Source organism: Anabrus simplex, chromosome 6 (genome assembly GCF_040414725.1).
Source record: "Anabrus simplex isolate iqAnaSimp1 chromosome 6, ASM4041472v1, whole genome shotgun sequence".
Taxonomy (NCBI): domain Eukaryota; kingdom Metazoa; phylum Arthropoda; class Insecta; order Orthoptera; family Tettigoniidae; genus Anabrus; species Anabrus simplex.
In genome coordinates this window covers 111,904,899-112,193,256 of record NC_090270.1, presented here as the reverse complement: position 1 = coordinate 112,193,256, position 288,358 = coordinate 111,904,899, and the positions used below count along the sequence as shown (strand labels likewise).

The 288,358-nt window shown below is 40.9% G+C and overlaps 1 protein-coding gene across 1 annotated transcript; it reads left to right on the top strand.

The window, feature by feature from the left end:
- Positions 1-80,928: 80,928 nt before the first annotated feature.
- LOC136875885 (uncharacterized) lies at positions 80,929-237,499 on the top strand. Its single transcript, XM_068228239.1, has 4 exons — positions 80,929-80,953; positions 127,849-127,975; positions 212,073-212,420; positions 236,342-237,499. Exons 1-4 carry the CDS (start codon positions 80,929-80,931, stop codon positions 236,685-236,687), a joined length of 846 nt encoding a protein of 281 aa, XP_068084340.1. The 3' UTR covers positions 236,688-237,499.
- Positions 237,500-288,358: the final 50,859 nt, after the last annotated feature.

Here is a 288,358-nt window from a genome sequence, read left to right as displayed (position 1 = left end):
TGAATTGAGAAGGAAAACTTTAGTTTTAAAGTTGAGGAAAAATTTTCTAAGTCCACCAGACATTGTTGTTGAATTCTCAGGTATAGTAATTGCTGATAGTAATTGTCCATGTAGTTAATTAAATTGGATGGCCAGACCGGCCGCTGCAGCTTGTGTCCAGAGGAGGCCGCTCGGACCCCTCAAGTACCCTGAGATACCGCTCGCCCGCACTATGAGAGGAGTAGAGGTGTTGAAGCACGCCGCGCCCGCGGTGAACATATACAGGCTGCGGGCCAGTAGCAGGTCGTGCGCCGCACATCAGCCTTGGCCGGGAGGAGGGCTCCGGCTCGCCGTGCACATGTCGTCCTCGCTGGGGAAGAGGGGGCCCTTCCTCTATCCCAGTCGCAGCACGGCGCCGCGCGGCTGCGGGGGCACTGAAACATTAAAGCTAGGCGGCAGAATTGTTGGACCATCATCATTTTTTGAGGGCACAGGCTTTGTGGAGAGGTTGAGGGGCCAGCGGCGTGCAGAAATTCATTTCAGATGCGAGCCACTGTGTGTAGTGGAGCAGGAGACGGGAGCGTGGTAATGGCCGTGGCAAGGATAGGATGGCAGTTTAACCGTGCGGGGAAGGTTTACAAAAAACTTACATATGAAACAAAATATTATAGAAGAGGCAGAATGCCTTAAAAGTGAAAACTCAAAAAAAAATATAACCTTCATATTCCTTTCACGATTATATGAAGCAAGTTAACCCAGAAATTACACCGGTTTCACCTGTGACAGGTGAACCCTAAATATCCTCTCGGTGGCTGGATTGCTTAATAATAATGTGACCGGCGTAAGGAAATCTAGAATGATACACGGCCCATGAAATCTGGGGGCAAGCTTGCCCGCGGGAACAAAATTCTTGACCATCACCTGGTCACCTACCTTCAAATGGGTGGGTCTCCGTCCACGATCATATCTTTCCCTAACCTTTTCATGAGAGACTTTAAGATTGGCTTTAGCCTTCTTCCAAAGATCTTTAATATTATCCGGATCTATTGTCTCGGGTAGAATGTCACTCAGAGACCAGAGGTTAGAGAGCGGCGTGTTGGGAACGAACTTGAACATCAAAGAAGCTGGAGTAAACTTTCGAGATTCATGAACCGCCGAATTCAAAGCAAAAGCTAACCAATGCAGGGACGTGTCCCACCTGGAATGATCTTCATGATGATAGGCAATAAGCGCGGACCTGAGATTACGATTAACCCGTTCAGCCAGAGATGGTTGAGGGTAATAAACAGAAGTAGTTACATGAGAGATGGACAAGTCAAAACAGAATTTACGAAAAAGATTTGATGTGAATGCCTTAGCATTATCAGACACAATATATTGGCACGTACCAAAAGACGCAAAAATAGAATTTAGGCAAGTAATGGTGGACTGAGCGGTAGCCAGCTTAGTCGGAAATAACCAGGAAAATCTAGTAAAGCCATCTACGCATACAAAGATAAACTTGTTAGCATTTCCCTTAGACTGGGGGAAGGGTCCTACATAATCAATATACAGGCGTTCCATGGGGCGCGACGCTTGATGAGAAGACGAAAGGCCTACCTTGGTGGACATGGTTGGTTTACTAAGCAAACAGGATTTACAAGCCTTCACTAGTTCACGGATTTCACCGTCCATACCTTTCCAGATGAACATTTCACGAATCTTCTCACGAGTTTTAAAGATACCAAGATGCCCTCCTAATGGGGTCTCATGAAAATACTTGAAGATCATAGGTACAAGAACAGCTGGAACGACAACTTTCATCATCTTATCATGCCTCGATGGGCAACATAAAACACCATTCCTCAGAACATAAGGGACCAATTGTTCCCCAGAAGAAAGGGTTTCCATTATCGGAGCCAGCGTCGGATCTTCACGTTGGTATTTCTCGATATCCCTAAAGAGCATGGGAGCATCTGTTAAGATGGCATTAACATCAGATAGTATGGACTCGGAAGGTGATGAACTGTCGACCGGTTCATGGGTCTCGACGTCGTTGGAAAACATACGGCTGAGTCCATCAGCAACAACATTTTCGGTGCCTCGGATATGCCTGACATCGAATTGGAAGGCAGAAATACGGATGGCCCAACGGGCTATACGGCCAGTACGACGCGGCCTACCTAAGACCCAGCTTAAGGCTTGATTATCTGTCTCCAGGTCGAATTTGACATGTTCAAGATAGAGACGGAACTTTTCTAAGGCAAATAAGACTGCCAAACCTTCGAGCTCATAGATAGAATACTTGGCTTCTTGAGCCGACAAGGTCCTAGATGCATAGGCGATGGGTCGCCTCCCTAGTTCAGTCTCTTGAAGAAGGACTGCAGCTACTGCTGACGACGACGCGTCGGTTTGGACAATGAATTTCTTTGAGAAATCAGGCATAGCAAGGACAGGGGCATTACAGGGAGCTAATTTAAGATCTTCAAAAGCGGCTTGTTGAGAAGGTCCCCACTCGAATTTGATGCCTTTCCTACGAAGAAGGTTCAAGGGCGCCGCTCTATTAACAAAGTTAGGAATGAACTTCCTGAAGAAATTCACCATCCCAATGAACCTGGCGATACCTTTGATGACCTTAGGTGGATTAAAATCACGGATGGCCTGTGTTCTCGAATGATCGACTGCTACACCATCAGGTGACACAATATGCCCTAGGAATGACATAGAGGGCTTAGCAAAGGCAACCTTGGACAACTTGACAGTTAACCCAGCCTTACGAAGGCGATCGAGAACTTCTCGCAGATGATCTAGATGTTCTTCAAAAGTCTCTGAAAATACGACGACATCATCCAAGTAGTGGTACAAGTACTCAAATTTGATGTCGGAGAAGACCCTATCTAGTAGCCTAGTGAGTACAGCTGCTCCCGTGGGGAGCCCGAAAGGCACGCGGTTGTATTCGTATAAATTCCAGTCCGTGGCAAACGCTGTAAGATGTTTAGACTCTTCGGCTAGAGGAATTTGATTGTAGGCCTGATTCAAGTCCAAGATGGTGAAGAACTTGGCCTTACGGAACCATGAAAAACAAGAATGAAGGTCGGGAAGGGGCACAGATTGTAACACCACCTTCCGATTGAAAGCCCTATAATCAATGACAGGCCTGAAGCCCCCCTGGGGTTTCGGGACTAGAAAAATAGGCGACGAATACGCCGACTTAGAGGGCCTAATAATACCATCCTTCAACATCTGATCGATGATTTCTTTCAGAGCCTTCATTTTAGGTGGAGATAGCCTATAAGGTGGAAAACGGACAGGAATCGAATCCGTGACCTCAATTTTGTATTCGATAAGGTCAGTAACACCAAGAGTATCAGAGAACACCTCTGGAAACGACTGACACAACTTACGAATACTATCAGCCTGCTCCTCAGGTAGATGTCTAAGGTCTAACAACATCTCATCCTGGGTAGGCGAAATAGATGAACATGATACAGAATTACATTTCAATAATGGGATTTTACAATTAAACGCAAATTTGAAAGAGCACGACCTACTCTGGAGATCGAGCACAAGACCAGTGTAGGAAATGAAGTCAGCTCCCAATATAATGGGGCAAGACAAGTGCTTGGCCACAAACAATTTGATTTTCCATGTAAATTTAAAAATACGAATTTTGACCTGTAAAGAACCTAGAATTTCTAATGGGGATGAATTAGCCGAAACATATTGAACAGGAGATGAGTCATAGTCAGGTAGTTTACAAACAGATTTCAATTTTGCATACCATTCGGCCGAAATAATAGAACAAACACTGCCTGAATCTAATAGAGCTGTTATAGGTTCGTTATTTACCTCAATTTTGAGAAAGAGGACCGGTGCGGGGGTATCCGCCGCAATCCTAAGACACTCTTTAGGGCATTCAAAAGATGAATTTGAAGACTGATCGTTCCCTGAATTTCCGACCTTTTTGCCAGGGACTGAGCCTTGGGAAGCAGAATTAGTCGACTCAGCCGAAGCCACTAGTCATTTTTTATTATTGGCATTGGTGGAATTTACACCAGAAGTTGAGCAGGAGGGGGTGCTATTTGAATTTGGGCAATTCTTGGCGATATGTGAGAAAGCCCCACATTTAAAACAGCCTTGTGATGAACCAGCTCCATCATTTGCCCTACTAGATTTGATCAATGGACACTTGTTCCGCAGATGGTCAGGCGACCCGCAAGCGTAACATTTACGAGGAGTGACTGATCGGCGAGGTGGAGGCCGAGTATTACTAAAGGAAGGTGGGGGTTCTTTCGCGACACGCAAGGAATCGGCGTATCTAACCCCTTCCGCTGAAACGGCCAATGCTTCAAGTTCCGAGAAGGTTTGCGGGCACGCCGCGAAACACAACTATGACCTATAGGATGGTGAAATTCCTTCTACAATAGCCTGTACAATCTGGTCTTCAGGAAAATGAAGAGCAAACACCCTAGTATAGAATTTAATATCTTGGATAAAGTCTGCCAAGTTTTCATCCAAACGCTGTACACGATAATAGTACTTCTGAATAAGGGAGGACCTGGCCCTAGCCGGGATGAAGTTAGCTAGCAAGTGGGCGTGGAAATCCTCAATAGATGATTGCTCGGCAATGGCTCTTACTATTTTGTCAGAGAGAATGCCAATTGCATAGGGATAGATAATTTGCAAAATTTGACATGGAGAAAGAGAAAACACAAGGGCATGATCCTGAAATTCAACTAAAAATCTTAAAAAGGAAATTACTTCACTGGTGGTATTAACGGAAAACTTAGAGATACCTCTAAGCAACATTGCTAATGGATGAGGCAAACTGCTGAACCCGGGTGACATAGTAGGTAAAGGTTTCAGTGGCAAGGAACTTAATTCAGAACGTACATTATTTAATGAGTTACGGCGTTCAGACTCGTCCAATGGGGCAGAGGTTGTTTGAGCAGCGATGGTTTTCCTATTTACTTCTCCCTTAGGAGGCTCTTCCTCGCTACCTACATTCACTGTGGTGGGTAGATCGCTTTTGGGAGGAACCTCCCCAGTTAACAATTGAGTGACCTTGCTAGATAATTCAGAAATATTTTCAAGCAGCGTACTAGCTTCCTTCTTCTGAACGTCATTCAACTTTAGAGACAACAGATCGTTAACTCTATTTGAAAAATGAAACAGCCTGGCTTGCACACGCTTAATTTGATTAGGAGAAGGATCATTTTCATCAAAAAAACTAACTACAGATGCTAGCCCAGTAATATTCTCGACGATCGTGGAAAGAGAGTCGTCAATTTCTTTCTCTCCCAAGGTGGGGATGGAAATGGGCAAATCAAGGGACTCTCTAAGCTTATTTGTGTCTACTGCAACCGTGCGTCCAGATTGCACATTTCTGATAGTTAACTCATAGATCAACTCCTCTTTGCGCAAATAGTTAAGATGGAGAACATCGCGAGGGACGGGCATGATGACAGAACAATTTTGAAAAACTCAAAAAATTCCAGCAACTGAGAAAATGGTTAGAGTTCGGAACAAAACAATGTTTAGCCGTCAAAAGGGGCTAAATTGAGACCCATTCAACCACGCTCTGCTGCCACTTGTTACCGTGTTTTTGTGGTAGTTAGAGGTGAAAGAAGGTGCGGGGTGGTGAACAGGTCTCAAGCTACGAAAGTAAAATTAATTTAAAATTTAACAAGGTTATATTTTCTTTTCAAACTCAGAAATAACAAGAATGGCAGGTACAGAGTAGCAAGGCAACAAAGAGCAACAATAGTATTTACAGGTTTTGGGCTTCGGGCCCCGAACTTCCAATTCTCGAGCAGTTAGCCCGAATTTACATGTACATAAGGTTTAGCAAAGGGGCAGAAAACCCCAATCATGCCCAGGAGCACTTGCTCCGAATTACACAGTAATACCACCTAGAGGCACGCAGAAACAAATTGCAAAAGAGCGATCCGCTCTCAAAGTTTTAAGCCTATCACAAGGCCACACCTAACTCTACATTCAAGCTGTCCTCTAAGGACGTAAGCACAGGGGTAAAATACCCAACCTACTGAGGTCTATTAAGCGATAAAAGGATAATTACATGACCTCTAAAATAACAATTTGAGAGGAGGCGATCTGCACTCCTAATGTATTTGTTTCAAAACCTAATTTGGCTCTAGGCCACTGATGCAAGGGCTAATCCCATACTAAAGAGGTGACTTTAGAAAGAAACAAATTTACATAATGTTAAGGAAGAATAGGTTGAGAAAATAAGTTCACCTCAAAATAATATGAGTGGGAGCTCGAGAGGGTTAAGCACTCTCTATCCCAATATGTAGTTTAAAAGATAGAATAGATACAAGTTTCTTTACATTTTAAGGAAGGTTACATAATGGAAAAACTTCGGACCCACCCCAAGAGTTAAACTGCTGAGCAAGCAAGAAAAGAAGTAATTAATCGGCCATTACCTGGTTGTTGACTGCCGCCGAAGAAAGAGGCGCTTCCCGCCCCCTGCTATGTACTTTACACACGAAAAGATGGAACAGAAGTGGCGCAGAGACCCTAAAATCAGCAGTTTATATACTCTCGCGGAAAGTTCGAGGCGTTTTAGGAAGGAAAACACCCGCCCACAATCTTTTATTGGTGGTTAAAGAAAACCCCTACACAAGATGAAGAAGAAACACATCATTGGTGGAAAATTAATTTAAGAAATTCGGGATTGGCTAAATTCAAAACAAGGGGAAAGAAAGGGTTAATATTGCCAACTTAAACAATGACTGAAAGAAATTTAGCAAAGAACAAACTTTTGAAATTAAATTTTCTCCAAAAAAAAACAGTTCTTTCACTCCGCACTAGTGTGCATTATTGTTGATCTTCAGTAGTGTCCTCTAGAAGAGAAAGTTCACACTTCTTATTACAAGCAAAACAAAAATACGTCGAAAATGACACAGTTCAAAAACTCCAAAATTTCCAGGTAGTGACATCTTCTGAGAAAGTAGAAAATTAATACCGTAGATAAAGTTCAGACTTCCTCCAGCAGAGGAGTTTCAACTGGCGCAAATTTTAAATAAGCGGCGTGGAGGTGTACCGCCCGGTACAATTATTATTATTATTATTATTATTATTATTATTATTATTATTATTATTATTATTATTATTAAGTATTACAATTGTTGCTGAAACTTCGTACAAAAAGATTGTAACATAGTAGACAGCATATTAGGTATTAAGTTTGTGTGAAATCGGACTAATAGGAAGCAGCCAAGTCCGATATATCAGATACTATCCAAGCATTTGCTTAGAGGTGAAGTGGAAGGTGAAACATTTGTAGGATAACGCAGAGCTGAATTTCAACCCACGTTTTATCTCTATTACGCTACATGGGGACTGAGTTCGGCATGTTTCAGATCCTGAAATTAATCTTCATTCAAGCCACAACCAATTGTCGATTTCGGTATGACTGTGTGAAAATCTATTGTCATATTATCTAGATCACGGCAGCGGTGTAGCGTTTTGAATGGTAACTCTTTCTTACAACATTTTAAGAAGTTATCGTGGCACTTTGTACGTTGTCTAACAAGGAAATAGCCGACATAGGCCTACATTTCGTGTAGCCTATGGACGTGCTAACATGTGAGGTGCCATAACAACTGCTATGAATGCTGCTACAAATGAAAGACATCCAAAGTGGAATCTCTTACCTTAAACAAAACACACGAACAACGTTGTAAATGTGATTACGTTATATGCTTATTAGGACGTTTTGTTCTTGTTCCATTGTCATTTATTCACCCCTGCACGTTAACCCTAGAATCATAAACTTTCGTCTCCCAGACTATGCACCCCTGTAGTTTCCGCGGTAATTTTCAGATGCTAATGAACTGTGCCTCCATCTATTCTTCCCCGGCTATCAACAATCAATGCTGACCTTGGTTTCAAGCATAAAGGTCCAGTTGTTCGTTCACTGCGATATGACCGTCGTCTGAGAGACGAAAGTTTATGATTTGTGAAAGTATTCGTGATTTGTACATAGCTGTAAATAGTGTGAATATCTGGTTTATTACAGAAATGTTTTTTGTACGTAATACGTAAGCTTAATAGGATACTGAAATGGAAAAATCTAGCGCACGATAATGAATTGATAGCGGCAGTTCTTTCTGAATTAGACAGAGAACCACTCTCTTCAGGAGACATTAGTAGTAATGTATTTCGTGAATGAAATTACCCGGCCAAAACATGCATCAAAGAGAAATGTTATGACCGACAATTGGTTCACCTCAATTCGTCTGACAATCATTGGAACAATTAGAAAATACAAGCCACAGATACCACCAGAAATGAAAACAGTCAAAGGAAGAAAGCTTGGGTTCTCCATGTTTTGTTATGATGGTATAAAAACAATGGTATCCTATAAAGGAAAACCAAACAAGAATGTAGTCCTCCTTTCTACATGCCATGAAGTAGGAACAATAGCAGCCAGTTGGAAAAAGATATGGCAGAAGACTACAATGGGACTAAAGATGCCGTGGACACTTTCAATGAAATGTCAACATTGATGTCCTCTTCAAGAAATACGAGATGGCCAATGTGTATCTTTTATAGTATGATTAATACATCACTTGCCAATGGATACATTATTTATGTGCATAAGATGGTTCAAAAAGGCCAAAAGCCACTTTCAAGGCGACAGTTTTCAAAGGATATATCCAAAATGCTAATGACTCCAAAGCTGCAAAAGAGACTTCAGACACCAACTTTGAGGCGCAGCCTGAAGAGGACCATTGCTGAAATTCTTGGAAAAGATGGCATTCCTGAAGAGCCTCAATCAGGTACTGCTGAAGGAAGAAAAGTTTGTGCGTTTTGTCCATCAAAGAAAAGAAGAATAACCCGATTCCTTTGTAGAACATGGCGAAGCACATTTGTCTTGATCACCAGGCAAAACAGTGCATTGAATGTGCCTATTGAAGAAAAACTGACCAGAGTGTATTGTCATCACTACGTGTGGTAGTTTTAAGTTTAATATTCTGTATCTTGTGTAAAATGTTGTGTTTATGCTTATTAAAGTGCTTTTCTTTTTGGTAGTCTGACAGACGAAAGTTTATGATTCGTGTTACCCTGGAGGGACTTTATGATTCTAGGGTTAATTTTCATCCGTCAGAAAGTTTTTATTCCCCACTCTGAATGGGTGGAACATGTCACCTATAGGGTGTCGCCCTCTCTCTGGTTAGGAATTAAGTTTGAAACACTGTATAAAGGTTAACACACAAACAATGTGAAGCGGAGGTACATATGTATTTTAGCCAATGAACGAGCAGAAAAATTACCCATGTTCGCAATAAACTCTAGTTTATCTCCCTCATACACTTAATGCCCCCGTGTAATTCCCCGAAAATAATAAATGGGTATTATATTACAGTGAAGTGGAATTCTCGGTGTCCAAATCTGCATGAAAGGCTGGGGTACTATGCAATGCTTCTTTTGGTGTGGACCTTACCAGTAGTTATTTACAATATCTACATTATCAGACAATCGCTGTGGGTGGGGTCAGAAAGTGCATCCACTGTGTCCTCCACGTGTCGTAAGAAGCGACTAAACAATATCCAGGGATTGAGCAGAAGGAACGGCTGCAAGTCTTTTGCTAATAGAATACGCAGGTGTTGGTTGAATGTTAGAAAGAAGTGAATGTGCTGAGTTTATGTATAATGATTTATTTATTTATTTATTTATTTATTTATTTATTTATTTATTTATTTATTTATTTATTTATTTATTTATTCTCCTCTTGTGAATGTTGTGAAATCTTACTCTTTTCGATCTTCAGGAACTCAAATACATCTTTTTGCATATTTTTATATATGTTGTATATTATATTGTTTATTTTGGGCTTATCTATACCCTTAGCAATAAGTTACATGTACTCGGTCGTAGTTTGTGGTGTTGTCATCTCGGATTTCTAACGTTCTACACTTGCATGTTATTGTATACGTTCTTCGCAGCTGCAGTTTCCTCAGAAACACGGTAGATGAATTGTATTTTGAGAATAATTAAAGTTAAATCTTACAAAATATTAAATGCGAGGAACATACAATACCATGCGCTCATTCTACTATACATACGGAGCGAGTTGGCCGTCTGGTTAGGTTCGCAAAGCTCTGAGCTTGCATTCGGGAGATAAAGGGTTCGAACCCCACTGTCAGCGGCCCTGGTTTCCTATTCTCTCTCCAGGCAAATGCTGGGGCTGCATCTTAATTAAAGCCACGGCCACTTCCTTCCACTCCTATCCATTTCCTATCCCATTAACGCCATAAGACCTACTGTATCTGTGGCGGTCTTTCTGTGGTGGGTGGTAATGTGGTCGGTGTGTTGTTTGTGGGACAAACTCAATCACCCACCCCTGAGTCAGAAGAAATATTCAGGCGAGATTAAAATTCCCCACCCGGCTAGGAATCGAACTTGGGACCCTCTGAACTGAAGGCCTCAATACTGACCATCCATTCAAGGAAACGGACTTATAAATTAAATATAAAATTTCTAAATAAACTTATTAAAAATTTAGATACTGAAATATTTGATAATTTCTAAATATACTGTCAAGCGCATGTGATGTATTCACCCATTTAGGCTATGGTGAGTTAACCATTAGTGGTGTGATGCTTTATGGTGTCAATATTAACGTCGCCGATGGTCGACTTGTGCACGATCTACCAAACCACACAATGTAGATTCGATGCAAGCTAAAGTTGGTGGGTCTTTGAGGACGGGAAAATGTATGTTCGTGTCTGTTTGTTAAAGAACCTGGTGAACACATTGGATATTCAGTCGGTGAATATTTTTCAGTATTCTGCTTCGTCAACCTAGAGTTTCAATTTATCTGATACGAGAACTGGCATAATTAACTCTCGTGACTTGATATGTTAGTGACGACGGAAAGTCGAAATTGGCAAGCAAGTTCCAAAGCGACATCAACTCACAAAAGTGGTGTTTCTACTCCTCAGGACATACAATCAGTATTATTATTAGTAGAAATAATGTTGTGTATTTATCGTTTAGAATCATCACAGACAACGTCCGACTCGTTGGCTGAACGGTCAGCGTACTGGCCTTCAGTTCAAAGGGTCCCGGGTTCGATTCCCGGCCGGGTCGGCGATTTTAATAATTGGTTAATTCCAATGGCACTGGGGCTGGGTGTATGTGTTGTCTTCATCATCATTTCATCCTCATCACGACGCGCAGGTCGCCTACGGGAGTCAAATAGAAAGACCTGCACCTGGCGGGCTGAACCCGTCCTGGGATATCCCGGCACTAAAAATCCATACATTTCATTTCATTACAGACAACGATAAATAACATTTTTTGGAAGCCGTTCCTGCAGTCAGATATTTCTGCATTAATTAACAGCTGTTCATTTATCCGTTCACTCATAATCATTTATATATGCGCAAATAAGTCCATTAGAACTACGCATAATACTTCAAGGCATGCATTTGTCTTGAGAGAAATATGGTCACAAAGGAAGGCAAATGGTACTTGATTATCACAAGTTGTCCGCCTCTGTAGCGTAACGGTCAGTGTGATTAGCTGCCGTCCTCGGGGGCCCGGGTTCGATACCCGGTACTGCCAGAAATTTAAGAATGACAGGAGGGCTGGTACGTGATTGAAATGGTACATGCAGCTCACCTCCGATAGGGGTGCGCCTGAAAAGAGCTGCACCACCTCGGGATGAGGACACGAGTTTACTTTGTCCGACTCGTTGGCTGAACGGTCAGCGTACTGGCCTTCGGTTCAGAGGGTCCCGGGTTCGATTCCCGGCCGGGTCGGGGATTTTAACCTTCATTGGTTAATTCCAGTGGCCCGGGGGCTGGGTGTTTGTGCTGTCCCCAACATCCCTGCAACTCACACACCACACACAATACTATCCTCCACCACAATAACACGCAGTTCCCTACACACGGCAGATGCCGCCCACCCTCATCGGAGGGTCTGCCTTACAAGGGCTGCACTCGGCTAGAAATAGCCACACGAAATTATTATAATTATTATCACAAGTTTGGACCAAGTTAGGACTGGAGTGGTTATTTCCAGAACATGAATTTTCAGTCGCACCTCTGATGATCAGACACTGACTACTTGGCCGATTGCTGCCAGTCAGACGCGAAGTTGGTTCTTCCGTTCTTTTTGCCACTGGGATACGTCCTCTTCTGCATTCAAGGCCGTTAACCGTTTTTTCAGTTACCTCACGTAATCCGCGGGTGCTTATTTGGCTAAGCCTAATTCACACCTGTCCTGCATATCTACAGCAACTTCCCCCATTAGCCATTGGGTCGCGCCGCCTCGGGGTTGAGGGCCCACGCCCCAGTGTATCTCGCAGGGTTATGCCTAGAATTCAGAGCTTAACTCCCACGCAAGTTGACTAGGCACGGCCATTATTATTATTATTATTATTATTATTATTATTATTATTATTATTATTATTATTATTATTATTATTATTACCAGTGATCTGTATTTAGGGCTGTCACCCAGATGGCAGATTCCCTAACAGTACATTACCCAGTCTGCTCTTCAATGATTTCGAAGAAGTTGGGAATTTATCAAACGTTTCTTTGGTAAATTATTCCAACGCCTAATTCCTCTTCCTATAAGCAAATATTTGCCCCAATGTATCTTCTTGAATTCCAACTTTATCTTCATTTTATGATCTTTAAACTCTTAAAAACTTCACCCAAGCTTATTCCTCTACTAATGTTAATCCAAAGCCATCTCTTCAATGACAGCTCGAAACATTCCGCTTAGTCGAGCACCTTGTCTCCTTACTTACAAGTCTTCCTAGCCCAAAGTTTGCAACATTACCGTAACACTACTCTTTTGTCGGAAATCACTCAGAAAACATCGTACCGCCTTCCTTTGGATCTCTTCCACGTCTCGTATCAAGTAATCCTGGTGACAGTCCCATAAACTAAAACCATACTACATTATTATTATTATTATTATTATTATTATTATTATTATTATTATTATTATTATTATTATTATTATTATTATTGCAGATTTCTTCTGAGGACGCAGAGCTCAGTTCTCTGCGAAACGTTAAGAATTCCACCTTATTTTCTTGACACGGCATAAGCTCAAAAGCCTATACGGTATCATGTCTTTAAGTACGGGCCGTGAAAGCATTAATGACAACATGTGTTTTACTTTTCGTACGACCTAGACAAAAGCATGCAAGATAAATAATAGATAAGAATAACTAAATAGTAAATAAATTACTACATAAATTGTACAGGCTATATTAATTTAATAAATAAATATATATTAAAACCAGCATCTGTCGTGAGAGAAATCGATTTCATATCTCCTCCAGAATGACACCATCGCCTTGGGTAATTTTATTTTCAAATTCCCTGACGTGACTCGGCGAGATAGAAGATGATTGCTACGTCTTCTGTAGAGTGACAACTTGTTATTGCATCTTCTTCAAACTCAGACAAGCACTCTTTCTAATCCCATTCCTACATGTGATTACTTTACTGTGTCACAAAATCATGTTAGTGAATTTCTATTAATTTCTCTGTTCACTGTGATCCTGCTCTCTTTCTCCCCTTTCGACATTTTCCTTTGTCTTCTCTTTCCATCTTTCGTTTCATCTCTCCCAATACTTTCAAATGTTCTGAATTCCAGCTCCACCAATCTTCATAGCCGGGTAAGTTTCTCGATTCTTACGAGACGTCAGAAAGACGGATTTTTCGCTCTAAAAAAGGGATTCTTCAAAGTGCCAGCGTATCATTCACCACGGTTCTCTCGTATCAAAGCGTTCTTATTTATAGAAAGGGATTTCAAGTCTGCAACATTTATTACAGTGGATAAGCCAATTGTACTAGTCATGAACCGAAATTTTAAAAGAACATAATACAAGCCTTGGTCTGCAAGACGATTGCTGCTCAATCCAGATGACATGCGGCCACAGGAGCAATATTTACTGCTGTAAATCTGGGACAAATGAAACTCAAGAAATATATACCATGGACTTAAATTAGAGGGGTCACACAGATCAGCAATGGGGATAAGATGTTGCCTATTTGCCTCTTTTATTCCTGTGTACGAAAGCCTAGGCTTTTATAAATTCGTTTAGGCTCTTTATAGCAAGAATTCGTTGGTTTTATTGTGCACATAAATTCCTATTTCAGGGTTTTATGACTATTTGGAGTATAAGTAACTGTCTAATTAATGCATTCTGATAATGTTTGAAAGAAGGAAGTTTTCTTCCAATGTATTATATTCTAGCTTTCTCGTTTCTAAACATCTGCTTACCCTACTAACAATAAGGAGAATTCTCGAAACTGTCCAGAAATAGCGCTTGGGAAATTTACTTCAGAACAAGCGAGGAAAAATTTGACCTCGAAGGCTTACACCTCTCCAGCCTCCTAAGACGAAGTGCAAAAAAGCATTCAACGTCATGCTATGTTGTATATACGCATATCCCTTATTGCCAACAAGCTGCGAATTGTTGGATGCTTTGTCTTGAGATAGTGTTGAGATCTGCATCTACTTTGAAGAAGTGTGTTCAACAATGCCTAAAGAAATATTTTCCAAGTCATACTGTCTGAAGCAGTGAATCACTGGAAATCACAATTTCACTACCGATGGAAGGGTAGTCTTCCGTCAAGCGTGCAGTAAGCAGGTAAACTCATCTGTCCCTTCCATATATTTATGACTGAGGACTACGGTTTATAAGCCTATTAATTTATGTATTGTGGTAAAAAAAATTCCAACGCTATATATGCGTTCATAAATGTATATCGCTAAAATGTTAATAATCATAAAATTTCTGGACGAGGAGCTAGAATGCTATATTGTCACCACCGCAGCAGTCTCTTGTCACAGAGCGGATGAAAATTAAAAATCTATATTTTCAACTCCCTTTCAGTTCCTGAGAAAATGAAATTTACAATAGTGAAGCAATTTTTAAAACTCCTCTTTAAGGAATTCGTGATTATCTGTCGGCAGTGCTTTGACTAGATTCTAGTTAATTTTAGGTAATTATAACTGAAAAGTATTTAAGGACATATTTCCATGTAAATTACGAATTAATTCCCTTGTTGCCACTTTCTAGTTTAACACTTCTAGAAACATTATGCTCTCTAATCGTCTTTTTTTTTTCCTTTTTCGCATGAAACAATAGCATGTATGCTAAGCATTATTGCCAATTTGCCCAACAATATAAACAGAAAGTTAAGGTATTTTTCAGATAAAACTTGAAAAAATCCCACATAGGTCTGCACAAAACTCCTGCAATGCATCTGAAACGAGTGCAGAAGTCTATGTCAACGCAGCCTTTCTACTTCACCATTGTGAACAGCGACCAACAACAACTTATTTCAGTTTTTTGTAGTGCAGTGGTAGGATCCGATATCCGATTGAAAAACTGGAGCATCTAGCATTTAAGGAAAGCCAAGAACGCATGCCCTGACCATCAGGTCAATCAGATTTGGCGTTCCCGAAAACAGACTTTAGCAAGTTGCTGGCAGTCACCACAAAGTTGAAGATGAATGGCATGGCCTTCGCGGAATCCATTAGGATTGTGGTAGAAGTTAGGGTAAGTCTTGAGCAAACCTGGGAAAATAGCCGCTGTCAGCGAAGAGTTTTATAGGATCCTGCAACCTAATCCACACTGGAAAAAGATAGTAAGAGTATGCAGTATGTTACAAGGTGGGGTAAGTGGAGTTTTGCCCCATCACTTCATGTGATGTTGAGAGATCCTTCTCGCAATACAGAAATATTCTGAATGACAACAGACTGTCACGCAGCCTTTCTACCACACCACTGTGAACAGTGAACACTAAAAATATCTAAAAGTGGTTAGCTGTAAATTAATTCCAAAGTCATTGAGTGTTCTATAAAATTATAGGTATTTTTATGTCGATTTGGTTGCCTATTTTATACGATGGTATCTATTTTGGTTTCAATGCCTATATGCCTGCCTATTTTAATATTTTTCGTGCTTGTAAATCCTGACCCTAAGCAGTAAATAACGCTGATTTCTTGGTGAAAGGAGCAATTTAAATATCATGTCGCGGACGGATGGATCTCCACCCATTGTCTAGCAGTATTTGCCGGTCTAGTTCAGCAAACCACACGAATTTCAATTGCCACGTGGACACTTGTGTCTTGTTTCTGTTCGATCGTGAATCGCTATGACGTTTTCAGAAAGCAAACTAATTCTGGAGGTCCAAAATTATCCATACACTTACGAGTGAACATTACAAAGATTGCCGCACGAAATTGAACGTCTGGGTTGTTATTTCTAAGTCGCTCGTTGGATAAGAATGGCCGTCGACGACAGATTAGGAGAAAATATTGTTATTTGTAGGGAACGGATACTAAGGAATTACAAAAACAACTGGACACATTTAATGAGAAAATTTGTGAAGTGCAGTATGAAATTCAGTATGGAGAAGACCAAGACGACGGTGAAAACACAGAGTAGCTAATCATCATCATCATCATCATCATCATCATCATCCTCCTTTGACCTTATCCAGCTCCTGCGGGGTCAGGGCATTTATAACACTACTCCCCATTCCTGTCTCCTTCCACCATTCCTCTCCCATCACTTTTTCCCAGTCTAGGTTTCTTCTCCTAAAGATATAAAAAATAATGGAGGTTAGAACCTTGAAATAAAGGACAGTTTCAAATACGTAGGAAGAGAATGCGAAGTGCAAGGCTGTATTAGCAGGAGGGTGCAACAAGTGAATACCAGAATGTACAGAATCTAATTTGGACGAAGGAGGTACCAGGGAAGTGATCTACAACATGTACTATACAGTGATATTGACATACGCAGAAAAGACCTGGGAGATGACAAGAATGAGGGGGATTAAAATTCAAGGCAGTGAAACTGCTAACAAGCGAGGTAGGACAGATAAGGAAATACAGAGTGAGAAATGTTGCCAGGAAAAATTGTACTAAAATTGAGAAGAACAGACTAAGTTGGTTTGGACGCTTAAAGACCATGCAGGAGGGAATTATACCGAAACAGATTATAGGGGCTAACTTTGAGGGGAAAAGATCAAGAGGAAGACCCAGAAAAGATGGATAGACATGATCAAGACCAGTATAAGAATAAGGAATGTGGTTTGAGCATGTAATGAGGATGGAGCCAACAAGGACAGCCTGTGTTAACTTGGAGAGACATATGGCAGGAAAACGAACGCTGGGAAGGCGAAGAACCCACTGGATGGACATCGTAATGATGGACATTGCAGATCGGGGACGTTATTGAGAACAGAACGTATCTCAATAAGACAGAACCGAAGAGGCTCGCCAACAGTACCCAGGAAACTGGAACTGTAAAATTATGATGATGATGATGATGATGATGATGATGATGATGATGATGATGATGATGATGATGATGATGATGATGATGATGAATGGAAGATAATTACTGAAGAAGACTGGTGGAATGAGAGAGAAGCGTGGCTAGAACTGGATATTTGCCATATTATGCACACACTGTAATGGTTGCTGCTGTAGAAATAGCTTTTGACGTTCGGTAGCGCGAACGGCTCTACATGACCACCTCACAGTCAGGACATTTGACGCTACGAAGAGCAGTAATTTCGGCTCTAGAGTTGCCACCTTATTTGGAACAATTGCAGGTACTTCATTTATCCCAGATTTGCAGTAGTAAATGTTGCTCGAGTAGCTGTAGCCTTAGAGTGTAACGTGGTCATTGTAACGGCTATTTTGGTTGGTTTTCATGACCAGCTGGCTACCTCTGTTAATTGTACACGCATGCACATAAACGGAGTCCCAACATAAGTTATCAACACAGTCCCACTAAAAGGGGAGGGAGTGACGGGGTAGTGTTGAAGGCACAGTGTGTGTGTTACCATACATCCACCACTGTGCACATTTCAATCACAACAGTCTTTTAGCGGGCTGTCTACCTGCAGCAATGCCTTAAACGAAGGTGAGGGGCGGGGGCGCCAGGCTTTGTTTATATCGGGACACCATTTCTGTGCATGCGTTTGAGAGGAATAATCCCTGTACAATTTTGATATTTTGACAATGCTTGCAATTTACCCGGTTGCTACGGTGAATCAATATACTGATCGAATTACAGTCGTATTAAAGTACATAGCCTCTTTGGAAGTGTTGAGAATCATGTTTGGGCGAACGCCGAATCCCTTGATAAGCAACCCGCACAGCCAGCAAGTACCGCGTAGCTCGAAATGAACCGGTAGTCTGAGATGAAAATTATTCTTAGGTTTATATTATGTACTTTAGATTACATAAAGATAAGGGTGTATTCTGCCCGAAGGCATTCCCTTACCCCCCCACCAACAGCGCGTCGCAACCCATCCAAATCTTTTTTTATTTTTTGCTAGGGGCTTTACGTCGCACCGACACAGATAGGTCTTATGGCGACGATGGGATAGGAAAGGCCTAGCAGTTGGAAGGAAGTGTCAGTGGCCTTAATTAAGGTACAGCCCCAGCATTTGCCTGGTGTTAAAATGGGAAACCACGGAAAACCATCTTCAGGGCTGCCGATAGTGGGATTCGAACCTACTATCTCCCGGATGCAAGCTCATAGCCGCGCGCCTCTACGCGCACGGCCAACTCGCCCGGTCATCCAAATCTTGACCACATCCAATCTCGCTTAACTTCGGAGATCTCACAGGATCCGCTGTTTCAACACGGCTACGGCCGTTGGCTTAGATTGCATAAAACAAATGGTAAAATACAAAATGCAACCGTTAATTATATTTATATTACATTTGCAATTATTTCTCTAAAATCTCGATTTATTTCAGCTAAATCTATTTTCAGCTGGGCCAACAGATGTCCCTCAGACAGTTCATCAGTATTTTGACTTGGCATAGTTCATTTGTGAAAATGGTCGGTGCTCGCAGAGTAGGCTTTATTCTGCAAGTGGGCCCGACTGCTCTACGCTCCGACCGACCAACCGAGAAGAGGACGAGTGGCAACGGCTCTACCGTGGCTCTACACCTCTGCATTCGGGAGACGGGAAGGGGCTGCCCCCATCGGGGCCTCTTTTTTCCATTCTCCTACAGTAAGGCGGATGCCTGGACAGTTCCTAGTTCAGGCCACAGCCGGTAACTCTTGACCTTTTCCGAACATCTGCTTCACAGTATCAAATCTCCCTGGCCTGAGGGACGGCGTTACAAGCTAGGAGACCGGCCGTCCGATACAGAGATGGAATGGAAACTTGAGTAGTAGATGTAGTCATTTGTGAACATATTTGTAAAGGAAGCAACCAGCCATTTTTATTATTTTATTTTTACAAGTTGCTTTGCGCCGCACCGACGTAGGTAGATTTTATGGTGGCGAAGGGATAGAAAGAGCTAGGAGTGGGAAGGGAGTGGCTGTTGCCTTAATTAAGGTGCAGCCCCAGCATTTGCCTGGTGTTAAAATGGGAAACTACGGGAAACCATCTTCAGGGCTACCGACAGTGGAGTTTGAACCCACTATCTACCGAATGCAACCTCACAGCTGGCCAAAATTTTAGGTGAAAATAATATTATTTTCATGCGCTTAGCACCTGAAAAATGTTCGAATACATCTACACCTGCTTTAGCGTAACACAGATGTTAAAAATCATCATTTTTACCGACAAAATTCCAACAGCAAATCCAGTTACATTTGCAGGTTGTACTTGTATAGGATTTAAAGGGGCTCAGAATCATTTTCAGGTATTTAAAATTGACAATGGGAGTTTGATCTTGGGATGTTCTAATGACGAAATGTAGACCACTTATTAAATTCATTGTTTTGCGCCAATTCCTGCCATTGACAGTTATCCAGCTTTACGATAAGGCAGAATGACGTACGAATGCACAGTGAACTCCTGCAGTGCCATTTCTTGTACTGTAGTCTGCGCGGATGTCAAAAAACCACTTGTAGTTTGTCAAACCAGTAAGTGCTCATGCATACTCCACGTCATGATGCGGGCCATTAATAATGTTTACTGCAACCGGGAGATAGTGGGTTCGAGCCCCACTGTCAGCAGTCCTGAAGATGTTTTTCCGTGATTTCCCATTTTCACACCAGGCAAATGCTGGGGCTGTACCTTAATTAAGGCTACGGCCGCTTCCTTTCCATTCCTAGGCCTTTCCTATCCCATCGTCGCCATAAGACCTATCTGTGTCGGTGCGACGTAAAACAAATAGAAAAAAAAATCACGATAAAGAACATAATAGTACGGTCGCATATATCAAGTACAGCCAATTTGATTTTAAATCATATTCGCTTCCTGCGTGTAGGTTTCGAAATTCTTTCAGATGTGAGAAAGTCTCACTCTGCAACATGCACGGAAATTTGGCTTTACGAAAACCGGGCTGTTTATGGCAAAATATGTGTAATACATTCGATATTCCTATATTGCTAGGTAATTCAAGGAATCAGATAAATTGCACAACAATAAGTTTAGCGTGATGATGTAACCTCTCCCCGTGGGGGCTTCATGGTATGAGTGCTCGATTACGCGCACTCGGTACAGTTAGTAGCGCCGTAGCGAGTGAACGCGTCGACCGATTTAAAAGATTCGGGCCTCGCGTTGTTCATAATAAGACAAGCTAACAAAATGACTTATATTATAGTGAAAACAAGCACAGATTGTGAATAAGTGACGGTGACAACTGAAATTTGCATCAATGTTTTGAAACATCGGCTATTTGCCCGTCTATATATAAATTCTGTCCCTCGACGGGTCATGCCTTCGCCGGCAAGACGTTCTTTTCTGTGTACGATGTCATCTAGTGTGGGCTGCAAAAAAATTGTTACTTTCATTGACCTGTCTCAGTCTTATCCTTGGCTTGGACAATATGAAATTGACTGAAATATGAGCAATGCTAGTGTATCCACTACAGTCAGTCCCTGTATTGTATGGTGTGAAAATGTTGCTCAGAGGGACGCATTTCAGTGGCCTTGGCAGACTAATATGCCATAGCAAATTCTGGCTTGGTGAAGAAAGCAACGGTAAACTACCTCACTCCTCATTTCCCAAATATAGGCATAGTACTCACAATTTCCTCATTAACGACCGGCGACTCAAACGTTAAGGAGTACCCTCACCCCCACCCCCGACATTAACCAGATTTATGTCTGTCTACAGTCTCCTCTGCTGTGGCTAATAACTGATGGCTCTTGACCAATAGCATGCTTGCCTTTCTTAGCGACAGTCCCCGTGGAGTACTTCAAACGCGTGCCGGTCCTGAAGCCGGCTCGCTTGTCAGGTCTCCAGTGTTGCACAGCTGCACGCAGTTCTGTCCAGGCTAGCTGTTCGATCTCAGAGGCCAAGTATTTAAAACAGAGAGTTGAAAGTGCTGAGTCACGAGTTGCGGAAATCCTGACACCACGCGGACAAGGAATATAAACACAGCCAGCCAGCCAGGCTTCCAAAGCGTGCCGGTCGTTAACGAGGAAGTTGAAAGAACTCTTCACCGCTAACGTTTTGTTGTGAATTCAGTGCACTGTGTCACAAGCCATAAGTGATATGAAACAGTTACCACTAGCGATTAACCAAATAATAATAATAATTTCCTCCGAAGAGGCCTGGTCCGGGTCTTGTTCTCGTAGACGGCCTATTAGGCGACCTTCATGTTTGTGAAGATGAGGGTCCGACCTACGATGACTTCTAATGCTGAATACGCCACACACACCCAGCCCCTGAGCCATTGGAATTAACCAATCAAGGCTAAAATACCCGACCCGGCTGGGAATCGAACTCGGGACACTCTGAACCGAAGGCCAGTACGCTGACCATTCATTTAACGAGTAGGACTCCTCCAAATCTTCTGCAGTCCCAGATAAAATAACAGTATCATCGGCAAGTCTCAGGGTTTTGATTTCCTCTCCTTGGATTGTGATTCCATTTTCCAAATTCCCCTTTGATTAGCTTTACCGCTTGTTCTATGTGTACATTAAAAAAAGGGATGACAAACTGCAGCCTTGCCTCACTCCTTTCCAGATTGCTGCTTCTTTTTTACAAAGCCCTCGATTCTTATCACTGCAGCCTAATTATTATACAGATTAAAGATAATTCTTCGTTGTCGGTATCTGATCCCAACTACCTTCAGGATCTTAAATAGCGTGGTCCTTTATTCTTCTTCTTTATCTATTTACCATCCAGGTTCGGTTTTACTCTCGGATTCAGCGAGGGATCTCACCTCTACCGTCTCAAGAACAGTGTCCTGGAGCTTCAGACTTTGGGTCGGGGATACAACTAGGGAGGATGACCAGTACCTCACCCGGGTGGCCTCACCTGCTATGCTGAACAGGGACCTTGCGGGGGGGGGATGGGATTATTGGGAGGGATAGACGAGGAAGAAGGAAGGAAGTGGCCGTGGCCTTAAGTTAGGTACCATCCCGGCATTTGCCTGGAGAAGTGGGAAACCGCCGAAAACCACTTCGAGGATGGCTGAGGTGGGAATCGAAACCACCTCTACTCAGTTGACCTCCCGAGGCTGACTGGACCCCGTTCCAGCCCTCGTACCACTTTTCAAATTTAGTGGCAGAGCCGGGAATAGAACCCGGGCCTCCTGGTGTGGCAGCTAATCACACTAACCACTACACCACAGAAGCGGAAGCTTGGTCCATTCAATATTATCAAATGCATTTTCTGGATCTATGTGTACGCGGGTTTTGTCCCTCTTCATTCGATCCTAAGAACATAACATTCGAAAATAACTGTGAGAAAGAATTGCAAACATTGCCCTCTCCGGTATACTTTACTGACAAACAAATAAATTTAATATATTTAAAACTTCTGTTCTTCTCTGCTTGGTTTACTAAAGGTTTTAAATCAGACATTTGTAGCTCAGCTCTCGGTCGGCCTTAGTAAAGATGAAGTGTCCGTTGCACATAAAATATTACTCTAGGGTGCAGGCGCCATTCATCTTTGTCTGCAGCCGTAGAATCGATTCCAGCGCTTTTTGTTGCCCAGGTACTCGGGCTACGCAGTTCACTTGTACAAATGTTTCTCTGCCTTGCCAAGAAGTATTTAAACGTTTTCAACGAATTAAGAAATATTACAACGAAATGAAAAATCAAGCATGCTTTCAGGTTTACGTTCATTTGATATCATAATTGTAGCCTCGGGACTTCCAGTTTTGCGTTGTATCCGACCCACGGGGACGCGATTATTTATTGCGTTGTTAAATCAGATGTTCATTCATCGCGATGCGAGCCACACCCGCCTTTGTGAAAAGCCAGTGACAGCCACTTATCTACCGCATTCTTGCGTTATAAAAATAATATTATCTCTCTACCTTCATAACATGTCTGGTCATAATTACCTCTTCTGCTACTCACCCTTCCTTGGATATGTTCTTAACTCAAGTGAAGATTTTTCATTTCCGATGGTTGGGCACAGTATTCAGTAGCTTTTTAATTCAAGATAAATGATGTAGAAGAGGAACAAATGAACTCTTGTAAACTGACGTGATTCTTCACATCGTGATCACAAACATAGGGCCTACGGTTTTATATAATAATAATAATAATAATAATAATAATAATAATAATAATAATAATAATAATAATAATAAATGTTATTTGCTTTACGTCCCATTAATTACTTTTACGGTTTTTGGAGACGCCGAGGTGCTGGAATTTTGTCCCGCAGGAGTTCTTTATTGTGCCAGTAAAGCGACACGAGGCTGACATATTTGAGCACCTTCAAATATCACCGGACTGAACCAGTATTTCCAAGTTGGGGTCAGAAGACCAGCGCCTCAACCGTCTATGCCACTAAGCCCGGCGATTTTATGTAGAATACGAGCCATAAGCCTGTGACATTTCATCTCAAATGCATTGGACGGGAATTGAGCTGTGGTTGTCATAGTGAGAAGCCAGCAATCACGCCTCTGGGAAAAGGAATAGGCTAGAGGTCAACCTGTGAATGTAAGGAGATGATGAATGCATTGTCAAGGAAGCAAGAATCAGGAAAGAATGTTAGTTTTCTCACTGAGAAAGCTATCGCGAGTGTGAAGGAAATGATGATTAGTGACTGAATAATTCACTGCATCATGTTTGCCGATGATGTAGTACGGACTGAATCAGCGAAAGGAATAAACGGAATGCTGAATGCGCGCGTGTGTGTGTGTGTGTCAGTTTATGGCCAGATGTCCTTCCTGGCGGTAGCCCTGTGTAGAGGGAAGTATACAGTATTGTGTGTTTTTTGGTGGTTTGTACTATGATGTGCTGTGTGCAAATGTATATGTGGATACGAACACGAACACTCAGCACCGGGAAAATTGTCCGTACGGTTAGGGTTACTCTATAGGACTCCCGAGGCAAGATGACCGCTATACATTTGTTATATGAGACTGACTTTAAGGAGCTGGGCCACGAGCTAATGGTGATACTTTGTTCTGATAGGCCTAACTTTGGAGAACTGACTCAGAGGGGCTCACAACGTGTAACTTACGACCTATTAGTCTCATCGATTTAACTTGCTAGACAAGACGACTGTTATTATCTATCCGTATAGACCTAACTAGAGAGCTACCTTAGGGGCTCATAACTTGAAACTTATGACCTATTTGTTTTATCATGCGAGATGGCTGCTATACTCTGTTCTCATGGACGGAACTCTAGAAAGCTATCTCAGGGGCTTACAACATATAACTTATGACCTACGAGGTTTTTATCGTTTTCTCCCATTTTCACACCAGGCTATTGCCAGGACTGCACCTTAATTAAGGCCACTGTTGCAATCTTCCCAATTCTAGCCCTTTCCAGTCCTTGCGTCGCAAAAAACCTATAGTGTGTTGGTGCAATGTTAGACTGCTAAAAATAAAACACTTAGCCCCCGAGCTAGGGGAATTAACTTTACGCAGATAAAATCCCCCACCCGGGGTGGAATCGGTCCCAGGACTGTCTGAACCGAAGGCCATTACGCTGATCATTCAGCCAAAGAGCCGAACAGATGTAAGTAAAAGCAGTGCCGCAGTCAAAAGGAACATCAGATTTGGCAATACCGCAGATGAAAGAGTTAAATATATCTGCTCCTTTGGGAGTATGGTTCCAGGATAACTGATATACGGTGAATAATGAAAAGAGGAGGAGGAGGTAGTGGTGATGGTGATTACTGTTTTAAGAGGATGTACAACTGGGCAATCATCCCCTATATAACACTAATCAGAGAGAAAATAACGGAAGGGGTCCGATACTTCGAAAAATGAAGGTATCGTCTAAAGAACACAAGGGCTACGAAGGGTGTGAAAATGAGAAACCCCTAGGCTTCGAATGCTCTAATACCGTCGTAGTTGGGAATGAATAAATGTTGATCAAGGAAGGTTGGACAGGATAGATGACAGTGAGGAGCCGGGAGCAAGTAAACTCAAGCAGGGCCAGGACTCAGCTAAGGGCCCCGTGGTCCCTTGTTACAGCATATAGGGGATGCCGTGGAAGCTTCGGGAGGTAAACAGAGTAGAGGGGGTTCAATTATCATCTCAGCCATCCTCGAAATGACTTTCCGTAGCTTCCCTCTTCTTCTCCAGGCAGATGCCAGGATGGTACCCAACTTAAGGCTTCCTTCCCTCTTGCAATCTTTCCATCCCCCACGAGGTCCCAGTTCAGCATAGCACATGAGACCACCATGACGAGGTACTGGCCCTCCTCCCCAGTTTTATCCACGACCAAATGTCTCACGCTCCAGGACACTATCACTGAGGCGGTGGAGGTGAGATCCTCCGCTGAATCCGAGAGAAAATCAACCCTGGACGGTAAATGAACTAAGAAAGAAAGAAAGAAAGAAAGAAAGAAAGAAAGAAAGAAAGAAAGAAAGAAGAAGGTGATGTAAGAATTACGTCACATACTTTCAGTAATCTAGATACGTACAGAATTATGTTTAGTGAGTAAGATAGACATTTCCCGTTTTCCACTACAGATTGAATGTTAAAACCTCTTATCTACTACTATAATCTACAATCATCACTCCCGTAGAGTGTCGATCTACGGATCCCAAGATAGTGGGTTCAAACCCAGCAGAGGTAGTCGGATTTAAGAAGGGCGGAAGAAAGTCCATGTCGTACGATGTCGGCATGTAAAAGATCTCTGCTAACACATTCGGTGCTTACCACACAAAATTCATTAAAACTCAGCCATAGACGCCCATGAGAGATTCGGTTTATCTCCCATCTAGTAGGCCTAGAGTAAAACAAAACGTCGAAATTGACGGGCAGGCAGCCAGACAGCGTCACATTAAAATGCTTGCACATGGAGCTGAGGCCATACGATGATGATGATAATTATATTATTATTATTATTATTATTATTATTATTATTATTATTATTATTATTATTATTATTATTATTATTATTATTCATCTAATCCAACCTGTGATCAATACTGTGATTAAGTGTAAGAGTGGGCCGATACCCCTAATTTGTAAAAGCAGTAAATAAATAAATAAATAAAACTCGCAGATAACAATAATAATTTCGTGTGGCTATTTCTTTTTTTTTCTAGTTGCTTTACGTCGCACCGACACAGATAGGTCTTATGGCGACGATGGGACACGAAAGGGCTAGGAATGGGAAGGAAACGGCCGTGGCCTTAATTAAGGTACAGCCCCAGCATTTGCCTGGTGTGAAAATGGGAAACCACGGAAAACCATTTTCAGGGCTGCCGAAAGTGGGATTCGAACCTACTATCTCCCGAATACTGGATACTGGCCGCACTTAAGCGACTGGAGCTATCGAGCTCGGTGTGGCTATTTCTAGCCGGGTGCAGCCCTTGTAAGGCAGACCCTCCCATGAGGGTGGGCGGCATCTGCCATGTGTACGTAACTGCATGTTATTGTGGTGGAGGATAGTGTTATGTGTGGTGTGTGAGTTATAGGGATGTTGGGTACAGCAAAAACACCCAGTCCCCGAGCCAAGGGAATGAAGCATTGAAGGTTAAAGTCTCCGACCCGGCCGGGAATCGAACCCGGGGCCCTCTGAACCGAAGAGCACTGCGCTGACTATTCAGCCAAGAAGCCGGACAACTTGCAAATAGACAATAACGATTCAGAGGCAAACAGAAATTCAAACAATACACAAATCTTCTTGGTAACGTTAGAAAACGCAGATTAAGATTCTACGAGCATATTAAAAGAATGGACCCAGACAGACTTAAATAAAAAATAATCAAATTCTATGAAAACATGAGTAAAGCCAAAACATAATGAATGAATGTTATTTGATTTATGTCCCACTAACTACTTTCACGGTCTTCGGAGACGCCGATGTGCCGGAATTTAGTCCCGCAGAAGTTCTTTTACCTGCCAATAAATCTACCGACATGAGGCTGTCGTATTTGAGCACCTTCAAATACCACCGGACTGAGCCAGGATCGAACCTGTCAAGTTGGGGTTACAAGGCCAGCGCCTTAACCGTCTGAGCCACTCAGCCCGGCAAAAGACAAAACAAACGCAATGAAATGGATTGGCGAAGCCCAAACCGATCTGAAACAGACAGGAATTACACCAGCAGATATCCAAAACCGGGTAATCTTCAGATCTAATCTTCAGCAATGGCTAGTAGACCGAGATGAAAGACCAAAGAAGAAGAGTGGAACAACCTGCTGTGAAGGGAGAAAGAAAGCCGACAATAAAAGAATGGAAGAAATTGGGCAAAAGTACTTTGCGTATTCGTAGTGGGTTTATTCGTCTTTGATAATAGAAATTAATTAACTAACTATATTGAACTTGTCCGCCTCGGTGGTGTAGTGGTTAGTGTGATTAGCTACCACCCGCGGAGGTCCGGGTTCGATTCCCGGCTCTGCCACGAAATTTGAAAAGTGGTACGAGGGCTGGAACGGGGTCCACTCAACATCGGGAGGTCAACTAAGTAGAGGTGGGTTCAGTTCCCACGTCAGTCATCCTGGAAGTGGTTTTCCTTGTTTTTCCCACTTCTCCTCCAGGCAAATGCCGGAATGGTACCTAACTTCAGGTCACGATCGCTTCCTTCTCTTTTCCTTGTCTATCCCTTCCAATCTTCCCATTCCCCACCAAGGCCCCTGTTCACCATAGCAGGTGAGGCCGCCTGGGCAAGGTACTGATCATCTTCCCAGTTGTATACCCCGACCCAATGTCTCACGCTTCAGGACACTGCTCTTTTGGCTGAAGAGATGGGATCCCTCGCTGAGTCCGAGGGAAAAACCAACTCTGGAGGGTAAACAGATTACGGAAGAAAGAAAGAAAAAGAAAGAAAGAAAGAAAGAAAGAAATAAAGAAAGAATGAAAGAAAGAAATATTGAAGTTGTCCGCCTCTGTGGTGCAGTGGTTTGTGTGATTAGCTGCCACCCGCGGAGGTCTGGGTTCGATTCCCGGCACTGCCACGAAATTTAAAAAGTGGTACGAAGAATGGAACGGGGTCCACTCAGCCTCGGGAGGTTAACTGAATAGAGGCCATCCCGGAGGTGGTTTTCCGTGGTTTCTCACTTCTCCTCCAGGCACATGCCGGGATGGTACCTAATTTAAGGCCACGGCCACTTCCTTCTCTCTCCCTTGTCTATCCCTTCCAATCTTTCCATCCCCCACCAAGGCCTCGGTTCAGCATAGCAGGCGAGGCATGGTTATTCTTTCGACCCAATATCTGACGTTCCAGGACACTGCCCATGAGGCGGTAGAGTTAGTATCCCTCGCTGAGTCCGACGGAAAAGCCAACTCTAGAGGGAAAACAGATTAACAGATTCAGAAAGAAAGAAAATATTTAAGTTTGTGGAAGACCATTAGAAGTTGTGAAAAGCTTCAAATATTCGGGGAGTATATTTGCAGAAGATGGGGACATAAATGAAGAAATTGGAAAGAGAATCCAATAAGACAGTGCGTTTTACCAATGGGTGAGAGGTACTGTGTGGAAACGGGACGTCCCAGAGAAATACAAAAAAATTCTCTACTCAGTTTTGACATACGCGGCGGGCACATGGACAACAACAGAACATGATAAAAGCAGAATCAAAGCAGCTGAGACGAAATTCCTTATAGGAATAACTGAGAAGACACGAAGGGATAAAGTCAGAAACAAAGAAATCAGGGAGAGATTTGGATTCCCTGAACTGCAAGACAAAATAAAGACCAGGAAGCTGAAACGCTATGGACACATGATGAGAATGGAAGAAGATAGAATTCCAAAGCTACTATTATTTATGGAGAAATGACTCCAATAGCGTATGGTTTTTTGTGCCGGAAGTGTCCGAGGACATGTTCGGCTCGCCAGGTGCAAATCTCTTGATTTGACGCTCGTAGGCGACCTGCACATCGTGATAAGAATGAAATTATGATGAAGACGACACATACACCCATTCCCCGTGCCAGCGAAATTAACCAATGATGGTTAAAATTCCTGACCCCGCCGGGAATCGAACCTGGGACTCCTGTGACCAAATGTCAGCACGCTGACCATTTAGCCATGGGGCTGGACTATGGAGAAAAGAATAGGAGGAATACAACGGGGAAGGCTCAGAAAGAGGTGGACAGATACAGTGAAGGAAGCACAGAGAAGAGTAGAACAAATATTGGAAGAAGGGAGGAAGTAGTGGAGAGATAGAAAACAGTGGAGGTCCTTGATTCACAACCCGACCCAGAAGACTGGAAATGGGAAATGAAGAATAAGATGGAAAAAGATTAATTTAGAAGGACAGCTGAACATACACAGTAATGGTTGTATCGACAAGTCCCCTCAGGGAGACTTAACAAATACATCGCTACACTGAATGCCCGACGCCGTAGTGAAAAGGTAATTTTCCGTCTGTCTAGACCCAAAGTTCGAAATTATTCACCTTCGTCTTTAAAGTTCTCGATGCGGCGTATTAAGTGGAAGGAAAAGTTCGATTTAACTTCATCCACGTGATCCTCATTAAGCTTGGCTCAACGTAGCGAACACATTTTAAAAGTTCATTAATCCGAGACAAATCTGGCTATTAGCAGGTTTATGAGGTTCAAACAGGCATGCAGACAGGCGAGTGAATGAATTGGGCTGACTTTGTTACATTACTCCCAAAAGTTTTACGGCAGAACAATCATAGGGGTGAACTCTCATTTCATATTACATTAGACTTAAGTTTAATTATTATCCAAATGTAATTCAGCTCCCATGTAGATATAAACCCTGTGGATATCACAAAAACTATATCTCTAAGTTAAATTGTTTCTGAGAAAATTGTAGCTGCTAGGAACTTACACAATACCACAAGATCGTTCCTTACTTTGAGTGATGTTTATCAATTATTTATATACGTATTTATTTACTTGCCTATAATCAGTAGCGGCAATTAGTGGGGAGGCAGTCGCCCCCCTGCCCCCCAGTTTGTGGGGGAAACAGTATTTAATTCATTTTATCCGACTGAATCTGGGAATTATAAGAATTATTTTTAAATGCCATTTCTACGAGCTCTGTTGTCTTATCAGCTAATTCTTTCCTTCGTTTGCTTTAATTATTAACAAACGTTTTGGACGAAATACACACGGAATGTCGTTCATCGCGATTAACCGATTTGTACAACACAACAGCGAGTAGTAGAAACTTTGCATGTGCTGTGAGGAAAGGTAGCAGGGGTATATTTTTTGCCAAGGTCATGGACACCGAGGTATGTTTCACTCGCTTGCTGCGCTTATTCGTCTGTCTTGCAGTACCTGTAGTGCCTGTTAGTTTCAAAGTGTGTAATCAAATAATAAATTATTTTTAGTTTTATAATTACGTCAGTTTTAATACATGTGTAATATGCTCCTTTAGTGAAAAATATGTTCCTTTAGTGAAAGTTTTATTGTAGTGAATCAAAATCTCAAAATACTATTATTAACGCAGTTTAAGTCGCTAAACTGCCAACCTTTACTTCTCTGTCCAAATTCACTCAGAGAGCATCAAAAATCTTACCAATTCGTAGTTTTCTCTCGGCTTTTATGTATATACTCCCCCCCCCCCCATATCCCACAATCCCGGGTACTTTTTGTTGTCTGTACATCCCCCCCTCTCCTAATTCCCAGTCGCTGCTACTGCCCATAAACATGCTTTATATGTACTACGAGATTACAACCACATTTCTTTTACTTCCCTTCACATGATAAACGTGATATATATGACTAAATGAGTACTAAATTTGGCGAGGGCCTTAATGCTCTATGTTAACTACGGGTTATTTTTTAAAATTACTATTATTATTATTATTATTATTATTATTATTATTATTATTATTATTATTATTATATTGCGTTTCGCTTTCTAAGGAGCACGTAGAACTTTCTCATCCTTTCACTCTGGGCCTGTCTTCTTTCTTACATACATGCATTTTTGAGTTTAAAATTCCTTCCTGTTGGGTTCTTGGGTATGAAGTTATGTGTAACGATTTGCTGCTTGTATGTAGTTGCCAGTGGGTCGATATCGATGTCTGTGAGGTCACTTTGAGTGTCTACCAGTCAGCGTATTTTGGTTCCTCGGGTACCATTGCTGATGTAGTAGATTTTCTCGGTCATGCGAGAGTCGTCCATTCGTGCTAGTGTTTATGAGCGCAAAATATCATACGACTTCTCCGTGCAAGAGAGGTGAATCGTTCAGTCAGCGAATACGGTTCTTCTGAGATTTTGCGCATCCAGATACCATCTTGAATCTTTGGTCCAAATATTTTCCTCAGTGTGTGTCGTTCTATTTACTCGATGTCTTTGACGTTGGTACTTAAACGATGTCTTCGTTACGTAGAGTGCTTCGTGGAAAGCGATTTCTTGTTATACAGTACATATTCCAAGTGATTATGTAGGCTTTCTGCACGTGGTTTGTTAGCTATTCTTTCGTCGCTAGTGTTTCCAATAATTTAACTTGTGTAATGTTGTCGTACTTTGTTGCAATTGGTGCAAAGTTTGGACTCTTGGAGCCTATGCACTGTGTTTTTTCGTAAATGATTTAGAGTCCGGTCTTGGTCGCAGTCTCATGAAGCTTCCTCAGGAGACCGGGTTATTATTATTATTATTATTATTATTATTATTATTATTATTATTATTATTATTATTATTATTATTAGCCGGTCTAGAAAGCCAAGAATAACGACCGAGAGGATTCGTCGTGCTGACCACACGGCACCTCCTAATCTGCAGGCCTTCGGGCTTTGCAGCGGTCACTTTGTAGGCCAAGGACCTTCGGGGCTATTTCACCATGGGGTTTATTTTGGTTTTCATTATTTATTTATTTATTTATTTATTTATTTATTTATTTATTTATTTATTTATTTATTTATTTATTTATTTATTTATTTATTTTCGCGTAGCCTGCATATATTGGAGCGTCAGTAGTGAGTGTAATGACAACCTAAGCCTATTGTTTGGCTTCTACGACCGGACCCCCTGCCTCTCAAATCAGACAGCACCGTAGCTGGTGTCATGGGTGAACCGCGTCTCAGTATTCAGTCCAGCTTGAAAATCCTTGGAGTGGTGAGGAATCGAACTCAGGCCTACGGGTAGGAGTCAGACATGCTATAGATACACCAAGTGACTAGCTTACAAAAACAAAAATAGCAACAACAGCAACAACAACAACAACAAAAACAACAAAATTATAATATTAATAATAACAATAATAATGAAAATTGGGCGTGATAGCAGAGTAACTTCACCGCCAGCATCTCACGAATGCACTCGCGGTTCTATTATCCATCAGTGCAAGAGGGATTTATTAAACAAGATACCACATCCCCGTTTTTCGAATTCAACGTACAGCTGTAGATCCTGTGCCTTTGATCATGATATTCATAGCAATGTAAAACAACTTGCTTACTTGTTTTAGCCTTAATCATAATAATATGCCGCTAGAGTGAATTGAACCGCAGACGGGAATTTGGTCCTATTTTACTGTCGCATGCCCTTCCTGACGGTAGAGGGCTGTATTTACTCTTGCGTGTTTCTGTGTGGTGTGTTGTTTGAATATGAAGAGAGGTGTATTCGGACAAACACAAACATCCAGTCTCCGAGCCAAAGAAATTAACAAGACGCCACTAAAATCCCTGACCTGGCTGGGAATCAAATTCTGAATCCTCTGAATAGATAGCCTCAACGCTGGCCATTAAACCAATGAGCCGGACAATAATGGACTCTGTATATTTAACATCCTTTCGTATTCCGTATGCCTGGTTGTCGTATTGCACATAACGAGCTAACTATTGAGTTGTTCTCATTCACACAACATTTCCGTGGTTTTATTACGATAGACTACTGGAGACCAGGTAGGTCCTAGGACTTGAATTACAGATCAATAAATAAATAAATAAATAAATAAATAAATAAATAAATAAATAAATAAATAAATAAATTTGGGCTGTCACCCAGGTGGCAGATTCCTTATCCGATTTTCTAATCTTTTCTGAAATAATTGCAAAGAATTTAGAAATGTATTTAACATCTCCCATGGTAAATTATTCCAACACCGGGTGAGTTGGACGTGAGGCTAGGGGCGTGTGGCTGTGAGTTTGCATCCGGTAGATAGTGGATTCGAATCCCACTGACGGCAGCCCTGAAGATGGTTTTCCGTGGTTTCCCATTTTTCACACCAGGCAAATGGGGGCTGTACCTTAATTAAGTCCACGGCCGCTGCCTTCCAACTCCTAGATCTTTTCTCTTCTATCGTCGTCATAAGACCTGTCTGTGTCGGTGCGACGTAAAGCCACTAATAACTAACTACCCTCCCTATAAACGAATATTTCCCCCCAATTTGTCCTCTTGAATTCCATCTTTATCCTCGTACTGTGATCTTTCATACTTTTAAAAACACCACTCCAAATTAGTGACATTCTATGGCTCCAAAAGTTGCGAATCTTTATTAGGCAAGAGTGCTAAATATAAAGAATATTGTGCAAGAGGTTGGCTTGTCCAATATGATGAATATCACCCAGCAGTTTTCAGGGCGTCAATACGCCCAAGTTTAGCGTCAGAATTTTGAAAACGGCGTGCCACATGTGACGAGAATGCAATGTACTGATTAGCTTCGGCGGAGAGAAAATGCAAGGGTAGGAGGTGGGGGAACCATGTGATTTAACAGCTGGTTCACCGGGAGTGCTCCCTCCTTGTCGTCCTATCTTCCTTTATTGTACGCACCGGCTACTTCGAGATCTCTATTATGCTCCTCTTTCGCAAGCCTGATAAACCTCTTTCTGTTCCTGATACCTACTGCACTATTTGTTTATTAACAGTCCTTGCCAAACTTATACATAAAATCCTATTCCGGCGTCTCCACACCTACCTTGCCCCAGCTGACGATTGAATAAGTATTTTCTTGTTCGATCATTCCAATATACTGTACAATTTTACCCCCTATTTGCTTTACGTCGGACCGACACAGATATGTCTTATGGCGACGAATGGACAGGGAAGGCCTAGGAGTGGTAAGGAAGCGGCCGTGACCTTAATGAAGGTACAGCCCCAGCATTTGCCTGTTGTTAAAATGAGAAACCACGGAAAACAATCTTCAGGGCTAACGACAGTCCGGATGCAAGCTCACAGTTGCGCGACTCTAACCGCACTGCCAACTCGCCCGGTACAATATTTTTCTTATGCTTTAAGTCCTCGGAGGCATTTCAGTATCATGATGTTTACCAGTGTGCTTAAAATATTCAGGGAGATTATGGAAATTTCTTTAAAGAGAGAAAAATGAATCACATAAAATATCCCCTTTGCAGTTAAACGAACTGCACAGTATCAAAGACGAGACGTAGATGGTGTTAATGAATCAAAGTGTTGCGCGAAGTTAACGCTCAAACAGAGGTGACTACGATTTGCCTTATACTGTCAGAAGAGTTCTTAATTTACGTTCTTTACATTTCTGCCGTGATGTCTTCCTCTCATGATTCATTGATGATCAGTTTAAGGGAAGTTAAAACTCTAAAATATATTTAGTATACAGAGTGTAATAATAAGGTGCGCTCAAACTTTTAGAACACATCCTCGAATGTTGGTGAAGAAAATATGTTATATGGACTGCTTGCCGAGACTACCTGCTGAATGTAGCTGACTAATTTGTATGAATGGATGAGTGAATGACTGTGAGTTAGAAAAAATAATGTATTATTGTGTAGATTATTAAGTAGGCGTACTACTATATATTATTATTCACTCTCTGTTCCCAACGACGTATCACTGCAGCGGTGAAGTACAAGAGAGGGCCAAGAGCCCTAAATTCGCCACCTACAAAGGCAAAATTAATTAATTAATTAATTAATGTATGTAGAGTTGCCATTGATGCTTTCACGGCCGCCTGTACTTACAGACATTTATAGGCTTTTGGGCTTATGCCGTGTCAAGAAAATAAGGTGAAATTCTTTACGTTTAGCAGAAATTCTCGACTGTCCTCAAGAAGGGCTTCTAAAACAATGAGCACCGGGCGAGTTGGCCGTGCGGTTAGAGGCGCGCGGCTGTGCGGCTGCATCCAGGAGATAGTGGGTTCAAATCTCACCGTCGGCAGCCCTGAACATGGTTTTCCGTGGTTTCCAATTTTCACACCAGGCAAATGCTGGGGCTGTACCTTAATTAAGGCCACGGCCGCTTCCTTCCAACTCCTAGGCCTTTCCTATCCCATCGTCGCCATAAGACTTTTCTGTGTCGGTGCGACGTAAAAAAGCCACTAGTAGAAAAAACAATGATTTTGAATTCGGACGTTACCCAATAGAAGTGAAAATGGTACGTTCATTCGTCACCAGATGGCTCCTCGGACGCCGTACAGCGCTAGCGTTCGAAGCGGAAGCTGACGGAACCATCAGAATCAGTCTGAGAGGGTCACATAACGTAACAGGCATACGCGCATATGAAGCTACGCCACTGACACAAGTCTGTAATGAAACATCTGATGATGAAGAACGTACGGATTTGGAAAATACCGGAACGAAATAACAATAGTGAAGGAACATGGAAGGGAACTACCTACGTAAATCCTTAATGGCTGGCAACCAGGTGTTACTTAATTGATAGCCAGTGTGCCTGTTGAAATTGTTAGGATTTCTACGTATTTCCACAGCTTCCCGTATAATCCTGGACATGTAGTGTCTTGTGTTAGTATTTTATTTATTTTCTTGGTACGCCATAAGTCCAAACGCCTATATCATGTCTAAATGGAGAGTTGTATAAAAAGAGTTCTGACATGAAAAAGCGTTTCAGGACCATACGAAAATGAAAACCGACAGCCTGTTTCCAGCCATTCGACTGGGTCAGAAATGGAATGAATTAAGCCCCCATCTAGGAGCGAAGATAGGAATTGCGCGCTGCCGAAGCCTGTCGCACTCCTCTGGGGCAATGGTTAATGACTAACGGAAGAGATTAGCTGATATTGGAGAGTGTTGCTGGAATAACATACGATAGGGAAAACCGGAGTACCCGGAAAAAATCCTGTCCCACCTCCACTTTGTACAGCACAAATCTCATATGGAGTGACCGGGATTTGAACTGCGAAAGCCAGCAGTGAGAGGCCGGTGCGATGCTGTCTGAGCCACAGAGGTTACGGACCATATTCCTAAAACACATTTCATTCTTCTATGTCTCCTAGAAGTTTGGCTGCACCTTATTGTAAATTTATTTGTTTCAGCCTAGCGTATGGTCAGAGTCTGAAACTTAACAACTCGAAACTCATGGTGGTTGGCAGAGCAGCACAATTTGAGCTCACATACTGCCTAGATGAATTGTCTGCCATAACTTTGTTTACCTTGAGTCAATAATCAGTGATCTAGGAAGTTCAAAAAATGAGATAAAGAGCAGGATCCCTCAAGAAGAACGGGTAGCTTCTGAAACAAGGTCTGCTATGTAACATTCAGCGTGTGAACTCCTCAAGGAAGTCGTAAATATTTCCATTGTTATTCGTCGTAGGATCAATGCTATCTTGCGCGGAAGTTGTAACAACATTTTTTTTGCTGCAACTTTTGTTATGTAATATTTCAGGATACAACCAGTATTAACAGAGATTTTTGAGAATTCCTTTTAGGATAATGAATATTGAATATTTACGACCGCATTGTAATAGAAACCGACTTTCAACCTATTAGGTCGTGTTACCTACATTTAGTACGTGTTTAAGAGATGTTAAGTACAGAACAAAAATGGCTAAGTGGATACCAGTGGGATCCGAACCCACAACCTTCCGATTTCGCGTTGGCCATTTTTGTTCTGTACGTAACATCTCTCCAACACGTACTAAATGTACATAACACGACCTAATAGGTTGAAAGTCGGTTTCGATCATTTTAAGACCTTTCCCCAAACTTCTATTTCACCCAGCGTGAATAACGCTATTTATAGGCTTGATTGTAGTGCTTTTTTCCTGACCTAAAATGCTGATTTTCATTCAATTCTGATTAGCCGTTTTCTCGTAATGAGCGTACATATATAGAAAGGTACAACGGGAAGTTAAAAATTGTATTTCGTCTTATACTGGACATGATCGATACACAAATACCATTTTTTAAATTATGACAAATATTTATAATAATTAATCTCCTTGAAAAGACAGCCAACATGACAGGCTTGAGAATCTCTGCAGAGAAAACAAAATTTTTGACGAATATAAAGAGTGCCCCAAAGTTTTTAGTAACGGTTATTGGTCAAATAGAAAAGGTAAATAAATTAAAATATTTGGGTGAGACAATTCAAGAAAATGGTTTAGAAAAATCTGCTATAGAGGAGAGGATACAAAAGATGGAAAGAGCGTACGGTATAACTAAGAATACTTACAACAAAGAGTGCTTATCAAGAAAACTTAAAATAAAGCACAACACAGTAGTGAAACCAGAATGCCTTTATGCCAGCGAATGTCTAGCACTGAACTACAAGCTTGATAAATTAGAAATATTAGAAAGAAGAATTATAAGGAAAATATTAGGTCCTCTAAGAATTGCAGAGTTTTGGAAATTAAGAAGTAACAATGAAATTTACCAGAACGTAGAAAACATATCAGAAACAATAAGAAAAAAGGAGATTGCTATTTCTTGGACACATTTACAGAATGGATGAAAATAGACTAACTAAACTAATCTTCAAGTACCTTTGGGAAAAGAAATCAACTACCACCTGGATTCAAAAAGTCAAGAAAGACCTGGAAAGGAACAACATACGAGAAGAAGAATTATTGGAAAGAAAGATTTTTAGGAAGAAAGTCTTACAAATGGAAGGATTCCAAGGGAGGAAGGAAAGGAAAACAGGCACAAAGTGGACTGAAGACAGGAAAAAGAAACACAGTGAACACAATGAAAGAATACTGGAAGAAAAGGAAAGAACAACTGAGGAGGAACAATTGAAATTATAACGTGGTCCTTAGAAGGCCAGAACGCAAGAAGAAGAAGAATAAGAAGAATTAACGTTCCATTCATTCAATATACTGTATATTCTTGGTAATATAGATTCTTGTGAGATTTCAATATTAATCCAATTAGTGCCTAGGGCATACGTTTAATTTGTTCACGTAATCGATATGATTCTACACTCATTACAGTCTTTGCAAGAAATCTAAGTAAAAACATGTTTATGAAAATTACTTTTCGAGAGAATACCTTTGACTTCTTGATTTTAGAACATTCTTAAGAAGAAAACTTAAATATGAAATAATTAGTACCAACATGTCCACCTCCGTAGTGTAACGGTTAGTGTTGTTAGTTGCCGTCCTTGGAGGCCCGGGTTCGATTCCCGGTACTGCCAGAAATTTAAGAATGGCAGGAGGGCTGGTATGTGGTTCAAATGGTACACGTAGCTCACCTCCAATGGGGGTGTGCCTGAAAAGAGCTGCACCACCTCGGGATGAGGACACGAGTTTACTTTACTTTTAGTACCAACATAAGTGAATTCATATAAAAATCGAATTGGTCCAGATTTACTAATGAATGCCCTTCCTTATACCAACCCTATCTGGTGAGATAGGGCGTGTTGTTGTAGTGTTGATAGTGTGATGTGTTGTGTGTATAAGTGTATTAAGACGAGTGTGAAAAATTGTGTGTACGTTTTAAGGTGATTGAGGAATGGAAAATACCCATTATATTATAAAAGATAAATAGAGAGAGCCGGGCTGAGTGGGTTGAATGTTTTTGGCGCTGGCCTTCTGACCTAAACTAGGCAGGTTCGATCCTGGCTCAGTCCGGTGGTATTTGAAAGTGTTAAAATACCTCAACCTCGTATCGGAAGATATATTGGCATGTAAAGAAACTTCTGCGGGACAAAATTTCAACACCTTGGCGTCTCCGAAAAGCGTCAAAAGTTTTTAGTGGGACGTAAAAACACCTTGATAGATATTTTCAAGAGCACCGAATAATGCGTTAGACGAAGAAGTGATCCATGATGGATATTCCGCCCATTATTCTGAAACGCCTTGATGAAAATTACCGTGCGTTGAGGATAATGCAGACCTGTTTTGTTATGTATGACATGCTCTTTATGGAATATGTACGAGCCAAACCGCGGTCAAGAGCGAAAGGAGACCTGGGAATTTCATTCATGGTATTAACCAACCATAAACTTCAAGCTACGGAACACCACGCCATTCCAAGCATCGTTAGTCTTCGTTTGGATACATTTCAATATTAATTCAGAAATGGACAACTTGTGGAAGTTATAATCTGTCCACATCTTCATAATATAAGCGCAGAAATAATTTCCTACTCTTTCACTAATTATCATTGTTAGCTGTACAGCGATTTATCGTTTTTTAAATTTCTGAATATGAAATCGGAGAAATCTAACCACTTGAGGATTTATTTTGATCAGCAGTTGTCTAATGGTTCAAAAATGAATTTCCAAGAGAGAGAACATCCACTAAGGATAGCTACCCTAATACAAGGGAAACCGCAACGATTCAACCTACTGATTAATCCGTAAGGACAACAAGAAATTACTTTTAATTAATTTTGATTGGATTTTTTACAATGTTGCAATATTTATTAATTTTATGGCAGCTATCCCCGATGTATTCTATTTATTCATTACTTTTAAGTTACACAGATGAATTTGTACTATGTGTACTATTTACTTAAGGGGAGATTATACCTTCTATACTGACAATTTAAATTTGTCTCATTTAGGTACATTTATCTCAAGAACTATGCATTATAAGAAAGTGAAATTTTAGTGGCCGATAGTGCATTATTGTCTCTTCCAAACGTCGTTTTTGTACCTATATAGTTTGCATGACTTGGTTTTTAGAAATAATTTCGTAAGTTATTAAAACATCCATACTTTTCCATTTAATTAATTAATTACTAATTATCAGAAACTAACAACTTTAGGACAATGAAAATTATGTATATTACAAAGAATAATCATAAGATCAGTTATGTATTATTTTAATAACTTGAGTAAAATATTTTGCTAATTATCGATTAATTAATTTGAAAAAATTGCATTTTTTATAACTTACGAAATGATTTCTTAAAACACTTTATGCAAACAATCTGGCTACAAAAATGGCGTTTGGAGGAGACAATCATGCTCCATCAGCCATTCAAATTTTACTTTCTTTATAGTTCTTGAAATAAATGTACCTAAATAAGACATATTTAACATTGTCAGTATACAAGGTACAATCTCCCCTTAATATTATTTCACGATAGATCCTAACAGCTACGGGAAAGGATAAGGTAAGCACTTTGCGGCTTTTCGTTTCTTTTTGACCGGCACTCTCGTTCTTTGGAATTTCAGATCACTTCTGCTTCCTCTACTGATTAATTTTAAGAGAGGATCATTATTACTGTCATTATACTGCCTCTTAAAACAACAGGCTAACTATCACGCCGTTCATAATCACACAAAAAATATCTATATTGTATTTAATGTCCTTTATATCGATTCATAAGGAATTTGAAATTAAAAGGAATATATTTGACATGTTTAATAAAGAAAATGAGACGCTTAAGTTTTATTCGCGGCTACCAAGTCATAGGAAACACAATATACTCTATTGTTGGAAGGTGAAAACCTCTATACATAAGCTGTGAAATGATGGCTTCTTAGGTACTGTCATAGGGAACATCGCTGCAGGAAATCAAGAGGTAAGTCATAATTAGGGCAAGGACTTTTAGACACGAATAAATTGTAATTCAAACGTATTTAACCAAGTGTTTTCTACCCTCACAACAGTTCCGTAGTGAGATTTGCATAAATATTAGCGATCTAAACTATCATTTCCCATCTGTACTGGAATCAAACGACAGAGGTCAAAATAGAAGGAACTACTATTGAGGACATAGCTATACGAAGACGTGTCCGCCAGGGATGTGTCCTGTCCCCGCTCCTTTTCAACATCTACTCTGAAGCTGTGTTCAGAGAGGCTATGGAAGATGTTAATCTAGGTATCAAGATCAATGGCTTTTTCATTAATAACATCCGATTTGTTGATGACACGATTGTGTTAGCCAGCAACCCTAGTGATCTTCAAATCATTATAAACAACATCGTGAGGACCAGTGAAACCTACGGTTTATCCTTGAATATTAACAAGACCAAGCTGCTTGTATTCTCAAAAACACCAAAACAGGCCTCCCTTTACATCAACACAACATCGTCCAACAAGTATCTTCTATCAAATATCTTGGAACTCTAGTGAACCAGCATTGTGATTCAAAATGCGAAATCTTATCCAGGATTGGACAAGCAAAAAATATGTTCAATACCATGAGGAGCATATTCACCAGCCGAGAACTCAACCTCCAGCTCAGAGTTCGAATGCTACGGTGTTATGTCTTTCCTGTCCTTCTGTATGGTTGCGAAGGCTGGACGCTTATCCCTTTATTGCAGAAGCGTATTGAATCTTTTGAAATGTACTTATACAGAAGATTACTCCGAATATCTTGGGTAGAAAAGAAGACAAATGAAGAAGGCCTCAACATCTTGAACAAGAAGAAAGAGCTTCTCATAACCATCAAGGAGCGTAAGCTCAGCTACCTCGGGCACATAATGAGAGGTGAACGATACGAACTTCTCCGACTGATCATTCAAGGGAAGATTGATGGGAAAAGATCTGTGGGAAGATGGAGAAATTCCTGGCTGAAAGACTTCCAGCGGTGGTATGGACATACGTCGATAGAAATCTTCCGTGCTGCCGTTTCGCGTGTAATCATAATCAATTGGATCGCCAGCCTTCGAAGGGAGACGGCGTCATAAGAAGAAGAAACTATCAGAGCCCCTAAAATGTATGCAACTCAGATAAACAAGTGTAGAACGGCTATAGGTCATCCCATGTTAAGAAAACAGTATTGCTCTTACGATAACAGTGTCTGGCTCCATGGCTAAATGGTTAGCGTTTTGGTCTTTGATCCAGAAGGTCCCAGGTTCGATTCCCGGCCAGATCGGAGATTTTAACCTTAAATGTTTAATTCCGTTGGCTCGGGGACTGGGGGTTTGTGTTGTACCCAACATCCCTGCATCTCATACACCACACATAACACTATCCTCCACCACAATAGTACGCAGTTACCTACACATGGCAGATGCCGGCCACCCTCATCGGAGGGTCTGCCTTACAAGGGCTGCACCCGACTAGAAATAGCCACACGAAATTATTATTATTTTGACAACAGTGTTGCCATATCGAACAGCTCTGGTCAACAGCATGTAAATGTCTGAAAGTCAGTATTTAAGTTCGAGATAAAAGGTAGAAGAAACTAAGATGAAAGTAATATTCATCAACTCTAGGGAATTGGCGAAGGATTGGGGGGGGGGGGAGTAAGAGATTGTATTGAGGGTCTCAATTTGATAATCGCTGGATACCGGCAAAACAGCGGAAGATAATTGTGTGAAACTTAGTTGTTAAGTTCAAGAGAAAAGGGGGAAGAAAATACGCTGAAAACTAAGCACAGTTTGCTATTTACTTTGTTTCTTCCTCAGCCGCATCCATAGAGTAAATAAATCACTCTAATAATGTTAAACAAAGAAATCACCCACGTAGGGTAATTAATCGCATAACACTCACTCAACACAAGACAAGTACGCACTGATATAAAGACTAAAAAATCTTCTCTACAAAGTAATAAGCTGCCGTGATTCATAGCTACGAATTACGCATTACACGCACAAGAGCGTCACAGAAGGAAAATGAAGGAAGGCAAAAAAGCGATAGCTGTTTCTGCCATTGTGCTTCCTCCCTAGGAATGTATTCATGAAAGACAACATTTTCAGTAGTTATTATTATTATTATTATTATTATTATTATTATTATTATTATTATTATTGAAGCGACTTTATTGTGGCGAAGTTGGGACTCGCGGCCCTTTCTTACATTTAACCACTTCTTGTATGTACACGAGTACTAATTTACAATAAAATGTTTATAACTTTACAATGTAAAAATTTCAATTTTCATTTTAATATATGGTAACAATATAAAATCTGAAATGACCTCATTAAACATATTAAATATATACAACCTAAGTTATAAACTAAAGTAACTAAAGTATTACTAACTAAACTAAGTAAAGAATAACTAAAGTATAAACAGGAACACATTACAGTAAACAACCATATTCGCTCTCATTCATGCAACCCATTCACTCTAAAGAAAGGCTGGAAGTGCTTATAAGATGACGCTAGCAAAGAATTTTAAAATTTGTCTTATATATATATATTGCTAGTTGCTTTACATCGCACCGACACAGATAGGTCTTATGGCGACGATGGGGCAGGAAAGGGCTAGGAGTGGAAAGGAAGCAACCGTGGCCTTAATTAAGGTACAGCCCCAGCATTTGCCTGGTGTGAAAATGAGAAACCACGGAAAACCATTTTCAGGGCTGCCGACAGTGGAGTTCGAACCTACTATCTCCCAAATACTGTATACTGGCCGCACTTAAGCGACTGCAGCCATCGAGCTCGGTTGTCTTAGATTTAGCTTTCATAATGTCATTTGGAAGTTCATTCCACCAGCTCGTGGCGGTAATCGTGAACGATCTGTTGTAGGTTGCGGTTCGATGTACAAGAATTTCTGGCGTATTGAACAGGTGTAGTGAACTAAGGTAGCGATTGGTAAGGAGGAGTGTTTTTATAAAGCACTTGATACGCCTAAGTAGTTGCATGTACTGTAGTCTACGTCTATCATTCAGTCGTAACCAAGATAACTGTCTACTTATTCTTAAGCCGTCGTCTCCAAACGGAGGTAGACGATCCACACGGCCAGCTCCGATCTTGACGTTGCAGCCATGCCATGTGGATTTATTGGAATATCTCTCAGGATCTTTAATGCAATGGTTTCCCGTTGCCTTCTGCATCCTAATGCCGTTGACCAAACTGGTTCCTCCGCCTTTGAGAACAGTTTCTTCTCCCAAGGACAATAGAGTGCCCTTACCCATACCCGCTCATCCACTCTCAAAGAGACTGTTGGCATTTGCTATAGGGGATCTCCTTATACCGGGAGATGATCGGTCCCTTCATTCGTTAGCCGCCTGCAGTCGTTGCCCCCTCTCTACCGCGGGGAGGTGAATGTCAGGATTTCACCGTCATTGAAACAAGGACCAAATGGCATTTCCTTGTCTCTCTGGTTCTTTAGAGAGGATAACTGTCTACAGTTTGAGGATATGTGGGCATATGGACGTATGTCGAATGCATACCTGATGCATGCATTTTGGGCTCGTTGCAGTCTCATGCCTTGCTCATTACTGATATCAATAAAAACTGCATCACAGTATTCGAGAATTGAAAAGAAAAGTGACTGAATGAGCTTTATTTTCAGGGACCAAGGAAATATATTTTAAGCCGCTTCAGGGTATGCAGGTTTTGATAATTCTTTAGGCACACGTTCGTCACATGTTGCGACCAGTTCAATATTTCACTTATAGCCACATCAAGATAACAGTCAGACAAAAAATTCTTCATTCTTTTTCCTTTCTTTCATAATACATCATAAAGTACATTACAATGCTCCTTAATCACGAGGAACTGTGGGCGTCTAAGAGGGGGTATGCTCGCTCGTTGTAAGAGCAATACTGGTTCCTAACGTGGAATGACCTATAGATGATACTTGCACCTTGATTAAATACGTTTGCGTTTTAAGCTATTCATGCCAAAAAATCATTTTCCTAGTCATAATGCCACTTACAAGGGAACTGCTTAGGTTGGACCAGACCTATTTCAATGAAATAAACATATCCTACGTTTAATACCAAAAGTCACTTCGCCGTAAAATCAACGATAGTACGTTTATGACATGGCTATCAAATTTTCCCACAGCCTTCTCTCTCTAATTACAGGTTCCTACTAAATTTGTAGTTATGAACACTGCCGACCAAAAGTTTCCGGACAAAACATATGTACCCGCACGAATATGTTTAATGATTGTTTAATGACAGAGTACATTACTGTAACCAAGTTTCTAAGGTTTTCGGGAAACGGCGACGAGTTTATGTTCGACGTTCAGCATCGGAGAGAATGCATCCTACTGTTTTTTAATTTCGTGTGGCTATTTCTAGCCGAGTGCAGCCCTTGTAAGGCAGACCCTCCGATGAGGGTGGGCGGCATCTGCCATGTGTAGGTAACTGCGTGTTACTGTGGTGGAGGATAGTGTTATGTGTGGTTTGTGAGTTGAGGAATGTTGGGGACAGCACAAACACCCAACCCGCGGGCCATTGGGATTAACCAATTAAGGTTAAAATCAACGACCCGGCCGGGAATCGAACCCGGGACCCTCTGAACTGAAGGCCAGTACGCTGACCATTCAGCCAACGAGTCTGACCATCCTACTGTATAACACCTACAGTGAAAGATGGAGGGGCTCTGGGATGGTCTGGGGATTTTTCACATTCAGTGGAGAAGTTGTTAGACTGCACCGAATTCAAGAAAAACTGGACAAAAACGTCTACCTTTCGATCCTATCTCGTTGTGCTCTTCCGTCTGGACAGCAACGTGGGTTAGTCCTCCAACAAGACAATGATCCCAGACACAAATCTCGCTATTGCATGAAATATCTGCAAAACAAACAAAACGCTGGAAATTGCTTTCAATGGAATGCCGCCCAGTTATCCAATTGAGTTGCTGTGGGAGGAGTTGGATCGGCAAGTCCGGAAAGAGTGCTCTTCTTCATCGTAAAAGCTGTGGGACATCTTGCAGAATGCCTGGCAAAGTATACCTGCATCAGTGTTAGAAAAACTTGTTCTGAAAATGCCGAGAATAGTTAAAAGTGTACTTGCAGCAAAGCGGAGTTTTGTTTGATGAGAAGACATTTTGATGTGTTCTGGTGATCTGTGGGAGTAAATGTGTACATACTGTCTTTTTCTTAATCAGACGTGATGTAAACCCTAGTTTAATTGTAGAATGTTGGTTTTAGAATACATATTTGTCATTTTGTCAGTTCAATGCTTGTCCGGAAACTTAGTATATGAGAACAGAAAAATATTGTATCGTAGCGTGTGACAAGGGAAATTGTGAACGTTAACTAGCATGGATTTTCGTCAATTGTGTTTTCAGTTATCCAGCAATTGAAGAGGTCCCAGGAATAAGGATGTAACCAGAAAATGTTTGAAAAGTGATATTTCAGTGGAAATAGGGTGTATTATCACGCCTGTATGCTGTGTTGTCATCTTACGTCTTGAACTTCAAGCTGGTTTACAGAACTTTGTCCTCCGTGGTGTGAAGAGGACAGATGGTGGACAGTGCTTGTGTTGGTTGATCATCAATTGTAATATATCATTTAAATAAAGATCATAGATGAAATTACACGTATATCTTGAAATACTTTAGTGACATTTTATTGCTTTTCTTGTTACTTTTATTATTTCACTCATGTTATTTGCTTCAATTTGTGTTCCAAGTGCATGTACAGGATTTCTCTTCTGTTATATACAAATGTAAGACATACTTGCATATTATGTTTCCATTGTGTCACTTTCAATTCATATTACTTTTTAAACTGTAACTTATAACAATCAAATATTGTTTTAATACATGTACCCTTACAACTGGTTCAAGTAGTGTATACCATGAAATAAAACCCAAAAAATAATTTTCCTCTGCCCTGAAGAAATACTGATTTGTTGGTTAAATCCTCATTCCGGGGAGATCTTCAACTGTGTTTCTTTTACTGATTCCTCTTTCTTTGTGGCAGAGTGACATAGCATATAAATAATCATGGTTTCTTCTAGATTTTTGTGATTTCTTGTAGATTTTTTAATAAAATACGAAATCCCAGCTTTTGGAGCATCATTTTAGTATTATTATAAATTCTCCGGGTTATGTTTATCTTTTAATTTCAGTTGTGGCGTGATTGAAAACGTATCCTTGAAGGAATTAAGTTCAAAAATAACAAAGAAAATTTTTAAAAAATTGTTCCATTTGTGAGTAAATATCTGGGAACTGCAGACATCACGATACCAGTTATATTACAGAAATGTATTATACCAATTTAGGGTTCATTGCTGAAAATATCTGCACGTTTCGGAGAAGTTAGATTATGATAACTTTGCGAATGCACTGAAGATGGTTTTATTTTTAAAGTTACATGAAACACATTATACCGAAAAACGAAATTTTGAGAACATGCACAGAGTTACGAGTTATTCTAACCAATTTTACTAACACGTACAGTTTCGAGGTTATAAGTTTAATCAGGAGGAAAAGTTCCCTCAGTTTTAAATGCTGTGTTGAAGGTCTTACGCAGACCTGTGTAGGTACTTGGGTGTTAATATAAGAAAAGATCTTCACTTGGGTAATCACATTAACAAGGTTTAAATAAAGGTTAAGGACCTATTCATATGGTTATGAGTGTATTTATGAATGGTTATAAGGATGTAAAGAAGGGGGCGTATAAGTTTCTGGTAATACCCCAATTAGAATATGAAGAGTAGAGGGGAAAAGCAATAGATGTAATTTTTTCTACTTTTGTGTAATTTGAATTTTTAAATTTGAAACCACGCTGTATTAAAGTTTATTGGCTCAGGTATTCTTCTATTTCACAGTAGTAAGTGACACTTACAAACAGGCAATGTAATGGTGGTAATATTTAATATTTCTTCCATTACAACACAGGATCGTAGAAATGAAAAACAATGAAAGCCACATTAAACTAAACAATGAATGTCTACACTGACACAATGATTAATAATGCTGTCAGTGTATATGAACTTTGGATATTGACGTTAAAACTGAATCTTCATTCATCTTGCACTTGCACTTATCCGAAATGAGGTAATGGTTCAAAGAAAGCTTTAATAGCATTGCCACAGAAGTTCTTCAACACCATAATATCCTTATACTTGGCATAACTTATGGGTAAGAGTTCATCACACAGAAGATCCGGCAGCCTGAATTCATGAGGATGAAGACACAAAGCTCTAGGCCTTTCTTCCTATGGGACAATTGTTGCAGACAGACGTGTACAATTATAACTCAGTTGGTACCGCACAAAGCGTGAACATTTCTGTTCTATGGCCAAAAGTCTTATTGGTCTTGTTGGGTAAGTACATTCTGTTATGTTCAATGGTGTTAGGAATTTAGCTCACGAAACAAATATATTCTGCCTTTCCCAAGAAACAACCCTAAATGATTGCGGATTAGTACACGTGCTTTCAAAAATTCGTCATTCCACACTGATGGGGCCCCAATGATAGATTTCTGAGGAACTAATTAATGGCAAATAACAAATCAATACAGAAAATTTTGCCAACTGATGCATTATTTTACAATGAAGCAAGAACATATCACTGCAACATGATAACATTAATTGCTATTCCATTATCCGCACAGTGACATTCATAGTTCATCCCCTGCGCACTGATACTTTCATCCTCATTTTTGGGACGACCATCATGGATTTGGCTCTATTTAGCACACCAGTATTTAATATTTCGCTCCTTTATTCACAAATGGCATAATCACCTCATTTTCTAAATTTTTTGACATTCATTGTTTTTCCCCTGTACCCTCCATATGGTTCCAGTGTATGGGACCCACACCAGGATTCCTGGATATGAGAACTGGGAACGATCCAAAAGAAAGCAGCACCATTTCTTCTTGCTGATTTCCAACAAAACATGAAGTATTAGGAAAATGTAGCAAACTTCGGATTGGGAAGACTTTGGAGTAAGTTGATGAGCTGCTCGACTAAGCGGTATGTTCCGAGTTCTCAGTGGAGTGTTTGCGTAAGAACATAATATGAAGATGAAGTTAGAATGTAAGAGAACAAATAGGGGAAAATATTCATTTAAAAGACGACAAATTATGGAATGTTCAATAAATTTCTTTGAAATAATTCAAGAAAATACTGGGTCGACAAGGAATCTGCCACCTCGGTGACAGCTTGATGCAGGTCAGTGACGGACGGACAGACGGACGGACGGATGCGATTTTATTAGCATGCTGTGGACAGCATATATAATAACAGTAGGCGTGTAGCTGTTAGCTTGCAATTGGAAGACAGAGGAACTTTATTGTCGGCAGCTCTGAAGATGGTTTTCCTTTATGTACCACTTCCGCACCAGGAAAAATGCTGGGTAATGTACCTTAATTAAGGCTACGATCGTTTTCTCGCCAGTCCCTGCTCTGACTTATCCCATCGTCGCCATAAGACCTGTCTAGTCTACGTCCCACTAACTACTCTTTTACAGTTTTCGGAGACGCCGCGGTGCCGGAATTTTGTCCCGCAGGAGTTCTTTTACGTGCCAGTATATCTACCGACACGAGGCTGACGTATTTGAGCACCTTCAAATACCACCGGACTGAGCCAGGATCGAACCTGCCAAGTTGGGGTCAGAAGGCCAGCGCCTCAACCGTCTGAGCCACTCAGCCCGGCAATATCACATGGAGTGACCAGGATTTGAACCACGGTATCCAGCGGTAAGAGACCGGCAAGCGGCCGTCTGGGCCGCGGAGGCTTTAACGAAAGCAGAACTGGTTACAAACCAACAACTCCATGGGCTTCTATGAAGAATGAAAGCAGAACAGTGGTTGGACGATGGAGAGATGGCAGGCTACTATGGAAAGAATGCGACAATTCTGGGCTGCAAAAGAAAGACTTCCAAAAATGTGTAACAGTTATTGAACGTGATCTTTCTTGGCCCTCAACGAAATAATAATAATAATAATAATAATAATAATAATAATAATAATAATAACATAACTAAGGGGTAAAACTGGTCATATAATGTAATATAAACAATTTAACTATCGTTAACTTGGATGTCGAAGCCGTATTATATCAGTTAAGCAATGCTAATCTGTTCACTGCACTCACACTGATCAGAAGGGAGGTCTGTTTACTTCTGCCCCAAATGACTCAAGTTATTTACCAATATCCTGCAGATGTGTGAACAGGTAATTATGCGAATCGGCAAACAGAGAACATAATTCCCTGTTCATACACCTCAACTCTCTACGTAGGAGGTAGGTATTGCAGACCTAGTGTATACAGAACTCTGATCTAGGTTACAATTAGCATTAAGGCACAGCTTTCCTATGAGTTGAGGAAAACAATGACACTTTCATAATAAAATATGGAAAATAGAAGAAGAGATACTGTTTTATAGTTCAAAAATCATTTCTGAATATCTTCAGCAGTAGAAATTTTCATCTCGACGGTCGGCAGAGTATTCTATGTCGAAAGCTTGTGTACATCAACACACGGCATAATGTGGTATTAATTTTTCATTCACTTTGTTCAAGCTCCCACTTGTATTCAGAATATTTCAAACATAGCTACGGTTGAGGCGCTGGCCTTCTGACCTCAACTTGGCAGGTTCGATCCTGGCTCAGTCCGGTGATATTTGAAGGTGCTCAAATATGTCAGCCTCGTGTCGGTAGATTTACTGGCACGTAAAAGAACTCCTGCGGGACAAAATTCCGGCACCTCGGCGTCTCCGAAAACCGTAAGAGTAGTTAGTGGGACGTTAAGCAAATAGCATTATTATTATTATTAAACATAGCTACGAACTAATGGAGAAAGTATCAATAAATGACGACAAATTCGCAACACTATGCTTGTGAAATTTGATGCCGACGAGAGTTTGTTTCAACATTCTTCTGCTAACGATAACTGTAGAAAACTGCCTCCTCATTTCATTACTGCTATCGTTAAATTCTTCAAACCATTTCCCTTTTGTCGTTAGACAGAGTTCAAGTGAAGTATAGTTTATCTCAGTTAACAATTATCATTAAGATACAGCTCTCCACGAACCTACTACGCTGGCGTAGCAGAGGGAGAGGCGATACTCCCACGTGGCGCGTCCCAGGTGGCGGATAGGGGGGTCCTAACCGGCTTGCCGGTCGGACTTGAGTGAAATAAAATACCTCTCGCGGACCAAACACACAACCCCCCTGTGGGTGGGGAACGCAGACGAAAAATACACTCACGGTATCCCCTGCCTGTCGTAAGAGGCGACTAAAAGAGGCGACCAAGGGATGATTGGATTAGAACCATGAAACTACTTGTGATTAGTACCACCACGCGGGGAACACCAAGGGTGGCAATTACTTGCGCGTAGTACCACTACGTTAGGTACCAAATACACTGACTGACAGAGCAAATGCAACACCAAGAAGGAGTGGTTCGAAAGGGATGAAAGTTGGGGAAAAAACAGAGACGGCACGGACGAATAATTGTTGTTTATTTCAAACCGATATGCAGGTTACACAATGCGCACGGCATCAACTCAGTAGGATGTAGGACCACCGCGAGCGGCGATGCACGCAGAAACACGTCGAGGTACAGAGTCAATAAGAGTGTGGATGGTGTCCTGAGGGATGGTTCTCCATTCTCTGTCAACCATTTGCCACAGTTGGTCGTCCGTACGAGGCTGGGGCAGAGTTTGCAAACGGCGTCCAATGAGATCCCACACGTGTTCGATTGGTGAGAGATCCTGAGAGTACGCTGGCCACGGAAGCATCTGTACACCTCGTAGAGCCTGTTGAGAGATGCGAGCAGTGTGTGGGCGGGCATTATCCTGCTGAAACAGAGCATTGGGCAGCCCCTGAAGGTACGGGAGTGCCACCGGCCGCAGCACATGCTGCACGTAGCGGTGGGCATTTAACGTGCCTTGAATACGCACTAGAGGTGACGTGGAATCATACGCAATAGCGCCCCAAACCATGATGCCGCGTTGTCTTGCGGTAGGGCGCTCCACAGTTACTGCCGGATTTGACCTTTCTCCACGCCGACGCCACACTCGTCTGCGGTGACTATCACTGACAGAACAGAAGCGTGACTCATCGGAGAACACGACGTTCCGCCATTCCCTCATCCAAGTCGCTCTAGCCCGGCACCATGCCAGGCGTGCACGTCTATGCTGTGGAGTCAATGGTAGTCTTCTGAGCGGACGCCGGGAGTGCAGGCCTCCTTCAACCAATCGACGGGAAATTGTTCTGGTCGATATTGGAACAGCCAGGGTGTCTTGCACATGCTGAAGAATGGCGGTTGACGTGGCGTGCGGGGCTGCCACCGCTTGGCGGCGGATGAGCCGATCCTCGCGTGCTGACGTCACTCGGGCTGCGCCTGGACCCCTCGCACGTGCCACATGTCCCTGCGCCAACCATCTTCGCCACAGGCGCTGCACCGTGGACACATCCCTATGGGTATCGGCTGCGATTTGACGAAGCGACCAACCTGCCCTTCTCAGCCCGATCACCATACCCCTCGTAAAATCGTCTGTCTGCTGGAAATGCCTCCGTTGACGGCGGCCTGGAATTCTTAGATATACACGTGTCCTGTGGCACACGACAACACGTTCTACAATGACTGTCGGCTGAGAAATCACGGTACGAAGTGGGCCATTCGCCAACGCCGTGTCCCATTTATCGTTCGCTACGTGCGCAGCACAGCGGCGCATTTCACATCATGAGCATACCTCAGTGACGTCAGTCTACCCTGCAATTGGCATAAAGTTCTGACCACTCCTTCTTGGTGTTGCATTTGCTCTGTCAGTCAGTGTAGGTTTGTGATTAGTAGCACGCAGGAACACCGCGGGGTCAGGCTTTTACGGTACCTGTGATTAATACCACTTTATGAGCGACACCAGGGTTCTGGCTTGCCTATTAATAGTACCCACTATATAAGGAACACCACGGGATAGTACGAGTCCCTGTGGTTAGTACACTTATGTGATGAAAATCATAGGTTTGCGTTGCCTGTAAATGGCGCCGCTATGTGCGAAACACCATAGGTCTGTATTACATGTGCGAATTCCATTACCTGTGAGTAGTACCATAATGTGTGGAATACCGCGAGTCTACGATACTTTTGATTGGTACCGTGCCATGACAAATACCATCGTTCTATTTTCCAAGCGATAAGAACCATTATGAGAGGCCGATGACCTATATTTTTGACCCCTTAGCTTGCAAGCGTCATCGATTCAGTATTGATCTATAGAAGCAGTCCCTTGGTCAGTATTACTATTGTTTTCCGTCAGTTTCTGAGACTGAGGCATTGCGGGTCGGCTCCACTGATTGTTTTAACTTCATATCCATCCTTTCATTCTTCGTCCTCACGCTTTGAATTCTGGTCAGTGGAGGATTTTTTATTTTTATTCTGTCATTGCATTTCGTCTCATTTTGTACCCTCAGGGGCCGATGACCTAGATGTTAGGCCCCTTAAAACAACAATCATCATCATCATCATCATCATCATCATCATCATCATCATCATCATCAAGATACAGCTCTCCTGTCAGTTCAGAAGAACAATGATACTTCAGTAACAGAATATTAGAAATGGAAGAAGAAACATTTTTTACCTCCTTTTTTCAATTTGCTTTACGTCACACCGACACAGATCTTATGGCGACGATGGGATAGCAAAGGGGTAGGAGTGGGTAGTAATAGGCCATGACCTTAATTGAGGTACAGTTCCAGCATTTGCTTTGTGTGAAAATGAGAAACAAAAGAAAACCATCTTCAGGGCTGCCGACAGTGGAATACGAACCCACTATCTCCCGAACGCAAGCTCACGGCTGCGCAACCCTAACCGCACGGCTAACTCACTCGGTGGTTGTCTTTTTTCTTCTAAAATCATTCTTAAAAACCCTCAGCTGTAGAATACAATTTAAAAATTTTCATCTGACAGTCGACAGAGTATATTTATTTCGAAACTATATCTGCGGTCGTCTTTTTGGAATTTTTCCGACTTACCTTAATGTGGATTTGGCCCTGTTTCACGTCCGGATGCTATTTCTATCACCAACACTAGGTGTTTCTGGGGTAACTGGGAATGCAGTGTTCTGTGTGTATATGGCGTGTATTAAAACTAATAAAAATGTCAGAGGAATGAAACGCAATTTAAATCCTTGAACTAATCTTGAATCGAACACAGGGCCCTCTGAACCGAAGGCCAGGTCGCTGAAAAATGAAATGGCGTATGGCTTTTAGTGCCGGGAGTGTCCGAGGACATGTTCGGCTCCCCAGGTGCAGGTCTTTTGATTTGACTCCTGTAGGCAACCTGCGCGTCGTGATGAAGATGAAATGATGATGAAGACGACACATACACCCAGCCCCCGTGCCAGAAAAATTAACCAATGATGGTTAAAATTCCCGACCCTGCCCGAAATCGAACCCGGGCCCCTGTGACCAAAGGCCAGCACGCTAACCATTTGGCCATGGAGCCGGACTGACATTCAGGGAAGGAATCAAGGCTAAAATACAGTTTTTTAAGAATGAAAACTATATTTCAGTCTATCCATCACGGATGTAACACTTAGAACACTATAAAATACCTGTGAAAATTAACAGTTATAAAAAAGTATGATATTCATGCCGGACACACTCAAAAGCTTAAAAGTTATATACAAATGCAGTGACACAGGAAATTATTTAGTAAATAAATACATTTTATCTCTATATATAAAATGGAATGTCCAACCCACTTTAATCATCGCCGAGTCAAAACTACAAGACATAAAAATGAAATTTTGGGGGTACATTTATATTACAGTGAGGATTTTTGGATCTTCCGTTGCTAAGGGAGTGAAATGGTGGTGAATTATTTAAATGAATACTTCTAAATCTCAAAAACATAACAGTTTACAGACATACAAATTGGTGTTTGGAATCCACTTTACAAATGAAGAAAAACGTCTTGGGAATATTCCCTTAAGGGGCATTAAAAAAAGGTGAAAAAGGGTTTAATGCTTTAATGAGGATAGTTATATCTCAAAAACGAAAGAGGTTACAGACATGAAAATTGGTATTTGGAATCTCCTTTACAAATAAAGAAACATGGATTTTTTGTTTCCGGAAAATCACTTAACGGGGAGGGGGGGACAGGAATGAAATGCGGGGGAATTGTTAAAATGAGTACATCAAGAGTACATCTAATAAATGTTATATACGTGAAAGATGGTATTTGAATCTATCTTCTGTAAAATTAAATAAACATGCATAATTTGTTTTCTGAAAATCTACTTAAGGGGAAGTGAAAAGGGAGTGAAGTTTTAAAATGAACACATCTACTGTATATCTCAAACACCTACCATGTTACTGACTTGAAAACTGGTATTAATTTTCTCTTAAAAATAAAGAAACGCGTATTTTTGTTTCCGGTTAAACCGCTTAGGGTTGGAGGTGGGGGTAAAAAGAACTAAAAATAGGCTGAATTATTTTTATTAGGACACTGATATCTCAAAAACTGAAGATGTTACAGATGTGAAAATTGGTGTTTGCAATCACCATTAAAAATAGAAACATGTGTTCGTTTTGTTTTCGGAAAATCCACTTCAGGTGGTTGTAAGCAGGACTGAAAAAGGGGTTGAATTACTTTTATGAGATTACATATATCTCAAAAACTGAAGATATTACAGACATGAAAATTTGAGTAGTATAATGGGAGAGTTCGGCCGCCACCTCCACCTCAGGCTCCCAGTGGCCACCTCCACCTCCACCTCAGCCAGAGGCCTCCCAGTGGCCACCTCCACCTCCACCTCAGCCAGAGGCCTCCCAGTGGCCACCTCCACCTCCACCTCAGCCAGAGGCCTCCCAGATGCCTCCTCCACCTCCCGCGGGAAATTTGAATTTGTAAACAAAGCCACGTGCTTTTTGACAGACAACAACGCATCGCAAACCTCAGTACTGCCATCTTGACGGGCCTAAACCTCAGTAGTGCCAACTTAACCTAACTAGCGCGAGGTAAACAAAGCCACGTGCTTTTTGACAACCACGTGCTTTTTGACAGATTTGTAAACAAAGCCACGTGCTTTTTGACAGCTGTCATCGACAACAACGCATCGCAAACCTCAGTACTACCATCTTGACGGGCCTAAACCCCAGTAGTGCCAACTTAACCTAACTAGCATGAGGTAAACAAAGCCACGTGTTTTTTGACAGCCACGTGCTTTTTGACAGATTTGTAAACAAAGCCACGTGCTTTTTGACAGACAACAACGCATCGCTAACCTCAGTACTGCCATCTTGACGGGAATAAACCTCGGTGGTACCAACTTAACCTAACTAGCTCGAGATAAACAAAGCCACGTGCTTTTTGACAGCCACGTGCTTTTTGACAGCTGTCATCCGCCATCTTTAAACTACAGAGCGCTGTGCTGCCCTCTTTCCTCACCTGTCATCGGCAGTGCTGCCATCTTGGCGGGCCTAAACCTTAGTGCTACCAACTTAACCTCACTAGCTCGAGATAAACAAATCCACGTGCTTTTTGACAGCCACGTGCTTTTTTGACAGCTGTCATCCGCCATCTTTAATCCATAGAGCACAGTGCTGCCCTCTTTAGCTACTTACCTTTGAAATGTGGTGGCAGGCAATTCCACATGACAGCAGTCATCTTTAATCAAGAGAGCACCGTGCTGCCCTCTATGTGGTGGCGGCAAATTGAAAAATTCTACATGCTCTTGTTTGGAAACAAACTCACGCGCTTTTTTGACAGCCGTCATCCGCCATCTTTAATCAACAGAGCACAGTGCTGTACTCTTTAGCTAGATACCTTTGAAATGTGGTGGCGGCAATTTGAAAAATTCTATGTGCTCTTGTTGGGAAACAAAGCCACGTGCTTTTTTTTGACAGCTGTCATCCGCCATCTTTAATCAATAGAGCACTGTGCTGCTATCATGCGGGCAATTTCGTTAGCTGTCATCCGCCATCTTTAATCCAGAGAGAAAAGTGCTGCACTCTATGTGGTGGCGGTAAATTCCATGTGCTTTACAAACCTATGTGCTTTTCTGACAGCTGTCATCCGCCATCTTTAAACCACAACGCACTGTGCTGCCCTCTATGTGGTGGCGGCAAATTCCACGTGCTTTACAAACCTATGCGCTTTTCTGTCATCCACCATCTTTAATCTAGAGAGAACAGTGCTGCACTCTATGCGGTGGCGGCAAATTCTACGTGCTTTACAAACCTATGCGCTTTTCTGTCATCCACCATCTTTAATCTAGAGAGAACAGTGCTGCACTCTATGTGGTGGCGGCAAATTCCACGTGCTCTTGTTTGGAAACAAAGCCATGTGCAGCTGTCATCCGCCATCTTTAATCAAGAGAGCACCGTGCTGCCCTCTTTGTGGTGACGGATAATTTGAAAAAATTCTTTTCGACAAGCAGCCATCTTTAATCCAGAGAGAACAGTGCTGCTCTCTTTAGCTACTTACCTTTGAGGCGGTTAATTTGAAAAATTCTTTTCGACAAGCTGCCATCTTTAATCCAGAGAGAACAGTGCTGCCCTCTTTAGCTACTTACCTTTGAGGCGGTTAATTTGAAAAATTCTAGCTGCCATCTTTAATGAAAAGGGCATCGTGGTGCTATCTTGCGGGTAATATTTTACGTCACAGCTGTCATCCACCATCTTGCATTGCTAACCTTAGTGCTGCCCTCTTTAGCTACTTACCTTTGACAAGTTGTCACCCGCCATATTGGATCGCAAACCTCAGTGCTGCACTCTATGTGGTGGCGGATAACTTGAAAAAATCTTTTTGACAAGCAGCCATCTTTAATCAACAGAGCACCGTGCTGACATCTTTAGCTACCGCCATCTTACATCGCTTACCTCGCTGCTGCACTCTATGTGGTGGCGGTTAATTCGAACAAGTTTAATCACGCATCGGGTAAGCTAGAGTAAGCACGTGCTGTTGTGATGACATCATCATACATGTTTAGACTTGTCCGTTTTCTTAAGAGTAAGTCGATGTAAAGGAAAGTGGTAGCGGTAAATTCGAACGAGTTTAAACATGCATCGGGAAAGCTAGAGTAAGCACGTGCTGTTGTGATGACGTCATTGTGCATGTTTAGACCTGATCGTTTTTCTTAAGAGTAAGTCGGAGTAAAGCAATGCAATAAGTACAACATTTTTGAATGCGATCAAATATTTATTTACAAATGTACTACAACAGTGTTCGTTTTTGCTGCTGACAAGGTTGGTGTGCTTCTTAAGAACGTATGCTTCCGAAATGCCTCCTGCAACATTCAAATTAAACAAAGCATTTAGAAATATATTATACTAAGTATGTTATGCTTTACAGAGAAGATCATGTACTCCTTACCTTGCTGTTATTCCTTTTCGGAATCATCATCATCATCATGAAGTACTAGAGAAAGTTCATTCATACACTGTGTACAGTGTTCAATCCTCGGATTTGGTCCATCCCAATCATCATCACCATTTTCTCCTCGATGCTTGTAATGTCGCTCACAAGTTCTGCATAAAGCTACTTCGATTGACATCTTACTGTGTAGAGGAAGGATGTCCCAAACATTATGTACGTAAGAGGCAGCGTACGTATATAAAAATCCTGGTGGTAAGTATTGAATAAGATGTTTCGGCATCGACGATCTACGTTTATAGAACATCTTAATAGCCTCACTCACTCGTGAAACATAAATAAGATGTTGCGTATGAGCATGCAAACAGCATGCACATTTACAGTTTTGTTCCATAGCGTACGATGTCGAAGCACACACTAATGAAAATGATAAAGATCTATTCTTATTTATAGTCTCGTAACAATATTCGTTAGCGGATGGTAAGTAACATCACTCATATGAATAATAAGACAATAGGCTGCTGTGTTAGCAGGAATGTTTTCAGATGTTTCAAATTCTAAACGAATATCAACTGGAGATTCTTTTATAGATTCTTCATGATAAGAGCAGTCTATAACTACAATCGGTGCTTTATTTTTAAATTCTTGAGGTGTAAATAGCGGACGATCTTCTTTCTGATAATACGATGATTGAAATTTACAAAACATGTCATAGAGCATCCCAAACTTATTTTTCTCAAAGTTAATGTCGATGTTTTCGTAGGGATACGTAATTCCATTGAGATATAGTCTAACGTGTCTTAATTTGCAGTGATCAAACAGTGAGCTATCTTTTTCGTGATTGAATTTACGATTAGTTTGAAATCCAAAAATAATGTACAAGGGCTTCTCAGTAAAACGTGATGTTTTAACTGCCCAGCTATGCTTGTTTGTAGGTGGTAACACGGGATATTCATGCAGCTCCCAACTTCTAAAACGTATAGGTAATGGTGTATCATTTTCTACAATCTTGAGCAATCGAAGTTTTTCACGATCAGATAAGGTTACATGTGGGATCCGCCACAGTATACGATGCAGTGTTATTTTCGATTCTACAGGTGTTTCTACTGCTTTAAGAGAATTGTAATCACTTCGATCACGGATTAGAATAAGCTCTTGTTTTACGTTGATTATAATACGTGTAAAGTCTTCTGCGAATCCAAAAATATGTTTCAGTGATAACATACCCGTAAAAGTTCCATCCTCATTAATCATCCAGTTGTTAGTAGCTTTTGGACACCATCCAGCCATCCGCAAAAGATTACTTTCTTCATCACAGAAAGAAGGGTAGAGTTTCATTGCGCTTGTAATACCAACATTCTTCGTTCGATCTATTTCAACATTATTTACTTCATATCGCGCTTCAGAAAAGAGAAAAGCTAGAGCATGGTTGTTTAGTTGTGAAGTGCTTGGTCCACTTCCATCAGACTTTTCTAATCGTCCTTCAATATAGAGGTAGCTTTCGTGTGGTAAGGTGTAAACATCTTGTTGATTAATAATAAAATGAATTTCATCATTGTTATTTAATCCAAACGTAAAAGGTTGATAAGAATGAAGCTCACTTCGTACTACACCTTCACGACTTTCTACTGTATTCGTAATGTCTAGCATTTCTTCCATTCTGTTGTAGTAGTGTATATCCTAAATCTTGGAGTATCTGCTTATGGGTATCTGTTAACTCGATGAGTCTCTGCACACATGTAGTATGCCTTCGGAATGTACACCGTGTTTTATAGATGGTTTTCATACTGGTTTAAGATGTAGTTTGTAAGCTACGTACGCGTGCTGATCTAAATGAATAAGCTGATTATGTTTATTTACAAGTCTAAGAGTAATGTTGCTAATGTGTTTTACAGACACAGGATGATAAAGAACTACTGCTGGTTTCTCACAAATAGTATATCCACGTTCCTCTGTAACAATAAAGTCGTGCAGGACGTGCGAAGGTTGTAGATTACTATTCAAGTCTGTAATAATATTACAAGTAATGTTCACATTATAATCATCGAAGAGTTTTATAGGTTGATCAGACTCGTAACGTACGTTCGGTAGGAGCTCCCTCGATGAAAATCCAAGCAGTGGACCAATCGAATCAGGTTGTGATTTGAAGTCAATCTTAAATGATGATTCAATAACACATTTGTGCGTAATGTTGCTTATAGTGATTGAGAACTTGTAATTATGATTACTAAAACTATCTTCCCCAAACTGATCAATTAACGTACTTTCAATATAGTCGTGAATATCATCTACTGTATAACTACCTGAGGGTAGTGTTAGCACATACTCATCGTAATAGAACTTGTTTAAACCATCACGCACATTATAGATTTTATTGTAGCTTTCAAACGATACTAGTCCAAGACTATGCGGCTGATAACCAAGTTCGATTGGTGGATTAAAATAGATGGTTGTTTCAGGTCCTTCTCCACGTACAGCAAACGTTCTTTCACTGTTCGTCATCACGTAGACACTAATACACTTTCTCTACTGTCTGGGTTTGATATAAGAACATAAGACATAATCGTCCGCACATGCGTGTATTAAAGTTTTGCACACGGTTTTTATTGTAAACAATGTCTGCACTGCTTCCGAAATAACGTATGAGCTCAAAAGGAGGAGGTAAATCTCCATAGCTATCAAAATACCATACTTTAGATTTACGTTTTACATAAGCAACGTAATGAGTTCCAGGTCCACGACTGTCGTCCAAGTTAATTACGGCACTTTCACGTTCACGTGGACGTGCTGGTAGTTGATCACGCATATACACTCCTCGAAAATAATGAATTCCTAGTTGTTTAGCAAACGTAAAAACTTCATCATGCGTTAGAGCTCGATATGGCAGTGCATTCAGTAGACGTTTTTTGGAGAAATGGAGATACCAAGCCCTTTCTTGTATGGCGCTAGCTTCATGTTCACACCTTTTTCTCGTAACGCAATTGCCTCCATCGTCTTGTTATGACGTTCACTCTCTTTCAACTGTTGTTTCGCTTCTTCTACAGCTTTGACAGTTCTCGCTACAGCACTAGCACCACCTAGCAATGACCCTAAAGCTGCTAAGCCAGCAAACAGCGCAGGAAGAAATCCTCCTCGTTTTGGTACAGGAATAATTCGCGCACGTTTACTAAATATTGCTCTGCACTTTGGAGAAATTCTCGCTCTTGCTGCGCGTAACGCCTTAGTAATAGCTACACGAGGATTGTATTCCCCTCGAATAGCTTTTTGCGCAGCCTTTATAACATCTTTCCATCCAACAGTTTTTACTTTCTTCTTCTTCTTCATGTCGTTTGGATATCGTTGTTTCACCATGCTGGACACGACTTTACTAGTCAAGAGCAAATCATAAACTAACCGTTGCCTCTTGTTTCGTTTAATATATATATTACTATTACGTACTTTATGATTCAGTTATCATGAAGATTATAAAGCAGCAAGACACGCTACCTGTTACCGACATTGTACCACATCTCTTACCTAGTTCTAGTACAACTACAAGAAAACGTCATGGAACGTTGTTTCCTTTTACTGTTCGATGTATTATATCAGGTCCGTCGGGATGCGGTAAAACAAATCTTTTACTCACACTTATTACTTCTGTAAATGGTATACGCTTCGAGAATATTTACGTTTTCGCAAAGTCACTCTATCAGCCGCTATATACTATTCTACAAACTGTAATGCACGATCTAGTTAAAGATGGAATAAGATATTTTAAATTTAATTCACATGAGCAAGTACCATCACCAGACGATGTGCTTCCTAATTCTCTAATGATCTTTGATGATGTCGCAACAGAACAGCAAAACGTTATTCGTGCATTCTTTAGTATGGGTCGACATAAATATGTTGATTGCATCTATTTGTGCCAAACCTATTCTCGTGTGCCCAAGCAGTTGATACGCGACAACGCAAATGTTATTGTGCTTTTTCGGCAAGATGAGCGCAACATGCGACATGTGTATAACGATCATGTTAACACTGATATGACATTCGATGACTTTAAACGTATGTGTGCTAAATGTTGGTCATTACACCGTTACAGCTTTTTATTTATTGATAAAGAAAGTGATGTACAGCATGGACGATATCGCATGGGTTTCGATCATTTTATATACATTAACACAGAATTACAGTAACTACTTGATTAAAAACCACCATCATGTTAACATCTAGCAAGGAGATCACAAAACATATCATCCAAGCTCGAAACAATATTCGACGGAAATTTAAAGAGCTTAAACGTATTCAAGCAGACACGGATTTATTTTTAAAAACACAACTAAGTACAGCACTCAAAGAAATTTTTAATTCTACTTCATTACCGCAGTCTACTTCAAGTTTTGCTTCTATGCAAACATCATATCATAAAGAGAAGCATGAAGAAGAAAAGCATGAAGAAGATACGGAAGAGAAGAAGCAGGATGTAGATCAAGAAGAGGAAGATAAGCTGGAAGAAGAAGAAGAAGAACTTAATGATGCATCACCATCTAAGCGTGTTGAGTTTTTAACTACAGATGTTATTGCAGAAACACCTACTACATCGACGCAAAATCTACCATCTTTGTCTGAGGTTATGATTACACCAGAGTATCGCAATCAGTTTAGAACTTTTATTCAAGATACCTATGGATCTCTCTTTGCACCTTATATAGAAAAACTTTTTACAGGACAAACTGACACTACCTATGGTATTCGCTACGAAGATGACTGTTTCCGGATAGGAAATTCAAATGTTAAGATTAATAGCAACAAACTCATTGTAAAAGGTGTTACCTATAAACCTACGAAAGGACTCTTAGAACTTCTTTTCTCACGAATACCTGACAAGGATATAATTTTACAAGATGATCCTAAAAAGTATAAAGCAATACTTTTTGCTACCGATGCAACACGACGTAATTACAAGAGAACAGAAGCTGTAAATGCGAATAAGAGTTACAAGTATCGTGAGTTTATTTCTAAGCTGTTTCCGACTGCACGTAGTCTAGACGTTATCTACAAGCCTTTGTTGCCGTATGTGGATGTAAGATACTGGAATGACCCAAACTTACTCGTTGAACGATTACAACTTTTAAGAGCATCGCAAGAGGCTGGTCACACTGGTCACGGATCAGAAATTCTAGAAATAGAAAGAGAACTACGTTATGCCGGTATTATTTTGTAATGGCTCGTCAAGAGAAGATCTCACCTGTAAAGGTAAACATCGCACATGAGTTACATAAACCAGCACGTCGCACCTACTGTCGCAGACGCGTTATTACACGAGGAAAAGATGATCTCTGGCAAGCAGACTTAGTAGAAATGATTCCATATGCTTCTAGTAATAAGGGCTATAAGTATCTACTTACTGTTATCGATGTGTACTCAAAGTTTGCTTTTGCACAACCCGTGCGTTCTAAAACAGCAGCTCAAGTTAAAGAAGCATTTAAACATATTGTTGAAGAATCGAAACGCTGCCCAAGGCTTCTTCAAACTGATCAAGGTAAAGAGTTTTACAACAAGGATTTTTCTTCTTACCTCAAGTTACTTGGCATTCAACACTACTCTACGTTCAGTAATCTCAAGGCAAGTGTTGTAGAACGCTTTAATCGTACACTCAAAACAATGATGTGGCGAGAATTTACAGCGCAAGGTTCATATCGTTGGATTGATCTGCTACCTAGACTTTTATCTACCTACAACGATACACCTCATCGCACTATCGGAACAAAGCCACGTCTTGTTACAAAGAATACACCTCGTCTAGATGCTATTCATCTTGTAATCAAAACAGCTGATCCACGTCGCTATCGCTTTAAAGAAGGTGATTTCGTTCGCATCAGCAAACACAAGTCTATCTTTGCAAAAGGATACACACCTAACTGGAGCACTGAAATTTTTCAAATCAGAAGTGTTAAGCTTACTAATCCAGTTACGTATTTACTTCGCGATCTCAGAGGACAGCCTATTGAAGGAGGATTCTACATCGAAGAACTGCAGAAAACAAAATATCCTGATCACTATTTAGTTGAACGTGTTATTCGACGTCGTGGTAATAAACTGTATGTTAAATGGCTTGGTTTTAATAACAGCTTTAATTCATGGATTAATAAAGAGGATGTACTTTAAATCTTATGTGTGTTTTCTTTTAATCCTCTACGTTTCCTTTCTTCTAAGTCACTAGGACATGCTGTAGGATTAAACAACACCTGTAATATGTTTTGACAATTCATATTTATTTTAGACTATATACATACATTTTTATCCTTTGTTCATGTTACGGTCTTTGTCACTCAGTTTTTCGTTTTATTGCACCAACAACGACAAGTGCTGCTATATTCTTCTGAGCAGCTAAAGCACTAGGTAATAACACATACACACACACACAGCATAACTTTACGAAGCAGATTTTAACAGCTACACTCTATGCAGGCAGCATGTAACTACGTATCAGGCGAACGTGTTCTAGGGCCGCAGGGGAGATGAAGCACGAAGAAAAGAAGATCAATCACTCTATTGATGAGTCCACGCCCAACATGCTTCCTCATCTTTCTCCCAGCACGTTTCTTCACCTTTTCCTTGTTTACTCTCTCCACAGCCATGATAAGTGTTTATAAGCGAAGACAACTCGTTAGTTTTAGGTCCGTGATACAGTTTAATTAGTTGACATGTACGGCACTGTCTCACAGAAGGTCTTCTAGCTAAACTCACGTGTTCATGATGTAAACTACACGTTTGAAGCTCTGACAAAACAGGATCTTGAGTCCACTCACGAGGCACCTTATCCCAAATCTTCTTTACAGCATTCGCAGCTACATTGACCAAAAATGCCTTTGGTAATGCATTTAACTCTTCTTCAGTAAAAGTGTTTAGTTTCTTTTTGCATGCATAAAACTTTACGATCGCCTTTTCAACTGCGTTACACTTAGTATCTGTTAGAAATGACATGATGTCTTTACTCTACAAATGTTTCTTTTACACTAAGGTTATTTCGACACTGCACTTTACATATGTTGTTCACTTCCCGGCATGCACTGCGACACAACCAATCAAAGAGCATGCATACATGTTGTAAAGACTGTTTAGTTGTTTCTCTACTATGCTCTTTCGGAAGTGTTTTAAATGATGGGCACCCCAATTCATGCATGTCGATAACTTCACATGATGATGGTAGAAAATCACGCAACCATTCTTTCTTTTCACAACCCTTTAAAAGAACAAGATCTGCTCTTGACAAATGTGCATTCATCATTAAAGGTAGAAAACGATAAGGTATTCCTTTTTCTTCCCACTTCAAACCTAAATTGTTTTCAATCCACTGAGTCTGCTTTTTATCTTCATCTGTTTGCAAACAGTAAGGGAACGGTGGACTAAATACTAAACTAACAAGTTTTGGTGCCCACAACACACAGCAATCTAACACAGCCACCTCTTTAAACACAAACTTGTTTCCGTTTACTTTAAAGCCTTGCACATCAACTATTAATGTTTTCGTCATGTTTGCACTCCACACTCTATCACTGTTTCCCGAAGACTAAAGCTTTTAGTCAACGAACGGGTTTAAACATGCATGATAACGTCATCACTGTAGCACGTGCTTACTCTAGCTTACCCGATGCGTGATTAAACTTGTTCGAATTAACCGCCACCACATAGAGTGCAGCAGCGAGGTAAGCGATGTAAGATGGCGGTAGCTAAAGATGTCAGCACGGTGCTCTGTTGATTAAAGATGGCTGCTTGTCAAAAAGATTTTTTCAAGTTATCCGCCACCACATAGAGTGCAGCACTGAGGTTTGCGATGCAATATGGCGGGTGACAGCTTGTCAAAGGTAAGTAGCTAAAGAGGGCAGCACTAAGGTTAGCAATGCAAGATGGTGGATGACAGCTGTGACGTAAAATATTACCCGCAAGATAGCACCACGATGCCCTTTTCATTAAAGATGGCAGCTAGAATTTTTCAAATTAACCGCCTCAAAGGTAAGTAGCTAAAGAGGGCAGCACTGTTCTCTCTGGATTAAAGATGGCAGCTTGTCGAAAAGAATTTTTCAAATTAACCGCCTCAAAGGTAAGTAGCTAAAGAGAGCAGCACTGTTCTCTCTGGATTAAAGATGGCTGCTTGTCGAAAAGAATTTTTTCAAATTATCCGTCACCACAAAGAGGGCAGCACGGTGCTCTCTTGATTAAAGATGGCGGATGACAGCTGCACATGGCTTTGTTTCCAAACAAGAGCACGTGGAATTTGCCGCCACCACATAGAGTGCAGCACTGTTCTCTCTAGATTAAAGATGGTGGATGACAGAAAAGCGCATAGGTTTGTAAAGCACGTAGAATTTGCCGCCACCGCATAGAGTGCAGCACTGTTCTCTCTAGATTAAAGATGGTGGATGACAGAAAAGCGCATAGGTTTGTAAAGCACGTGGAATTTGCCGCCACCACATAGAGGGCAGCACAGTGCTTTGTGGTTTAAAGATGGCGGATGACAGCTGTCAGAAAAGCACATAGGTTTGTAAAGCACATGGAATTTACCGCCACCACATAGAGTGCAGCACTGTTCTCTCTGGATTAAAGATGGCGGATGACAGCTAACGAAATTGCCCGCATGATAGCAGCACAGTGCTCTATTGATTAAAGATGGCGGATGACAGCTGTCAAAAAAAAAGCACGTGGCTTTGTTTCCCAACAAGAGCACATAGAATTTTTCAAATTGCCGCCACCACATTTCAAAGGTATCTAGCTAAAGAGTACAGCACTGTGCTCTGTTGATTAAAGATGGCGGATGACGGCTGTCAAAAAAGCGCGTGAGTTTGTTTCCAAACAAGAGCATGTAGAATTTTTCAATTTGCCGCCACCACATAGAGGGCAGCACGGTGCTCTCTTGATTAAAGATGACTGCTGTCATGTGGAATTGCCTGCCACCACATTTCAAAGGTAACTAGCTAAAGAGTGTAGCACGGCGCTCAAAGATGGCTGCTGTCAAAAAAGCATTTTTTCAAATTATCCGCCACCACATTTCAAAGGTAAGTAGCTAAAGAGGGCAGCACTGTGCTCTATGGATTAAAGATGGCGGATGACAGCTGTCAAAAAAGCACGTGGCTGTCAAAAAGCACGTGGATTTGTTTATCTCGAGCTAGTGAGGTTAAGTTGGTAGCACTAAGGTTTAGGCCCGCCAAGATGGCAGCACTGCCGATGACAGGTGAGGAAAGAGGGCAGCACAGCGCTCTGTAGTTTAAAGATGGCGGATGACAGCTGTCAAAAAGCACGTGGCTGTCAAAAAGCACGTGGCTTTGTTTATCTCGAGCTAGTTAGGTTAAGTTGGTACCACCGAGGTTTATTCCCGTCAAGATGGCAGTACTGAGGTTAGCGATGCGTTGTTGTCTGTCAAAAAGCACGTGGCTTTGTTTACAAATCTGTCAAAAAGCACGTGGCTGTCAAAAAACACGTGGCTTTGTTTACCTCATGCTAATTAGGTTAAGTTGGCACTACTGGGGGTTAGGCCCGTCAAGATGGTAGTACTGAGGTTTGCGATGCGTTGTTGTCGATGACAGCTGTCAAAAAGCACGTGGCTTTGTTTACAAATCTGTCAAAAAGCACGTGGTTGTCAAAAAGCACGTGGCTTTGTTTACCTCGCGCTAGTTAGGTTAAGTTGGCACTACTGAGGTTTAGGCCCGTCAAGATGGTAGTACTGAGGTTTGCGATGCGTTGTTGTCTGTCAAAAAGCACGTGGCTTTGTTTACAAATTCAAATTTCCCGCGGGAGGTGGAGGAGGCATCTGGGAGGCCTCTGGCTGAGGTGGAGGTGGAGGTGGCCACTGGGAGGCCTCTGGCTGAGGTGGAGGTGGAGGTGGCCACTGGGAGCCTGAGGTGGAGGTGGCGGCCGAACTCTCCCATTATACTACTAATTTGTATTTGTAACCTTCTTCAAAAATAAAGAAAGACGTACTTTCTGTTTTCATAAAATCCACTTAAGGCGGGGGTAGAAAGAAGTGAAGAAAAAGTTGATTATTTGTATGAGGAAATTTATATCTCAAAAACTAAGGATGTTACAGACGTAAAAATTAGTATTTGGAACCTTCTTTAAAAATAAGGAAACACGTATTTGGGGCGAGATCAACTTCGGCGGGTGTGTTGAACTATTTTTATAAGGATACTTGTGTCTCAAAAACTGATGATGCTAGAGTCGTGAAAATTGATATTTGGTATCTCCTTTTTTAAATAAAGGAACCCGTACTTTTTGTTTTCGGTGAAATCACTTAAGAGGTAAAAAGGACTGAAAAATGGTTTAATTATTTTTATTTGGGTACTGATAAATGAAAAACGCAAGGTTACAGGCGTGAAAATTGATATTTGGAATCTCTTGTAAAAATAAAGAAACATGATTTTTTCGGAAAATACAAATACGGGGGTGGGTGTAAAGTGAAAAAATAAATGATCTGAATTATTTGTATAAGTATAAGTATGACTCAAAGCTGAAGATGTTACAAACGTGAAAATTGGCATCTGGAAAGTCCTTTCAAGATACAAGGATACGTACTATTTGTTTTCGCAATATCCCCCTAAGAGGGGTTGGAGAGGATTGTTAAAAGGACCGAAAAATGGGCTGAATACCTTTGCTGAGGATACATATATCTCAAAAACTGAAGATGTTATGGACATGAAAATTTGTATTTTGAATCCCCTTTAAAAATAAAGAAACACGTAATTTTTTGTTTTCGCGAAATCCACTTGGGGAGGCGCTTGAAAAGAAGTGAAGTAGGTTTGAAGTACTTTTAATAGATCCTTATCTATGCATATACAATTTTAACGACCGTGTGTCTGTACATTAACTACTTTGGTGAATTTTTCGTTCAATTATTCGTTTCTGATGGAATAATGACATCTGCACATTTTTAACTTTAGTTTTCTGAATATCCTCACTTTTTACCTCCCCAAATCAAGATGGCGGCACAATCTGCCAGAGGAGATGGAAAATTGAAATTTGGAAATATTACCGGTTTTAGCCTGTAACAGACGGAAAAATTCCAAGATGTTTACTTTTTCACTTTTAACCCCCTGAAAATATCGAAATATGGAGGTAATTTCAATAACGGTGCAGACCTTCGTTTCGAAGTAATTCGTGGCTAAACGGTAAGTCGTGTCAAAACCAGATGGCGCAGTCGAACTGAGCATGAAGTGCTCTACAACACTGGTTCTGTGATATTTTGTCGAATCTCCATCGCTTATGCGTTAGAAAGGGCAGCATTTCTCGATTTTACGTAAATTTTGCAGATTTTGTTTGTATAATTAATATTTTGGCACACGTTTAGGAAAGATAGAATCATCAAATTCGGTATAAACATTGGTCCAATCAGTAGCTATATGTGAGCGAAATGCTGTGCTTCTGACTGTCACATAAGTACGGTATCCGAAAAGTAATCCAGTGTGTGAAAACATTACCCTAATTTTGCACTATTCAATGTTTCTAACTCAGTCTAACCCATAGATAGGAGTGCTACGGTAAAAGTGTCATAGGATCAACCATTTAGACCGCTAAAGGAGGCGTCTAATGGTGCAGTCCGTTTGTCGATATAACGTACCGTTCAGCAGCAGTTAATGTGTAAATGAAAGTCTGGAATATTGTAAACATGCATATACTTTCGAATGTCGATCTATATATATTCACTGAAGTCGATTTTTTAGCGATCTAGAAAGAGTATGTCTGCCATTATAATTAGTTCTTTACAAATCGATAGTGACTGCCTGCAGGCGGGCGTCTGCTATTGTAATCAATACTCCCCACATCGAATTTAACTATCAGTAGGAACGGGGTCCTTCTCCAACACCTGGGTAACTGGCATTAGTAAGGAGGGCCTACCATTGTAATGAGAAACTCCCTTCTCGATTTGACTGGCAGAAAGTAAGGGAGCATGCAATTTTATTCAAAACTCCCCTACCCGTTTGTGCCTGGAAGTAGGAAAGGGGGCCTGCAATTGTAACGAAAACTCCCCAAATTGATTGTGACCGCCCAGTAGACAAAGGGTGCTTGTATTATAATGAAAACTTCCCAACTCGATTGTGAATGACAGTAGGCAAGTGAGCCAGCCGTTATCATCACAACTCCGCATCTCGCACTTTACATTGGAAACAAGGCATGGGGACAACCCCATGCTGTTTCTCGGATAACGCTAAGAGACATGCAATTTACAAAAGTCTTATTCACCGCGTGTACAGTAATTTACTTCGATATCCGTGTACAATGTAGAATACCGTAGCAAAGCATAGGTACATTTGCTAGTCTACTAATATTCCCTGTCACAACCAGTAAGTGGCTGCTGGTTTAGGTCACGTAGTTATCAGCTTTCATTCGGGAGATAGTGGGTTTGAACCTCATTGTCGGCAGCCCTGAAGATGGATTTCCGTGGTTTCCTACTTTCACACCAGGCAAATGCTGGGGTTCTACCTTTATTAAGGCCAAGGTCGCTATCTTCCCACTCCTATCCCTACCGTCGCCATGAGATTTGTCTGTGTCGGTGCGACGTAAAGCGAATTGTAAAAACTTGTAAAATAAAACAATTCCTGTCACGGATATATTGTATGGAGTCACATGTAAGCAATAGTATGAACAGACTTCACAGAAATTCCATGCTCTCCTGTGATTTGTTTGCTGTTGGAGGACCAGTCACTTCTGAAACGACGACCCATTATCTTAGATTTGTGTTAAGAATATTACCCCCCAGGGTGTCTCAACTTGCAATTGAAGCATAACAGCGAAAAGAGGTCTATGTTAAATTTTGAGTTTATTGAGAAAAACGGCAAGGAATTTGAATGTTGTCCGCGGGCTAGGAGTGCGCGGTGTAAGGTAAGACAGACTTTTGTTCCATAAATCCAACACAATGATTAAGCATACGAGCTCACGTCTCACACATATTAATAAAAACATATAGGAAAGTAAACAAATGTTAAAGGTAATATTTTTCCTATCTACTCTTAACTTATCATAATATTAAATAATGTTGCTTTAAATATAAAACCTGAATGCACACATAGTTCCTTGCACTGAGTTGTTTGTTGTTAAGTTTAAGTAGGAACTGTATTGTTCCTCCTTCAGATACTTCAGCATTACCCTGTAGATCCATCTTTCTCTACTTTGTAATCGGTTAATGATAGCCCAGTGGAAGAGGTTTTATTTATTTATTTATTTATTTATTTATTTATTTATTTATTTATTTATTTATTTATTTATTTATTTATTTACCGAGCGAGTTGGCCGTGCGGTTACGGGCGCACAGCTGTGAGTTTGCATCCGGGAGATAGTGGGTTCAAACCCCACTGTCGGCAGCCCTGAAGATGGTTTTCCGTGGTTTTCCCTTTTCACATCAGGCAAATGCTAGGGATGTACCTTAATAAAGGCCACGGCTGCTTCCTTTGCACTCCTAAGCCTTTCCTATCCCATCGTCGCCATAAGATCCATCCGTGTAGGTGCGACGTAAAGTAATTTATTTATTTATTTATTTATTTATTTATTTATTTATTTATTTATTTATTTAGGAAACCAAAACAGCGAGATACCGAATTATAGATTTCTCAGTGAGAAATATGTTTACAGCGAAGTAACACAAAGCAAACTTAAAAAATAAATGAAAGAGCAACGAAGGAAAATCAAGATTATTGCAGGGAAACAGCAATTAAGAACAAAAATAATGGCAAATTAAAAGAGCGAGGAAAATTAAAGATTGAAAGTAAAACGAAGAAAAGAACTAGGCACAGATATGACACGTAAGTACGGTATAGTAACGGTATTGATCTGGAACCTCTAGTGTTGAAAGATGAAGTAAGATCTGCTCTTAAATCATTATTAAACGGAGAATCCTCTGGAACTGATATGGAATTCCAGGTGAAATATGGCAAGCTACAGAAGAAGGTTCGGTCAACGTTTTAACAGCATTATGTCAACAGATTTGGACAACTGCAACATGGCCCACTGACTGGAAACGATCCATATATATTCTTATACCAAAGAAAGGAGATCTGTTTGACTGCAAAAAGCTGCCATACAATCGCGCTAATATCACATCCTAGGTCACGTGGTGTTAAAGGCCATACAACGAAGATTGGAACCTTACTTGGAGGAGCGTGAACTGTCTTAAAATCAAGCTGGTTTTAGGAGATGCAGAGGAACCAGAGACAGCATTAGTGTTATGCATTGGTTGGTAGAGAAAGCAAAGGAATGCCAGAAAGAGCTCTATATGAGCTTTATTGATTATAAGCAAGCATTTTATAGTGTAAATCACAGTAAGATGAAGGATATCCTTAGACGGATGGGTACACCTGAACATCCCGTTGTCCTGCTGCATAACCTCTCTCTGCAACAAGTGGCCGCAGTTAGAACATAGCATCGTGATACAAACTGGTTTTCATTTGTCGGGCAGAAAGGCAGAGATGTAACTCTATCTATATTAAGAGTGTTCACCCTCTTTTAATTCCCATTCAACTTGGTATTGCGGTTACAATGATTTTGTAACACTTTAAATTTTATTTCATCTTATGGAACTTAATATTTTCTCCGCCTAGTCACCTTCTGTAGTATAGACTTAGAAACTTGTGCTTTTGAGAGGTTGGCACATCGTAAATGTTGGAGCTCATTCTCTTGAGGTTAAGTGAGTGGAGCGAAAGTGCTCCTTGTAATAGAGTAACTCTGAGGGTCAAAATTTATCGCTTCGAAATCATTATGTCTCTGGTACCTGATTGTTTTAGATTTTCAAATTACTATTGTTATAAGAGCTGTCGAGCTCACCATCATTGTTAATGGTTTATCAAGTTTAAAGTTAGAAAAAGAAGGAAAAAAGTAAAATTTTAATTTTCAGTGTTTTAAATTATGCTTTGATCTTTTCTCTGTCCGCCCATTCACCCCGGTACCTTCTTCCACCTCTTCGTTCCACATAGTGTCCGGAACAATTATTATTATTATAATATATTCTTAGGAAATCTCATCTGAATGGCTGCAATGGTGCCCAAGATGACAAGATCGATCCAGGCACAGTCCAGTGGTATTTGAAGGTGCTCAAATATAATGGGCTCATGTCTCTAGATTCATGGAAAAGGACAAAATTACCGGCACGTTGGGATTCTAGAAAATTGAAAAAGTAGTTGGTGGTACGTCAATCCAATAATACTATTACTATTGTTTAGGAAAAATTGAATTATCTCACTTATTCTTTCATTAATGTTCTGAACGGTACGTCTTGTTGATAAAACCACTCGTTGCTTTTTTTTTTTTTTTTATTCTTCACATTTCATCCTCTTTCTGATGTTCTCCAGATACTCTTTCACAGGTCGATCTCTCCCTTCTTCCCTAACACTTGGCCTTCGAAAATATTTATGATTAAGTTATTGTGTCTAATCATATGACCAATAAATCTGTAATCCATTTTTATATATTCGTTATGAAACAATACAGAACGTTACTGAACTTAGTTGTTTTCACTAACGCCTCACTAGGGAAATACTTGGATAAACTGCTTAAATTTCGGAGTGGAGAGCTTGGAAATTCGCAGACGCCAAGATGCAGTAAAATTTATTTTTAAAATTGTAAACTATGCTATTGATAATCCTGAATTACTCTCTCTCTCTCTCTCTCTCTCTCTCTCTCTTAAATTCCCATGTACGTCGCTTCAGTTCCAGAAATAACATAACATTTTTAAATGGAGAAACCAGGAAGTGTGCGCATGATAACTCGCCGGTGAACAGAACAGACTCTATAGTATCTTCAATTGTACCATTCAGAAAAATAAAACCGAGTTCGATAGCTCTAGTCGCTTAAGTGTGGTCATTATCCAGTATTTGGGAGATAGTGGGTTCGAACCCCACTGTCGGCAGCTCTGAAGATGGTTTTCCGTGGTTTCTCATTTTCACACCAGGCAAATGCTGGGCCTGTACCTTAATTAAGGCCACGGCCGCTTCCTTCCCACTCCTAGCCACTTCCTGTCCCATCGTCGCCATAAGACCGATCTGTGTCGGTGCGACGTAAAGCAAATAGCAGAAATGGCCTTGACTTCAGACTGCCAATGCGCGAGTTTCTAAATGAACTTCATCGCGCAATTGTATGAAGTCATAAAAATGGGGGAATCTAATAACTACAGTATGTATTGTAAGGTGGTCCGGCTCCATGGTTAGCGTGCTGGCCTTTGGCCTAGAGGACCCCGGGTTCGATTCCCGGCCGGGTCAGGGATTTTAACCTTCATTGGTTAATTCCTATGGCTCGGGGGCTGGGTGTGTGTGCCGTCTTCAGCATTAGAATTTGTCACAGGTAGGGCCCCATTCTCAAAGACGCGCAGGTCGCCTATACGGCATCAATTTGGAAGACCTGCACCAGGCCTCTTAGGAGGCCACACGCTAAAAAAAATTGTAAGGTGAAGTGCTGTAATATTATGCTTGTACGTGAATTTCTTCTCTACCTTTGAAATTTTACTTTTTCATGTGTTTTTTCATCATATTAATATCAGGCTCTTTAGTTTTTAGAAAATACCTTGATATTTTATAGTAATATTATAGAAGATTAGGTTAGATAAAATTGTAGAATATAGTTCAGATATAAATACCGCCATGTTCAGTGTAGTTTACATAACGTAGTTTCCACTGTAATTGGGACTCTTAAGTTCTTTAGTGTGCAATAAATAAATAAATAAATAAATAAATAAATAATATAAAATAAGTGAATGAGAAAGGATACTTCATTCGAATGTTTTTCAACATCATTTACAAATTCGTTGGCATCCTTTTAGAATGACAGTGAATACTCCATCACCTTCTGTAGAATATAATTTATTCTTAGAGTGTTCGTCCTATTCCCCTTGTTATCCTCACGGCAAACAAATGAGTCTGTATTATCCGCTGTAGCTATCAGCAATATCATTGAAATTCATGTGAGGGACTAACGCTGATCTGTTTAGAACCCTGTCAATACAGTAATCTGTATTCGTGATTATCAACTTGTCACTGCCTTTTGGTGCCACAAGATAGCGCATGATGTATCTCTCTGTTATTTCAGAATTCCCTGCAATGAGCCATCATTTATAACCTTCATAGATCGTTCAAAATCTGTTCTGTTTTGACGACCAAAATCATGAATTGTGCCTAAGTAACTTTATGAAAGCCGGGCTGAGTAATCAGACGGTAGAGCGCTGGCCTTCTGGTCCCAGCTTGGCAGATTCGACCCTGGCTCAGTTTGGTGGCATTTGAAGGTGCTCAAATACGTCAGTCACGTTTCGGTAGATTTACTGGCAGGTCCAAGAACTCCTGCGGGACAAATTTCTGGCACCTCGGCGTCTCCAAAAACCGAAAAGTAATTAGTGGGAAGTAAAAAACAATAACAGTATGATTAAAGCTTTCGGACTGACTTTTTGTAACCTTTAGAAATATTGGTGCCGGCCCCGTGGTGTAGGGGTAGCGTGCCTGCCTCTTACACGGAGGCCCCGGGTTCGATTACCGGCCAGGTCAGGGATTTTTACCTGGAACTGAGGGCTGGTTCGAGGTCCAATCAGCCTACGTGATTAGAATTGAGAAGCTATCTGACGGTGAGATAGCGGCCTCGGTCTAGAAAGCCAAGAATAACGGTCGAGAGGATTCGTCGTGCTGACCACACGACACCTCGTAATCTGCAGACCTTAGGGCTGAGCAGCGGTCGCTTGGTACGCCAAGGCACTTCAAGGGCTGTAGTGCCATGGGGTTTGTTTTGGTTTGTTTTAGAAATATTGCAAAATAGTTTAAGATTCCTTGGACTGAAATCAGTTTACACTCCTTGAGGTGTTACGCATAATTATTGGCAATAACCCAGCCTTGTTGAAACCCTGGACTCCGTGATATCTCCTAAGTTTAGCAACATTGAGCATAGGTGATCACTTGTTAGCTGCGGGCAGTGACTGGGTCACCAACGTCCACGTTTGGATAAATCACTTTCTTTTCATTTTGCATAATGATTACATCACGTATTACATTCATTGCAAGTTGCATAGCATTCATTTTCACTGAATTTATTGGCATTTTGATAAAATCAATTTTTATCTAGTTTAAACATTTTAAATAAATTTAGAACAGCACCTGATATGTTCTTCTTGTTCCAAAAAGAAGACCATACTTTCGATTTCCATGCAAGTGACAGAATTGTTTCTTGTACTGTAATAGTCTTCACCTGTCGCATACACTGTTCGTTTCTCTCTTTCAACTGAAACTGAATGTTCAGGATCATTGTTTTTGAAATGGATAGTTGGATCCTGAATGAGGGCTTCAGGGAGTGCCATTTTTGTGAAAAGCTACGATATCACTGAAGTGAAGGTATCCATAACAATCCACTGCGTGCTTAATAGCATTCAAATCCTTTATTAATCAATACAGTGGTTCCTTGAGTTTATGTTATTTTCAACTTAAAATTGATAACAAACAGCAAATCGAACTTAAACAATTTCAAACCTAGACCGAATAATTTCAAATTAAGAATAATCACTTTCAATCTACTATTACATGAATTTCAGTCGAGAAATGAAATAATAATAATGGCGTGTGGCCTCCGAAGAAGCCGGGTGCAGGTCTTTCAAGTTGACACCGTATAGGTGACCTGCGCGTCTATGAGAATGGGGCTCTACCTGTGATGAATTCTAATGCTGAAGACGGCACACACACCCAGCCCCCGAGCCATTGGAATTAACCAATTAAGGTTAAAATCCCCGACCCGGCCGGGAATCGAACCCGGGACCCTCTGGACCAAACGCCAGCACGCTAACCATTTAGCCATGGAGCCGGACGAGAAATGAAATGAAATGAACAATATCTAATCCGCAATTGTTTGGAGTGTCAATACTGACGTGTTACAATAAACGAATTATACATTGCATAAAGAAAAGGAAATGCAGGGAAAATATGCCCCAAACTGATCTTCATCTTCGTAGTCAGAAAATATTGTAACTAAAAACATGCACACAACAAATGTTAACAATTGTGAGAGGTAAGTAGCTAATGTCCAAATATTCACTCCTGTTACCTTAAACTTAATGGACTTGATTATATAAATCAGCAGGCATCACTATCGAGTATTAGGATGTGGCGAAGGAGGGCAGACTCCCCTACCCCAGACCCCCAGTTTGTGGAGGAAAAATTAAATTTCTATTCCATTTTATCCGCCTGAAATTGAGAATTACTTTTAAAGCAAATTTTATAAACCCTGTTGTATTTTCAGCTAATTCTTTCCTTTAATTCCCTTCTTCTTCTTCTTCTTCTTCTTCTTCTTCTTCTTCTTTGTTCGAATGGGCCTACTTTGGACCAAGCTTGTTCACCCAGTATTCTCGCATCTCTGCTGGTGTAACTCCTTTCTTTCATCGGTTCAGGGAGTACCTTTCTTCCGGGGATATTTTTCCTGAAATCGATGGACTTCTTTCAGGGCGTGTCGTACAGACCGTCCATCTTGAAGATATGATATTCCTCTTTATTTAATTATTAAGAAAAATACCTAGCGGAAATACGCACGAAATGTCGTTCATCGTGGCTAACCCAATTATACAGAGCCACAGCAAGTAGCGGAGACTCGCGGAGCAATGTGTAGTATGATGCTCAACGACGAAGGGAAGCAAAGGTATGTTCTTGCAAAGGTCACACGCTCGCGCGCGCACCGTCAATCTGTCAGTCTCACTCAAGTCAGAGTGTCCTTTACTGTTGCTTTTTTAGTGTGTAGTCAAATACTAAATGACTTTTTACCTGTATAATCCCGTCGTACTTCTATTCAATTGTAATAGGCCCCTACATGCTTAATTATTGTTCCTTTGATGAAAGTTTTATTGCATAGTACTATTATTACCGCACATAAGAATTGGTGGATTGTTAACCTTGAATTCTCTATCGAAATTCGCTGAGAGTGCATAAAAACCTGTTATTCCATTGTATAGCAATTCTTTTCAATTTTGATGTTCCCCGACACTTGCCCTCTCCCCCGCTATATCCCTTGGACCCGGGTATTTTTCTTTTTTGTCTATAAATTTTTGTGCCCCTCCCCTCTACTTCTAATTCTCAAACGCCTCTACTGGCAGGCCTAACATCCGTTTTGTTGAATTATGAGTTGTTTCAATAAATCTAACTACTTCAGATTTCCTAATTCATATTTATTTTCCTTTTTTAAATTATTCGCAGTCTGAATGTGTTTGGTCTCAGTTTGAATATGTTTATTTCAATTTTAAGTTGAAAGTATTTTCATAGGGGTGATCGACAAGTTTCTCAAGCGTTCCAAGATTTCTATACTTTCCGCCGGGCTCCTTGATCTATCGGGACTGCTCCATAGTGTTTGAAATAGGCTTGATGTGCCGCAATGTTCCACAACGTGAAAGAGTGTGCTGCGAACCATAAAAAGTTTGTGAACCGCTAATTCTGACAGAAATTTACTAGCTGAACCTCCAATTACTGTACAGGGCTTGATTTAAAAGTCAACGTGGTGGAGATGACATTTTCAAGTTGATCTACACGACATTGGACACAATAATCTAGCTTCCTCATCACGCGGCCATCGCCGTGGACTCTTATTTTTTTGCACTGGAATGAAAGTTATTGCTCACGTATGGTGTCACATTGTTTCTCTAGCGCTTCTCTCACACAATATACTTTCTCTCTTACGTTCAAACAAGTTCCAATATTACGACGTAAAGTCTGGATCGATGATAAGACACGTCTGAGCGACACTTTGAAATGCGATGTCAGCGACTACTGAAACCACAAATCGAACGCAAAGGCTTTACATACGTCTCCAACGAGAAGATATAACTATACCTCGGATTTTTAGGTGGTAATAGGTAAGAATGCAAAGTAATTTGGTTTGTAGGAAGTGTCATGCAACCCGTTGTACCACAATGTAGGAAGAGTAGAATAAATTCAAGGAGTTCTATAGGCTGTACCCCTAATATCTATGCAAATCTCATAGCATAACCGTTGTACAGTGTAGGGTATACTTGTTACTCGCTTAAGTAAGTTTTCATTCTAACCTATCAGTACCTAATTATCCGGACTCTAGGTATAACTGAGAAAATTTCCTCTTTTTAGATAAAAGAGAGAAAATCTCGTGTTCTCTTCTTAGCGGCGGGGTTCATTTTAACTTCAAGTCAGTAATAGGAGGTTAAACTTTGTATTGTTTACGGATGGTGTTTAAAACTCACTGATACGTACAATGTTACATAGAAAGTTCAATGTGCAATTAAAATTATCAGCGGCGGTTTCATGCGGCCCACTCAATAATCTGAGATTCATCGTTTCGAAAAATGTTACCTTCGATAAGAATAACAATAGAAACGAGGCAGAAAAGGCACGTAGGCCCTACCCGATGAGTATGTAATTTCACATTTTTCTGATATAGCATACACTATTTTGCAGATACGGCTAAGAGCTTTTCCCAAAATACCGACATAGTTCTCATCGTTTCTGCTGACCCTCAAATTACTTAATGAATTCAAAAATCATCAACACCTAAGCTAAATTGTTTATTTGGGATGAGAATACTATTATTAATATAAACAATCACTTCTCAAAATTACGCATAAAGATTGTGATAGCGCCGAGCTGAGTGGCTCACACGGATGAGGCGCTGGCCTTCTGACCCCAACTTGGCAGGTTCGATCCTCAGTCCGGTGGTATTTGAAGGTGCTCATATAGGCTACGTCAGCCTCGTGTCGGTAGATTTACTACTGCGGGACAAAATTCCGGCACCTCGGCGCCTCCGAAAACCGTAAAAGTAATTAATAGGACGTAAAGCATATATTATTACTATTATTTATTAGTAGTAGTATTCTTCTTTCTTCCTTTCTTAATCCGCTTACCATCCAGGGTTGGATTTTCCCTCGGACTCAGCGAGGGATCCCACTTCTACCACCTCAAGGGCAGTGACCTGAAGCGTGAGACTTTGGGTCTGGGAGAAACAACTGGAAAGGAGGACGAGTACCTCGCCCAGACGAGCTCACCTTCTGTGCTGAACAGGGGCCTTGTGGTGGGGATGGGAAGATCGGAAGTGTTACACAAGGAAGAGGGAAGTAAGCAGCCGGGGCCTTAAGTTTGGTACCATCCCGGCATTTGCCTGGAGAATAAGTAGGAAATCACGGAAAACCACTTCGACTATGGCTGAGGTGGGAATAAAAAACCCCTCTACACAGTTGACCTTCCGAGACCGAGTGCACCCAGTTCCAGCCCTCGTACCACTTTTCAAATTTCGTGGCAGAGCCGGGATCGAACCCGGGCCTCCAGGGGTGACAGCTAATCACACTGATCACTATACCCGGGCCTCCGGGGGTGGCAGCTAATCACACTGACCACTACACCACAGAGGCGGATTTATTATTATTATTATTATTATTATTACTATTATTATTATTATTATTATTATTATTATTTTATTGTGACAGTATATTTCGAGTTTTCTCGAAAGTTAATGAAATGGAGGAGCGTTTCAAAGAAATGAAAGATTTATTGAAAATGGTGTTTGTTCTACTGCCACGGGAGAGCGAACAATTCCCAAAAAACACCCGTAAACGACTCAGACCAGGCAACGCCATAGTAATATAGCAGTGACTTCAGTTGAGAAAGAATGTGTGAAGCAAACGCCGTCATTGGTAAGTTCGCCTCGCAGAAGGCACCCCAAATTCAGGTCGCCCTATAGCATGAACATGTCCTTCATAATTTATATTTGCTTTTATCCGGCTCCATGGCTAAATGGTTAGCGTGATGGCCTTAGATCACAGGGGTCCCGGGTTCGATTCCCGGCATAGTTGGGGATTTTAACCGTCCTTGGCTAATTTCGCTGGCACAAAGGTTAGGTGTATGTGACTTCTTCATCATCATTTCATCCTCGTCACGACGCGCAGGTCGCCTAGGGGAGTTAAATCGAAAGACTTACACCTGGTGACCCGAACATGTCCTCGGACAATCCCGACACTAAAAGCCATACGCCATTTCATTTATATGTTTATAATAAGGATAACAAGGGAGTCTCCGTGGCTCAGACGGCAGCGCGTCGGCCTCTCACCGCTGAATACCGTGGTTCAAATCCCGGTGACTCCATGTGAGCTTTGTGCTGGACAAAGCGGAGGCGGGACAGGTTTTTCTCCGGGTACTCCGGTTTTCCCTGTCATCTTTCATTCCAGCAACACTCTCTAATATCATTTCATAGCATTTATCACTCATTAATAAATCACCTTGGGAGTGGCGACCCCATTGTAATAACAGCCTATATATGTTTCATTCATTACATTCCTGATCCGGTCAATGACTGGAAAACAGGTTGTAGGTTTTCATTTTTCAATAAGGATTATATTAATTTCTTTATTTTCCAAAGAAGTAGAATATGTATTGTTTATAACCAGATAGATGATCGTAACATATGACATTACACTACCTCGTAACTGCATTTTAGCCCAGAAGAATTTTGACATGGGTCGGGAATCTTTCGTAGAAATGTTCTCTCTTGCATTCGGATCCACCCTAACTGACGATGATGAGTTAGTGTTAAGCGCTCGGTGGCATATAGGACTTCACGACATTCTGGTGGTATTTGGTCTGCCATGAGAGTGACCTCGGTCGATGAGTTGATTTAAAGAGGTGGAAAAGCTCTTCCACGTTCTTTTCATGTTTCAGGAGAGTAAACCTTAATATCATAGCAGCAGTACCTGAACTACTTCTGACAATGTTCCTTAAGTCCAATCCGATAATTAAGTTCAGCAGTTAGCTAGGTGGTTTAGCCCGTGTAACTGTCAGCTTACAATCCGGAGATGGTGGGGTAGAGCCCCACTGTCGATAGAACTAAAGATGGTTTTCTGCCGTTTCCTATTTTGTTCACACCAGGAAAATTCTGGGACTATACCTTAAATAAGGCCACGATCGCTTCCTTCCTAATCCTAGCCTTCTCCTATCCCATCGTCGCCACAAGATCTGTCTGCGTTGGTGCGGCGTAAAAACAACAGCAAAAAATAAGCATCAGAAACAACACACTACTACTACGTAGGTCGAGTCATAAGTCATGGCAACTATTTTTCTTTCCCGCAAACATGAGACAACACGGAAAACCTAAGATATGCATTTGGAAACATACGGTATTTACTTGCGTATGATGCCACTAGATGGTGTATGTAAACAACAGTGTGGGTCTAAGCATGCCCCCAAATTCAGTGTGTGAGTGAGAGCGTCACAAAATGGAAGTCGCTTACAACGATGGGGATGTGAGGTTCTTCCACACCGGCCTTATTCGCCTGATCTGAGCCCATGTGACTATGATCTAATCCCCAAAGTCAAGAAGGCATTACGTGGACAAAGGTTTGCTAACAAAGAGGACATCGTAACAGCATTTCGGAGAGAGGTGTCACACGTTAGCGATATACATGCAGCGAATGGTATTCAGCGCCTGCCCCACCGCTGGCAACGCACAGTGGAAACCTTGGGTGATTATTTCGAAGGTATGTAACCAGTGAAGACCTGCCCTTTGTTCGTAGTCTTGTGTATTTGCTGTCTGTACCGTAATAAAACAATGTTTACCAATGGCCTGTGTTCTGTCACTTTCCTACGGAAATATCCTGAAGTCAGAATTTGTCTTCAGGCACTATACATAAGTACATGCCCTGTATTTCCAAATGCATGCCTTAGATTTTCCGTGTTGTCTCCTGTTCACAAGAAAAAAAAGTAGTTGCCATGTGTTATGACTCGACCCTTGTATAAGTAATTTTCTAGTGTCCAGAACCTTGCATCACATGCGTTACGAAACAGTGTAGTTTAGTCCGCGATTATTCGTCACGTGAAATATTCGCCTCAAGGCCCATTTTGTCACTAGGTTTCTTGTCATACGAATTTTTCATGTTAGAATATGAAAGTAGCGAGAATTATCGCAGGCACAAATAGATGGAAACAATGGCAGGAAATTGCTTAAGAAGATAAAGGCTGTTCGGAATCAACTCGATTTATGAAGCTGTACGCAAAAACTGGCTTCGATAGTGGAATCATGTGAGGTGAATGGCAGGTTACCTAGGTGAATAATGGTCATGGAAGGTAAGGGAAACCGAGGGAGACGAAGACGACGATGGTTAGACTCATTTTCTAATGATTTAAACATGAAGTATGGAACTAAACAAGACCACAGAACTAGTTACAAATCGATGATTGTGAAGACGTTTAGTAAACTCACAGAGGCTTGCAGACTTAACGCTGTAAGGCATAACAGTTTATAATGAAGATGTATGTATGTATGTATGTATGTATGTATGTATGTATGTATGTATGTATGTATGTATGTATGTATGTATGTATGTATGTATGTATGTATGTATGTATGTATGTATGTATGTATGTATGTATGTATGTATGTATGTATGTATGTATGTATGTATGTATGTATGTATGTATGTATGTATGTATGTATGTATGTATGTATGTATGTATGTATGTATGTATGTATGTATGTATTGTTCATCACAGTAAAGGATCGCAACAATTCACTAAAATTCAGACAGGATATCAATAAATAAAAAACCAAACCAAACACCATGGCACAACAGCCCTGAAGAGCATTGCCCTACCAAGCGACTGCTGCTAAGCCCGAAGGCCTGCAGATTACGAGGTGTCCTACGGTCAGCACGATGAAGTCTCTCGGCCGTTATTCTTGACTTTCTACACCGGGGTCGCTATCTCACCGTCAGATAGCTCCTCAATTGAGGAGTGTCTGGTCAGAAGGTGATATTTCCATTTCAAAAATATTTTTAGCATTTCGTTAACATGCACTGATACAGTTCAATATTATCGAATGCCATCAGCAATCCAGACCAGAAAATTGTAATTCCTTTAAAGTTGTACCAATCCCGATCATGGATACATTCCATGTGCCTTTTATTATACGTGGCCTTAAGTTAGGTACCATCCCGGCATTCGCCTGGAGGAGAAGTGGGAAACCACGGAAAATCACTTCGAGGATGGCTGAGGTGGGAATCGAACCCACCTCTACTCAGTTGACCTCCCGAGGCTGAGTGGACCCCGTTCCAGCCCTCGTGCCACTTTTCAAATTTTCGTGGCAGAGCCGGGAATCGAACCACTACACCACAGAGGCGGACAACATTCACTGATACAGTTGAATATTATGCCATCAGCAATCCAGACCCCAACTCGATCATGGATACATTCCATGTGCCTTTTATTATACGTTTCCTTGCGTTTTTTTACGAACTTTTTAGGGTGGAAATAGTACCTTTCGAACAGACACTCCTCAATTATAATCACGTAGGCTGAGTGGGCCTTGAACCAGCACTCAGATCCAGGTAAAAATCCCTGACTTGGCCGGGAATCGAGCCCGAGGCCTCCGGTTAGGAGGTAGGCACGCTTCCTCTACCCCACGGGTCCGGCTCGGTGTCAATGATTGCCTCCTGGAATCTGAAAATATACAAATATGGATAAGTTCATTGCCACCTCGGTGAACATCCTTCGGAGGTGTCGCTTTATTTTGTGGGCTGGAGGCTGTTGCAGTATACATGGTGTATCCGTAATGATGTTTTAAACTTTCAGAGATGGTAGACGGAAAATGGATCGATTTGAGATAAGGAACCGTAGTCTGGAAACGTTCAAGTCAAAAGTTATTAATAATCCAAGTTGTTTAACGTCCATCCTTAACAGACGCCGGGGTGTCGGAATTTCGTTCCGCAGAAGTTCTTTAAAGTGCCGAAAGCCAACGACATGGGGTTGTCACCTTTGAACACCCTTGGGATTAGTAGACCAACGCCGTATCCGAACGACAGAACTTCGAGCGACGATGCTATGGCTGCACTGACTCCGGGAAATGCCATTTCGAATATTTGTTGTAAATTGAGCAGCTTGTGAAATTTGTGCAGGTAAACTAACTTAAATGATAAAAATGTTGCTTAACTTTTAACTCGATCGTTTCCGGAATATGGTTCCTTATCTCAAACTGATCCATTTGCCGTCTTCCATCATCCCTGAAAATTTGTAACATAATCACAGATACATTCTGTATACTTGCAACTACGTCCATCGAATCCATACACTCCGCTGTTTGAACCATTCCCTATTCAGGAACGTCACAACGTTCGGCACGTGATCGAACAATGCACCTCTTACCGAGAGATATGATACCAGCGTCAATTGAAATTACTCACGTTGGTCATAACGTCACGTGGATGCTCTTTCATTGCACCCTACATTTCCTACACAAGAAACCTTTGAACATCAACTTTACGTCCCAACGTTTGGTTGAAGAGAATATCATTTCACTCCCCATTGTTGAATATTACTGAAATTTAGTGTCCGGCTCTATAGCTAAATGGTTATCGTGCTGGCCTTTGGTCACAGGGGTCCCGGGTTCGATTCCCGGCAGGGTCGGAAATTTTAACCATCACTGGTTACTTAACCCTGGCACGGGGGCTGGGTGTATGTGTAGTCTTAATCATCATTTCATCCTCATCACGATGCGCAGGTCGCCTACAGGTGTCAAATCAAAAGACCTGCATCAGGCGAGCCGAACTTGTCCTTGCACTCTCCCGGCCCTAAAACCATACGCCATTTCATTTTCACTGAAATTTAGTACAGCATATCAATATCAAGTTGGAGTATATGACCACGTAAGGATGGAAACCTAACACACCGAGCTCGATAGCTGCAGTCGCTTAAGTACTGCCAGTATCCAGTATTCGGGAGATAGTAGGTTCGAATTCCACTGTCAGCAGCCCTGAATATGGATTTCCGTGGTTTCCCATTTTCACACCAGTCAAATGCTGGGGCTGTACCTTAAGGCCACGGCCGCTTCCTTCCCACTCCTAGCCCTTTCCTGTCCCATCGTCGCCGTAAGACATGTATGTGTCGGTGCGACGTAAAGTCAATAGCAAAAAAAAACAAGGGGGGAAACATAACAGACAACAAACAAAGCCAATGAGAGTAAAAAAGCTGTGCTCGTAGATAAAGTTTACTTCTGTGGTGTAGTGGTTAGTGTGATTAGCTGCCACTCCCGGAGGCTTGGGTTCGATTCCCGGCCCTGCCACAAAACTTGAAACGTGGTATGAGGACTGGAACGGGGTCCACTCAGTCTCGGGAGGTCAACGTCAGCCATCCTTGAAGTAGTTTTCCGTGGTTTCCCACTTCTCCTCCAGGCAAATTCCGGGATGGTATCTAACTGAAAGCCACGGCCGCTTTCTCCCATAGTCCTTGTCTGTCCCTTCCAATACACGCATCCCCCACAAGTCCCCTCTTCACCTCAGAAGGTGAGGCCGCCTGGGCGAGGTACTGGTCCTCTTGCCCATTTTTACCCCCGATTCGAAGTCTCACGATCCCGGACGCTGCATTTGAGGCGGTAGAGGCGGAATCTCTCTCTGAGCCAACCCTGAACGGTAAACGGATTAAAAAAGAAAGAAAGTTCGTAAATAAAACATTAGCATGTGAGAAATCATCCAGATTTGTGATATCTGAAGCCATCTGTTTTCAGTTTACAATAAGTTAATTTATAATTTAATTCTATTTTAATTAAGTTGTTCCTTTTTCAGGTGATAATTCTGTTACCATATGTTTTATTTTTCTGATTGTTTATAACTGCATTTATTTAGAATTAGTTTCGGCAGACTGAGAAACCTCACAGTTATAAAAGAAATTCCGGAAACAAATGTTTAATGTGTGATGATTCATCCCCATTTTTATCATTAATATCTGTAGCATTATTTAATCAAGAATTAATTTAGTTGTTATTTATATAGGCTACTACATTTTATCCCTACGCTTCAAGGAGAAAATATGTACATGTTTAAAGAATAGACCTGTTCTTCAGATATTACCTAATATTTTGCTCATATACTGTTTTTAATTTATATTCTTTAAAATATTTGCGTTTTTATATTTTTTAGGATCATAAAACTATGTTAAGCACAAATAGATGCAACAAATGGAATGTTGTGAAAACCGGGATAGAGCGATCCACAAGGAACGTTTGATGCAAAATGCACAGAGCTTATCATCTGCCTTTTCCCTCTGGATCTACGACCCTTTTATTGCTTTCAACGAAACAAGCTTAGAGAATTGATCTTATAAAGAAAATGACGCCCCTCATAAGGCTTCACTTTGTAGCGACAAGTTTTAAACCCTGGCTGCTTCGGACGCGATTGAAAAACCATTACACTTTCTTTTTTTTTTTTTTTTTTTTTTGTATACGGACAGGGAGCCGCCGTAAAAGGTGCACGCTTGGGCGCCTTTTATGACGAGATACTCCATTTTCATAACTCGCTTAGTCACAAAGAGCAGCCTGTTCTTTTGGTTATGAGAGGACATCAGACGCGAGCGTTTTGACATAGAAACGTCTGCTTTGTTCTTTAGGAATGCAGCGACAGAACGACGGTAAAATACAGACTCAGCGCCAAGATTCCATTAAAGTAGGCGTCCCTCAATGCGTGTTACCTAAACGTTTCAGTACGTCTTTGCGGGATGGCTAAAGTACGAGAGTTGAGAAATGACCGAATAGATTAATTTATACTTCGTGGTAAGGTATAAATAATGTATTATTAGAATACGATCCTAGGTTTAAATATTTTTATTGACTTCAGATCGAAGCAACTGTATCCTTTTTATACTTTTTATTATATGACTAAAAATTGTCTACCGATCTCGATAGCTACAGTCGCTTAAATGCAGCCTGTATCGAGTATTCGGGAGATAGTGGGTTCGAACCGCACTGTTGGCAGTCCTGAAGATGGTTTCCGGTGTTTTCCCACTTTCACACCAGGCAAATGCCGGTACTGTGCCTTAATTAAGGCACGGCTGCTTCCTTCCCACCCCTAGTCTGTTTATGTCCCATCGTCGCCATAAGACCTTTCTGTACCGGGCGAGTTGGCCGTGCGCGGAGAGGCGCGCGGCTGTGAGCTTGCATCCGGGAGATAGTAGGTTCGAATCCCACTATCGGCAGCCCTGAAGATGGTTTTCCGTGGTTTCCCATTTTCACACCAGGCAAATGCTGGGGCTGTACCTTAATTAAGGCCACGGCCGCTTCCTTCCAACTCCTAGGCCTTTCCTATCCCATCGTCGCCATAAGACCTATCTGTGTCGGTGCGACGTAAAGCCCCTAGCAAAAAAAAAGACCTATCTGTGTCGGTGCGACGTAAAGCAACTTGTAAAAAGAAATGTCTGGTTTAGTCGATTTGAAAATGAATGCATTGAAGTGTAAGCACAAATGTATTTCATCTCAAAAATCCTTACTGTAGGTTACTACAGGATAAGTTAAGTTTTGACCTAAAAGTCCAAATGTTAATCAACAAAGAAGGTTTATAACATTCAACGTCGCATTTTAATGCTTCTTCACTCATGAAAACAATGTTCAGATCCACGATACCGTCGTGGATACTACATTAAACAAAACGGCCATGGCTCTACACTCTTATTGTCCTTGGCCTACCAACCGAAGGCCTGGAGATTACTAGGTGACGCATGTCTCGGTCTTTATTCTTGGTTTTCTAGATCGGGGTCACCATCTCACAGTCAGATAGCTTATCAGTAGTAATCACGTAGGCATAGTGGACCTCCACAAACCCTCAGGACCAATTAAAAATCTCTGAGGCCTGGCTGGGAATCGAAACTTAGGCCTGCGAGTGAGAGGCAAGTACACTACCCGTAGACCGCGGGAGCTGGCCACTATTCATTAACCAACTGCAGAATCTAATTCTTGCACTGAAATCTGCAGGCTGTATGTTATGGACTGAATGAGTCCGGTAAGATCGTATTTATCTTTTATATTGCGTAGGTAAGAAATTCAACAGAATTGAATGCCAGATTGGTGATACAAAGCTGGAACAGGTAGAAAATTTCATGTATTTGGGTTGTGTGTTCTCCCAGGATGGTAATATAGTAAGTGAGATTGAATCAAGGTGCAATAAAGCTAATGCAGTGAGCTCGCAGTTGCGATCAGCAGTGTTCTATAAGAAGGAAGTCAGCTGTCAGACGAAACTATCTTTACATCGGTCTGTTTTCAGACCAACTTTGCCGTATGGAAGCGGAATCTTATTCATAAGTTAGAAGTAACAGACATGGAAGTAGCGAGAATGATTGCTGGTACAAACAGGTGGGAACAATGACAGGAGGGTACTCGGAATGAGGAGATTAAGGCTAAGTTAGGAATGAACTCGATGGATGAAGCTGTACGCATAAACCGGCTTCAGTGGTGGGGTCATGTGAGGCGAATGGAGGAGGATAGATTTGCTGGGAGAATAACGGACTCTGGTATGGTGGGAGACCTAGACGACGATGGTTAGACTCAGTTTCTGATGGTTTAAAGATAAGAGGTATAGAACTAAATGAGACCGCAGCACTAGTTGCAAATAGAGGATTGTGGCGACGTTTAGTAAATTCACAGAGGCGTGCAGACTGAACGCTGAAAGGCATAACGGTATATATTAATGATAATATATGTATGTATGTATGTATGTATGTATGTATGTATGTATGTATGTATGTATGTATGTATGTATGTATGTATGTATGTATGTATGTATGTATGTATGTATGTATGTATGTATGTATGTATGTATGTATGTATGTATGTATGTATGTATGTATGTATGTATGTATGTATGTATGTATGTATGTATGTATGTATGTATGTATGTATGTATGTATGTATGTATGTATGTATGTATGTATGTATGTATGTATGTATGTATGTATGTATGTATGTATGTATGTATGTATGTATGTATGTATGTATGTATGTATGTATGTATGTATGTATGTATGTATGTATGTATTACGTCGTGATTAATATGAAATACCAGTTTCCTGAGCTGCTCTCCGAAGCGACTTATGTGGACTGACTTGCAGTCTTGCCTGTGTATCTTCCGACTTCTGTGTGAGAGATATTCTCCTTCGCAGTTTTTTCTCATTAGTTACGGAACCAGTACTACGCCACTTGTGAACGAGTTGTTGCACGTAAAGTTTTGATGGTACTGTCGAACCGGGAAACTGTCTGTGAAGATTATTCTTGTGCTAATAATACTCGACCAAATGTAAATAATATTATCTGTGCTGTAGTGTACTTAACCATCACGATAGTAACCTAGCAACACACCTTAAAACTCCAATTAGTTACTAAAGAATTGCTACGTCAGCTGTCAAGAGTGTTTATCACGCCGAGCTTGACATAAGCTATTTGGCACTCGCTTGGGGATTCCCGCGGCCTGGGAGCAAAAGTGCGGAGTCTTAAATTATACTCCCTGTACCTCGCAAGTGTGTTGAACACAACGTATTTTACATTACTTAACTTTCTTAAAACAATAAATCAATTTCAGTGAAATTTTACTGTTTCTATATTTCTCAAAGCTTTAATTAGTTTCCTTTGAAACCAACGCTATTACTTTACTTATTTCCGGTATTTATTTCAGACACGCTAGGATGAAGACGATTATTATTATTTAGCTACCAGTGTTTCGCTCATTCACCATCTTTATGTTCGTTTAATAACCATTATGTCACAGTGCCTCGAATAAAATAGTACCTGCTTGACTACTCAAATCTCACAACCTCCTAATACATTTCATAACTAATATTTCTCTTCCATTGGACTGATATGAATTAATCTTCCCTTGACAGGTAACTGAGCCAAATGCTCGTCTTGAATCTCCACCTTGCTCCTTTCCAGAAGGAAAAATTTCTTCCATTACATTCGTTTTAAGAAAAATGATCTGATATTCTGGGGCTTGAGTAACTGCATAGCCTAATTGGTTCTCATCTTTTGTGCTCAAGGTTGTTAGAATCTCAGTGCAGTCAGTTGGCAAGAGTAGGTTTACGGAAACTTTAAGGAACCCCTCGCTAGAGCAATATCCGGACTCTGGGATCTATTTTAATTCAACAGCAATGAAAGCTGTATTGTAATTGTAAGCATTGTAATGTTTTCTATAATTTATGGGTAGAGATTTCAGTAGTCACGTCCTACTCCGTGAATCATAATCAATGGTTGAGTGGCCTAGTAAGTGGTTCTGAAAGTTGAGATACCTGTTTCTATGGAATATGAACGGACTTCTCGGACGTACGGATGTATTCTGAGCTGTGGCCCTCCCCGTACTCAAGTGCAAGAACTATCAAATCCATTGTAGTTCCTAAACCGTTACAGTAAAAATTTATCTAGGAATACGCGCAAGTAAGGCTGCACCCTGTTTCGGACGTATTAGATTACGCTCACAATATATTTCGTACGCCTCGGACTTAGAGCATTGATGGCGTCCACAATTTGGCGAACGAAGTAGAACTCGATAGAATGTTGTAACTATCAGTGGAACTTGTGTAAGAAAGCAATTAAAACCGTTTGGGTCAGAAAATAGAATGTATCTTTACGTGCTTAGAGTTACAATTGCCTTTACGTCACACAGATAGGTCTTATGGCAACGATGGGATAGAAAAGGCCTAGGGATGGGAAGGAAGCGTCCGAGACCTTAATTAAGGCACAGCCCTGGCATTTGCCTGGTGAGAAAATGGGAAACCACGGCAAATAATATTCAGAGCTGCCGACAGTGGGGCTCGAACCCACTATCTCCCAGATGCAAGCTCACAGCTACGCGCCCCTAACCGCACGGCCAACTAGCACGGTGCTTAGAGTTAATGGTTAATGATGTTCGAATAAGGGAAGATAGGCGGAAGAAAGAGGGCATAATAATGTGTCCTTAACAGGAGTTAATAGGGTAAATGCATACTCAGTGATGACGTCGATTAGATTGTGATGATAATAATTTACGAATTAAGCCGACACTATCCATTTCTCTGACGGTAAATTTATCACCTTAATGTGTGATTTCAACCTCCTCCTCCTACGTGGCCGTACTCAAAAACTCATTTCGATAAAAGGAACACTTAATCTTGTGTGTCCGTTCCGAAATTTGCAATCTGAAAGGGAGTTTTTTATTATGTATCTTTCTAATACTACAGACGATAAAATAAGAAAGAGAAACGTAATTCATTCCTGATTTAAGAGTCAGTTGCTGAGAACAGCCATGAAGTAAGCGAGTGAAAACGCTCAAACGAGTAATTTGATGATGATGATGATAATGATGATGATGATGATGATGATGATGATGATGATGATGATGATGATGATGATTATACCTGGATTTTAATGCAGTAATTAGTTAGAATGCAAACTAATGTTGTTATTTGGAAGTGTTGACTAGCCCGTTCTTTCGTTATGTAGAGAGAGTAACATACATTTCAGGGGCTCTGATGGGCAGCACCCCAATCGTTTATGCAAAGCTCATAGCAAAACCGTTGTGCAGGATAGACTACACACGTCACCCGGTTCAGTATATTTTCATTCTAACCTGTCAGTGCATAAAAATCCAGGCCCTAATAATGATGTTGTTGATGATATTGATGATGGGGCATATCATAAAATAGGTCATCATTTTAAAAGTGGGGAACATCCTTGTAATTCTGTAAAATGTATATATTTATTCCTGAACATTTCATAGTCTTCAAATGAAAGTGAATGAATTTACTTTTTCTTTAATGCATTTCCTCAACGAACTATTACCTGAAGATTTTTGTCAGATTTTTTTGACCACTGAAATTGACTTCATGAATAGGCATTTTCCTTCATCCTTTATTACTCTTCCCATCCGAGTCCTTACACAATGAAGAATGTGTGTGTCCGCCATCACTCTAGAATATGGTATTATATAGCGATTGTTAAATTTGACGTAACTTCGAGCTCCGAATAAAATAATTGCTACAGATAAAAAAAAAAGCGTTATTACCCCATACTGACCTTTTGTTAAGCCAGTGTTCTGGTACGATTCCGAAAGGGCTAGCGGAATGGATGAAAATTCAGCATGACCCGAATCTGAATCGTGATGCCCCTTCCACAGCCAGCTCGTCGCAATCGATTGAGCTGTCCCGTAGTAGCGTGTTTGTGAGACACCGCAAATTTTGCATTTGGACACGATGAACAGGATCTACATTAGTTCAATGTCCTAAATTTATATGGATTTCTATAATTGACTTTTTTGAGTCCTACAGTGTCCTCCCTATTTTTTTTTTTTTTTTTTTTTTTGCTACGGGCTTTACGTCGCACCGACACAGATGGGTCTTATGGCGACGATGGGATAGGAAAGGCCTAGGAGTTGGAAGGAAGCGGCCGTGGCCTTAACTAAGGTACAGCCCCAGCATTTGTCTGGTGTGAAAATGGGAAACCACGGAAAACCATTTTCAGGGCTGCCGATAGTGGGATTCGAACCTACTATCTACCGGATGCAAGCTCACAGTCGCGCGCCTCTACGCGCACGGCCAACTCGCCCGGTCCTCACTAAATTTAGGAACATTACGTAAATATCGAATATAAAGAAAGTCAAAATAAAAGAGATATAATTTGTATTGTAAATCTTTTCAGTAGTTACGAACCTAAAGAAAAATATAAACAAATATTATTATATGCTAAATTGCCACTGAAAGTTGTTTTTAAAAGTAAAAGCTCTTCTCCCCCATCACCATTATCATCATCATTGCCATAATCATCATCTTATTAATTTGTAAGAATAGACCATTTAGCCTATAGCATAGATAGTGGTTAAGTGTAAGATATGGCAAAGAACCTTAAATTCACCATTTATAAAGGCTTAAATAACTAAATAAAAGAATAAATAACTAAAATAACCTTCACTTACCTAGCATATTCTCCCCATGTGGTAGGTTACCTTTTGCAGGATAGGTACGTTTTCATTAGTCCTGGTGGATCATACCACATGAAGAAGAGCAGAGCAATAGATTCAGTGCATTGAGTACCTAGGAAACTTGATATACATAAAAGATATGTGTGTCCTAGATAGAAATATTTATAGTCATTTGAAGGCGTTACGAAATATGTCCACAACATCTTTGTGCCCATCGCTTCTATACGAATGCTTAACCCCAAAACAGAGGGTGTCTCCAAACCCTCGTTAATTACTGTCCAACACCGTGGAGTTTCTCTCAGGACCTGACATACATATCGAAGTTAACACAGTTTCATATTCATGTCAGGATATTCGGACGTCTTTGGTCATGACACCTGCTAGTGGGTGTACGCATAATAATTACAATATAAGATAATTATCTATACAAAAAATCTCAACTTTATATATATATATACATCAATTTTTATCTCAAATTATGTTTTCAGCTCGAAAGCCTAATTGCGTTTTTGTGTTCTTTGTACCTGGTGAGGAAATTATATATGTGGCATTATAATTTATCTGGATGCGTTTTATATAGGCGTTTACCCGCTTCTTATACATATATTCAGTACAGTTTTGTAATGGAGTTCATTCCTAACTTAGCATTTATCTCCCTGTTTCGAGTATCATTCTAGCATTGTTCACAGCTTTTCGTACCAACAATCATTCTTGTAATTTTTATTTAGACACAACAGACACTCAGCCTTCTTTTAACACATGTGTGCTTGAATAAAGAAGGCAAGAGAAATACACATCGCAAAAAAAAAAGCAGAATAACCTCAACGATCACACAAATACAGTACATACCTAGAAGTTTCCCACTATTCACAGTACTAAATTAAATCACACATCAGTAAAGCATAACTCATACGTAGATTATATAATTTATTCATTCACTAATGCACATTTAACGTCCCCAAATCATTTCCAAAACAAGTTCAATTGCGATGATGGTAATAATAATAATAATAATAATAATAATAATAATAATAATAATAATAGTTACGGAGTTACCCGTGGACCAGCAGAGGTGAAAGAAGGTGCGGGCGGGAATAAGTCTCAACTTACGAAATTAAAGTTAATTTAAAATTCAACAAAGGTTATATTTTCATTTCGAGATCAAGAAATAACAAGTACAACAGGAACTCAGTTATATATCAGCCAGTTAAGAATGTAAAATTACAGTTTATTAATTGCTTTTGGGCTTCGAGCCCCAGAATCACAATCCATGAGCAATGAGCCCAACTTTACTTATACACAAGGTTCAACAAAGGGGCAGAAAACCCCAATCATACCAAGGAGCTCTAGCTCCCAATTACCCAGTAAAGCCTGATCGAGGCACACAGAAACAAAATTTAAGAAAGAGCAACCCGCTCTCAAAGTTCAAGCCAATTCAAAGGCCACTCCAAACTCCACGTTCAAGCTGCCCTCCGGGCACACAAGAACAGGGGTAATGATACCCAACCAACTGAAGCCTATTCAATAAAGAAACAGTTCAATTACATGGCCCCAAAATACCAATTTGAGTGGAGGCGTAACTAGCACTCCAAATACACCTTTTTAAAACCTATTTGGCTCTTAGGCCGCTTATGCAAGGGCTAATCCCAAACTACGGAGGTGACACGATAGGAAAATTAATTACATTATGAAACGAAGAAAAACAGTAATGAAAACGTAGTCACCTCAAAAACAATATGAGAGGGAGCTCGAGAGGGTAGGCACTCTCTATCCCGATTTGTAGTCAAAGAGACAGAATTTTATACCAAGTGTCTTTTACATTTTAAAAATAGGTTACATGAGGAAAGCTTTCGAACCTGCCCCGAGGGTTAAGCTGCTGAGCTAGCAAGAAATGAAGTTATAAAATGGCCATTACCATATGGATGAACTGCCGCCTGAAGAAAGAGGCGCTTCTCGCCCCCTGCTACATAATCACCCTAAGAAAGATGTTGCTGAAGTGGCGCGGAGACCAGAAAATCAGCAGTTTATATACTCTCGCGGAAAATTCGAGACGTTTCATGAATGATTACAACCCGCCCACAAAATTTTATTGGATAACAGCAAAAACTATTACTCCAGACGAAGAAGAAACACCTTATTGGTGGAAAATTAATTACAGAAATTCCTGATTGGCTACATTCAAAACAGGCGGAAAGAAAGGATTATATTGCCAACTCTCAAACCACAGAACAAAATTTAGCAAAAACAAAACTTATGAATGTTAAATTTCTTCCGGACAGTTCATTCCTTTACACCAGAGAGCGTTATCAGTTTTGGTAGAGACATCTGTTAGAGAATATTCAAAGTTCGTGCTATGGAGCAGACAAACACGAATCGAAATTGACATAGTTCAGAACACTTCAAAATTTACAGTAGAGACATCTTCTGAGAAACTTTAGAATTAACATGGTTGTTAAAGTGCAGGCTTCCTCCAGTAGAGGAGTTTCAACTGGCGCAATGTTTGAATTAGTGGCGCGGAGGTGTACCGCCCGGTACAATAACAATAATAATAATAATAATAATAATAATAATAATAATAATAATAAATGACGCACTGACAGAATTACCTTCATGGGAGTTATAGAAGAGTTTGGAGTAGACAAGAAGACAAGAAATTTAATCAGACAGACAATCAGCAACATTTACTCCTAAATAACGTTCGCGGGGGAAGGGGCTGATGGCATGGTCCTTTTGTAATCAAAATGGCGCTAGACACAAAGACACACCACTTGGTAAGAGTATGCTAGACCAGTAATGGTTATTTTATGGCAATTTAGTATGTAATAATGTTTGTTCAAGTTTTCCTGTAGTTTCGTAACTACTGAAAACATTTACATTACAAATTATACCTGTTTTATTTTCAGTGTTCTTTATATTCGATATTTCTGTAGTATTCTATGGACACTTGATGAGAATTTACTTTATTTTTCTTTCTCATTGGTTTAGCAAAATTGTATTAATTTTCTTGTTACTATTCCTTTTTCTCCATCATTCCATTCACCATCATCATCGTTATAACCATCACCACTAACATTAACCTCACTGATCAAGTTATCCGTACGGTTAAGGTTCGAATCCCACCGGCGGCATACTAAAGATGGTTTTCCGCGGTTTCCCATTTTCACACCAGGCAAATTCTGGGGCTTTACCTTACTTAAGGCCACGGAGGCCATCTTCCCATTCTTAGCACTTCCCAACCTTGCGTCGCCGAAAGTTAGACGTTAAACCACAAACAAACAAAAAAGAACATCCTCCTCAGTCTGAGAAGAAATCGGGGCACTCTGTGTTGTGGCAGGCAGATTCTGTTTTGTCATTGAACAGTTGGCAACACTTCTTCACGTTTTGCTCTTTTCTTTTATAGCGAAGGATTCTATATACGTGTTTAATGTTGCAAATGATGTGAAACTCCGTTTTAAAATACTCCTGTCCAATGTGTATTTATTTACAGAATCCCGGTTCGTCATGATGTGATGGTTATCAGAAGAAACGGTAAGTTTGACTTTCTCCTTGCTTTTAGTTCAAATTCACGGCACAGACAAGCGTAGTTCAGAGGTTGCAGTCAGTATAGCAACCCACGTATCTTCCAGCTGGTGTAGATTCAAGCCATATTCTATAACACCGACTGGTAATACCTATAACATCAATGCCGTGTACTTAGTTAATATGTCCAAACATAATAAGTTTGATACAACTTGTGAATTATTTTCTAGTGATTTTCAAAACCACAATCGTGTAGAACGAGTAACTATGTTTGTTAAATCTAAAATCCGTATGTTTCGTGGTAATGATATTTTTTCTACCACATTGTTCCGCTGTGCGCACAGTGTGTGGTGTCCTAAATAGCCTGATACATAGGTTTTCATTATTGTAATGAATGTGTAGCGTGAAATAAACAGACATCCCCTATTAGTATTCTTGTCTGGATAATATATAGCAGTCTCATTACAGCGCATGCCCTTGACGCGGATGATATTTCAATGTACAGGCTTGGACAAAGTGTGCTTCCATGATTTGTTCTCGTGTCCAAACTAACGACAAAATGATTTGCTCTGAAAAGAGCTGGATCATTTTGAACCTTAAAGACCATCATTACCGTAACAAATTTTCCTAATGTTTCACTTCCCCCGTTCTTTTTCTCAACCATCCCACTACCATGCATACTGTGCATGCACTGTCTCAGCGTTCATTCTCCAAGGATCTGCGAATACGCGTCTCCACAATTCTCTATTTTCAACTAGCTGTGTGTTCTCGTTTGGCTTCACACCTATGGTCATTAAATCATAGCCCCCTCATAGCAAAGCCCGACATGATTCTGGTTCCCGTAGAATACGCTGATCCCAAAATAAAGATTTCGATATGCCCTTGCAAAAGTTTCCAATATTTACAGACGAAGCAGCACGCAACAAATGAAGGAAAAGAAGGTCGCAAACCCAATATCTTCAGAGTTACGGTCCGCTACCACTACCACCAATAATCACCATGTCTTGCAATATAGCCTTTCACCCTTCGTCGTATGGAATCACACATTCGTTGGAACACCCCTCGCTGTTGACGGATTGCATCGCATGTAATGTAATATATCCACATCATTTACGGAGACCACAAACACCATGGTCTTTACAGGTTCCCAAAGCAAAAAATATAAAGGATTAAGGTCAGGCAAATGGGAAGGCCAAGGTACTCGCCCTCCCCAACCAATCCTTTGTTCATGGAAGACCCGCGTTAGGTGTTGCATAACACTGGGATGAAAATGGACCGGTGCCCCATCATATTAAGACCAATAATACCACCAATGTTTAGGTAGGAACATATTTCCGTCTTCTGTTGTATACGACCCTCAGTAAATGATTGGAACATCGTGATATTGATAGTAGTGGTAGCGAAATATAACTCTGAAGATATTGGTTTTGCAACTAATGTTTATAAGATGTTTCTTCCCTACGTTTGTTGCATACTGCCTCCTGTGTAATAACTGGAAACTTTTTCAAGGACATCCTGTAGATAGTGAGACAACCGAATGACCTTTTCCCTACACTTGCTGAATAAATAAGAATAAAACATGTTCCTCCATTTTATGAATTCACAAATGTATGCTAATTCAGTTTAGAGGTCTTTGAAATATATATATTGAACCCATAATTCTACGGTGAGAAAAATTTTTATTTTTCACAAATATTTATTTGGTATTCAGAAACTACTGTATGTTTGAGGGCAGCCATTTTGCGCTCCCAAGAGCCCGATGTCGCGTGGGGAGGTTCGTACCCAAGGCGAGCTCGTGGATTGCCGGGACACCTCGGCGGGGCTCGAGTGCCCGACAATTCTCTTAATCCATGGAATTCTGCACAATGAGGGATTTTGATAACATAATAAAGGATGAAATAAAGAAGCAAAATTATTCATACACCCTCTGTGAAGGTAGAGCCACCAGGGAAAATTTCAAGTGCAGTTAAGCCCAAGTACATGGTAGCGTGAGACCAGCGAACTAGCTACACGTGCCAAGGTCATGGAAGGAAGAAAACGCGCGAAACGCACGGGCAGAAACAATTTATTTCTCCGGTTGTGAGTGTAGGAAAATTATAAAATTAACATCGAACATAAGTGCAAGTCTGTCCGGAGTTCTGGGACAAATCTTATCAAAATTGGTCCATTAGAAGCAAATTTGGCAGATTTCACAACCAAGCCTCATAGAGGGGATAGCGTCCTTCTGGAAATTATAAAAGAAACCCCCCCACCGTAGATTTTTGAGTGTCGATCTGGAACTTGAAGCCGCGGGAGCTTGTGCCCGTCGTCATTAGAATTTCGCGCCAGATTGACCGACAATATTTCAATACATGTTCGTGGCTAAAGTCCATATATTTAGTTAAGAAGAAAAGTGATTGGAGAAGCTGTGAACGTTTGCAGACGAACTGGGAAGGTGTAGGCTGGTCGAAAAATACACAGCAGATTTTATTTTTATCATTTCCTGTACTCTTGTAAGTGAAGAAGGTCTGGGGGAAGCGATTCAAAATAGTTCTACTCCCTTATCGGCCGAACACCTGTTCTTGTTGAAACAACGGGGAGAGAAACCACTCTGGGAGACGCATCAGACAGTTATAGCCGACTGCAGAACGAGGGAAGTTCGTGGTGCAAGTTACAGAGAAAGTGCATTGTTTATATGGTAATTTTAATCTCGTGTGTGTGAAGGGTAGTGTTTGGATGAGTGAGTTTTTAAAAATGAAAATGTTATCTGTGAAAATGAGTGGCTAAGTACGAGGTTGCTGGAGATGATGTAATCAGAATGCTGAGAATGTCACCAATGTGCAGGTCTGTCTATTTTACATTATGTTGTAGTTAGTTAGTTAGTTACTGTCTGTCCTAAACAAAACTTCCAGATGATTGTCGGGTGATATGCGTAATTATCAGGCGAAAGGCGTTGTAAATTTTGGTCAGCGTGTGAAAATTTCAGTGTGTAAAGTTCATGTCAAGAACGGTGAAATGCGACGCTTAAAATTTTGTGTTGAGATGAGATATCATTTAAAGTGCGGATTTGTGAACGTTATAAGCGTAAATTTGTCGTGGCGAATATTGTAATTTCAGGTGTCAGTTGCATTCCGAAATGTTGGTCAATAATAATAATAATAATAATAATAATAATAATAATAATAATGTTTACCGCGGGATAAGGAAATTCCTCTCTGTTAAATTACATTTAACCAGTTATTTCTACAAGGATCGTAGGCATATTTAGATAATGTCAATAAAATTTGTTAGAGTCACAGTCGTTAATGGGAAGGAAATTTTGAGACATCGTGTATACTTGAATTGCGAAAGGTCGGTGTGTGCTCTTGGATTCTTGAGGTCCGAAAGTCTTAATAATAGTAAAGTCAGAGATGTGCTTAATAATGGTTGTCGTTTTCACCAGGGGATCGATGTATGAAAAAGGATCTTGAAGGAAAAGGAATTGAGAGCGATGAATTGATATGTATGTGGAGACGAGATAGATGGAAGTAATACCGCTGGAAAGCGAGGAGAAAGAGTGTTGAGACAAGTTGTATTTTTGTAGAGGAAGTATTTAGGAACAGGCTGTGTGAGGCAGGCTGTATTGTTTTCCGCAATCAATCCGAATTTGAGATGACTATGATGTGAAGCATTGTGAAATTTATAGAAAGATGCCAAGTGAAAACGACTCTTGTAAAATGTTACAGTTTGGGTAGTACACATCCAGTGATCTATGTTACGTAAAGCCCGCATGGATGATAAGAGAATGAACGATCTCCAGGATCAAAGAGTACTTTGGACACACGGTTGGGTTATATCTAATTTGTTCATTGGAGAGGTCATGGATAAGATGGTTGGAATTGACGATAGGCGATCTGAGAATTTCGAATGCGATGGTGATGATTATTATTTTGAAGGCATCCACTAAAAGGGTACACGTGTGTTGGGAATTTACATTTGCTTCCCTAACACGTCAGTGCACAGGCTGAGATTGTGTTCGAGGTGGATAACCGTTCGTCACGTCTATATATTTTGGAGTTCACATATTATAATGATGTAGACACTTACTGTATTTTTCGAGAGGTAGACACTTGCTGCAGTTCGACTTGCATTCATTTGATAATAGAGACGTTGGTTCCGTAATGTGGTATTTGTTTGACGAAATCTAGTGTTAAATATCAGAGTTGTTTGAGAATTGCATTTCGCCTGATATGTTAAGGGAGGCGTATTACGACCCACTTTGACGCCCGACGATAGATTTAGGACGTCACGTGTTTATTCTTGGAGTCATTGATGATGAGACGTCTTAGGTCACGCCCGACGATAGGATTTGGAAGGAATCATGTATATACTGATTAGGTTTAGGGTGTACAGATTTCAAGTGAACCCGACGATAGGTCTGGGATGGTAGCTGTACACACTCAAGTCTCGGTTAAGATGTGTTTCTTTTGTTTCTTTGTGAAGTGGCCTGGAGGAAGGTAGCAGTTACAGTACAATATGATTTATTGTAGAGGGTCTATGCGAAGCTCTCATTGAGATAACGGGACTGCTATCAGACGAGTCGAGGGCTGTCCAAGTGTGGGATATCGACCCGATCTAGATTAAATATTTTACTGTGTTTCTTCGTGCGTGTTAAGCTGTATGACTTCGAGATGTTAATTTATTTTTACGGACTTTATTGTTTCCTCGTCTCGACGTCCGTTTTCGTTGATAGTGTGCATATTGACACTTAGTGTTGTAGAATGAGACTTGAGTTACGAATGCGGTTTCGATTCGTCAGCCAGTAATTTATATTATTTTCATCTTGTCGTATTTTCATGCGTATTCATGGTTAGAGTAAGTAAGTAATCACTTTACAGGTAGTGTATTGGGACAGACAGTAAATAGAGAGATCTGTACTGGTAGCATTGTTGTCAAGGGAAAGAATTCCTTAAAATTGTAGTAAATTTTAGCGTGGACTGGTAAATTTATTAAGCACAATAAACCCATTTCTAACCTGAAAATCGGTTCAATAATAATATTTTCAAGTGACTTTTCATTTTTTGATTAACTTCAGTGTTTGGCATTTCTTCTAAATGCATGATTAATAAGTGTTTCCTGCATTTCGCAGTTTTGTTCCTTTAGAACGACTTAACGTAAGATCCTCCCGGATCATGTTGTTGTTGGTTCCTTCCGAACAGCTGTTTGGGGTGATGCACGTTTAGCATCGGGATTACCTTATCGCTTAAGGGTGTCATGAATGACAAATACATGGTGGAATTTTATGTCAATTGTGAATGATGCCATTAACTTGTAGTGAACACCATGCTTTCCCATAATATTTCGCAACCTATCCAAAGCAACTGATAGTCAGTTTGGTTCGATTAAGGGTCCATTCGGCGGATGTTCCGTATCCGTGAAGGGTATTTGACTGGTGGATAACCTTAATTAAGAGAAAATCAGGCGTTCTACTTGTTGAAAGTCAGATTTTCCACGGATCGTGTGGATTAACTCTCAGTTCTCGTTTGGAATGATAGGTGCCCGGTTTTCAGGTCTTCCCTTTGTCAGTTTTTCAGTTTCGCTGTCCACTAACATATTAGCTTCTCCGAAGCAACTCTTCGACATTGGAAGAAACGAAGTGACGTTATGTAATGTGACTGTGTTTGGAACTTTTCAAAAATCAATAATTAAATTTTTTTTATTTTTGTGGCAAGAATGCATATTAAATTAACGATGTTATCGTGCTCTTTCAGTTTAATAAAAGTTAGTAAGCACATTTTTGCTCCTCATTTCAAGTAGTTAGGCTTTCTTCTGAACCCCATCGTTTGGTTAAGATCGTGACCGATTTTATTCCCGCAACGACCCAAGATTTAAGAGTTCTAAATTGCTCTACTATAGCAGCCGTGGCCGACCAACGATGGAATGGTAAGTTCAAGGGTTCAATATATAGTAGTTTAGGGGAAGGTCTAAAATATATAAAATAAGAGTTTTGTCTGCCCATAACTCAGAATCTAATAAGAATGGCATTTCTGTATCGGTCATGTCAAAGTAACAAGCAAATGCATTTTTTACTTTTCCATAATGTCTGTCTGTCTGTCTGTCTGTCTGTCTGTCTGTCTGTCTGTCTGTCTGTCTGTCTGTCTGTCTGTCTGTCTGTCTGTCTGTCTGTCTGTCTGTCTGTCTGTCTGTCTGTCTGTCTGTCTGTCTGTCTGTCTGTCTGTCTGTCTGTCTGTCTGTCTGTCTGTCTGTCTGTCTGTCTGTCTGTCTGTCTGTCTGTCTGTCTGTCTGTCTGTCTGTCTGTCTGTCTGTCTGTCTGTCTGTCTGTCTGTCTGTCTGTCTGTCTGTCTGTCTGTCTGTCTGTCTGTCTGTCTGTCTGTCTGTCTGTCTGTCTGTCTGTCTGTCTGTCTGTACGTATGTAAGCGCATCACGAGAAAACGGCTGAAGAGAATTTAATGAAAATCGGTATATAAAGTCGGGGGATAAGCCACTACAATCTAGGCCAGGGCCTCTCAAACACCCAAAATCTCACGCGTGCAAACTGATGCTCAGAGTTCCTGTGCACAGTGCATCGGTCAAACTCGGCTCGGCTCGGACCAACGCTTCGTCTCTGGGCTACTCGGCTAAGCTGGGCTTAACTCGGCCTCGGATTTGGAGTACTAAGGAGCAAGTGAGGAAGAGGGATATATGCGGAGCGAGCGAGACAGGCGTGGGGAAAGACAGAGACAGCGCTATTGCTGCAAATCGAGGAGTGGGGGTCTGCACTCTGGTCAACCATGCGATGTCGTCTTTTGCACCGTGCACAGGTGCATCGTGATCTAGGCTATAAATCATTTTATTCATGCTGAGTAAAATGGTAGTTTAGGGGAAGGCCTAAAATTTAATTCCAAAATATTGATGTTATTAGTAGTCGTATCGATAAATACCACATAACTAAAGTTATACCGAATTAAATTTACGATCATTTATGTCATGTATTTTTACCGTACCGGCTATGATAATAGAGGCGTTCATGAATTTCTATTTTGGTGGCTAAGCCCATAGCAATGCCGATCCACGACAAAATGGGTAAACAGAATTTAATGAAAATCTATACTTCTATAATAATATAATAATAATATCATAAAGAGGAAAAATTTGTTTGTTTGTAACGAATAGACTCAAAAATAACTGAACCGATTTTAAAAATTACTTCACCTATAGGAAGCTACTTTGCCAGTGAGTAACATGGGCTGTACTTCATTTTCAAAACAATTCGAGGGGGGAGCGACGGGGGGGGAGATATAAAAATATGAAAATAATAGGTTAATATAGGCGAAATCGAATTTGTCGTACAAGAACGAGACAAAGCTCATTTTAAGCCCCTTGACGCAAAGAACAAAACTCGGTAAACCCTACGGGTCCGTAAACAATTTTTAAGGCCCTAAAACCAACCGTTGTGGAGGTGTTGCAACCACACTACCCCTGCTCTAGGAATCGGATAAAGAAACGAACGGCCGTAACCATGGCAACGTCATCTCCAGGATTCTACAGCAGCGAGATTATGCATGTACTTTTGGGCATAGCTGCCAGCCAAAATTGATACACATATGACTTACCATCTGGAAAAAATAAACTATTGGGTAAGACGCTCATAGCACTCCTTTGGGCGGGGATGGAAAGGGAGTGTAGTATATAAATAATAGCCCCGGAGATCTCCGTAGTACAGCGACCAGCGTTGCCGACGGACCTCCGTTTTTACGTACTGGCTTAGGTTTCAGCATTTTGCGGAGTCTGTTACCTATAGTTTAAACTATTTTCTATCAAATCATGGAGTAGTAGTATCACTGATGTTATTAGTACCGATATTTTGGTCCACTTTTACGATCACTGCAACCATGAAGACAACCTATATACTGTACACAATTGTTAAGATGGTGCGCCCATGACTTGAATAAATTTCTCAACATTTATAGTCAGATTAATTATATGATGTGCGACATGAGTGACAAGCCCGGAGAATTATAATTCTCGATAATTATAGTAGTTTTTATGCATCGCATATTTCCTTGATCATTTGTAATAGTTACGAAATGTCGGATCAAACAAATACATTCAATGATATTTATATTTTTGGTACTATCTAGCGGATGTATACTTGCACTAAAGCTGCAGCTTTGTGAAGGGAGCAGGTATATCTAGGTGGGAATGAAGGAAAATCATGGTAGCAAAAGATCGTAGAGGTCGACGCTAATTTATAACTAATATTTAGAGGCCCCATGAAGAAAAGAAGAAGAAGATACTTACACTATAATTCCAAACATGACAAATAATTTCTACGTACTTAACTAAATACACCAGTGATATTAATATCTAGAGAAGTCAGTCACACCGATAGTATGAGTAACTAAAGCCAGTTTCTGATAACCCGTACGAAGAACGGGTACTTCTGCTAGTCGGTATATATAGTCGGGGAATAAGAAAATACAGTCTAAGCTATAAACAATTTTATTCACGCTGGATGGAACGGTAGTTTAGGGTAAGGCGCCTAAAATGTAATGTTTAAATGCCTATATTATTGGTCATATCGAAAAGTGTTTCATTACAAAAGTAATAGAGAATGCAATTTCTGTTAGTTTGTGTTTTATTCAGTTTTACTGTACCGACAATGATAAGAGTGGTATTTTATAGTCGTAAGAAAACAAAATGTGAAGGCTACAATATCGAAAGCTCATAAAACTGATCAACAATAACATTACATTGACAATTGTATGCTGTGATATTGTCTCCTATGCTGACACTCATCTCCGATAGATTGAATTACTGCTGCGTACCGAGAATACACCTTACCTGAATATTGACGGGACATAGCTGGGGAGTTAGATAACTTTCTTTTAGCATGCTATTCTTCTGGTACTGCTGTTACGTAACACTTTGGTTCATCATAGTATCACAACTATTCGATCCCTACTCTGACGCGCTGATTGGATGTGCACACCTCAACGGAATAATGGCAGGGGCTCACTTATAACCTAATCTAGAATTACGATTTCGGCCTATTCTAATTTATAGCAACATAATTCACTAAATAAGTCAAAAGTCAATCTTGAAAAGAGCCGTTTCCTAAGAAAATCTTCTTCCCCTTTAGTTTTATTAAATTCTATATTCATTTTATTCCAAATTAGCAGCGACGAAGGGGTTTCTCCTCTGGCTTGGAGGAAAAATTTGCCTTCAAGTCACATAGTTTTTTTCCCGCCAGTGTAGTGAATTGAGATTTTCCGACTAATCTTTGGTCACTTCTCACTGAACGCACGTTACAATCAAGTTGGGGAGTTTTCATTATAATGACAGACACTCACTTCCCATCTGCCTACATCCTCAGAAAGGCTATCTTAGTGGTTTTACCAGTTGAAATCAACATAGATCAGTACAATGACGCCAGTAGGAATGTCGCATTTAAAAGAAATGCTATCGTATGAAATACCCGATTAAATGGAAAACCACACATTTTCTCACTTTTAACGAACAGTACTACGCTGCCGAGCTAACAGTCCAAAGTTCCGGAGCTGGAATAACCAGGCCGCAGACAGCGCTTGAACATAAGGTGGTGGTGTTGTGCCAAAGGTTCCATGTCCCCTGTAATCAGATTTCTGCACGACTTCGGCTTCTTCTTGACTATATATTTACAACATAAATAATTAGGTTTCTGTTTGAAATTCATGAAAACGAAAGCGCTTTGTGTCAGTTGCTTTATTAAATTGAGAGGCTTTAATAGAAAAGTGTAAGGATAACAATATTCTTCACTAGGAAAACGTCAGAGACTTACTTCCGCAACGAGTTTCTTAATAAAATGATGCGCCATGCTCCTGAGATGAAAGGGCAGCCTTCGGTTCAGAGGGTCATGGAATCGATTCCTAGTCGGAATTGGGGATTTTAGTATTTAGGCGTCTTCGTGATGCAGTGCGATATAAAATTCCTCATTCGTGGAAAGGAATCAATTGCGTTTTTCATCATGAGAAAGCTCCAGCACACCATTTCATCAATCAATCAATCAATCAATCAATCAATCAATCAATCAATCAATCAATCAATCAATCAACACTGATGTGCATTTAGAACTGTCACCCACGTGACAGATTTCCTACAGTTTGTTTGCCAGGACTTTTCTTAAATTATATCAGAGAAGTTGGAAATTTACTTCAAAACATTGTATTAAAGATACATAGAATATTTCTGAGGTACTAAGGCAGAACCTGATGTCATAAAGGCCACCGCCGCTTCCTTCCCATTCCTAGCCCTTTCCTATTCCATCGTCGCCATTGGACCTATGCGTGTCATTCCGTCGTAAAGCAAATTAAAATACGGACCTGATGTCAACGAACTTGATTGTGACTAATGATAGGCAAGAGGGCCTACCATTACAATGAAAATTCCCTAATCCAGTCTTCACATGCGAAAAGACGTATAGTGAATTCCCCGTCACGTTTCTAGTGTAACGTCACTAGCTATGCAGTTTAATAGAACCTTATTCACATCGTGTACACTAGCTAACATAGCATTCTGTATACAATGTAGAATTCCGTAGCGAAGCATGGGTACATCAGCTAATATAATATGAATTTCGGCTAGTTCTCTAACTTTTAAAAGCGCCTCCTGAAAAATCAGTTCAGAGGGTCATGGATTCGATTCCTAGCCGGGTTGGGGATTTTAGTATTTAGGCTCGGGTACTGGGTGTTTCCAACATCTCTGCAACGTATATACCACAAACAACATTTCCCTCCACCACAATAACACGCAGTTTCGTATACATAGCAGATAGCGACCACCCTCGTCGGAAGGTCTGCGTCACAAGGGCTGCACCAGGCTAGCACGAAATCAGCATATGTACGACGAAAATCTAAAAATGTCGAAGTGTTGTATTTTTAAAATTCGTACTCCCCTTAACGGGATCCATTTTTAAGAAGATCCAGTCATATGTCAGATCTTTTCGTCCTGACAGGAATCTCTCGTTATTCAACACTAAGCATCCTTTGCACCGGCGGAATGTCCGTGCATTATCGCCTCATTATTAATACACACGCCCTAATGTGTTGATTGTCGCTTCAATGCAACAATCGCCAAGGGACGGACTCTGTGAGGACATTGAGCTCTCAGAGTCAATTCGATTAAATTAGTACAGCTGAACTGATTGACTAAGACGATAGAGAACCTGCTCCTCGCGAGTCAAATCCCGGCTCAGTCTCATGGTGTTGAAAGGTGCTCAAATAGAGCAGTAAAAAAGAAACTCTTGAGGGACAATATTTTCGATACCGTGGCTTCTTTGAAATTCATAAAAGTGGACGTAAAACCAATATTATTGCTTTTATCCTTTGTTTCGGCCGTCTACGGGTCACGTTTGACAATGTAGTATTTTTTTCCTTCTCTGTCTTCACCTTCTGCCTGTACCTTTTCATTTTCTCCTACTTTCTTCTTATGTAGTCTCCTGGAAACCGCAGACTCCTTGACGAGTTGTCTAAATCGATTTCTGTCCATGATGTAATATTTCGGAACCCTATCTTCATCAAGTCCAACCTCACTTCTCGAAACCATTTAAGCTCTGCCTCCTGTTTATGAAGAATTCACCCTTCGTTAGTCTGTTATTGTCCATCCTCAACAAGTGTCCATAGAACTGTGACCATTTCTTCCTCATCAATTCAGTCACTCCTTCTATTCTATTCACTGATACAATTCTTCATTAGATTTGATTTCCTCATTCCATTTTTTACATTATTACCTGGAATTTGTCTTAGCATTTTACTTTCTCCTTTCCGGATATCTCCAAGCCCACCTTTTCCAATCGTATCCAATGTTTCTGCTTTATACGGGCACTCGGGTTTAACAGCAGTGTCTAGATACCTCAATTTACCCCCATGAGGTACTATTATTATTATTATTATTATTATTATTATTATTATTATTATTATTATTATCATTATATTTATTATTTTACAATTGGCTTTACGTCGCACCGACACAGATAGGTCTTATGGCGACGATGGGTTACGAAAAGTCTAGGAGTGAGAAGGAAGCGGCCGTAGCCTTAATTAAGGTACAGCCCCATCATTTGCCTGGTGGGAAAATGAGAAATCACAGAAAACCATCTTCAAGGCTGTCGACAGTGCGGGTTCGAACGCACTATCTCCCGAATGCAAGCTCACAGGTGCGCACCCCTTTGCGCACGGCCAACTCGCTCGGTATTATTATTATCACTATATAGTTTCCCGTATATTTTCTTGACAATTGAACAAACCACTTTTATTCACAGATAAAAAAAGTACAAGAAAGAGATAAAGAGAGGCGAATAGACATGTCCAACCACTTTAAAAAGAATTTATGAAATATTAGGTGGGCAACTGATGTGGACGGACGGGCGGACGGATCACAGGCATGGGGTTACCGAATTCGTTCAAATTTTTAGAGACTGTTCTACAGTACGTCAAAAATAAATGGTTTTTTGCCATCGGCCCTCACCAAATGATGTGACAATACCGAACAGCTGTATGTCAAGCGCACTCAATGGAGTGCGAACAAAGCGACGGCGGTGGGATCTAGCGGCACGGTGTGGCAAACACCTGAACTGAGTATTCGTCTTCGCAACAGTGAAAAAATGTGTTTCCACTCATTGGAAATATGTTTTAAAATAACTGAACATTCACAATGGCGGCGTGATTAACTCAGTGGCTTGGCCGCTGGCTTCCCACCCGGAAGGCTGAGGTTCGAATTTCGGTCACTCTTGGGTCGAGATTTCTGTCTCAAAAATCGCATGGCGTCAAGAAGCGCATACGGTCGTAAACCCCCAGCGAAATAAAAAAATTAGCCCAGAAATGACCGGGATATGCTGAAGAAAGTCTTAATTGAACTATCAAAATAATTCAGAACTAAATTTGAAAATATGCAACACTTCTTCATAAACCACCAAACGAGGTATGTCTTAAAATAAGAAACAGAATTGAGACTTAGCAACTTTTCTCTCTCCTCTTCTCATTTATGGCTTTTCCTCAGTTTTCCAGTTTCACGGAATAAGCACACTGAATGTACTTAGACTATTTTTAACACGGCCAGGTGCCTTTAGTGTAGCCAACCCTATATGTAAGGGATTTACTCACTATTGCATGGTTCTGCAGTGGTTCGTCGTGTGATGTATTTGAAGACACGAGCCCCGAGCTACAGAAATTAACAGAATCTATTATAATGCCTTCCTCATCCGGCAATCGTACCTGGGGCATTCTGAAACGAAGAACATTCAGCCAAAGCGCCGTACATACATGTTTTATTAATCTTTCGTAAAAGTGAAGCCGTAATGAAGGAATGGTAGTTTTGGACCATTATTTTGTTCACTTCTTTTTCCTCCTTTATCCTTCCGTACATTCGATCTCATCCCCCCCCCCCCGGAATCTATACGGGAACTCACCTCACTCTCCAATCTCATTTTTTCTGCAGTTTGAATGTTCCATATTAGCTCTGAAGGCAGAAATGCACAATATTGTATACAGGGTGTAACAAAAATGTACGGCGCAAATTGTACGACACATTCCTCACACGTAGACGAAGAAATTATGTTATATGAACATGGGTGCGGAAACGCTTTGCTTCCACGTTACACCTCATTTTCTCCAACACATTGAATCATGGGGAACATGCACTTTTCGTTGAATCTGGTAACGGGGTCAGAATCGTAGGTGGACTACCAGTGTTGTGCTTTGTTTTACATGTCCCTGTTGCAATGCGACTTACGTCATAACATCAACTGTCCAGTGATCAGCACGACCTTGGCAAACATGTATGAAAGCTCACAGAGGGCATATTGAACATCTCCTGTGAGAAAGAGTTGCATGTGGTACGCTGGTACGTTCTGTTCGTGTGTGTTTCCCATGATTAATGAGACGGAAACAATGAGGTGTAACACGTAAATAAAGCGTTTCCGGACGCATGTTCATACAACATAATTTCTTCATCTATGTATAAGGAATGTGTCCTGCAATTTGTGCCGTACATTTTTGTTACACCCTGTAGACGCAATACAATAAGCGAGGATATTGGCATCAAGTGATCTACGAAATTCTTGCTATGGAAGGTAAGGGTGAAATTTATGTCAGATAGTACTCCAGAGTTCAATATCTGTATTAAACCGAGCGAGCTGGTCGTACGATTAGGAATACGCAGCTGTGAGCTTGCATTCCGGAGATAATGGGTTCGACCCACACTCTCGCCAGCCCTGAAGATTTTTTCACGTGGTTTCCCATTCTCACACCTGGGGCTGCTTCTTAATTAAGGCCGCGGTCCTTTCCTTCCCATTCCTATCCCATCGTCGCCATAAGACATCTCTGTGTCGTTGCGACGTAAAGAAAATTGTATAAAAACTATATAAATAAAATCGTAACGACCGTGTGTCTGTACATTGAATATTTTGGCGAATTTTCCCTACGGTTATCTCTTTTGGGTGTAATAATGACCATCTGCATATTTTTTAGCTTTGATGTATTAATAATAATGTTATTTGCTTTACGTCCCACTAACTACTATTTTAAGGTCTTCGGAGACGCCGAGGTGCCGGAATTTAGTCCCGCATGAGTTCTTTTACGTGCCAGTAAATCTACCGACACGGGGCTGTCGTATTTGAGCACCTTCAAATACCACCGGACTGAGCCAGGATCGAACCTGCCAAGTTGGGGTTAGAAGGCCAGCGCCTTAACGGTCTGAGCCACTCAGCCCGGCACTCTTTGATGTATTAACTCTTTGTCTGAGTTCTTATAACTGGAAAAATACTGGATATATTTCTACCAATCGTCGTATTTATAATCCATCTGCCCTTGGGTAGGTTTTAGGACCAATATTGTTTCTAAACCTTTGTGTGGACTGGGGTTCTAGGAAGATCGCAACAACGATTTTGTACTTCCACAAAACATGTATGACCAACCTTACTGGAAATCCACCAACCCTCTGTCACAGCGGCACTTGAATGGCCAGAGAAACAACAATATGTAACTGAGAAGCGGGGAGAATTTCGCACAACTCCGGAGCAGGAACTGTACCGTACAATAAATTCTGTAATCGTCCCCATTCTGTCTCGACGTTGTTTAGCTCTATCGTACTTCGCGTTACTGCCACGTGCTTTCGTAGAAAAATATCCCTTTAACGTGCCATATTAAACGTTCTAATACAAGCATGTTATTTCTCATAAATTCAAGAAGGAAACCTGTATCCATAACAAATTCCCGTGCGAAGAAAGGGTACAAATGCTAGTTTGATAATATTTTTTTCTGATTGACTCGTTATATAAGGGGCATAGCTAATTAGAAGTAAACCTCAGCACAAATGTCAGGTCATGGCTAGGGCCCGGATTCTCATGTAGCACACTACAACATTGAATTACTCTCAGATACAAAATATCGTCGTTGCCGGTACAAAACCTACTATGTGATAATATTTTTGTAGATATACTGACCCGCAGCACATACAGAATGAAGAGCGAGAATGCCTTGACAATAATCACGCAATATTGCACCTTAGATAATAGAACCTTACCGGCCAAAGTTCTAAGCTAAAATATTTCAAATAGGAGGTTTTGCCCTGGCAGCGACGATATATCAATTGCCATATTTCGGACACGCTGATCACGAAAATAACATTAGATTTTTTCGTACCAACTACCTTTGTTGAGCTATTTGTATCACACCAATAGCGGGACTGTTACTTTCTTAGGGAGTGGAAGGCACTAGTGCCTCCCTGTCTGGGCAAGTTTCTTATTACACCTATCAGTTCTATAACTCTAAGGGAATGTTAAACCCCCGGAATGTTCCGGGATACGGAACTATGGGGTTGCTATTGTTAATAGCATGAAGCAGTGTCGTAGGCCTATAATGTCTCATTGTGTGCAGTTGGTGTTGTGATGTGGTGCGGTATGGTGTATTGTGTTGCGTGGCATTTTGTTTTTGGTTTTGTTTTGTTTTGTTTTGTTTTGTTTTGTTTTGTTTTGTTTTGTTTTGTTTTGTTTTGTTTTGTTTTGTTTTGTTTTGTTTTGTTTTGTTTTGTTTTGTTTTGTTTTGTTTTGTTTTGTTTTGTTTTGTTTTGTTTTGTTTTGTTTTGTTTTGTTTTGTTTTGTTTTGTTTTGTTTTGTTTTGTTTTGTTTTGTTTTGTTTTGTTTTTGTTTTTGTTTTTGTTTTGTGAATGGATCTTTGTAGTGGTAGAGTGTCATTCTACTCGTATACTGAAAGTACTGTGCAGCAGAATTAAGAACTTAGGTTTATACAATCTGCCAGCTAATATCCTACTAGTCTATATAGCCTAGAAGCTCATACTTTCAACATTGTGCAATGTCTCGCCAATGTAAAAATTCTCCCAATTTATTTTGGCACGTTCATGTTGGGTCCACCTTGTCAATACACTTTTAATGACTGAAAAATTATTTGTTCTATCATGCATGTTTCAGGAACAATATGCATTCCCTTCATCAGTGAAAGCAAATCAAGGAAGGGAATGCATATTGTTCCTGAAACATGCATGATAGAATAAATAATTTTCAATCATTAGAAGTGTATTGACAAGATGAATCCAACGTGAACTATTTTAAATAGTTTCTCTAAATTAGTTTACTGTAATGATGTAAATGGGCTGATGGTGGCTCTGGGAAGAGATCATGATCCTAAAAATGGCGTCTGTCATAGAATTGTCGAAAATTGGTTTAAAAGCTATGCTTTTGTGAAACGTAAATATATATATCCATCTGTCCCAGTTGCCTATTCCGTTAATATGAACGAGACATATGATAGTGTGGAAACTCTTTGAACTATACACAACATAGGCGCAGATTTGTGCAAATCTAAAAGTGATAGATATGCTAACAGGAATGTAGCTAGGATTCACAAAATGTTGTTGTTTTCTCTGTGAGTAGGACAGTCGAGATAAGCGTAATCATTATGAAATTAGAGTGTGGCCATCAAGAGAAATTGTAGTAGTAATTGCAGCAGTCTTCATTCTTCAACGACACCAACTACTTCAACTATTACCAAAAAAATCATTTGGATTTTTTTCTGGTGCCCGGCGGATAGTGTAACGGACTCCTCACTTCACCGGCACCTTCTGCTACCTTTTCTCCAGACCTAATATGGACTCACCCTCATCTTGATATACACCGTATTTTCTCTGCAACTAGGACTTACATACTTCAGTGAATATTTATTTGGACATCACATTCTTTGCACGAACTCCGCTCTACCCAACTCTACGATCTGCTATCTACTGACTACCTTCTTGCCTGCTGACATCATTCGACACCGCTTGGTTTGTTGCGCATGCTCCCTTAACATCTGGAATCTTCCAGACGTATTTCTCCTCATTATTTCCCCTCTACTCTGCCGTATAAAAACCTGGCCTTTCTCTGAATATTTTGAGATGTACTTTAGTCTGTGTGGAGGGAGGAACACCAAACGTCCTTAGGGACATATGCCCAGGAGTCTCCATTTTGCGGCAGTACTACGTATTTCATGATGAGGTATGACAAACTGTTAATTTATTTTATGTAAAACTTCAAGTTGCACCAGGAACAATTTTCCTTGAAAATTCTGATAGGGAGCATGGCATTTCTAGGCCAAGATTCCACTCACCTTTTATCTTTTTAAAGTTTTTATTGGAGAACTTAGTTACAACTCTCTTTCGAGCTGTGCGTGTGCTGTATTTGGAACTCCGCGAGTCCTCCACACGCTCATATGTAAACAGTGCTTCGCCATTCGTGTTTGTAGTTGGTTAACTTTGAAAGTGACTGTCTTGGAACAGCTTTATTTGAATAATATTGTGATTTCGGTTTGCATAATAATTCTACTTGGTGTCAATTCGTGTGGTAACTAATGGTAACTGATGCAGTTCTGATTTATATATTTGGACTTTACTTCGAAATTTCTTGCTGTTGTATTCTGATCTTGTAGTTGTGTATATCTTTCTCCTTATATTTCTTGTTACTCTGGGTTTCTCATCAGATAGGCGTATTGTTCCTTTTCCTTGCTTGTTACTTTCCATTCCTGCTTTGTTCTTCCTCATTTGCTCTCTTTCCCTTTCATATTTTATTTTGTATAAAGATTCGAATAATTGTATAACTGGTTGGGAAAGTACCACAGTTGTATATTCTTCTTTTTGTGAAAACTTGTAAGAGGTTCGGTTTGTTTATTTCAATATACACTGACTGACAGAGCAAATGCAACACCAAGAAGGAGTGGTCAGAACTTTATGCCAATTGCAGGGTAGACTGACGTCACTGAGGTATGCTCATGATGTGAAATGCGCCGCTGTGCTGCGCACGTAGCGAACGATAAATGGGACACGGCGTTGGCGAATGGCCCACTTCGTACCGTGATTTCTCAGCCGACAGTCATTGTACAACGTGTTATCGTGTGCCACAGGACACGTGTATAGCTAAGAATGCCAGGCCGCCGTCAACGGAGGCATTTCCAGCAGACAGACGACTTTACGAGGGGTATGGTGATCGGGCTGAGAAGGGCAGGTTGGTCGCTTCGTCAAATCGCAGCCGATACCCATAGGGATGTGTCTACGGTGCAGCGCCTGTGGCGAAGATGGTTGGCGCAGGGACATGTGGCACGTGCGAGGGGTCCAGGCGCAGCCCGAGTGACGTCAGCACGCGAGGATCGGCGCATCCGCCGCCAAGCGGTGGCAGCCCCGCACGCCACGTCAACCGCCATTCTTCAGCATGTGCAAGACACCCTGGCTGTTCCAATATCGACCAGAACAATTTCCCGTCGATTGGTTGAAGGAGGCCTGCACTCCCGGCGTCCGCTCAGAAGACTACCATTGACTCCACAGCATAGACGTGCACGCCTGGCATGGTGCCGGGCTAGAGCGACTTGGATGAAGGAATGGCGGAACGTCGTGTTCTCCGATGAGTCACGCTTGTGTTCTGTCAGTGATAGTCACCGCAGACGAGTGTGGCGTCGGCGTGCGTGGAGAAAGGTCAAATCCGGCAGTAACTGTGGAGCGCCCTACCGCTAGACTACGTTGCATCATGGTTTGGGGCGCTATTGCGTATGATTCCACGTCACCTCTAGTGCGTATTCAAGGCACGTTAAATGCCCACCGCTACGTGCAGCATGTGCTGCGGCCGGTGGCACTCCCGTATCTTCAGGGGCTGCCCAATGCTCTGTTTCAGCAGGATAATGCCCGCCCACACACTGCTCGCATCTCCCAACAGGCTCTACGAGCTGTACAGATGCTTCCGTGGCCAGCGTACTCTCCGGATCTCTCACCAATCGAACACGTGTGGGATCTCATTGGACGCCGTTTGCAAACTCTGCCCCAGCCTCGTACGGACGACCAACTGTGGCAAATGGTCGACAGAGAATGGAGAACCATCCCTCAGGACACCATCCGCACTCTTATTGACTCTGTACCTCGACGTGTTTCTGCGTGCATCGCCGCTCGCGGTGGTCCTACATCCTACTGAGTCGATGCCGTGCGCATTGTGTAACCTGCATATCGGTTTGAAATAAACATCAATTATTCGTCCGTGCCGTCTCTGTTTTTTCCCCAACTTTCATCCCTTTCGAACCACTCCTTCTTGGTGTTGCATTTGCTCTGTCAGTCAGTGTATCTGGTTCCAAAGTTTATTCTTCGCCCGTCATGTCCCTAATTTCACTTGACACTCCCGTTTTTTCTAATGTTCTTATGCACTGCGCTATGTGCTAGTTCTTCCTGAATGCTATTATCTTGATAGTAGGAAATCATTATTATCACGGCCTCCATTCTCAATTTGGCATAACTGGATGGCGTGAATACTATAACCCACCAATTTGGAAACTACTCGGTGTCGTCGAAATATTGGAATCTTCCCTTTGCACAATTATTATTATTATTATTATTATTATTATTATTATTATTATTATTATTATTATTATTATTATTATTATTATTATTATTATTATTATTATTATGCGTGAATGGTCCCTTTCGGAACACACGAAGCTTTATTTATGATTTCGTTTGCGGAGGATCCAGGATGCTTTCATCTGTTGACTAAAGATCTTTTTCCTTTCTTCCGTCCACTTGGTACCTGCTCTTTTTGGTACTTCATTCTCTGGAGTAACTTCCCAATTGTCAATTTTCTTTCTATATATATTTCGATTCAAAATATCTTCACAGAGAATTTGTGCATTCTTCATGTCTGCTTTTGTTTGTTGTATGCAAGGAAAATTCTTCAGTTTGTCAACTCTTTCAAGAACTTGGTGGGTTAGTCTAGTTTCTGGAAGCCTCTTAACATGTCCATAAAATTTTAGCCTTTTTTCCTGAGGTCTGCCGCAATATTAGATAATTTTTCTGTGGATTTCCGGGTTTGTAGGCGGTACCCTTCTCCTGTGTGTCTTGGTCCTAAAATTTTCCTCATGATTTTTCGCTCTCCTTTTAGGATATTTTCCAGTTCACCCTTTCTATGAAGCGTTAGAGTTTCCCCTGCATATAAAGCCTCCGGTTTGATTACAGTATTGAAATGTTTAATCTTAACGTGGAGAGACATACATTTTTTGTTGTAGATTTCTCTTGTTCTCCCATAAGCTCTTCTGAGTTTTTGGACACGGTTGTTTTGGGCTATTTTCTCTTGTCCGGTTGGTTCGAGGATTTCGCCCAGGTATTTGAAGTGAGGGACTCTGTTGATTTGTCCGTATTTTGTATTGAGACTACGGATGTCTTAGTTTTGCAGAGAAAAATTCAGTTTTCTGGAAGGAGATATGAAGTCCGACCTTTCTGGCACATTCTTGGAGAATTTCAACTTGCTTTATTGCTGTGACTTCATCGCTGGACAAAAGGGCTAAGCATGGAATTTCAAGCTTGTTTTTTCGTGTCCCGATGTTTACTGTGTTCCAGCTATTTTGTGCTTTCAGTTCGTTTTCCCATTCCCTCATCACCTTATCTAGTACGAGGTTGAAGACGAGGGGTGATTATTATTATTATTATTATTATTATTATTATTATTATTATTATTATTATTATTATTATTATTATTATTATTATTATTATTATTATTATTATTATTATTATTATTTGTATGTATGTATAACCCACTGGCTTACAAGTATTAGGACAAAATGTGTTAAAAACTTGCCACTTGTTGATGTCGCTAAAATAATTTTGCCCCAATTGCATATAAAACTGTGATTGATGAAAAACTTTGTTAAGGAGATAGACAAATCAGGAAGGACATTTCAATATTTAAGGGGAAAATTTCAAAGTTTGAGTGAGGCAAAACTAAAAGAAGGTATCTTTATAGGGCCACAAATATGCCATTTCTTACATGATTCTGCATTCGAGTGGACTCTAATTCCTGTTTTTAAAAAATCGCTTGGCTTGCTTTCAAATCGGTTTGTGTTAATTTTCTGGAAGACTATAGAGCAGATAATTACGGACATATGGTTGAAGATTTGCTGAGGGTTTACCAGACACTGGGATGCAACATGTCCCTTAAGATTCACTTCCTCCATTCGCACTTGAATTTCCACCGAACGTTGGTGAGGTCAGTGATAAGCATAGGGAAAGGTTCCATCAGGACTTATTACGAGTGGAAAGGTGATACAAAGAGAAATCAATGTCTAACATGCTTGACGATTACTGCTGTCAACTTATCACAGATATTTCGGAGCCATCCTATAGGCACAAATCATCGAGGAAATAGTTTAAGAAGGTAAGAATTTTTGATATATGAAGTTTTAATTGCAACATTATGTGTGATTTGGGTTGAAATTAAAATAATTATAATAATAGAGAACCGCAAATGAACAACAGTGAACTATATGCAGTCTGTTGCGGGAAGTTCATCATGTCCTCTCAAAAAACTCCTAGGTGATAGGGAAAAACAAGATTTAGATTGGAAATCAGCATATGCAAATTAAATAAAATAGCATATTTTCAATTCTCAGAGCGGAAAAAAAGTTTAATTTTGTTGTACTGTACCATTAGATATTGCATTCCTTTATTTGTTGACGAATGAAAATCAAATAATCCGACGAATTGTGGTTCTGATATGGTTATACTTGGGTTTCGTTTTACATTTTTGTACATATAAAGAATATTAACTTTATTTTGTAACTCTTTTCATTTTTAGGTCACATGTTCAACCGGAAATTAGGTACAAAAATATATTGTGTGATATACTCCGTGATTTACTGTGCATAACATTCTTTTATACATCATTATATTCTTAATATGTTTATTAAACCGGTAATTATAAAAATTAGAAAACAGTATACAGTATACAGTGTAAATTAGCTCAAGCAGCAACGATAAATTTATCTTAAAATATGGATGTATTAAAATCAATTGCATTGCCTTATCACTAGAAATGGGAATTATAGGCACGAATAGGTTAAAATGCAAAGTGTTTGAACAAGGCGCAAATGTTTTCTACCCGCACGACGGTCCTGCAATTAGATTTGCATAAATATTAGCGATCTGAACTATCAGAACCCCTGAAATTTATGCAACTCATCTTACACAGTTGTAGAGCGGCTCGATGATACTTGCACCTTGTTCAAACACTTCGCATTCTAACCTATTCGTGCCTATAATTCCCATCTCTACTTATCACATAACCATACGTCGTAATAAAAGGATCGCACGAACGTTTCTGTAAATTTGATGCATTAATACTACTACAGTCCACCTCTGTGGTGTAATAGTTAGTGTGATTAGCTGCCACACCCGGAGGCGCGGGTTCGATTCCCGGCTGTACATTTGAAAAGTTGTACGAGGACTGAAACGGGATCCACTCAGCCTCGGGAGGCCAACTGAGTAGAGGGGGTTCGATTCCCACCTGAGCCATCCTCGAAGTGGTTTTCAGTGGTTTCCCACTTCTCCTCCAAGCAAATGCCGGGATGGTACCTAACTTCAGGTCACGGCCTCTTCCTTCCCTCTTCCTCGTCTATACCTTCCAATTTACCCATCTCCCACAAGGCTCATGTTCAGCATAGCAGGTGAGGCCGCCTGGGCGAGGTACTAGTCGTCTTCTCCAGCTGTATCCCCGACCAAGTACCTCATGTGTCGTCCTGATTGCGAACAGTCCAGATGGCGAACAAGTGTGTACCTTAAGGGGAATATTTGGGTTTGACACACATGAATGCGTCCAGATTGTGAACAAGTGGGTACCTGAAGGGGATGATTTGGGTTTGACACACATTAATGTGTCGAGATTGCGGCCAATCATAAAGTAGAGACGCATAAGCGAGAATATAATGAGCAAGAATATTTCATTTTATATATGTCACGCTGCTTATCTAGGTGGATTATGGCAGCAGTATGCATCACTAGAGGCACCTACAGTCTTGTGAAGTTCTTTAGAAAGCTGCTTAATTATTACCAGGGAGATTTGAATTTATTCCCCCCAAAAAATTGAAAGCACGTAAGAAAAACCCACCTGTTTCCAAATAAACTGACTAGTTCACTTCTTATGTATTTTTTGAATAATAATAATAATAATAATAATAATAATAATAATAATAATAATAATTGTACCGGGCGGTACACCTCCACGCCGCTAGTTCAAATATTGCGCCTGTTGAAACTCCTCTACAGGAGAAAGCCTGAACTTTAAAAAACTGTATTAACTCAACAGTTTCTCCGAAGATGGCTCTGTGTGAATTTTGATGTGTTTTTGTTTGTAATTGATCAAGAAGGGTGGACGTTCTCTACCAGATGTCTCTACTAAAAACTATGATTACGCACTCTGGTGCGAAGGAATGAACTTTCTTGAAGAAATTTTGTATTCTTAAGTTTTGTCTTTACAGCATTTTGTTCTTTTATTTTTTGGGTTGGCAATATTAATCTTTCTGTCCGCCAGTTTTGAACTCAGCCAATCCCGAATTTCTTTAATTAATTTTTGACCAATTGTGTATGTCTTCTTCGATATGGATATGTAGCTCTAAGCTATCCAATAAAGTTAAGGGGGTGTGTCTATTCATTCTTGAAAGGTCTCGAATTTTCCACGAGAGTATAAAAACTGCTGATTTTCTTGTCTCGGGGCCACTTCAGTAACATCTAACTTAGTGTGTGGATATGTAGCAGGGGGCGGGAAGCGCCTCTTTCTTCAAGCAGCAGCTCTTCAACAAGGTAATGGCCTGTTAACATCTTTATTTCTCGCTAGCTCAGCAGTTTAACTCTCGGGGAGGGTCCGAAACCTTTAGTATGTAACCTACCTTTTTAAAATGTAAATTCATTTTCTGTCTATGTAAAATCTATAAATCTCTTTTACTGTAAAGCGGGGATAGAGAGTGCTTCACCCTCTCGAACTCCCCTTCATTTTGAAATTGAGGTGACTACGTTTTCATAACCGTTTCTTCTCTTCCTTAAAATATTAAAGTTTCTCCTACGGGTCACCTCCTTATCTTGGGATTAGCCCCTGTGTTTCGGCCTAGAGCCACTTAGGTTTTAAAAGTGTGTTTAGGAGTGCAAGTTCACGCCTCCAATCCCTTCTGTACTTTGGGCCAGTAACTTAACCTGATATTTTGTTTTCTTCTTGTGAAGGTCCAGTAGATTGGATACGAGGTACCCCTGTGCCATTATATGTGTCCCTTGAGGGCAGTTAGTGTAAAGTCAGTTTATGGCATCTTAAATAGGCTTGAAGACTTTGAGAGCGCATCTGCTCTTTCTTGTGTGTGAAAGGTGCCTCTGGGAGGCTTGAGTTAAAAGTAGGGAGCAAGGGCTCCATGCATTTAGGGGTTTTCTGCCCTTTAGCAATTGTGGTGGTGAGCTGAGAGCTCAGAAATTAATCTTGGGGCTCGAAGCCCAAATTTTGTAACGTACAGTAATTTGTTAATTTGTTGATGTGCTACTTGGTACCTGTTATACTCTGTTATTTGTTGATTTTGAAAAGAAAATATAACCTTTGTTAAAGTTTTAAATTAACTTTAATTTTGTAGTTGAGACCTATTCCAGCCCGCACCTTCTTTCACCTCTGCTGATCCACTAAAACACGGTAACAATAATAATAATAATAATAATAATAATAATAATAATAATAATAATAATAATAATAATAATAATAATAATAATAATAATAATAACCAACCACTCACTTCTTTCATTGGCATAATAATAATACCGGGCGAGTTTGCCGTGCAGTTAGGGGCGCGCGGCTGTGAGCTTGCATCCGGGAGATAGTGGGTTCGAATCACACTGTCGGCAGCCCTGAATATGGTTTTTCGTGGTTTCCCATTTTCACACCAGGCAAATGCTGGGGCCGCACCTTAATTAACGCCACGGCCGCTTCCTTCCAACTCCTAGGCATTTCCTATCCCATCGTCGCCATAAGACCTATCTGTGTTGGTGCGACGTAAAGCCACTAGCAAAAAAGGAATAATAATAATAAAAATATTAATAATGACCTATTAATAATACAACTCACACTAGTCCACCATAAACAACTACCCCCCTAGTTATGGTATACAATAAAAAAGATCATCTAAATGGTAAGATTACCTCAAACTAAATTATTAAACATTCTCAATAAGAAAAATATTTTTTAAATATGGTTAGGTGATTTGAAACATCCCAATGTACCAGTTAATAGTACTAGAACAAAAATTACATATGAGACTGTTTTGAAAATTTTATCTGTTTTATGTATCTCACGTGAATACTAATCTCCCGTTCGAAATCTGGAGAGGGTATATTTAGTTGTTTGCAATTTGGACAGTTCGCAGTCAAGACACAACCAGTATCTCACGCTCCAGGAGACTGCCCTTGAGGCGGTAGAAGTGGGATCTCTTGCTGAGTCCCAGAAAAAAACCAACCCTGGCTGGTAAACGGATTAAGTACGACAGAAATGAAATGGCGTATGGCTTTTAGTGCCGGGAGTGTCCGAGGACATGTTCGGCTCGCCAGGTGCAGGTCTTTTGATTTGACACCCGTAGGTGACCTGCGCGTCGTGATGAGGATGAAATGATGATGAAGACGACACATACACCCAGCCCTCGAGCCGGCGAAATTAACCAATGATGGTTAAAATTCCCGACCCTACCGGGAATCGAACCCGGGACTCCTCTGACCAAAGGCCAGAACGCTAACCATATAGCCATGGAGCCGGACAGTACGACAGAGAGAGGGTTTGTCACCTCTAGTCTTCTATTCTGCATTAGAGAAGGTAGTTCGAGAATGGAGGAAAGCCATCAATACTAAAGGTGTTCAACTAGGAAAGAATCCAAATAATAACATTATAGATTGTTTAGCTTTCGCAGATGATATGGCGTTAATTACAGACTCATTAGATAATGCTCAAGAACAAATACGAGAATAACAGGAACAAGCGGCCAAAATATGGTTGCAAATAGCATTTGAAAAAACAAAGTTCATAGCAGTAACCATTAATGCCCCTCAAAATATGACAATTAAAAATGACATAATATCTCGGACAGAGTGTTTTAATTCCTGGGGAATGGATAACAAACAACATAAAAGAAAAGGTAGATATAGATATAAGAGTAAACAAAATGGAAAGGATGTTTCAAATGACAAAAAAATATACACGATAAGAAATCTCTATCCTGGAACTTGAAATTAAGACATTATCAAACAGTAGCCAGGCCAGAAATTTTATATGAAGCAGAAACTCTTAAACTTACAAGAATTGGGGATCTTGAAAAATTAGAAAAGGTTGAAAGAAGAATTTTGAGAAAAATGCTGGGACCTATAAGAAACAACAATGCCGAATTTGGACTACGATCAAACAGAGAGCTATATTTAAGAGTTGAAAAACTAAAAACTGTAATGAGGAAAAGGATACTCCAGATTTTTGACCCATTTATAGAATGAATAACTATAGACCAATAAATAAATCTTCAACTTATTGAACAGTTACAAGCCAATGTGATTCATTGAAATTGAAAAGGATATGAAAAACGCTGGTATTATAAATAGCTACTATAGAAAACAGAACACGTTTCAGAGAAGTAACATGAAAGGCAGGATTTCAGGAGAGAAAGAAATTAACAACTGGAAGAAAATTTACTCGTTAGGAAAAGAAACAACATTCTCAGAAAATAAAGGAAGTTTGGAAACGAAGAAAGTTAAATGCAAAGAAAAGTAAGCAAAGTTCATTTATCGTAACCTCAAAATAATTATTCGAATAATAATAATAATAATAATAATAATAATAATAATAATAATAATAATAATAATAATAATAATGATAATAATACATATATTTAATTGAATATTTCATGAATATGACATATTTAGTTACATATTTCTCTGATATTTATTACATTTTATGTGCATATTTTGCACTTTGAAAATAAATACAAGTTCGGGCCCGAGTCATGACTTTTAACACTTGCATTCGTTATCATTTCCCATTAATGTAAGACTATTTAATGACTCACACTGATAAGTTATAAATAACACACCAGCGCACCAAGAATCATACAAGTGGCAATATCCTATCGCAGAGTCTACTAGCCATGCCGTGTATGCAGCAGCTGCAAACCGCAAACTGTTCGGTATTTAGGGACCTAATGAATGCGTTACGGGCCCGCCTTCCAAAATAAAAATTCGGGCTCCCCTCAAATAAAACGTAAAAACCTATGATTTACTAATGTAAATTTAATTACAGCAGAAGTGATGCAACATACTGTCAAGTTACTGTATTGTATATGAACAAAGGGATTATTCTTTATCATAAGATTATTAGAAATAATGTTTAATAGGTTTTATTTGACTGCCTCCGTGGTTTAACGGCTAAGCTGCTGAAGTCCCAACCATGCACCACTTAGATGTTCGAACTTAATTGGTTTCATTTTTTAGTAACTACAGAACTATACTCTGTAATCGATACCGAAGACTCGGTTAAAATAATTTATTTAATTACAAAAAATATGTTCACCGAGCTCGATAGCGGCAGTCGCTAAGTGCGCCCAGTATCCAGTATTCGGGAGATAGTAGGTTCGAATCCCACTGCCGGCAGCCCTGAAGATGTTTTTCCGTGGTTTCCCATTTTCACACCAGGCAAATGCTGGGGCTGTACCTTAATTATGGCCACGGCCGCTTCCTTCCCACTCCTAGCCCTTCCCTGTCCCATCGTCGCCATAAGACCTATCTGTGTCGATGCGAAGTAAAGCAAATAGCAAAAAAATATGTTCAAATAAAGTTTGAAAAATATCAAACAACATAAGTGATAACCCTATACTCCGAGCGGTTTTACTTCTAAATTGACGTTTCGCAAAACAAATGAGCGTCGCCTTACCTCTGTTGCCAGCGCGCTACTGCCGCGAGAACAGCTGAAGCAATACGAGCGCGTTAAACAGCCCTCGAAAATGTAATACCGTACTCAGAGAAGCTAATGAACTGGGATAGAAAACAAATTCACGAAAACTACACTTACTAACAATATCCGACACGAAAAGAAAATACATTATTCATAATATATAATTTCGTGTGGCTATTTCTAGCCGGGTGCAGCCCTTGTAAGGCAGACCCTCCGATGAGGGTGGGTGTCATCTGCCATGTGTAGATAACTGCGTGTTATTGTGGTGGAGGTGAGTGTTATGTGTGGTGTGTGAGTTGCAGGGATGTTGGGGACAGCACAAATACCCAGTCCCCGGGCCATTGGAATTAACCAATTAAGGTTAAAATCCCCGACCCGGCCGGGAATCGAACCCGGGGCCCTCTGAACCGAAGGCCAGTACGCTGACCATTCAGCCAACGAGTCGGATATTCTTCAGAATAAGAGAGAGTGAGGAAATGAATGACACAGGAAGGAGTTTATGGCCTACAAAGGAAACACTCCACTGATCTAATGAGACACTTGTCCTTCCCGAACTACACTGAGACACGCTAAACACGAACGAACTAAGTACACTAACCAATACACGGACGTAAATAAATCTACAGCTATTTTTATACACTGAACTACTAAACCTGTGTTTTACTAACGTATGCTACGCTAAACTGTAAACTACGCTATACTGTACTATACGAGAAAGATGAAGACTAATATGAAAAACACTAATTACTGAAAAAAATGCAGAAGATCACGAACAGCACCGAATACCATACCATACACGATGAGCGAGATAGATATGTGATAAAATTCATTTTTGGGTCCGTATTGAAAGTATTAGTTAATACGAGATAGGCTAACCACGTGGTGAATATAAATATTAGAATTGGCAACTAGGTTTCGAGATCGTACTCTGCCGATATAAGTCGATATGAATGGTGGCTTGGGATTGGTTGGATCACCGCCGTCTCAGTCCTACGTCAAACAGCCTAAAATCGCTTGTTTCTTTACACGTTTTCGTTTTTATTCAAATCGTGGCCAATTTAACGTATTTACATAATACATTCTATGTGTTCCTTGGTTCAATACCCTCAGGCGTATTTTGAATTTTTGAAAAATGTCCACACCAAATGCAGTTAGGGGTTAAGTGAAACTCTGCATTGACTCACATTAGCGCTCGTAGTGCTAGAAAGAGGCAAACTGCTAATCTAATCAACCGGATAACGATGGTTAAGGAAAGGGCTTCATTTTTAGGAATAAATAAGGAATGTATTCTCATATTTTATTATATTCTACTTACCTAAAATTCGTAGCTCATTTCTCTACGATTTTTTCAACATTCAGTTGCTTGCCTGAAGCGCCAGAACTGTGGATTTTCTGAATCCCCCCCCCCAAAAAAAATGTAAGTGGAAAGAAATGTTTCAATAATAATAATAATAATAATAATAATAATAATAATAATAATAATAATAATAATAATCGTATGGCCTCAGCTACCGTGTGCAGACATTTCGATTTGACGCCATCTGGCTGTCTGCTCGTCAATTTCGACGTTCCGTTTTACTCTAGGTCCGCTAGATGGCAGACAGAGTAAACCGGATCTCTCTTGGGCGTCTATGGCTGAGATTTAATTAATTTTGTCGGGTAAATACCAAATGTATCACCAGAGATCTTTTACATGCCGACATCGTACGACATGGAGTGTCGAATGGACTTTTTTTCCGCCCTTCAAAAATCCGACTACCTCTGCCGGGTTTGAACCCGCTATCTTGGGATTTGGAGGCCGACACTCTACCACGAATATGAACTACAATTTGTGAGCGACCGGCTTCGCAACCGTCCAAAATTATTTTTTACGAAGAAGCAGCCAAGAAACTGACAGTGCGATGGAATTAAATAACATGGATATTGGTGGAGGCAATGTAAAATAATAGCACTGTATCTGCGTTTTAATCTACTGTAGAGCTCTTCTTATCTCATCGACCCTTGTAATCTGTAGCGTCCTCTCACCCAACTCTGCCTACAAGATCGTGGTCTAAACTAATATCATGTATCCTTGTTTCTCTTGTTTCAGACCCGTTGATTGAGAATGGCAACATCTTCTCAGCTATTGGACACCAAGTGGCCAGGTTGATCAGTCGCTGGACCCACCAAAACTCCAGTTCTAGCCTGCCTTCCCCGGATACTGTTGATGACTACACGTAAGTTATCACATGGGGCCTACATATTATGTCAAGTAGTGGCTGGTTTGCAGCGATGCTTTTCTAAGAGGTTACAGATTAGCATCCAGCAGCAGCAGCTCTGTGTGCACTTCGAAATGGTTATAATTAATTTGTTTTCCCAGGCGTCTACACTTGTCAGCGGTTTCTTGTTTTCATATTTCCCCACTGTTTAACTCTCCAGTCTCTTACAGAGGAACCTCGTCCTTAGAATAAATTACAGTAAATTAGAATAATTGTATTGGATGTACAGTAGGCAACATTTAAGTTGTAATTGACAAAGTAATTAAAATTAATGTGTACAGTCACTCAAAAAAGAATGGTATTGTGCGTTCCATTTAATTTCTTCTCCTTCTTTTTTAATCCGTTTACCCTCCAGGTTTGGTTTATCCCTCGGACTCAGCGAATGATCCCACCTCTACCACATCAAGGGCCATGTCGTGGAGACATTGGGTCGGGGTTACAACTAGGGAGAGGACTAGTACCTCTCACAGGCGGTCTCACCTGCTATGCTAAACAGGGGTCTTGTGGGTGGATGGGAAGATTGAAGGGATAGACAAGGAAAAGGGAAATGGCCGTGGCCTTAGGTACCATCCAGTCATTTGCCTAGAGGAGAAGTGAGAAACCACGGAAAACCACTTTGAGGATGGCTGAGGTGGGAATCGATCCCTCTCTACTCAGGTGACCTCTCGAGGCTGAGTGGACGCCGTTCCAGCCCTCATACCACATTTAAAATTTCGTGGCAGAAACGGGAATCGAACCCGGGCCTCCTGTGTGACAGCCAATCACACTAACGACTACGCCAGAGACTTAATTTAATTTAATAAATATTTTGCAGAATTATTATCAATAGGGAATTGGTCAGAGGAGCGCAGGAAAGAATACAGCGGGAGAATGAAGGAATACTGGGCCAACAGAAAGGCTCAAGAGGCCGCTAAGAACACAATCCAGTACGCCAAAAGGGGCAGACGATGACAAAAACACAACCAGAGCACAAACACGCTGGTGCGCAGATGGCCTAAATGCAAAGAAAGAAAAAACGACCTTTATGTAAATGAAGTTAAATTAAACTTCCAAAGAAAGTAAATATTACTCCTAAATATTAGACGAATAAAATCAAGCATAGTATAATTACAAAATTCTGTTTTTGTATACTGAATGCAGTATTATGCTCTGTGGCTAAGGGGTCCTAGAACATGTGCGATATGCTCAGAGAGTCTCAGAGACAAAACGGCCGGGCTGAGTTGCTCAGACGGTTGAAGCTCTGGCCTTGTGACCCCAACTTGGCAGGTTAGATCCTGGCTCGGTCCGGTGGTATTTGAAGGTGCTCAAATACGTCAGCCTCGTGTCGGTAGATTTAAAAACAGTACAAGTTAATTTATTCTGACAGCCCTGGCCTCCTTGAACAAATTCAGTGGATATTTTCCATATTTCTCACTTAAATTCGAAAATCAGTATTAAGTATGTAATTTAAGCATAAATGTTAAAATATTCTCGTTTCTAGTTGCTGCGTGTAAGTTTTAGGCCGTCATTTTTACTTTATATAAGGCGATAAATTTAGGATTATTGATTTAACTTTTATCATATCAGCTGACAAAACTTGGACCGAGTGGAGTGGCCGCGCGTCCTGCTCTGCATTCGGGAGACGGGTGTCCTGAAAATGGTTTTCTGTAGTTTCCCATTTTCACTTCCAAGCAAACGCCGGAACAGTTCCTGTTCATAGGCTACAACCGATTCCTTCCACTTCCTTACCCTGTTCCACACACCATCATTCATTTCATCTTCATTAACTCCTCAGATGAGGTCGGCGTCAGTAAGGGCATCTGACCGTTAGACGTGCCATATAAAGTAATCTCGCCTCCTCCCCGACCCGTATCAAGAAACGGGACTAAGGATTAGCTGTACTTGGGAGTACATTCCGTAAATGATAAATAAGTCTAGGCTAGTTTATTCTGTTCTGTTTATTGTGTATGCCAATGTAACGGACTAACCCAGAATTATACATCGTCTGTTTATTAAGCCTGTTGAATAAATATATCTACGTGCATTTTAGGAACTTAACTACATATCTGTTAAAATGTTCTAAGTTTTAGGCCTTTTCTCTTGTGCCCTAGCGTGAAATTATTATGTTTCGAAAACATGAGAACATAAGTAAAAGAACTGAAATATTTTTCCTTATTTTCATTAACGATAAGTATATATATTTACAGGTTGCGTGGACGAAACTCATGTCCAGATTGTGACAAACTAATATCAGATGCCCAATTTGGTTATCCAAGCTCCTTAACAACACGTAGATGTCCATCAAAGTTGCACACTTAGCCCAGAATTGTTCAGTATCGTTATGAACAACCTAATGGTGAAGATTCAGAAACCATTCTATGGCCTGATGTTGACCAAACTCATGTCCAAATTATGCCCAAACTCATGCCAGATGCCCAGTTATGTTATCCAGACTCCTAAACTTCAACATCTTATATGCGAGTGATGTGGTAGGCCTTCTAATCCCTGAAGACAAACAAGAAATTCAGAAGAGCCTTCAGCAGTGGAGGAAGTCCCGTGAGAAAAATAGTCTACGTATTAGCAGAACCAAAATCGAATGTTTCATCTTAGAACTTTGCCCAGTAAGGTTCTGTCATCTGAGGGCGATACTGTGTGAATATACTCACAGAATTCTCGTTCTTGATGATTATGTGCTGCGGGTCAGTATTCCTCCCAAAGCATTATCATATGGCGGTTTCCGCTGGCGCTACGATTATATATGGTTTGCTATTCTGGCCCGGTAAATTAGTATGTATCACATGAAGAATAAACAAGTTCATGTACCTTGGACCTGTTATCTAGGACAATGGTAAGATAGACGCTCACATTACACAACATAGAACAATCCCAGCCTGGAACAAATGGCACTCGCTAACTGGAGTTTCATGCGACGCAAGAAAGCCTGTTGAACAAAAGGCAAAACACACAGAGCAGCCGTGAAGCTTGGCATGGTGGATAGCAGCGAGCAGCAGAAACTTCACACTGCGGAAATGGCATGTTGCAATGGGCCGGCGGGGTCACGCTTAAAGATAAGGCCCGCAAAGAAATCAGGGACAGTCTAAAAGTAACACTCATCACGGAGCGAATGTCAGCATGACGTTTTAGATGGTAGAAAATCGTGATGCCCATACCCAATGATCACATCGAGCTGAAGAAGTAGTTTTCCATCGCTGCGGGAAAAGAGAATGAGCAGGGTGACCAATTCTAAATTTTCAAATGGAGGACAGACTTAATAAAATGAGGACTTTTCATAAAAATGGAGGACAAATGGAATTTTAATTTTTAAATATAAAGTTGTCCACCTCTGTGGGATAGTGGTTAGTGTGATTAGCTGCCACCCCCGGAGTCCCGGGTTCATTCCCGGCACTGCCACGAAATTTGAAAAGTGGTACGAGGGCTGGAACGGGGTCCACTCAGCCTCGGGAGGTCAACTGAGTAGAGGAGGGTTCGATTCCCACCTCCTGGAAGTGGTTCCCTACTTCTCCTCCAGGCAAATGCCGGGATGGTACCTAACTCAATGCCACGGCCGCTTCCTTCCCTCTTCCTTGTCTCCCCCTTCCAATCTTCCCAATCCCCCGCAAGGCCCCTGTTCAGCATAGCAGATGAGGCAGCCTAGACTACCCAGAGTCTGAAGCTCCAGGACACTGCCCTTGAGGAGGTAGAGGTGGGATCCCTCGCTGAGTCCGAGGGAAAACCGACCCTGGAGGGTAAACAGATCAGGAAGGAGAAATATAAAGTTTAGTATTACATAACTTATTATTGTTATGTTGATGCCGAAGTTTTAGCTATATTTTGCTGATACTTATCGTCTGCACCCATTGCGACAGTAAGGATGAATTGTTTTCTTGTAATAAATAATTGTAAAACTCTCCACATGACATGTTTTTAAAGTTGCACTTCACTATTAAAATACCCTTAAGCGACTCGATCGGCAAACTGTTTCTTTCTTGTAATCACTGTGTATTAATCATAGAAAGCACTCTTTCAACAGCTGCATTGCAACCTGGAACAGCAAAATAAAACTGACCAATTTTAGGCAGCTCACTAAATGTTTCAATATCAGGGCTACACTTGAAAAGCTCACACCACTGCTTATCCAATGTTGTATGTTTATCCGTTTCGGAATTCCTAGTGTAATTCTGAACATTGAAAATTTGGTCAAAAGTTTATGATCGTCTATCTCCACACCTTTAGATTGCTAATACTCGAGACAAGGAAGAACATATTCAAACTTAATACCTTTCATACTGTGAAAACACTTAAATTCTTCCATCATAAGGTTACTCTATTTTAATTGGTATTGAATGCACATTTCATAAAAACCAACTTGTTCTACAAACGCAATTCATTCTCTTTCGAAGCCATTTTCAGTGAAGGATTTCATAAGTTGTTTGACTTTAACAGGCATACAATTATTTTCCATCATGTCATAAAAAATTACTTTGGTGAATACCAGTCTTAGTTTATCTGAAAGCCAGAACATTGGAGGAGAACATGAATGGATTGGTGCAACTTGCAATTGCATTTAAAGATTTCATCACTGATTAAGAGCGCGTGCGCGTCGAATAAACAAGTGAATAAATGACGTATTCTGTCAGGGGTGTCCATAATATGGGCTAAAATGTAGGAAGTTCAACAAAAATAGCTTTGCAACAGAGAAAATAGGAAACCGATTAACTAAGAACGCAATATATAAAAAGCCGGACATTTAATAGCAAATAATAAATGCCTGCCGGACAGAAGACAATCATTAAAAAAGAGGACGTGTCCGGCAAGTGCCGGACGGTTGGTTGCCCTAAGAATGAGGCAGATCTGTAAACACCTGACTAACTATTCTCCATAGGGACATGAAAGAAGATCTCACCGAAGAAGGCGTACAACAAAGAAAGGACGTCTCAATGTTTTGAAAGAGGACCCCGTATATAATGTGTAAAGGCGAGGGAGTGGAGGAATACAGCCTGCGTGGCCGAAGTTTGTGCAGTTCCATCGCGGCGTCTGTTCACATTTCCTCTACTGCCCCACACCAAATATGCAGATGTGAGAGTGTAGGCATTATTAGAAAGATGACCTTCTGGTTGGTGGTTCTTGATGTGCCCAAAGTGGTCGAATATCTCCAAATTGCTCCAAAAAATGAGGCTATTTACCATTGGCGCCGACTTTTGTGGGGGAGGGGAAGGCGTTTTATGCCCCAAAAATGATCTTAGGGGGGGGGGCAGAGTGTCCTTTTGTATCCCCACCCCCACCCAAAACATTCTCCTGATAGATGTAAAATCTCTTTAAACTGAAACATAGAGTTCTGCATGTACCTACACAAGGAGGCTGCTAATGTGTTAGATATGGAGAAAGTGTTAGATTATTTTATATCAAGAAATGAGATTAGAAAGCGGACGTTCCTTCAGAGAACTACATTTCGTAATGGAGACTGTTCATCGGTACGTCTGGTGGTAGAGCTTTTCACATGAAATAAACAATGCACAGTCATAGGACATTTATTCAGGAAATGTATTTGTGAAAAAGTTCTGCCTTTTCTGTTTACTTGAAGTTGTTTTTGGTAACTCCGTACATACGACATTCCATCAAAATATGTATTCATTAATCAAGTTCTATTTTTTATTCATTTGTGAATATTATTGAAAACTCCGTATATTTTATTCAGAAAATGCACTTGAGAAACAAGTTCTTTTATTGTTCGGTTTTACTGTTTAATTGTGAATATTGTTAATAGATAAGAATGTCTCCATTAATAGTTGTTCATCATTTGACATGCCTTTGTTTATGTTAATCATGCCCCCCCCCCCCAATAATTACCCGAATTCGGCGCGCCTGACGTTTATTGTTCCCTTGTCAGTCAGCGCCTTGGAAGCTATCCGAGATACTTAATGGAGAACAGTACTCCTACTAAATTGTCAATTAAAACCAGTAGAGAAATGTGCGGATCATTACCTAAGAACCCGGCCAGAGAGAGGGCGTTACCCTCTAGATGGCCCGCCCCACCCCTTCAGGGTGGGGAATGAAAGCATTTGTAGTTAGTTCGTTACCTAAGAAACACTCTCCGTATATCACGCTATTTTGCAATAGGGAATATGGCTATTTTGTCCTTACTTATGTCTGTAAACAATTTCTTTCGAAACTGAACCAGTTCAAAAACAATGCGTGTGCGTGTACAACAGACGATCATCGTATACGTCTACGTATGAACTGCATTTTTCTGAGTATTGAAAGGCTTGTCCACAGTAAATATTTAACCCTTAAATGCGCAAATTATTATTTCTTTCAATAATAATGTAATTTGCTTCACCTCCCACTAACTACTTTTACGGCTTTCGGAGACTCCGAGGTGCCGGAATTTAGTCGCGCAGCAGTTCTCTTACGTGCCAGTAAATCTACCGACATGAGGCTGACGTTTTTGAGCGCCTTCAAATATCATCAGACTGGGTTTTCATTCCAAAAAGTAATATATTACCAGAAAAATATTTTTAAATGATTCATGTCAAAATAAATATATATTTTTTATTTATTTGCATCAGTCAAAATGTTAAGAATTTTGAATGTTTTACGTACCAGTATATGCAAAGCTGTACAATTACTGTAGCTACGGCCAAATTTCAATCTTAGGTACGCCCTTTCTGAGAGGAAGACAACGTTATAATTATTTTACCTTAACTGTTTAAAGTTCACACCACTCCAGCCGATTAGCAAGAAGAAACACAAAATAAAAGACTGGCATTTTTTGCTACACTAGAGACACGTAGCGAGTTCGTCTGGAAGATAGAAGCAAATGTACACTTGTAAACTCGTAATACAGATATAACAAGTAAGTAAATTCTCCTTTGCACATATGCAGTGCTGTGCATTTAAGAGTTAAGTGATTTCCGACACGTAAATTACTGTACTACGAATACCATACTGTCAAAAATTCTATACTCCATTGCTATATTCCTATTTAGTTATTAACATGTTTATATAGTTATTAAAATGGATGGAAACCTTTTTATGAGAATACTTATATCACTAAAACTGAAGATGTTACAGATGTTGGTAAATGAGATCTTCTTCAAAAACGATCAAGTACTTTTTTTTCGGAAGATCCACTTAAGGGAGGATTGAAAAGGAGTAAAGAAGAAGTTGAATTATTTTCATGAGAATACCTATATCTTAAAAACTGAAGATGTTACAGGCGTTAAAACTGGTATTTGGAATCTCCTTGAAAAATATAGAAATACGTATTTTTTTGTTTTCGGAAAAACCGAGCTCGATAGCTGCATTCGCTTAAGTGCGGCCAGTATCCAGTATTCGGGAGATAGTAGGTTCGAACCCCACTGTCGGCAGCCCTGAAAATGGTTTTCCGTGGTTTCCCATTTTCACACCAGGCAAATGCTGGGGCTGTACCTTAATTAAGGCCACGGCCGCTTCCTTCCCACTCCTAGCCCTTTCCTGTCCCATCGTCGCCGTAAGACCTATCTGTGTCGGTGCGACGTAAAACAACAAGCAAAAAAAATGTTTTCGGAAAATCCACTGAAGCGGAGGAGGGGGCACGTTGAAAAGAAGTGAACAAGGAGATAAATTATTCTTATGAGGGCACATATCTTGAAAACTGAAGATATTACAGACGTCAAAATTGGTATCTTCAATCCCCTTTAAAAATAAACACTTTTTTCCGAAAACTCCACCTAATGGGCGAGAGGGTGAAAGGAATTGTAAGAGATGAATTATTTTTATGTGGATGCATATATCTCCTTTGAAAATAAAGAAACACCCATCTTTTTGTTTTCGGAAAATCCACTTAACGGGGTGAAAAGAATTGAAAAAGCTGTTGAATTTTTAAAATGAGTATATCTGCAGTGTATCTCAAAAACTCAACATGTTACAGCTGTAAAAATTGGTATTTGGAATCTCCACTAAAAGTAAACGAACGTGTATTTTTCTATTTTCGGACAAGCCAATTAATGGCGTTGAAAAGAAGTGAAAAGGAATTTCAATTATTTTTATGTGAACACTTACATCTCGGATATTGAAGGTGTTACAGACGTTAAAAATGGTATTTGTGATCTCCTTTAAAAATTAAAAAGCACGTAAATTTTGTTTTTGGGAAATCCACTTAGTTGGAGGGGTGAAGCATTGATGAAAGGTATGAATTCATTTTGGGGGGATACTCATATCTCAACAACTGAAGATGTTACAGACGTGGAGATATGTATTTCGATTGTCCTTTAAAAATATAGAAACCAGTATTTTATTTTTATTTTTATTTTTTTCCTACTTGAGAGAGGATTGTTTCTCACATGTACAGTTCTATGTCGCATGTTCCAGAGTTAGCTTTGCCACAAAAGTCCAATACAAGCGTGGTTTACAAAGTGGTTCTGGGGTAAAATAAACTCAACTTTTTGTTGAGTTTTTGTACTTTAGGAATTTTCAGATAATGCATTAGTGCAATACGGAGGAACTGTTACGTTTATCAAATTACGAAATTCACGCTAGCGACATCACGGGTATCAGTAAAATCTATATCTATACTAGCGAATGTACCCGTGCTTCGCTACGGTATTCTACATTGTATTCGAATATCGAAGTAAATAGTGTACATGCAGTAAATAAGATAGTTTTAAAATTGCATGTCTCTTAGCGTTATCCGAGAAAGAGCATGGGGAGGTCCCCGTACGTTTCCAATGTAAAGTGTTTGTTACGGATTTGTGATATAACGGCAGGCTCACTTGCCTACTGGCATTCACAATCAGGTTGGGAAGTTTACATTATAATTGCAGGCCCCATTGCCTACTATGCGGACAGAATCGATTTGGGGAGTTTTCGTTAAAATGGCAGCCCCCCTTTCCTACCTCCAGACAGATTACAGTTTTTATTATAATGGCAGGCAATTACCCTACTATCACTCGAAATTGAGTTGTGCAGTTATCATTATAATGACAGGCCCCTTTTCCTACTGCCAGCCAGCGTACTGCCAGTCACACCAAGTTGGTGAGTTTCCATCAAAATAGCAGGCCACTATGCCTAATGCCAGTCACATTTTAGATGAGTACATTTCTTTATAATGGCGGGCACCCTTGCCTACTGCCAAACACAATCGGGTAGGGGAGTTTTAAACAAAACTGCATGCTCACTTACCTTCTGCAAGTCAAATCGAGAAGGGAACTATTCATTACAATTGTAGGCCTTCCTTACTAATGACAGTTACACAGGAGTTGGAGAAGGAACCCTTTCCTACTGCCAGTCAAAGTCGGTGTGGGGAGTACTGATTACAATAGCAGACCGACCCTTTCTCGATCGCTAAATCGACATCAGTGAATATATATAGATCGACATACGAAAGTATATGCGTGTTTACAATATTGAAGACCTTCATTTACAGATTAACTGCTACTAAACGTACGTCATATCGACAAAGGATTATACCATAAGACACGCCGGATTTAGTGGCCTAAATGGCTGGTCCAATGATATGTCATCTATTCTTGGGTCAGATTTAGAAACGTGGAACAGGGTAAAGGTTTTGTAAGATCATCTCACATTACATTACTTTTCGGATAATAATGTGACAGCTACATTTTCGTGAAGAGTTTGATGATTCTGTATTTCATATAAGTAATTGAAAGTATGAATAATGCATGTGAAAATTCCAAATTGACTTAACATCGATTAATAGAGAAAAATCAAACGTAAAAGGGATACAGATACGGCATAAAGTCATAAGACCAAGGTTGTAGATCATTCCAAATTGAACGGAGATTGTGCAATCCGTTACGTGATAGGAATTTCCGAAGGTCTGCACCATCATTAAAATTGCCTGCATATTTCGATATTCTTCGGGGATAAAAAATGAAAAATTTAATGATATAGGATTTTTCATTCGTTACAGGCTAAAACGTATAATTTTGTCAAATTTCAATTATCTTCTTATTCTTCTGGCAGATTATGCCACAATGTGGATTTTGGGCGAGGCGGGTAAAAATTAGGACTTTCAGGAAATCAAAAATTATGGAGATTGTTATTATTACCCCTTAAACGGAAAGCTGTACGAAAATTTCGCCAAAATAGTCAGTGTAGAGGTACACAGTCGTTACGATTTGATTTATATAGATAAGGAATCTGCTCCATGTAAAACACCTTTTGGGCTATGTCCGCTGGACTTAACCTGCAAAAGTGACCATTCATGATATCTCCCTTATTAATCCTCCTGACGAAAAAATGCACATGAAAAAAAAGGTTTAGAGGTGGAATTCCATCAGGTTTGGTCGATTTCCAGTCAGGTTGGTCTTGTTCTGTATATATTGTGGAAGAGTAAAATCACCATTTCGGTTCCTTATAAACCGCCAGTCCATTCCGGAACATGAAATGTTATTTACGTTTAAAACCTACCTTTGGACAGGTGGATGCTAAATATAAATTTTGTTTCGAATGTCTTCAGTAGTTTTCAAGTTGTAAGGAATACGCTTTACACGCACCCGCTCGTGAGTTAAGTCCGATGGGACTTGTACAGAAAAACGGTCCTTTAATGATATCTCCCTTATTGATCCTCGTATCGAAATGATGCACATGAGAAAAAAAGGTTTAGACATTAATTTCTACCAAGGTAGGTAGACTTCCATAAACTTTTGTTGTGTATATTTTTTGGTAGTGCAAAATCACTGTTTCGGTTTCGTATAAACCCCCAGTTAGTTCAGGGATTTAGAAACAATATTTGCCCTGAAACCTATCAAGGACAGGTGTATTCTAAATACGAATCTTGGTGGAAATGCACCCAGTAGTTTCTAGCATTCACGTACATACGGCGTAATTAAGGAAGAAAATAATACAGTTAAGAATGTTGAAACTAATAGAAAATGGATTATAACTGAGGACAGCCGGATAACGACAAATAAATAAATGCCGTGAGTTATGGATATAATAAAGCGCTAACAGAGGAGAAATTTAGGTTCAGTGATTCTTAGGTAAACAAATATGAAGATGACTAATGGTGTTATTATTTAATCTATTCGAGGGCGGTTATAACCTCCAACGATATTCCGCCAATATCCCGCAGATGAGCCGATTGATGCCTCTCTTGCCATCTACCCAAGGAACAACCACGAATTTAAAAGCATGATGAAGAAAATGGCAATACGTTACTTCCCTACTGGCATGCAGTCAGAGACGTTGCCATGGTAACCTGTAGGTTCGTTGTCGGTCTGTCGGTCACTAAATGCAGAGCATGATACCAGCAGAAAATTGTAAATTTCTCCGTCATGTGAAGAGTAAGGTAAATTATGAACATAACGAAAGTTGTTTATAATGAAGAGACGTTTCACGTACGGTAAACGAAGTTTACAGAAAATCAATAGTATAAGAGAAAATAGAGGAAAACCACTGTGGTTTTCCTATAAACACCCCGTCTATTCAAAGATTTTAAAATTATATGCATATCGGAACCTTTCCTGGGATGAGTATACTCTAAATATGAAGTTTGGCTGAGATCTATCCAGCCGTTTCGACGTGATGGTGGGAAAACCACTCTGGTTTTCCTATAAACCCCCCGTCTATTCAAGGATTTTAAAATGATATGCATATCTAAACCTTCCCCGGGATTAGTATACTCTAAATACAATGTTTGGTTGAGATCCATCCAGCCGTTTCGACGTGATGGTGGAAAAACCATTCTGATTTTCCTATAAACCCCCCATATATTCAAATATTTTAAAATGATATGCATATGGAAAACTTCCCCGCGATGAGTATCCTCTAAATATGAAGTTTGGTTGAGATCTATCCAGCCGTTTCGACGTGATGGTGGAAAAACCATTCTGGTTTTCCTATAAACTCCCTGTCTATTCAAGAATTTTAAAATGATATGCATATCAAAACCTTCTCCTGGATGAGTATACCCTAAATATGAAGTTTGGTTGAGATCTATCCAGCCGTTTCGACGTGATGGTGGAACAGACAAACAGACAGACAAACAGAAACAATTTTATTTATATAGATTTTTACACTCGTTCTTCACCCCCTTTCCATCCCCGCCCAAAGGAGTCCTATGAGTGCCTTACACAACAGTATATTTTTTTCCCAGATATTAAGTCTTATTTGTACCTATTTTGGTTGACAGCTATGCCCAAACGTACATGCATAATCTCACTGCTCTAGAATCCTGGAGCTGACGTTGCCATGGTTACGGCAGTTCATTTCTTTATCCGATTCCTAGAGCAGGGGTAGTGTGGTGCCAATATCTCCGTAACGGTTGGTTTTAGGGCCTTAAAACATGGTTTTCGGGCCCGTAGGGCTTACCGAGTTTTGTTCTTTGCGTCAAGAGGATTAAATTGAGCTTTGTCTCGTCCTTATACGACAAATTCGATATTTTGCCTATAATAGTATAAGAGAAAATGGAGGAAAACCGTTTTTCCTATAAAACCCCCGTCTTTTCAAAGATTTTAAAATGATATGCATATCGAAACCTTCCCCGGGGTCAGTATACTCTAAATATGAAGTTTGGTTGAGATCTATCCAGCCGTTTCGACGTGATGGTGGAACAGACAAACAGACAGACAAACAGACAAACAGAAACAATTTTATTTATATAGATAAATTTTATTTATATAGATAAATAAAATTGTTTCTGTTTGTCTGTTTGTCTGTCTGTTTGTCTGTTCCACCATCACGTCGAAACGGCTGGATAGATCTCAACCAAACTTCATATTTAGAGTATACTGACCCCGGGGAAGGTTTCGATATGCATATCATTTTAAAATCTTTGAAAAGACGGGGGTTTTATAGGAAAAACGGTTTTCCTCCATTTTCTCTTATACTATTATAGGCAAAATATCGAATTTGTCGTATAAGGACGAGACAAAGCTCAATTTAATCCTCTTGACGCAAAGAACAAAACTCGGTAAGCCCTACGGGCCCGAAAACCATGTTTTAAGGCCCTAAAACCAACCGTTACGGAGATATTGGCACCACACTACCCCTGCTCTAGGAATCGGATAAAGAAATGAACTGCCGTAACCATGGCAACGTCAGCTCCAGGATTCTAGAGCAGTGAGATTATGCATGTACGTTTGGGCATAGCTGTCAACCAAAATAGGTACAAATAAGACTTAATATCTGGGAAAAAAATATACTGTTGTGTAAGGCACTCATAGGACTCCTTTGGGCGGGGATGGAAAGGGGGTGAAGAACGAGTGTAAAAATCTATATAAATAAAATTGTTTCTGTTTGTCTGTCTGTTTGTCTGTTCCACCATCAAGTCGAAACGGCTGGATAGATCTCAACCAAACTTCATATTTAGGGTATACTCATCCCGGAGAAGGTTTTGATATGCATATCATTTTAAAATCCTTGAATAGACAGGGGGTTTATAGGAAAACCAGAATGGTTTTTCCACCATCACGTCGAAACGGCTGGATAGATCTCAACCAAACTTCATATTTAGAGGATACTCATCGCGGGGAAGTTTTCCATATGCATATCATTTTAAAATATTTGAATATATGGGGGGTTTATAGGAAAATCAGAATGGTTTTTCCACCATCACGTCGAAACGGCTGGATGGATCTCAACCAAACATTGTATTTAGAGTATACTAATCCCAGGGAAGGTTTAGATATGCATATCATTTTAAAATCCTTGAATAGACGGGGGGTTTATAGGAAAACCAGAGTGGTTTTCCCACCATCACGTCGAAACGGCTGGATAGATCTCAGCCAAACTTCATATTTAGAGTATACTCATCCCAGGAAAGGTTCCGATATGCATATAATTTTAAAATCTTTGAATAGACGGGGTGTTTATAGGAAAACCACAGTGGTTTTCCTCTATTTTCTCTTATACTATTGATTTTCTGTAAACTTCGTTTACCGTACGTGAAACGTCTCTTCATTATAAACAACTTTCGTTATGTTCATAATTTACCTTACTCTTCACATGACGGAGAAATTTACAATTTTCTGCTGGTATCATGCTCTGCATTTAGTGACCGACAGACCGACAACGAACCTACAGGTTACCATGGCAACGTCTCTGACTGCATGCCAGTAGGGAAGTAACGTATTGCCATTTTCCTCATCATGCTTTTAAATTCGTGGTTGTTCCTTGGGTAGATGGCAAGAGAGGCATCAATCGGCTCATCTGCGGGATATTGGCGGAATATCGTTGGAGGTTATAACCGCCCTCGAATAGATTAAGTAATAACACCATTAGTCATCTTCATATTTGTTTACCTAAGAATCACTGAACCTAAATTTCTCCTCTGTTAGCGCTTTATTATATCCATAACTCACGGCATTTATTTATTTGTCGTTATCCGGCTGTCCTCAGTTATAATCCATTTTCTATTAGTTTCAACATTCTTAACTGTATTATTTTCTTCCTTAATTACGCCGTATGTACGTGAATGCTAGAAACTACTGGATGCATTTCCACCAAGATTCGTATTTAGAATACACCTGTCCTTGATAGGTTTCAGGGCAAATATTGTTTCTAAATCCCTGAACTAACTGGGGGTTTATACGAAACCGAAACAGTGATTTTGCACTTCCAAAAAATATACACAACAAAAGTTTATGGAAGTCTACCTACCTTGGTAGAAATTAATGTCTAAACCTTTTTTTCTCATGTGCATCATTTCGATACGAGGATCAATAAGGGAGATATCATTAAAGGACCGTTTTTCTGTACAAGTCCCATCGGACTTAACTCACGAGCGGGTGCGTGTAAAGCGTATTCCTTACAACTTGAAAACTACTGAAGACATTCGAAACAAAATTTATATTTAGCATCCACCTGTCCAAAGGTAGGTTTTAAACGTAAATAACATTTCATGTTCCGGAATGGACTGGCGGTTTATAAGGAACCGAAATGGTGATTTTACTCTTCCACAATATATACAGAACAAGACCAACCTGACTGGAAATCGACCAAACCTGATGGAATTCCACCTCTAAACCTTTTTTTTCATGTGCATTTTTTCGTCAGGAGGATTAATAAGGGAGATATCATGAATGGTCACTTTTGCAGGTTAAGTCCAGCGGACATAGCCCAAAAGGTGTTTTACATGGAGCAGATTCCTTATCTATATAAATCAAATCGTAACGACTGTGTACCTCTACACTGACTATTTTGGCGAAATTTTCGTACAGCTTTCCGTTTAAGGGGTAATAATAACAATCTCCATAATTTTTGATTTCCTGAAAGTCCTAATTTTTACCCGCCTCGCCCAAAATCCACATTGTGGCATAATCTGCCAGAAGAATAAGAAGATAATTGAAATTTGACAAAATTATACGTTTTAGCCTGTAACGAATGAAAAATCCTATATCATTAAATTTTTCATTTTTTATCCCCGAAGAATATCGAAATATGCAGGCAATTTTAATGATGGTGCAGACCTTCGGAAATTCCTATCACGTAACGGATTGCACAATCTCCGTTCAATTTGGAATGATCTACAACCTTGGTCTTATGACTTTATGCCGTATCTGTATCCCTTTTACGTTTGATTTTTCTCTATTAATCGATGTTAAGTCAATTTGGAATTTTCACATGCATTATTCATACTTTCAATTACTTATATGAAATACAGAATCATCAAACTCTTCACGAAAATTGGCCCACTCAGTAGCCATATGTGAGCCAAATGCTACGTATGTAGCTGTCACATTATTATCCGAAAAGTAATGTAATGTGAGATGATCTTACAAAACCTTTACCCTGTTCCACGTTTCTAAATCTGACCCAAGAATAGATGACATATCATTGGACCAGCCATTTAGGCCACTAAATCCGGCGTGTCTTATGGTATAATCCTTTGTCGATATGACGTACGTTTAGTAGCAGTTAATCTGTAAATGAAGGTCTTCAATATTGTAAACACGCATATACTTTCGTATGTCGATCTATATATATTCACTGATGTCGATTTAGCGATCGAGAAAGGGTCGGTCTGCTATTGTAATCAGTACTCCCCACACCGACTTTGACTGGCAGTAGGAAAGGGTTCCTTCTCCAACTCCTGTGTAACTGTCATTAGTAAGGAAGGCCTACAATTGTAATGAATAGTTCCCTTCTCGATTTGACTTGCAGAAGGTAAGTGAGCATGCAGTTTTGTTTAAAACTCCCCTACCCGATTGTGTTTGGCAGTAGGCAAGGGTGCCCGCCATTATAAAGAAATTTACTCATCTAAAATGTGACTGGCATTAGGCATAGTGGCCTGCTATTTTGATGGAAACTCACCAACTTGGTGTGACTGGCAGTACGCTGGCTGGCAGTAGGAAAAGGGGCCTGTCATTATAATGATAACTGCACAACTCAATTTCGAGTGATAGTAGGGTAAGTGCCTGCCATTATAATAAAAACTGTAATCTGTCTGGAGGTAGGAAAGGGGGGCTGCCATTTTAACGAAAACTCCCCAAATCGATTCTGTCCGCATAGTAGGCAATGGGGCCTGCAATTATAATGTAAACTTCCCAACCTGATTGTGAATGCCAGTAGGCAAGTGAGCCTGCCGTTATATCACAAATCCGTAACAAACACTTTACATTGGAAACGTACGGGGACCTCCCCATGCTCTTTCTCGGATAACGCTAAGAGACATGCAATTGTAAAACTATCTTATTTACTGCATGTACACTATTTACTTCGATATTCGAATACAATGTAGAATACCGTACCATGGCAACGTCAGCTCCAGGATTCTACAGCAGCGAAATTATCTATATAAATAAAATTGTAGGGGGTCCGCTGTTTGTAATTTCTTTTGTTTTGCCAATTTTTCAGATATTTATCCGTTTTAGGTCAACTCAAGACCGAATCGGTGGTTTTTACGTTTCGTGTCTGTTTGTTTGTTTGTCTGTTTGTCTGTTTGTCTGTCTGTTTGTCTGTTCAACCAAACTTCATATTTACAGTATACTTATCCCGGGGAAGGTTTTGATATGCATATCATTTTAAAATCTTTCAATACACGGGGTGTTTATACGAAAGCCATCACGTCGAAACGGCTAAATAGATCTCAACCAAACTTCATATTTAGAGTATGCTCATCCCGGGGAAGGTTTCTATGTGCATATCATTTTAAAATATTACAATAGATGGGGGGTTTATAGGAAAACCAGAATGGTTTTCCTCCTTTTTCTCTTATACTATTGATTTTCTGTAAACTTCGTTTACCGTACGTGAAACGTCTCTTCATTATAAACAACTTTCGTTATGTTCATAATTTACCTTACTCTTCACATGACGGAGAAATTGACAATTTTCTGCTGGTACCATGCTCTGCATTGAGTGACCGACAGACCGACAACGTCCCCCTGTGGGTGGGGGCGGTAGAATAACAAGAGAGGTGTCAATCGGCCATTCTGCGGGATAATGGCGGAATATCGTTGGAGGTTAGGCCTATAACCGTTCTCGAACAGCTTCAGTAATAACACCATTAGTCATCTTATATGTTTACCTAAGAATCCCTGCGCCTAATTTGCTCCTCTGTTACGGCTTTCTTATATCCATAACTCACACCAGCATAATTTATTGAGGGGCATAAGTAAGAGCAATACATTCACTTGGTATTTACATATTTGTCGTCATCCGGCTCTCCTCAGTTATTATAATCTATTTTCCATTAATGTCAGATTTCTTAACTATTATTTTCTTCCTTAATTACTCCGTATGTATGTTGATTGATTGATTGATTGATTGATTGATTGATTGATTGATTGATTGATTGATTGATTGATTGATTGATTGATTGATTGATTGATTGATTGATTGATTGATTGATTGATTGATTGATTGATTGATTGATTGATTGATTGATTGATTGATTGATTGATTGATTGATTGATTGATTGATTGATTGATTGATTGATTGATTGATTGATTGATTGATTGATTGATTGATTGATTGATTGATTGATTGATTGATTGATTGATTGATTGATTGATTGATTGATTGATTGATTGAATCCCAGCAGAAAGGCGTAATTGTTCAATACAATCCTCCACATTCGGTTGGCCTCAGGAACGGCATACGATCTTAAAATTGGGCCAACTCCCGAGATCTCTCAAACATAAGAACACAAGTCGGATGAGAGAAGAGAGTGGTGATGGTGCTGATTTTTGTTTCAAGAGGAACTACAACGGGGCAACCATCCTATATTAACAGTAATCAGTGACAAAAATGGAGGAATCCGACTCTTCCGAAATTAAGTTATCCGCGAAGGGCGTGGAAATGAGGCCTCGAATGTTCTTATGCCGTCGGAGTCTGCAAAGAACAAGAATAGACCACGGAAGTTCGGATAATATAGCTAAAGTGAGGAGCGTGGCATAAGTAAGTGCACCTAAAAGGGTCCGTGGTCGCGAGCCCACCCTGCCAAGTTAAGGACCCCTGGGGCGATTTCAGTCACCTGTTACGACAGGCAGGGAATAACCCGGATGTATTCCTCCCCCCCCCCCCCTCCCACCTTCACCACGCAACAGGCGGTTCACAGAAACGAACTACGATGCACACGCTACGCAAAATACAGTAGGTCACTATATACACCAACAGCAATATAAGGAAAGAAATTACGTACAGATGTTACATGGAAATCTTTCCTTTATAAGAGAGACAGCTATAAACAAAGAAATAAGATACACGTGCGGTTGTGTGCTACACAGTCACGGTGCTCCTGTGGGGAAAACCAACATCTACTGTCGTTCTCTATATGCGATTTTCTATTTTACGCAATAAAAATATCACACGAGAACACTTTAACGTATTCTAAAAGCAACTTTATTATCGCTACGAACTTATCCTGTCAGATAGAAGAAAACATTCAGTGCCTCTCTCGGAATACAAAAAAGAAAACAATCGCTCTCTAAAACAATCTACATAGAATTTATACATGTTTTACATCAGAGATCTAATGGTGCTGTTCCTTGACGCCATATTGGAAATCTGTGTGCCGTACGTCCGCACGTTATACGTCCATGGACACGAAACATAAATATAATAACATAATAATTTCGGCTCATCATAAACCTTCAAAATACCAGTATTGAAGGTTTTATCCTAATTAGGATACCTGTCCTACGACACTACTGCGCAACCAATCTGGGCCACCCGTGAGTCACAGGCAACAGCTACTTCGGTCAGCTTCAGCAGTCTATATCATCCATGTCGATAAGCGTAACCGAAATCAATATTGCTCTGAGCAAAAGGAACTTGACTGCTTAATGGTATTCACACTGGTGGCGCTTAGTTCTTCTCTGTATTACATTGTTACTTTCTAACTGAGATTGTTAACATATCTATGTGAGTGTTCATGTCAGTTATTGCGTTTAAAAATATCTGAAATATTGTTTCCTGTTTCAGAAGTGTTGCGACGGTACGTTAATTTATTTCCACTTTAGAAATTTTCGGATACTCTAATTTCATTGGTAACCACTGCATCTGAAATTCTTTTCTGGGCGGGGTTTGTGGTTGTTATTTGGAAGCATTTTGCGGCCTTTCCCTTTCTTTTGCCGATATCTTCATTCTTCGAAGTATCGGATCTCTTTCAATTTCGTTCTGATTAGTGATAAGGCAGGATTGTTGAGGAGTTGTCCTTCCTTTTGAAACAATCACCAATACGGCCATTTCAATTCTGTTGCTGATTGCGATTTTTAACCCCTTTGTGGACTTTATCTTCCTTTTCCGATATCTGCATTCTTCGAAGTATCGCATCTCTTCATATTTCGTTCTAATTAGTGTTAACAGAAGATTGTTGCGCATTTGTACTACCTCTCGAAACAATAATCACAACTACCTCTATTTTGTTGACTATTACCCCTTAGTACTTCCTGCCTTCCCAGTTTCTGCTCTGGGAGGGGTTTCTGTTTTTGATATTTTCGAGCTCATTGCGGCCCTTCCCTTTATTTTGCCGATAACTTCATTCTTCGAAGTATCGGATCTCTTTCAGTTTTCTTCTGATTAGTGTTAATAGAGGATAGTTGCCCCGTTGTACGTCCTGTTAAAACAATAATCACCAACACCACCGTCACCAACAGAAAATAATCACCACCACATGCACTTTGCTGCCCATTACAGAGTTACTGATTGGGTTTCGACACTTTTGTGACTGTTCCTTTGACCATGCCTGCTAGGAAGCGAATTAACATTGGACGGTCCATATCAAAAGCTAAAAAAGTTAAGATATTGAGGGCTTCCGAGACTGCTTCAGACCGCGAGGCCAGACTCAATGCAGACAGACTGAGGAAGAGCACTCACCGTGATTCGGAGAGTGCTTCTGAGCGCGAGGCCAGGCTTAGCTCACAGAGAGCACGCCAGTCCACATCTAGGGCGTCTGAGACTGCTTCAGACCGCGAAGCCAGACTCAATGCAGACAGACTGAGGAAGAGCACTGACCGTGATTCGGAGAGTGCTTCTGAGCGCGAGGCCAGACTCAATGCAGACAGACTGAGGAAGATCACTCACCGTGATTCGGAGACTGCTTCTGAGCGCGAGGCCAGGCTTAGCTCACAGAGAACACGCCAGTCCACATCTAGGGCGTCTGAGAGTGCTTCAGACCGCGAGGCCAGACTCAGTGCAGACAGACTGAGGAAGAGCACTCACCGTGATTCGGAGAGTGCTTCTGAGCGCGAGGCCAGACTCAATGCAGACAGACTGAGGAAGATCACTCACCGTGATTCGGAGACTGCTTCTGAGCGCGAGGCCAGGCTTAGCTCACAGAGAACACGCCAGTCCACATCTAGGGCGTCTGAGAGTGCTTCAGACCGCGAGGCCAGACTCAGTGCAGACAGACTGAGGAAGAGCACTCACCGTGATTCGGAGAGTGCTTCTGAGCGCGAGGCCAGGCTTAGCTCACAGAGAACACGCCAGTCCACATCTAGGGCGTCTGAGAGTGCTTCAGACCGCGAGGCCAGACTCAGTGCAGACAGACTGAGGAAGAGCACTCACCGTGATTCGGAGAGTGCTTCTGAGCGCGAGGCCAGGCTTAGCTCACAGACAACACGCCAATCCACATCTAGGGCGTCTGAGACTGCTTCAGACCGCGAAGCCAGACTCAATGCAGACAGACTGAGGAAGAGCACTGACCGTGATTCGGAGACTGCTTCTGAGCGCGAGGCCAGGCTTCGCTCACAGAGAGCACGCCAGTCCACATCTAGGGCTTCTGAGACTGCTTCAGACCGCGAGGCAAGACTCAGATCGCAAAGATTTAGACAGATGCGTTTAAGAGAAACAGAATCAGAGGATCAGCGGATGGCTCGAATGGAGCATGACAGAGAGCACCATTCCCTCACACGCGAAAACCTAGCTGCGGAGGAATATTCTCAGGCGTTAACACAACGACGAAGTACCTACGCATCGTTAAACGAAATGCAAAATGTCCAGCAGGAAGAGAAAAGACAACGTGCAGCAGAAAGACGTTCATCAGAGACCACTGATGAATATCTCAGACGGTTAGATGAAGATAGAGTGAGACATGCCAATGTTAGAGAATTACATTCAACGTCAATTGAATCTAGGTGTCCTAATATGATTCCATGGCATGAAAAGCAGCGAAGTGCATTTGCTTATAACCCTCTTATCGACTACCATCCAAGAGCCCATATAGGGTCTTTGAGTAAAGTGTGCCCTTTCTGTAGGGCTCTCAAATGGAAGCAAGAGCCAGAGGGAATGTGCTGCTCTTCCGGAAAAATTAAATTAAATCATCTAACTCCTCTACCGGAACTTCTTATTTCTCTGTTAAATGGGACGCATACTGACTCTCGCCATTTTCTTCAATTTGTGCGAGCCTACAACAGCGCATTCCAAATGACAAGCTTCGGAGCTACTAAAGTAGTGGAAGGAAATTTTATGCCAACATTCAAAATTCAAGGACAAGTATACCACTTAATAGGTTCACTTCTCCCTGCAAACAATAAAAATTCTAAATATCTTCAAATATATTTCATTGCAGACCACAAAGCACAGGTAGATCAAAGAACAGCAATAATACCAAATTTAAAAACCCATTTAGTTAATGATTTGCAGGGCATGTTACATGATGTGAACCCATATGTCAAGGAACTGAAGACAACTCTAGAGACAATGCCGGACGGTGACACCCACAAGATTGTGATCCACGCCGACCGAGTTCCTGCTGGTGAGCACAGAGGCTGTTATAATCAGCCGACAACAAACGAGATAGCTGTCATATTGGTTGGACACGAATGTGATAAGCGAGACATCGTGCTTCGGACAAGAGACCAGGGCCTGAGACGAATATCTGAAACCCACCGATCATACGACGCTCTTCAATATCCCCTGATGTTCCCTCGTGGAGATGATGGCTACCACTTCCTACTGTACCACGTAGACCCACGAACCGGAGAACTAAAGACCCCTCTCAAGAAAACATCTTCTCTTCAGTTTTATTCTTATCGTATAATGATAAGACAAGGCGAGGTAAACTACTTACATTGTTACCGTCAACTGTCCAATCAGTTCTGGGTAGACATGTATGCTAAAATAGAGACTGAAAGGTTAGTCTATATCAGAACACACCAAAGGGAATTAAGGGCTGAGAGCTACATTCACCTTAAAGACGCCCTGAGGAAGGACGAGGGTAACATGGCAGATTTGGGACGGTTAGTCATTTTACCGTCCACTTTCACTGGAGGACCCCGATATATGCACGAGCGATCTCAAGATGCACTCTGTTATGTGCGAAAATACTCATGTCCAGATCTTTTTATTACAGCTACAACTAATCCAAAATGGGAAGAAATTGGTAATGCCGTATATAATGGTCAGTCAGCGAATGATCGTCACGACATTATTACACGTGTATTTCACATGAAATTAAAATCTCTCATGGACTTACTAACCAGAGAACAAATATTTGGGCCAACTCTTTGTTTTATGTACTCTGTTGAATGGCAAAAGCGTGGCTTGCCTCACGCCCACATATTATTATGGCTTGAGGACAAGATACGACCCGTCGATATTGATAAGGTTATTAGTGCTGAATTTCCAGATCCCGATAAAGATCCACAGCTTTTTAACATAGTTAAATGTCACATGGTCCATGGACCATGCGGATCTTTCAACGTAGGCTCACCATGTATGAAAGGTGGACGATGCTCAAAACGATACCCACGAGCATTCGTCAATGAAACTGTCACAGGGAACGATGGGTACCCATCCTACAAGCGCAGGATTCCTTCTATGGGTGGCTTCACTGCACGCCTTATGATAAATGGACAGGATATGGAAGTGGATAATAGATGGATAGTGCCATACTGTCCTGTTTTGTCTAGGGTATTCAAAACACACATCAATGTTGAATACTGTAGCAGTGTTAAGTCCATCAAATACATCTGTAAGTACATCAACAAAGGAAGCGATCAGGCAGTCTTAGGTTTGCAAGACAAAAATGATGAAGTGTGCCAGTATCAGAGCGGAAGGTACATATCCAGCTCAGAAGCAGTTTGGCGAATTCTTTCATTTCCTATCCATGAAAGGTGTCCTCCAGTAATGCATTTAGATGTTCATCTACAAAATTTTGAAAGAATTGTCTTTACTGCAGAAACGGCTCATGACATAGTAGAAAATCCACGTAACACCACCTTAATGGCATTCTTTAACTTATGTCAGACAGATGATTTTGCTAAGACACTGTTGTATGAAGACGTTCCCTCTTACTATACGTATAACAAACAGCAAGGTACATTTGTAAGAAGAAAGAAAGGAGTACCTGTGGTAGCATTTTCGGGCGTTAGAAAGCAGCACGTAATTAGCCGAGTGTATGCAGTCCATCCTAATAATTCCGAGTGCTTCTATTTACGCATGCTTCTGTTCACTGTCAGGGGACCAACATCCTTCACTGACCTTCGCACCGTCAATGGCATACTTCACCCTACATATCGGAGTGCATGCAAAGCCCATGGATTACTCCTGGATGACTCTCAATGGGAAGAGACACTGAAGGAGCCGATAGTTTCACAAAGCCCAGCAAAACTTCGCCGGCTTTTTGGCATATTGTTAGTCTTTTGCAGTCTCTCTGATCCGTTGGATCTGTGGAACAAATATAAGGAGAGCCTAGCAGAAGATTTCTTACGACAACTTTCCCCCTGTAACGACGGTACTGCTCATGAAATGATCGCCCATGTGGAAGACAGATGTCTTCAAGACCTCGAAGAATACGTTCTATCGATTGGCGGTCAGCCTTTGAACATTTACGGCCTTCCTTCCCCTCAGATCTTACAAACGTTAAATGCTGACTATCTCAGGGAAACAAATTACAATAAAGAAGCGTTAAGGTCTTTTGTTCTATTAAATGAACCAAAACTTACAGATGAACAGACTGTAGTATATCGGGAAATATTAAACTGTGTTAGAAATAAGGAAAGTAGAATGTTTTTCTTAGACGCTCCGGGCGGAACTGGAAAAACATTCCTGATTAACTTACTGTTGTCTAAGATCAGACAGGATAGTAAGATTGCTGTAGCAGTAGCCTCTTCGGGGATCGCAGCCACTCTTTTACCCGGTGGCAAAACTGCTCACTCGATGTTTAAAGTGCCTATAGATCTTGACTGCACAGAGTCACCAATATGTAACATCACAAAACAAAGTAACATATCCAAGGTTCTGCAAGACTGCAGTCTTATAATTTGGGATGAATGCACTATGGCTCACAGAAAGGCGATTGAAGCAGTTGACCGAACGCTGCGGGACATCCGAAACAGTGATAACTTCTTTGGAGGTGTCCCTATCCTCTTTTCTGGTGATTTTCGTCAAACGTTACCGGTTGTTCCAAGAGGGAGCAGAGCAGATGAAGTGAACGCTTCATTAAGGAGATCATCACTTTGGCCAAATATCAAAAAACGGTCTCTGACACAGAATATGAGGGTACATCTAGGTGGTGATGAAAACATACATACATTCACTGAAATATTGTTGTCGATTGGGAACGGCTCACTGGGAGACAGTAACGGGATCATTACTCTTTCTGATGAATTTTGTTTGTCGCTTTCTAACCTTGAAGCTCTCATTTCATCTGTGTACCCGGACGTAGAAAATATTAGGAGCAAACCCATCTCATGGCTCTGCTGCAGAGCGATCTTAACTCCAACTAATGAACAAGCGGCGTAAATTAATTCGACTATCCTCACAATGTTCCACGGCGAGGAGACAGTTTATACGTCTGTCAATGAAGTAATCAACTCTGACGACGCAGTTCACTATCCTCCTGAGTTCCTGAATTCTATAACGGCTCCGGGGCTTCCATCGCACAAAATTACCTTAAAGATCGGCGCACCAATCATACTCATGCGCAATCTCAGCCCACCTAATTTGTGCAATGGGACAAGACTTCAGGTAAACGCCCTCCACAAACATGTGATAGAGGCAACTATCATGACTGGATGCGGTGAAGGAGAGTCAGTTCTTATCCCGCGGATACCACTAATCCCAACCAACTACCCGTTTGAGTTCAAGCGTCTGCAGTTTCCAGTCAGCCTCTGCTTTGCGATGACTATTAATAAATCCCAAGGCCAGACGTTGAGTATTGCTGGACTTGACCTCAGATCACCCTGCTTTTCCCACGGGCAACTATACGTCGCATGTTCCCGAGTCAGCAGCAGCAAGTCCCTGTTTATATGTGCACCAGAAAATAAAACACGAAACATTGTTTATCAAGAGGTTCTTCAATGACTCTGTTCTTCCTTCGCTTCAGTACGTGTACTGGTGACAAATTAAATGAAATTGATCCCATAAACGAATAGACTCCTAATTATGGGAAGATCATCAGTGTTACTTAATTTTTCCAAGCACACTGTTGATTATCTGGAAGTAGAAATGGGGGCATGCCAACATAATGAAAACTGGCCAAATCGACACTGACTGGGAATAGGGAAGAAGACCTACGTTAAAATGGGAATTCTCCGAATTGACTGCGATTGGCCCTAGGTAAGGGGGTCTGCCCTTAAAATGAAAACTCTCGAGCTTGATTGACACTGGTGGTAGGCAAGGGGGAGTGCTATTATAATTAAAACTCCTCAACTCGATTGTGAATTGCAGTAGGTAAGGGGCTTGCTATTATAAAAATCCTTCCCAATTCGACTATGACTGGAAATAGGAAAGGAGATCGGCCGTTATAATAGCAACTTCAAACTCGACTGTGACTAGCACTGGTAAACTCTACCAGCATTGATGATGAAAACTCCCCATTTTGAATGTGACTGGTAGTAGGCAAGGGGAACTGCTACTATAATTAAAACTCCTCAACTCGATTGTGACTCGCAGTAGGCAAGCGGGACTACCATTATAACCAAACCTCGCCAATTACACTATGACTGAATATAGGAAAGAGGGCTGTGGCTATCGATAGGCAAGTGGGCCGGCCATTATAATGAAACCTGCGCAAGTCCATTGTGACAGGCAATAAGAGAAAGTATGCCTGACATCATAACTAAAGGGTGTATTCTGCCCGAAGGCAGGTCCGAACCTCCGTAGAGGTGTGCCTGAGCCGGAGTTTACGTACGGTAGGGTGGCCAGTCCCTTCCCGCTCCTCCATTCCCTTAACCCCACCCAACAGCGCGTGGCAACCCATCCAAATCTTGACCACGTCCAGTGTTGCTTAACTTCGGAGATCTCACAGGATCCGGTGCTTCAACACGGCTACGGCCGTTGGCTGTCATCATAACCAAAGCTGCTCAAATCTACTGTCTGTAGCGGTAGGGAACCTTCCACCTCGACTGTGACTGGCAATAGGCAAGAGGATCTGCCACTGTAATGAAAATACCCCACGTCGGTTGTGACTGGCAGAAGGTAAGGGGGCCTGCCAATATAATTTTAACTCCTCAACTCAATGTTTTTCGCAGTAGACAAACTGGAATAATATTACAATGAAAACTGTCCAACTTCGTTGTGACTGCCAATACGCAAGGGGGCCTGGCAATATAATCAAAACACGATAACCGGAAATAGGAAAGAAGATCTGCCGTTATCATGGGAACCCCCAAATTGACTGGGTTTGGCAGTAGCAAGGGGACCTACTTTTATAACCCACACGCCCGAACACATTTTTGATTGGTAATAGGCAAAAAGGCTTGACATTGTCATGAAAAGTCGCCAACTTGATACTAACTGGCCACAGGCAAGCGGAAATGCCATTTCAATGAAAACTTCGCAAATCAACAGTGACTGGGGATAGCAAAGACGACCTATAATGATAATGGGAACCTTGAAATTCGATTGTGACCGCCTGCCCACCAGTGGGCCTGCCATTATATTGAAGAACCCTAAATACATTTCGCTAACAGTAGACAAATGGGCCTTCTTTTCTAACCGAAACTTTCCAACTCATCTGACTGGGAATAGCAAAAATGATCTACCGTAATAACGGAAACCCTCCACCTCGACTGTGACCGGCACTAAGTAAGCAACCGAGCTCGATAGCTGCAGTCGCTTAGGTGCGGCCAGTATCCAGTAATCGGGGGATAGTGGGTTCGAGCCTCACTGTCGGCAGCCCTGAAGATGGTTTTCCGTGGTTTCCCATTTTCACACCAGGCAAAAGCCGGGGCTGTACCTTAATTAAGGCCACGGCCGCTTCCTTTCACTTCCTAGGCCTTTCCTATCCCTTCATCGCCATAAGACATATCTGTGTCGGTGCGACCTAAAGCAAATAGCAAAAAAATAAGTAAGCAGAACTGTCATTATAATTAAAACTCCCAACTCGACTCTGACTTCTACTCGAACTCCCCAATTGGACTAATACTGTCGGTAGACAATTCCGCTTGCCATTATAGTTAAAACTCCCCAACTGATTATCATTGGAAAAAGGAAACAAGATATCCCATTGTAATGGGAACTCTCCAACTCGACAGCGACTGGAAGTACACACGGTGGCCTGGCATTAAAACGGAAAAACTCCATCACGTTTTTGATTGCTAACACCCAAGGCCACCTGCGATTTCATGATACTTCCCCAACTACACTATGACTGGAAATAGGGAAGGTATTTTCATTATAATGGCACGTTCCCTTTACTACTGTCAGTCGCAGTCGAATTCGAGTGCTATCATGATGCCGTGTCATAAGAGGCGACTACAAGCAACCTCAGGGGCTGTTAAGTAGGGAGTATGGGTTGGCGATCGCGGGGCCTTAGCTGAGTCCTGACATTGCTTCTGTTTCCTTGTGCTAGGCTTCTCACTTTCATCTATCCTTTTCGACCTCCCTTGGTCAACTTTCGTTCTATTTCAACTCGCACGGTATTACGTGTGGAGGCCTTTCATTTTCACGCCCTTTGTGGCGAGGGGGGGAGTGATATATACAAATAATCGAAAATAGTGTCGAATCCATAGATTTCGGGGTCGCTGACATGAATACTGACACTTCGGATTTTTTAAAGTTCAACTTCAGCCCCCTTTGCGGTGGGGGCGTACAAATATAACCTACTATGTGGAAAAAGTACTGTGGGAGCAAGACGCCCCTAGAACCCCTCGGTAGGGGGGTGAAATATAATATATATATTAATAAATTGAAGTCGCTTTGGAGACTCACCTAAGGGTCCGTGGTCGCGAGCCCACCCTGCCAAGTTACGGGCCTACTCACTGCCTTTACAGTAATTTACGGAGGAATCCGTATACAATGTAGAGTACCGTAGCGAAGCACGGGTACATTTGCTAGTATATAAAATAAGAGTTTTGTCTGTACATTGCTCAGAATTTGAAAAGAATGGTATTTCTGTATCGGTCATGTCCACAGTAACAAGAAAATGCATTTTTTACTTTTCCGTAATGTCTGTCTGTCTGTCTGTCTGTCTGTCTGTCTGTCTGTCTGTCTGTCTGTCTGTCTGTCTGTCTGTCTGTCTGTCTGTCTGTCTGTCTGTCTGTCTGTCTGTCTGTCTGTCTGTCTGTCTGTCTGTCTGTCTGTCTGTCTGTCTGTCTGTCTGTCTGTCTGTCTGTCTGTCTGTCTGTCTGTCTGTCTGTCTGTCTGTCTGTCTGTCTGTCTGTCTGTCTGTCTGTCTGTCTGTACACGCATCACGAGAAAACGGCTGAAGAGAATTTTATGAAAATCGGAATGTAAAGTCGGGTGATGAGCTGCTACAATCTAGGCTATAAATTATTTTATTCACGCTGAGTGAAATGGTAGTTTAGGGGAAGGCCTTAAATTTAATTATCGAATATTTATATTATCAGTGGTCGTGTCGATAAATACTATATAACTAAAGTTATATAGAATTAAATTTCCAATCAATTATGTCTTATACATTTTTACCGTACCGGCTCTGATAACACAGATATTAATGAATTTGTATTTTTGTTGCTAAGTACATATCAACGCCGAGCCACGAGAAAATGGGATAACAGAATTTAATGAAAACCGCTATATAGAGTCGGGAAATAAGAAACTACAGTCTAGGCTGTAAATAATTTTATTCTCCCGAGATAAAATGGTAGTTTAGGGGAAGGCGCCTAAAATTTACTTTTTAAATACCGGTACCTATGTTATTGGTGCTATCGAAAAGTACTACATAACAAAGGTTATAGACAATACAATTTCCGATCATTTATGTTTCATTCAGTTTTACACTACCGACTATGATAAGAGTGGTATTTCATAAGGTCTACAATATCGAAAGCGCATAACACTGACCAACAATAACTTTACATTGACCATTGTTTGTTACTGATCAACAATAACTTTACATTGACCATTGTTTATTGTGATGTTCTTCGTTTCTTATGGTGCCGCTCAACTCCGATAGATGGGATTACTACTGCGTACCGAGTAAAACAGCCCGACTGAACATTGGCGGGAAATAGCTGGGGAGTTGGAAAACTTTCTTCTTTAGCATGCCATTCCTCTGGTTCATACGTTTTCTGATACTGCAGGGACGTAACACACTGGTTCATCATAGTATTCCAGCTATTCGATCCCTACTCTGACGCGCTGTTTTGAAAGATCTGTATGCACACGTACGGCAGAGGCTCACGTGGTGGTAGTAGTAGTAGTAGTAGTAGTAGTAGTAGTAGTAGTAGTAGTAGTAGTAGTATGACCTGGTCTAGAATTACAATTTAAGCCTATTTCAAACTATAGCAACACAGTTCACTAAATAATTAAAATGTCAACACTGAAAAGAGTCGTTTCTTAAGAAAACTTCTTCCTGTCCTGTCTACATTCATTTAATTTCAAATTAGCAGTGACGAGGGGGCTTCTCCTCTGGCTTAGAGGAAAAAATTGCCTCCAAGTCAGATAGATTTTTCCGTTGCCAGTGTAGTGAATTGAGATTTTCCGACTCATCGGGTACTCCCAGGAAACAGATTAGTAAAAGGGCATAGTTTTTGCCCTAGGACTCTCCACTATTCGCCTCCCTTTCCACCCACACCGCCGAAAAAAGACAAAGAGTGTTCACAGATCAGAGCTGTCTGCGGCTTGGTCATTCCAGCTCAGGAATTCCAGCATAGTACTGTTGGTTAAAAGTGAGAAATTGTGTGGTCTTTCATTTGATGGAGTATTTCATATGAAAGCATTGCTTTTAATCGTGCCATTCCTACTGACGTCATTGCAATAACCTATGTTCATTTCAGTTGGGAAAACCATTAAGACAGTCTTTCTGAGGACGTAAAATGACTGGTGGAGAGCGAGTGTCTGCCATTATAATGAAAACTCCCCAACCTGGTGGTGACTGATGGTAGGCAAGCGGGCCTATCATTACAATGAAAATTCCCCAACACAGTCTTCATATGAGAAAAGACGTTTGGTGACTTCCCCGTTGTGTTTCTAGGGTAACGTTAAGAGCTATGCAATTTAATACAATCTTGCTCACAACGTGTACACTACCTAGCCTAGAATTCTGTATACAATGTAGAATTCCGTAGCGAAGCACGGGTACATCAGCTAGTATAAAATAAACTCTGAGATGTAGTTAAAGAAGTCCAATTCGTATCAGTACAAACATAAAACCATTAAACTTTGATTTTGAAAAGTGACGTGTTTCGGAACTGCTCACTTGTCAAACGTTTGAAGTTCTTGTGATATGACCTTTGAACTTAGGATGGCTCAGTAGCAGCCTCAGCTTTCTTACCTTTAGTGTTGGCTTTCTTACGATCAGGCTCGCATAACTTGGGCTTCTTCGATTCCCTTTAACTCATTTTTTTTAATTTAAGATATTCTGTCATTTCGTAAAATTGCCAACTATTTCAGAATGTTTCACGTTTCAAATCAAGTTTTCTCACCAATAGTATTACGAACATCGATATAATTCACAAAGACGAAACGATTGACACTTCTCGGTACATGCTACCGAATAACAGTCACGAGTTTTACACATTTTACAGGACGTTTCGAGCTCCGATTTTTCTGTAAAATGGCAGAGGCGCGCACCGTTCTCTATTGTGCCATCTGAATATTTTGAATTTAGTTATTACACTTTTTCTAGCTTTTGAGCCTCCCTGGCTCAGGTAACAGCACGCCAGCCGCTCACCTCTTGGTTTCGTGGTTCAAATCCCGGTCACTCCATGTAAAGTTTGTGCTGCACAAAGCGTAGGGGGGGGGGGACATTTTTTCTCCGGGTACTCCGGTTTTAATGTTGAAAATATTTATTAGCTTACAAAGTGGGGACCCCCTTACTATGACAAAGGTAAAATTTAGCAATTTCCTCAATTGTGCCGAAAGTTGAAGGGCTAAAGGGCCCGAAAAAAATTCAAATTGTGAGTCTTGGATAGCTCTATTAAAATAATTTCGAAAATCACTTCTGTCCTTAATATGGTTCCGGGGAAACAGACTAAAATCGCTTGTTCCTTCCTGATTCAAATCCTAACCAAATTAACGTATTTACATAATTGTTTCTGTTATGTGTTACTTGGTTCAATATCCTCAGGCTTTTTTTTTTCAAAATGTCCACACTGAATGTAGTTGCAAGGGCTTGAAGCTCGTGGTGGTGCTTAAGTGAAACAATGCGTTGACTCACATTAGCGCTCGTGGTGGTAGAAAAAGGTAAACTGTTAATCTAACTGACCGGATTACGATGATTAAGAAAAAGATTGTAAGTTTTAGGAATTAATAACTAATTTTTATCATACCTTATTATATTTTATTTACCTAAAATTCGTAGCTCGAACCTCCAGGATGTTTTCAACATAGAGTTGCGTTCCTGAAGGGCCTAGAACTGTCGTCTTTTACTCCATCAGTACTCTCCAATATTATTTCATTTCATCAGGCAGGCATTGCTAATTGCCCCAGAGGAGTGCGACAGGCTTTGGCAGCCGGCACAGTTCTTATCCTGGCCTGTAGATGGGGCTTCATTCATTCCATTTTTGACCCGGTCGAATGACTGCAAATAGGACAAGGATTAATATTTAACTTTTGCTAGATTTTATAGTTTAGAAATCACTGAAGGAAATCTGGTATAACGTTGTTGAGGCGCATGGAGGAACTCTGTAATGGAACGAATATTCTACGTCAAAAGTCAGTATATCATTAGCGATGCTCCATCCCGAGGTGTATAGAAACCCTCGGTTCTTTATTCCTCTGCTATAGTGTCCACCCCTTCCTTCTACACAGAGAAGTGCTCACATTTAATTTAATGGAATTTAACTGATCAACTGTTCAGTTGCCTATGTTATTATCTTGGCACAAACAGCGTATTCAAAACAGCGATGACAGTCTGTCACTTCTCCATTAACAAGTCAGGAGAATGGAACTGAAAGTTCTCTGAACAGTATATTACTTCTTTTTTGCGCAAGCAAATTAAACGTCATTTTCAAGCCTGCCTTTTTGAAATATTACTGAAGTGCATTATCCCGCGTGTCACACTTGCTTAGTGGGCGTAAAGCTTTATGCAATCCAATATCCACAAGTTCAACAACAATTACGTCGTAGAAGAGAGGTCTTTTTTTATGAGGCAAGACGCAAATGGTTAGAGAGCAGGAGCGAGAAAAGTGATTATCAACTGGCATACTCATCGATAAATCACTCACAAATAACTCTAAATATATGCAGAGTTATTAAATATCTCCCGATCTACTTTCATCACTGATAACTACGACCTGGAATGTCATTCAGTAATGGGTTAGAATATAAACGAGTATCAAGTAAAAATTTTGTCCGCTCTGCGGCTGTGTAGCGGGAGTTGTATAAATACCAGAGGTTATAAGAGGTAGTATCCCCAATTCCAATGCAAATCGCATAGTAAAACTGTCGTGTCGACATGAGAATTCTTGATACTAGTTTAAATTCTCACCTATTGCTACATAAACAACCTGGCCCTAGTCGTTATAGTTTTCCGACATCCCTCTCCTCATCAAGGAATGAAAATCCACAGCCTGTTTCCAGTCATTCGACCGGGTCAGGAATTGAATGAATGAATGAAGCCCCCATCTAGCGGCAGGGATAGGAATTGTGCCGGCTGCCGAAGCCTGTCGCACTTCTCTGTGGCAATGATTAATGATTGACAGATGAAATGAAATGTCGTATGGCTTTCAGTGCCGGGATATAGCAAAGGATATAAGAGGTAGTATCCCCAATGCCAATGCAAATCGCATAGTAAAACTGACGGGTTCGGCTCGCCAGATGCAGGTCTTTCTATTTGACTCCCGTAGGCAACCTGCGCGTCGTGATGAAATGAAATGAAATGAAATGAAATGAAATGAAATGAAATGGCGTATGACTTTTAGTGCCGGGAGTGTCCGAGGACATCGCCAGATGCAGGACTTTTGATTTGACTCCGGTAGGTGACCTGCGCGTCGTGATGAGGATGAAATTATGATGAAGACGACACATACATCCAGTCCCCGTGCCACCGAAATTAACCAATGATGGTTAAAATTCCAGACCCTGCCGGGAATCGCATCCGGGACCCCTGTGACCAAAGGCCAGCACGCTAACCATTTAGCCACGGAGCCGGACGTGATGAGGATGAAATTATGATGAAGACAACACATACACCCAGCCCCCCGTGCTAATGGAATTAACCAATTAAGGTTAAAATTTCCGACCCGGCCGAGAATCGAACCCGGGACCCTCTGAACCGAGGGCCAGAACGCTGACCGTTCAGTCAACGAGTCGGACAGTGACAGATAAAACGAACTGATACTGGAGAGTGTTGCTGGAATGAAATATGACAGGGAAAACCGGAGTACCCGGAGAAAAACCTGTCCCGTCCCGCCTCAGCTTTGTTCAGCTAAAATCTCACATACCGAGCTCGATAGCTGCAGTCGTTTAAGTGCGGCCAGTATCCGGTATTCGGGAGATAGTAGGTTCGAATCCCACTGTCGGCAGCCCTGAAAATGGTTTTCCGTGGTTTCCCATTTTCACACCAGACAAATGCTGGGGCCGTACCTTAATTAAGGCCACGGCCGTTTCCTTCCCACTCCTAGCCCTTTCTTGTCCCATCGTCGCCGTAAGACCTATCTGTGTCGGTGCGACGTAAAACAACTAGCAAAAAAAAATCTCACATGGAGTGACCGGGATTTGAACCACGGAACCCAGCGGTGAGAGGCCGGCGCGCTGCCGCCTGAGCCACGGAGGTTTCCTCATCAATAAATTTGTCAAATTTATCAAATCAGTGGAGCTCTAAGTTTCACATTTCAGCATCATGTTAGAAATAATTAAAATCATGAGATTAATGATTTGTTCATTGCTTAAAATGATGAATTTGTTTACCGAGATCCTGTGAGATGGAGTCCCTGTATCTACAGTATATCGTAGGTGATGAAACAATACCTCGTATGGCGCAATGCTCTTCCTACTGATCACTTTAAGGTCACACAAAAGTCATGGGTTCACTATCCATGAATCGTAAATGCAGTACACTGTAGGAGTGCGTAAATACGTCATGCAAATATACATTCCTAAACTGCGGTACAATAATGTTCATTTTCCTTTGCACATTTCATCATCATCATCATCTGTTTACCCTCCAGGTTCGGCTTTTCCCTCGGACTCAGCGAGGGATCCCACCTCTACCGCCTCAAGGGCAGTGTCCTGGAGCTTCAGACTCTTGGTCGGGGGATACAACTGGGGAGTATGACCAGTACCTCGCCCAGGCGGCCTCACCTGCTATGCTGAACAGGGGCCTTGTAGGGGGATGGGAAGATTGGAAGGGATAGGCAAGGATGAGGGAAGGAAGCGGCCGTGGCCTTAAGTTAGGTACCATCCCGGCATTCGCCTGGAGGTGAAGTGGGAAACCACGGAAAACCACTTCGAGGATGGCTGAGGTGGGAATCGAACCCACCTCTACTCAGTTGACCTCCCGAGGCTGAGTGGACCCCGTTCCAGCCCCCGTACCACTTTTCAAATTTCGTGGCAGAGCCGGGAATCGAACCCGGACCTCCGGGGGTGGCAGCTAATCACGCTAACCACTACACCACAGAGGCGGCATCCTTTGCACACTTGCATAGGAAAATAAACAAATGAACACAACGAAAATTGTTCTGATGAACAGCATATCCTTATGTAGCTGGGCGTGACCAGTCAGGCGAATAATGGACAGGAAGAGCACTGTGATATACGAGGTTTTGTTTCTACAATGACAATATAGTCTTGACTAAACTGTTGGAATTGAGTACAGTTCAAGAGCTAATGCAATGTTTCAACTCATACTCTGAGCTAATCTGGGCCCTTACTCATATACGTAGCTAGCTTTCCTAACTAACATAATATATAATGTGAATTCATCTGGTGAACTACGGAAGAATATTAATTAATCTACTGATCTAATGAAGAATTTTAACTCATCTATTGAAGTAACGTAGAATCGCTGTTTGCTATACTTTACCGTCGTGTCTTTATAACGGGAAGATTTAACATAATATTATAAGATGTATGTATCAAATATTTCCAAGTTTATTGTAAATCATATTTTCATTTTTGGGTCGATGTACTACTGGCAAACATATATATTTTGCTACTTGCATTACGTCGCACCGACACAGATAAGTCTTATGGCGACGATGGGATAGGAAAGGTCTAGGAGTGGGAAGGAAGCGGCCGTGGCCTTAATTAAGGTACCGGTACAGCCCCAGAATTTTCCTGGTGTGAAAATGGGAGACCACGGAAAACCCTCTTCAGAGCTGCCGAAAGTGAGATTCAAACCCACTATCTCCCGGATTCAAGCTCACAGCTGCGAGCCCCTAACCGCACGGCCAACTCGCCCGATAGTAAGATGGTGGTGGTGGTGATTATTGTTTTAAGAGGAAGTACAACTAGGCGACCATCCTCTATATAACACTAATCAGAGGGAAAATATGGAAGGGATCCGACACTTCGAAAAATGAAGGTATCAGCCAAAGGAAGACAAGGGCCACGAAGGGCGTGAATATGAAAGACTCCCTAGCCCTCGCAAACCTAATAGCGTCGGGGTCGGAAAGGAACAAGAGTTGACCAAGAGAGGTCGGATAGGATAGATGAAAGTGAGGAGCCTGGCACAAGTAAGTGGAAGCAATGCCAGGACTCAGCTAAGGGCCCCGTGGTCGCCAACCCACGCTCCAAAGTTCAGAGCCCCTGGGGCCCCTTTTAGTCGCCTCTTACGACAAGCAGGGGATACCGTGGGTGTTATTCTACCGCCCCCACCCACAGGCGGACCGATCGTAAGAAAGTAGTAAGATATTTGTTTAGATGATTTACGTAACACATTGTCAATGACAAATGACCATTAATACGGTATATGTAAAGAAAAATAAAGTTTTCCTGATCGGAGAAAGCTGTACAACACGGGAATTTCAAAATTTTAAAAATATGTGCGCTCATTTTATCTTAAGATAAATAGTGTGAAAATTACTATCAATTGGATGCTGTTACCGTAAGGTACCCCTTGTTCTAGGGCGGCTATCCCTTGTAGTGTTCTCTCTCGTTAATCAATAGTAAGAAAGTAGTTTCAAAATTTTGAATTCATAGAACACAGGACCTTCCTATTAAAAATTGTTTTTTTTTTAATATGTATTTCACTTATTCTCCACTGACCCCGTTATATTCTCAACATAATCATATTTTATTTTCAGAATTCAATGCAGATAACCAGATACGATACAAGTGAAAGACTCTCATATTGTGTTGTACGTGACCATCTTCACTACGTCGCTTCCAGTGTTGCTACTTCGTGTCTTGGATACGATGTCATGTTATCTTGTTTATCAAATAAAATGTTGATATTTTGTTATAGTGGTGTTACTCCTTCATAAACATTCTATGAACAGTTGCCGTACATATAATATCCGGGAATTTCAGCTTTCAGAATTCTAGATTCAGAAGATCATTTGCCGGTTTGATCATTTCAGTTCAGAAGACATGTAAAAGAATAAATTAATCAAGTTTTACCACTGTACGAGGTGTGTTCAAAAAAAGACCGAACTGTGGCTAGAAAAACTTTATTATGTAGCTTACATCATTTCACTGACTGTCCCCTTCAAAATAGTCCCCTGCACTATCAACAGCGTGTTGCCAACGTTTCTTCCACTTTTGGAATTCTTCCTGGAATGCACTTTCTTTGATGGCGCGAAGTTGCCTCGTCGCATTCTCCTTGATCTCTTCAATGTCTTGGAAACGATGTCCTTTCAAGGTGGTTTTCAATTTGGGGAATAAGAAAAAGTCTGCTGGAGCCAAGTCGGGAGAATAGGGCGGATGGGGCACAACAGGAATTTGGTGTTTTGCCAGATAACTGCGGACCGAGAGAGAGGCATGTGCTGGCGCATTGTCATGGTGCAACATCCAGGATTTGTTTTCCCACAGTTCAGGCCTCTTCCTGCGCACTGCATCTCTCAAATGCGTTAAAACATTCTGGTACAGTTCTTTGTTCACTGTCTGGCGTCGGGGTACAAACTCGTGATGGACAATGCCTTTCCAATCAAAAAACACAATTAGCATCACCTTGATGTTTGAACGACTCATTCGTGCTTTTTTCGGTCGAGGAGAACCTTTCCCCACCCACTGTGATGATTGCCTTTTGGTTTCGACATCGTAACCCGTATGCTAGCTTCAACATTTCAAATGTTTCCACAAACGTTTTCCCAACTTTGAAGCAGAACTTTACGCACACGCGTTGTTCCTCAAGCTGTTTCATTATAGAATTCGACGAACATGTGACACACGCAATCACTTCAGAGGCTCTAACTCAACTGATAATGCAGGCAATGGAATGCGGAAAGCAGCGGTCTGTTGTCAGAAGTTGCCGCTAGGCGCCGCCACAGTCACAACTCGCTCAATGTTGCGGTTTGCGCGCAATTTACAAAGTTCTGTCTTTTTTTGAACACACCTCGTATATATATTTGGGTGAGGTGCAATGCAAGGGGCAATAATGCAATTCAGAGAAGGCATATACACTTTAGTTGGCTGAGAGCTGCTAATAATCGACGTAAGCAATTCATATCATTCTACCTGAACATTTTCTCGCTTGCTTCACAAGGGCATAGACAATAGGGGGAGGGGTTACTGGGGGTTAGAACCCGCCCATGGAATTTTTCAAAACAAGATGAACAGAAACTGACAATAAACAAGTGAAAATCAACTCAATGGGTTGGCTCTTTTTAACATTCACAGAGACATAATTGTAAAACCAACAGATCTCTTGGATCTAAGAAGTCTCGAGGGTTGGAGTTTAGATTATAATCTGAACATACGATTCTCTGTAAACCTGATTACCTTTATCATATTGTTCTTATTCTGCATTTTATTGTAAGATTTTTTAGTGTACTGCAATCAAAATATTAACATAATTCACTTCGTGTTATATCCCTATAATAACACTTACGCATACACGCTCCACAACCGCAACTGCAGTATGTTCTGTCATTATTTTGTAACTATAAACCCCCTCCCCCCACATCAGTCAATCCTGGCTATGCTACTGAGCTTGACACTTGATTTTGACCCGGGTACCCATAACGCCCAATGTGGAGGGATCTATTCACTATATCGAGTTTATGCAGTATTTATTTATTTATTTATTTATTTATTTATTTATTTATTTATTTATTTATTTATTTATTTATTTATTTATTTATTTATTTATTTATTTATTTATTTATTTATTTATTTATTTATTTATTTATTTATTTATTTATTTATTTATTTATTTATTTATTTATTTATTTATTTATTTATTTATTTATTTATTTATTTATTTATTTTATGATAATATATACAGGATATACAAGTTATGTGCGTCATAGAAGATAGATATTGATAGATCACAACATCGGAATACTGGATACAAATCCTAGTCCTGATTGTAAATTCACTGGACGACTGGAAGTGGGAACTCAAAGGCAATAAGTTGAACTGTCTGTAACTGGTCGCCACAGTTACAGTTCACTGAAGCCCACCACCCCCATTTGGTGAGTGTAACACCACGTCTTCCTTGATCAGTCCCTATTCGGTCGAGAATTCTCTACTGACGTCTGGAAAGGCGGAACGCAGCTGGGGGAACACACAGGTTTTGAATAATTTCATGGTGTGACAGAGAAGAACATTCTTTCCACTTACATTTCAAGGCATCTGAGATGTTGAAACAGTTCCGAAGATTGTTGTCTGCCGTACGCCATGGTGGTTGTCGAAATATCAGTCTCTTTCGTGTAGTTCTTAACGTATCCGCGTGGACTGGTAAGCACTAATTGCTCATAATTTTCTTCCATGTATATAAGACTTAAAGCAAATTGTTAAAAACATCTTCCCTGTCTTCAAGTTCCAAATATTCGACCATCACTACAAATCTCTCTAACTAGTGGCCTGTCGTAGCAATAGCTGCGAAGAAAGACTAAAAATAAAACTGATGATAAAAGAAGCGTGAGAAACGTAACGGAAAATATACTCAATCCCGGAAGACCCTTTATTTGCCTTTAAACTTACACTTCCATTCTGACTATACATATGGAGTTTTTGAACGTTGGCATTTGTCCTATCATATTCTTCTTGTGCATGCTCGTAACAGTCATGTTTTAATTACTTTAATAAAGTAGGCTACAGTTCACCGTAAATTGTTGCATTTGACAGTCCTATTCTTTGGTGGAGTTTAGTACTATTTCATTGTGAACTATGTTTGTTGTGAAATACCCTTCAGTTTCGGGGAAGTGGTGACATGGTGTAGTTATAATTTTATTTTTGATATCCCTCGTAGTTTTAACAGGAATAAATACCATATCACTGACCACGGCTGAAAACGCAACGAGTGAAGTAAATCTACATTTCATCAAAACTCTGGTCCTAGGATTTGTTAATGTTCATTTAAGGCGTAATGGGAACTGCATATTTTTAAATATGAAAGGCAGGTTACTGTCAGTGGACACCAAATGAATCCTAGCTAGATAAATCACCTAATTCTTGGAAGCACCTGTAATGACTTCTAATTTTATAATTTTGTCATACATTACTCTATCATACGCACTCTGTTTACTAAACCAAAGACCTTGTGCATATTTCTCATAAGCATTACATTTCACCAACGTTCAATTTTAATACACATGGAAGCATTCCAGATGGCATAACGGAGTGTAAGAATTCTATGGGTATGCTACTTACGAAATCTGTGTCAGCATCATCATCTGACAACAGAGTATTGACCCTGTTGTATTCCTTAAAACTTCGTGGGATTGGGTGAACAATGTCTTCATTTATGTCATTATAGGCATCATTGAAGGGATTTAAAATTCCCAGCCCTCGTACCACTTTTCAAATTTCTTGGCAGAGCCTGGAATCGAACCCGGGCCTCTGGGGGGTAGCAGCTAATCACACTAACCACTACACCACAGAGGCGAACAAATAAAGGACTTAGTGAAATAAATAATATTTTTCTAGTAATCCTGAGATAGAGGTCTTCTTTTAATGTATAACACATAGGCGTTAGTATTTCGGTTTTCTCAGAATATTGGTTCACACGTTCAAATTATACACTGAGTGGCCAAAAGTCATAAGGAGACATTGAATGTGGTGTTAATAACGAGTTGCTCCTCCGCGAGCTCCCAAAACGGCAGCAATAAGGCGAGGCATCGACACTAAGGCTGATGACACACGGAGCGGTTTTCGCCGAGTCGGCGCATGTTTCTATTGTATCAGATGGGATGAAACAGACAGAGCGGTGCTCGCCGACAGGCGGCAGATTTGCCGACTCGGCCTGTCGTGTAGCTGGCGGTGCAGCGAGCGTTTTGAAGACTTTGTGCGCGCTCTAGCGCCATAGATTTAATACATTCATCTGAATTGGGCCGACTTGATGCTTCGCTCTAGTCGGGCGTGGCTGAATTTACGCGGCGATTGCATCATTGGTAGGTATTCTTGTATTAGATATCATGAAGTATCTTTGAAATTCAATAATATACACGTAAAAGGACATATAGAGTAAGTAGACTTTTGGAATAAGAATAAGAACAATCCCTTATTTTTCGGTAATTTTAGCTAGCTTCCTCACCTAACGTCACGCTCACTAATGTGTTTTGTCCACTGCCTGCTCGATACACACCCGATGACTGCTTATAAGCAGTCATTTTAGATGCAGTTCGAGAAAGCAGTGGTTTCGTCACAGTCGGCAAAAACCGCTCTGTGTATCAATCACAGGCGGCGGCCGACGCGGCTGCCGACTCGGCAAAAACCGCTCCGTGTGTCATCAGCCTAAAAGGTGCTGGGATCTGGATCCACGCATCTTGCACTGCTAACCACAATTGGTCTTGCTTAGTTGATGCAGGGTTCATACAGCGTACACCAGCATCGACAGAATCCCATAAATGATCAACTGGATTAAGATTGGGAGATCTGGAGGGCCAATCCATGGTCGTAATTTCACTGGAGTGCTCTCCAACCAACTGCATGTCACCACAGAGCGCTGATATGGCACATTATCCTGTTGAAACATGGCATCTCCATCAGGGTACTCTAGGGCCAGAAAGTACTCTCCAACCAACTGCATGTCACCACAGAGCGGTGATATGGCACATTATCCTGTTGAAACAGGGCATCTCCATCAGGGTACTCTAGGGCCAGAAAGTGCTCTCCAACCAACTGCATGTCACCACAGAGCGGTGATATGGCACATTATCCTGTTGAAACATGGCATCTCCATCAGGGTACTCTAGGGCCAGAAAGTGCTCTCCAACCAACCGCATGTCACCACAGAGCGGTGATATGGCACATTATCCTGTTGAAACATGGCATCTCCATCAGGGTACTCTAGGGCCAGAAAGTGCTCTCCAACCAACTGCATGTCACCACAGAGCGGTGATATGGCACATTATCCTGTTGAAACATGGCATCTCCATCAGGGTACTCTAGGGCCAGAAAGTGCTCTCCAACCAACTGCATGTCACCACAGAGCGGTGATATGGCACATTATCCTGTTGAAACATGGCATCTCCATCAGGGTACTCTAGGGCCAGAAAGGGATGAAGATGGTCTGGAAGAATGTCCGTATAACGTTCACCTGTCAGTGCTCTCTGCAGCCGGACAATGGGGCCCAATTGCAAACATGAGGACGCCGCCCTGACCAGAATTGAACCACCCCCCGCCTAGACACAACCTTATCAACACGCAGGATCCATAGCTTCATGGGACATACGCCACACTCTCACACGCCCATCAGCTCGATACAACAGGATCCGGGGTTCATCGGACCATACCACACGCCATCCATGCTCCATTGCCGAAGTTCGCAGGCCAATGCACGTCGTTGAGCACTGTGTCGAGGTGTCAGCAAAGGGACACGAGTTCTTCGTCGGTTGGCGAAGCCTATGCGGTGCTGTTGCCTCCTGACAAGCTGGTAGAAATAGGTTCCTGACTCCCAACATTCAACTGGGCGGTGATCTAATTCACAGTAGTCCGACGAGCGCCCAGTATGGTTTTGCGGAGGTGACATGTTTTCCGTTCGTTAAACACCTGTGATCTTCCCGTGCAGCGGTTTACATTCTCTCTGTGATATTGAAGATCCGCCCACGACACTGTTAACCTCAGAAACCCGATTTCGCGTGTACTCTCCAATGCTATGACCTATGCGCGTGCGCTGATGATTATCCCCCCTTCGTTTAGTCGGTTAACTCGCGACGTGTTGCCATCCTCACGACAGACTGCTCAGCTACACCGCAGATAGCCGCAACGCTCAGAGGTCATACACGGCGCATTTTCTCATGGGACACCCCTCCCCGTAACTTATGACCACTCAGTGTATATAAAGATGGTTGGTTACGTAGGTGTATTAGTCAAATTATACTGGTTGAGGAAACATTTCATATGATGGATTGTTATTGTGGTGTTTACTGAATTATGAACTGTATCTTGTCTCCAATCCTCTTCACCATGCTGAGAGTAGGCATTGTTCATTGTACACTGAAAGTATGAGTTTGCTATCTTCATGTTTAATTTTCAAATTCATTAGTTAAGGGGACTGGTACTTCGGTCGATTTTCGAGCTTGAATTTGAGTGATCGAAGTCTAAAATTTTAAAGAGATATTAAATGTGAGATATAGTGCTGCGCTGGTCATTAGTGTATACGAAGCTCGACCACGTCATAAATGACCGACTACATTAGATTACGGATAGGAGTTGCACCAATTCAGAAGAGATGCGAGAAAAGCACCCCAAATGGTATGCACATGTCATGAGAATCGATTACTAACACAGCCGTCTGGTACAATTCAGAAGCAAATCGACCACTTCGAACCTGACAATCCTCTATTTTTGTTAGTGGTTTAATATCGCACTAACACAGAGAAAGTTTTCGGCGACTGAAGGATGGGGAAGGTAGCGGCCGTAACCTTAATGAAGGTACAGCCCCAGTATTTGCCTAGTGTGAAAATGGGAAACCACGGTAAATCATTTTCAGGGCTGCCAACGGTGGGGTTTGAACCCACCATCTCCCGAATGCAAGCTCGTGGCTACACCACCCTAAACGCAAGGCCAACTCGTTTGGTGGTTCTCTCCTTCTTCCTCTTGGCCTTAATCTCAATTTATTTGGGTCGGCATTTGATATGGATGTAGCCCAGTTTTACTGAAGATGCCCTTCCTGACACCAATGCTATGTTGAAAAATTAATTCGCTGTTGAGTGTTTCTGGTGTGGTTAGTAGTGCAGTGTGGCATATATATATATATAAAGAGAAGTTTATCGATACGAATACAAAACCCCTGTCCTCGAGCTACGCTGTTAAAATCCTCAGCCCTTCGAATGATCGAACCCAGGACCCTCTCAACCGAAGACCAGTACGCGGACCATTCAGCCAAGGAGCCGGACACTCGATGATGCTCTTTGCAGGATCGAATAGTGACTGGCGTGCAAAGTAGAGGACCATGCACGAACGTACAAAGAACGGATTCTTTTTTTACAATTGGCTTTACGTCGCACCGACACAAATAGGTCGCATGGTGATGATGGGATAGGAAAGGCCTAGGAGTGGGAATGAAGCGGCCGTGGCCTTAATTAAGGTACAGCCCCAGCATTTGCTTGGTGTCCAAATGGGAAACCACAGAAATCCATCTTCAGGGCTGCCGACAGTGGGGTTCGAACCCACTATCTCCCGGATGCAAGCTCACAGGTGCGCGCTCTTAACCCCATGGCCAACTCGCCCGGTGGGAAGAACGTTAGTGGAAGAATATTAAAATATGTGAGAGAATGTTGTGTCAGTAAATTAATGGACACATCAAGTAAATCTTTTCGAGACAAGAAAATTAATTGAATTCTGGCAGAGTCAATTAATTTTAAAGAATTGCGGGAGACTGCTGTTTTATATTTTCCGATATTAAATGTTAATTTATTTTCTTCTTTATAATGTTTCCGTACAACGCATCAATGACTTAGGCACTACCAGTAATATGTATTCCATTCTTTGAAGATATAAATACTTAAACGTATTTGTCAATGTACAAACCTTAATAAAACATTTTTAAACTCTGCCTTCTAGTATCTTCAGATAGAGTCGTACAATGATTCAAGAGATGCTCAAATACCGTTTCTAATTACAGTTGGGTCCCCTGAGGCAATGAAGTCCTGAGGGCACATTCCTCAATTTAAAGCAGTTTATCTTGGAAGAAGTAATGATGATGATGATGATGATTGTTGTTTAAAGAGGCCGAACATCTAAGTCATCACCCCCTTGCAGAGTGTGACTTACAAGAAAACATTTGGGTTGGACCACATATAAGCTTTGTTGACATAAAATGAGTCACCCCTAAGAACACACAGTGGGGTCCCTTTATGTTGATATAGACGGGGTTGCACTGGTACTGCGTGGCCATATAATCGCTCACTGCTGGTATATGACCATGGTCGTGACGTGGCATTAGTACGCCAGTTGTCTGCACATAAATAGTGCGTGAAAAGGAATCGATGCAAACTTGTGACAGACTGACAGAAAGGCGTACATTATGTACGTACTACAGTCAGTATGTTCGTGGACTGGCGCTAACAGTTCAAGGATTATATAGTCTTTTGACCTGTCTTTTCGCGTCTTTCTTCAGTCGTGGTGATCCTGGAGATTTCGACTTGACCATCTCAAAGGTTTCGCTAGCGTATTTGCCTCATTTTTGACAGAACTTGAAATTTGCCCGTTGCTCAAACTACGACATTCTGAAGTTCCGCCGCTGACATTCAACTATCCTTCGCAACAAAGACCGTAAGAGATTATGGGCAATTAAACACCACGATTAATCCCCATTGATTTGCATTTAGGGCAGCCGTCCAGGTGGCGTATTCCCCATCTGTTGTTTACCTATTCTTTTCTTAAATAGTTGCAAAGAATTTGGAAATTTATTGAACATCTCCCTTGGTAAATTATTACAATCCCTAACTCCTCCTCCTCTTATAAACGAATATTTTCCGCAATTTGTCCTCTTGAATTGCAGCTTTATGTTCATATTGTGATCTTTCCTACTGTAATTCTGCTTACACTCTATGCACGCAACTGTATTTTGCTGGGACTAGCGAAGAAGTGTCACGGCGAGGGATGGTTAATACATCACACCCTGCTACTTTGTCACCGTTATTTTTCTTTCACAGATATATCAGATACGCTTTCACGGAAGTATCTGTGACAAAATATCGTTTAAGTTGTGTACTTGGATCACATTCACTGGGCTATGCTATCTGCTGTAGCTCAAGGTCTGCATCCGTTCTTCATTTATCTGTTACCTATGGCGATATTAAAGGTGTAAAATCATACATTTTATCATAGCTTATTTGGTGGTGGTGGTGGTGGTGGTGGTGGTGGTGGTGGTGATGATTATTGCTAACTAGGCTACACTACTCAGAGAGAAAAGAATGGAAAGGATGCGACACTTCGAAAAACGAAGGCATTGGCCAAAGAAAGACAAGGACCACGAAGGGCGTGAAAATTAAAGTCTCCAGGGCTCGGCAGTGGAAATGTGGCTATGGAGGAAGATGGCAAGAACTAGCTGGATTGAGAAGAAAACTAATGAAGCAGAGATATTTAATAACAACGATAAAAAGGAGAAAAGCGTCAGTTTTTGGTCACATTCTCCGGCATAATGACTTCATAAAGAACTTGTTCTAAGGCAAGGTGATGGGAAAGAAAGGCAGAGGGAAACCACGGAAGAAGATCATTGAAGAGGTAGTTGAGATGATGGGATGCCAAGGTTATGGAGAGATGAAAAGGATCGCAGAGAGAAGAGATCAATGGTTGCAGCGACAAGGCAAAGCCTTTAGATAATGATGATGAGGCCTCGGGAACCTAACACCGTCGGGGTCGGAGAACAAGGGTTGACCAAAGGAGATCTGATAGGATAGACGAAAGTGAGGAGCCTGGCACAAGTGAGAGCAATGCCAGGACTCAGTTAAGAGCCCGTGGTCTCCAAACTACGCTCCTAAGTTCAGAGACCCTGTGGGACCTTTTAGTCGCCTCTTACGTCAGGCAGGGAATAACGTGGATGTTAATTCTACCGCCCCCACACATAGCGGGTCATAGCTTATTTAAGAGTATAGTAGAGAGAATATCTGTCTGTCAGAAGAAGGTAAAGCAACTCTGTCAACAACTAGCTCATGTTTCGGACGTAGCGCAAATCGAAAAGTGTAGTGCCCAGCTAGCAAATAAAGCACGTTTGAATGCATCATATTCTTTCGAGAAGTACTTGCCCGATCTTCAAGGTAATCACGGTGCTGAATTTTTAATGTTTGCAGATTTAAGGCTACGTGTGCAAAATTGTGTGATACCGTTTAAAATCCGCAATTCCCGCCCCTCAGGCAAGGAACTCAATGTTGAAAACATCCTAGGAATATGAGCTACGAATCTCTCTCTCTCTCTCCAGTCGTTCCACTTAAGACTGAGTATCGTGACCCAAGGACTTTGTTGTTTCTTTTATAAGCTGATACCATTCTGTACGTACTTGCGTTTTCCGGATAGTAATTCTCCATGGTAAATTCATGATATCTCTTACGACCCGTCCTCGTGTCCTTGTGCCAGAAACTATTCCTTGGACAATTAATTTTTCCAGGTTGTCATCCTCTCTTCTCATAATGTGACCAAAGAATTGAAGGATTCTCTGGTACACAACTTGGCATAAACTTTCTTGTATTCCAATTTCTCGGATGACAGGATCATTTGTTCGCCTGGATGTCCACGGTATTTGCAACATGAGCTACGAATATTAGGTAAATGAAATATAACAAAGTATGAGAATATATTATTTATTTATTTATTCCTAAAAATTAAAATTATTTTCTTGATCATTGTTATCCGGTCAATTAGATTAACAGTTTGCATTTTTCTACCACTACAAGCGGCAATGTGAGTCAACGCATTGTTTCACTTAAACCCTTATAACTAAATTCGGTGTGTATATTTTTACAAAAATCATAAAACTCTTGAGGGTATTGAACTAAGGAAATAAGTAAATAATTTAATTTGAATAGGAGTTGAATTTTAAAAAAAGAAAATGAGTAAAGAAACAAGCGATTTTAGCCTATTTTTACGGAACTGCATTTATGACGGAAGTGATTTTCGGATTTTTTTTTTTTTTTTTTTTTTTTTTTTTAGTTTGATAGAGCTATCCAAGACTCGCAATTTGAAACCTTTGCGGGACATTTAGCCCTTCAACTTTCGGGGCAATTATTGAGGAAATTGCCGAATTTAACGTTTTTCCCAGTATGAGGACCCCTATTTTGTCTGCTAAGAATTTTTTTCAACATTAAAAAGCAGATTTAATGCCATAATCGAAAATATTAATGCCATGAAACAGTTCTGTAAGTCCGATCATTGGCCCCTTGGTACCATTACTGAAAGTGAAATCAAAATGTCAATGTCTTTAACTGTTCACAAGTTATTTGAGGTTGTCAACTTAGATGAATAACCCTGCATATGGGAGGAATCTTTGTATTAAGTTCATACATTTCTTATTTGTTGCTAGCGAGAAAACTATGGGCCGATTGCAGAAACGATGACTAGTTTTAAGCCTTAGGCAACGTCTACCTGGACAACGTCTAAATAAAGCACGATCTTCCATTGCATAAACAGTGTTCAGCTGGTTTTTAACTAGACATCGTTTAAAGTTTCAATACTGGGTTGAAAATGGAGAAAGAAGTATCTTTCATGCAACTCTTCTTCGGTCGCAACAAATGAAATTCGTCGGTGCGCGTGCCGAACGCCAGTCAGCTGTTTGTCTGCTAGCTAGCGATGGGTCGAACCAGTACATTCCTATGAGCTACTTGCTACTTCACTCATTCACTGTGAACCGTTCAAATGAAGTAGTTCGTTCGTACTATTATGTGTGTTTACTTGGCAGTAAATATAAGTGAACCCCTCCCGGTTGATGTATGTGACATCCCTCTGACGATCGGGACACGTAATTCTGATATGTATGTAGTCGAAGTGACCTATAATTCCATGGAAATTACCCCCTGTATATAATAAAATATATCGGTTGCCAAGAATTGTATTCAAGTTGACATTTACCGGACTGTCCCTATGCCAGTCTCAAGAAACAAGGCTCTTGAAAAGCGAAACCTTATTTTAATATCTATCTTCCCGTACATGTCAACTGAATTGCTGCAATTTAGCAGCGGACGACCCACAGAAAAGCCGTCCGACTAACCTTTCTTTTCCGGAATCGTCTCAACATGACAATACAAATTACATGTTCCATGGTACATAACTTCTGATTGTGATTTACTCCTCTCGTTTGAGGTTAAACAGTGATCTCAGCAGTGTTTAAACATGACCGGTTGAACATCGGTTTTAGACTGTGTCTAAGTGATAAATAACGTCTCTGCAATGTGGCAGCCATACTTAGGCATTATTTAACTGTAGACATCGTCTAAACACCGTTTTTGCAATCAGCCCTATGAATATAATACATCTCAGTTCTTCAGTTCTATTTTATTCAATCTTCAATGTACTTAGGTATTGTAATGTAGGTGTGTAACTGTACATAACTAAGGTTAAAATTGTTACTGTAACAAACGTCCAAGTTGATTACCAGACCCTGATGTATGTTGTATGATATTAGGTAAATTTAGTCACTTTATTTTTAAACCTACCGTGAGTACTGTAAATAATTGGTATCCCGCAGACACAACACGGGCAATCATTATTAAAAATGTAAAATTTTAAAGTTGAGTATTATTTTCCCCCACTTCTAATATCCAGAATCTTCCGAAAAATACTACCCGACTACGTCATCATATCAACTAGAAGTATTTCCATACTGGCCATCTGTGACCAAAGAGTGACCGTGACGAACATCATATGCTCGTTCTTCCTGTAACTGAATCACATAAAAAGTCACAGGTATTTTTCTGTCACAGATTCACTGGTCACAGATATTCTGAAATACCATTTAAGCTCATCTCTAAACATCCTGCGGTGCAAACTTTCCGCTGTAGTGCACCACAGCGACACTAGACGGCCAGTCTGCGAACTTAATTACTCTACTACGTATTTTGAAGTTACATGAAATATTTTGTGACGAAAACGATATTTCACAACACAAACAGAATTTCACTCTCTACAAACCTATGTTACTAACAAGTACTGTGTATGAGAATATCAATACACTGAAATGACTTGTCGGATGGATTTTAGTGCCGCGAGTGTCAGAGGACAAGTTCGGCTCGCCAGGCGCAGGTCTTTTGATTTGACGCGACTTTATTTATATCGACTGTTGACCGGTAGGATCTGTTTCATTGTACTGCCACAAAGACAAAGCGAAGGATTAAAGAGAGTAAGTGGAAATGTTTAGTACATAACATCACTTAAAATCAATTACGGAATGTGTATATGTGCGCATTTGTGTACGTCCTATGGATTTGCATTACATTGGAAACTTCCTTTATGTCTAAGTGAACTGTCAGTTCATTGCTACAAACAAAATACTGTACAAACTCGAAAACTGCAAGCTCTTTATATCACCGGGATCCAGTCTGTAAAATGTACGAAGATATTCAACAAATTGTGTCTCGTAACCACCTGCGTGATTGTTGCTTTCCAGAAGGCAGTGTATTAGAATTCTAGCGCTGAATGATTGCATGGCTGGACAAGTCCGTATCAACTGACGAAGTTTTGGAATAACAGAAAATTCACGCGGTTTGAAAGGCCGGACCAGGGTAGTTAATAGTTAAACTTAACGTGTTATTTACGATTGCATGTGGTATTAGAAGGTGGGTACATTTCTTGTAACTGTTTAAGAGAGTGTTTCGATTATATGAGGCAAATGTGTGTGGACGTTTGGGCAGATGAAAGTCATAATGTGACCAGCATATGACGAAGGCAGCGTTCTGAATAACAGAAAATAGTTATGGTCTGTTTTTTGAAGTTTGAAATATTGAAACTGTTTCTAGGGAAACATACTAACCTATTATTGCCACAAAATATAGTATTGTGTGCAAATAAGACAGCTTTTAATACATGGGATGTGCAATATTATACTAATTGAGCGTGATGTACCATTGACATAAATGAGATAGTGAAGTTAGATATTCTAAAATGTATATATGTACAGGGTGGACTGTCAGAGGAGAGTATTTCACTGCCGTAATCACCAATTCCCGGATGAGAAACAATGTATATTAATATACGAGATAAACTCAGATTTTGGTTCTTTCGATCTTCCTTCTCCGAGTTATATCATTAAGTTCTCATAAGAAATAGTAGGATTAGGAGAAGCTTTCATTCTGCTCTAAAGTCAGAACCACTTCTCTGTTCCACGGTTAACAATAATAAAATACAGAGATATGTTAGCGTTGAATATGTCGCTTACTGTGCAGTCTGCGTTCATGTTATAAGAAAGCAAGGATTTTGCCTTCTGGTAGGGAGCGACGACACAAGCATTCATAGGGGCGGTGCGCTTCCGAAAGGATTCCAGAGGCGACAAAGCGCACCAACTATATGGATGGTCGCCACGGGTATTGGCGGGGAGGTGCTACCACCATTACGGATACTTGTTGAGTTGTTCACTGCACTTGTTATTCTAGGTAAGGTGTGCATCCGAAAGGATTCCGGAGGCGACAAAGCGCACCGACTTTGAGGATGGTCGCCACGGGTGACGGCGGGGAGGGGCCGTCACCGCTTTAAGCTTCCTGCGTTAGCCAAGGAAGCAACATCCCCTTATCGTATTTGATAATGTCTCGGGGTGACAGCCCAGAGGTTTAGTCCCTCAGAGATACCAGAAAATTATATTATTGGGTATAGTGCACGTCCAAGAGTATTTCGGGGGCGACAAGGCGCACCCATTCTTTGCATGGTCCTCACCAATAGTTAGGCTAGGACTGGATGAAGTCTCCGCAGTTTATTTTAAGTATAGTACATATCAGTGGAGTGCTTATGCCCCATATTCCATTTTCTTTGGTTGCGAGACTGCAACCGAATCGCGGAGACGACTGAAGTCTTAACATCCAAATGCGCACCGCGAGGATTGTGGAGGCGATATAATCTGTATGGGTGAGGGAGAACTCTCACCACCTTCAAACTGTAAACAAATATCCGAGTACTTTCTTATTTTTTTAAATATAGTTTCCAGGTAGACCAGCTCAAAAATTTTGCTTGTCATGTTTCTTGTCTCTGCTCTAGTTATTGCTGCTGCCCTTCGCGAGTTCTCAGCCATTGCAGGTGCGATACATGGACCTAGGAGTAGGAGTAGAAGAAACGTGCGGTGAATCCACAGAATGACGAATGTTCGGTTTCTGTGAAGAGCTTCTCAAGTATCAGTTATGGTATCAATAAATGGTCAGTAAACGCACGGACAGTTTGTTCCAGCTTATCATAGCTGCTAAACAAAAGTCAGTGTTACTGTGTTTCTCGTGTAAAATACGGGTTGAAGAGTTTTAATTTTCTACTGCCGGTCACATTCACGTTGGGCAGTATCCAGTATAACGGCAGACACTCACTCTCCACCTGCCTGTTTATATCCTCAGAAAGGCTGACCGGTACTTTTCCCAAAGTCGTAAAGGACCTTCCAACTGACAAAACACCAACATGACAGCAATATAAAGAGAACTAGCAAATGTACTCGGGCTTCGCTACGGTATTCTACCTTGTACACGGATTTTATTAAACTGCATGTCTCTTACCGTTATAGAAGAAACGCCATGTGGAGGTCCCCATACGTTCTTTACCGTGTAAGGTGGGAGTTGTGGAGTTATGATGATAACAGCAGGCTCACTTGCCTTCTACAATTCACAATCGAATTGGGAAGTTTCATTATAATGGCAGGACCCCTTGCCTACTGCCAGTCACAATCGATTTGGGGAGATTTCGTTACAATCGCAGGTCCCTTTCCTACTTCCAGACATATTCCAGTTGGGGAGTTTTCATTATAATGGCAGGCACTTTCCCTACTACACGTCAAAATTGTGTTATGCTGTTATCATTATGACGACAGGTTCCTTTTCCTAACGCCAGTCAGCTTACTGCCAGTCAGACTAGAGTTAGTGAGTTTCGATTATAATAGCAGGCCACTTTGCCTAATGCCAGTCACATCTTAGATGGGTAAATTTGTTTATAACGGCGGCCGCCCTTGCCTGCTTCCAGATACAATCGGGTAGGAGATTATTGATAAAATTGCATGCTGCCTTGACTTCTGCCAGTCAAATCGTGAGGGGAATAATTCATTACAATGGTAGGCACTCCTTACTAATGCCAGTTACACAGGAGTTGCAGAAGGACCCCATTCCTACTACCCGCCAAAGTAGATGAGAGGAGTAATGATTACAATAGCAGACGCCCTCCTGCTGACAATCACTATCAATCTGTAAAGTATTAATAAAAATGGTAGACACACTGAACCCTTTAACTTACCATTCCATCGTTGGTCGGCCACAGCTGCTGCAGCAGAGCAATATCGAACTCTTAAATCTTGGGGTCGTGGCGGAAATATTTCAGAAGAGAGCCTAACTACTTGAAATGAGGAGCAAATATGTGCTTACTAACTTTTATTGAATTATCAAAATGCAAAAAAATTATGTTATAAAATCATTCATCAAGATAATTTTAATCACTTAACGTTTCAACGCAGTCACATTGCATTGCGTGAGTTTTATCAGTTACCTTTATCTAAGAACTTTCTTCGGAGAAAAGTATAAATATCACAGATTAGTGGACAGCGAAAACTAGAAAAACGAAAATAAAACCTGAAAAATCGGCACCTATTGATCCAAACGATAACTGAGAATTAATTCACACGATCTGTGGAAAATCTGACCTTCAACAAATAGAGTTCCAGATTTACATTTAAGGTTACCCACCAGTCAAATACCCTGTCGGATATGGGAACACCCGCCGAATGGACCCTTAATCGAACCAGATTGACTATCAGCTGGTTTGGATAGGTTGCGAATTACTACTGGAAAGCATGGTGGTCACTACAAGTTAACAGCAGCAGTCATAATTAAAAATAAAATTCCACCATGTATTGTCATCTCGTGACACCCTTAAGTTATGGAATAATCCCGATGCTGAAACGTGCATCACCCAAACAGCTGTTTAGAAGGAACCAACAACAATTCGATCCGAGAGGATCTTACGTTACGTCGTTCTGAAGGAACAAAACTGTGAAATGCAGGAAACACCTTATTCATCATGCATTTGGAAGAAATGCTAAAACACTGAAGTTAAAGAAAAAATCACTTGAAAAATATTCTTATAAAACCAACTTTCATAAACTTACATGTCCACATGATAAAATAAAATCAATAATACCAAAATAATCTAGGGAATTCTTTCCTTTACAACTATGACTACCATTACAGATCCATCTGCTTATTGTTTGTCCCAATAAACTAACTACAAGTTATTGATAGACCACACTCAACTATCATAAAAATGAAAGAACGAAAATTGAAAATAAAATATATTCCCAGCTGATGAATCGAAACCGCATTCGTAACTCAAGTCTCACATAAATAAGCTAAGTGTCAACACGCACACTCTAAAAGCAATCGGACGTCTGAACGACAAAATTATTAAGTCCGGAAATAAATAATTAAAATACTAAAGTCCAATGAACTCAAACGCGCGTGGCAAACAGCAGTAAATAATCGATCACCGTTATCTCAGTATCCAACGCTGGACAACTCTCACGTTCATGCCACTAGTGGTTCCATAATCATATGTAAACACCTTCCAGGTGGTAAGGGCTGTGCCGAAACATGGCCTCAAATATTACTTTGATAACACTCTTCGCATTACATACACCACTGCAGACAATACCATCGTTCAAGTCACTTCACAAAAACACCTAAGACTTGAATATATACAGACGACACTCTAAATCTATCGTCGAGCTTACATAGTGTCTACACACCCTAACACTAACATCTATATATACAGACACACACTTTCCTAAACCTATCGTTGAACGTAAATGGGGATGTCTACTCATCAGTCTACTCCTATGATACGCGTAACGTCCTAAATCTATTTTCGAGCGGAAACTGGGATGTCTACTCATCCTCTAAAATGTCAGGCGAAATCATAACTTCAAACACACTCTTTGAAATTTAGCTGGAAATCTTGTCGAAACTATAGCACACAATGAAACGAATCTTTCCACAGAATGAACGCAAGTCTGGAAAATGCAACTAAGTCCCTATCTTGCCAATAAAACGCAAAAATTGAAAATAAATAACGCGCGGCGATACAATTCACGACTCAAACATAATCTCGACCTACGCAATGAAGTTTGGAAAAATAATAATGAATTTCAGCACACGTCTAACCTTACGTGAATATCGCCAAAACAGTAATCATCACCATCACAAAAATCCACACCGTAATTCTAGGGTGAGGCTCAGAAATCGCCTACCGCCTCACTATTCCAAACATTCGTATCCACGAAATACCCATTGAAGCGAAATCCAATTAATCTACAAGCCAAACTATCACTTTAATAACGTACAATATCTCATCCCACAACGTCTCCGATTTTATGATAATTTATCGTCTCGTAATATATGAAATTTACTGAATGGAAATTTGTTAGAACAGTCAAATAACACCAACCATGTATTCAGAATGCCCTTCTATCCTTAAGATCGCGTACTGCAACATTCATTATGCTGACTTTACATAAATCGTCATTTGAACTTAACTGCCAAGAGCTACAATCTTCTACAGAAGTTGTTTTTCACTGGGAGATCTTTCACTTCGAACCAACCTTCACCCGGTCAGCTGTTCCGGATTGCTAACGGAATCTCAATACAGCCTGCCTCAGAAATATTACATTTAATATACAGCCTGTCTCAAAAATTCTTCGCCATCGACAAATATAGCCTGTCTCCAAAAATTAATCTTCATCGCCTATCACGGCGGCATTACTCATGAAATACAGGCTCCCTATGCCTTCAACATCTACACAACTATTATTTCAACATATAATTCCGGCACAATCCATTTCTTCCTGTTTCAAAACCTTTCAGACCTCAATACTCCCGTGACGAACAATTTTATAAAGATCTTCTCATTCGGTTTTTACTACAACTTTCGGACCTCAAGAGCACAATAACACACCGTGATTTCCTATATCACCGACATACACGATGTCACAAAAATTAACTTCCTACGAATAAGTACAACTTTATCAGACTTCACTAGATTTCGAGACGAACGCAAATCTTATTCAACATATATGTTAAATACAAATTTAACATCGAAAATTTTATCCGGCTGTAAATATTATTATTATTATTATTATTATTATTATTATTATTATTATTATTATTATTATTATTATTATTATTATTATTATTATTATTTCGACAAAAAAATTCTGAACTGATAGGATATTCGAAATTATTGCATTCACCATGACTACATTATCGTTATCACATTCCTGACTTTACTCAGTTTAAACAATATCTCAAAGAATGTTAACACATTATTTAAACTTCGCATTTTACAGTTTCTCGACGTGAATAGTTTGGCTGAAATAAGTCCACCAGTTTTCCACTTTTAGGAATGTACAGACAGACAGACACCAAAAGAAAGGTTCTACCTCATGTTTCCTCGGGGTTCAGGATTAATTTTCAAGCCGAGAGAAATGTTATCCATCCTTTGATTTTCTCCTGTTATGGATCCTTCAAATATTACTTAAAATGAAGGGGCTTTTCACATACAGTCCACAGATTTTACGTATAATCAATAGCGTAAGAGAAAATTTAAAAAATCCTCTTCTTGGCTTACTATAAACCCTCAATCTATTCAGTGATTTTTACATGATATGCATATAAAAACGTGCTCCTGGACGATTAGACTCTAAATATGAAGTTTGGTCGACATATAATCAATAGTGTAAGAGAAAACTAAAAAAACATTACGAGTCTTCCTATAATCTCCCAGTATGTTTAGTGAGTTTTAAATGGTATGCATGTCAAAACCTGTTGCTGGATGAGTAGACTCCAAATGCGAGATCTATGCAGCCGTTTACCCGTGATGGTAGAACAAACAAACAAACAAACAAACAAACACGAAAGCTAGAAACTACTAATATGACCTGATGATGATGATGATGATGATGATGATGATGATGATGATGATAATGATAATACTTGTTGTTTAAAGGGACCTACCATCTAAGGTCGTAGGCCTTCGGATATGACCTTGGGGTGACCTAAAACGGATAAATATATCAAAATTTCGTGAAATAAATTACATTACCCCTAGAATTTTACTTAAAATATATGTAATCGTTATAAGTAAGAATGTAATGATTACCGTTTTATTTCGAGAAATAAATTACGAGTAAAAATTACGTTTTGTGAAAAGTAACGATTACAAGTAAAAATTACTAAATATGTAATCGTTACAAGTAAGAATGTAACGATTACAATTGTATTTCGAGAAGTAAATAACGACTAAAAATTGCATGCATTTTATGAAAAGTAACGATTACAAGTAAAAATAATTAAAAATATAATCGTAACAAGTAAGAAATAACGATTACTAAAATGTAACGAATACAATTTTATTTCGAGAGGTAAATTACAAGTAAAAATTGAATTTTGTGAAAAGTAACGATTACAATGATAAATTACTAAAACTGTAATCGTTACAAGTAATTCCGTTACTTTTACTCCATTACTTGCCGGTCCCGTCCGTAACCTCGGCTAAGTGGTGTATAGTGATTAGCTCTAACCGGAAATCCCATTTCTGACTCTTTCGGCTTCCTAATAGGGAATCGAACCCACAGGTAAACCAAGCATGGCTTCAGCACTTCAGGTATGAGCCCTCGATTTCTTTTAAGTAAACAAAATTGAGTCTAAGCTTCAGACCCTCATAACATTATGATATTATTTGCTGCCACTGGTATAACACACGTTTCAACCTATGAAACAGAATTACGTGTAAATCACGCTGTGCCAAGGTGTTTCAAAACACACCTGCCGCTTCAGTTCGTGTGGCGCACACGTTGTGTGTTACGAAGATCTTTAAAAGATCTTACATGCAGTTCCATCGGTCCTGTACAGTAGGTGACAGCCAGGGTTGAACCTGTGTGCTGCGCGTTTCTGCCACGTAACACCTGTATACTAATAGCCCACAGCTAATTATGCACATAATTATACTAAGCTCTATACACGTTAATCACTTGCCTCTGACCAAAATGGTTTACACCATTAAGAAATTTTAAAAACCTGGCATAATCTAAGTTAAATTTAAGACTTAAGGTAAACATGAAATAAGTTGAAGTTAAGCAAATAATTAAGACCATCATACTTAAGTAATGAAAATACTGAAATTTTAAATTAAATAAAATTAAAACATTCCTTACTTTTTACAAATTGCTTTACGTTGTACCAGTACAGATAGGTCTTAAGGCGACGAAAAGAACTAGGAGTGAGAAGGATGGTAATTAAGGTACAGCCCCAGCATTTGCCTGGTGTGAAAATCGGAAACCATGGTAACCATCTTCGGGGCTGCCGACAGTGGAGTTCGAACCCACGATCTCCCAATGTAAGCTCACAGTTGCGCAAACCTAACGGCACGGCCAACTCGCTTTGGTGAACATTATTTAAGAACAAGTATAAAGATAATAATAAAATTAAATGAAAATCCACAGCCTGTTTCCAGTCATTCGAACGGGTCAGGAATGGAATGAATGAAGCCTCCATCTAGCGGCGAGGATAGGAATTGTGCCGGCAGCCGAAGCCTCTAGGGCAATGATTAATGAATGAGAGATGAAATTATATTGGAGAGTGTTGCTGGAATGAATTATGACAGGGAAAACTGGAGTACCCGGAGAAAAACCTGTCCCGCCTCCGCTTTGTCCAGCACAAATCTCACATGGAGTGACCGGGATTTGAACAACGGAAGCCAGCGGTGAGAGGCCGACGCGCTGCCTCCTGAGCCACGGAGGCTGCTCACAATAATAACTTGAATAATGCAATAAATGAACGTGTGTGCTGTACGTTTCTACATGATCCTTATAAATTCTAAGAACGAAATAGAAAATCACTTTGGAAAAATCAAACGATAATAAATATGTATTTCAATAAAATGTGTGACGATATGTTACCTAGCAACCGTGCAGGCTGTGATATGAAGTATTGATGGATGGCCATGACATACAGATCCAAGGCGTGTGCGTTTCTCTTTATACAGATCAATGGCCTGCACATTTCTCAATGTACTGTTCCTAGGTAACATCGCGTGACGCATTTTGTTACATGACACAATTTCGTTACACAAATTTTAGAATGACCCCCGCCAATCAGTGAATGACAATTATGATGATGATGATGATGATGATGATGATGATGATGTCTCTCAACGCCCAGCAGCAAGCCTCTGTAAAGGTCCTTTAAGACTTACATACGGCATCGCATAGATCCAAACTATGGAGAACGAATTCGTGCCGGGCGCGGTCTGCGCAGCTTCACAGAGATACTGTGCCTCGCTGTGTCATCTTGAACAGCTCCCCCGCCCCCGCAACGAATTTACTGTGAAACTTCTACGGGTATTAGACTTAGATAAGGATAGTGAAAGGTACTTGCAGCAAACTTTGAACTACATGGTGTGAGCTTGCATCCGGGAGATAGTAGGTTCGAATCCCACTATCGGCAGCCCTGAAGATGGTTTTCCGTGGTTTCCCATTTTCACACCAGGCAAATGCTGGGGCTGTAACTTCATTAAGGCCACGGCCGCCTCCTTCCAACTCCTAGGCCTTTCTTATCCCATCGTCGCCATAAGACCTATCTGTGTCGGTGTGACGTAAAGCCCCTAGCAAAAAAAAAGAAAATGAACTACATGAGCACTGGTTAAATGGACCCAAATAGTCAGAGCGTTGAAACAGCAAACTAACACGCATTGATGTCTTCCGGGAGCGGACATTCAGAGTCTTCTTTTCCCACTGGGATCAGTGAGTACTCCTTAGAGGCCTAGTATTTCTTTTTGAGTATTTGTGCTTTAACGCTATATCCCAATTATTCAATTAAAGCACAAGTCTAGTTTTTGTGGATTAGAACACTTCTGCCACAATCACACAAAAACGTATAAATTATTTGAATTAAATGTAAAATAACAATATAGGCCTGTTTGTTCAACACAACACCGGCTTACAACACAGATTCGGCACTATATAGTTTCGTTGTGCCCTATTCGCAATATCAATATTATATACCGTAATTTACTTAACAGAATTGCATTTTCTACAAAATGTACACAGCACAAGGAACATGAGGTAGCCCATTAAAAATTAAGCACCCTGCAAATGCTAGTAAACAAACATCTTCAGAAAGCCCTCAAGAGATTCTAAACACTCGGCTTCATACTTAGTTCGAATCCCGATCAATCACGCGACGTCAGGAAGGGCATCCGTCCGTAAATCCCCGTAAAAATCCAAAATGACCTGGGTGACTCCAGCGATCCCAGAAATACATTATATAAATTGAAAGAGGTATGTTTTAATAATTATTATAACTGAGCTCTCTCATAACACCGTTAGACGTTTACTCGGAGTATCCAGAGCTGGCCAGTTCACTTTTATTTATTTATTTATTTATTTATTTATTTATTTATTTATTTATTTATTTATTTATTTATTTAATTAATTTTATTATTTATTTTATTTTATTATTTATTTTACTTTTTATCTTTTTTATTTTTTATTTTTTCATTTTTTTATTTTTATTTTTTATTTCACTTTATTTTATTTTATTTATTTGCAACTTGCTTTAAGTCGCACTGGCACAGATAGGTCTTATGGCGACGATGGGATAGGAAAGACCTAGGATAGGGAAGGAAGAAGCGACCGTGCCCTTAATTAAGGTACAGCCACAGCATTTGCCTGGTGTTAAAATGGGAAACCACGGAAAACCACCGTCATGGCTGCCAACAGTGGAGTTAGAACTCACTATCTCCCAGATACAAGCTCACTGCCGCGCTCCCCTTACCGCATGGCTAACTCGCCCGGTCACTTAAATTCTAATAAAATGCATATGAACATTCTTTTAGGAACTGTAATGCTCAATTCTGCACTTGTTTTCCTTATAAGACTAACGGCTTGGCATTTACTTTGGATTTTATCAAGTAAAATGGGGACCGAAAATAACAAAAGCTTATTTTATCGGAAAAAAAGGCTAGGAAACTGTATTCTAAGTCCACTCGGTAAGCTCTATTTTTTTTATTAGGACTAACCGTTTAGGCAGTGTATTCACTTTTATGGGTCCCGGGCGTACTTTCTTTTTCTGAATGGCCACCTTAAGAGACAGCTTGTTGTAAGTAATCTGTTTGTTATCTTAGGTCTTACTCTGTTACGACATTTCGACAAACATGCAAACACATTTTCACATTAGTAGTAATTTACAGATTAGTACACAGAAATTGTTGAAAATTGCTTGACGTCGCACCGACACAGATAGGTCTTGTGGCGACGATGGGATAGGAAAGGGCTAGGAGCGGGAAAGAAGCGCCCATGGCCTTAATTAAGGTACAGCCGTAGCATTGGTCAGGAGTGAAAATGGGAAACCGCGGAAAACCATCTTCAGGGCCACCGACAATGGTGTTCGAACCACTATCTTCGGAATGCAAGCTCACAGCTGCGCGCTTCTAACCGCACGGCCAAATCGCTCGGTCACAGAAATTGTATTATATTTAACTCGACAGAAAATGAAAGCCATTATTATTGATCGTAAGAGCAACAAGAGTCTACATATCCAGCAGATTGGAGGTTGTGAAGTTTTAAATCAGTGCGAATGTCTTGGCTCCTTATTGTTCAATTCTTGCGGTTCCAAAGTTGAAATAAAACGACGGATCGAATTAGCAAAGGATGATTATCCGTCTGAGAAAGTTTTGGATAGATGATAATATGACCATCAATACAAAAGCGCTAGTCTTCTCAAGCTTCTTGTAGGGTGTGGAGACGTGGACAATCCTACAATACGACAGTGCACCAATAGAAAGCTTCGAAATCTGCTACTGGAAGAAAATGTTGAGAATTCCTTGGACAGCTTATCGCACGAACATAAAAGTTCGCCTGTCATGTAAGGTCTTTCAGTGGTTTATACGCTACTTTGAACATACTGTACAATGCCCCGAGAAGATTGTTGAAGGAAGCATAAACCAGACGACGATGACGAGTACCACCGACGATCGACATAGTGAACGGCCCCTTAGAGAGTTCTCTCCGAGTAGCCACACTGAAGGCTTTGGAGAGAGAATGGTTGAGTATGGCTCGTCAACTAGTTAGCTGAACTGTGATTGTAATGAAGCTTCAGTCATGAGGGAAAAAACGAATAAGAAAAAAGAAGAAACAGGTACAGTAAGTAGAATGCGATATTTCCGATCGTTATACGTAGATTCCTGCAGCCTCCCGGCGGAAGATGAATGGGAACTTCTCGATGATTCACGGCAATGGGGCCCAAAGCCAATAACATGCTGACCCAGCTTACCTGTCGGCAGGCAGTCTGAGCTGATGTAATGATCGTTTACGCATGTCTGCTTTTCGCTTCGTAAGTGATAGATTTCTCTTTTAATCAACTGAATACTGAACAGCGTATTGTCGTGTTATGTGGATTCTTAAAACACAAATCTTCTCTGAGAGTTAGAAGGTTTGTTCCAACCCGTGATGGAATAAAAAATTTATGAATAAATGCATACGTGTGGATTTGGTGTTAAATCAGAAAGTTGTTAGGGAAGCAACAGTGCTAACGGATGAAAAGCTCTAGGATATTCAAGAAAGACTAGAGCAATCCTCGAGGAAATCTTGAAAGAAACTTGCACAATAAGGTGATGTTTCGTATTTTACTGCACAGAAGGCAAATTTAGACCATATGAAGAACTGGAAGTGCAAAGTTTAAGCCGAAGAGATTCTTCCAGTAGAATACACTGCTACAGTATTGCTTTCTTCACCCAGTGAATGGTGGTGATTTTAACTCTGCAATTGTAATGCTTTCTGGTGAGACGTGGTTTCATTTGAAAGGGCATGTAAATGCACAAAATAACCGGTATTGGCTCCGTGAAATCCCAATACTAATTCACAGAAGTCCACTTCACGGCCCCAGAATTGGTGTTTCGTGAACAAGTTGGTTTAATCTGGCTGCTACAGTAGACAATAAACAATAGACGGTACGAACATGAAGTGCTAAAGCATGCATTTTAAGATTTTTTCGAAGTGATGTTTTAGCGTGATAATTCATTTTAATATTTTTTGTGTGTATAAAAATAAGAAGGACTAATAGTATTTCATCATTTCGATTATATCTGTGAGAAATAAACTTAGTGGTGACTAAAAGTATTTAGAATGGCTAAATACTATGTGGTTTCATATTTCATACTGTACCAGTAAAAGAGCCCGACTCTCAGATTAAATTTGATAGGGGCATGAAATAGAGATCTCAGGGCAAAAAAAATGGATTAATCGTAGCTAGGGCTCGGTACAGGAGGTAGGGTCCTATCTACAGAAAAACTTTGACTCTGATTGTATAAGAGTTTATTCAAATAAGTCATGAGTTTGCACATCACCTCTAAGTAGAAATGGACTGTCTTCCTCGTATTCCAATAGTATGGCTTGGGTTCTCCAGCTCACCAAGCCAAGCTGGTTGAAGCACGTTCCAGAAGACTCCAGGGATTCCAGGGACTCCAGGGATTCCAGGGACTCCAGATACTCCAGACAGAGGCAGTTGTACTGTCTGGATTGACGGCGAGTAGAGATGTCTCGAACTCTGAGGCCCGGGTTGAACCCCGATGATCCAGGCGATGTTATACATTACATACATTTATTGAACATAACAGGCGACTTCGCCCCTATACATGTTCACATGCAATAATAATAATAATAATAATAATAATAATAATAATAATAAAATGAATAATAAATAATAATAATAATAAAATGAATAATAAGAAGAAGAAGAATAATTAGCAGTCATTAGCTGAAGCAGTCACTCACTCAGTGTTCATCCAGTGTCCTTATTATGCTCTGTACTTGCGTCACATTCTTGTTACTGACCTACACCTAATCAATAATCAAACAACAACACTCAGCATTTCAGCACTTGCATTCCAGCTAATTTTAAAACAAACAGACCATGCAATCCTGTCCTATTACCCAACTCCACATAACTAAGTACTCGGTCCCTATATTCCCTAATCCATTAGAATTTTAACATACTATACCCTTCCCTTATACACATAACTATTCCACCCCCTATTCCCCTGCCCACCCTCTAACTCACTCTCCTTCATTTTACTCTCGCAGGCCTTTTTTGTCGCACAAAAATACCTGTTCAATTCACCCCCTTTTTCCCATTGTTTAATAATCCATCTCAGTATTGCGTTCTCATCCCCTCTCCCCAATATTTCCCGATGCTCGGCACTCAATAATCCATGTCTTAACCCCCTCGTTACCTCACAGTCTCTTAGCAAGTGAAAATCATCATTCACATCTCCACAAAGTACACACCTTGTCTTGTCTCTCCCCTGTAACCAGCCTGTATTCCTTTGCAAACCTAAAAGCCACCACATCATCCCATATCGTTTTGACCTATCGACGTATCTAATATTCAACCCTGCTATCTCCTCTATTTTCGTCAAAACAGTCAGCGAATTTCTTAGTCTGCTTTCCCCCAATAATTTCTGCCTATGGATATCTCTAATTCTCCTTTCCAGTATATTCATCCCTCTCACTTCTGTCTTCGACCAAACCTCCCCCCACAGGTGTCCTAATCCTATCCTCTCCAAATATCCCTTTATTTTTTCTAACCAACCACCCTTATACATGCTCTTACATTGCTGTGCATACGCTGCCCGTAATACCCTCCCACCTTCCTGTCTTTTTAAATTCATCCAGTATCTAACTATTCTTTTCACACCCTCCGATTCCAAATCCTCCCCACACATTAATTCCGCCCCTACATTTGCTGTACACCTCGGTAAACCCATTACTAACTTAGCAAAACTACTAACAATCCTTCTCAGTTCCTCTCTTTTCTCATCCAGCCCCCAAACTTCTGAGCCGTATAATACCCTCCCAACGATTACCGACCTGAACACTAACCTCAGTGTTTTATAACTGATCCCCGGGTATTTGACTAGCAAATTTCTGACTGAGGCTAAGGCTGCCAATCCTCTATATTTCGCCCTTTTGATCTGGTCACTCCAAGTTCCTTTATCATTAAAAATAACTCCTAGATATTCCAACTTCCTTACCCGTTCCAATCTTTCTCCCTGAATTACCCAATTACCTTCTATCTTTCTTCTTTTGTCCACCTGGACTACTAATATTTTAGACTTATTTCCATTAATTCTCAATCCCCATTTCCTCGCAAATAGCGTCACTGACTTTAAGGCCCTATTCATCGCCCCTGAAGTTAGCGTCATCAATAACACATCATCCGCAAATATCAGTCCTGGTACTTCTAAACCATTAATTACTGGCACAGCCCAATTTCCTGTCCCAAACCCCTCTAAAATATCGTTGATAAATAAAATAAACAGTATTGGCGATAACTTGTATCCTTGTTTTAAACCCACCTTGGACTCTAATGGTCCACTCAGTCTCCCTTCTCTCAATTTTACACAAAACCTGACAACCCTATATATTCCTTCCACTGCCCTCAACATCTTCTCCGAAATCCCTAGCCTGCCTAATTTCTCTAATAGGGCCTCTCTATTCACCTTGTCAAAAGCTTTCTCAAAATCTATTGCTGCTACATAAACCGTACTTCTAGCCATATTCTTATACTTTTCTAGAATAGTCTTTACTATCATTATATTATCTACTGTTCTTCTCTTTTTCCTAAATCCACCTTGGTAATCTGTCAAAATTTCATTTTCTTCCGCCCACCAGCTTATTCTGTTCGCTAAAACCCCAGTATATATTTTACTCAAAGAATCCAACAGAGATATACCTCTATAACTGTTCACATTGTTCCTACTACCCTTCCCCTTGTATATAGGGCATATAATTCCTGTTTCCCATTCCTTAGGGTAATTACCTCCCTCAAATATCCTATTGAATAGTTTAACCATTCCCTCTATCATTATCTCATTTTTGCTAATTTCCTTCCAAAACTTGTTATTTATACCATTACACCCCCCGGCTGACCTTGCTCTGGCTCTGCTTATCACTCTCAGGATTTCCTCCCTTGTGATTTCTTTATCTAGGTCATAAATTGCCATTCTCCTATTCCTCCAAATTACTTCTTCTCCCGAACCTCTCCATCTTTCATCCCCCTTATTCCCTAGTAATTCGTCAAAGTGTCTGACCCATTGCACTTCCTCAATACTCGTTTTCTCTGTATTCCTTCCACCCTTAATAATTTTATTAATCTTATCCCAAACTCTCTCAAAATTATTTGTCTTGCAGTCATTATTTATGGCTTCCATTTGTTCTTCTAACCACGTCATTTTTGTCTCATAAATTTTCTTTTTATACTCCTTCCTCAATCTACAGAAAAACTCCCTTTCTTGGCTCCCACCTTTCCTTCTATATTCTCCTAACGCATCCATCACCTTCCTCCGCAATCCTTCACACTCCCTATTAAACCATTCTTCTCCCTCTTTCTTATTTCCCTTTCTAGCTTTAGCCTTCTGCGCTATCATCTTTATTGGATGTAGCAACAATTCCAAGGCTTTATCAGTATTATTCTCTTCTAACGCCCCTTCCCACCCATATTTCAGAAGATGTAACTCCTCTTTTACTACCCTATTCCAATCCCGGCCCACCTTCTCTGTCCATTTATACTTATTATAACCACTCCCTCGTTTATCATTTGTCTCATCTTCCTTCATTGTACACTTCTCTTCCTCCCTTTTCAGCATAACCCTCACCGGGAAATGGTGTGATTCAATCCAGTCTCTTATTTCCATTCTTACAACCTCCTCAATCATCCCTTCCGAACTTAAAACCATATCTATCACACTACCACCCTTCTCAGTAACATATGTCAATTTCCCCGTCCTGTCACCCTCTATCCACCCATTCAGAATATACAAATTTCCCACAGCACACATCTCTAGGAGCTTCTCTCCATAACTATTTGTAATTTTGTCCTCACTCCTTCTACTTTCCAACACACACATTCCATCCTCCCTACTATAAACTGGGCTCTGTTCCCCTATTCTCGCGTTCCAATCCCCGAATAACAACATATCCTCCTCACCTGGAAACATTCCCCTTATCCTACCAATATCCACCAATAACTCTTCAAAAAAATATTTATTTGCATATGCTGAATTACTAGGGTGGCAGTAAACAAAAGCTAGATTTATTTTCTTCCTCCTTCCCTCACCCCCTCCCATATTCAATCTCAACCATATGGTTTCCATCATATCGGTCTCTACATCCTCTACTCTTTCACTAATTTCTTCCCTAATTAAAACTATCATCCCTCCTGGTGCTCGTCCCTTATTCTTCTCTTTTCTTCTATATTTATATTTTATCACAAACCCTTTCCATGAAATCTCTCTCCCTGTTTCCAGCCACGTCTCCAAGAGTGCCACAACATCAAAACTTTCAATTACTTCCCGAACTTTCTTGTTTCCTAATTTGTTCCTTAGTCCCTCAATATTCACACATCCTATTTTCCAATATAGTTATAACTTTCCCTCCCTCCCTTCTTGGTCTCCCCCTCTTCTTACTTCTAGTAGTTATCGTCCTCTCATCCCTCGTCTCCATTCCTCCTTCTTTAACCAACCTATACCGTTCCATGTCCTCTGTATCCTCCATCCCTTTACGTACTTTTCCCCATATATCTTTTAAGCTCCTACTTCTGACTTTACTCATAATTTTTTTACCTTCCTGTCGATCTGTCTCCTCTTGTCTTTTCTTGATCACTACACCACTGCACCCTGCTCTCACCGATTCTTGCTGCTCACCCCCACTCACCCCCTCGCTATTTTGGGCTTCTGAATCCACCTTCCCTTGTCCTTTCTTGCTCCCTGCAACACTACACTCTACTCTCCCAGTTTCTTGCTGCTCACTCTCACCGTCCTCTTCACTATCTTGATCTTCTGCCTCCCGGCTGCACTGCCCATCCTCTTCTGAGATGCTCTCCTCTCCTGCCACGTCTCTCCTCTTCTTTTCTTCTTTCTTTTTCCCATCTTGCCTTGTCATCTCACCACCCTGAACCCTCTCGTTTTCGTCCATCTCCTTTAGCTTCGTCACTGAATGTACTCTAACCCATCTCCCGTTCGTCACCTCCAACCTCAGACCTCTTATTCGGGCCTTTAGCCCCTGGTTCCTCGCTCTCCATAGGTGCCTATTCAAGATCCTCATATTGTCACTTCCTTCTCTTCCCATGTCTCTTTTCACACTTATTTTCTGTCCCTGTAAATTCTTACTGTTACCTACCACAATTTCTGCCATTAGGGTAGATAAAAATTTTACCCTAATTGGCCTCCGTCCTTTAGTTTTACCAATTCTCTCTACATCGTCTATGTCACCATAACCGAAATCTATCTTCATTGGATCACGTATAACTTCGATCACCTTGCCTATCAGTTCCAACTTGTCCTCCCTCACATCTTCCTCAACTCCATATATAAATATGCCTTTCTTCCATCTCTCCTGCTTGTACTCCTCCCCTTCTTTCTTCATCCTCATCATCTCCTCTTTCAAATATTTCACTTCCCCTCTCAATAACTCGATTTCTTTCTCATTATTGTCAACTCTTCTACTTGATTCCTCCGTCCTCGTTTCCAGCCATTTCTTCATGTTGCCTATCTCCTTCCTCTGCTCCTCCATCATGTCCTTTATTTCCTGCAGTTTCTCCCACTGGCATTTCTCCTGCAAGACTTCACTCACAACCACCCTGAGTGCGGCCAAATCCTCTGTGTTATATTTTCCACTGGTATTTGGGCCTGGGTTTAATTCCACCCCCCCCCCCCAATAACCAGTAGCACCGCTACCACTGCCACTACCAGCACCGTTTCACTCATTTTTAATCCGTCCTTACTTGTCACCATTCCATTCTTGTTCTCCTTCTTCCGTTTCGCCTGCCATTTGCCAATAGCGGCCCGGTATTGCTCGATGCCAACCATATTCACCGCACGCACTGCTCTACACAACCTCTCTCCTCGACCGCTCGAGCTAGACTGTGAGGCGATGTTGTAGATAGTCATGTACTACCTCAGCCCAATGAGACTGAGAGGATTGATGTTCCCAAGGTCACTAGTAGCACTGAGTCCATGAACACCTTGGATGATCAACTTATAAGCAGAGATCTTGATAATTGTACATCAAGACTTCCAACACTCCTAAAATGATATGAGTGGTATTAATAATTTTAGAGTTCATCACTAGGAAGATCCCCTTCTCTGTATCACTTTTGGCAATGAAAAAACACAAGTCCCTTCTTGTGAAATTATAGTTAAACTCAAAGTTCATTACTGGCGAAGGTGCAAGTCTTTGCCTAAACTCGAACGAAAAAATACAAGTCCATTCACTTGGAAGTCTGAATATATTTAAAGTTAATCACTGGTGAAATTCATAAAGTCTTTGAGTGACCACTGACGAAAACACAAGTCCATTCACATAAATAAATTCACTGACGAAATTTATAAGTCTTTTAAACCAACACTGGCAAATGTACAAGTCTTTGAGTAAATGCAAGTGAAATCCTAACTCTGTTCAAAGCCGTTGGAAAGTTAAAGTTCATCACTAGCAATGTTAATCAATCACTGTCTATTACAAGAATGAGTTCCTCAACAGTTGCAAATATTCCACGTAAAAAACACAAGTCCATTTTACGAACACTTAGAAAAGTTCCAATCTCGTTTACGCGTAAATAATACAAGTCCGTTCAGTGAACACTTAGAAAAATTCCAGCTTCGAAGACGCGTAAATAATACAAGTCCATTCAGTTAACACTTAGAAAAATTCCAACTTCGAAGACACGTAAATAATGTTCAGTGAACACTTAGAAGAATTCGGGTCTCGAACCCATGGAAATAATACAAGTCCATTTAGTTAACACTTAGAAAAATTCCAACTTCGATGACACGTAAATGATACAAGTCCATTCAATGAACACTTGTAAATATTCCAAGTTCAATTACGAAGACTTAGAAAAATTTCTACCACACTCGAAGTCTTATGAGTCCACTTGATAAAACTTGGAAGAATCGTCTTCCCACACTGGTATAATGACAGAGTTCCACGATGATAGTAGCAGCAAGAGTGTCCTCGCTGACTACTCAGCTGAGACTGTGTGTATAGGCTACAGTAGGTCCCCTTTTTATTCAATCCGGTATGTCTACGTCATAATACGGTTTGATTAAATATCTCCCGAATCCCTCGATGGATTTGCTTGAAACTCGAGCATTGGGACGTTTAGGTGATCCCAAACAAGATGACATATCGCTCGACTCTCTAGCACAATTATTATAGAAATTTCCAAATTTTCTCCATCGAACTCACTAGAACAAGTGACGTGGAATCCAAAAAATACCAGTCAAGGCTGGCAACACGTGTTGAGACGAGCGGGCGGCCTAGCTAGCCCCTGTGGCTACGTCACAGCTCACAGTCGTTATACACTTCGCTAGCTGGTCCTCGCTGTTGGTAGACAAACCATCCGCGCTCGGAACATTACGCGTGGTAAATAAACGTAACTTATGCTCAAAAAATACTTATGTACAGGTCGTAACCGGTACAATACCGTGGTATATGACATACACCCAGATATCATACCAGATATATACACTGACTGAGCAAACGTCATGGGATAGCGGAGCACTGATCCGCAGGTGTGTTGTCTGCGCACCACACGCCCCCTGTGCCAGCGGCGGTTGTATAGGAAACCTTGTGAGCAGTGGCTGTGCATGTGACAGGTGTAACATGGAACGTCGTCGTGAGCTGACACCGTTCGAACGGGGTATGGTGGTCGGTGCCCGACGGATGTGAAGTGCGATTTCGGAAGTGGTGCTGGAATTCGGCTTCACACGATCAACCGTGTCCAGGGTGTATCTTGAATGGTTGAATGCGGGTGTCACCGTCCACAACAGACGAACGACCGGCCGTCCAGCCACCCTCGATGACCGTGACCGGCGACATCTGAGACGGATTGTCAATAGTGACAGACGGGCAACCGTGCAACAAATCACGGCTCAATTCAACACAGGCCGTGCTAGACACGTCTCCCAGTGGACAATCCGTAGGAACATGGGTTCTATGGGGTAGGGGAGCCGGCGCCGCACACGGTTGCCACTGTTAACCCAACGTCATCGGGCACAACGACGCGCATTTGTCGCCAGTCACCAGGGATAGACACTGGAACAATGGCGTAACGTGATATGGTCGGATGAATCACGATTTCAACTGCACCATGCCGATGCAAGGCACCGTGTATGGCACAGACCACATGAAGCGATGGATCCCGCCTGCCTCGAAGGTGTGGTCCAGGGCGCTGGTGTCTCTGTTATGGTCTGGGGTGCATTTTCCTGGTATGGAATGGGCCCCCTAGTTGTTCTGGAAGAGACTTTGAATGGTACGCGGTATGTTGAGCTGCTCGGAGACCATCTCCACCCATTTTTGGCCTTCCAGCGCCCAGACGGTTCTGCGCTGTTTCAAGATGATAACGCGCCGCTACATCGCTCCCATGTCGCCCGAGAATGGTTCCAGGAACATGCAGCGGAGTTCCAACGACTGCCATGGCCACCGAGGAGCCCCGATATGAACCCTATCGAGCATAGCTGGGATGTCCTGGAACGCAGCCTCCGTGCCACGGATCCTGCACCCACGAACAGACCAGCATTGGCGGCCGCTCTGCAAACGATTTGGTGTCAGCTGCGTCCAGAGGACTACCAGGGACTTGTCGACTCAATTCCACGGCATCTCACTGCAGTTCGCTGGGCCAGAGGAGGCCCCACACGCTATTAGGTGAATATCTCATGACATTTGCTAAGTCAGTGTATATTCATTGCTAATACCATAATTGTTCATTTCCGTTACTGAATAGTTATGGTTGTGGTCCTCGGTTCATAGAGTCCCGGGTTGCTTTCCAGGACGGACTGGAGATTTTAGCCTCGTGTGGTTAATTCTTCTGTCTCGAGGGCCAAGCTTTTGTGATCGTCTTGATACACACAATATCAATTTGGAGATATTAGTCGCGCAATGTTTATAATTTGCTGACGCGTTTCTTTCCTGCGACCAGAATCGTCTTCAGAGCAATAACAAATAACGTAAAACACGGAACGTTATCCACATTGGTGCCGACACCGGGTAATTGGGAAAAACATCAGGAAAGAAGAACAGGTAGGAGAATAATTTAACCCTATGATTGCAGGTGTTAAAGACAAAAACATAGACCAATTTGAAGAAATTCATATCGATGGAAGAACCACCTAAGTCGGAGAGGATTCCTAATTTTACTTACCTCGTCTCTTAATGATTTGCATAACAAGATTTTATACGCGTTTTAGGCAAATAAGATTCTTCTGAATCACTCTCTTGAAATGGCATTCAAGAAGCTCACTGTATTGTTAGGCATACAATCTAAACTCCCAGATTCCACGTTATTACAGAGGAGAAAATTAAAAATATCTCTCACGGCGCATAGAATGCTGTTGTAGAGCTGAGAAACTAAATTATTCATTTCTGTAATGAGTAGGAGAGCTAAATAATAAGCTAACCGTAAAGCGCTGCATCATTATTATAATTATATTTGTCCCTGCGTATTGTCTAAAACAAAAAGGGAAGAAAAATAATTACTTACTTTTTTAAATTCTACCCATTACCATAGCTGTTGCGTATGTTACAAGAGGGAGACATTTTTATCGCTACGCTTCGCTGTTTTGAATTGTTAATTTACACGAGAAATTCGTTTGCTTCGACTCTCACGTCCAGGGAATGAAACCGATATCGATTTAAGTGGCAATCCTACTTCACCTCAAGGAGAAAAGAAAGTGTTGGGTGCAGGGGCTACTTCGAGGGCACTGCCGCAGGTTTCTTGCCGTAGAAATCGTTTCATGGGGTGTCGCGTGTGAATTGGAAAGAAATGGATGCGCAGAGTTTAGCTTTAGAGCTGTTGTTTTTGTTGCGCTTTTGTGAACCTTCCTCTTTCAAATGTCACACTATTTCACATTTGAATTGGCTCAATTCAGACAAAATGAGCTCGGGAAAGAAATATGACCTTTCCTCAACTTCCGAACCTTAATAATGAGCAATATGATGTTATCAGTATTGACAGCGACACAGGTGGTTCCGAATATGTAGTATTGGGCCAAGATCTTGCACTCAGCAAAGCTGAAGAGCTTCCCATGGTACATCGCCATGCACAACATTTACCCGTGTAGTTCAGATGTACCTCACATACCCTCAGTTTGTGTGCAACTGTTGATAAAAACATACTAACTGCCCAGACAAGGAACTTTCAGCTATGCATCAGAACTTCCTAAAAAAGTGTAATACTTTTTGAAAAACTAGAAATCGTCCATAAATGGCCGTGAAAACGCGGAGAAACGTGTTGGAACATCTTCTTTGATGTTGTGAAGCAAATTCTCTAGACAAAACAGGAGACAATAAATTGTGCTTCATAAAGCATTAAATCTTTGAACTTCACTTCAATAGCTAGATTTTTATTACCTCCAAGAATTCGCAGAAATTAAAGAGGTCAAATTGCGGCAGACATTCATTTATGGGAACAGAAATACGGGAGTGGAATTATTTATAAAAACACTAGGTAAAGTCGTTCGGGAATCTGCCACCTGAGCAATAGCCTAACTGTAGATTGATTGATTGATTGATTGATTGATTGATTGATTGATTGATTGATTGATTGATTGATTGATTGATTGATTGATTGATTGATTGATTGATTGATTGATTGATTGATTGATTGATTGATTGATTGATTGATTGATTGATTGATTGATTGATTGATTGATTGATTGATTGATTGATTGATTGATTGATTGATTGATTGATTGATTGATTGATTGATTGATTGATTGATTGATTGATTGATTGATTGATTGATTGATTGATTGATTGATTGATTGATTGATTGATTGATTGATTGATTGATTGATTGATTGATTGATTGATTGATTGATTGATTGATTGATTGATTGATTGATTGATTGATTGATTGATTGATTGATTGATTGATTGATTGATTGATTGATTGATTGATTGATTGATTGATTGATTGATTGATTGATTGATTGATTGATTGATTGATTGATTGATTGATTGATTGATTGATTGATTGATTGATTGATTGATTGATTGATTGATTGATTGATTGATTGATTGATTGATTGATTGATTGATTGATTGATTGATTGATTGATTGATTGATTGATTGATTGATTGATTGATTGATTGATTGATTGATTGATTGATTGATTGATTGATTGATTGATTGATTGATTGATTGATTGATTGATTGATTGATTGATTGATTGATTGATTGATTGATTGATTGATTGATTGATTGATTGATTGATTGATTGATTGATTGATTGATTGATTGATTGATTGATTGATTGATTGATTGATTGATTGATTGATTGATTGATTGATTGATTGATTGATTGATTGATTGATTGATTGATTGATTGATTGATTGATTGATTGATTGATTGATTGATTGATTGATTGATTGATTGATTGATTGATTGATTGATTGATTGATTGATTGATTGATTGATTGATTGATTGATTGATTGATTGATTGATTGATTGATTGATTGATTGATTGATTGATTGATTGATTGATTGATTGATTGATTGATTGATTGATTGATTGATTGATTGATTGATTGATTGATTGATTGATTGATTGATTGATTGATTGATTGATTGATTGATTGATTGATTGATTGATTGATTGATTGATTGATTGATTGATTGATTGATTGATTGATTGATTGATTGATTGATTGATTGATTGATTGATTGATTGATTGATTGATTGATTGATTGATTGATTGATTGATTGATTGATTGATTGATTGATTGATTGATTGATTGATTGATTGATTGATAAGTACTTTGCCCACAACCTCTTGTGTAAGCTTTAGATATTGTATGCTATAACGGAAAAATTCAACATAATTTGGCGTTCTACTCCAACTCTGCTGTCCTTGAAAAGAATGTTACAAAAACTAGCAGGTGAGCCTTGGATTTGCTGTAAAACTTCAGTTGAAGTGAATATCGAAAGCATAGTATGCACTTTCAAGCCCATAAGATACTGCCATAGGTATCTCTGTCCTACCCTCTATTATCTAAGGTTTAACGGATGCCATGTTTACCAAACTCAATGTGTGAATCTTAAGCGTAGGATATAAAGAAATCATTCCCAAAGCAAAAAGACTTTCAAATAAATCAAAGAAAGACAATTTCTTCTATATTGACTCTCATCCCGACAGTGGACGTCAATATAGTCAGCCAGGAACCAAACCCTGCCACTTAACCACATGGGCCTACAGAATTTACTTAAATTCCGAACCAATGAATCCAAATAACTCCTCAGGCAATCTCGAAAATCTACAAGTGACACAATATGGCCCTTCCTGAACATTCTGAGAAACACAAAATTCACAAAAATCCAGAGGCATTTCATAGCTTTTCCTGGACACTATCTTAAACTGCACAAAGCACTTAAAGAACATGTTCGACAGCAATAAAGCAATTTTGGCTGAACACACTTCCCATTGTACAACAATACCACAGATCAGTATCAACTAATGATTGTAGCTTCTGACATTCTGCACTTAAATTTGGGCTTTAAAACCCAGAAATTTATGTCAAACTAATTTGTTTTACTCGTAGATACTATGAGATAACCGACTTGTTTTACAATTATTCATTCTTAACGTGGCGATTATTTCATTTTTTTTTTGATTCGTTGTGCCCAACTGTGGAGCGCGTTTGACCTTATTTTGCACAATGTTTCTTCTTCTTTTCTTTCCAATATCTCTACATTTTTTCACTGTGTTCCTTTCTGCGTGTTTTTGTCCAGCCTGTATTTTTCTTGTTGGTTTCTCTGCAAATTTATGTTTGTTTACTAAGCTTCTAAATTTCATTCTAATTTGAATGGTTTCGTCCTCAATACCCATTTCTTGTAGATCTTCATGAATTTCTGCTAACCAATTGTTGCGGATTTTCAGGGTTAGAGCTAGATTTAGAATTTTCTTTGTCAGCCTGTTGTTATCCATTCTGTGTAGGGGTCCGTAGAATTTTAGTTGTCTCTTTCTGATGGTATCTGTGATTGTTTCTGTGAATTGAAAAATTTCGTGTGGTTTCTTTTTCATCCAAATTACATTTTCGAACTTTGGTCCTAGGATTTTTCTGAGAATTGTCCTCTCTTGTTTCTCAATGCTTTTCATTTGTGACCTGCCGCCAATGATCAGTGTTTCAGATGCATAAAGTGCCCGTGGGGGTTTTTGCCTGTTCCCCTATCGGGCGCGTCGCAGGTGGCGGATCGGGGGGCTCGTCGGACTTGTCCGGAGGGCTTGAGGGAAATAAAATACTTCTCGCGGACCAAAAACAGGCACAGCCAGAAAACATTTTGAGGCAACCTCTGAGGCTCAATACCTTAGTTGTAACTATGAGATTGACAAAGATCAATCTCCCCATTATCTTCAACTTACTAGCATGATGGCAACGTCAGTTAATGATACTACTACCCCAGACCCTAGTACTCATACTAGGTTTTCTCGGTCATCGGATTCTGGGGGACCGAGAACATCATGCGGGAATGTATCGGAGCTTCTCAAATCTCTTCGCGCAAAGGAAAAACATTTTATTGGCGATTATTATTATTATTTAGTTAACATCTGATACAACCCTAAAGACAAAATACACTTTCTGGGCACAGCTTATATTCAACTTACTCCACTCTGCAAGTACAAATTCTCAATATCAAACTTTCCTAATTTTCTTATCCCATAACGGAGATATATACATTTTAAAAATTGAAGTGTGACATTTCCTTAGCCACTGGAATATAAAGAAAAACCCGGACATTAAATACAACAAATTATACCCTTTCAATTACGTGATTTGATAGGTGCAAAGGCTTTTTTTTTTGTTTGTTTTTTTTGTAAATCCCACCCTTTCCTTCATCTCGCGACAACCTCGGAATTTAGTATTTGGCCGTACTCAAGCGCATTGCGACCATTCTTGACGCACTGTTCATTTCAACACTATCTTCAGAATTTTATTTACAACAAGATACAATATTATATTTAGGGCTACCATATAATTGACATTAAACACTTCACTTTATTTCGTTTGAAACGACTTCGTTCCGTATTTCCTTCTTGCTGCCCCGCAAAACTTCCGCACACATATTCCGTTATCGCACCATATGGCTAATGAACTGAGAGCTTTTGACCGATAGGAAGAGGTTTGTTTCCACATATAACACAATTTTATCTTGTCAGACCCGGTCTAGACGATTTTAACATCTTGTTGGTGATGGGTGAAAATCCGACTTTACGGCACGTTCGCTCTTCCAACTTATCGCCGGCCACGCGGTGTAGGGGTACGTGCCTGCCTCTTAACCGGAGCCCCCGGGTTCGATTTCCGGCCAGTCAGGGATTTTTACCTGGATCTGAGAGCTGGTTCGAGGTCCACTCAGCCTACGTGATTAGAATTGAGGAGCTATCTTACTTTGAGATGGCAGTCCCGATCGAGAAAGCCAAAAATAATGGCCGAGAGGATTCGCCGTGCTGACCACGCGACACCTCATAATCTGCAGGCCTCCGGGCTGAGCAGCGGTTGCTTGGTAGGCCAAGGCCCTTCGCGGCTGTTACGCCAAGGGTTTAATTTTTTCAACATGTCAATAAAATTCTATCTCATTTCCGTTATCGATGCTGGCGGAATTTTTTTATGTACTTCGAGATATTAGGATAAAGTTTGTTACTTTGCTGGTTGAAATAAATAAAGAATCGGCACTCCACCGCCTGGAAATTTACAAGGGTGGGACCTTCACATAAATTAGGCCGAGTTCAACTCCTCGTTGATAATTACAGTTCTTATGTTGGAGACAGGCCGAATTTTTATAAGTATCGCGGCTCATTGAACACTCCGACAGAAATACCGTGGAGGCTGCTCCAGTAATCCGTAAATAAATGACTCGGTCTCCTCTGTGTCGCTCTGTTTTATACATAATCCGACTACGTTGAAGTCTTGTGCAACATTGGGATGCTAACCAAGCATTTCCTTAATTCATGTGATTTTACATTTTTTTAAATGATCCACTCTATTCACAAAATAAAACCATCATAATCTTACTTTCAGAATAATTGAATATTTTATTTTAAGGCATGAAATGCTCATGGCGTTATTCATACCACTCCTTGTCCACCAATCCATGGGGTCCGCAGCTTAGCATTCCCTCTGACACGCCTGTTACACGAAGTCGACTTGGTCTTCTTAATTCAGATATAGCATCTAGAAAAATTATCTCAAAATTATCATATCCCATCCTCATAATTTGCGTTTCAATTGTGCTGAGAAAACTTCAATTTCCTTCAAAAATAGTTTCGAAAAAACATAATATTTGACGTTATCTTGAGCGTGCAGAATAAATTTCCAAGGCTTCCCATCCGCCCAAAGAGATGAGAATCACTGTGTGCTTCGACCTGGACGTTAACCAAGAAGCCTTTGAGATGTGGTGTTGGCGTGGGCTTCAATGGATAAGTTGGGTGGAGAAGAACAACAACACTGAGGTACTGAACATAGTCCAAGAAAAGAGACAGCTGTTCAGTCAGATTATGAAGAGAGAACTTTCTTGGATGGGACGTAGGCTTCGACATAGGAATGTGTTGATGGAAATTTTGGAAGGTAAATTACCAAGGAAACGCCCTCGTGGAAGACCAAGAAAGACATTCATGATGACATTTCTTGTGAACTCAGGATGCCGGAGCTATGCAGACGCAAAACGCACTGCACAGGACCGACCCAGTTGGAAAAGACTCATCGCAGAGGCAAACCAGTCATTAGACTAAATTTCTCAAAGAATAAGAATGAATACTTAACATCAAATGGGGTGGGCGTCAAGAAGGGCATACGGCCCTAATACGTAAACGCCGTAAGACGCATGTGCAACACAGTTCGCGCCCGTGGCCTCACCAGTATGTGGGTAAGGCGGTGGAGGAAGAAAATTAGGAGTTTTCTACCTTACAGTATTTTTCATACAACTCATCGGTCTATACACCTGACTCTTCCACAATTATCAACCTTCTGTTTCTTCCTCACTTAAACCTTTTTTAACTATGCTCCTTCGTACACTGTCCATTCACTGTCCCCTAGGGTTCCCCCGTTTTCTGTTGCCCTCAGTTTCCCAATTTAGCATTAACTTGGGGAAAATCTCATCTGACATCTTCTTTCACATGTCCGAACCATCTTAATCTCCTTTCCTTAATCAAGAACATTTTTCTTTACGTCCATGATTTCTCTGATTTTTATGTTGCTTATTTGATCCAATATTGACTTTCTAGCTGCACTTCTATAGAAAGCCACTTCGATGGATAATAATTACTGTGTTCGCTGATTGTCTGTTTGTTGTCCATATTAATGCTCCATACAGCAAAATATACTGCACCACGAAACTGCAGATGTGCTTCATTGTTTTGTTTTGTTTTGAAACTCTATAATAATAAATTTGGTGACCCAACTTTTTTCCTGCCCTCATTTAATTTTCTCTCCATTTCAGATGAACTTGTGTCATCAGCCTTAATTATTTATTCCAAATATTTGAATGTGTTGATTGTCTTAATGTCCTCATTTCCGATCTGTAACATTCCTTCCGTATTTGTCTTCAAAGAGAGATACTACGTTTTACTCAAATACCCACAGTCAGTCCGCGCTGTCTGTATTCCTCAATTTATTTTCTCGTCACCACATATAAAGCATTTTAATACCTTTGATCATAATCACTTGGTAGTCCGCAAACAGTAAATGATGTATAAAACACGAGGGCCATTCAGAAATTAAATTTCCCTTTTTAAAAAATGACAACATAGTTATATGAGTGCCGGGCTGAGTGGCTCAGACGGTTAAGGCGCTGGCCTTCTAACCCCAACTTGGCAGGTTCGATCCTGGCTCAATCCGGTGGTATTTGAAGGTGCTCAAATACGACAGCCCCGTGTCGGTAGATTTACTGGCACGTAAAAGAACTCCCGCGGGACTAAATTCCGGCACCTTGGCTTCTCCGAAGACCTTAAAAAGTAGTTAGTGGGACGTAAAACAAATAACATTATTATTATTATTATTATTATTATTAGTTATATGAGAAATTTTATTGGCACCCGATACAGCAAAAAAGTAGTTAGTGGGACGTAAAACAAGTAACATTATTATTATTATTATTATTAGTAGTAGTAGTAGTAGTAGTAGTAGTAGTAGTAGTAGTAGTAGTAGTAGTTATATGAGAAATTTTATTGGCACCCGATACAGCAATTATGGAACCATTTTTCGACATAATCACCACCAGAATTGAGACACTTGTTATATCGTGGGATCAACTTTTGTATGCTGGTATCGTAGCAGTCTGCTTCCTGGGAATGGAACCAGTATGTGACATTCGTCTTGAGCTCTTTTCCCATATGAAAATGTTGACAGGAGGATAGGAATTTCTTGAGGTCCAAGAAAAGATGAAAATCACTGGATGGTCAAACACCTCCCAGCCAAACTGTTCCAGAACAGTCGTTGAGCACTGAACCGTATGAAGGCGAGCTTTACCATGGATCAGCACAACACCTGTACTGAGCATTTCACGCCTCTTGGTTTCATTGGCCCATCGCAATTTCCATAGAAACTTCATTGCAGACCGAACCTCGCAGGTGGTGGGAGAATGAATACGAGCCGCCACTTCGAGCCACTGCTGCTGCGCTGCTGACACCAGGCGGACTTGTCCGGCCGGTATATGATTGCTACGTCATAGATCTGTCACACATGATCATATTTTCCGGCCAAATGAGTTTACTTTACAAGAAATGAAATGGGGGAAACTTAATTTCTACGTAGGTTTTGGCTCAATGAGTTTCCCGTGAGACCACATTTCCTGGACTATTTTCGTAATTAGGCATCTAAATACACGTTAAGTAGTAGTGGCGGTGTACAGTCCTGTTGCAAACTTTTAGTAGAGTAGATTTGTCTGGACAAGTAACTTCAAACTTTAATCTGGTAAGGTACTTATTATTCAAGTATACAGTATTACACATATTTATTAATACAACTTCCCCCATGAGGAGGCTGTCACGTGGACAAAGTATATCTACTACAACAATTATGTCTTCCAAACCCCCAGTGAATTTGCTAGAATATAAATATAAATAACAACAATCACAAGACTGAGAAATAAATTTGGAGCATATCATGATGTACAGCTCATCAGATGCTATATAGATGATTGCACAGTATGGTTATTGAACCTCGTACTGCGGTGATAGCGATGTCGTGAAGTCGTGTCCGTTTAAGACCAAGAGAATCCCACTGCTGTACAAGAAATTTAGGGATTGTGCCTCGAGCACCGATCACGAGTCCATGGACGGAGAGATGTTGTCTGAGAGATATTTGCTTTGCTCACTCTTTGATGTTTTCTTAAATTTTGTCCCTTGTTTTATTTTAAATTAAATATAAAATTAATACAATTGATTTATTCACAATTTTCTGTTGACAAAACATGGAAGTAAATGCACTTATACATTCCAACTCTAATCTAATTCAAATGCCTCCCTAGGTATCGTCACTGGTATCTCTTATAAACATGACACTCAGGCCAGTTACAAATTACAGCGATGTTGATACAACATACAGAAAGGCCATTACACATAGTTTGCTTAGTCGTTTGTGAATACACACCGCCCTGCTTATGCAACGGGAGATGTGGACGCTAAAGGTGTTCTCTGTTTCAATGATTATTTACCAACCGTGCGTTTGCATCTCATCCGTGAGAATAGAGTGATGTGTCGCATATTCATCGGCGAATTACAACCACAGCGCGGCAAAATGCTTGTCCGTCCTACACTCAACCACGGAACTGCGGTAAATACAAGTTGTACCAAAACTGGCGCTCAGTGTTTGGAACATATAAATTATAGATCAAAAGTGACTTTGTAATATTAGTGATGAAATATTGCCGGAATATTTCACGAACAAGAGTGACAATAATGTGTAGTGTATAATAGAATTTCACGGTACAAATCAAGTGCATAGTTTGAATTTAACCTTGTTTCTTCTTCTTTCTTCGTTATGCCCAATTTAAGAGCACGTTGAACTTGTTAGCTTGGTTTGAATGCTTCTTCTTATTCTTCTTATTCTTCCAAAATCTCTTCATGAATTCACTGTGGTGTTTTTTCCATTCTTCTCTCGGCCGGTTTCCAGTGGTATTTTTTTTTCACGAATGTGTGTTTTGCAACCAGAATTCCCAAGACTTTACGATTGTATGGTATCGTATGTAGTGTTTATCTCTTCTAAATCCTGCTTAATTTTTCTAACCAGCTGACCTTGACCTTCTTTGAATTAATTATAGTTAATACAATTGTAGCCAATCTATTATTCTCCATTCTACAGATGTAACCATAGAATTTCAAGCGTCTCCTACGTTAACTTACCTGTTGCTGTGTACAGGTCTGTAGTATATCTTTTAATCCATATGCCATTTACATGAGTGGGACCATGTGTTATCCTAACGATTTTTTTGTTCTTGATTTCCAGTTTCATCAATTTTAGAGGCCTCCTAGAGATGTAGTTTCTGAGGCGTATAATGCTCCCGGCAAAATAACTATTTATTTATTCATTCATTCTTGTATGTGTTTGTTTGTTTGTTTGTTTGTTTGTTTGTTTGTTTGTTTGTTTGTTTGTTTGTTTGTTTGTTTGTTTGTTTGTTTGTTTGTTTGTTTGTTTGTTTGTTTGTTTGTGATGCAGTCGTTAGTCAGTATCCTAATGTCCCGAAGATTGCGGGTTTGTTCTACGCTGACGTCGCTGGCAGTGCGCCAATTGAGGCTGTTTGAATGTGAGAGCTCCGTACCGTTGCCTTTCAACAAATTGAAGGTTTCTTCCACGATAAAAATTTGACAACCTGCCATCTCTCAAAATCGATATAACAATTGATCAGATTAAGTTAAAATAAGATTAGTATTGATATGCTGGGCTCTTCAGGCCTTTCCAATCGTGAAATTGTTATCTTTCCACCCTAGTGGGAAGGTGAGTCCGTAAGTTGGATTGCCACACTTTTCCGCGATGCTGATGGCTAGTGCACCGTTGAGACTCAACTGAAAGCCTCCTTCGTAAGATAATGCGGTGACAGAGCACTGGATCGTTGAAATTAATCTATGGTTGCCTTCTGGGTACTTAGTATTTTGATATAAAAGCAAAAGACAGATATTTATACAACCGGAGATACTTATCTCCCATCGTGCACTATCACTGTACAACTGACGAGGCCGCTGCCACACTGGGGCGAAACGTTATTAATTTCACGATTAAAAAGGTCTCAGGATCTTGAATACTTCAATATTCGCAATAGTTGAAATTTAAATTATGGTTCCTTTGTGGGGACTTATTATTATTATTATTATTATTATTATTATTATTATTATTATTATTATTATTATTATTATTATTATTATTATTATTATAGCCCGGTGTTTAGACAGTAATAGGTTAGAATGCAAACAAATTTGTCGAGTAAGATGTGTCGGTAACCAACTCTCTCTTACTGTAACGGGAGTAACATCAATTTTTTTAGCGGTTCTGAGAGGCTGAGTTCCTAATGCTTATGCGAATCTCGTGCCGTGCGGTTAGGAACGCGCAGCTGTGAGTTCGCATCCGGAAGATAGTGGGTTCGAACCCCACTGTCGGCAGCCCTGAAGATGGTTTTCCGTGGTTTCCCATTTTCACACCAGGCAAATGCTGGGGCTGTACCTTAATTAAGGCCACGGCCGCTTCCTTCCCATTCCTAGGCCTTTCCTCTCCCATCGTCGCCATAAGACCTATCTGTGTCGGAGTGACGTAAAGCAGATAGCAAAAAAAAAAAAAAGGAACACGACTGCTGTCCGAGCTAGAATATACTCGTCGCTTCACTAAACATCAAATCTCTTATTATTATTATTATTATTATTATTATTATTATTATTATTATTATTATTATTATTATTATTATTATTATTATTATTATTATTATTATTATTTGTAGAATATTTCTTACCCCACTTTATGGCATTTTTTTTGGTAGTGTATGTTAAAGTAGTAAGCTGGTTGTCAGACTGTAAGTCAAGCTGTACTTCTTTCCACAGAATGTCTGGACCTAGACACCAACGCGTTCTACAGTGGCTGACAGATGAGAGTCCCGTCACCGAGGCGCCGACCCCACCACATCACAAGGTACGCCACAGCAAGAGCCGGCGCAAGCCCGTGGCCGTCCCGACGACACCGCCGACCACAGCCGTCCCGACGTCCTCGTCTACCACCCCTGCTCCAACCGCCCCTGCGCGCCGTCTGGAACGACATGATACTTGTTACAACACCAACGAGGTGCTGCTCATCATAGCTATAACGTGTGCTGTAAACTTCGCCTTTATCTTCGTCATCATGGCGCTGGTCCACGTCTGCAACAGGAACAACAAGGTCGCTGGGATATCGGGGTAAGGGACGTCTGAAATTTACCATTTATCTTTTCGTTATGGAGGTGAACTTTCTGTATTATAGCTCATTCCACGTTAAGAAAACAGTATTGCTCTTATGGACCTTACAAGAAGTGAACACACCCCCCTCTGAGACACCCATAATTCCTCGTGATTAAGGGATATTGTACTGCACTTAGTAATGCATTATGAAAGATAGATAAAAAGGATGAGACGTTTTTACCTGCGAGTTATTAAAATGACTACATAACATTTTCTTTTTCATAAATACATTTGTAGGGAGGAAGCACAGTGGCAGGAACAGCCATCGCTTCGTTGCCTTCCTTCATTTTCCTTCTTCTGTGTTGCTGTGGTACCAGCCTCGTGTAGTCTCTCACTCTGTGAACCGCCGGCAGCTCACTTCTGTAGTGAAGTCGTCTATAGTATTTATTTGTTGTGTGTGTTTTTAGGCTTTAAATCTTATTTTGAGTGAGAGTTATGCGATAAGCCTACGTGTGTGATTTCTTCCTTTAACATTAATAATGTGATCTTTTGTAGAGTCATCTACAGTATTTATTTATTTGCGTCGGTTTTCTAGCCTTTATTGCCTGGAAAAAAATATTAAATTCAATTAAAATGCATCCCTCATCTCTCGAGCCCATAAAAATTATTTGTCTGTTTCCTCCCCCAATTTGCCGTGCACTTCAATACTGAAGTATTTTATGTGCCGTAGTTTACATCTGATTCCGTACAAATCAAAAATAGCCCCTGTAAACACCCCGTCCCCTTTAGTTCACAAAATGAACTTATAGCTTAATTTCTTCCGCTTTTTGTCTGGAACTTAAATACTGAATTTCAAAAATGTATGTGCTGCCATTTTCCCGTGATGGTGTTGAGCAGAGCAATACCTTTTTCTTAACATGGAAAAAGCTATACAGTAAATAAACCTATAGGTTTTTTCGGGGGCATGGCCTGAAGGTTTATGTCGCAGCAAACATATTTAAGACAAAATGAAGTAGATCAAATTAGATGTAACAACAATATTTATTGAATATTATTCTTCTGTTTCTTCACCTCCTTCCTCTTTCGTTACGGCCCGTGTAGGATCACAGGCAGCTTTGATTTGGAATTTCTTCTTCACCTCCCAGCTCTTCATCCTCTCTCGCATTCTCTCCCGTTCTTCAGCTGATATTTTCAGTATCCTCTTCACTTGTCTCCCCCACTGGTGCTTGTTTATCCTATTCCTGTACCTTTCTCTGTCATTGATCTCTGGCATATTGGTTGGTGTATATTTATTTCTTCAGTTCTCTCTCCCTTCCACTTTGATCTTCATCTCAGTCCAGTCCTTCCGGAGTTCCACAACCTACTTATTTCACATATTTCCTCTCGTCCTACCCCCTTATCTCTCATACACTTCTAGTCATTCTCTCCATATCCATCCTGATCATATGTCCAGCAAATCTTACTCTTTTGAGTCTTCTTTCTTCGGAGATCGTCCTCATGTTTCGTACAGATCGTTCCTTGATCTTCGTTCCTTTGTTTCACCTCTGTTTGGTCTCATTTATTGAATATGATTTTAGTGGCAGCCTGCGAAATCCTGTCCCACCGTACCTCCTCCATTCGGGTCTGGTCATCCTCCACGAGCTGTTGGTGGTCATAGATGGTGTCGGGCAGGACCCCAAATGGCTGTTTTTTTTCTACAGCCGACTTCCACTCCACAGACACCTAAGATGCGGTACAAACGCTGCGATGTACGTCCCGCTGCGCGGGCTCCTCTACTTTCTTGCACTGCCGGTACTCTCTGGCACTTTTACTGCAGACTTCTTAAACTTACTCGACTCCTCAGATTTTTTTCTATCCTTCCAGATGCGCTTATGGTAGATTCTGATTCATTTATACCAAACGTTTCTAGACATTTTGATAATTCAGAAAAATGTTCAACTGGTTATGGTATTTATGATAAAGTTCCACAAAGTTCCAGTCCTATCCCATGTCTATGTAGATGAGTCATGATATAAGAAATAATAATAATTCAAATTTGACACAAAACCACTTAAGAGCAACCAAGATATAAGTCAGAGGCTGACTATATGGGACCATCTGAAGGTAGCCCTAGTCAAGGGGCTAGTGAACTCACCTCCCTAACAAGAGGAAGGAAGCATGTGTTTTGGACTGAAATATGTACACAACAGCTGAAAGACAGAGGGTATGGCTGTGTTACATCTCTCATAAAACCAGAAAAGATTGAGATAAATTCTTAGAACAGAGGAAGCTTACGCCCAAGCTAATCCGAGGAATCAAACCCAGCTTCACCTAAAATCAACTGAGCGAGATCAAATAGAGAGTCAATAAAAGTAACTCCAGAGACGTTTACATAACGTTCAAGAAGAATCTCGGTAAATATATCCCACCGAGCCTTCACGACAGAGACTCATAAAGCAATCTGTTTACAGGACTGTTACCGCGTTTTAGCGGTAGGTAGAGGCGTAAGAAGGTGCGGGCGTGAATGGGTTTCAAACTACGGAATCAAAGTTAATGTAAAAGTAATTTAAAATTTAACTAGGTTATATTTTCTTTTCAAAAACAAAGCAATAACAGACATGGCAGGTACAATGTAGCAAAACAAGGGGAGATACAATATTTACAGGTTTTGGGCTTCACGCCCTGACTTCTGCGATCAGCTCAGTTTTACCACAAACACAAGTTTTAACAGAGGGGCAGAAAACCCCATTCATCCCTAGGAGCCCCTGGCTCCGAATTACACAGAAAAGCCTCCACGAGGCATATGACACTCCATTTTCAAAAGAGCGATCCGCTCTTAAAATTTAAGCCTCTCAAAGGCCAAACCAAACTCTACCTTCAAGCTGTCCTTTAAGGACGTATTCACAGGGGTAAAATACCCAACCTACAGAGGTCTATTACATGAAAAGAAGGTTGATTACATGACCTCTAAAATAACAATTTGAGAGGAGGCGATCTTGCACTCCTAATACACTTTGTTTTTTTTAAAACCTAATCTGGCTCTGGGCCGCTAACGCAAGGGCTAATCCCATACTACAGAGGTGACTTAGAGAAGAACACTTTACATTACATAAACGAAGAATAGTTTGAGAAAATAAGTTCACCTCAAAACAAATGTGAGTGGGAGCTCGAGAGGGTTAGCACTCTCTATCCCAATATGTAGCTTTACAAGAAAAAGATGAAAAGAGTAATTACATTTTAGGAAAAGGTTACATGATGGAAATGCTTCGAACCCGCCGCGAGTGTTAAACTGCCGACCTAGCAAGAAAAGAAGTTATTAATAGGCCATTACCTGGTGTTGAACGGCTGAAGAAGAAAGAGGCGCTTCCCGCCTCCTGCTATGTACTTAATACACTGAAAGATGGAACAGAAGTGGCCCGGAGACCCCAAAATCAGCAGTTTATATCCTCTCGCGGAAGATTCTAGGCGTTAGGGGAAATAAAACACCCTCCCTCAAAGTTTTTATTGGTTCGGGAAAAGAAACCCCTACATAGAGGAAAAAGAAACACATTATTGGTGGAAAATTAATTAAAGAAATTCGGGATTGGCTAGATCCAAACTAAGGGGAAAAAGAGGGGTATACAGCCAACTTAAACAATGACAGAAGGAAATTTAACAAAGAACAAACTCTTGAAATAAAAATTTCTCCAACAAAATAGTTCTTTAACTCCGCACTAGGTCGCACTATTGTTGATCTTCAGTAGTGTCCTCTAGAAGAGAAAGTTCACACTTCTTACTTCAAGCGAAACAAAAACACATCAAAAGTGACACAGTTCAAAAACTCAAAATTTTCCACGTGGTGACATCTTCTGAGAAAGTAGAGAATTAATAGAATAGATAAAGTTCAACCTTCCTCCAGAAGAGGAGTTTCAACTGGCGCAACTTTTAAATAAACGGTGTAGAGGTGTACCGCCCGGTACAGACCTCCCCCCCCAAAAGTTCCTCCAGGGGTGACACATGAAACCAGTTTGAAACAAAGTCCAAGTAATGATGTTGATATTAAGATTAATTGCGGAAGCATTTATAAGATTTTAGTAATTTGGTTGGTTTCAATTTCAAAATTTTGTTGTTGCAGGTGCAGTAAAGTCTTTCTGTTTGTAGTAGTTGAATTTCTGAAGATAAACCTTTAATGCTTAAAAGTGAAGAAAAGTTTTGCAATGTCCACCAAATATTGTTGTTAAATTCCCAAATGTAATTATTGCTTATGGTGACTGTCCATGTAGTTGATGTAGATTGAGTCGAATGGCCGGACCGGCCGTTGCAGCTTGCGTCCAACGGAGGCCGCTCGGACCCCTCAAGTACCCTGAGATACCGCTCGCCCGCACTATGAGGGGAGCAGAGGTGTTGAAGTACGCCGCGCCCGCGGTGAACAGATACAGGCTGCGGGCATGTAGCAGGTCGTGCGCCGCACATCAGCCTTGGCCGGGAGGTGAGCTCCGGCTCGCCGTGCACATGTCGTCCTCGCTGGAGAGGAGGGGGCCCATCCCCCTCCCCAGTCGCTGCACGGCGCTGCGCGGCTGCGGGGGCGCTGAAACATTAAAGCTAGGCGGCAGAATTGTGTTGGACTATCATCTTCTTTGAGGGTACAGGCTTGTGGAGAGGTTGAGGGGCCAGCGGCGTGTAGATATCCATGGCATTTACTATTATGAAGCCACAGTGTAAGGTGAAGCAGGAGACGGGAGCGTGATAATGGCCGTGGCAAGAACAGGATGGCAGTTTAATGGGTCGGGGCAAGTTTCACAAACATGCTTACATAAGAAACAAAATCCTATAGAAGGGGCAGAATGCCTTAAAAGTGAAACTCAAAAAAAAAATATAACCTTCATATCCTTTCAAAATAATATAAAGCAAGTTAACAGAGAAATTACACCGGCTTCACCTGGGACAGGTGAACTCTAAATATCCTCTCGGTGGCTGGATTACTTAACAATAAGGTAACCGGCGTAAGAAAATCGAGAATGATACAAGGCCCCTGGAATCTGGGGGCAAGCTTGCCCGCGGGAACAAAATTTTTGACCATAACCTGGTCACCTACCTTCAAGGTGGTGGGTCTCCGTCCACGATCATACCTTTCCCTAACCTTTTCATGAGACACTTTAAGATTGGCTTTAGCCTTCTTCCAAAGATCTTTAATGTTATCCGGATCTATTGTCTCGGGTAGAATGTCATTCAAAGACCAGAGGTTAGAGAGCGGCGAGTTGGGAACAAACTTGAACATCAAGGAAGCTGGAGTAAACTTGTGAGATTCATGAACCGCCGAATTCAAAGCAAAAGCTATCCAATGCAGGGACGTGTCCCACCTGGAAGGATCTTCATGATGATAGGCAATGAGTGCGGACCTGAGATTACGGTTAACCCGTTCAGCCAGAGATGGTTGGGGGTAATAAGCAGATGTAGTTACATGAGAGATGGACAAGTCAAAACAGAATTTACGAAACAGATTTGATGTAAAAGCTTTAGCATTATCAGATACAATGTATTGGCACGGACCAAAAGAAGCAAAAATAGAATTTAGGCAAGTAATGTTGGACTGAGCGGTAGCCAGCTTAGTCGGAAATAACCAGGAAAATCTTGTAAAACCATCTACACACACAAAGATGAACTTGTTGGCATTACCCTTTGACTGGGGGAAGGGTCCCACATAATCGATATAGAGGCGTTCCATGGGGCGCGACGCTTGATGAGAAGACAAAAGGCCTACTTTAGTGGACATGGTGGGTTTACTGATCAAACAAGATTTACAAGCTTTTACAAGTTCCCGAATTTCACCGTCCATACCTTTCCAGATGAACATTTCACGAATCTTTTCACGAGTTTTAAAGATACCCAGATGCCCTCCTAATGGGGTCTCATGATAATACTTGAAGATCATAGGTACAAGAACCGCTGGAACAACAACTTTCATCAACTTATCATGCCTCGAAGGGCAACATAGAACACCATTCCTCAGAACATAAGGGACAGCATGTTCCCCAGAAGAAAGGGTTTCCATTATAGGAGCCAGCGTCGGATCTTCACGTTGGTATTTCTCAATATCCCTAAAAAGCATGGGAGCATCTGTTAGGATGGCATTAACCTCGGATAGTATGGACTCGGAAGGTGATGAACTGTCGACCGGTTCGTGGGTTTCGACGTCGTTGTGAAACATACGGCTGAGTCCATCAGCAACAACATTTTCGGTACCTCTGATATGTCGTACATCAAATTGGAAGGCAGAAATACGGATGGCCCAACGGGCTATACGACCAGTACGACGCGGCCTACCTAAGACCCAGCTTAAGGCTTGATTATCTGTCTCCAGGTCGAATTTGACATGTTCCAGATAGAGACGGAACTTTTCTAAGGCGAATAAGACTGCCAACCCTTCGAGCTCATAGATGGAATACTTGGCTTCTTGAGCCGATAGAGTCCTAGATGCATAGGCGATGGGACGCCTCCCTAGTTCAGTCTCTTGAAGAAGGACTGCAGCTACAGCTGACGACGACGCGTCCGTTTGGACGATGAATTTCTTCGAGAAATCAGGCATAGCAAGTACAGGGGCATTACAGAGAGCTAATTTAAGATCTTCGAAAGCGGCTTGTTGAGAAGGTCCCCACTCGAATTTGATGCCTTTCCTACGAAGAAGGTTTAAGGGCGCCGCTCTATTAGCGAAGTTAGGAATAAACTTCCTGAAGAAATTCACCATACCAATGAATCTAGCGATACCTTTGATGTCCTTAGGAGGTTTAAAATCACGGATGGCCTGTGTTCTAGAATGATCGACAGCTACCCCATCGGGAGACACAATATGCCCTAGGAATGACATAGAGGGCTTAGCAAAGGCAACCTTGGACAACTTGACAGTTAACCCAGCCTTACGAAGGCGATTGAGAACTTCTCGCAGATGATCTAGATGTTCTTCAAAAGTCTCGGAAAATACGACGACATCATCCAAGTAGTGATATAAGTACTCAAATTTGATGTCGGAGAAGACCCTATCTAGTAGCCTAGTGAGCACAGCTGCCCCCGTGGGGAGCCCGAAAGGCACGCGGTTGTATTCGTATAAATTCCAGTCCGTGGCAAACGCTGTAAGATGTTTAGACTCCTCGGCAAGGGGAATTTGATTATAGGCCTGATTCAAGTCCAAGATAGTGAAGAACTTGGCCTTTCGAAACCATGAAAAGCAAGAATGAAGGTCGGGAAGGGGCACAGATTGCAACACCACCTTCCGATTGAGAGCCCTGTAATCAATGACAGGCCTGAAGCCTCCTTGGGGTTTCGGGACTAGAAAAATAGGCGAAGAATACGCTGACTTAGAGGGCCTAATAATACCATCCTTCAACATCTGATCGATGATTTCTTTCAGAGCCTTCATTTTAGGTGGAGATAGCCTATACGGTGGAAAACGGACAGGAATTGAATCCGTGACCTCAATTTTGTATTCAATAAGGTCAGTAACACCAAGAGTATCAGAGAACACCTCGGGAAACGACTGACACAGTTTCCGAATACTATCAGCCTGCTCCTCAGGTAGATGTCTAAGGTCTAACAACATCTCATCCTGGGTAGGCGAAATAGATGAACATGATACAGAATTACACTTTAACAAGGGAATTCTACAATTGGACGCAAATTTGAATGTGCACGACCTACTCTGGAGATCGAGCACAAGACCAGTGTGAGAAATGAAGTCCGCTCCCAATATGATGGGGCAAGACAAACGCTTGGCCACAAACAATTTGATCTTCCATGTAAATTTAAAAACCCGAATTTTGACATGTAAGGAACCTAGAATTTCTAATGGAGATGAATTAGCCGAAACATATTTAACAGGAGATGAGTCATAGTCAGGGAGTTTACAAACAGATTTCAATTTAGAATACCAATCAGCCGAAATAATGGAACAAACACTGCCTGAATCTAAGAGAGCTGTTATAGGCTCGTTATTTAACTCAATCTTAAGAAAAGGAACAGGTGCGGGGGTATCCGCCGCAATCCTAAGACACTCTTTAGGGCATTCAAAAGATGAATTTGAAGGCTGGTCGTTCTCTGCATTTACAACCTGTTTACTAGGGGCTGAGTCTCGGGAAGATGGATTAGTCGGCTCAGCCGACGCCACTAGTCACTTTTTATTATTGGCATAGCTGGAATTTGCACCAGAAGTTGAGCAGGAGGGGGTGCTATTTGAGTTTGGGCAATTCTTGGCGATATGTGAGAAGGCCCCACACTTAAAACAGCCTTGTGATGACCCTGCTCCATTCCTTGTCCCACTTGACTTGATCAGAGGACACTTATTCCGCAGATGGTCAGGCGACCCGCAAGCATAACATTTACGGGGATTGACTGGTCGGCGAGGTGGAGGCCGAGTGTTACTAAAGGAAGGCGGGGGTTCTTTCGCGACACGCAAAGAATCGGCGTATCTAACTCCTTCCGCTGAGACTGCCAATGCTTCAAGTTCCGAGAACGTTTGCGGGCACGCCGCGAAACACAAATATGACCTATAGGATGGTGAAATACCTTCCACAATAGCTTGTACAATTTGATCCTCAGGGAAGTGAAGAGCAAACACCCTAGTATAAAACTTAATATCTTGGATGAAGTCTGCCAGGTTTTCATCCCAGCGCTGTACCCGATAATAGTATTTCTGAATAAGGGAGGACCTGGCCCTAGCCGGGATGAAGTTAGCTAGCAAATGGGCATGGAAATCCTCAATAGAAGATTGCTCAGCGATGGCTCTAACTATTTTGTCAGATAGAACACCAATAGCATAAGGATAGATAATTTGCAAAATTTGACATGGGGAAAGAGAAAACACAAGGGCATGATCCTGAAATTCCACTAGAAATCTTAAAAATGAAATTACGTCACTGGTGGTGTTGACGGAAAACTTAGAGATACCTCTAAGCAACATTGCCAATGGATGAGGCAAGCTGCTGAACCCAGGTGACATAGTCGTTAAAGGTTTCAATGGCAAAGAAGTTAATTCAGAGCGGATGTTACTCAATGACGCACGGCGTTCAGATTCGTTGTTCGATGGGGCAGAGATAGTTTGAGCAGCAACGGTTATCCTATTGACTTCTCCCTGAGGAGGCTCTTCCTCGTTACCTACATTCACCGTGGCGGGTTGATCAGTTTTGGGAGGAGCTTCGCCGGTTAGCAATTGAGTGACCTTATTAGACAATTCAGAAATAGTTTCAAGGAGCGTATTAGCTTGCTTCCTCTGAACGTCATTCACCTTTAGAGACAACAGATCATTAACTCTATTTGCAAAGTGATACAGCCTGCCTTGCACACGCTTAATTTGATTAGGAGATGGATCGTTTTCATCAAAAAAGCTGACTACCGATGCAAGCCCAGTAATATTCTCGACAATCGTGGAAAGAGAGTCATCAATTTCTTTCTCTCCCAAATTGGGGATGGAAATGGGCAAATCAAGGGACTCTCTAAGCTTGTTAGTGTCTATTGCAACCGTGCCTCCAGATTGAACGTTTCTGATAGTTAACTCATATATCAACTCCTCTTTGCGCAAGTAGTTAAGGAGGAGAACATCGCGAGGGCCGGGCATGATGACAGAACAATTTTGAAAAACTCAAAAATTCCAGCAACTGAGAAAATTGTTAGAGTTCGAATCAAAGCAATGTTTAGCCGTCAAAAGGGGCTAAATTGATACCCATTCAACCACGCTCTGCTACCACTTGTTACCGCGTTTTAGCGGTAGGTAGAGGCGTAAGAAGGTGCGGGCGTGAATGGGTTTCAAACTACGGAATCAAAGTTAATGTAAAAGTAATTTAAAATTTAACTAGGTTATATTTTCTTTTCAAAAACAAAGCAATAACAGACATGGCAGGTACAATGTAGCAAAACAAGGGGAGATACAATATTTACAGGTTTTGGGCTTCACGCCCTGACTTCTGCGATCAGCTCAGTTTTACCACAAACACAAGTTTTAACAGAGGGGCAGAAAACCCCATTCATCCCTAGGAGCCCCTGGCTCCGAATTACACAGAAAAGCCTCCACGAGGCATATGACACTCCATTTTCAAAAGAGCGATCCGCTCTTAAAATTTAAGCCTCTCAAAGGCCAAACCAAACTCTACCTTCAAGCTGTCCTTTAAGGACGTATTCACAGGGGTAAAATACCCAACCTACAGAGGTCTATTACATGAAAAGAAGGTTGATTACATGACCTCTAAAATAACAATTTGAGAGGAGGCGATCTTGCACTCCTAATACACTTTGTTTTTTTTAAAACCTAATCTGGCTCTGGGCCGCTAACGCAAGGGCTAATCCCATACTACAGAGGTGACTTAGAGAAGAACACTTTACATTACATAAACGAAGAATAGTTTGAGAAAATAAGTTCACCTCAAAACAAATGTGAGTGGGAGCTCGAGAGGGTTAGCACTCTCTATCCCAATATGTAGCTTTACAAGAAAAAGATGAAAAGAGTAATTACATTTTAGGAAAAGGTTACATGATGGAAATGCTTCGAACCCGCCGCGAGTGTTAAACTGCCGACCTAGCAAGAAAAGAAGTTATTAATAGGCCATTACCTGGTGTTGAACGGCTGAAGAAGAAAGAGGCGCTTCCCGCCTCCTGCTATGTACTTAATACACTGAAAGATGGAACAGAAGTGGCCCGGAGACCCCAAAATCAGCAGTTTATATCCTCTCGCGGAAGATTCTAGGCGTTAGGGGAAATAAAACACCCTCCCTCAAAGTTTTTATTGGTTCGGGAAAAGAAACCCCTACATAGAGGAAAAAGAAACACATTATTGGTGGAAAATTAATTAAAGAAATTCGGGATTGGCTAGATCCAAACTAAGGGGAAAAAGAGGGGTATACAGCCAACTTAAACAATGACAGAAGGAAATTTAACAAAGAACAAACTCTTGAAATAAAAATTTCTCCAACAAAATAGTTCTTTAACTCCGCACTAGGTCGCACTATTGTTGATCTTCAGTAGTGTCCTCTAGAAGAGAAAGTTCACACTTCTTACTTCAAGCGAAACAAAAACACATCAAAAGTGACACAGTTCAAAAACTCAAAATTTTCCACGTGGTGACATCTTCTGAGAAAGTAGAGAATTAATAGAATAGATAAAGTTCAACCTTCCTCCAGAAGAGGAGTTTCAACTGGCGCAACTTTTAAATAAACGGTGTAGAGGTGTACCGCCCGGTACAAGGACAACGGCCAATTTCTAGCCAAATTCATTCCACAAATCCTTACAAGCTCTCTCTCACACACACACACCTGTTCAATTGTGATCCACCCAGTGAATAATGACTTTAAACCTGGGATCACTGCCTGTTTCACTGGAAGAAGTCAATTAAATCATGCAGTTGCTCAAGGAAAGCAGGGCAGATGGTAGAACTCCACTGTGGCTGAACTCGGGAAGGCTGCCGGTAGCATGGCAGTGAGGTCATTCAGAATATCTGGGAAACAGAGTCGTTGGCACCTGATTCGACCTTAGATTTGATCCAACTCCTTCTTACTGACGTGAACAACTGCCAATGGATCTCTCTCCTCCCGGAAACGTACAAGGTCCTCTCTAAATCTTTATTAACAAAAGCAGAGAATCAACAGGTCAGACAACTGTGCGAATACCAGGCAGGCTTTAGGAAGGGCCGATATTGTATTGAACAAATTCTCAACCTCGAAACAGTACTAGCCTATTCCAAGTTTAGAAGACGCAAGGTGGTTGATTTGTTGATTTTGGGAAGGCTTTCGACTCCTTGGATAGACTAACCCTAACTACATCTAGGAACTAGGACTAGATTGCAAACCCGTGGATTCATTCCACAAATCCTTACTAGCTCTCTCTCACACACACACGCCGAAAATAAATTCAGAGGCGAGATATCGAACCAGACGGGTCATATAAGATGATCCACTCTTCTTTAACTGTGTACTTGAAAATGTTGCGGGAGAATTGCGCATACAGAGTGGGGTCTACCCAGCTGGTAGTGGCCTGTCGACTGACTCAAAAACACCTACAACAAGCTGTGCCTTTCACGCAATCTGAATCTGAAACACCACAGAAGAGTCAACCGTCCGATAGCATTGGATGCTTTGGAATGTCTGTCGCTAAACAGAAAAGACTTGATTGAAAAACTGAAAGTTAGAAAGAGAGAAAAAAATTATCCGGAAAAATCTTACGCCCAGTACTGGAAGATGGGACATAACGGAAACGAAAAAATTCAGAGCTGTACTCCCAGATACTCTGTGATTCAGCCAGGGGTAGTTTACTATCGTCATGCGGCAATATTGTCTCATATTAGACTGACCAACCTTCTGGAGAAACAAAAATGTCCGTATCACATGGCTGACGAAGCTTGATAAGAACATAAAAGAACTGGGACTAACAGACTTACAAAATAGACTGACTGTGAGATGAGATAGATCCTGTAAAAAGTCCTTGATTCTCCAGAGGAACACCTAAAGAAGAAAGGTACATGGTGGACAAAGAAAAGAAAGGAGCCACATTGGAAGCGTGGTCTCAAGCATGCTAGTCGAAATAAGAAGAATAAGAAACTTACGCGTGAAACGTACCACAAGCTCATATGCTATACTAGGGTATGTGATGTTTCTTTACTTCGATAAATTCTCAATTATACATTTTAAGCATTGGAAGTTCCTCACCGAAATTCTTGTTTGTTCTTTCCTGAATATTTTCGATAACTCATTTAAATAATTCCTGGTATATATCACTCCTCATCGTTCCCTTCCTGACGCCAACCCTATGTAGAGAGAAGTATTCACTACTGCGTGTTCCTGTGGTGGTTGGTAGTCTGATGAGTTGTGTTAATATGAAGAAGAGTGTATTGAGATAAACGAAACATCCAATTCCTAAGTCAGAAGAATTAACCAGACGTGGTTAAAATCCTCGACATGGCCGAGAATGGAAGCCAGATGGCCACTGCGCTAACATTCAGCCATGGAACATAAATTTAACTATATTCTTCTGCAGGACACAATATCGTGGGTTTACAAGGGAAACATATCAAATCACTTTTAAGATGGTGATATTTCCAAACAACCCTATGTCATTCTTTCCTCACTATTCGCCGGTGTTATTCATTAAGCTGAATAAGGTAATTTTGGGTACTGAACTTTCTAATTTGCATTTTCTTTCAATATAATTCAGGTAAAATACATTACTTCGGCTGCATATTTCTTTCCTAGATACTCTAACAAGCCCACAGAATCATTTTTAATATAAATATTCTTATTATTCTGAGAGCAGATATTGTCAATGAAGGACTGGAAACATTCAAACCTGTCTTCCTCAGACGTAAAACGTTTGACTTCGTTTTAGTTTGCAAATAATGTATTTCATATTTAATTCCGTATTTACTTGACAATTTTTAAACAAAATTATTTAAATGAAATTATTTAAAAGAATTATTTAAAAGAATTTATTTCTAATGGTCCACCAATTCAACAAAAATTAAGACTATCTACGTAAAACTAAACTGTATGTATAGTCACATTAAAATGATAACGTGAAAACCGTCGACACAGACTGGCATAGTCCACTTCGGGGGCCTGGAAGAGAATATATCTCCATCAACATAAACAAGAGGTACTATATTAAGAATTCCAACACCAAACATCATATTTAGCGTTCCATATTGACTCTCTGACAAAGAGGTCCATCGTATAAACTCAAAAGAAGTCTCTTCCAGTCTTGCTTGATTTACAACCCGCGTTGTATCCGATTTTCTCAAGAGGAGACTTTTATATTGTTTTATACCGACCAAATTTACACCAGAACATTTTTCTAGACTAAATCATAGCATCTTGTTTGTTTGTTTCCGTTTTAACTTTTTAATGTGTCAATGTCCAAAAAGTTCCTTTTTCTCGTATTTTCATGTCCTGTCGTGTCCGCCCCCAGTTCGAGCTCACGACTCACTCTTCCGAGAATCGAACCCGTGACCGGGAGCGTAGGAGGAATGCTGTCGCTGAGACATACATTGATATTATGGGGAAATTATGAGTTAATATTCATATGTATGTAATGGCAGTGAAGCCAAGGTATTATGATAATAATGGAAGAAAGATTTAAGGTAAAATGAAGAACCACATACTGTAGGTCTTAAGAGTTTGAAGGCACACAAAAGCTGTAAGCAACAGGTTGTGCAATTGGAAGTAAGGCTTGGTCGAAGTAGGGTGAATCACATGCTGCACCCTGCTGAAGGTGCGTAGTATGTCTTTAGAAAATGTGGGTGGAAAGTGAACGGAAAGAGGCAATTCCGTTTTGGTGTGACTGTGGACAGTTACCATAGGAAGAGAACTTCCATTGCTTTCTAGAAGAAGGGCGTAACATAGACAAGGTATAAAACAGGGATACACACCCTAGTCGAGGCTTTTTGGAACAATTCTACTAGGAGTGCGGGCTGAAGCTTTGTCAGTCAGGTCTCCGATAATAATAATAATAATAATAATAATACATACATACATACATTATCATTATAGACTGTTATGCCTTTCAGCGTTCAGTCTGCAAGCCTCTGAAAATTTACTAAACGTCGCCACAATCCTCGATTTGCAACTAGTGTTGTGGCCTCATTTAGTTCTATACCTCTTATCTTTAAATCGTTAGAAACAGAGTCTAACCATCGTCGTCTTGGTCTCCCTCTACTTCTCTTACCCTCCATAACAGAGTCCATTATTCTCCTAGGTAACCTATCCTCCTCCATTCGCCTCACATGACCCCACCACCGAAGCCGGTTTATGCGTACAGCTTCATCCATCGAGTTCATTCCTAAATTAGCCTTTATCTCCTCATTCCGAGTTCCCTCCTGCCATTGTTCCCACCTGTTTGTACCAGCAATCATTCTTGCTACTTTCATGTCTGTTACTTCTAACTTATGAATAAGATATCCTGAGTCCACCCAGCTTTCGCTCCCATAAAGCAAAGTTGGTCTGAAAACAGACCGATGTAAAGATAGTTTTGTCTGGGAGCTGACTTCCTTCTTACAGAATACTGTTGATCGCAACTGCGAGCTCACTGCATTAGCTTTACTACACCTTGATTCAATCTCACTTACTATATTACCATCCTGGGAAAACACACAACCTAAATACTTGAAATTATCGACCTGTTCTAGCTTTGTATCACCAATCTGACATTCAATTCTGTTGGATTTCTTACCTACTGACATCAATTTAGTCTTCGAGAGGCTAATTTTCATACCATACTCATTGCACCTATTTTCAAGTTCCAAGATGTTAGACTGCAGGCTTTCGGCACAGTCTGCCATTAAGACCAAGTCGTCAGCATAGGCCAGGCTGCTTACTACATTTCCACCTAACTGAATCCCTCCCTGCCATTTTATACCTTTCAGCATATGATCCATGTAAACTACGAACAGCAAAGGTGAAATAATAATAATAATAATAATAATAATAATAATAATAATAATAATAATAATAGGGTCCGAGTTTGGACTTAGAATATTCAATACAGTACTTCGACCACGCCAAGTCTTCTATATTCTAATATTCGAACTTGAGGAGAAGTTGTAAATACTGTATATAATTATACATATATATATTCATCAGTTTATAATTAAAGAAGGTTTTGGGAAGCAGAGGACTTCGTCTCCTTCACACGTAGCGAATCACCCAGGCCCATTGAAGTAAACATCCGTACCGCTCGAGAAAACAATCTGATTATTCATCACTACTCGTCGTGGCAAAACCTGTGTCACGACAGTCCAACGCATTTTATTTCACTAGTTTTCTCCTAGAATTACCAGCTGACGATTATTCCAAGGGGCTGTAACATGTTTTAGTTTTAATATGATTATACATACCATTTAGTTTTAAGGGGATATTGTTAAATTCAATTGAGTAGGAAATAAATTCTTATAAAGAAATTTGTTTAGAAAAGATTTGTTTTTCTTGTAATCCCACGATTATGATATGTTTGATACCACTCAAGCCAAGTTCCCCGTGGCCCTCATTAAGTGTAAAAGGAACCCTTGATAGCCTTAGTGCACTAAAGTTTAATTCCCTTTTTCGTGAATGTGCCCTATGAGGTTCCATTGATATTGGATATGAATGTGGCGTATCCGTCGTTGTTTTCTGCTAGGCGGAATAGTTTCCACCAATCTTGAAGGCCAGGATGCTCGTTTTCTTCCAACACCTCTACGACCTTCTGTTTTCTCTTGTAGAATCAGCTTCAATGTGGTACTTAGTCCACTTTAATATATGTCGTGGGAATTAAGGTTATAACTTTTTAACGCTTTATTAAAAAAAATGATTTTCCATGTCATGAAACGAGGAACATTAGTTCAAAAGTAATTATAAAAGTCCTAATTCTTTTTATCTTTGAGAAACAGTAACCGTCAACATGAAATTTCTAAAATCGTATTTCAGTCATATGTACAAGATAGTTGTACATCCCTGTTACGTTTTGAGTATGTTCAAACTTTCTTCGAACACCCGAAACTTTTGGAAACTTTATAGAGTATTCTGTATTTTTGTAGAATTCTCTGGAGCCTTCCAGGGCATTATTGAACTTTCTATAATTTAACATAAGTTTCCATAAATTTCTAGAACAATCACTAATTTTTATAAGTATGTAACTATGTAATCTTGCGCTTTTCTGAATAATTATGTAATGTAGTAACCTGATGAATGAAGAAGTTATTTTATTTTGTTTTATTTTACTTTCTTCTTCTTATTCTTGCGTTCCGGCCTTCTAAGGACCACGTTACAATTTCAATTGTTCCTCCTTAGTTGTTCTTTCCTTTTTTTATTTTTTTATTTTATTTTTTTATTTTATTGTATTTTATTTTTATTTTATTTCCTAACTTACGTAACGCCAGATGGAATTCCCGAGCATTGTCATTTATTCTTTTACCACAAAGAAGAATCTTGCTACTCATTTTGGGAGACCATTGGTTTACTAACCAAATGTACAATTCAGGTGATTATCAGAGGCTATGCAGCACCTTGCGGGGTCATGAAAAAGATTAAATAGTGTGAAAAGGTTTTGGAATCAAGAACCTTCAAGACTGGAAAATCCCAGACCAAATCAGTGTGCAGAACGGGCAGCCAAGTGTCTTCAAGGTGTTTATGACATATGTAAAAGTAGGATAAGCAACAGTTCAGATTCATTTGGTCTAACAAAAAAATAAGGACTTTTAATTATGTTATTATCATTTATGCTTGCTAAATACTCAGGTTTAGCTATTACAGCTCATTGCAACTATTGGTACTTGTAGGATCGATATGTATGTTTGTGGTTTTGCGATTCTTTCTAATCTTGTGTGTTATTATGTAAAAATAAATTGTTAATTGCTTCAAAACTATTTGTTATACAATTATTAAAACATTTATTGCAGCAAAATAGCCATACATTAGTGAAAGGTGTTATAACAATTTAACACTTGCACCATTGGTCGCACAGTCTCTGATTGATCTAGTCCTCTTTTTGCAGAATTCTAAGTGATATCATTCACATAAATGTACACTTGCGTGAGTTCGACGGTTTGTGGTATGTTGGATTTTCGCAAATGACATGGTGGAATCCATATACTGCAAGCCTTGTAAACACGCGCCTCGTCTCAAAACTTGCTGCTGACCATGAACGGTAGATCATGGCCCCAGTTCCATAGAATTCCGTGGGAACTTATTCTCTTTTCCTTATTAGTGTTCTTAGTAGCTTCTCCGATGCCGTTGTGTTAGGTAGGGTGTACATTGTCCTTAAATCCTCTATGGGGAAAGTTTCCCGCGCGAGAAGTTAGACTAATCTGGATTTTTTTTTTTTTTTTTTTTTTTTTTCCACTCCGATTGCTCTTTTTATGTATGTTGCTTTAACTCTTTCCAGTGTTGCTAAGTTGTTTTCATTCAGGTGTGTCCATATAATTTCAATCCCATATGTAAGTATTGGAACGATTTTCGATTTGAAGAATGCCATTGTTGTGTCAAGATTTAGTGTTCTGATGAAGCTTATTTCGTTCGCTCTAATTGCTTGTGTCGCTTTCTCTATCGTGTGCGTAGTGAAGCATTTCGCAGACGGCTGGAGTGTTATCCCTAGATATTTGTATTCTTTGATGATAGATATTATTTTCCCTTCTAGGGTGATTCTTGTAGATTTTTGGTATTTGCCCTCCTGATCTGAACACCATCATTTCCGTCTTCTCGGTGTTAATTTCGAACTTGTGTTCGATGCACCATTTTCCCACTTCGTTTATAGTGTTCTGAAGTTTCTTTAAGCTTTTTGAACCAATCACAATACCATCCGCGTAGGCGTATGCTGCTACATCTTCATTTTGTGCAATTTCCATAATGTCCTTCGCTGCCAGGATGAACAGCAGAGGCCTTAGTGGGTCCCCTTGGAGTACACCATTTGTTTGAATTATTGGTTCTGAAAGGTCTAGGCTGTCCGAGATCCGTATCTTGTTCCATTCATTTATGGAGTTTATGATTCTTGTCCAGACGCTGTCTCTTCCTAGAGTTTCCTCGACGATGACTTACAAGCAGAAGGAAAGAGGGCCTGGCTGTATGTGGGAAGACTGTTATACAATTATATCATTGTAATTTAAATGTATCACTGCTAAAAGAATGATGTGGTTTTTGTAACCTTATGCGTGTATCTGTATGTGGAAAACCCACTTTTGGGTTTGGGGGTGACCTTTTTAAAAAACTAATTATAAATAATGTCTTTTTATTTACTTTTGAGCAAAAGTTCATCCATCTACGGCACAGGAATATGGGGTCACAAAAAATTCATAACAATAGTGGGTATGCCAGTTTCCTATATCTTACTGTTGTCATAAGTTCCCGTCCAACATTGGCTCTGATCAGCACTTCTTCGCCGGATTTTCGAGTTGGCCATAGACTACGAAGAGTTCTGTGCAGCCACATTCTAAATGCTTCTATCCGGCTGATTGTCGCTGCTGTTAGTGTCCAGACTGTACACCTGTATAACAAACTGACTTAGTATAGCACTAGAATATTCTTCAAATTCCTTCTCTTTCTTAGGACGCCGTCTGGCTACGAACGTAAACGATCCAATTGATTATGATAACTCGTGAAACAGCGGCTCGAAATATTTCAATGGAAGTTCGTCCATACGAGCGACGCAGATCTTTAAGCCAGGAATTTCTCCTTCTCCCCACAGATCGTTTTCGTTCAGTTTTCCCCTCGATGATGAGTTGGAGAAGTTCGCATTGTTCACCTCTCATGATGTGCCCAGTGTACCTGAGGTTTCGTTCCTTGGTTGAAGTTAGCTCTTTTTTCTTATTTAACAAGTTTTTTTATTTATTTATTTACTAGCAATTGTACCCGTGCTTCGCTACGGTATTCCAGATTGTATACGGATATCGAAGTAAATTACTGTACATGAAGTTAATAATAATAATTTTTAAATTGCATGTAAATTGGCATTATCCGAGAAAAAACACAGGGAGGTCCGCAGACGATGTTTCCAATGTAAAGTGCGAGTTGTGGAGTTGTGATGATAACGACAGGTGCACTTGTCTACCACAATTCATTATGTTTTAGAGACGTTGAATAGGGTGAAATTTGTGTAAGATTTCTACACAGTGCATTACTTTTCTGATACTATGCGACAGCTTCAAACATAGAATTTGGCTCACATATGGCTACTGGGTGGGCCAATATTCGTGTAGAACTTGATGATCCCATCTTTCCTATAAGTGAATCAAACCATTAATTGTACGTGTACAAAGTGCAACATTTAGGTAAATCCAGAAATAGAGAAACATTTAATGTATAAGGGATAGAGATACGACGAAAGGTCATAGGACCGAAGTTGTAGATCACTCCATATTGAACGGAGATTGTGCCATCCATTTTGTGATACGACTTACCTTTTAGCCACGAAATACATCGAAAGGAAGGACTGCACCGTCATTAAAATTGCCTCCATATTTCGATATTTTTCGGGGGTAAAAAATATTTTTTTAACATCTCGTAAATTTTCCGTCGGTTACATCCTAAAGCTATAATTTTGCAAAATTTCAGTTTTCTAACTGGTCTGGGAGATTGTGCTGCGATCTTGATATGGGGGAGTGGGTTAAAAATCAGGACTTTAAGGAAACTTTTAAGCCTATGAAACCTGTAGGTTCTGGATAAATATCACCGACTGTGTTCTTATGCAGGTTTGAAACTCCCAGCATGTATCCCTCAGAGAATTATGAGAATTTGTGATTTTTCTAGGGATCCTGAAGTCATCAGGTTGTCTGGTACCAAGTTTTAAATTACTAAGATGCCTAGAATGGTCTCACTAATTTACGTCTGTTTTCATTTTTATGCCTTAATTTATTTTTATTTTTTTTTTTGCTAGGGGCTTTACGTCGCACCGACACAGATAGGTCTTATGGCGACGATGGGATGGGAAAGGCCTAGGAGTTGGAAGGAAGCGGCCGTGGCCTTGGTTAAGGTACAGCCCCAGCATTTGCCTGGTGTGAAAATGGGAAACCACGGAAAACCATCTTCAGGGCTGCCGATAGTGGGATTCGAACCTACTATCTCCCGGATGCAAGCTCACAGCCGCGCGCCTCTACGCGCACGGCCAACTCGCCCGGTGCCTTAATTTATATATATATATATATATAGATCGCGCCAAACAGACTTCCATTTATTAGTGTGGATAATATTTTACCCGCTTCCCTAGTGGTTCTAAGGGCGTCTTACTCCCACAGTACGTTTTCCAGTTAGTACACTCATACTAAAGTCATACTGGAACATACACACGTCCATTATCTCGGTCATTTCTGACAATTTATTTTTTCTCCCTTTCTCAACCCCTATGCCAAAGGGGGCTGAAGTTAGACTTTAAACATCCGAAATGTTACTATTCATCTCAGCGACCCGGAAAACTATGGATTCGGCAGTATATTCGATTACTATTATATCTCACTCCCCCTTCCCCCACCCTGTCGTGGGCTAAACTTTGAGTTTAAAAAATCGGAATGTTACTATTCATCTCAGCGACCCCGAAAAGTATGGATTCGTCACTACTTTCGATGATTTGTATATCTCAGTCCCCTTGCCCCTTCCCCTGCTCCTAAGGGTTCCTGGGGTGTTTTGCCCCATGTGGTTTGTCTCCTGATACTAAAAATTCGGAGTGTCACTATTCACCTCAGTGACTATGTATTCGACACTATTATTTCTATATATCATTATTATTTCTATATATCACTCTCCCATCGCCCCCCACCACGAAGGGGGCTGAACTTGGACTTTAAAAAATTCCGGAGTGTCACTGTTCATCTCAGCGACCCCGTAAAGTATAGATTCGACACTATTTTCGATGATTCTTATATCTCAGCCCCCTCGCCCCCCTATCCCTAAGGGTTCCTGGGCCGTCTTACCCCCACGTGGTTTGTCTCCTGCTACTAAAAATCCGGAGTGTACAATTCACTTCGGCCACCCCGAAAACTATGTATTCGACACTATTTTCGTTTAATTTTATCTATCACTCCCCCCTCGCCCCCCCCCCATGCAAAAGGGAGCTGAACTTGGGCTTTAAAAAATTCCGGAGTGTCACTGTTCATCTCAGCGACCCCGAAAAGTATGGATTCGACACTATTTTCGATGACTTTTATATCTCAGCCCCTCGCCCTCCCCTGCGCCTAAGGGTTCCTGGGCTATCTTACCCCCACGTGGTTTGTCTCCTAATACTAAAAATCCGGAGTGTACAATTCTCCTCGGCGACCCCGAAAACTATGTATTCGACACTATTTTCGTTTAATTTTATATATCACTCCCCCTCGCCCTCACCCCAAAGGGGGTTGAACTTGAACTTTAAAGAAAATTCCGGAGTGTCAATATTCATCTCAGCGACCCCAAAAAGTATGGATTCGACAGTATTTTCGTTAATTTGTTTATCTGACCCCCTCGCCCCCCCTAAGGGTTCCTGGGCTTTCTTACCCCCACGTTGTTTGTCTCCTGATACTAAAAATCCAGAGTATACAATTCACTTCGGCGACCCCCGAAAACTATGTATTCGACACTATTTTCGTTTAATTTTATATATCACTCCCGCCCCCATGCGAAAGGTCGCTGAACTTTGACATTTGAAAATGGGGAGTGTCACTGTTCATCTCAGCGACCCCGAAAACTGTGGATTCGGCACTTTTTTCGATTATTTTTATACCTTGCCCCCCCTGATCCCTCACCCCTAAGGGAGCTACGGATGGCTTACCCCCACAGTGCTCGTCTCCAGATAAAAAGTCATAAGTGTACCACGTTTGGATGAAATTGCTCCAGTGGTTTGGGAGGAGATGTGTCATTTACACACACACACACATACATGCATACATCCATTTTTATATTTAGTAAGAAGAAGAAGAAGATTATGCTTGCTTTATTATTACACAGTGATATTTTTTTTTGAACACTGCACAGATCTAAACTTAAACTGTATATCCGAAGAAATTATTCGAATCCGAGGAATGAATAATACTTCGCTCGCGGCATGCCCAATCATGAGAATGGCTTCAATAATATTAGTCATCAGTTTCAGAGTCGTGTTCATTGCAGAGGGCAGGATTCTTATTCTTAAGAAGGATAATTGGTGCCACAATCGTCCGCTCTAAGATGTTCGAGGGTACTCCAGGTGACTCCAAGTCTTTCGAAGCTCTGCCGTGTAGTCGATTGACTTGTAAATGTGTAGAACATCGGGTAATTCTTGTAAAAGTTGCTTGTTGAAAGAAAAGAACGTCATGATATGTGATAGCAAGAATGAAGAGCATGAAACCCGGCGCCGGCACATATGCCACTCCTCTCGAATAGCTCAAAATTTAACGTCCCGATCCGACGGACGAATCATCGTCAACACCGTCATATGCCCTCACACCATATAAGATCAAAAACAGCTTCCTACGTCCTGGACGTAAAATGGCTCCTTGAATATTGTGTTCTCTACCTATCTTATGTACGTTGCCTAGCGACAGCGACTCGATGCATTTAATCTTGGTGACAGCACGTCGGATTGTCATATCCCAATGCACGTTTTCCGATAGTTTTTCGTTCATAACTCACCAACGAAAGCGAAAATGAAAATTCCGGCTTCGAGGTGCATTCGGACCCCTTTCCATCTACCTATGTTCAAAATTTCAGATCTCTACGTGCTGTAGATTTTGCTGGGCATCGCGCACAGGCAGACAGACAAACACTTCCTTTTATAATTATAGAGATAGATTTATTTATTTATTTATTTATTTATTTATTTATTTATTTATTTATTTATTTATTTATTTATTTATTTATTTATTTATTTATTTATTTATTTATTTATTTATTTATTTATTTATTTATTTATTATTTTTTAATATATATTTATTTATTAGAACTCCTTCCGTAAGGAGGTTGCCACAAGGGCAAACTAAATTCAACACAGGGTTGTGTGTTGGAAAGGGGATAACAGCCAAAAACTAAAAAAGCAATAAATTCTATACATGAAGAAGCAGATGATGATGATGATGATAATGTCGGAGGAGAAAAAGCCACCTGTGCACTACTGCGGCAAACTCTTCAGATGATGCCATAGTATGGCCAGTTACCCTCTGATGGCACTAATGGTGATGGTGTACAAGTGGGCCCGGTCAGGTCTCAGACGACATCAGAATTCCACAAGGATTTGGGAATTGTCTTCCGAGCGCCGATCGTGAGTCGATGCTCAGAGATGTCATCCAAATGATATTTGTTAATGTAGCTGATAAATAGCTCTCTTTTCAGTATCACCTTCACCTGCCTGAAGTCATATTGTTGGGTCTAAAATAAGCCTATGCAAGCCTAGTACTACCATTGGTGGGAAGATCAGAAAATTCCTCGTGAACCTCTGAGGCAGCTGGCGATCCTATGTATGGTTTCGTCTTAAGAAAATGTGTTCATGCTATCTTTGATGTCTAAATTAGAATACTGCTACTTCTAATATTACATTTTCTATGTTTTCAGGTTGGAATCGCTTATCATTGACAATGGAGACTGTGTCTCGCAGGAACGAGGAAGCCAGAAGTTGACTCTTGTGCTGACCCCTGATCAGTCCATGACAAAACTCTGTGAATCCAATTCCTACAACAGCGTCCAAGATTACGTGAACTCCCTGCCTTCAGTTATGAATGACAGGGATTTTGTTTGCGATAGAACACCATCTATGTTATCACTTCACAGTCTGGATCCTTTGAGAAATAAGTTCCAAGAGAGTATGGATCTTAAACGTCAAAACGACGTAAATAAACGCCGGTCATCCCACAATCTGCAGGCTGCATTCTCTATGGAAGATCTTCTGTTTATCGACTAGCGCACTTTGCGAAGTTAAGGTTTTGAACAATTTTGATCACAGATAGTCACTGAATTGATGTGATATGGCAGATTGTGAAGTTCAGTTCTACTAACTTTGTTGAACTTGTGGATGTAACTTCATAACATCAGTTGTTGTCACATTTTGGAACGACCTTTTTATAGGAATATATGTTTTTATTTCATTGATCATAAGTTAGATGTGATGAAACTATTGTTATACTAGCTATTTCAAGTATTTGAATGTCACTGTTAATAATATTAATATATTGTTTACTGTGTCTTTAGGTGTTAGAAATAAAATTTCTATCGGCCATTTGTATACCTAAAAAAATCTTTCTTTTATATATTGCATCACGGATGCCATATTTATAAAGGTGGACATTGAAATGCTGATAGAGTCTAAACAGAATGTAACGAGTTATGTTAATTTAGGCTGATAAATGTGCTGCATTAAACTTAGAATAAATATTTTAGTACGTATGTGGGGCTACAGTAACAAACTTGAAAACAAATTATACAAAAAACAAATAGCAATCAATAAATGTGAACGAATTCTTATTTTTCTATCTTGAGACTGTGATATTATATAAAAGACAAAAGTCAAGTTTAGACAAATAATCACACATCCATATAATATACTTGTATAAATGGTGTTTTAGATTTTCAGCCTGTAACGACTTCACTTAAACCATGTGTTGTATATTCTGTACATATCTTGAGAGTGTGAGAATTTTATATGTATCATATGTTATCTAGTTTATGTAGTGACATATCAACATAATGTATCCATTCAATAAATACATATTTTATGAGCACATTTTAATTGAGGTCAGATAATTGGCTGTACGCCTATCAACCTGGTTCACCAAGTGAGTACTACACTCTGGTACTCATACAGTATATTCGGTGAACAGTACACGGAAAGCATTTTGAGCTAAGAAACATCTATGCCGTGATTTTCCCATCGGTGACATGACAGCCATCTAACGAGTTTAATGAACGGGAGATGCACATCCAAGTGTGCTGGCCTTAGATGTAAGGCAAGTTTGTTAGTGAGCGAATGCCTAACAAAAGACGCCTTTGCGAGTTGTGTGCTGTTTTGCTTCATGTGTTATGTTGCGAAGTAATATAGTTCAGTATATATTTTCCTTTGCACAAAGACTGTTTATTTACAGTTCATAGATTGGCTTGTACAGTCCAAGCACGATTTCAGGAAAGATTCCTGGGTGTAAAAATTCCAGGTCGAACATGATGTTCATGATACAGCCTGCGAGAAGTGCTCAGCCTAAGAAACCAAAGAGCCAGCAAAAATTTCTCGTCGAAGAAATATTATATGACACTGGTCACCTTTTGGAAAATTCTGCAAAGAAAATTTGGTAGATATATAGAGTCCACCCCATATGTTAGTTTCAATGTTTCTATTCTTATCTAGTAATGATTCTGGAGGAACCGGTGACCAATGTACCCGCCCTTAGAAGTATATTTACTTTTATAACCTAAAGTAATGGTCCAGGCGACATTATCCATTGCTCCTGTCAAGGATCGCGGGTATGGGTCGAGATATTGAAGATTAAGACGTCATTTTCACTAATGAAGAGACAGAGATTTCGTTACCAACCAGTACAGAAGGGAAAAGGCTAAAGAGGCCCGCGAAGTTTGAAAGTGTCATGGGGACGGACGATAACCTTACACTTTCTCAATTCCTCCTTTAATCTTGGGCCTTACGGTAAGGGAAAAACGTCATTTAGTATCTTTAACGTATTTTTGCACATCCAGGCCAATCTGTTTCACGGAGTGTCTCTTGCATTGAGCTCTTTTCTCTAGATAATGGTACCTGGTGAGTCCGAGGAAAGTTGGTGACATTTGCACGTATTGACACTTGTAGGGTGCCCTTTTCCTATCTAACTGTACCTGGCGAGTCAGAAGTAGGATGGTGACGTTTGAACGGCTTGACAATTGCAGGGAGCACTTTTCTATATTTAGCAGTACCATGTGTGTCAAAAGTAGAGAGGTGACATTTGCACGGATTGACACTTGCAGGGAGCATTTTTCTCCATCTAACAGTACCTGGTGAGTCAGAAGTACAATGGTGATGTTTGCACGGATGAGAACAATGACCCCTTCAGGGCTACACTCCTTTCGAGACGCTTTTTACTATGACTGCGGCGCATACTGTCCGTAAGGCAAGAAAAAAAACGAAGATAGCCATACCAAACCCATAACCAACAGTTGGCAGAAGTGCTATTTTACTTTACTTATCTCAGTGCTACTAGCGTGAACTTAAGTATCAAATAAAGGGCAGTCACTTCGCGTGATCCACATAGTGATGCCTCGTGTTTGCGGGGTGGACTCTATACTTAAGCCAAAAAGTGATAGGTTTGAGGTCAGATAATGGGTTATACGCCTGTCATCCTAGTTCAGAAAATTATTACTACGTACTGCTATTCTTATATTTGTGAACTATTAAGTGATATAAATTAAAGAGGTGCCAACATGTGCTGGTAAGGACAGTTCTGGTATCTCATTTCATAATATTCGTAAGTAACAAACTTCTAAAAAGAGTTCGTGATACTTTTTTATGGTTCCATCATCACCATTGAGCCCTGCCGACACATGACAACGACAATTGCGCTCATCGATATCAAAAACACCAACCTGTTGGTTCTTGGTTCAAATGCTCTCAGTGGAGAAGGGTGGACTTTAATCTGATCCCTCCAACTCTCTCCTGAGCAAATGTTTCAATCATACGTTCTATCAATTTCTTAACACTTCGCCAAATTGTTCCTCAAATTAATGAATACTGATACACACAAGAGTGCAGTCACCGCAGTAATGCATGAGATTAGGCGATACTAAAATCCAAAATTATTTTGAGTGATGAAAAAGCATAATTATCCCAAAAAAAGTAACCACATTCTAAATTTTGAACGTAAAACTTCCAAGTTTTGATGTTGTTAACACTTGCGTTAAATTCCTATTGTTAAATTGATGTAATGTACTCGTAGATCCTTACGCAAGTAAATGAGGTCATTCTTTGTGCACTCAGTAACTTGTAATTTATTCTCATTCTTTTTACTGTCCCACTGTTACAAATATATCTCATTTCATATCAAAAAATTTAAAAGTTTGAAACCATTGACACAGTATCAGTTTGAACATTTGTACAGTATATTCTTTTTTTAGCGCTACCAGCTTTTCGGTGATACAAGGATGGGAAACGGGTAGGACTGGACCATCAAGCTGTATTAAAGTTATTCAGGCCTTTTTCTTTTTCTGGAGGACCGCACACAAGATCGGCGTTCCAGAAACTCGATGTTGAAACGTAAGTGAAAAATTAGTAAGAGGTATTTATTGCAGCCAATGGGCCACTGAAGTAATAAATAGACATACACTATGTAACTTATAAGGTCACTCGTTATTACAAAATTGAGTTAATGATCTCTGTTCTTGTTTGCATCACAATGATATCATTCACATTTCTTGTCACGGAGCTTACAGAAGCACTGTATGTCCGGCTGATGATAGTGCTCGGTCTTGCAAATCTTACAGTGAAAGCCATGCACTGAAAATCTAGTCACTATGTAACGTATTTTATACGTTTATACTCTCTCCTTGTCCAATCATGTGTGATCATTGCATCTGTACAATAAAATCGCTCCATATTTCGTACCTCTTCTTGTCCATATTATTCATTAACTGCTGAAATGCTGGTGTAGATGGCAGAAGTAACTGCAGTATCAACTCTTCCATAAAATATGACTTCGCTAGAAAGTACACCAAACTAAATGGTGTGAATTTTGAAAGACATAAGTCCTTCTTAAGTAAAATATGTAGATTTAGATCTCTCCTGTTCTGTAAAATACTTTACTGTCTGATACATCCATATGTTTTTCAGAAAATAACTAATGACTGGAACAATTTTCAGATTAAATAAACTTATAGCTGTCTCCGCGTATATTCGATATATCGCTCATTGCCTTTATCACGGCGGTCACTCTCTTTCTTTGTAAAGACGTTAACCCCTGTTTGCATTGTTAAGAGGCTGTCACACTGGATCGAACGAACGACTGCGACCAACCAACTGAAGAATTAAACATACAGATGGCAGTCGTACCAGTCACACAGCATCGATCGTCAGCAATCAACTACGAACGATGAAGATCGATTGGTTTGTGAAAACAAGCGTGTCCGTTTTCAGTGGCAGTCGGTTGATAATGGTGGACGTAACATTGTGGTCTGTTGATGAAATTGAAACATTAATTTGCCTAGTGTATGAAAACGAAGTGTTCAATAATCCTAGACTCTCTGATATAGTAATAGGGAGACCGTATATTTTGTATGACATTCTATAGCGTCGAGAATTGGGACGAAAATTGGTAAGTAATTTATTAGTTTTATTATGGTTATGTTATGAGTAGTGTTTCCTCAGATTAATTATTGGTAAAACATATTATATGGAATTAATTGAAGAAAATATTGGAAAACATAAACAGTGCTTATTATACCTTACCTCCATCTCGGACCTAATGAAATGAACGCCGTTGTTCGCTGTAATGACAAGTAAGTGTATGCCATAAGTATTACATGTTCATTTTCTTTGTCACAATATTTCGATTCATTGTTTCAGGAAAAAGTTGTGCCAAAATATGTCAAATTCTGAAGGCAGGGTATCGAACTCGGAGAGATAACATAACCCGCCCCCCAGGTTCTGCTGTACAGAAAACAAAAAGTGGGTCTACCTCGATGCCCTCAAATTTCTGGAACCTTTCATTGCTGGAAGAAGGTACAATTCTGTAATATTTATTTTTAATAGTAAGACTACAGTACAGGCTAGTGTTCTAGTTACCGGGCGAGTTGGCCGTGCGCGTAGAGGCGCGCGGCTGTGAGCTTGCATCCGGGAGATAGTAGGTTCGAATCCCACTATCGGCAGCCCTGAAGATGGTTTCCGTGGTTTCCCATTTTCACACCAGGCAAATGCTGGGGCTGTACCTTAATTAAGGCCACGGCCGCTTCCTTCCACCTCCTAGGCCTTTCCTATCCCATCGTCGCCATAAGACCTATCTGTGTCGGTGCGACGTGAAGCCCCTAGCAAAAAAAAAAAGTGTTCTAGTTGCGAAAGAGTGAGGAGAAAATTCAGCCTATAGGCCATAAATTTTACCCATCTGTTCATTAATGTTCATTAATGTATCAGAAATAACTGAAACAAATATAATCTAATCTAACCTAACAATCATCTTACTAAAACAATTATTGAAACTAAAAGTTTCTTAAACAGAAGGCTTGTGTACTGACTAAAATTTAGCTCCAGTTTAAAATAATTGCATTAATATGTTGTTCTTTTTTCAGTTCTATAAAGAACACACCTATGGAAGTGGCACCTGGTGTAGGAGAGCCTTCGCACCTAGCTGAAATGGAGGAGGCAGAAATAGAGCTTTTGCTATAGGGGTCTAACTCCTGCAGAACAGATAATATTGAAGGGACTTCAACTTCCAGTCCAGTGACTTCTGCTTCTTCAAAAAGTTTTGCCAGCAGTTCAAATAAAAAGTAAGTATTCATGCTACATTCAAATAAAAAAGGAAATTTGAAAGTGACAGCAATGCGTTAAATAAATATTTAGAAAAGAAACTGAAAATAAAACATCATCAATGTTATTTTTAGAGTGTCTCCATGATGACATGGAAAGACTGAGTGAACTAGGTCGAAGGGTTTTCAGAGTTAAAGTTCAGGAACTGTTGTACACAACGTTAGATCAAGAAAGAATCTAATAACAATTATATGTCCTTGAGAGATGTTCTTCTCTTTTAATTAAATCTGTTTTTCTTCTACTTATCTATCAACATTTATTGGAATCCTCAGTGAGTTATGTACATTAGCATCTGATGGGAAAGTAGCATTAACACCAATTTTTATTAATTATGAGGTAATGGCATTATTACAGCATCTTACTGTGTATATTTTATGTGGTAGAACATGTATGGTTAACGAAAAAGGACTACTTTAAAATACTTGTAGTAGGTCCTTTCTGTGTGTATATAGTAAGCAGTTGTATAGCACAGGTGGTCTGAAACCAGACCGGTGTATTGATAGTTTTGACGACGAACTGACTTCCTTCTTACAAAATACTGTTCATCGCAACTGCAATCTCATTACACTAGTTTTTCTGCACTTATATTAAATCTTGCTTACTATACTGCTATCCTGGGAAAATATACATCCTAAATACCTCCTTGAAATTTTCTACCTGTTCCAGTTTTGTATTCCCAACATGACATTAGGTGTCTTCCCTGCTGCCATCAATTTAGTCTTGAAAAGAATAATTCATGTCATACTCATTGCACCTTTTCTTCAAGTTGTGAGATATTATATTGCACACTTACAGTAGACCAAGTTGTTCAAATATGACAAACTGCTTACTACATTTCTACCTAACTGAATCCGTCTCTGCCACTTTATACCTTTGTATCAAAGCCTTTATCTCCTCATTCCATGTACTCTCCTGCCATTGATGATACCTGTTTGCACCAGCGATCATTCTTGCTACTTTCATGTCTGTTACTTATAACATATTAATAACATACATAGTGAGGGCATCATGACAGACCGATTCTTTTGTTTCTTGTTCTGTAGATCCATGTAAACAATGACAAACAAAGGTGAAAAATTCATTCGTAACTATTTTGACAGGTGTTTCTACCAATTTTTTTGTAGATTTTAATCTACAAAATAAAAAAAATGCATTTTATTTGATTTGATAATAAGGGGATATGATGGCAGAAAATGTATTTATAAAAAGAATATATATATGACAGTTACATGCTTGTAATGAAAGGTTGAGTAGATTAATTACCCTATAAGTTAACTGAGTAGAGCTGGGTTCGATTCCCATGTCAAACAATATTTTATATATCAGAATTCGTAAACATTTTTGACAGGCAATGTAAGACATAGCAAATTGAAATCATTTAAGAAACGAGTAGGTGATAGGTTCCGCCTCTGTGGTGTAGTGGTTAGTGTGATTAGCTGCGACACCCAGAGGCCCGGGTACGATTCCCGGCTCTGCCACGAAATTTGAAAAGTGGTACGAGGGCTGGAACGGGGTCCACTCAGCCTCGGGAGGTCAACTGAGTAGAGCTGGGTTCGATTCCCATGTCAGCCATCCTGGAAGTGGTTTTCCGTTGTTCCCGCTTCTCCTCCAGGCAAATGCCGGGATGATACCTAACTTAAGGCCACTACCGCTTCCTTCCCTCTTCCATGTCTATCCCTTCCCATCTTCCCATCCTCCACGAAGAACCCTGTTCAGCATAGCAGGTGAGGCCACCTGGGCGAGGTACTGGTCATCCTCCCCAGTTGTATCCCCCGACCCAGTGTCTCACGCTCCAGGACCTGCCCTTGAGGTGGCAGAGGTGGGATCCCTCGCCGAATCCGAGGGAAAAACCAACCCTGGAGGGTAAGCAGATTAAGTAAGTAAGTAAGTAGGTGATAGGAAATTTACCACCTGAGCAACAGCCCTAAATAAAATTCTACTGTAGACTGCCATAGTATTTAATTCTTGGAGAGGCATACTCTTCACTTCTGAAACAGAAAGCAAGGTGCTTTCTATTAGCAGCTATTATATGTTTGCATTTTTTGCATTGTTTGGTACTCATTTTTGGTGAAATTGAAGGCAACGTTTTCATTTTCCTTCAAATGACTCATTAGGAAATTATTTCAGGATGGATAGGCTTGACAGTGTTCAAATCAGTAAAGAATAGACATATTAACTATATACAGAAAGGCAAAATCAACATCAGGATAAGAAAAAGAGTCGTACCAGTGCTTTGTAGAAAATTGTGTCACTCTGTACCAAGGAGTTTACCAGTAACTTGGATGGAAGTGCAGGATTTAGATTAATAGGTTTATTATTGCCAAGAGAGCAATCAGAACAGCTTGCCAGTGCAAAGTTTGTGGAGACAGTAGATTTATGCACAGTGGTGAGGGTAATAAACAAAACCTTGTGTGTAATTTGCATGTAGTTGTGACAAGTATCAGCCTATTACAATGCCAATTTACTCTTAAGAACAATATTCCAGAAGCTTTTCCTTTAGTTATTAATCCAGTGTACAGGGAACTAGCTTCACCTGAACTCCTCAAGAAATGTACTGGTTCACATACGTGAATACAGGTAAATTTAATGAGAATTAATATTTTCTACTTTGCAAGAGATGTCCATAGACAAACTTTCTTCACAGCCATTTGGTAACATTATCTGCTTTTGAAGCTGTTGTAGTCTTCAACTTTTTAAATAAAGACAGGATTGTCATTCTTGCAAAGTTTGGATTTGGACCTGGATTCCTTGCCCAGAAGACAGTATGGAAGTTCAGTAATATGCTTGTCAGGAAAGCAATGTGCTACTATTCTGAACATGGCACAATAACAAAGAAGAGGAGAGGCAACGAGAGATTTGCAGAGGGTCATGAGGGAGAGAAAGAATACATTTATGGGGGATAATAAACAGTTAAAAGAACTCCATTCAGTTTACTTGTCCTTCTCAGTTTCACAATAATTAGAACATAATTATGTGCATTTTTCTTTCTTTCAAAATTTATTTACAGGATTGTAATGAAATTTGCCACCCTATTTCAAATATTAGGTTATGTAAATTTTGACTGGGAAGCATTTCTTGATATGCTTATTATTTTGATAGGTGGGGGTACAAGTGGTATGAAGAAGAAGAAGAAAAAATTTAAAAGCTATTAACCCCTATCTAATAAATACCTCAAAATATCATCTGAAAAGACAGTATTTATGTCCCACGAACCATCATCATTAAAAACATAAGCATAAATGGTAATATAGTCTTATAATTGAAGTACAATGAGCCACTGATGTGAGGCTTTTGTTCAAATTTTAGCCCAGTCTTGTTTCTTTGTGAAAGTCAAGAATTCTGGCTGCTATGCTCTATGAATGGCGTCACATATAATAAGAACAAATCCACTGATTGTATTGTGTCCAATCCTAAATCTGTAAGCTGCAGACATGTTTAACAATACTTTATTAACAACCTGTAGGAAGCAACGAAATGTACCTGTCACTAATCTTTTATTTTATATATTTTCCCATGGACATAGTTGTTTCGGAATTGATGAAAATTCGGTACTAGTTCCTTATTTTTTCTTCGTCATTCCACAACGAAGGCATAAGTTGGTGGAATTCTCCAAGGCTCTGACGTTTAAGGAGAATCTGCCTTGTCCACTACGACTGCGATCGTCTGGTTCTCTTCTTTCTCCTAATATCCATACATTAGAATAATATCTTCACCCGAATAATCGCTTTCACAACACATTATTTTCCGCTCGTGAATATGAATACGTCTGTCGCCTGTACAGAACTGGGCGGGAGTATCAGTCGTTACCGTGCAGTCGATCCCTCTCGATCGATGACGACTGTGACAAGGTAAATTAATTTAGTCACCAGGACTCGATGGCAGTTGGTTGCTCTTGACCGTTCAATGTTCTGTGTGACAGGGGGCTAACGCCCAGGTATTTAAAGTTTGCTACAGTTGTAAGAGGTCTATGATATTAGTAAAGGGTTCCACGTTTCTCCCTTCTTCTGAATGTCACTACGTTCAGACGCAACTCGTTCTCATCTGCCCATTTAATTATATTTTTGTGGATTCATAAAAGTACTTTTCAGGTTAAAGAAGTGAAAATGTGTTGAATTACCCTCCAGAACATTTATTTCGAAATACGTTGAAGTACGTGGATGAAAAATGTAATGAGGCTGTTATGGTCTTATTCACCAATCACAGAGAAAATGCGTGAATCACGCCTGTGATGGCATGGGCATGTACTCCGTAGCTGTGAAACCTCATTTGCAAAGCCTGCCCTTCAACTGAACATGAAGGGTCGCCGACCTCGAGGACGACCTCAAGCACGCTGGGTGGTCCGGGTGAAAGATGAAATGCGGTTCAGAAAACTCAGCTTTCGGGACAATATGGACCGATTGAAGTGGAGAAAACATTGCAAGAAGGCAGACCCAGGCGGGAAAATGCAGAGAAGATGGCCTTATTCGCCAGCGTTGGGAAGTATTATTTTAAACTTAGCCAAAAAGTAATAATTACTGCTGTCCTTGCAACTTCCGTTTCTATGCCCGTTTCAATGAACCGTTAGTTCGTCTGGTCTTTCGATAGATACCCATCCGAAATGGAAGCTGCTCCCTGTCACTAAAAAGCTGAACATATGCTTATTTTCAAAAAAAAACTTAAGCCAATATGACTACTTCACACGAAGTCGTCGCTGGTACAGTTCGATGTTCCAGGTGTAATTTAAAATAATAAAAAAGTAAACTCGTATCCCGAGGTGGTGCAGCTCTTTCCAGGCACATCACCAATGGAGGTGAGTTGCATGTAATATTTTAACCTCATACCAGCCCTCCTGCCATTCTTAACTTTCCAGCAATACAGGGAATCGAACACGGTCTCCCGAGGACGGCAGCTAATTGTGTTACCCGTTACACTACGGCGGCACACAAAATAATAATAATAATAATAATAATAATAATTAGAGTCTCTGTGGTGTAGTGGTTAGTGAGATTAGCTGCCACCCACAGAAGCCCGGATTCGATTTCCGTTTCTGCCATGAAATTTTGAAAAGTGCCACGAGGACTGGAACGGGGTCCACTCAAGTCTCGGGAGGCAACTGAATAGAGGAGGTTCGATTCCCTCGGCAGCCATCCTCCAAATGGCTTTCCGTAGTTTCCCACTTCCTATCCAGGCAAATGCCGGGATGGTACCAAACGTAAGGCCATGGCTGCTTCCTTCCTTCCTTCTTCTTGTCTATCCCTTCCCACAAGACCCCTGTTCAGCATAGCAGGTGAGGCTGCCCTGGGCGAGGTACTGGTCCTCCTTCCCAGTTGTATCTCCGACCCGAAATCTCACCCTCCAGGACACTGCCCATGAGGCGGTAGAGGTGGGATCCCTCGCTCAGTCCGAGGGAAAATCCAACCCTGGAGGATAAATGGATTGAGAAAGAAAGAATAATTAGAAAGGAATACATTTACGAACACAGTGAAAAATTTGGAAGGGGATCATGCCACAGCAAGAACTAAGAAGACCGGAAGAGCCTGGACAGATGAGCAACGAAAGCAGGCCAGCGAACGCATGAAGGAGTATTGGACACAGAGAAAACCCCGCAAGAAGAGAAAGAAATAAAGTTGTAGCATGATTCTAAGAAGTCCATTCGCTTGTAAATAATACTGACACTTACTGGTCGGCGCTAGAGTCCATGTAGCTCCTTGGCCTCCTTAATCACTTGTCTCCATTCAACTCGGTCCTCAGCTTTCCTTCTCCAACATTTAACTCCCATCTTTCTAAGGTCATCTTAGACATCGTCAACCCATTTTTTCCTGGGCCTTCCTCTCCTCCTCTTTCCTTCAAGTTTTCCTACAAAGACCTTTTTGACAGTTCATTCTCTGGACGTGACCAGCCCACTTAACTCTTCCTTGCTTGATTTTAAAGACAATATCTGGTTGGCCAAACAATCCTTGCAACTCTACATTTTTCCTCATTCTCCATTCAACCTGATCTCTAACTGCTCCAAATATCTTTCTCAGTATCTTCCTCTCCCATCGTAACAGCCACTGTTCTTCTCTAGTGGTCATCACCCAGCATTCTGAGCCGTACATCACTATAGGCCGTATTCCTGCTAACATTTTTCGATTTAAACATATTTTGTAAGGAATAAAAGCATCAGTTCCTACTTGTTATCCTTTCCTGTATTTCCACAGAGGTTTAATTTTCCACTGTTATTATTGAGCCTAGATATTTTAAAATTATAGCCTTTTGATATTCCTTCCCATGTAATCTTGGGATGGTTCTTCCTCTGGCTCCCTCTGTATTTCTCGTAATAATGATAATAACACCAACAAAGTAAAATAACTTGAAAATTTGCCATTCGAGAAACACTTTGGCGAATCACTTCCCACAATGTGGGAAATGACGCTCTGAAGGAGGCAACAGGTTCGCCGTCATGTTTTAATACGGCCCTCTTTACGATGTATTCTATCTCAGATGTGTATCGTATCAAATATGACTGCCAGCCCTTTTGGTGTATAGTTTGCCTGTTGAAGTTTACTTTTGTAAATGGAGCGGTAAATCACGTGGTGCATGACGTGTGGTTATAAAACTTGGGTCTCCATACGCAAACATTAATTCGATTTTCACAGCAACTGTTGGAAGTAGACAGCACTCTTGTTCTGATTTATGAAAAGAGCCCCCCGCCCGCTGTCTACAGCAGCTCCAGCAATTCATTTGTGTCTGCACCACAGATCTCGTAAAACATCCTCTACAATGATGAAATTTATTATGTACAATGAAAATTAGCCTGTGGGCTTCAACATGATAATAGCTACTGTATAAATGGTAAAATAATGTTTAACTCATTCCATATATCTACTGTACTTCATGCTCTCATGTCCCTTTCCAAAGCAGAAATGAGCAGAGCTACGTATGATGATTTATATAAAACGCTACACTTCAAATTAATATTCTCTTTCCGAATATTCACGATCTGTAGCGGAGCACTTTTATGTTAGAATTTGTTTGCGTACCTCTCATGACAAGTGAGGAAATTGTACCATTTTAAAGTTTATCAGCAGGGGAAATTAATAATTTAGTAGATATTTTGACATATTTTTAGAATCTGTGAAATATTTCCCAACCGAGCGAGTTGGCCGTGCGGTTAGAGTTGCGTAACTGTGAGCTTGAATTCGAGGAATGGTGGGTTCGAATCCCACTATCGGCATCCCCAGAAATAGTTTTCAGTTGTTTAACCCTTGTTGGTAGGGGCGCTAGAATAACACCCTGCTTCCGCTAGCTAAGTCTGGCATTGCTTCAACTTACTTGTGCCAGGATCCTCGCTTTCATCTTTCCTATCCGACCTCTCTTGGTCAGTTCTCGTTCTTTTCCGACCCAATGGTGTTAGCTTTGTGAGGCCTACGCACTCTGTCATTTTCACGCCCTTCGTATCCCTTGTCTTACTTTGGCCGATACTTTCATATTTCGAAGTGTCGGACACCTTCCAAGTTTTTCTTCTGATTAAGTGTTAATAGAGGATGGTTGCTCAGTTATACTTTCCCTTAGATGAGTAATCCCCACCACCACTTTTCCGGTCTTTTTCATTTTAACACCAGGCAAATGCTGGGGTTGTGCCTTAATTAAGGCCATGGCAGCTTCCTTCCCAGTCCTATCCCCTTCTCATACTTTCGTCGTCGAAAACTTTCGATGTGTTAGTGCGACGTTAAACTTCTTCTACCGCTTTTCCCACATTTGTGGGGTCCCGAGTGTGAACTGTGTCGCACACGTGGATCTGCCCCTGTTTTACGTCCGTATGCCCTTCCTGACACAACCTATATGGAGGGATGTAATCACTGTTTCTGTGGTGGTTTGTAGTGCAGTGCGTTGACTGAATATGAAGATGAAAGTGTTGGAACAAACACAAACACCCAGTCCCCGAACCACAAGAATTAATCACACGCGATTGAAATCCCCGATCCGGCCGGGAATCGAAACCGGGACCATCTGAACCGAAGGCCTTAGTGCCAGTGAGTCGGAGAGTGCGACGTTAAACCACTGGCAAAATAAAGTATTTTCAATTATTTTACATAAAATTCCTGTCTGGCCGGGCTCGTCCTGCAACGGTAGTGGAGCAGACCTTACAATAAGCGACTCTACACCGAGTGCTTTATGAAATGAACTATAATACAAGTATTTATTTTTAACTTTGGATTTATACATGTATATATTTTTTCGACCACGTTGAACACAGAGCAAAGCGCGAAATACAAGAATTTTGTATTTTGTTGCTGTGTAGTGGTTTGCCTTTAATAGAGGTAGGAATTGCGAATTTTTGTGGTGTTCCTCTTGGATTATAGGTGAATTTCTCGCAAGTTTTGTGGCATTCTTCGTGAAAATAAGAGCGTTTCGGGTGTAAAACATGGTAAGTGACACCTTAGTGTTTTGGAGTTACCGGGAAGGCAAACATTTACAAAAATATAACTACACATTTAGAACAGTCAAAATTTAATATTGGTCTTAATGCTTAATTGGACTTACAAGGAAACATCGTCAATGAGTTAGCCGCCGATCGCGATGAAACTTGGAAAACACATTGAGGTACACGTAAAAATGATGTCGGTATCAATTTTGGGTGCCAACATTCATTAGAGCGTTAACTACTGAGCCTAAAAGTTGCGACATTTCAAATTCCGCGCGATTAGCGATAAATATCTGCTGGCCAATGCTAAGCTGGCACACTGCGTACTTGGAGACACGCTTCTGCACCTCCTCCCCTGCCCGCTCCAATTGGTTCGCCACCGCACGTTTCCCTTCACCCCGCGCTTGCCGGCTGCGGTGGTGAACCAATTGGAGCGGGGAGGGGAGGAGGTGCAGAGGCGTGTCTCCAAGTACGCAGTGTGGCAGCTTAGCATTGGCCAGCAGGTATTCATCGCTGATCGCGCGGAATTTGAAATGTCGCAACTTTTAGGCCCCGTAGTTAACGCTCTAATGAATGTTGGCACCCAAAATTGATACCGACATCATTTTTACGTGTACCTCAATGTGTTTTCCAAGTTTCATCGCGATCGGCGACTTACCCATTGCCAATGTTCCCTTGTTAGCATAAGGCAATGCTAGTAATATCATACACAGAGTATTTTTTTTAACTCTTTGAAGAACACCGATATCAACCAGTACAAAACACTTAAAATGGTAGACACCATGTTATAAGGCTTGTGGTATACACGTATCAGAACTACTATTTGCTTGCATCTATTGGCAAGGCATAGAACTGGAAGAGTACACCTAAAGCTTTCTTGTCGACCTCGTCGTTTTTAAGTATATAGGTCCCATTTCCCCACTATGAGATTCTGATACGTGCATTATTCCTGGATCTGAAGTTGAAAACTACAGATTCACAGCATTTCTGACTTTCAACTTGTTTCCGGAAGATGTTGATGGAGTCTGATTGAAAGGGTTTTTTTTTTGCTTTACGTCGCACTGACACAGATAGGTCTTATGGCGACGATGGGATAGGAAAGGCCTAGGAGTTGGAAGGAAGCGGCCGTGGCCTTAATTATGGTACAGCCCCGGCATTTGCCTGGTATGAAAATGGGAAACCACGGAAAACCATCTTCAAGGCTGCCGACAGTGGGACTCGAACCCACGATCTCCCGATTACTGGATACTGGCCGCACTTAAGCGACTGCAACTATCGAGCTCGGTGATTGAAAGTTTAGCTGTATGTGTGAAGTCTTTAAGAACCCATCTATGGTCATTCAATGCACAATCATTGAATTCTTTTTCTGACACTTGGCCAAAACATGTTCCCATTCTGTAGGTGAAAATACATATTCACAAGGACTTCGTACTATATGCGAACCTTTCTTTGAGCCCTGAGCTCCCTTGTGCTGAATCGGTAGACCTCGGTTATCTTCGACATCCATATTGGCAACCTTTGAAACACAAACTGTGAATCGCTTATTCATCGCTGTGCGACATCTGGCGTACACTTTACGAACTAGTACTGTTGTTGTTTACACAGCAAATACAAACTATATAATTCATGCTAGTAACAAGATTCGCATCGAGAAATGTTATATAATGTTAAATAATGTATGTGTGACACAGTTGTTGACGTAAGATAATAAATGTTTAGAAAATTCATATCGATCGATAACATTGTCGATTCAATTCAGATTTCATTTCCATCCAGTTGGCAGTATAACCGGAACCGGCAGCACTCCCTACTTACTCCTCACCCCGTAAAAATCGGGCATAAGAAAAGGTTCGTGTATAATACAAACTTCTCTTGGTGTCTAGTACTTGTATGCAACCATGAAGATAGACATTCTGAAAAACATAATTTCCCATGGCAAGCGAAAATGTCCCTTTTGTCGTCTTCACTGAATATGTGAAAGCATGCTTTCTTGCAGTCACAGCCAGGACCCGGCTCACGACTTTTCATCTCTTGCCTTTTTCTTCGTTTCTGCAGGGAAACGTGGATTTTTGTTGCGATATTCTTGACTTTTTTGTTGATGATTTAAACGCCTGTTTCTTGTTCTCCCACATCTTTTCCCTCTAGTGTACGTGTTATTAGTGACAGGATCATTCCAGAAAAAATTAAACATTTATAAACAACAAATTTATAATTAAGATATATGTATTCACAACAAAAACCTTAATTTCAAACCTGCACAAAATTTTATGCAATCTATCCTTCTTTTTCGGAATGTACTATGGTTAGACTGTGTAAGAATAACGTGGTATCTAAAGTAGATACCTCAATGCATGTACAACACGGTAACTGCAGTAGATACCATCATATACTTGCAAACTGGAAAAGTGAGGTTATAAAGACATTCTTGTCTCATTTTGGATATTAACAGTGTTGTGTTGGTTTCCATTTTCCTCTCTTTGTTAGGCTGGGTCTTTATCATAAACATCATGGTCTCAATCACTAACTAGCAGCTGTTCAAGCATTGTAGCATTGCACAACTCCTTTTCCCTATCAAACACTAACTTCCTGTTAGCAGCCATTTTGTCTTGCATACCATGTTTTACATGCACTGATTTGTAGTTACCAGGAAAAATGAGTCTGTATACTGCTACCATCTGTTGAGATACCGAAAAACTAACCGCTCCTTTCAAACCAGGTCAGATACAATTTTTTTAAGGTCAATATTGCCAAAATTGCCACTTGCCGTGTTTTACAGCCGAAACCCTCAACAGTGTTTGAGGAATACTGTCCCACGCCTGTAGACGCTGTACCTAAACGTAGTAAGTGAGTGAACCTGTAAAACTTCGGCTACAGTAAAATACCTGCTAACTTTTGCTCAAGCGGTTTAGGTTGGAGAGTGTAAGTCCTAATATATTTCCGTGAAAACATGATTGTACGATCACGAAGCGCCACCGGGTGAAACTGTAAGTCCATTTTTTAAAATCTCCTGTAGGTTCTGTTATGATGGTGCCGTGAATACCAGTTTTGAAATGGTAATGTTGTGAAGCTGCAATTATTTAATATTGTTGCAGCTGGGTTAACGAACATGTTCAACCCATAGCGCTGCTATAACAACTCAATCTCTCAAGAACTCAATGCGAAGAAGAAATTGTCCCGTATTTATTTCCAGCTTTATCAGTAGGGCCTACTGTAGGCGAGTTATTCGGCGACAGGAGGATAAATTGGAAAATGTATTATCCAAGGCAAAGTTCAAGGTCAAAGACCATTTGGAAGACCTGCAAAGCGATGACTGGGCCAGATAACGGAGAAGACGAATCGAACACTGGGCCCGCTACTCCGCGATGTCGAAGAACGAAGGGGACAGTGATGAATTAAAGAACCAGCACCTTTATGATCAATGGAATGCCCTTTCTGGAACCTGTTTCTGTCGTAAAGCATCTTTAAATAATAAAGGCTTAGTTAAAGCTGCATGTATAGGCAAATGAAGAAAAATGATGATGCGTTAGCGTGTAAGTTTCGAACAATCATGAAGAATTTTGAATAAGTGAAGCTGCTCGTTCTTGAATTCATCACTCCGTCCTTCATAGTTGAAAGTTCCGTTTCCCTATCAAACTCTAACTTCCTGCTAGCATCCATTTTGTCTCACATACCATGTTTTACATGCACTGGTTTGGAGTTACCAGGAAAAATGGGTCTGTATACTGCTACCATCTGTTGAGATACCAAAATACTAACCGATCCTTTCAAACCCAGTCCCTGGGCCAAGGGATTCTAAAATTAAAACCCCTCCTCCAGCCGGGAATCAAACCTGCCACTCCGAGGACTGAAGGTCAATACTGTGGTCACTCAGCCATAGGACTAATAATAATACTGTGGTATGTGCCAGTAACAAATTTGGGACCTTTGGAACGCCCAGGTTCTGGAGTTCTATCCCACTGAGTTTCTTGAACATGTCAATAAATCTCGATATGAAAGCTGAACCAGAATAGAATGCGGCCACTGGGCTCAGAAAAGCCAGCTGTCTACCGTCGGAGTCTCCCTGCCCAATGAGAGTAAGTAAAGATGGTCAGTAGGCTCATTTAGCTACTATGTATATCCACTCCCGCTTCCGTCGAGAACTCCTTTGAAACTCCGCTATTACCCAGCAAGGTCTAGTGTTTCCAGGAGCGTAACATGTATGACAGCACCTTACAGGCTGTTAAGTTACTTTTGGACTTGTATCTTACAATAACATGTTCAACTTCTCCCTCAGGATAGCAACTTGGACCAGACTTACCTCGAGTTCATAAGCATAAAGGGAACCGCTGATAACTACACACTAAATGCAAATCTCTCCTCTTCCACAAACTTGCACTAGATGAATTCTAATAACCCTCAGGATTATCAAGTCTTCACTGATTTAGAATGAGATTCCAGATTTTGGACAGAAGGTTTGAGTGAATTTTAATCATTCTTCAAGAAATTGCAATGCTGCTTACAACTGCTGGAGTTCCGTAGCTGTAGGACTAATAGCATTCATTCATTGATTTATCCACCAGTTCGTTCATTCATTACTTCATTCATTCGTTCATTCAGTTATGCATTCATCCACATGGAATGTTCTCACCATATTTGCTGAAGTTCCGTAGAGGTAGGCCGAGAGCATTTCAATAATTCAATCATTTATTCATCCATTTATCACTCATTCATTCATTCTTTCTTTCTTTCTTTCTTTCTTTCTTTCTTTCTTTCTTTCTTTCTTTCTTTCATTCATGCATTCATTCATTCATTCATTCATTCATTCATTCATTCATTCATTCATTCATTCATTCATTCATTCATTCATTCATTCATTACATGTAACAAGCTTTAACAGCTTCATTTCAAGTAATACCAATCCCGTATTGACTATAATCAAGTAGTGAATATTCAAGATGAACTTAAATATTATAACCAAGTGATCCGCCTATTCAGTACAATATATAATTTATTATATTTAGTACATGTTTCGTCCCCTAAGGGACATCATCAGCTATAATAAATTAACATCAATATATTAGAATACAAAATAGATATTATTGAAATTGGGAAGACACATTAAAATATGGATGTATGGTTACGACACTTAAATTTAAATTTAAATTTATTTACTACTCCAACAGGTGTCAAAGTCACGGAAAGTGGAAGCCTTTACCTTCCACCTCTCCCAGGGCCTTCATGACCTGTGCGGAGATGACCATGTTTTTTATACAGTATGGGGCAATAATAAAATTATGGCGTATAGCCTCCGGAGAGGCGTTGTACAGGTCTTTCGAGTTGAAGTCTTTGAGCGACCTGCGCGTCTGTGAGAATGAGGTCACACCTAAAATGAAATGTAATGCTGAAGACGGCCCAAACAACTAGTTCCTGAGCCAGAGAAATGAATTAATTTTAAAATTCCCCACACGGCAGGAAATCTAACCCGGGACCTCTTTGAGCAAAGGCCAGCAAGCTAATCAGTTAGACACGGAGCCGGACGATTGGGCAGTTAGGAGCGCGGAAATGCCTGTAAGATAGAGGAGAAAAGGCAAACAGTGAAAACTACAGGAGGAGTTCGCAGAAGATGAAGAAACCCATAATACACAGGTAGAGTGAACTAACAGGTAACGCAGTCTTGGTCGCTCGATCCCTGAAAACTTTGTTATTGTACCGTAGTTTAAAGTGTACTTTTTCTGGATATCTCGTGCTTTGTTTCAATTTGTTGCGGTATGTTTACCAATATCTCTCACTGGTTTTGAAAGAAATTATTATTATTGAAATTACGTAAACAAAAGAACTTTTACATTCGACTTTATGTCGCACCGACACAATTAGGTCTTATGGCGAATATAGAATAGGAAAGGGCTAGGAGTGGGTAGGAAGCGACCGTGACCTTAATTAACCCTCAACTGTTATCACATATTTTTGTAACGTAACTGGTACCAAGGCGTCTGTCAGACCCCAGATATTTACTATCAAATTAAAGTGCTTTATTAATTTGTTAGTTGTTTATTAAACTTAATTTTAAGGTATGTTTTCAATAACGTCACAGCAAAATTTAAAAGGATAAAATTAAAGACCCAGAAGATAATAAAATATTACTAAAATTAGCTCCTAAAATGGACTTTCCTACTTTTCTCAAAAATCTAGAAAATATTTTTATGATCATTTCTCTTTAATATCAGTCTTTTATGAAAAACCTAATATCGGTAAAGAAGCAAAATTAAAGAAAAGTAATAATACAATTTCATGTCCAATATCCACGTTGGTTGGAGTGCACAATTTTCCTCAGGACAGGGTAAACTACTGACTTATTTTTCCATGTAAATAACTATAAATACAATTGGTCCCTGAAAGGAGAGGAGATGGTCCTAAGAAGGTCTGACAGCTGTCTCATAGACGTGTGATATCAGCTCAGGGTTACGGTATGGTCCCAGGATTTGCCTGGTGTGAAAATGGGAAACTACAGAAAAACTGGGCGGTCGACAGTGTGTTTCGAACCCACTATGCAAACTCAGAGCTGCGCTCCCTTAACCGCACGGCAAAAGAACAAAAGTGTCAGAAAAGTTATGCAAAGTTATTAAATAAAAAATAATATTTTCATAATGGAGAAACATATAGTAAAAGCCTCTGTTCAATTATGGCATGGTCATCCACCTGCAACCCGTAAAATTTCAGTTCCCAACTTTCTGTACTTTCCCAGCTAGTCATGAGTGTGACTTCTCTTGCAGTGCACATATATGCATTTTAAAAACTACACTCAGTAAGCTTGTTATTACTGAACATGTAACAAATGTTTGCATATAAGCTGACTAGATCTGTATAGCTGTACAGTGTTCAGTGGCGCACGCATTTTGCTGATCAGTCATTATGGTCCACTGGACAATAATCTGCTATCGAATGTTTAATTGTAGGGTTAAGTAACAAATAGAGCTCGCGTGTTTATATTCAGCAACCACAATTGTATTACTTACCCATGAATTAAGATTAACGTATCACTGTATTTCTATTGTTACATATGCCATTAAAACAGTCAAACCGCATTTTGTAATTATGAACATTCAAATAGGGTACAGTCATTTTCCAGTCATTCGCCTGCGGGTGACGGCGTTAAAACACATCCGCGGAATGCCATGTTAACGTAAGGGGTGGTTAAAAGGGAAACTCTAAATTTGGGAGCGTGGGTCGGCATCCATGTGTCCTCTCCCCTCCCGACCACCTACTCCACCCTTAGCTGAGTCTGACATTGTTTCTAGTTAATCTGCTTGTGCCAGACTCCTCATTTTCATCCTTCCCATCCGACCTCCCTTGGTCAAATCTTGTTCTGTTTCCACCCCGACGGTATTACTATTTATTTACAATTTGTTTTACGTCGCACCGACACAGATAGATCTTATGGTGACGATGAGATGTGAAAGGGTTAGGAGTGGGAAGAAGTGGCCGTGGCCTTAATTAAGGTACAGCCTGATGCGAAAATGGGAAACCACGGAAAACCATTTTCAGGGCTGCCAATAATGGGGTTCGAACCTGTTATCTCCCGAATGCAAGCTCACAGCTGCGCGCCCTTAACCGCAAGGCCAAATCGCTCGGTTTATATTACTACTACTACTACTACTACTACTACTACTACTACTACTAAATGTTTTAATTCATCCCCTGAAGGTGGCGGGCGGGCCTCCTAAACGGTGATACTGTCTATCAGGCCAGGAGATATATTTCGGAGAAGGTGAAAGGGTTGGCGGCTGTGACCTATACTAGAGGCTGTCCTGGAATTCGCCTTAGTGCAGGAGAATGGAAAACCGCGGAAAATCGTTCTCAGGACAGCCGATGGTAGGGACCAGCTCCTCTCTGTCTCCCGAATACAGAGCCCTGCCGTGGCTACCCCTCCTCTGCTCGGTTGGCCGGTCGGAGTCCAGAGCTGTCTGACCATGTACCAGTCATAGCTACTTTTCAGCCGAGACCCAATCTGCATCCACCGACCCAACGATATTAGGTTTGCAAGACCTAGGGAACCTTCCATTCTCACGGCCTTCGTGGACCTTCGCTTTGACCCACCACACCCTTCCGGCGAGGATGAAATCACGTAAATAGATAGACAGACAGATAGTGTCTCAAAGACGCACCAGCCACCGGTGTTTTGGAGAGCTGAGTCATTGCAAGTGATGAGCCCACTGTCACGCTGGTTATCTCACGATTGAAAATGTCTAAAGAGATTGACTGAATAATCTGGATATGTGAATTTCTACACCCTTAAGGAGTAATCTGCTTTCAAGGAAACTAAAGCCATATAAAGTACAAATTGTGAAATGTAAGGGATCAAAGAGAAAAGGCAAAATCGTCACTGCAACACATAACGTATGTCATGGCGTCGTACCATTATATATGGGTTGTTCAACATTGAAACCTAGAGACCGAGCTCGATAGCTGCAGTGCGGCCAGTATCCAGTATTCGGGAGATAGTAGGTTCGAACCCCACTGTCGGCAGCCCTGAAGATGGTTTTTCCGTGGATTCCCACTTTCACACCAGGCAAATGCTGGGGCTGTACCTTAATTAAGGCTACGGCCGCTTCCTTCCCACTCCTAGGCCTTCCCTGTCCCATCGTCGCCATAAGACCTATCTGTGTCGGTGCGACGTAAAGCAAAAAAAAAAAGAAGGAAAGAAAGAAACAAAAATCTAGAGAGAAGTAGGAACGCTGCTAACAACTGACGGGACAGCCAACAGGTGGTAGCACTATATTGTTCGGTGCGTGTAGTAACAGCTCAGAACGTGGTCAGTGTGAGTCGTGTCCGCTAAATAGTCGAAAAATGTGAAACAATAGTAGTGTTGAATAGTTATGTCCAAAGGAGTAGGACATGGCATGATTCAATTCTTGTTCAAAGAAGGTGTTTTGGTGGGGAAAACTGTCACGGGGTGTGCTTGTACTCCACTGGAACGCTCGTCAACACGCTGTCAATGCGACACCCGGAGAGTCGGCACTGTTTTCGCTGGGGTCTTATGGATCACCCGCCTTACAGCTAACAATAAAGTCTTTGTTCTGCTGATTAAAGCCCTGAAGTGTAAGCACTTCGTCAATGATCAAGTCGTCCCTGATGCTGTGGAAAAAAGATTCAACCAACAACCTGCCTCCTACATTGCGGAGAGAAGAGAGAAACTTGTTCAGCGTTCAGACAGTGTGCTGTACCCTCTCGTAGAATATTGTACAAACGACCAGCGTAAATATTTACCTATAATTCTAGATATATTCCTATGGACGATGGCACCATCCCTTTATTTTAATTATACCTACCTCATATTAGGCTCTTATTCTGTTGGCAAAACCGAACGAGTCGGGCGTGTGGTTAGGGGAGCGCAGTGGTGAGCTTGCATTCAGGAGATACTGGGTTCGAAACCCACTGTTGGCAGCCCTGAAGATGGTCTTCCATGGTTTCTCACTTTCCCACCAGGCAAATGCTGGGGGCTGTACCTTAATTGAGGCCACGACCGTTTCCTTCTCACCGCTAATTCTTTCCTATACCATCGTCGTCATAAGACATATCTGTGTCGGTGCAACGTAAAGCAACTTGCAATATAATAAATAATTATATTCGGAATACTTAATATGAAATAGTGTTGTTTCTCCAAGCTTTTGTCAGCTCTTAGTTATTTATTATAGAAGCTCGTGCCTTCTCTTCGCATGCCTTGTTCAACAGCCATCTGTCTAGCGAGTTTTCTCATCGGTTGGCACCGACTTGGGATTTTTCCCACCACCCTCTTCTGTAGCTTCGACAGAAAATAACGAAACATGTACTACATCTTCCCCGAATAGAACTTCAACTCTCCCCGAGGGGGCTGAATCGCTCGATCCTGGTTCAGTACGGCGGTATTTGAAGGTGCTCAGATACGTCAGCCCTGTGTCGGTAGATTTACCGACACGTAAATGAACTCCCACGGGACAATAGATCCAGTACATGAAGCACAGGAAGGTAAGCGGTTGTTACAACAGATGCTTGAACGTTCGAGGTAATATTATCTGCGGACTGTCTCTCGAACTGACATCAATCACTACGCTGTCGTTTCAATATAGTGTATGTTGTCCAAATCTGTCCCAGCTGCACTTCCCAACGTATGGATCGTCCAACATTACTCCATTCACTGTCCGGCTCCATGGCTAATTGGTTAGCGTGCTTTAATTAATTTCGTATGGCTATTTCTAGCCAAGTGCAGCCCTTTTAAGGCAGAACCTCCGATGAGGGTGGGCGGCATCTGAGATGTGTAGGTAACTGCGTGTTATTGTGGTGGAGGATGGTGTTATGTGTGGTGTGTGAGTTACAGGGATGTTGGGGACACCACAAACACCCAGCCCCCGAGCCACTGGAGGCCAATGAAGGTTAAAATCCCCGACTCGGCCGGGAATCGAGTCCGGGACCCTCTGAACCGAAGACCAGTACGCTGACCATTCAGTCAACGAGTCGGACGGTTAGCGTGCTGGCCTCTGGTCACTGGGGTCCCGGGTTCGATTCCCGGAAGGATCGGATATTTTAACCATCCTTGGTTGATTCCGCTGGCATAATTAAATCCTCATCACGACGCGCAGGTCGCGAACGGGAGTCAAAGCAAATGGCCTGCACCTGGCGAGCCGAAAATGTCCTCGGACACTCCCGGTACTAAAAGTCATACGCCATTTCAAGTTTTACCTCACTCACTGCTGGTTCTTCGCTTCCTGCGATTGGATCCATTACAGGAACATGCTGAATCAACCAACTCCTCGTGTCTGAGCATCGATCCGAACCGAACTTCACATCGAAAATACTACATATCCCGAACGACTTCGCGTCCATCACGAAAAAAAGAACGATGTCAACCCAGATTGATGCTCCCGTTAACTTCACGGCTGGGGATGCACTCTCCTTCCTCCCTCACAAAGCAGTAACATCCATTACCATAAATGAAACACTGGAAATTAATTCGGACGCCAAGGCGGAATACTCATACGAGCTGCAAATTACAAATGCTGTTTTTCTAAATTCAAAAGTGTCCTCAATAACTGACACACATGAATATAACTACATTCTAGTGAACAATCCAGCGACATGCCCCGGTTATAGTTAAGTAACACCGGGCGTGGTTAAGGTTTGGATGGGTGACCACCCAGGCCTGGTCCTTGTCGTTTAGAAATATTTATTAAACATTTAACCATGGTAAAAAACGGCCACGAACGTCTGGTGGTGGTAAATTGGCCAAAAGATATCGTACTTCAGTTCAGACGTAAATTACATTAGTACTTTGGTGGGCGGACGAACTACCTACTCTAGCATATTCTTGTGATTCTTTCAACGTTTAGGCAAAGGAATTGTGGAGAAAGAAAATCGTGTGAGAAATTGTCTTGAGTGAATTCCTCACTGTGTATTTCAAGCTTGCCTTGCGCCTTGTGCATTGTACCGCTCGTGTAGTAACCGGACCAATGTTGACTGATCTGAGACTCATTGCTGATCCGTAGTGAACAGCCTCTCCCTAACACTGGCCTTACTTACTAGTTCCACATATACAGTGGGTAAAATAAGTATGCAGCCACTGCATGTGCAGCTTGTCGCATATCTTTAATAAAAACACAAATACATCATGCCCTACTTCATGAATTATATTTCTTAATTATGTGTGAAGAACCACCTACGGATAGAAATTATGCAACCTTTACAACAAAACAAAATTAATATAATTTTTTGTCCGCAAAATTAATATTCATACATGTTGAAACCATGCCCTCAAACACACACACTTTGACAATCACAGTAATTCGTATGACTTCCCAGGCATCGATAACTGCTTGAAGCCTTCGTGACATGGAGCTTGCAATGTTTGATGTGCTTTTGCATCAATTTTCGACTATTTCTACTTCAGATGATCGAGGAAGTCTTTTTCTGACGAGCATGTCCCTTTCCTTACTCTCCGCTCCAATAATACCCACGTATTTTCTACAGGATTGATGTCTATGGACTGTGGAGGGGTTGGAAGTTGCTCGTGAACATTATACAGCAGCCATTCTTTTATTATACGAGCCGTATGCTTGGGATCGTTGTCTTGTTGAAAGAAAACGAGTCTTCGGGATTTAATTTCGCAATACTGGCCAGCAAATTATCACGGAGTATGTTCACATACGCTATGGCAATCATATTACCCTCAACAACTACCAATTCTCCCACTCTAGCGTAGCTCAAGCATACCCAAACCTTGACATGAGCTCCGCCATGCTTGACGGTTGGTACAATGTCCTTAGAGTCAAATTCTTCATTTGGTTTACATCACACATAACTTCGGCCATTAGATCCAAAAGGGTTGAACTTGTTCTAATCCGGGAATACAAGCTCCTTCCAGTATTACATGAGTTTGTTGAGATATGAGAAAAATCCAGTCTCTTCACCCTATTGCACCTGTTAATGAATGGTTCTTTTCTTACCGTTCTGCCTTTCATGAATGTCATTCTTTGTGCTTTGAGGGGTTACTTTTCTGTCTGTTGCTGTTGCGATGTCTTCATCGAGCATTCGGATACTCACGCATGAGTTCTTGCACGCTTCTTGTACATCATCTCGCGACTCTGTCCGTTAGAGCTCTAGGATGTCCAGACTTTGGCACATTCGCCGTAGATCTTGTTTGTTTGTATTTGTTCATAACTATATCTCGGATTTGTAGGTGGTAATAGGTTAGAATGCAAATTAATTTGGTTTGTAGGAAGTGTCATGCAACCCGTTGTACCATAATGTAGGAAGAGTAGCATAAATTAAAGGAGTTCTATATGCTGTACCCCTAATACCCATGCAAATCTCATAGCATAACCGCTGTACAGTGTAGGGTATACTTGTTACTGGCTTAAGTAAATTTGCATTCTAACCCATCAGCACCTAATATTCCGGACTCTTATCATAACATACTAGACAGCATGCGAGAGATACAATTTTTTAGAAATGTTTCGATGTCTAAGTCTCTCTTGTCATAAGGAAACTATTTTTTTCCTTCACAACAGTTTTCAACTCATCCGATCGACGTCCCATTTCTGTACACCCGTAGTTCCAGGCACTAATACTCACTGTTAAATACTGGATACACGCAAAATAATTTGTATTCAAACATCAGTCGGCGACGATTACATGCTATACATGACAGAGATCTAATTATACGAAAACTAGTTTCTGAATCATTAAACAAAACTTTGTTTCTGATTTTTATCTTTTTTTCTGCTAGTGGTTTTACGTCGCACAGACACATATAGGTATTTTGGTGACGATGGGATAGGAAAGGTTTAGGAGTGGGAAGGAAGCGGCCGTGGCCTTAGTTAAGGTACAGCTCCAGCATTTGCCTGGCGTGAAAATGGGGAAACCACGGAAAACCATCTTCATGGTTGCCGACAGTGGGATTCGAACCCACTATTTCCCGGATGCAAACTCACAGCTGCGCGCCCCTAACCGCTCGGGGCCAACTCGCCCGGTAAACAATTCTTTGTTATGAACCAGGGAATATAGTGCGTACGACCAATGTACGTTACAGTTAATTACGTGCATCCGTAGTGTTAGTATAATTTGCTTACGGATAATTCCTGTTTGTGTACCGTTTGAAACGTTGTATGTATGAATACTTATTTCACCCACTATGCGTGTATGAACGTACATTTTGTACCTGTGAGCTAAACTGAATGTTATTTGCTTTACGTCCCACTGACTACTTTTGCTGTTTGCGGAGACGCCGAAGTGCCGGAATTTAGTCCCACAGGAGTTCTTTTACGTGCTAGCAAATCTACCGACACGAGGCTGAAGTATTTGAACACCTTCAAATACTACCGGACTGAGCCAGGATCGAACCTGCCAAGTTGTGGTCAGAAGGCCAGCGCCTCAACCGCCTGAACAACTGAGCCCGGCAAAGAGTTAAAACAACGTAAGTCACATTTTAGTCGCTTTACATTAGTGAGGAAAGACGTTAGTTGTAGACAATTTTTTCTGCACTATGACTTAGGCAATAAATATTCATGACTGTTGTTGATATGTTTTGTTTAATTTTGATCACTGAACACATTTTCTTCTTTCTTAATCTGTTTACCCTACAGGGTCGGTTTTTCCCTCGGACTCAGCGAGGGATCCCACCTCTACCGCCTCAAGGGCAGTGTCCTGGAGCTTCAGACTCCGGATCGGGGGATACAACTGGGGAGGATGACCAGTACCTCGTCCAGGCGGCCTCACCAGCTATGCTGAACAGGGACCTTGCGGGAGGATGGGAAGATTGGAAGGGATAGACAAGGAAGAGGGAAGTAAGCGGCCGTGGCCTTAAATTAGGTACCATTCCGGCATTTGTCTGGAGGGGAATTGGGAAAGCACGGAAAACCACTTCCAGGATGGCTGAGGTGGGAATCGAACCCACCTCTATTCAGTTGACCTCCCGAGGCTGAGTGGACCCCGTTCCAGCCCTCGTACCACTTTTCGAATTTCGTGGCAGAGCCGGGAATCGAACCCGGTCGGTGGGTGGCAGCTAATCACACCAACAACTACACCACAGAGGCGGTTACTGAACACATTTACTAATATAAATTGCACTTAAAACGGTTAATTATTATTTTATTGTCATAAGCCAACGGCCGTGGCCGTGTTGAAACACCGGATCCTGTGAAATCTCCGAAGTTAAGCAACATTGGGCGTGGTCAGAAGTTGGATGGGTTGCCACGCGTTGTTGGTGGGGGGTAAGGGAATGGAGGAGCGGAAAGGAACTGGCCACCCTACCGCACGTAAACTCCGGCTCAGGAACACTTCTGCGGAGGTTCGGACCTGCCTTCGGGCAGAACAATCCTTACCTTACCTTACCTTACCTTACCTTACCTATTGTCATAAAATGAAATTACAGTAGACTTACGTTTATTTGGCTCTAAGTTTCATAAAATGTGACTTACGCTGGTTCAGCTCTCGGGTACAGATATTAGACTACGCCCTTACAGCCACCACAAACCTTTACCACCGGGCGAGTTGGCAGTGCGGTCAGGGACGCGAAGCAATTAGCTTGCATCCGGGAGATAATGGGTTCGAACCCCACTGTCGGCAGCCCTAAAGATAGTTTTCCGTGGTTTCCCATTTTCACACCAGGCGAATGCTGGGGCTGTACCTTAATTAAGGCCACGGCCGCTTCCTTCCCACTCCTAGTCCCTTCCTGTCCCATCGTCGCCATAAGACCTATCTGTGTCGGTGCGACGTAAAGCAAATTGTAAAAAAAAAAAAAACCTATACCAGACAACTGAACACCACAATAACATGCTAATACGTAACCAAGGCCAATAGAACCCAGACCGAAGAGATACAATTCATCGACGCCCTAAATACATATGTTTAATTAAGGATGTTCTCATCATCACTGATTAAACTCCCTCACATAAACTCTCAACACATTATCCACCAACACGCTACAATACAGCACCAGAAGACCCATAAACTAGAATAAAAACAATAAATGTCAAATCCACCGTTAGGATAAGGCCCGATTTTAAAATCCTCTGCCTTCCCCAACGAAACTAAATTCTTTTTTGCTAGGGGCTTTACGTCGCACCGACACAGATAGGTCTTATGGCGACGATGGGATAGGAAAGGCCTAGGAGTTGGAAGGAAGCGGCCGTGGCCTTAATTAAGGTACAGCCCCAGCATTTGCCTGGTGTGAAAATGGGAAACCACGGAAAACCATTTTCAGGGCTGCCGATAGTGGGATTCGAACCTACTATCTTCCGGATGCAAGCTCACAGCCGCGCGCCTCTACGCGCACGGCCAACTTGCCCGGTGAAACTAAATTCAGTCTCGGTACACATATTCAAAATTAATTTTCAAAAACCCGGCCGAGGCGAAATGCATTATGAGCAGCTTATAACACCGCAATACTTATATCACGTCCGACTCGTTGGCTGAACGGTCAGCGTACTGGCCTTCGGTTCAGAGGGTTCCGGGTTCGATTCCCGGCCGGGTCGGGGATTTTAACCTTAATTGGTTAATTCCAATGGCACGGGGGCTGGGTGTGTGTGTTGTCTTCATCATCTTTTCATCCTCATCACGACACGCAGGTCGCCTACGGGAGTCAAATAGAAAGATCTGCACCTGGCGAGCCGAACCCGTCCTGGGATATCCCGGCACTAAAAGCCATACGACATTTCATTTCATTATTATTATTATTATTATTATTATTATTATTATTATTATTATTATTATTATTATTATTATTATTATGTAATGACACTTATTAATTGTATTCACTCCATTACGAGTTAGAGGTAATGTGGATAATGCATGTATTTACTATTTTGGATAAACATACAGTATACATTTCCTTAATCATTCAGTCATTTTTGAGGATTTTTAGCTCTTTATATAGGTAATTTTCGACATATATTAGATCATCAAAACCAGAGTTTCGGCACGACGTAGAGCATATTTTTAAGAGGGAAGTTTAAATATTGTATGGGAAGAAAATAGCGAGCTAAAAGCCAGACAGCAAGAAGGGCCTTGGAAAAACGTAGCACTGAGCTACATATCAGGTGTATTCATAAGTCTTTTCTGGTTTCACTAAGAGATGGCGCCAGCGAACAGTACGCAGCGTATCAAGTTGGCACATAAGTCAGTTTGTTCGTCTGACATTAACCTACCAACACACGTATGTTCAGTCCGCCAAATATTAGCGTCTGTGTTGTATCCTTCAGTGACCATGTCGACGTTTGCGCCTGAAAAAGAGCATTTGCGCCACGCATTGCTTTTCTTATTTAATCAAAAGAAAGAGACTGCGGAAAGTCATCGTTTGCTGGTAGATACATATGGTGAGCACGCTCCAGCGATTAGAACATGTGAGACGCGGTTTCGACAATTCAAACACGGTGATGTCAATGTGACGCGCTCTGGTAGACCACAAATGTGCGAAGACTCTTGAAGTCCGGTGAAACCGTTAATGCACAAACCTATCGCCAACAAATGATTAATTTAAATCACGCATTGATCGAAAGACGACCGGAATGGGCCCGAAGACATGGCAAAGTGATTTTGTTCTCGCACAGAAAAACCAGTGAAAGAAATCTTGAAATTGCTTGGATGGGACATCCTTCCGCACCCGCCGTACTCACCGACCTGGCACCATCTGACTATCACCTCTTCGCATCAAGGGGCAGGGGCTCACAGAGCAACACTTCGGCAATTTCAAGGAAGTTGGAAAATGGCTCGACGAATAGTTTTCCGCAAAAGACAAGCAGTTTTTCTGGCATGGTATTCATAACTTACCTGAAAGATGAGCGAAGTGTGTAGAAGCCGATGGTCAATATTCTGAATAAACAAATAAATTAATTTACTTTGAAAATAACGTGTTTTCTTTACAAAAAAATCCCGTCAAAACACCTGATACATGGGCTTATATTAGGAGGAAAATAAGAAATGTCGTCTACAACGAAATCTTGAAAAGCCTGTATGTACATATGTTCAGTCTTCAGCCCTAAGGCTGATTGGATCCTCAACAGCTCTGCCATCAGCTGTCATAGATGGCCTAGGCATCACTGAAGAGGCGTACTAGGGAAATGAGGAGTGAGGTAGTTTCCCGTTGCTTTCCTCCCGAGCCAGAAGTTGCTATTACATATCAGTTTGCCAAGCCCACTGAAATGCATGTACCAACCGACCCTATGAGCAACATTTTCACACCATTCATAGCAGGGACTGGCTGCAGAAGGAATGGCATTACTAGCATCGCTCATACCTCAGTCACTTTCATATAGTCAAAGCCAAGGATAAGACAGAGACAGATCAATGAAAGTAACAAAATTGCTCTAGCCTATACCAGAAGACATAGTGCACTGTAAATACTAGGTCCTGCCAGCAAAGGCACTTGAAAAGTCTATCCCTATCAAATTTGTTTCCGTGCAAACCTACTAGTTAAGCGATATAAGCGATAAAAATTTTCAGGCCATGTTTCTGGCGGCCATGATCGTTAAGGCGTAAAATCTATATGGTCCGACATCGTGGTTTGATGGTTCGAATCCCGTTGGTCGAAGAAAGTGTCACGAATAAATTGTTGGCCAGTAGGATAGGTGATGGAATACAAAGTGTTATCACTAGATCACGTGCCAGAAGCCCCGATTCAGTTCCAAATCCCTCTGCAGTGTTCATATTGAGTAAGGGCACATGATACTGTTGATGACGATTCGTCCGCCGGATGGGGACGTTAAGTCTTGAGTAGAACCCTTGGTGTTATTCGACAGGAGTAGGCTATGTGCCGACACCGGGTTTCACCCTATCCCTGCCTCACTAGCATCATCCCACATCCAGACGCGCAGGTTGCCCATGAGCGTCAACTAGATCTGCACCAGGCGAACCGAATTTGTCCTCGGACACCCCCGGCATTAAAAGCCATAGCTGCAGTCGCTTAAGTGCGGCCAGTATCCAGTATTCGGGAGATAGTACGTTCGAACCCTACTGTCGGCCCCACGTCGCACCAAGACAGATAAGTCTTCCGCTTCCGGTGACGATGGGGCAGGAAAGGGCTAGCAGTAGGAAGGAATCGACCTTAACCTTAATTAAGGCACAGCACCACCATTTTCCTTCTGTGATAATGCAAAAACACAGAGCATCTTCAGGGCTACCGCCAGTGGCATTCGAACCCATTATCTCCCGAATGCAAGCTGATAGCTGAAATGAAATGGCGTATGGCTTTTAGTACCGGGAGTGTCCGAGGACATATTCGGCTCGTCAGGTTCAGGTCTTTTGATTTGACTCCCGTAGGCGACCTGCACGTCGTGATGAGGATGCAATGATGATGAAGACGACACATACACCCAGCCCCCGTGCCAGCGAAATTAACCAATGATGGTTAAAATTCCCGACCCTGCCGGGAATCGAACCCGGGACCTCTGTGACCAAAGGCCAGCACGCTAACCACTTAGCCATGGAGCCGGACAGCTGATCGCTGAGTGACCCAAACAGCGCAGCCCCTCGTTCGGTGTTTCAATATTTCAATCATGAGAAGTTCCTACTGTTACTCGGAGACGGCCGGGCTGAGTGGCTCAGACGGTTGAGGAGTTGGTCTTCTGACCCCAGCTTGGTATGTTCGATTCTGGCTCAGTCCGGCGGTTTTTTATAGTGCTCAAATACGCCAGCCTCGTACCGGTAGATTTACTGGCACGCAAAAGAATTCCTGATGGAAAAATTCTGGCACCTCGGCGTCTCCGAAAACCGTTCAAAGTAGTTAGTGGAACGTAAAGTCAATAACATTATTATTATTATTATTATTATTATTATTATTATTATTATTATTATTATTATTATTATTATTATTATTATTATTATTATTAGTCTATTATTATGTCCGACTCATTGGTTGAATGGTCAGCGTACTGGCCTTCGGTTCAGAGGGTCCCGGGTTCGATTCCTGGCCGGGTCGGGGATTTTAACCTTCATTGGTTAATTCCAGTGGCCAGGGGGCTGGGTGTTTGTGCTGTCCCCAACATCCCTGCAACTCACACACCACACATAACACTATCCTCCACCACAATAACACGCAGTTATCTACTCGTGGCAGATGCCGCCCACCCTCATCGGAGGGTCTGCCTTACAAGGGCTGCACTCGGCTAGAAATAGCCACACGAAATTATTATTATTATTATTATTATTATTATTATTATTATTATTATTATTATTATTATTATTATTCGGAAACGAAACTGATGATCCTTTAAACCAATTTCAAATTGTCTTAAGAAATTCTGAAAATAATCCATGATCAAGTTTTACAAGTATGAAATTCTAACTAAGGCTACCGTATTAACCACGTCTGTCAGCACCAAACGGTGTTGTGCAGAATCTGTACTGATTACAGGCCGTGATTACGCTTACCTAGACGAGACTGAGAGAAGTGATTTATTGAACATACCGGACCTGACATAATCACTGGCATGTAGCTAGAGGGAAGCTGTATATCATAGTTCCCTTTGGCTGGGAACCACTCAGCAGGAGGACATCCCCTATTAGTAGCGGTTCAGATACCTCAATAACATGCGCCGCTGAACTCTCACGAGCTTGTGATGTGGCATCGTAATGTTCTGTTAGAACGGAGGTGCTCCCTAGTAGTTTTATAAAAGGAATTAATTCTCACTTATTTAGGTCTTACGGGCAACATGGTTTTCAGCCCCCAGTACTTACAATAGGTTGAATTATTTAGCGAAGTAAATAAACGGAGCCTCTGTGGTGTAGTGGTTAGTGTGATTAGCTGCCACCCCTGGGGGCCCGGGTTCGATTGCCACGTCTCCCACGAAATTTGAAAAGTGGTACGGGGGCTGGAATGGAATACGCTCAACCTCGGCAGGTCAACTGTGTAGAGAGGAGTTTAATTCCCACCTCAGCCATCCTCGAAGTGGTTTCCCGTGGTTTCACACTTCTCCAGGCAAATGCCGGGATGGTACACGCACGCACATTAATGGTGTCCCGACATAAACAATCAACACTGCCCCACCCCAATACTGAAAAGGAGGGGAGAGAGTAAAGGGATAGTGTTGAAGGCCACTCCAGTACTGAAAAGGAGGGGAAGGGAGTGAACAGGTAGTGCTGAATACACAATGTGTGTATTCCGGCGTTATGCTGTAACATTGTAATAAGATGGCTCCTATCCTATCACGGGTGAATCGAGAACGTATTATTTTTATTATTATTATTATTTTGCTATTTGCTTTGCGTCGCACTGACACAGGTCTTATGGCGACGATAAGACGTATTATTGGCATGTGGGAGGCTCACATGGTCCCCCAAGCAATAGCACAAGCAATACCATGCAGTCTTAAGACAGTTTGGAGATGGATAGAAATATGGCAAGAACGAGGTGAAGAAGGATTGTTAGACGCGATATAACGCAGTTACAAAATATGCCTAACTAGTATAAAATACTTCTCGGTTAAAAACCTCCTTTACCTCTAAATACTGTAATTATCAGAGTAATTACTTTTTAATTCTTTAATGTTAAAATGCTATTTGTTCGGGGCGTCGACCTATATAGTTCTTTTGCCCCTACTTGCACAATATATGAACCTGCATGTAATTGGAACTGGGAAAGTGTTGAGTGTTGAATGTGAGAAACGTTAAGGACGACACAAACACGCAGTCCCCAGGCCAGGGATATAATCATTTACAATTAAAACCCCCTGACCCGGCCGGAAATCGAATCCGGACGAGTAGGTAACCTAATGCTGTACTTCAATACATCCGCCACTGTGCCCATTTCGATCACAACGAAGTCTTGTAGCGGGTTCTCTGCATGCAGTCCATGCAGCAATGCGTTAAGCGAGAAGGTGAGTCATTGTACCTTCGACACTACCCCTTCACTCCCTTCCCCCATGTGTTGTACTGGATTGGCCTTCAACACTACCCCTTCACTCTCCCCCCTTCTTTTCAGTACTGGAGTGGGGCAGTGTTCATTGTTTATGTCGGGACACCATTAATGTGCACGTCTGTACCTAACTTAAAGCAGTTGCAATCCAACTAGGGATGGGCGGCGAACGGAGTCGCGAAGAGTCGACACTGCTACCTCTGGAACCGACACTCTCGACTCCAGTGTCGACTCCACTGATGCAGTAACGCTATCTATCAACTATTGCCGGAACTGCTTGGAATTATAGTTCCACGTTCCTCCCTTGGAAACACGTGATACGATGAATACAAGATGATTATTAGCTAGCCAGCAAGCATTAAATATTGTTTCGAGATTTTATCATCGTTAGTGTTAATGTTGTAGGTCCATTTTGGCGACGATGATGATAATGACGACGCTAATTGTAGTGGTAATAATAATCTGACAGTACACTTTTACACAATCACCAATATTGGCTTCAACGAGTTCAGTTACGCAGTGTAGGGGGCAACGCGTGCGCTTGCCAACCGGCGGTCCCGGGTTCGATTCACGGCCGGGTTAGATTTTTTAATTGTAAACGATTAATACCCCTGGCCTGGGGCATAAAACAGAAAAAAAAAGAAGCGAGTGCTTAGAGTATGATTTTACAACACATTTTTTACCAAACATTGTGCGTCATAATAGCCGCCTCCGCAGTCTAGGGAGGCCCCGGTATCGATTCCGGCCAGGTCAGGTCAGGAATTTTTACCTGTATCTCAGGTTTCGTGATCATGTTGAGGTAGAGACCGGGTCTAGAAAGCCAAGAATAACGGTCGAGAGGATTCGTCGTGCTGAACACACGTCACCTCGTAATCTACTGGCCTTCGAGCTGGGCAGAGGTCACTTGGTAGGCCAAGGTCTACCAGGGCTGTCGCTAAAAGGGGCTTTTGTGTATACTATTGCTACTACTACTACAGTACTACTACTACTACTACTAATAATAATAATAACAATAATGCAACAAGACTTAACGTGGTCCTTGAATTATAATGATAACCTACAACCTGTTTTCCAGTCAGTGACCGGGTCAGGAATGGAATGAATGAAGCCCCCCATCCTGCGGCGAGGATAGGAATTGTACCGGTTGCCGAGGCCTGTCGCACTCCTCTGGGGCAATGATGAATGACTGACAGATAAAATGAAACGATGTTGGAGAGTGTTGCTAGAATGGAAGATGACAGGGAAAACCGGAGTACCGGGAGAAAAAACAAATCTCACGTGGAGTGACCGGGATTTGAACCACGGAACCAAGCGGTGAGCGGCCACGGCGCTGCCGCCTGAGCCACGGAGGCTTTCAATGGTGTAGTGTATGTTCGAATTATGTTAGAGGATTTACCCATATTATATTTGTTTTCATCGTACATGTGCAATTCATAATTATTTACCATCAATATCTGTTTATTAATTTTCTGCTCACGACAAATAAAGACGTGAAATAAAATATCCGTGGTCTGCTTTGCCGATACTTTCTGACATGACACGTTTAATTTTATTTCAACTACACCATTACGCTCGTCGTCTTGGTTAACGATATCGTACTTCACTCTACAATACTCTTAAAACACCCAATGGGCAAATGAGCAGCAACATGTATGATATTTCATGTTATTTTCCGCGCCACGACACGCAAGCGGCCCTGCAATGAGTCAAGTTCGCTTGGAGTCGCGAGGCGTCATGCGAACCGAGACCGGTGTTCGGAGTCGATGGAGTCGACGCTCTCGATTCCAGGCTTCAGTCGCGCCCATCCCTAAATCCAACAAGCAATGTGAACGGACGTATAGTGCTGGTGTGTGATAAGAGTGCGTATGCAGACGAATGGGAGTGTCGACCGAACAATGCAGGTCTGCTACAGGGAGGTGGCATTATAGCATGAAAGTGATATTCATTCGAAATGTCAACAGTCCCTGTAACTTTATACAAATTGTGTTAAAGTCACTTGTGATGGTACTATTGGTGATTTGTAGTGTGGAGTTGAACACGGGCCCTGGCCTGTCTTGGGAGGAAGCTGAAGGAAGTTATGAAGGAACTATTGATGGACTAAAACAAGGAATTGCAAGACACGAAGACTGGTTTAAAAACGGAACTAAGTGAGATCAAGGAGTGGTTGGTTCAAAATAACTTTGAGCTGGAGGAAATTAAGAATAAAGTTCTGGATTTAGATTAAAAGGTAAAGAAGCTTGAGATGAAGAAATCGACACGAGAAAGGGAAGACAGGAGGAGAGATATAATTATATATTGTGCCCTTTTCAAGGCAACAACTGCGGTGAACTCTTCCTTCTTCTGTGCGCCGGCTGCTCCTGTAATAAATGACATGCAAATAATACTCACCGCTGCATGTAGACTCTTCTTCCTCAGTCGTGCCCGTCCGTTATCCCCGGAGAGAGGCCACCCGTAGATCAGGAGTGAGGAAATGAAAAGAGGGGGTAACTAACTAAAAATGACGGTACCCAAAGACTGATTTATTGAATAAAATGCAAAATGCTAAAATGAACGTAAACTGAAACTAGAGAAAAATGTAAACAAACTGAAATCAATGAAACTAAGAAAATTAAAGATTGAGGATCTGCCTTACAAACATCAATATCTGCCTAATAAACTGACTGAAGGTCAAACACCTTAATTAAAATTATTCCAGACTCTGTTGACACTGTCTTCAAGTTAATAACATGACTCAGTTTAAAACTCTGGTCAGAAAGACCACCTTCTTGAAATACAGAATTATTACGTAGAAAATATCTCTCAAAATAAATTAAAGTAGTTGAATCATAATAAAGTGAAGTTGTTACGTCATCACTCCACTGACTTAAAGGAGTTATCAAATATTTATCACATGTGGCTCATTTGGTAAAACACCCAAATTTAAATAATCATGGACTGCACTAACCAAGTGTATCATATAAGGAATAACTCGAAGAAAAACAACCATGAACATCACACTTCATTTCCGACATAACCATTGTCTTATTCAAACACCTGATGATTAAACAAAATAAATTATTGAAACATCAAATCTGAGTATATCAACCACTCATCTAAATTTTAAACTTCACTTGCATACCTGTGATAGACTGGACTTCTTAAGAATAAACCAAAATTTAGGCCAAGTGCCTGATGTTAACATATCAAATGATAGCGATCCTTGTACATTAAAATTTCTATTGAATTTGCCGCTAACTGCATTTCATTATCAACTCATATTTGTGGTATCACCACTAGATGGAGGCAGATGCCATCTTGTTTACCTCATTCATTGGAGCAGTTTCATACAATTTGTTTATTAAAGATCGCTTCATTTTGCAAATAAAAATGTAGTGGATTTTAAAAGGTTTGGTAATTACTTAAATGCCTGGTATGAGCATACCACTACTATCATTTCGACTGTGATTTAATGATGATCTATTAACCTAACATCTGACAATGTAATTTACATCATTACATCTGTTAACGGAGAAACACTGCTCCGACAAAGAAAATACAAAAACAAAACTAGCCTATCTACACCTATCTATTTACATCAAATCAAATATAAATAATTCACATACGCTTGCGTCCTACAAATACACGGTAATAACGTACACTCAGAAAGAAAAACAAATAAACAAACTAGATCCCACCATCGCGGCCTACTGGAAATTAATAAGGATGGAATGCGCAAAATAAAGTCGGAGTCTCCATCGAAATATACCCCGCTGCGAGTAGCAAAAATATTGCGAATTTGACGGCAATCTCTTACCTCAGACGATAAATGTCTGGACATAATACTATTTAACCTTGACGGACAAATTACTGTGATTTCCTGTGATCCATGACTCTACATAATTATTGAAAAACACATTGACTCGTCGCTCTGCTCATATTGTACAATGGCTAGCATATTTGCCGAACATCTACTTTCCCTGGAATTATTTAAACAAGTACAGGCTTCTGCCTACAATCATAACCCATGTCATAACACATTTAACATTCGTGGTTAAATTCTTCATTTCACAATTCTATTTACTCACTAATCTCGACGTCATTATTATTCATTATTCTCACAATACGGCCTCGCTCGTATCCGGCGGGCAAATATCTGTCGTGCACATTACGACTTCTTACGACAGTATCATGACATGGTCCAAATCATATTTCCATCATCAACGTAGATCATCAGGGATATTAATCATCTAGCTCGATCTCTCGATCATTCTCTGCTTAACATATCACAAAATCTCAGAGCTGACTCATCAATGGCACTCACTGTTTCTATATAACAAAAAGATGACGAGATTGCCTCTCAAAAACAGATGTTGAAACATGTGTAACCGCAACTACACAGAAATAAATACTCGCGTCTACCAAAATCGTCGCAAAATACACGGGATAAGTACAATCAAAAATCGTCGCATCTGAAGGATGATTCCCCAACAAAAACAAGCTGAAATGCGCAACATTAGCAAAAATAAAACATTAAAATCATCGCGGCGGCGTCTACAAGATCAAAGCTCCAACAAAAATATAACTCAAAAAAAAAACAACGATCTAATCACATGATGAATAATAATAATAAACTGGCATTACACTCATAGATCAAATATCAAAGTTGCCTAACTGTCAAAGTGACATACTACAGAAATAATCAATACAACACGCAAACAACATCTACCTAAACGAAGTGCACAAATAACTCTAGCTGAAAGTGCAACATAACATTATTATTATTATTATTATTATTATTATTATTATTATTATTGTTATTATTATTATTATTATTATTATTATAGTTACAATTATCAACCGTGAATTGTTTACAATCCTACCTAATATTCTAAACTACATTGATCATCGATTAAATACAGTCCTACATATTTATTTACATTATTTATTGATGCTCATACCTGTGTGATGGGAGCATGTTGGCTCACCCTCTGGACTCGGTCATGGTGAAATTAGAATTCCATCTTCACGCTGCTGTGGTAATCCAAATTTTTACACACGCAAATTTGACACATATTTGCCATGCCGTAACACACGTTTATATTAGCATACAACACTCGCATTTCTCTCACTCCAGTGAAAGTTAGACGATCCCACTGCAGACTCCTGTTGTGAAGTTGGACGGTCGTCTCGCTGTCTACCTGGAAATCACCTGTTGGTCTGCACGCCGGTCTCTCGGCTTTATTTACCTCGCAGCTTACAGAACATTAACCCCAACGGAACATAACTGTTTGCCCAAGGTTTGCTACTGCGGCCTTCATTGAAGAAAAGTCATTCTCCTCCCTGTCTGTCTTTACTCGTTTCTGCCCGTAAATCTCTCGCTTGCCAAACAGTTTATTGAATGGTAGAAGCAAGCTAAAATACAGTTTATGTTGTGGAGAAAATTTATGCTGATAACAAGTGTGAAACTACCCGTGGTTAGAGAGGTTTTTATGTAATTATGCCGAAAACATGGGCTTGTTCCTCCTGACTCGTAATGTGAGTTCATTTAAGTTGAAAGTGTAGCTCTTGCCTGTCATCTCTCTGCATAAACAGTAAAAGTTTGTTAAAGTGTTCATTACTGAAATGTTACTCTCCCCAGTAAATCAATACAAGGCTTTCTCAAAATGCCTACAAGTGTCTAATCGCTTTCTTACCAGCCAAAAGTAAAGCTGACTAAATGAATTAGCTGTCTCACCCTGTCACTCTGTCAAACGAAGATTCACTGAGAATACTGAAGAAAAACTGAGACTATTACAGAATCACTGCAAAGACTCTAGAAAACACACTGTCACACTGAGAGTACTCAAGACAACACACTGAGGATTCTCAAGACAACACACACTGAGAGTACTCACGACACTGCCAAGACTCAAGAGACACAATGAGAATTCAAGACACAATGAGAATTCAACCCTCTGGTCGCTGGGTTTTGTGAAGAGTCCTCCCACCACCTAGAAAATAGTTCCGTGGAAGGGATGTGGCGTAATAATCTAGCCCTCGGGAGCGCTTTATCGTACATCCGTAGGTTATAGTTTTCAAAATTTATATGCAGAACTTCTTAAATTTTGTCCGACTTACATGTGATATTGCGCCGCGGGAAATGATCACAGGATAATCCACACGACGGCGCGCGTCACTGGTGTTATTTTCTTCCGGTGGACGGCTTCATCCCGCCATGACAGCTCATTCTTCTGGGTCCTCTTACTCCTCCGTGCGAAGTTACATTTTATTAATTAGGCACTAATTAATCACAGATTTGCACTGATAATTCACCAAATATTATAAAGAAGTCAGAACACTGTTTTTCACCACCTAACCGGGCTTCAAATAGCGAAATACTGACTGTAGATTCCCGGTTTTACAGTTCATTCAAATTTAGAATTTTGTGATTGGCTGAGACTTTCGCGCCCTTCGTAGCGTGGGTGCTTCCACTTCCTCCCAACGGTTGGTGGGTATTTTCGCTGTCCCTTTTGTCCGAGCTAAGTAGGTCAGGCCTCAACGCGTGATTTTCTCGTGAGAACCAAACAGCAAGTCGCCACTCCTATGCGGTGTCATAAAATTTATTGGATGGACTCCTTAGGGTGGTTTACAATTTGGTCGTGCTTTGAGAAGAGTTTCATGGATTTCACTTGCCGTCTGACTGGCGCCAGAAAGTTCCTTTGTGACTGCTAGTTTCGCAGCCTAACTGTGGTATCTCATATGCGAAATATTCAATTTTAATTCGTAAATTAATTAGGTAAATTCGCTTATGGGTGCAATATGGACTGGCGGATTCGGGGAAGGAAAATTTAACGAGATGTTGGACAAAATAACTGAATACGCGAAAAAGTAAAACTTGAGTGTAGGGAGAGTGACACGGTAGTGCTTTCAGAATAGGAAGACACACGGGAATAAAGCCAATTAATGTATAGGGTCAAGCCTAAAAACCCGAAACATTTTGGATAATACGAAACACCAGAAGCAGGCTTGTGGTCTAGAAATTGGTCTGCTGAGAAACTTATAAAATTTCCAAATTTGTACGTTCGTCATCACCAGTCGGTTCATTCCAAGCTATACGTTAATGTAATACGTTCACACAGTCTCACATCATCATCATCCGCTGGTTTTCTCCACATACGTTCTATCCATTCTTCAGCTCTGTTCTATTCTCTCCTGGTACCCTTCATTACTTTTATTTTATTAGTTTCTATTTCGTCTACCACATTCGTCCCTGATTCGTCTGATTACCTCTCTGATACTCCTCACGCACACACGGTGTGACAGAACATCTTAATTGGAGCTTAATGTTGTCGTCATCTCCCGCTTGGAGCGCTGTGCTAGCATACAGCGAGCCATCTGGTGACGAACGAGCGTACCACTACAGGAGCATTCTTAAATTCAAACGAGCATTCTTAAATTCAAACCCTCATTATTGTAAAAGACTTCCTCGTGAACAGTCGAGATTTTCCTCTGAAGACCCGGAGCAAAGTACTCTGCGAAACGTAGAGAGTACGGGCCGTGAAAGCATCAATGTTAATATTAGATTGAAATAGTTAATAAGTTTAATTGTAATGTTTAGTGTTGTAATATGTAAAGGAATGCATGTATCAAAACACATTTTGGATTTCAATGAATGATTACCCGTTCCCAGTTTCAGATGATCCAAAACTGGGGGGGGGGGCGCGTATTCTATTATATCTAACTTAAGGCCACGGCCGCATCCTTCCCTCTTCCTTGTCTATCCTTTCCGATCATCCCATACCCACAAAGTCTCCTGTTCAGCATAGCAGGTGAGGCTGTCTGGGTAAGGTATTGGTCCTCCTCGGTTGTATCCCCGGACCAAATTCTTACGCTCAAGGACACTGCCCTTGAGGCGGTAAAGTTGAGTCTGAGGGGGAATATCGGGAGGGTAAACGGATTAAGAAAGAAAGAAAATAAGAAGTGGTGATTCGTTTCTTAAAAGAAAGTACAAACAGATAATGGTTATTTTATCATTTTTTTTAGTTCTTAACTTCGTAACGGCACAGATAGGTCTTACGGCGATGATGGAATAGGAAACGAATAGAAGTGGGAAAGAAACGACCGTGCCATTAATTAAGGCACAGCCCCAGTATTTGCCTTGTGAGAGAAAGAGAAACCACGGGAAACTATCTCCAGTGGGGTTCGAACCCACTATCTCCCGAATGCAAGCTGATAGATACGGAACCCAATCCGCGCGGACACTTGCTCGGTACACAAACAGATAAATATCCTCTAATAACTCTATTCTTCGAAATATGAGGCCATCGGAAAAAGAAGAAAAGAATATTATCCTTGACCCTTTTCCTAGTTTCTTGGGGTTAGCACTTTGTGTGATTTCGGTCCAGTTTTTTGACCGGATGCTTTTCCCAGCACCAAATGTACTTGGCCGTATTCCGTGTTTTTTGTGGTGTAGACGAGGAGATAATATATCTATTAAGACGAATACAAAGCCTCAGTCCTCAAGGCAGAGGAATTAACCATAAGTAACAAAACATCACGGGCCTGTCCGCGAATCGAACCGAAGGCCAGAACGATGACTTTTCAGCTAAAGAGCCGCGCGAGTGTAAAATATGCTTGTCTTAACTTCAATGACTATCATCTCGTTGATGTCCGGCTCCATGGCGAAATGGTTAGCGTGCTGGCCTTTGATTCAGAGGGTCCCGGGTTTCTATTCCCGGGCGGGTCGGGGATTTTAACCTTCATTGGTTAGTTCCAATGGCTCGGGGGCTGGGTTGTTGTGCTGTCCCCAACATCCCTGCAACTCCCATAACAGTATTCTCCACCACAATAACACGCAGTTACCTACACATAGCAGATGCCACCCACCCTCATCGGAGGGTCTGCCTTACAAGGCAGCCACACGAAATTATTATCTCGTTGATAATGGTCGTGGTACATTTCATGTAATTAGTGGTGATTATGCCTTTGCTGGCAGGATCTAATGTTTACAGTACACTATGTCTTCTGGTATGGGCTAGAACAAATTTGTTAATTTCATTGACCTGTCTCATTCTCATCCTTGGATTTGACAACGTGAAAGTGACCAAGGTGTGAGTGATGCTAGTAATGCCATTCCTTACACAGCCAGTCCCTGTTATGAATGGTGTGAAAATGTCGCTCATAGGGTCGGTTGGTGCGGGAATTTCAGTGGGCTTGACAGACTGAGATATAATATCAACTTCTGGCTCGACGAGAGAAGCAACGGGAAACTAGCTCACTCCTCATGTCTCTAGTGTGCCTCTTCACTAACGCCTAGGGCCATCTATGACGGCTGATGGTGAAGCTGTTGTGGTCCAAACCAGCCTCCAGGCTGAGCATATATACAATGGTTGTTATAGCCTATTAATCCCATGAAGATGCAGACTTGCCCCCGTGGCACTCTCACTGAACGTGTCATGAAATTTAAGTATCTGGGAACTGTAATCACAGAAAATTCAGTCCCTCGAATAACATAAGTCAGCTTCATAAACATGCAATTTTTACAATCAAGTAAATCTTAACCTGTACGGTTTCCATTCTAATGCACTAAGGCGAATGCCGGGGCAGTTCCTATAGCTCAGTGGTGGTGGTGATTATTGTTTTAAGAGGAAGTACAACTAGGCAACCATCCCCTGTATAACACCAATCAGAGAGAAAAAACGGAAAGGATCCGACACTTCGAGAAATGAAGGTATCGGCCATAGATAAACAAGGGCCACAAAGGACGTAAAAATGAAAGACTCTCTATAGGCATCGGAAACCTAATACTGTCGGGGTCGGAAAGGAGTATGAGTTGACCAAAGGAGGTCGGATAGGATAGATGAAAGCGAGCAGTCTTGTACAGGACTCAGCTAAGGAGCCCCTGGTCGCCAACCCACGCTGGGGCCACTTTTAGTCGCCTCTTACGACAGGTAGGGGCTACATAGGGTGATATTCTACCGCCCCTAACCACAGGGGGTTCTTACGCTATGGATAGATTAAATGTTATTTCCAGTCGACAGAGTGGTGTTGAAATTGAACGGGTCATTCCCTCTAGTCTTGGCATAGATAGGTCATCATCACAGTCTAAAGGCCAAGGCCTATGGTCATGGTTTCTGTCCAAAGGTAGTCTTTTCAGATCGAAAAAAGATCTGCAAGTCATTCTTTAGAGTAAGTTGCTTAAATAAGCTCTCTGTTTATCGTCTTCCTCTCTTCACAGCCACACTTCCCTTCAAAGATGTTGCAAAGGAAGTCGCTTTTCCGTACGATGTGACCTTCTCTTTATAGCACTGGCGACCGGGCGAGTTAGCCGCGTGGTTAGAGGCGCATGGCTGTGCGCTTGCATCCGGGAGATAGTGGGTTCGAATCCCCCTGAAGATGATTTTCCGTGGTTTCCCATTTTCACACCAGGCAAATACTGGGGCTGAACCTTAATTAAGGCAACGGCCGCTTCCTTCCAATTCCTAGGCCTTTCCTATCCCATCGTCGCCGTAAGACCTATCTGTGTCGGAGCGACGTAAAACCAATATCACTGATGAAGCTGGTTCCTTCTCCTGCTTCTCGCAGTACATCATTATTGCTTTTAATGTTGAAAACATTTCTCAGCAGATGGTGGTGGTGATGATTATTGTTTTAAGAGGAAGTGCAACTAGGCAACCATCTTCTATATAACACTAATCAGAGGGAAAATATGGAAGGGGACCGACACTTCGAAAAATGAAGATATCGGCCAAAGGAAGACAAGGGCCACGAAGGGCGTGAAAATGAAAGACTCCCTAGCCCTCGCAAACCTAATAGCGTCGGGGTCTGAAAAGAACAAGAGTTGACCAAGAGAGGTCGGATAGGATAGATGAAAGTGAAGAGCCTGGCACAAGTAAGTGGAAGCAATGCCAGGACTCAGCTAAGGGCCCCGTGGTCACCAACCCACGCTCCAAAGTTCAGAGCCCCTGGGGCCCCTTTTAGTCGCCTCTTACGACAGGCAGGGGATACCGTGGGTGTTATTCTAACGCCCCTACCCACAGGGGGGTTTTTCAGCAGACAAAGTCAGGTTCCCCATACTGAGAAAAGCGTAAAGTTAAGCAATTTCCTCAATTGTGCCCAAATTTGAAGGACTAAAGAGCCCATAAAGGTTACAAAACTGTGAGTCTTGGATAGCTTTATCAAACTTTAAAATAATCGAAAAATCACTTCTCGCCTAAGTGCAGTTACGGAAAAACAGCCTAAAACTTCTTTACTTCGTTTTCTTTTTATTCAAATCCTAGACAAATTAACTTACTTACATAATTATTTCTATAATGTGTTCCCTGGTTCAATATCCCCAGGCGTATATTTTGAAAATGTCCATACCGAATGTTATTTTAAGGGCTTAAGTGAAACGCTGCAATGACTCGCATTAGCGCTCGTAGTGGTAAAAAAAAGGGGTTAACTGAGATCTAATAGACCGGATGAATTGTAATTTTTAGGAATAAATAAAGAATACATTTCGATACTTCATTATATTTTATTTACCTAAAATTCGTAGCTCATATCCCTAGGATGTTTTCAAAAATGAGTTCCTTGCCTGCATGGCTACAACTGTGGACTTTCCTTTCTGTCCAGCTTATAGGGTTCTTCCTCCTCCATATCCACATTTCTATTGCTTCTAGCCTGCCTTTTTCTTGCTAGTTCAATGTCCATCTTTTACTTCTTCTCCTTCTTCATCTGTTTACCCTCCAGGGTCGGTTTTTCCCTCGGAATCAGCGAGGAGTCCCACCTCTACCGCCGCAAGGGCAGTGTCCTGGAGCTTCAAACTCTGGGTCGGGGAATACAACTGGGAAGGATGACCAGTTCCTCGCCCAGGCGGCCTCATGTGCTATGCTGAACCGGGGCCTTGCTGGGTGATGGGAAGATTGGAAGAGATAGACAAGGAAGAGAGAAGGAAGCGGCCGTGGCCTTAAGTTAGGTACCATCCCGGCCTTTGCCTGGAGGAGAAGTGGGAAACCACGGAAAACCACTTCCAGGATGGCTGAGGTGGGAATCGAACCCACCTCTACTCAGTTGACCTCCCGAGGCTGAGTGCACTCTGTTCCAACCCTCGTACCACTTTTCAAATGTCGTGGCAGAGCCGGGAATCCAACCCGGGCCTCCGGGGGTGGCTACTAATCACACTGACCACTACACCACAGAGGCGGACCCATCTTTCACTCCCGTAGTGAAGCACGACCAGGCTGAGTGGCTCAGACGGCTGAGGCGCTGGCCCCAACTTGACAAGTTCTAACCTGGCTCAGTTCGGTGGTATTTGAAGGTGTTCAAAGACGTCAGCCTCGTACCGGAAGATTTACTGGCACGTAGAAAACTCCAGGGGGCTAAATTCCGGCACCTCGACGTCTCCACAAACCGTTAAAAGATAGTGGGACGTAAAACTATGTCAGTAGTGTCACGTTCTCACTGTCGCTTTCTTCCTTGAGAAAATAGCGTTTCAATGGAACCCCGTTCTACTCCTCAGTCCAGAATTTTAAATCCTTGAACTGGTCTGAAAACGAACCCAAGACCTTGGAATAAGAGACAGGCACGGTACCTTAACAACACAGAGCTGGCTAAAAATAATAATAAATAGCATTATATTTACGAGGACTACAATTCAAAATGCACTTTATGTGCGAGAACAAAATGAAACGGAGGCTGAACCCACTCAAGCACTCTCAGTACAAGACTTATTATAAGACCTAAGAGAAATTTAGAATAAGAAAACGTAGTCACCAGAAAATAAAATGAATGAGGGAAACGAGGGTAAATACTCGTGCGTACTTATATTTTACATAGTCACCGAGCTTTTTTCACATCAAGTCCGTAGACTGCCTAGAAAACCTACATTTTAAGTCCTAACAGAAAGAATAAAACTCTTACATTAAAATTGAGGAAACGCAGATCGACCATGCTAAAGGGGAACGATGGAATCTTGTTTCTTTACTCGTTTCCTTTGACCAAGGGAAATGAGCCTTGCCTGTCTTTCGATTCATCGGAACTCTTTATCTCCCCGGTATGTCGTAAGAGGCTACTAAGAAGGGAACAATCAAATAATCTGTACTCCGTCTTTTAAGCCCAAAAACATATTCATAATTCTACGCTTTTCGTGTTGCGGAGAAAATGTAAAGAGTACTTTCATTTTCAGAGGATGTTTCTCTAGATACACATTGAAGCGGCTTTTGGAGAACCGGAATACAACATTAGGTGTATCCTTATTAGAAAAGTCCAGTCCATTTTCAAACGTTCTATGTGGACATTTTTCCATAATGTCCATTACTTTTCGACCTACACCGCAATCCCAAGACAATAATGTTATTGGTTTTACATTCCACTATTCCTACGGTTTTTTGGAGATGCCGAACTGTCGGAATGTTGTCTCGAAAGAGTTATTTAACGTGCCAGTAAATCTACCGACACGAAGCTGACGTACTTCAGCACTTTCATCTACCACCGGACTGAGCCAGGATCGAACCTGCTAACTTGGGCCCAGAAAGCGAACGCTCTACCGCCTGAGCTAACCAGCCCGGAAATCTTGAAATCAAATATCCTTAAAGCTCCCTCTGTACATCAATGGTAGAGAGCTTCCTTCGGATCCGATGATTGGAGAGAGAACTGAAAGATGTCGATGTGTAAAAGATCTCTGGTGTTTACCCCACAAAATAAATTAAAACTCAGTCATAAATCACCCAGCAGTGATCCGTTTCTCTGCAACCTGGTGGAGGAAACCGGAACAGAGAAATTGACATATAGGTAGTCTAAATGATCTTTAAAAAGGCATGTGTACAGCAGGTGAGGACATTCTTTCTTTCTTAATCCGTTTACCATCTAGGGATGGTTTTTTCCCCCGGACTCGACGAGGGATCCCACCTTTGCCGCCTCAAGGGAAGTGTCCTGGAGCGTGAATCTTTGAGTCGGGGTTACAACTTTGCATTTACCGCGTGTGAAAATGGGAAACCACGGGAAACCAGCTTCATGACTGCCGACAGTGGAGTTCGAACCCACTATCTCCCGGATGCAAGCTCACAGCTGTGCGCCCCTAACCGCACGGCCAACTCGCCCGGCCCGGTGGTATTTGAAGGTGATCAAATACGCCAGTCCTGTGTCTGTAGATTTACCGGGACATAAAGGAAAACCCGCTGGACAAAATTCCGGCACTTCGGTGTCTACGAAAACTGAAAAAGTACTTAGTAGGGTGTAAAACCAATAACATTATTATTTTTAAGTGATTGTAGATCAGATGATGGTGTTTTGCATCAGATTCAAGCACGTTTCTTGTAAAACGTGTGCTACTTATATTTATATAAACAATATCTGTATTCTCAATTGATATGACTAGTCCTATAGCCTAAAGTAAAACTAATCTCTAACTGAGGTTTACAGAAACATACATCTCCATAATAATTCCCATGTTTGCGATCCAAACCGATTAAATAGAAATCCCCAGCGGTGAATGAATTCCCCATGGCAATAAAACTACAATCGTGATTACGATTTAAGCTCATTCTTTTCGGCTTTCGTTTTGAACTAGTGTATATTTGCGGATTGTCTATATCAACGTGATACAAAAAGATATTACATATATACAGGGTGGTCGGAATAAAGAGAACCGGGTATATGAGCATTAGAGGGTTGTTCATACTGATAAATTATTTTAAGTAATAATTAGGTATCTCGCGCCGTTGTTATTTTATCGGCTTCTGAAGGTAGCCAATCAGATCACTTCGCGCGTGAATTCAAATTGGCTTTGCGAAGGGGTGTTGCTAAACCTGTACGTGGCTTAAGATCGGCTCGTTGACTTAACAAAGGAACGCTCATTGGTAGTGCTTACTTTCGCATGTTTCCAAGCGTGTTGTCTATCGTCCACGTCTTCCCGGTCTATCTTTAACTAAGCCAAGAAGGAACGCACGTAAGCCTTGTCAGAGCACTTCGCAGGTACTTGATCCGGTTGACATTTTCTAGTACGCGTTTTACATCATAATTCTTAGATGCCCGTCTCCCCTCAATATTCCCCTCAAACAGCAGAGCTTGTAATACCACGATCAACTATGAGAGATCACGTGAAGAAAGACCTCCATATCAAACAGTTTCATCCGACGTTTGCAAATAAACCGGCATGCACCGACTTGAAATTCTCCAACAGAGGGAATATAGAACCTTACTTTGTTCAAAAATAAAGAAGTAGAAGCTTTATGTACGTGTGGCAAACGGAAGATTCCATCGTTGCGCTTCAGCTTGGTCGATCTACGTTTCCTCAATTTTAACGTAGAGTTTTATTCTTTCTGTTAGGACTTAAAATGTAGGGTTTCTAGGCAGTCTATGGACTTGATGTAAAAAAACCTCGGGGACTATATAAAACATACGTACGCACGAGTGTTTACTCTCGTTTCCCGTATTCACTTTGTTTTCTGGTGACTAGGTTTTCTTATTCTAAATTTCTCTACTTCCTTTTCGAACTTATACTTTTCATATCTTAGTTACCAAGTAGCATGGCGTATCCTCTGTACCACTGGGCCTTATGCTCTATTAGGTCTTATATTAAATCTTGTATTGGGAGTGCTTGAGTGTGTTCAGCCTCTGTTTCATTTTGTTCACGACCTTTCCATTAACCTCTGTTTCAATTTCTTGGCCATGTAGTATGAGCTTCAGCTCCTTACTTCTGGATCTTTCGATCCGTTATTTTGTGCGGCTCCCCTGTGAAATAAGGGTAGCGAGTATAAAAGCTTATCATACTTTTAAGTGCAGAAAGCAGGTTCTGATATGAATTCATTTATCTACTTTGAATTTGAGGCACATTAGGCCACTGTAAGTTGTTGTTCAACTTGAGGCCCTTCTGATATGTATTTGTTCTCTTTTTGAGGGTTCGATTTCCTTCTTTGTAATTTTGTTCTTATGTAGCATGCCGTAAATTGTTGGACACTTCTATGCATAAAGACACCCGTTGAAAAATGCTACGAGAGAAATAGACAGTTGTGTTTCGTAGATCTAGAAAAGGCATATGACAGAGTACTGAGGGAAAAGATTTTCGCCGTACTGGGAGACTATGGGATTCAGGGTAGATTATTAAAATCGATCAAAGGCATTTATGTTGACAATTGGGCTGCAGTGAGAATTGATGGTAGAATGAGCTCTTGGTCCAGGGTACTTACAGGGGTTAGACCACCGGGCAAGTTGGCCGTGCGGTTGCCGTGAACTTGCATCTGGGAGATAGTGGTTTCGAACCTCACTGTCGGCAGCCCTGAAGGTGGTTTTCCGTGTTTCCCATTTTCACACCAGGTAAATGCTGGTACTGTACCGTAACTAAGGCCACGGCCGCTTCTTTCCCACTCCTAGGCCTTTCCTATCCCATCGCCGCCATAAGACCTA

Excerpts from the sequence above, each read along its gene's own strand:
- LOC136875885 (XM_068228239.1), top strand. The coding sequence starts at position 80,929 with ATGTGTGAAGCAAACGCCGTCATTG. Across the intron at positions 127,976-212,072 it reads GATACTGTTGATGACTACAC|AATGTCTGGACCTAGACACC; the intron begins GTAAGTTATCAC and ends TTCTTTCCACAG. Across the intron at positions 212,421-236,341 it reads AAGGTCGCTGGGATATCGGG|GTTGGAATCGCTTATCATTG; the intron begins GTAAGGGACGTC and ends CTATGTTTTCAG.